Below are 230,736 nucleotides of genomic sequence, written 5' to 3'. Positions count from 1 at the left end.
GCCAGTACATGACTTCACAAGCTCTTTTTTTTACACTTCTCAATTCCCTAATGGCCTTCATGGATTTTGATCAACATCTCACGTCTCATATTATTCAGAATCACTATTTTATTTCCTTAACATAGAATTCCATTACAAACAGACAATTCAGATTCTACAACACAATTTTGCTTCACATCTGGCAAACCATTCACAGTATTTCACCCGAGTGAGCGTTTGGTCTTGTTCGGTCTCTTAATAGATCAGTTTCATTTTGGAATCAGCAACAGGTAAAGCTTCTACGATCATGTTCACATAAGCTTGAATGTCCTCAATCAACTTTCCACTCGGCTCTGGACAAGGTGTCTGCCACAAACATCAATTTACCTGGTGTATAGGATACAGTTAATGCATAACGTTGCAATCTGATCATCATTCTTTGGATTCTCAATGGACAATCATTAAGAGGTTTTTTGAACAATGCAATCAATGGTTTATGGTCAGTTTCAACATCAACAATCTGTCCTGCCACAAATTGATGAAATCTCTCACAAGCAAAAGTAATACTAAGCAACTATTTTTCAATTTGATCATACCTACACTCCGCATCAGTCATCGAACGTGAGGCATATGCAACTGGTTGCCACGTTCCATCATAATCCTGGAGAAGTACTGCTCCCAATCCTGCCTGTGAAGCATCAGCTGAAATTTTAATAGAACAATTGGGGTCATAGAATTTCAAGATTGGCTCTTTAGTTAAAATTGCTTTCAAATGTTGCCATGCAGACTCCTGTTCATGGTTCCAACTCCATTCATTCCTTTTCTCAGTTAGCCATCTTAATGGACCTATTTTCTCAGACAGATTAGGTATGAATCTACTCATATAATTCAACATACCCATGAATCTCTGGACATCTTTTACACATTGCGGTCTTTGCATAATGTTCGATAGCAGAGATCTTCAGGGGATCTGGTCACCCAAGAAGATTAACTCAGTCACCCCCTGTTCAACTTCAAATTTGCTCGCATGGTTGCTTCAAAAACCCTTCTTAACCTCACATCATGTTCTTCTTTCGAAGCTCCTCAGACAATTATATAACCAGCCGAGCAAATTTACCAGACTTCTAGTCCATCGATATGTAACGTTTAGATTTATTTAATATCTTTCATAGTGGCGTGCTGCCGCCACGCACCCTATGCCAATCAGTCCCCTCTACATGCACATGCGCAAACATATACTAGACAGGGTTGCCACTACCCCATAAAACCAGCCACTATCATTACAGTTTTGAACTCGGAATATTCATTGAACACACTGAACGTTATATAAAAGTCTTATTTTCAAAGCCCCGAGATCGGGGTGATTGTAGATGTTGTATGCAAACAATAAATTGATTTTGAGAAGAAACGTTTGTGAAATAACAAAAATAAACATTTGAATATATATATATATATATATATATATATATATATATATATATATATATATATATATATATATATATATATATAGTTTTGTAGTATAGAGCATGCCAAAAGTCAGAAAATGTTTTTTAGGATTCTTATAAATTAGATAAAGTAGTTCCTGATAACGTGGACGCGCGCTTGAGAAGACTGGGAAGAGGCATTGCGCCACTCCGGAAGACCGAGAACAGCGTGTGTATCTCTTTAAATTCGTGCAGTGTGTGTTGTGTTGCTATTTGACAGCTCGTCTGTTCTGTTCCTGCGCATTACCATTACGGACTGTCTGACACCGACGGAGGGAGGGAGACGCATTTTCTCTTGCGTTGACAGCACTGGATATTATAAATGTGTGATTTTTACTATGCTAAATGTTCACGAAAGGGGGCATGTACCAGTCAACTCCGGTCTGATCGATGAAGATGCTAGGAATAGCGACTGGATCTGAAGATTGGTATTGAGATTAGGAAGACATGATGTAGCCATGGAGCTGTGCATTTGTAGTTAGCTTTAACAGGGCTCACCGTAAAGACCGCGCTTCTCATCCTATCGGTAATAATTCTCCTCTATGGCTTTTTCTTACAAACACTGTATATGCTCGGCGTTATTGTGACACGGATGCGGTGACTCAACATCTTGGGAGCTGCCTACCTACCCAGGATTTTGGACATTATAGTGTTTTCTGAATCACTGTAATAACTGTTATGTGTGAGCTGACTCGTAATTCGCATATGAAGCCCAAACATGCTGTCTGGTTACTCGTTGTGTTTTGAGACACAGGCCGTTATTCTCAAATGGTGATCAGTGAGGGCGACGTAAACATGCATTATTTCGCAAGAACGTTATTATACGCAACACCATAATAAGTATATTTGCCTCTGTGAAAAATGAAGGACATTTAAATTCATAAGATGGGTCATAATAAACCCATTAACAAATTCGACGTTGCAATTCAGCACTGACCAAAAACACAGCGGTGCTGTGCTGTCAGTTTGTGACATAATTGGACCAGGTGTAGCTTACAGATTTCGCAAAGGACTAGTATTAGGGGCCGTGTCTTGCTCTTAAAAAAGAGAAGAAGAAAAGAAGCTAGATCTAACGCGATTGAACAGAACCGCCGATAATATTCCTGCGCCAAGACGCTGAAAAACAGCTGGACGCGCTTGCGCAAGTTTACATAGAAATGCAATTCACGGGCGGACGCACGCAAAAACGCGTCCGGCGTGAATGGCCTTAAAGCAAGCTGATCTGAGTTTTCTGGAAGGAGTTCAGGACTTCTCCGGTTTCAGGGCACGCATTGCATGTCACACTTTCACCGAAATGCTAGTCAGTTTGCTTAACTACTTAAACTTTTAAGCACACGTGGTAATACATACACGACACATGCACTTGTAAGTATCTTAGATAAGAACACTTATTGGAACCCTTACAAAAAGTTACTATGTGACCCTTATTTTCTGTTGCCACAGTAAACTTAACTTGAAATATAAACTATATGATCAAATAAATTACATTTCATATGAATTCATACTGGTTTTACAGTAGTAACAATAATGGTTATAATTGTACTATAGTATTGTGATGGTGGAACTATGGTTACCATGGTAAAGGAAAGTTTCTTTGATAACAAAACATTAGCCAATTATTTTAATATTCAGTACATGTAAATAGAGGAAGACACCTTACTTTCCCAATCTGTGAGGAAGCATGAAGTTCACCTCTATGTTCTTTTCTGTAATACAGTATGTTCTGTCAATGTTCGAATGAGATGTTGTTAACATGTCTTGTCATTGCTGCAAAGCAAAATTTCCTGCATCCAATCTTTTTCCAGTCTACTTACTCTGTGTGTCTCTCTCACCTTCCCCAGTGTTCCAACCTTCGTGAGGCAAGATTTTCAACCCTTCTTAAAAATGAGACTAAAGTGATCAGTGATTAGGAAGATGATGACTTTCCAGGACGTGAGCTGGCTGGTTCAGGTGGCACTCTTCTGCGCCTCTGTTCTGGTCGTACTAGCATGGCTCATTCAGTTCTCTCTGGCCTTGCTGTGCCCTAGGTGGTGCGCCAATGCCCAGGGCAAGAGGGAGGCCCCCTGGCAGCTGCCTCTGTGTCTCACTCACCAGACCCTTACAGGCGGCGTGTGGGGTTCCCTCCTGAGGCTGAGGCTGGGGCAAGATGGGGCAGGGAGTGACACAGAGGCAGGTGTCAAAGGTCTTTTGTCTTCACTCTTTGCGTTCAAGTCGTTCAGGGAGCACTGGCAGAGAGCCTGGGTGCGAGCACTCAACGAACAGGCCTGCAGGCAAGGGGTGAGTTTGATCTGAGTAGCAGAATTACTTTTATTATGAGATGTACAGTGTGGGAGGTTTTTGTGTATACATAAAGTTGAAGTCAGAAGTTTACATACACTTAGGTTGAAGTCATTAAAACTATTTTTTTAACCACTCCACAGATTTCATATTAGCAAACTATAGTTTGGCAAGTCATTTAGGACATCTACTTTGTGGATGACACAAGTACATTTTCCAACAATTGTTTCAGACTGATTGTTTCACTTTTAATTGACTATATCACGATTCCAGTGGGTCACACGTTTACATGCACTAAGTTAACTGTGCCTTTAAGCAGCTTGGAAAATTCCAGAAAATGATGTCAAGCCTTTAGGCAATTAGTCAATTAGCTTCTGAAAGGCTAATTGGAGTCCATTGGAGGTGTACCTGTGGATATTATTATTTTAAGGCCTATCTTCAAACTTAGTGCCTCTTTGCTTGACATCATGAGAAAATCAAAAGAAATCAGCCAAGACCTAAAAACAAAAATAAAAAAAAATATTTGTGGACCTCCACAAGTCTGGTTCATCCATGGGAGCAATTTCCAAATGCCTTAAGGTACCACGTTCATCTGTACAAACAATAGTATGCAAGAATAAATACAATGGGACCACGCCATCATACCGCCCAGGAAGGAGACACATTCTGTCTCCTAGAGATGAACGTAGTTTGGTTCGAAAAGTGCAACTCAATCCTTGAACAACAGCAAAGGACCTTGTGAAGATGCTGGAGGAAACAGGTAGACAAATATCTATATCCACAGTAAAACCAGTCCTATATTGAGATAACCTGAAAGGCTGCTCAGCAAGGAAGTAGCCAATGCTCCAAAACAACATAAAAAGCCAGACTACAGTTTGCAAGTGCACATGGGGACAAAGATCTTACTTTTTGGAGAAATTTCCTCTGGTCTGATGAAACAAAAATTTTACTTTTTAGCCATAATGTCCATTGTTATGTTTGGAGGAAAAAGGGTGAGGCTTGCAAACCGAAGAACACCATCACAACCCTGAAGCATGGGGGTGGCAGCATAATGTTGTGGGGGTGCTTTGCTGCAGGAGGGACTGGTGTACTTCACAAAATTGATGACATCATGAGGAAGGAAAATTATGTGGATTTATTGAAGCAACATCTCAAGACATCAGCCATGCTTGCTTGCAAATGGGTCTTCCAAATGGACAATGACCCCAAGCATACCTCCAAAGTTGTGGCAAAATTGCTTAAGGACTACGAAGTTAAGATATTGGAGTGGAATGGCCCTGACCTCAATCTGATAGAAAATTTGTGGGCTGAACTGAAAAAGCGTGTGCAAGCAAGGAGGCCTACAAACCTGACACAGTTACACCATTTCTGTCTGGAGGAATAGGCCAAAATTCCAGCAACTTATTGTGAGAAGCTTGTGGAATGCTACCCAAAATGTTTGACCCAAGTTAAACAATTTGAAGGCAATTGCAAATTACAAATACTAACAAAGTGTATGTAACTTCTGACCCACTGGAAATGTTATGAAAGAAATAAAAGCAGAAATAAATAATTCTCTCTACTATTATTCTGACATTTCACATTCTTAAAATAAAGTAGTTATCCTACTTAAGGAATGTTTTCTACAATAAAATGTCAGGAATTGTGAAAAACTGAGTTGTATTTGCCAAAGGTGTAAGCAGTACTTCTGTATATGGAGGCCCAAACCTGCAAAAATAATAAAGAAATAAATGTAATAATAAAAAATGAATAAAGGAATAAATGTCTTGATAAAACAAATATAATTAGTTTTTAATTAAATGTATTCCTAAATGTATTATTGTATGACTTTATTCCTTTATTATTTTCTATATTTATTTGTAACTTTTTTTGTTTATTTATTCATTTATTTTGCATTGTTTATTTTTTTTATTTTTTTTTATATCTATTTATTCCCACATATATTTATTTCCATATTTATAGATTCCCATATATATTTATTTATTTATACATTTATTTATTTTTACTTTTCTGTGTGCAACATGGAAATGAGGGAGGCGGTCCTTGCGTAGCTCCAGTGCATCATTGGTTAAGAGCTCAATAGTTCTTATCGGAAGCAAATAAGATGGACGTCCCACCTTAGCACGCTCTGACTCGCACAGATTTAGAATATGCAGGAAAACGTTTAGCAGAGAGTCTAACAATCTAGGATGTGCTTCGACATTCATACCAGCATAGAGCTCTCCTAAACCATCAATAAGCACCTCTACTCTAAATGAAACATAGTCATTTGATGTGTGGTTATCGACTTCATTCGCTAAGTTGCGCAACTCTATAGATGTGAAGCGTCAGCTATAGATTTTGTTTTATTGCAGAACTTATATATACATACATACATACATAAACGATCAGGGAAATGAAGTATGGTTGTATCATTTACAATGAACAATCATAACAACAGAAACCAATATTATGGATTTGCGGACATCAAAATATGAAGTTATATAAACAGAAAAAAAAGAAAAGGACAAGGTTAAATCATTTATGAAACTTGCTCATTTCGTGGTTTGTTGAAGAAACAGCTCCCCATTTATTTTGTGATTGTAGTATAACCAATAAATCTTGGCTTGACTTAAGCTCTTACGTTTTTAGCCCCACAAATAGCTATAGTTTACACAATATGGCTATGACCTAACGTCACATCAAAACAAGTCAAGAGTAATCGAGCACACGCTTCAATGTACAATAAACCAATGGTAAGCAGGACCAGCCCACATAATTATCATACAAGAGACAGAAATGTAAGAATAAATATAAAAATAAATACATGTGGGAATATTTAAATATGGAAATAAATACAGGTGGGAATAAATAAATATAAAAATAAATGAATGCATAAATAAATAATAATACAAAAATGAAAGAATAAAAAAAGTTTTAAAGAATACAAATAAAAAGAGAAAATAATAAAGGAAAAAAGGTCTACAAAAATAAATTCATTTTCATTAAAAACAAAATATATTTGTTTTATCGAGACATTTATTACTTTATTTATTTTCTTATTATTACATTTATTTATTATTTTTGCAGGTTTTGTCCTCCATATCTGTAGGCATGTGTTTTCATTGCTCTATGCAGGTTTATACATGTGTAAGTGTATTTATAGGCTGTGTGAGTGCGTGTAGGCATAATGTCATGGCCTGGCTACTTGTTAGTGAAGGTGTGTGTGTGTGTGTGTGTGTGTGTGTGTGTGTGTGTGTGTGTGTGTGTGTGTGTGTGTGTGTGTGTGTGTGTGTGTGAAAGAGTCAGGGGAAGCAGGAGTGAGAGACAGGTTCTTGTAAAACAACCACCCACCTACACACTCACACACAAATACACACACACAAATACACACTCCTCCATCTCATCCTCCCTCAATTCTGGTCTGTAGTTACACATGGCATGCCTCCATCTTCCTTCTCCTGAATGGCATTATTTCATGTAGCCAAATTTGCACTTTAATTTCTTGGCTAATCAGTTTATTTGAGCATTTGTGAATGAGGATTTGCTAATGAGTGTTTTAAAAGCCACGCAGAATATGTTATGTGTATATTCCTAGGTTCATAATATTTTGTTGTTTTATATTTAAGAGTCATATGCTCTGCTGGACACACATTTCATAATTGTAATTGTTAGTTATTTCTCATAATTATTACACTGTTAAGACTTTTGATTATTATTGGTGCTCAATATCTCAATATTTGCTGCCCATTCCTCTGCATCTGAACACTTATCTTTTCCCTGTCCTAACCACTAAACTAGTGATTCTCAACCGGTTTTGCTTCAGGACCACAGATTTTTTACCGGTGTCCCAACACAGTACTAATTCTTTATTGTACAAAAGTAGAGAAAACATCCTTTTTATATGTACATTATTTTATATATTTATTAATATTAACATGAATTATGAAGTTTAAATAGTATAAATTTCTGTAGGCAATAATGAAAAATAAAAAAACTTGGTTGGCTCCTTGTTGCAAGTGAACCCATGTTTAATGAAGTCTGGGTCATATTTTATTTTACATTTTGTTCATGATTTTCGAGGATAAGGACCTGTCAATGTTGGCATCTACTTAATTTGGTTACTTAAAGTGACAGATTAATAATCAAAGTAATTGATTTGAAGCACAGCCTTTGATGTATTTTCTCATCCCTTTAAAAATTTGATAAGCCTATATATTTTACTATGCTAATAATGCACGGCTAATTTAAATTTATTAGCATTGTTTTTTGTTGTTGTTGTTTTTTTTTTTTACCTGCTGTCTACAACCCTATCAAAACAGATCTGTGACCTTAACCCTCCAGTTGAGAACCACTCCAATAATCAATCGCACATCTGGTTTTTAAAGGTCTCTTCAATAATTCAGTTTCCTCTTTTAGGCTTTGTCATGTTAAGAGTATGTTTGAGAGCTGGTGTGTTGTTTAAAGCTCACCAACCTATATTTATCTCTAACTATTTGAGTGGATATCAAAGCCATAGTCTTCCCTGTGGGTGCATATTGAAAGATTGAGCAATGTGCACCTGTCCCCTTACCGGTCGCCTTCCTCTGTGAGGTCAGGCTGAAGCACAGCTGCCAAATTCTGCAAAAATGTCCAGAGCAGCCTTCACATGATGGTGCCTTTTGAAGATCAGTTCATCAGTAGACCCGTCAGCTTTGTAGGAGATGGCTATCTGCATTTCTAGATGGATGAGATGAACAGAATGTAGACATGGTTTTATTTGGCATATCCTACTGGTATTACAGCATATGTGAGCCCGTTCCATGCATAGCTGAATGGATTTTGACTGCGATTGTAAACTTTGCTCTAGCACCTGAGCTATAAATTCAAAAAATTATTAAATATCTCATTCCATCTCATTTCCTTCCCAAGGTCTCCAGCCAATAGTTGTGCCAGCAGCCTAGTTATTTTCTTAGGTTTGTCAAAGTGGGGAATGCTCCAGAACACAGTTATGCAATGGTCCTTTTTGTAAAAGTGTCCTTCAGGTTAAATGTCTTCATGGCTGTGTGTTTTTCTGTGAAAGGATAAGATATAGAGGCTAATAAAAAGCCATTGACTGGTTTGATGTTTAATGTTAGTGCTGGTTTTTGGCCTAGTGCCAAAACCGCTGCTCCAATTGTAATGCTGTCAGCTTGTGTGAAGCAACATAGTGCAAATAGTCTGCAGATTCTGTATGTTGAATATCAGGAAGTCCTAAAGTCAGAAAATTTCTAATGAAAAGTCCATTGCTTTAAAAATCCCTAAGTGGGCATTGACGTAATCTGAAAATCACTTCAAGGGATTCAAATTGCAGTCAAAATGACGAGGGACAAGTCCCTAAAATTTGAAGTGTTTTTTATAAAAAAAATTTAATTAAAAACCCCAAAATCAAAGTTCAACCAACTACAACATATAGCCTTGATACTAAGCCATATCCCCATTATTGGAACAGAAAGATTTGCCAGTGTTTTTGTCACAGTGCATATCATGGAGTGGTGGTGGCGTAGTGGTCTAAGCACATAACTGGTAATCTGGTAATCAGAAGGATGCTGGTTCGAGCCCCACAGCCACCATCATTGTGTCCTTGAGCAAGGCACTTAACTCCAGGTTGCTCCGGGGGGATTGTCCCTGTAATAAGTGCACTGTAAGTCGCTTTGGATAAAAGCGTCTGCCAAATGCATAAATGTAAATGTAAATGCATATCACAGTTTATGTTTCAATAATGCAATGCTGTGGAGGCTTAGTTTCAAAATTTAGTTTGACTTTTTCATTTAAAGCTATTTTTTGTGTTCAATACAAGTTAAGCTCAATTAACAGCATTTGTGGTGTAATTTTGATAATCACAAAAATACTTTCGACTCATCCCTCCTTTTCTTAAAAAAAATTAATAAATCAAAAGCGAAAATCGAGGTTCCAGTGAGACACTTAAAATGAAAGTGAATGAGACACATTTTTTGAGGTGGGAAGCTTATACTTTTATAAAAGCATTGAAATAAATTCTTCTGTTAAAACTTATGTGTTATTTGAGCTGTACAATTGTTTAAATCATAATTTATTTTACTGTCTTTTTAGTCATCATGTCATTTAAGTTGTAAAATTGGCTATAACGTTACACTTAAAAGGTTTAAAAGTGATTTTATCACAGTAAAATCATGTTAACACACATATTTTATACATCTTCTTACTATACTATTAAACAAGGGCATAGCCAGGAAGTTACTTTTGGGTGGGCCTCAATAAAAATGGGTGGGCCAAGTTTTCACCCAGTTTTATTAGATTTTTTAACAATGAAGCGGCACATTCAAGATGTTCTTTCACACTTTCAGAAATCAGAATTAATGCATGTTTAAACTAATTTATAAATACATATTTGAAGCCAAAGAATAATCTCTATTTTTCTGTGTAGGCCTGGGTCTAATTTGGGTTGGCACAGACTCACCCTAACCCACCCTTGTCTATGCCACTGCTTTTGAAACAGTGAATATTTTAACATCTGTGGATTGGCCCCATTCACTTCCATTGTAAGTGCCTTACCCAGATTTATTGGAGGAAAAAGAGGGACAAGTTGAAATAAATGTTTGTAGTAATCAACATACCACAAATGCTTTCAATTCAGCTTAAACTGTATTAGAAAACTCCTTTAAGCTTAATTGTTCTGCTCCATTTTAGTTTTTTACCTTGATGTAAGAAACCATCTTTTTCTGTTAATCTCAAAGATTTATAAAGTTTTATAGTCAGTGATATTGAATTAGGAGCTAGCAGAGAGAAGACGATTAACTAGCTCCAATAAAAAGTGGCCAGGGAATGGAAAAGCTCAGAAATGTGAAACCCTGTGGATGATCAGACCTTGAGAATTAAGAGAAAAGGGATTTAAATGTCAGTGTTCAAGTAGACTTATCAATGTGCAATAACTGGAACTCCTGCATGAATTATAAATCCCTTCATATCACATTGACATGTTGGTCACATGACTCTTCCTTAGAGGTGACCTCCATGTGCTGGTTGTGTATTCCTGTGTTAGACTGGGCTTTGGGGAGAAGTTCCCATTATGGAAGCTTTGATATAGAATCAGTCTCCAAGCAGACTAGTTATTTGCTTTTTTTTTCAAGCATAGATCATTTTACTCTTGTTTATCTCAAGTTATTCCTACCTGAAAAACCTGCCAGAGGGGTTGCTCCAGTGTGTGAGAATGTTTTGTGTTTGTGTGAGCTCAGATCGAGAGCAAAAGAGATCGAGCAGCTTTTGCTCGGCCCCTCTGAAACACAGAAGCTGCCTGTTGCCATGACAACATGAAAACAAACACCATGGTTCCAGCCCAAGCCATGGCGACCACCTCTTAGGTTAGACAGTGAGAGAGAGTCTTGAACCTTCCCAGCCTTTTTGTTTACTTATCTAAGAGTTCCACTCCAGGTACAATTGGTACTATTCCAGGTGTTTTAACAAAAATAATTTATGATTTCTTGATTTCCAACATGAGGTTTAAATTGACCCTATTTAATTTCTTAATACATTTTCCTGGTGTAAGGCAGAAACATATACTCACAAGTGCATTAACACAGGTGCTTCAAGCTTGATTCCATACGTAATTGTGTTCCAAAATGTGTCAAACCACAATTCATAATACAACGCAAGTAGGTGTTGCATTCTCAACTTTGCCACAAGGAGCACTATATTGGACATTAATGTGAACTGTCCTCTCCTATGGTGAGTTTTCTTTTTCAAGTCAATTATTGTCATGGTAAGGCCAACAGTTTGAAGAGAATATTGATGAGCTAGTAATGTAGTCAAAATATTTATAGCAACTTACCCGAATAATATCATATTCAATTGAATAGCAAAGACATTTGAAGGTATCTTTATTGCCCCCTTGAGCACTGATGGTTGTTAACACCTCAGTAATGCATTAGCCAAGCGCTTGCGTCTGTGCATGCATGCTTGCGTAAAGTTTGCTCCTGTCCGTATTGTGCACAATACAACAGTCCACATTTGTATGAAGAAAAATTTTGTCTTTTTAATCTTTTAGCAAAATGTTTTAACTTAATAATTTCTCATAATTTACTCACCCTCATGCCATCCCAGATGTGTATGACTCTCTTTCTTCTGCAAAACACAAATATTTTTTGAAAAATATTTCAGCTCTGTAGATCCATACAATGCAAGTGAATGGTGACCAGAACTTTTAATCTCCAAAAAGCACATAAAGGCATCAATAAAGTAATCCATAAGACTCCAGTGGTTTAATCTATGTCTTCAGAAATGATATGATAGGTGTGGGTGAGAAACAAATCAATATTAAAGTCCTTTTACTATAAATTGCACAAAGAATGTGAATCACCAAAAACAAAGGAAAAGAATGTGAAAGTGAAAATGCCGTTTTATAGTAAAAACTGGGACTTCAAAATGTATGTGTTTCTTACTCACACTTATCGTTGCTTCTAAAGACATGAATTTAGTCACTGGAGTCACCATTCACTTTCATTGTATGGACCCACAGAGAGACAGATCAATATTTAAGTCATTTTTAATATTTATCTTCACTTTCACCAGCCCTTCTATGGAGAGGACAGAGCTCCATCTGTTTTTTTACCGATTTGCATCCTTTGTTCATATCGACACCTACTACACAGTGAAGAATAAAGCAATGGAAAAAGTAAACATAAATCATATTTGCACAACAGACCAGTAAGTGGATTAAACTGCTGGAGTAATATGGATTACTTTTAGGCTGCATTTATATGTTTTTTGGAGATTCATAGTTATGGTCAATATTTACTTGCATTGTATGGACCTACAGAGCTGAAATATTCTTCATAAATCTTCATTTGTGTTCTGCTGAAGACTAAAGTCATACACATCTTGGATGGCATGAAGGTGAGTAAATTATGAAAGAATTTTCATTATTGGGTGAACTATCCCTATCTAACACTAAAAACAACTTTCTTTTTCGGATGATGCCATTAATCCTTCTTACTTTTCAGCCCTTTTCCTCCAACCTCCTGGCTCCATTCTCATGTGGAACACTTACAAGTTGCAATGGAGAAAACCATCCAAAGTCCCACCCTACATTTTATTTTCTTTGGAGATTATCCTGTTTCACTCAAAAATGCATCATATTACAGGAAGAAAATGGGTGTGAAAATAATTTCATGTTGACTGTAATTTTGAAACTTGTTTTCTGTGTATAGACAAAGGAGACAGAGATAGAGATAGAGAGAGAGCAAGAAGAAGCCAAACAAGTCTTGTGTGTCCACCCACATATAGCGACAGTAAGAAATGAAAGGAAGAGGTCAGATTAAGGGCGATGTTCATATGTATGTACATTTAGCCAGTGACTCACGAGTTGTCTAGGGCATTGAGAGAGAAATGCATGGATAACACTGCACCAGCACTCCCAGAGTTTCTCTAATCATTCCATATAGAACTTGTCAACTTAAAAAAAAAAAAAATGAATTAGTAAAAAGGTCTCCAGATAACTTTAAGATTAACTAGCAATTGACCATTTATTAATATCTTCTGCACAATTCCATACACGGTGGGATTATAATAAGATTACCGGTTCACTGATGGAGGGAGGGATAAAAAGAAGAGAAGTTGAATGAATGATGAAATGAAAAAATGCAATGTTCATCTTTAACACTTTGCTGTTAATCTACACTCACCTAAAGGATTATTAGGAACACCTGTTCAATTTCTCATTAATGCAATTATCTAATCAACCAATCACATGGCATTGCTTCAATGCATTTAGGGGTGTGGTCCTGGTCAAGACAATCTCCTGAACTCCAAACTGAATGTCAGAATGGGAAAGAAAGGTGATTTAAGCAATTTTGAGTGTGGCATGGTTGTTGGTGCCAGACGGGCCGGTCTGAGTATTTCACAATCTGCTCAGTTACTGGGATTTTCACGCACAACCATTTCTAGGGTTTACAAAGAATGGTGTGAAAAGGGAAAAACATCCAGTATGCGGCAGTCCTGTGGGCAAAAATGCCTTGTTGATGCTAGAGGTCAGAGGAGAATGGGCCGACTGATTCAAGCTGATAGAAGAGCAACTTTGCCTGGAATAACCACTCGTTACAACCGAGGTATGCAGCAAAGTATTTGTGAAGCCACAACATGCACAACCTTGAGGCGGATGGGCTACAACAGCAGAAGACCCCACCGGGTACCACTCATCTCCACTACAAATAGGAAAAAGAGGCTACAATTTGCAAGAGCTCACCAAAATTGGACAGTTGAAGACTGGAAAAATGTTGCCTGGTCTGATGAGTCTCGATTTCTGTTGAGACATTCAGATGGTAGAGTCAGAATTTGGCGTAAACAGAATGAGAACATGGATCCATCATGCCTTGTTACCACAGTGCAGGCTGGTGGTGGTGGTGTAATGCTGTGGGGGATGTTTTCTTGGCACACTTTAGGCCCCTTAGTGCCAATTGGGCATCGTTTAAATGCCACGGCCTACCTGAGCATTGTTTCTGACCATGTCCATCCCTTTATGGCCACCATGTACCCATCCTCTGATGGCTACTTCCAGCAGGATAATGCACCATGTCACAAAGCTCGAATCATTTCAAATTGGTTTCTTGAACATGACAATGAGTTCACTGTACTAAAATGGCCCCCACAGTCACCAGATCTCAACCCAATAGAGCATCTTTGGGATGTGGTGGAACGGGAGCTTCGTGCCCTGGATGTGCATCCCACAAATCTCCATCAACTGCAAGATGCTATCCTATCAATATGGGCCAACATTTCTAAAGAATGCTTTCAGCACCTTGTTGAATCAATGCCACGTAGAATTAAGGCAGTTCTGAAGGCGAAAGGGGGTCAAACACAGTATTAGTATGGTGTTCCTGATAATCCTTTAGGTGAGTGTATGTTGGACTTGTATAAAGGAACATGCTCAATGGGTGTCTGTTCCTATATAAACTTAATTAGAAGGTGGAGGCCGAGCTACATGTTTGTGCAAAAACAAGTAAACAAATGAATGGATTCTACTCTTTTTGTACCTTCAGAGAAACAAGGATATCATTATGATGCTGCTTACTCAGCTGGAGTGGGAATAAATAGTTTTGGGCCATTTTCTGTAGCTGTGGTCCTCATAATTGCTTTGAAAGGGTTAGTATTGGACTTCATGTCCCCCCCCCCCCCGGACTCTAAACACAAACATATACTCGGAAACACTTACACCAGTAATCCTGGGATTTGACCTGGGGGGGATATGCACAGCTGGCTATATGTGATGATGACAATAGAAGGACATCCTCTGAGAATGCTAACACAATCACTCTGCTAATAAACAGTTTAAATGAATATAAAAATGCACAGTTCTTTGATATAAACCATAACTTAAGCTTATCAGTTTATCCCTCTGACAGAATTTGTAGATATACACGCAGTCTCATGCGCACAGTAAGGTAACGACATATTCAGCATGAGATTGTTTATTTAAGGGAATGTGCAGTCACTATTGACTGTCAAACCTAACTGATAGGCTACCTCAGAGCATTTCTTCAGTCATGTATCTTCAGTCACACACTCATTTTTATGAAATTGCATATGTTTGATCATTTGTTCTCTGTGACATTTTAATTAAAATCAATTAAAGTTTAAAAAAAAATATTTTCAATATGCAAATAACAAGACCAGAATTACTTGGACCTGCTGCAATACAGGAACTAAATACTTTTACAGATGGAACATTTCAGTTTTTTGTTTACACAATGGTATTACACAATTTTTTAACTAATAAAAAAGAAATTAACAAAACTATACAAGTTTTTGAGTTCAAGTAGGGATAGGCATTTTGAGTCATTTTTGTAGTCAAGTACTCTTATACATAAAAAACTATTTCAAATCTCCCCAATTTGTTATGCCCAATTCCCAATACGCTCTAAGTACTCGTGGTGGCGTATTGATTTGCCTCAATCTGAGTGCCGTTGCCTCTGCGTCTGAGACCATCAATCTACGCATCTTATCACGTGGCTTGTTGATTGCATTACCATGGAAACATAGCTCGTGTGCAGGCTTCACCCTATTCTCCACGGCATCCACACACAACTCACCACGCACCCCACAGAGAGCGAACCATATTATAGCGACCATGAGGAGTTTACCCCATGTGACTCAAACCTCCCTAGCAACCATGCCAATTTGGTTGCTTATGAGACCTGGCTGGAGTCACTCAGCTCAACATTGAATTCGAACTCACAACTCCAGGGGTGGTAATCAGCGTCAATACTCGTAGAGCTACCCAGGCCCACAAACCTTTTTTTTTTTTTATGAAAAAATGAGCACTATGACACCTATATTAAAAAATTACAACAAAAATTACACAAAAAAAAAAAATTGCACTCGAAAGTAGAAACATAAATTCCCTGTTTTCTAAAGTGATAAAATCACTGTAAACAATTTCAGTGTTCTTTTAGAGTTAACAACATCATGCAGTCACAACACCAACCAATGCAATAAGTTGTAACAGCAAGAGTTAGGTGAGAGAAGCAGTTTCATTGTTGCCCACAGCAGGCAAAGGCAAAAAGGAAAATCAAATTGCCATATTCAACATAGTGTTTTTAGTAGTCTAAAATTTAATGTGGAACAAGTACTCGATTAATCGATTACTCGTACACATCCCTAATGTTGTTTAAATAAGACACATTAAAGGCCAGGAGTCAATAGCTGCTTTTTCACCATCAGGCCGATTGGTTCTGACCATGGTACAGAGCGGTTACAGTAGCATTTTCAATTGAGCACGGTTTGGCACGGTACAATTATAAACCGTTTGCAGCCCGGAATTCTCGGCATGGTTAGCTTACTGTACTCAGTAATTATCAACCTTGGTGGTAGAATTTGGTTTAGTGTATCTTCATGATTTTATTATTATGGTTTAACTAGTATTGTAGACTACATTTATTTCGGAATAATTTTGGAATATATTTATTCAGAAATAAATAGCGTGCCGCATTGTGTAAATTGTCAGCTTTACGCTTAGTTAACATGCTATTTCTAGCCATTTTACATGCATGTTACCAGGCACAAGCATATTTATTTATCAAGAAAATTCACGTTGGATCATAATATATTTTTTCTAGTAAGACCTTTGATATTAGGGCAACAATCATACTTTTTCCTCCCCTTTTTCCCCCTATTTGAAATGCCCAATTCCCAATGCACTCTAAGTCTGTTGGCATAGTGACTCACCTTAATCCGGGTGGCGGAGGACGAATCTCAGTTGCCTCCGCGTCTGAGACGTCAATCTTCGCATCTTATCACGTGGCTTGTTGAGCGCATTGCCACAGAGACATAGCACATGTTGAGGCTACGCACTATTCTCCGCAGCATCCACACACAACTCACCACATGCCCCACAGAGAGCGAGGAGGTTACCACACATAACATATGTGACTACCCACCCTAGCAACCTTATATTACACACTACATTTCCACATCACATTGCAATTGTCCAGTTCATTGGGCCGCATTCATGAAACACGAGCAGACCTAATTTTTGTGTAAATAGTTCGTAAATCTGGTCTGATGTAAATTTACAGATTCATGAACATTTTCGTATTTCAAAACGTTAGTTGGTACGAACAAAATTTACACCTGTTCCCGACCATGTAAATCATCCATAAGACATCCGAATGTGTTGAGTTCTTTCAGCCAAACTATATTTGATATAAGTAATTAAAAAAAGAACTAATAATTAAATGAGTGAAATCAACCTTAAAAATAACATATTAATAATAAAAATTATAATAAAAAAATATTTTTCTTTTTAAACCAGAGCCTGTAATTATTTAGAAATGTTTCTTAGCTGCTTGAATTTATCCAAACTCTGCTTATCGTTTTTCCAGCAGAAGTTCTTGTCATGGGGTGAAAAGTTCATGGAAAGATGCAGTTTTACTTTTGAGTTTCTCAAAATAAAAAAACATTAAGCCCTCTAACGTGACTGGTAGGACTTTTTTTATTTGATAATTTATATTTTCATATAATTTATAAATTATACATTTATAATTGAAGTTTCATAATTTAGAATGACATCGGTAAATTGCATTCAGTTTGCAAAGTATGGTCAATTTTAATGCTGTTAAACCCATAAATAAACACATCCCGGGCAGGTGCGTACAGCAGGGTTTCTGTGGGTCTTAAAAAGTCTTAATTCACCCTTCCACGAGATAAGGCCTTAAAAAGGTCTTAAATCGAAGCAACAAAAAAGTCTTAAATTCATTAGTTCATGGCATTAAATGTTGTAAGAGGGATTGTTTTCTCGTTGCGGGATTGTTTTCTCATTGTGTTTAAGTTGGGTGACCAGACGTCCCATTTGAAGAGGTGTGTTTTGACAATTCTCTAAACATTGTAATCATGTCCTGGTTTCAGCTGGTTGGCTCACTTATTTTTTTCTACTTACATTTCATGTATTAATTTACCTTCTCGCTGTCGTCTTTGGTATTGTTTGCAGAGAAGAGAAGCAATTTCGAAGCATTGCACATTGATTTGATGATACTTTCATGCTAGTCTTTCTGCAAATCTGCTGAAATGTATCTGGAAAACATGGCAATGACGTCATACGCTTGCCACACACTCTTTGTCATCCTGACATTCAGCACAAGTAGAAATGCACCAATAAAAAATGTGTTTTCAACGAGCTGAAAGAAGCCGATCTATTTCTTCGTATTTAGACATCTACACTGCACTTTTTACGTAGTACAAGCACTTATATGTTCAGATGTGGGGGTTGTATTTTTAATTTTTGGATACAGTGTTGTGAATTTTTGTGAAGTCATTTCATAATTACACATGCAATATGACATCATATGGATAGGACAGGCTACATGGAATTTATACATAAAAAAAAAAAAAAAGCTAAAATGTGGTTAAATCGTGAAAAAACGAAATCTAAAATAAAATATAAATTTTCACAAATTATATAGCCTTAACAGTTAAGTGCAGAAGCCTTTTGTTTTTAAAAGTTTCCACACCCCTTTCAGAATGTACACAAATATCCTATAAGATATTATATTTTTGATGTAGTACTGTCCAAAAGCTGCATAACACAAAATGTACTGTTATTTACAGAAATCATACTATTCAAAAGTTTGGACCCTTTTGTTCTTCTTATGTTGCCTTCTTGAGCATCAATAATTGTTTGCCACCTTTTGTAATAGTTTTGTATTAGTCCCTCAGTTGTCAAAATCTGAACCTCATTTATAGCCACTGTTGGGAAGAACTCAAATGTGCAGAAAATGCTGAGAAACCAAATAATTTTATTGTAGTTGGGTTTTTTCTTAAGCAAATCTTTACTGCTCAGGACAAAGCAGGGATTCATAACAATTATTACACAAACCAAGGGAATGTAAACTTCTTAACAGGATCATGTGTGCACATTCAGTTACTGTTTTGTCATGTGGAATATATATGGGATGTGTTGTGTCAAATAGCTTCGGGGCAGTACTTGATAACATTTTTGCAATTTTTATGATCCCTCAAATAAAAAAATAGTGCGTGACTCTATATACATTTTTGCAAAACTTGTTATACGTGTCTCCATGTTCAATTCTCTGCAGTTTCCAGGTGAAATTAACCCTAGAGGTGCTATACAACAACTGTGTATTTTAATCACTGACTCAAATCATGACTTTAATGGCTGATTATGACTTTGTAAATACTTATATTTCTCTCTATTACTCCTGCTATTTTATGATATCGACAGACTTTTACTCGAACACATCTTTTGAAAAACGATACATTTTAATGCGTTTATTACAGACCTACCTACATATATACACTTATTCCAATAAGATAAGCTTGTGCAGTTGCTCACCTTATAGGGCATTGGACATAGAGTTGGAGGACCGCAGTTCAAGTCGACCCATGAACTCAAGTTGACACATGACAGGGCAGAGTCATAGAAGCGAAATTATGTGGTTGGTTCAGAAAATGTGATTTTTAATTTTGCTTCTGCATTTTAAAACACAGATGGTTAGGATTTGGGCAATGATAAGGTATGTATTTTTTAACATCTCATTTATATTTTAAAACACTAAAGGTTAGGTTTAGGTGTTGATTTGGTATGGATGTCTTTTTTAAACACCTCATTTATGTTTTAAAACACTATTTGTTAGGTTCAGGCAAAAGGTTTTCGTTAGGGAGTTATGATTTACAAACATCCATCTAAAATTCACCTTAAAACCTCATCTAAATACTCACTTTTGGTGCCCCCAGCTGGACATTTCCAAACAGCCAAACGTGTTATACAGCACATACACTCACCTAAAGGATTATTAGGAACACCATACTAATACTGTGTTTGACCCCCTTTCGCCTTCAGAACTGCCTTAATTCTACGTGGCATTGATTCAACAAGGTGCTGAAAGCATTCTTTAGAAATGTTGGCCCATATTGATAGGATAGCATCTTGCAGTTGATGGAGATTTGTGGGATGCACATCCAGGGCACGAAGCTCCAGTTCCACCACATCCCAAAGATGCTCTATTGGGTTGAGATCTGGTGACTGTGCGGGCCATTTTAGTACAGTGAACTCATTGTCATGTTCAAGAAACCAATTTGAAATGATTCGAGCTTTGTGACATGCTGCAATATCCTGCTGGAAGTAGCCATCAGAGGATGGGTACATGGTGGCCATAAAGGGATGGACATGGTCAGAAACAATGCTCAGGTAGGCCGTGGCATTTAAACGATGCCCAATTGGCACTAAGGGGCCTAAAGTGTGCCAAGAAAACATCCCCCACACCATTACACCACCACCACCAGCCTGCACAGTGGTAACAAGGCATGATGGATCCATGTTCTCATTCTGTTTACGCCAAATTCTGACTCTACCATCTGAATGTCTCAACAGAAATCGAGACTCATCAGACCAGGCAACATTTTTCCAGTCTTCAACTGTCCAATTTTGGTGAGCTCTTGCAAATTGTAGCCTCTTTTTCCTATTTGTAGTGGAGATGAGTGGTACCCGGTGGGGTCTTCTGCTGTTGTAGCCCATCCGCCTCAAGGTTGTGTGTGTTGTGGCTTCGCAAATGCTTTGCTGCATACCTCGGTTGTAACGAGTGGTTATTTCAGGCAAAGTTGCTCTTCTATCAGCTTGAATCAGTCGGCCCATTCTCCTCTGACCTCTAGCATCAACAAGGCATTTTCGGCCACAGGACTGCCGCGATACTGGATGTTTTTCCTTTTCACACCATTCTTTGTAAACCCTAGAAATGGTTGTGCGTGAAAATCCCAGTAACTGAGCAGATTGTGAAATACTCAGACCGGCCCGTCTGGCACCAACAACCATGCCACGCTCAAAATTGCTTAAATCACCTTTCTTTCCCATTCTGACATTCAGTTTGGAGTTCAGGAGATTGTCTTGACCAGAACCACACCCCTAAATGCATTGAAGCAACTGCCATGTGATTGGTTGATTAGATAATTGCATTAATGAGAAATTGAACAGGTGTTCCTAATAATCCTTTAGGTGAGTGTACATTTTTAATTGCAACAATGTTGTCATGTTTACGTAAATTTCATGACATCAGGCTGGAAATTTTCATGAATGTGGCCCATTGTGTGTATGTGTGTATACCCGAGTGCCAGAATGAGCCATGTAGTTCAAAAGAAAACATGTTGAACACGATCTTCAATTCATCATCACATGGTTACTAATAAAGGGTAATTGCCACTAGCCCTAGAGATATGGCCAAAGTAGAGCATCCCTGTGAATATAGGACTGTCCAACAATTTGACTCCTCTTCCTCATTTTCTTCAAAAGCAACTATTTGTTTTTATTTATTTGTTGTGCATTACCTTAATCATATTTTTGTATATTTGAACTAAAAACTGATAACTGTCTGATTAGTTTAATGGCTGAGACAGTTTTTAGATATCTCTTCCTCTCCAAGCTGGCCTGTCGGATACTGTCAATGTTCTGAGAGTTAGCCATTGCCAATATGGCACAGCCCTCCAGGTATGGTGTGTCTGTGTGGAATAGTAAAGTATGTGTGGCATCTGTGCATATCTTTGTTTTGGATTCAAATTAAGTGATTCAAATTAGTAACAATATGAACAGCAGTTTGTGCTTTATGCTCCATATAAAGCACGGTGCTCTCTTTGATTTAGCTGGTTTCTCTCTTTATTTTGATGAATGGAAGGGTCAAGTTATTCTCATCTTTCTTTCACATTGGCTTATGACTATACTGTAGGGCAATAAACCCTACAGATATCACAGATATCAATTAAATGTCACAGCTCAACACTACAAGGCCCACAGCTAAGATGGTACATGACAATTCTCAACATTGTCTTTTATTGTGAGATGGTGTCATGCCTTCTTCCTGTGAGTGCTGGCACCCAGTGAGTGAAATTTGCTCTAAGGAATACGTAAATGCTTGGTTTTTGTGGACTTGGAAGTTGCGTCATGCTGTCTGAACAAGGATATTTTTGGTTGGATCAAATGGTTGGGGTGGTGTGTTTGAAGAGGCCAGAGGGGGACTCAATGCTGGGTGGCTCAAACGTAGAGTGACATTACACTAGTATGGCTAGGAATACACACTGTCCTACACACACACACACACACACACACACAAACAATCTCCTTGATTGAGATACATTTTCAATCACAATACACTTAATATAAAGGGAAAATACACTTACTCATGCTGTGTATCCAAAGATAACTGCATTAAAAAAAAAATAAATAAACTTCAGAGGCATTCAAAGCAATGTATTCATTAGAAAGCATCTCAGTAATTCAGGTGTGAAATGTCTCGAACACAACTGCAAATTCACCATTATTCCTCATCATTCGAAATGTAAATTCAATCCAGCTGACCTGTAACCAAGGAAGTTTGGGTTACGGAATGATAATTTTGAAGGAAAACAGACAAAAATACACTCTGCCATCTTCACTAACATGTGATTTACGCTTCGTTCAACTCTACACAAGGTTGTGGTATTTATAAGAAAAGGGCAGGGTTTAAGTGGACTAAATGATTAGAGAAGTCCTGCATATACCATCAGAGAGAAGTCTGTCATTTCACCGGAAGATCGAGTTATTTAATTTTGATTAATGATTATGTATAAATAAACGATTATGTATAAATAAATTCATTTGATTTCACTGTTGGAACCTGAACAAACTGTGATACAAACGACTGAATAACCTTTCCTCAGTCCTGTATTTGAAAGTGGAGTTTTTACAAATGTATTAAAATGACTTTTTATTAATTTATTTAAATTACTGAACTGATTTATGGAGGTCAGAAATGGTCACAAATGCCTAGTAGCATGCTAACATCCTTCTTCTTTCCCCGGTGTTATTGATACTTTCCCTGGTGTCAGTGCAGGTGTCTGTATAGTGGGTTATAGCTAGTGTTGGATGTGTGAATCATGGGATGATGCCGTGATTTGTTGCTTAGGAGAGAATCTGAAAATTGTGATGTACAACCTCAAATTTTGCATTGATGGTCAGCACACATTTGAACAGGATTTCTTGCATCACACTGCTTTTGTTGTTCTTCTCATTATGTCGCACTACATTCAAAACAGTTCATGAGTTATTGACATTTAAATGTAATAATTTAGCAGACATTTAATATGAAATGTAAATACTGTTAATCATTCATTCTTTTTCACACACACACACACACACACACACACACACACACACACACACACACACACACACATAAAAATAATAATTAATAAATATATTTATATATATATATATATACACTCACCTAAAGGATTATTAGGAACACCATTCTAATACTGTGTTTGACCCCCTTTCGCCTTCAGAACTGCCTTAATTCTACGTGGCATTGATTCAACAAGGTGCTGAAAGCATTCTTTAGAAATGTTGGCCCATATTGATAGGATAGCATCTTGCAGTTGATGGAGATTTGTGGGATGCACATCCAGGGCACTAAGCTCCGTTCCACCACATCCCAAAGATGCTCTATTGGGTTGAGATCTGGTGACTGTGGGGGCCATTTTAGTACAGTGAACTCATTGTCATGTTCAAGAAACCAATTTGAAATGATTCGAGCTTTGTGACATGGTGCATTATCCTGCTGGAAGTAGCCATCAGAGGATGGGTACATGGTGGCCATAAAGGGATGGACATGGTCAGAAACAATGCTCAGGTAGGCCGTGGCATTTAAACGATGCCCAATTGGCACTAAGGGGCCTAAAGTGTGCCAAGAAAACATCCCCCACAGCATTACACCACCACCACCAGCCTGCACAGTGGTAACAAGGCATGATGGATCCATGTTCTCATTCTGTTTACGCCAGTTTCTGACTCTACCATCTGAATGTCTCAACAGAAATCGAGACTCATCAGACCAGGCAACATTTTTCCAGTCTTCAACTGTCCAATTTTGGTGAGCTCTTGCTAATTGCAGCCTCTTTTTCCTATTTGTAGTGGAGATGAGTGGTACCCGGTGGGGTCTTCTGCTGTTGTAGCCCATCCGCCTCAAGGTTGTGCGTGTTGTGGCTTCACAAATGCTTTGCTGAATACCTCGGTTGTAACAAGTGGTTATTTCAGGCAAAGTTGCTCTTCTATCAGCTTGAATCAGTCGGCCCATTCTCCTCTGACCTCTAGCATCAACAAGGCATTTTCGCCCACAGGACTGCCGCATACTGGATGTTTTTCCCTTTTCACACCATTCTTTGTAAACCCTAGAAATGGTTGTGCGTGAAAATCCCAGTAACTGAGAAGATTGTGAAATAGTCAGACCGGCCCGTCTGGCACCAACAACCATGCCACGCTCAAAATTGCTTAAATCACCTTTCTTTCCCATTCTGACATTCAGTTTGGAGTTCAGGAGATTGTCTTGACCAGGACCACACCCCTAAATGCATTGAAGCAACTGCCATGTGATTGGTTGATTAGATAATTGCATTAATGAGAAATTGAACAGGTGTTCCTAATAATCCTTTAGGTGAGTGTATATATACACACACACACACACACACACACACACATAACTTGTAATATTGTAGTTTTATCAAAACAAAAATCAATATAACATTGATTAAAAAAAATGTAATCAAGCCTTTGATTTTTCATTTGTGTATATGTAATTTTGTTATAACAAACAACATAATTGTTGACTGATGATGACATTATGTCCAGCCTTTCCCAGTAAGATTTATTAATTTCTTTTGATCATTATTTTGAATACTACATCAAATTATAAATGTGTCACACCATAATTAAGAAAACAGAATAAGACAATTTATTATGAAAATAGTATTCAAAAGTTTGCATAAGCTCAGATTAACAACAATACAGAAATGAAACATAAATTTAATATTTTTAGATAGTTAACTACTTTTGTTTTTATGTATTCTCTGGAGAAATAAAAAGCATGTCATATCAACCAACTCTATGCAAATGAAGTGGTCCTGTCTCATATGAGCATAGATAATAACCCATGTGGTGTTATGCTAAATTGGATGTGTTTTGACAATGAAATGATCCAGCAAATGATAAAATAGTGTCTTAATTTAACTGTTTACTTACTTTTAATTCAATAGACCTTATTAATGCTAGCACCAACTTTGATTTTTAATGGGAATGAAAACAAGGCAGTGAGGGATAAACTTACAGTCTCTGTGGACAAAACATTGATAAAATATCTGAACAAGAACATTTAGTATACAAAAACTCCAGACAACATGAGTGATCTAGGAGCTTTAAACAGCTTTGTGCCATTGAAGAGATGTTAAGTCTATCCCTCACAGTCTCGTTGTCATTCTCATAAAAAATTATAGAATAAGGTCTAGAGTGTTGACATAAACTTAAATGTGCATTTAGTAATTTGGAGCCAATTTAAAAAGTTTTATACGTTAACAAATTAATTTTGTTTTTGTGAAATTTGATCCAAATGGTGTCACATGAGATGAAGACTGTACTCATAAGAGTTTTCTATAAAAAGTGTTTTATTCTACATGGTGCGGGTCACCCCCTTCAGTATGTTTTGCCATGTTGAAATCACATGACCAATGGTGCTTCACTAAACGATGAAGAAGAGATTCCTCATGCTCATTGGCTGCCACCTGTGTAGATAGATACGTTTGGCTATGCTTAGAACATTGTTGTTTGGTAATGCGAAGAGTGAAAAGATACAGAATGAGCTTTATTTTCCAGTATGCTTACACGTACAAGGAATTTGTTATGGTGACAGGACACAATGGAACATATTATTTATGGTGCTTTAGCTGCAAAGACAACGAGAGATCCAGTAGTTGTACTCACCTCAAATGCCAACATTTTCCAGATGCAAATGATATTCCAAAGCTGACAGGGGCAGCAGAGATCATGCTGATCCACGTCGAAAGATGGCAGTACAGTGTCCTAACACCACTGTAACATTGGTATTTAAAGTACACGAAGAAGAGCAATGCTAACGCTAGTTAGAGAACTTCTGAATGCCCCTTTAAGAAAGCAGTTGAATCCAGGGGTTTAGTTGTAGTTTTCCTCACGCCAGTTAAGGGATTAAGAGAAATCGGCTTAACAAACCCAGATATTTTCACAGAGAATTTATGTGGCCATGTAAAAACATAAGCTGCATTCTTAGAGGTTTTTGAAGAGAGTACAAATGCTTCTGGCTAACTAAGCTAACGCCACCGGATGTACTGCCATATGTATCTATGCCTCAAAAATCTTTTTTTACATCTCTTTAAGTGCATTATGTGCATATTAATCATGTATAGAAATGCATCTGTGGGTGTAAGATGGAGATAGGTGTTAGAAATAATAAACATATGCCACTACGGTAAGGGATTTGTGTTCTCTCTTCCTCCTCTCCAAGAGCTCAGGGGCTGAGCCAGTAAATGCTATCCAGTCACAACTGTCCTCTAATCCCATTGGCTGAGGTACAATGAGACAGAAAGGAACCTATAAATCAATTATAGGTTCTCATATCAAAGCTTTGACATACTTAAAGTCTTACTCTGTATGATTTCCACCTTGTCTTTACTTTACCTGAATATTTACAGTATTTACAAACTGAGATGCGATCGCCGCTCGTAAGGCATGCACTCATACGTTACTCATTCTTGCCGGGGTGGTAGACAGATGTGTTTCTGCTTTGTGTTCTCACAAGCAACAGAAATGTGATCACTGCTCACCATAGTCCTTTGCTCTGCTCACTTTGTCAGATTTTGTATAATCCTGTCAGTAAATGTTGAACCACTTTTTATCTAGCCCACTATGAATACCTCAACATGCAAGGACAATCGGAAAAAGAGAGATTGAGCATTCGCCAGTAAACAAAAAATTTAAAGATTCCACCATCTCCAGAGTGGATCTCGACGATATTATTGCTAAAGGTATTAAGCTAGCACTTGTACTCTGGATTCGGTTGTGGCTTTGACACTAAGAGAAACGATAGACTCTGTACTGACCCCAGCATTGTGTGACCTGCATTTGGATATACAAGCAACCAACGATTCTGTTAAAGAACTAAGAGCAGAAGTTGAAAAGCTAGCCAGCACGGCAAAACAGACACAGGACCGGGTAGATTCTGTTCAAGCAGCTTCATGTGAGGATTGGAGGACAGTCAAAAACTTAAGAAAGTAGCTGGAACAACTTACTGATAAAATTACAGACATTGAAGACAGGAGCAGGAGAAATAACGTACGACTGGTGTGGTTGCCGGAGGGGGCGAAGGGCTCCGATGCAGTTGGCTTCCTCAGAGCTAATCTTTCCAAGTGGATCCCTTTACTGAAAGGCTGCGACATCGAGATTTATTGAGAGCCCATTGCGTGTACAATGGAAGAAAAAGTAACTCTGATCGGCCGTGTACTCTCATCTACTGTGTACTAAGATGTATGACAGGTCAGCAATCCTGAAGAGTGCTCTGCAGGCGTATCCGGTGAAATGTACGCAGGACAATGTCACGCTACTATTTTTTCCTGACTTTAGCCCAGCCACAACTGCAAAGAGAAAGAGCTTCAATCCAGTCTTGAAGAAGATGACAACACTCGGTCAGCAGCCCTTCCTCATCTATCCGGCGGCAATTAAATTGAAAAGTGAGCAGATGATGTTTGACTCTCCTCAAAAAGCGGAGGATTTTGTCAGCTCACTGTCACAGAAGACGTATTCTGAAGCTTTACAAAGCAATGGGAAGAGGTCGGCTACCATCTCCATCTCTTCAGCTCAGCGAGGGGAACTTAGTGATGAGGGTTGTGGTGATTCCATCTGCCCTGGAAAGGACAATAACAAGGTGGCCATGGACACTTGTTAACTGTTTGTTGGAATCCTGTCCTCCTTGTTCTATACGCAGGTTTCCTGAGATTAAAGGAAATGAGAAATTGTGAAAGCTGGCCGCACAACTACTTCAGAGATTTGAGGAAAGAGTAATGCCCTCTGTCCCTCAATCAGAAAATCTGAAGTAATGATACTTGAGCACCCTCTTATATACGCATTTGAATATGTTCTTGATGTGACAAGTTCAAAGTGGCTGTAGTCAGAATATCAGTCATGTCAATTTGAGGATAACAAACATAATTATTTGCACACCCTTATCTTGTCTCATAACACATTAAATCATTTTATGCAGAAGGCCATGAGTAAAATGTATCATATTATGTCTATCAATGACAGCAACTGCTGCAGCAGCATAAGTCAGTGGTTATACTTATGTCTTTTCCATTACCACACTCCTCTCTTGCCAATCATGCTTGGCCAAGGTTTCCCCCTTGCTGCAAATCCTATTGTTGGCAATGGTTTCCTTTTAGTGTGATCATTGCTCCCATCACAATTTTGATGATTGTTTTTTTACGAGCTCATATTAGATTAGTATAAATTTCTACCTGGAGTTTTGTAGTGCTTGGCTAACCATTTTTGAACTGTGGAAGTCTGGCTTGAAGAGGTATGTTGGCAGCTTGTTGTCATGGCAGTCTTCCATGTTCGCCTGAAGAGAATGATGTCATATCCTGACTATGGGATTCGCTGAACAATGTTTTTGGCTAGAGCTAGTGGCGAGTGTGATCGTTATGTGTGTTTGTGAACTAAGAGAGACAGATTGAATGCAGTTTGCATTAATCTCTTTAACCAAGCACAAAATGGCTCTTCCAAAAATGAGTACACTCGCAGAGAAGTTAAATGAGAGAGGAACATATTTCCTACTCAAGAACTCAATTGGTTTTACATTTCAATACCCACTCTTACAGTTCATTGATTTATGCAGTTTCTTAACTAAAAGGGTCGTTTTGTTTTCTGGAATGGTACTTTTTTTAAATAACTGAGAGAGGTGCAGCGCAGGGAAAGTAAAGCAGATGATTTTGCAGTTCTTCCTTTGCCTAATTATTATCTTCCTTTATCCTTATGTGGCTGAGATTTCTGTTTTGAAGCTGAGGTGAAGATTTATGGGTGCACTACCATCAAGATGCTTAGTAAAAACATGCAAATAGACATTTGGCTCAGGAGATATACTCTATCTGAAGCATGCAGTGTGATGACACTCAAGTGTTCAACTCCCTTTCAGCTATTTAATAGCAGATGAACTGACAATTCTCATTTTTTCTCAGAGCTCCATTCAAATCACCTTTGATGACAGTCTTCAACTCCCAAACTCTGCATCCATTGACCATGTGACTCGCACAGACCAATCAGCATGCAGCATGGTAAGCGGTTCAAGGCAGATATTTACTAAGATATGCACTGTAGTACCCATATAAAAGATACTACTTTGCTTGTGCAATCAAATACATTTTGTGTGTGCTTCATTGGTGTATTGTGGGTGATTTACAATGAATAAAAGTGCAAATAGCCTCCTGTAGAAATAGATTGTACACAAGCACATTTAAAGGATCCTTTTGTGGTTATTGTACCTAAAGTTATTCATACAGCTCACTTTCTGGGTTCTGGGTTCCAGTGTTTCTAGTATAATGACTTTATATGATTTCTATAATGTACTTAGTCCTATATGTAAAAATGAAATTCATGTATGTAAATAAAGTAATATACATATGTATTCTGTACATTCTGTACATGTATATATTAATGTCATTTATAATATGTTTATTTATGGGTATATGATATCATCACTCTGAAACCACTGGTATTTAGTGAGAGCTATTTGTGCTGTGCATTTAATCAAAATGCATGGATATGTGAAACTCTTGAATCGTTTTCAGTATGATTTCACCTGAATACATAAATCTAAATAAAAGAAAATATGGTATTATTTGCAACACATATTTACCTCAGATTTTACTAAAATTAAATATGAACCAGGATGCAGAACCTGCCGGAAAAGGTTCAAATATAGACTCTAAAGCGGAATGAGGAGATTGGCAGTATATCCTGTGTACTTTAACTTTGAATATGACAATGTTTTAGGTTCTCTATAATTTTGTGTTCTTAAAATAATTTCAAATATAACTGTGCCAGCAATCCTGCTACAGGTATTCTCTTTTCTCATAGTCAATTACAGAAGCCATAGTTCACATGTTAATCAAATTCCAGTGATATCTATTTGCAGTAATTATTTCTGAAATGTTTTCCAGTCACACTTAATAATTTTCCTTTGAGGGTGATTGGAGAAATGCCCCAAATTCCATATTCATTAGGTGAAACCCACAAAAACTATTTTGTCTTGTGAAAGATGTAATCTTGAGTAGATTTCATTAGTAGATCAGCTCAGAAATGTTTGGAGCGTGCGTTCAAGTTGCCTTAATATAGATTTATAAACATAGTATTTTGACATTATGTACTGTAATATGTGATAGAAGCTTTTGTTTGTGTGTGGTCTATTACTACAAATGCCCTTAATTTTAAGATACCATGTTTTGTCTCTCACTAAGTAAATGACTAACCCTTCCAGGTCCTTCAGTGCAATTGTTCGGTTGACACTATAACGTTCCCGGTGACCGTCACTCAGCAGTCACCTGCAGCCGTTTCCATGAATACCTACCAGATCACAATGCAGCCAATGCTAGTTCAGGTAAAATACAAATTACATGGATTTGCATTGGTGAGTTTGCATCAGTCTGCATAGCTGCACACTCAACTTTCATTAGTCTTATGTCTTCTGCCACTACTCCCATGAATGAGGTTCTCAGTTTGCCAAATTGTTCCATCTCAGTAGCTTAATGTAGATTGTGTGGTTTAGCGGTTATGAATATTGCATTAGATACTCATCTCAAACAAATGACGGCACTTGATGTGCAGTGCCACAGTTTAGTGTTTCATCTCTTGATAGTAAAAAGTGGAGCAGCCATCAATAAATATTTTTCTTTTCCAAATAGAGTATCTTAAAGGGATAGTTTGCTCAAAAATTAAATCCTGATGACATTTTTCTTCTTCGGTGGAACACAAAAGGAAATATTATGCAGAATGACAGTCACCATTCACTTTCATTATATGGAAAAAAGTTACAATGGAAGTGAATGGTGACTGAGGCTTGAATTCCATGTAAGAAAAAAGTTAAATGGGTTTGAAAGAACATGAGGATGAAATTATTTTTGTGTGAACTGTCCCTTTAAGTGCACTGTGCAATAGGAGTACACTATTTAAATAAAATATATTGTTTGGGCTTTTGTAGTTACAGGTCTGCCTTGAGGAAGTGGAGGAAGAGGGTCTCTTTGTGTCCTGGACATTTTCCAAGCAGCCTCAGCTGTCTCTAACTGTAACTCCACGGCAAAGAGTCCAGAAAGAGGTAGGAGAGTAATTTCCATAATATATGTAATGTTACCTTCAACTTAATTGCAACATATTACAATTTGTTCAAAGTTTAAAAAGAAGCTATTTTCACAACACAATAGGCATCTGATGTTTAGAAAACAAATAAATTGAAATAAATTATTCTTCGAAATTACTATGCTTATTTGTGTGTTCAGCGCACTCATTTGTTGTGGTTTGTTTGTTTTTTGCCTTAGGGCTCTGATGTAGAGGTGGACAGTGATATGATTGCTGCACTGGTAGAGGATACACTGTACACAACACACCCTGCGATGATCCTCAACCTGAGAGCCTGTGTATCAAGTCCTGCGGTAAAATACCTAATACAATTCACTAGTATCGACTGCTTTATCACACAGCAGGTGTTATGACCATAGAGTTTGAAACTGTACTCTGTGACAGAGCCATGAGGATACTGTATGTTTTGGTTTGGTTTGAAAAAATGCTTGTGCTTAATGTATGACGCCCTCATCAGTCGAACCTTCTGTACAAAATATACAATACATACATTTAAAGTCAACAAAAATGAGGAAGGATAACTTAATAAAATATATGTGACTTCCATGTTATAAAATATTCACATTCCTATTTATAGTTTCCACGGGAGAAGCAGATTGGTGGTCTGAACTCTCCATCTCAGAGCATGCCTGTCAGACGGATTCTGGTACAGCAACTCAAAGCAACAAATGTCAAAAAAGGTATAAATTTTATTAATTAATGTGATACTTTACCTCACAAAATTATTTAAATATTCTTACTCCAAAAATTTGTATTTGATGTACATTTTATCACATTCATATATGTGACCACCACCCAGAGCAAGTCTGTGAAAAGGCTTAACATACTCAGTTATTCAGCGTATTGACCCTGACTACCACCCCTGGAGTCACGAGTTCGAATACAGGGTGTGCTGAGTGACTCCTGCCAGGTCTCCTAAGCAATCAAATTGGCCCGGTTGCTAGGTAGGGTAGAATCACATGGGATAACCTCCTCTTGGTCGCGATTAGTGGTTCTCCCTCTCAATGGGGTGCATGGTGAGTTGTACGTGGATCGCGGAGGGTAGCATGAGCCTCCACATGCGGAGTCTCCGCGGTGTCATGCATGATGAGCCACGTGATAAGATGCGTGGATTGACGGTTTCAGAAGCAGAGGCAACTGAGACTTGTCCTCCGCCACCCGGATTGAAGTGAGTAACCATGCCACCACAAGTACCTACTTAGTAGTGGGAAATGGGCATTCCAATTTGGGAGAAAAGAGGATAAAAAAAAATAAAAAAATCATACTCCATTATTTCTGTTTAAGCAAAATCCAAACACAGAAAGAGGTGATAAAAGTAATAAAGATCGCAATATATCACAATTTTTACACTAAACATAAAGAACCATTAGATCTTGACCCAGATATTGATATAATATTGTATCTCCAGGTCCATACTACAGTGGACCAGGGTTATACAACACAACAAAAGTAGTAAAGATGCTTACACATACAAGGAATTTGTCTTGGTGACAGAAGCTTCCAGTGCACACACAATACAACAACACGACAGAGATAATAATTTAAAAAAAAAAAAAAAAAAAAGAAAAATATATATATATATATATATATATATATTAGGGCTGTCAATCAATACAAATTTTTAATCGAATTAAATACATGGTGTCCCGATTAATTAATCGCAATTAAATGCATATACAAATATTTGCTGAGAAAGCCCCTCATATAACAATAATTCAATATATAATGATGAAATAATTATAAAGTTATCTTTAAATATTTAAAAATTATATATATACAGGTGAAACTCGAAAAATTCGAATATCGTGCAAAAGTTCATTAATTTCAGTAATTCAACTTAAAAGGTGAAACTAATATATTATATAGACTCATTACAAGCAAAGTAAGATATTTCAAGCCTTTATTTGATATAATTTTGATGATTATGGCTTACAGCTTATGAAAACCCCAAATTCAGAATCTCAGAAAATTAGAATATTGTGAAAAGGTTCAGTATTGTAGGCTCAAAGTGTCACACTCTAATCAGCTAAACACCTGCAAAGGGTTCCTGAGCCTTTAAATGGTCTCTCAGTCTGGTTCAGTTGAATTCACAATCATGGGGAAGACTGCTGACCTGACAGTTGTGCAGAAAACCATCATTGACACCCTCCACAAGGAGGGAAAGCCTCAAAAGGTAATTGCAAAAGAAGTTGGATGTTCTCAAAGTGCTGTATCAAAGCACATTAATAGAAAGTTAAATGGAAGGGAAAAGTGTGGAAGAAAAAGGTGCACAAGCAGCAGGGATGACCGTAGCCTGGAGAGGATTGTCAGGAAAAGGCCATTCAAATGTGTGGGGAGCTTCACAAGGAGTGGACTGAGGCTGGAGTTACTGCATCAAGAGCCACCACACACAGACGGGTCCTGGACATGGGCTTCAAATGTCAAACGTCTTACCTGGGCTAAAGAAAAAAAGAACTGGTCTGTTGCTCAGTGGTCCAAAGTCCTCTTTTCTGATGAGAGCAAATTTTGCATCTCATTTGGAAACCAAGGTCCCAGAGTCTGGAGGAAGAATGGAGAGGCACACAATCCAAGATGCTTGAAGTCCAGTGTGAAGTTTCCACAGTCTGTGTTGGTTTGGGGAGCCATGTCATCGGCTGGTGTTGGTCCACTGTGCTTTATTAAGTCCAGAGTCAACGCAGCCGTCTACCGGGACATTTTAGAGCACTTCATGCTTCCTTCAGCAGACAAGCTTTATGGAGATGCTGACTTCATTTTCCAGCAGGACTTGGCACCTGCCCACACTGCCAAAAGTACCAAAACCTGGTTCAATGACCATGGTATTACTGTGCTTGATTGGCCAGCAAACTCGCTTGACCTGAACCCCATAGAGAATCTATGGGGCATTGCCAAGAGAAAGATGAGAGACATGAGACCAAACAATGCAGAAGAGCTGAAGGCCGCTATTGAAGCATCTTGGTCTTCCATAACACCTCAGCAGTGCCACAGGCTGATAGCATCCATGCCACGCCGCATTGAGGCAGTAATTAATGCAAAAGGGGCCCAAACCAAGTACTGAGTACATATGCATGATTATACTTTTCAGAGGGCCGACATTTCTGTATTTAAAATCCTTTTTTTATTGATTTCATGTAATATTCTAATTTTCTGAGATTCTGAATTTGGGGTTTTCATAAGCTGTAGGCCATAATCATAAAAATTATATCAAATAAAGGCTTGAAATATCTTACTTTGCTTGTAATGAGTCTATATAATATATTAGTTTCACCTTTTAAGTTGAATTACTGAAATTAATGAACTTTTGCACGATATTCTAATTTTTAGAGTTTCACCTGTATATATATATACATATATATATATATATATATATATATATAATAAAATAAAACGTGAATAGAAATATAAGTATATATATAAATACATATGTACAAATACAAATCTGTTAATGGCAGAAGAGGTAGTGTATGTTAGATAAACATAAATAGACTAAGCTGTATATTGCACATAAATATTGCTCAGTGGGGCAGTTTTAACTGTTCATGAGATGGATATATGTTTTTTTGTGCCGGAAGATTCTGGTGCTCTGTAGCGCCGGCCAGAAGGCAACAGTTCAAAAAGGTAGTGGGCTGGGTGAGTGGGGCATTTATTTTTCATGCAAATAAAAGCTAAAAACAAATGGGAAGTAAACCACTACACAATGAAATGAAGCCACAACAAAACATGAATATGCCACAACTCAACAGAAATGCCACAGCACATTAGAAGTAAATCACAGCACAGCAAAATTAAGCCACAACACAATAGAAATAAGCTACAATACAGGAAATAAACCACAACACAACTGAAGAGTCACAACACAACTGTAATAACTGCAACACAATGGAATTAAACGGTTAGTTCACCCAAAAATGAAAATTCTCTGATAATGTACTCATCCTCATGCCATCCCAGATGTGTATTACTTACTTTCATCTGCTGAACACTAACAAAGATTTTTAGAAGAATATCTCAGCTCTGTAGGTTCATACAATGCAAGTGAATGGGTGCCATAAATTTGAAGCTCCAAAATCCACATAAGGACAAAATAAAAGTAATGCAGACAACTCTGTTGGTTAAATCCACATCTTCTAAAGTGATATGATAGGTTTGGGTGAGAAACAGATCAATATGTATGTCTTTTTTCCTTCATTTTCACTTTCTCCTGTTTTTGGTGATTCACATTCTTCATGCATACATTTTGAGAGAATGTTCATTTTTGGGTGAACTATCCCTTTAAGCCACAATGTAGTTAAGGTCAAATTAAATCTTGATCTCACCTGGATTGAGTCAGAACTGCCAAACAAATTAAAAGTTTAAAAGTGTTTAAAAATTATTTATTTTCTGTTAATTATGTTGTGTTGTAGCTTATTTCCAATGCATTGTGGTTTATTTCTGTTGTGTTGTGGCTTAAAATCGTTGTGCTGTGATGTATTTCCATTTGTGTTTTCAACTTTTTTTTGCTTTGCTAATTTTGTTGTGTTGTGCACCCCTGCGCCACCGTACCCCTTGATTGTCACCCCTAAAAAACAGCTGCTTTGATAACAGATAGATCTGATCAAACATTCAAATCTGCCTGTAAATATTACTTTACAGTGTAAATATTGGAGCAGTTTTTGTGAGGTCTCTGCACTTATATGATGCAGGTTGTCATTTCGTTTTCTTTTTTTTTTTCAAAATTATTTTCTTAACCCTGTCCCAGGATTACAGACTCATGCAGGAGAGCTTTGTTGTGTTCTGAGTCTGGACACTCCCTCTATTGAGCGAAGAACAGGCTTCCTTACTCCATTCCCTAGTCCTGGAGCAGCCGTGCACTGGACTGAAGAATTTACACTGTAAGCACCTAATTATTCTACCATTCTGTTACTGATTGTGAAGAAAGGCTGATATACTAGATCAAAGTAATGACTGTGAAATGGAACCTTCTGAGTGAAGTTTTGACATACATAACTTAAGAAAGGTCTCTTATAATGTTTTTTGTTTTGTTTACACAAATAGTTAAAACTGCTTTTTTTGAGTTAATACCATCAATTTAAGGTCAACTTTAACACTTTAACATCAACAACTATAGTGTGTTTTCATCAAATTCCTTCTAGTATTGGCTGTCTTTTTGACATGAATGAAGGTGTGAAGCCCTAAGCAGCACCACCAATGGCTCTGTAAATATGTTCAGCCAACTTTCAAGGAAACTAAGAGCTATTATTTGCCATATCAACACATCACCATTTCCTGTGTTGCCAATTACCAGATTGGTCAATTTATTTCTAATGGCCAGCATACAGATGCTGTGGAGCCGAAAGGGATTAGTAGTCTGCTGGCATTATGCAGTCATTTAATTACCTAAAATCCAATTCCAGCTGACATACTTCAATCTACGTCATCTCCAATTCAGTATCATAAATAAGAACCATGTTTAGTTGTGTTCATGCTGTTTTATTTTGTCTTATCTTTTAGGGACTTAGGACCAGAAACCAAAGAACTCAAAGTAAGGCTTGTAGAGAGAAACGGCACAGGAGAGCGTGAGTCACTTATTAATGCCTTGCATTCAATAGCCCATCTAAGATTACAGAAGCACATTTCTTGATATTAAATTAATTTGTCCTGATTTATTTAGCTGTCTTGTATTTCACTGCATGATATTCATGTTTTCTGTCAGTAAAGTCATTTTTGGTTGCATGATAAAAATGTTCTTTTTTTTTTCTTATTTGACAGAGTTTTTACCTGGTTGTGCTTCCTTACCACTGGATCTCTCTAAAAACGGACAACACAAGCTGTCCATCGCTCCAGGTTACGGTCTTGCGCCAACTGCTATTGTAACACTAGAGGTGCGCAGCATCTTTTTCAGTGGGACAGAAATTAGGATGCAGTACACAGGGCATGTGCTCACATTTTGGAACACTCTTATAAGTGCCACTTCTAAATGTCAATGTGAATTATTTACTAGAAAACATATCTTCTTTCAATGGCCTACTCAGGGAACTGAGCACTCAATTTGTCTCTGATTAACTCGATAACCAGATTATTTCTTTATTTAACCTAGTACTTCAGTTCACACGTTACACACATTATCTTAAAAGTTCCAATGAATGGTACAAAAAAACATGGAGTAATAATCATTGTGTTTGTGAACACATGGGCAAAGCCGCTCAGAACTTTTAGGGAGATGGTGATGTTTGTGGCTGTACTAACCCTAATAGTTTAGTAGCAGTTCTGTAAATGCAAATAAAGGAATATTTTTTTTAATCTATTTTAAGAAAGCATGTTTTCTGACTGTATAATGCAATGATCATATGTTTTTGCTCTACAGCTGTTGTATTTGGAGTCCAGTGAAAAAACAGCTCCTCTGCGGTCTTCAGTCACCCCCTCAAAGAAAGTGGATGTGGACCGTACTATCATGCCCGATGGCACTGTTGTCACCACAGTGACCACCATCCAGTCTAGACTAAAACTGGACCGTAAACCAGGTAAAGGCCACATTACTCTGCTGTTCTAAGTCTGAAATGTTCCAATACCACAGAAGTGACTAGGCAGTTTTAGCCTATCCTGTTTCTTCATCTATAATTCCAGGAGACTCTCCGTCTAGGTCTCCCTCAAAGGTGGAGGTGACTGAAAAGACTCCCGCTGTGCTCACTTCCAGCTTGCAGAGCACAAATCCCAGCCCAACACCCAGCAGTGAGTTCTATTCAGATTCACATTTGGCCTTAAGATGATTAAATGCACCTTTTATAACCCCTTTGTGTAATTAACTTGTCAGGGTTCCAACAGTCATGGAAAATCTGGAAATATCAGAAAAAAATAAAAGAGTGCTATTTGCAGGCTGAAAAAATCATGGAACCTTATAGTCTTAAAAGTGGGGGAAACAGTAATGGGCATTTCTATAGTCAATATAATGTTTTATTTTTATCTGGCTAGACTTATTTCTAATGTATTTATTTGGCTAGAAATTACTCTTTGAGTGAGTTCTAAAAATCCTGTATGAATGCTTGGAAATTCATAGAAAACCATGGAAATTTATTAGTTAAAAGGTATGCAAAGTTCATAATTTTCACACATTTTTACTCTATTTTTAACATATAATACATATGAAGGAATCTGGGAAAGTTTGTGACCCTGTTGTGTTTGTGTGTATTTGTGCTATTCCCAAGCAGAAGGCACCCTCCCTAATGGGCTGGACCCCATAGCTGAAACCGCCATCCGGCAACTGACCGAGTCGGCCAGCAAGCCACCCAAGAAGACACCTACGAAACGCAGCACTCTCATCATATCTGGGGTGTCAAAGGTCAGTCTGAACATTATCTAAACAGAGATTTCTAATCAGTATCATAAAAACATCCAGGTTACATTGAGCCAAACATCCAGGGAACGGATCACCAGAACAGTCTCTTTGGAGCTTCCCCATGGGTAATTTATTTGTTTAGTCATCTCTTTCCCTTACATTATCTTGAAGTAATACTCCGTAGGTAATTCTCACAAACATAAGCTGTGTCCCAAATGACGCACTATAAACTAAGCATTAACAATATACACAATGCACTCAGCTTTGTAGTGTATGCATTTTAAAAGTGTAGTATCATCCCATATGGAACACATTACATATTTTTTTACTAGACGGAAACGTTCGCCGTTTAACAGATGAAGGAAGTGATGTTTCGAATGCACACAATGTGTTGCCGCTAGCTTTATCTTTAGCGTGTAGCCAACCTCAGTTCAACACTTGTATCTCAATCAATGTATGAATTCACACAGCGTGTAGTGATGTTAAAGCATTCATTTTTAAGGTTCTGTCTTCACTGAAGTTTTGCTAGTTGCTACATTCTCCATTATTTACAATTGTTTTGTCAGACCAGTAACGCAGCCGCGAGCGCTGAGTGCATGAAGTTTCTCACATTCCACACTCCATTTTGATGGCTGAAGAAGTGCATTGTCCGGGTACTTAAAGTACACTTCTTTTTGTTGCACTTTCAGTTTTAACATACCACTCACACCAGGCGCGTCACTATACCCCTTTTACTGGGGCATGTGCCCCAGTATAAATCTGCTGTGCCCCAGTAAAAGCTCACGTTTGAGTTTTAATAATTTACTTTATTTGTCAGTGCATTCATTTAGATTGATAATCCCGGAAAAAACAAACTGATCTATCTAAATGCAACACAGTAACCCACCCAATCAACGCTTGTAAAAGCAACGCGGTTTAACCGAAAACACAAATCTGATGCATGCTCGCAGAAATCCATGTCCGTGCGGCGCACGCCTGTGCGCTTGCTGTAACTAAAGTCACTGCAGCGCGCACAGCCACACACACAAGTCCAGGGGCCGGTTGCACCAGCTATACGTACATTGCAACTTAGCCTAGTTGTGGCGTAAATGGGCACTAATAGTCACAAATGTACGCGCTACTAAACATTTGAGTGTTGCACCATTAAACTTAGGTAGAAGGTAACCCTACATATAAACAACATATTTATGGAAGCCACGACCATGGTTGGAATAAAAAAGCAGACTCATTTAATGACATCAATGCTCATGTTTTGCGTGATAGTCAATAATCATTGCAACATATATTATGATGTTGGCATTTACACTCGTTTACATTTACAATGAACCTGTTCTAACGGTGCAGTTTTCACTGTGCGTCGTCTGGTGTCAAGTGCCAACATATACGAATATATAAGATATTAGCCTGTTGTATTAGCATTTATTTATCACCCCTTATTTATTTTAGATACAGTTCCTATATATTGTTATTTGCACAGGGCAAATATACAATTAATTAAATAAAATTTTATTACGTATCATGTTTTAATGGGGATATAATTTATTACAGCTGACAGTTACACGAGCAAACAAGGTTTGAACATTAACCATAGCGAGATAAAACATAAATTCACAGCTTTTTAACACTTCTGTGTATAAATTTGAAGGCTTTTTATTGGATCAATACAGGTAAACGTCATATTATGTGACTACGCATTACTTTACGGAGAGCTTGCAACCTACTAGTTAAGTCTTGCCTTAAGAACAGGTGGTGCAACCAAATTAAGCACTGACTTAGTTACAAACTAACTAGTAAGCCCTTAATGTGAACTTTACCTCCTAACTTATGTGAGAATTTGCGCACAGCTGGTGCAACCCTACCCAGGTGTCGGCACACAAGTCAGAATTGAGTTAGGCTTTGAAAACATGATGAAACTAAAGTAAATTTCTAAATAATACCGATGGTCTTATTTTGACATACATTATTGGCTCCTGTATACAGATGGACATCAGAAAATTATTTGGACAAAGCAGGGATAGGAAACAGAAAGGAGTGATGAGTTTGTTGTAGGTAAACAAACTACATGATAAACAAACTACATCCTCAGCTGTCAGAGTCAGGTTTCAGACATCAGATGAAAAAGCATCAAGTCTCAGGAAAACCTCTGTCAAGTCTGTGGAATTGCAGGGAAAATAAAAACAAAAATTGTGTTCTGGGTTACTGTCTTTGATTATGAAAACAATGAATCAAACTTTCGGATATAAAATAAATTTAATTCACTAGCGCTAGTTTAGGACACTACATAAACAGTTGTCAGTGACTATGGCTGCTGTGTGCTAATTACCTAGCGACTAAAAAGGACTATAGTTTGGCTTGTTTTTAGTTGTTGTTGCAAGTAAACTTAATGAGTTAAAACGTCAGTTTAACAGCCAATTGTGTTAGCTAGCTAGTTATTAATTTATAGAAACGACAGTTCTGCGTTTATAAAGTTAGAGATAGCTCAGCTAGTTTCACAAGCTAGCAACCAAACTCAGCCTGTTTAGCTACCAACTCTGCCTAGCGACCAACTCTCTGTTCATTCTTTTTGTCTAAATCCATTTCGTCTGAGGCCATTTTGTCTGACGTTGGATAATGCAATTCCATAGACTTACTTGAATGCAAATGTGCAATAAAGTAAAAAAAAAATAATTTTTAATCCTTTTAAAAATAATCTTTTTACATAAGTTTTCTCTGGTTTTGTTATTGCATATACAGTGTGTACATTTTATGCCATAAAACATGTTGAGAATGTTCATGTACAGTATGTTGAAGATATTTAAATATTTTCATAAGGATTCATATCTCTACATGTTTACCTTTCCCAGTACTTGGTACAGTGTAGGAATAGTGGGTTAAGCAAGGTTTTGTATAGTGCATTGTGTTGCACACTTCTTGCACACAGCAGGCTTTGAAAAAGAAAAAAAAAGCAATATGAGTAATGGGGGTCCTGTGCCCCAGTAGACCTTTATGTCTAGCAATGCCCCAGACTCACACTACTTACAGAACAATATGACAGAATCAGGGCAGTTTCTGAGCATGTGGTAGCCCTAAGCGAAATCCTACTTGGGGGCCCCCTTTAAGTGAGCCATACAGCTGCCTGAGTCTTGCAGCTTTTATTGAACAATAAAAAAACTTTGACCGTGGTATGCGGGGCCCCCTGGTGGCTTGGGGGCCCTAAGCAGCTGCTTAAAACTATAAATGGCTCTGCATGGAATAGTCTAGATGTGTGTGGTTTGGGAATGCACATATATACTTTAGGCGATGCTATGAGGTCTATAACATTAATATACTATATATATAATATAACTAATATTAACTTAATTTTAAATGTTATATGCTAATCTATATGATAAGCTAGGTTTATAGTTTGAGTTAGAAAATAACAAGGTTATCTAAATGTCATCATAATTTAGTCATCTTCTATAATCTGATAATCATATTTTGCACATCTTACATATCATGAATTATCAGAACATACTGATCCTCACGTAGGTGACAAATTGTTTGTAGTTTCAAATTCAGAACCTAAACAAACAGGGTTCACCGAAAGGCTGATGGGAAGCTGCTTTTGCAAGTTAGAAAGCACCCAGTGTTTTTCAGTCAGTGTCATCTGTACACGATGTTCACTGTGTAAAAACTAATTTTCTGTCCGTCCCACAGGTCCCCATTACTGAGGATGACTCCTTATCAGTGGGCTATGCCGCAGCTATGGACGCAGCTCTACAGGGGGCGCATTCTTCCAGCGGAGCCTTGAACCAGCACGGAGCTTCTGCGCATCAGGAAACAGACGAGACCACTCCATCTGATGTGTCAGAGCGGCCCTCTGTGGATGACGTTGAATCAGAGACAGGATCGACCGAAGGGCTAGAGACACGCAGCCTCAAAGACCACAAAGGTACAGAAGCCACTCATATTTGAATGGGAGGTTCTATGGAGAGGTTTTTTTCCCCAAGTATATAAATATTTTTAAATAAAATGCATGTATTCTTTCTATTTCTTTTATGTGCTTATATTTCATAACATTGAAAATGTAGCTTTTTTATGTTCTATTTCAGTGGGATTCCTTCGCAGTGGTACCAAGCTACTGTTCCGCAGAAAACACAGAGAGAAAGACCCCAGTTTTAGTCAGTCCCATGAAGATGTCTCCAACCTGGGCAATGACTCCTCCACAGCATCCTGCTCCTCAACCAGCCGTAAGAAGTCTGGAAGCTTCTCTCGTCGCCTCATCAAACGCTTCTCGTTCCGTTCATCCAAGACAAAGGGCAAATCTAGCACTGCCAATGGAGGAGCCAGCGCTGCAGACAACTAAAGAGAGAAACTGAGAGAGACGAGGTGCGGGCACCAGTCAAATGAGTGTAAAATTGGCTCCAGAATGAGTTATTTATCTGACTGTCCACCAGCCTGGGGTAACTTCATACTTCAGACCAAAATGTTCCCAGCCAGCCAGCCTTTGGTGTCCTCTGCCTGGAACATCATCCCTCAAATATGGCCACATCTTTACAGGATGAAAAAAATCAACTATCTATGGAAAATATAAATATTTGCTGGTCTAAATAAATGTAGATAAGGCTGCTATTGTGGATGAACAAGCGTGTGAACAAACTTGAGAAACTCAAATGGAGAGGGTGTCATGCGGTGACGGTTATCGAGCACAAGGGGGCGACACAGACCAATGACTATTAATGCCTCCAACGCTGTTGATATGTGTCGTTTTTCTTTTTCTTTTATTTCATCAGTTGCACTTTGGATCTTAATCTGATTGTTTACAATGCTGGGGAGCTCTTAATTTTTCGTTTTTATCATGTTTGTGTATCGTTTACTTTTTTCGGCACTGGTTTATGTCTCATGAGCACATTATGAGCATTTCAAGGGTGTGATATGATACTATATGACATGGTGAGCTTTGTTCTCGTTTTGCTGTTGCTATAGCATTTTAGATCAAGAGATATTGTTCCCTGTTTTCAAATAGTGGTACGTTTGACTTACATGTGGGTTAATAATCTTTTTTATTATTATTAATGTTTCTATTGGTTTAAGAAGAAAAAAAAAACGGTCATAACTGTAGGCATCTCGCACAAAATTATGTTTGCGTGTTTTGGTTGTACAAGTACAAGCCCTTCATATGACAAAAGGGAATCACCACAGGAAAACTACGTTTGTGTATGTTTATAAAATATTCCACAAATCATTGTAAATGAACAATTTCTCGGACCACATCAGGCTGACTTTGCAGGGGAAAGTGTTATTTTCTAGGTGCACGTGAAAACAATTAAAGCTCAGGGGATATTATAAAGGTGATCAATAACGTTTAATCACTTTATTTTTACAAATATCGCTTATTGAGCTAAACCTTTTCCCAGTATACTTCCCTTTTTCCTCCGGTTTTCATTTAGTTGCAAATAACTTATCCAGAGGGAACGGGAATCCTCGCGCGTTTTATTCAAGCATGAGTATAATTTTAGTCGTAAAAACATCACATAATTGTTTTATTACAATATGGAGCTGGATTGTTTACTGTTTTCTGTTTATGTAAACTACTAAGGAAACGCTTCCGGGTCTCTGCCCCCATTGCACAAGACTCCTTGCAATATTTCAGCATATCGTTTAATCAAAACATTTGGACGTTTCAGAGCTCTGAAGTTAATTATGACAGGGAAACGCATTTGGAATTGCTTTATGCTTTTTCTCGCAGTTTACACATCAATGGCAAAGCCCCTGTTTGCTAGAACTCCTTGAACACATTGAGCCTGAGAGAACTAATAAAGCTTGAATTATGTTATAATATGACCTGAAAGCGATAAAAGCGAACAATCTGAAACGGAGGAAGTGGACTTCCCAAGGTATAGGGAGCTTTTGCATTATTGTGGTCAATTTGATGTTTAATTTATTCAGAATAAATTATTTTTAAAAATGCATTACCCTTTCTTTTCTATCCATTTATTTATTTATTATTTATTTACAATGGGGATCTGGCATGTATAACGAAAATATAGTTTGCAAGTTTTATAATTGCTGTTAAATAATTTAAAAATGTATTCATTGATAAGTTGCCGTAATGTATCTTTTTAATCGAGAAAAAAAAATATACAGAGAGACAACATAAGAGAGTAAACGAAAAGGATCTGAGTTTTCTTCTATAAATGGTTAATCAATCATTCCTTAAAATATTCCGGCAAAATTGTCTTAAAATTCAGAGGGAATTCTTTCAATTGGTTTGAATTTGCCGCCCAAATTTGATTGACAGCAACATACACCACTGGTGGCGCAGAGAAAACCTACAAACCAATGAGCTCGCGCACATGTAGTGGCTCTCCGATTGGTACTTTAGTTTACGCTGTTTATGCATGGAAAGGATCGAGCCAATAGGGGATCACATCCGCTCTAGGGTTGGCTCTGCAAGCCAATCAGGTCCGGGTTTCACAGTGTTTAGCCAATCAAACGTGTAGGCGGAGCTACAGAGCCCGCCTTCGGCCAATCTATAAATACTGCAGCAACTCATCAGAATACCCCACTGATTTCGTCTCTGTAGTAAAGAGGAAAATCAACGTGAACAACATGTCTGGAAGAGGTAAAACCGGAGGAAAAGCCCGCGCTAAGGCAAAGACTCGCAGTTCCCGTGCTGGTCTACAGTTTCCCGTTGGCCGTGTTCACCGTCTTCTGCGGAAAGGCAACTATGCTGAAAGGGTGGGCGCTGGTGCTCCCGTCTACTTGGCGGCTGTTCTCGAGTACCTCACCGCTGAAATTCTCGAGTTGGCGGGAAACGCTGCAAGAGACAATAAGAAGACTCGTATCATTCCTCGTCATCTTCAGCTGGCTGTTCGTAACGACGAGGAGCTGAACAAATTGCTCGGTGGAGTGACAATCGCCCAGGGTGGTGTTCTCCCCAACATCCAGGCCGTGCTCTTGCCCAAGAAGGCTGGCCAGTCTGTCCCCAGCTCTGGGAAATCGGGAAAGAAAGCATCTTCCCAGTCGCAGGAGTATTAATAAATACACTGACCAGTCTTGAACTAGTTTCATTCACTCAACGGCCCTTTTAAGGGCCACCCAATTCGTCCAAAAAGAGCTTGTTCCTTATTGACTGTGATCGCATGTGTTTGTGACTTGCTTATACCAATTTTTAAACTTTTTTTTTTTTAAACCTGTCTGTAGTTGTTGTAATCGAAAAATACTGTATAGGAATTAACAGTCAAACTAAAAGCCTACTACGTAGTGTACATAATGTATGTAGAGGCACAAAAGTTTGTTTTTATTTTTTTAATCCAGAACAATTTTATAAATATGCTGATTCAAAACGTAAAAATTGGTGTATTGCTTACACAAAAAGCTCAATACTAAATTAGCAGTCTAAATAGTATGTATAAGAATTTTGAATATTTTAAGTTGTGAAACCCACATATTCATAGCAACCCAGTATTGTTCCACAGTGATATGAGCAGGTGCACTAGATATTGTCTAACACAGAGTATGTCACATATCCAGTACAATCAGTTTGTGAGAAGTACTTATTAAAGGAGCAAGCCTCACATGCTACATTAATATCACTGATGGCTGTAATAAAAAAAATTATAGTGCCATTTAAAACCATCAGTATGCTTTTTTTTTTTTTTCTAAAAGTCTGCCTGAGAGAAGATAATGGCAGTCAAGACAGTACAAAATGTCAGTGTCTTGTGTGATTCAGCAGCTGAGAAAATCATTTTGATTTATGGTTTTAAACAGGCTCTGAGGTATACTGGCAGTTTCTAGTTATACTGATATATTCATTCAAACACTAGTATTTAAACTGGAGACGTGGTAAATAAAAGCACATGGTTGAGTGTACTGTTCATCCATGTTAACAGCATGTAAAAAGTTCATGAACTTGGTCTTGACACTCCAGTGCAAGAAGTGAATAGAAAAAGTAAACTGGTTATCGCGCATCATTGAGGTTTCTGGCTGTCGTGAGGATGTCTTTGGCTCCCTTGTTTAGGAGTAGATTCGCCAGATCACTCCCAAGCTTCTCAGCAGCATCGAGGGCTGATGATGATATACTGTTGGCAGTGACTCCAACGTGTACACACTCCTGTGCACTCTCATTCACCTGATAGATAAGTAGAGTAAATGTTGGTGATTACTGTAAAATGCAAGTCATTGTATGTATCCACTTTAAATCTCGTAAATGTGCCATCTTAAGATGAATGATAATTACTCTCCAGACAAATAAGCAAACCACATCCTGTGTCATCCTTACTTTGTTGTCTATTTCCACAGACATCTGCATAGTATCCTTTAAGCAGTCAGCTCCATCCAAACTATAAACTGCTCCGGTTAAATACATCTGCAACCAGGAAAGAGTTCATTTTAACTCAGCACTACAAACACCAACAACACTCATTTAAATATACTCTGTGATCAATCTACATTTAGTAAAGTAGCACAGTAACATGTCACTGAATGTCTTTATATTCAACAGAGTTATATTCTGTATTTAGTAGTATTACCATGGACCCCTTCACTTCTGTATGAACAGCAACAGGCACACTGCAACCCCCTTCCTAAAAGTAGAGGAGGACAGTAGTGTGAAACCATAAAGCCGCATGCTCAGCTAAGTGTTAGCCTCAATCACCATTCACTCTCATTGAATCTTATTTCCATATAATGAAAGTGGATGGTGATTGCGGCTGCGTTCCACAGAAGATAGTCAGTCAATCACACGGGTTTGGATCAATATAAGGTTAGGTAAACGAGGACAAAAGTTTCACTTGTGGGTGAGCTTTCCCATGTTTTTAAGATAGCACCTCAAACAGCCCTTAGTTCATTGGAGTGTGTGTATTCCAGGAAGGATGCTAAGGGAACCCACCAACTGCCTAAGGAAAGCTCTCTCCGAGATGCATCTTAGCACTGTGTCTGTATGGTGTAGGACAGACACCATTTCCAGAATGTCCTTGTCTTGTGCTCTGACTTCCACTGCCAGTGCTCCCTGATGATTAAAGGAAAAACATATGCAATATTTTGATATAATCACTTGACATTTGATACATGCATAACATAAAGTATCCATTAAGTATGCAGTAGTTTCACAGCAGTTCCATTACAAACAAAGCACTGTTGTATCTGAATACATGCAACATACTCCAAATAACTGCATCTGTTGGCTGTAACCGTTGACATAAATAGTTAGACAGGTGTTTCCTAGTGTTTATTAAGTGCAGTAGCAAAACTGTTGATGTTGCAGCTGCAGGTGCTTCTTTTCTTGCATGAACAACAATATGAACACCACAACAATAACTGCTAAGCATGAAGGGTATAAAAGCTGAAAACAGCCTTGCATAAACTTGCGGACATTTTAAATCCAGTACATGTACACCTAGTGATATGTGATTGTGCATGTTTATGCACTTACCTGACCAACTGCATACATGCAATCTTCAGGGCCCAGAATCTGCAAGGTTATAGAACAGTTAATAGTTCAATTGAACACATTACAAATAATTCTATAAACCGGAGCAATAACAAACATAGACCCCAATACTCAGATTAGTAGTTGGTCAATTTGGGAATCTCAAATTCATTTCCATGCAATCGAGCTTCTCTCGTGAACGTATCAAGGACACCGCTAATTTCAAGATTTATAGTGAAAAAGGAGTTACATTTTGGTCTAATTACTCATTCAAAACCATGGATAAAACAACTCGAGTCATATGGATTACTTTTATGCTGTCTTTGCTTTTTTTGGAGCTTGAAAGCTTTGGACACCATTGACTTGCTTTGTATAGATATAAAATCTTTGAAAATATATTTTTGTTTGTGTTCCGCAGAAGAAAGTTGTACAAGTCTGAGACAGGATAAGGGTGAGAATATAATGAGAGAATTATAATTTTTGGGTGAACTATTCCTATAAATTATTGATATACATACCCCATTTTTGGAGGGTTTAAAAGGTAGAAAAGTGAAGCTTATAATTTTATAAAAGCACTTACATTAATTCTGCTGTTAAAACTCATGTATTATTTGAGCTGTAAAGTTGTTTAAATCATACTTTTTACAGTTGTTTAGGTTTTGCTAACATTACATTGTAATGCAAACAAAGATGTAAAACTGGCTATAACTTATTATTTAATCACACTAAAATCATGTTAATATGCATATTGTTTGTGTCTTGTGGCTATACTTTTGAAACAGAGTATTTATCATAAAGAATGGCCCCCACTCACTTGAAAGTGCCTCACTGTAACTCAGATATTTGCTTTTTTTTTAAAGAAAAGGAGGAACAAGTCAAAATAAATTTTTGTGGTCATCAATATTATGGTAAAAATGCTGTCAATTTAGCTTAACTTGTATTGAACCAGGAATATTCCTTTAATTACCCTAGCCAGATGAAAAAACAGTTTGAACACTAATCATACCTGACTGATTCGGCTTTCCCAGCCCATACGCTTGAGGCCTGCTGCTGCCAGAATAATGGCATCATAGTCATCTTTTTCATCCAGCTTCTTTAGGCGAGTATTTAGATTCCCTCTCTAAAGCAGTAAAGTCAAGAAAAAACACTCTAATACCACCTATAGTGCTATACTCAATATATAGAAACTTCCTGGTATAACAAACACTCAGTAAATATGTACTTGCTTGTTTTGACAGTCTACTGAAATAGAAGATAAAGCTGCTTCCATTAATCATATATACAAGCATCCACAAACATAAAGCAAAGGAAAATGCAGGATACAATATTTTCAAACTCCAGTTGAGGGAATCTTTTCTTCAGCTGAGCTGCTCTGCGAAGTGAACTTGTGCCAATCACACTGCAAGTGAACACAGACAGGTGTCGAAATGTTTGGAAATTGATGTTTCTGACAACTTTGGTTATATAACTGCAAAAACTGACAGAATGTAGAGTTTAGAATTCAAATCCTGTCACTAGGAAATCTCTGCTGATCTCCATTGGTTATTGGATTAGCAATCAAATTCTTGAGGATGCAATGCTCCACTTTGACATAGCACAGCATGAGTAGACTGTTAAAAAAATGAATACTGAAGGATGCCCTTAAATAGACCTTACCTCTTCTCAGGAAGGCTGTCCAGGGTAAGTCCAGCATTCTTTGGATGAAGTACCACTGCATCATGGGGATTTTCACGTCTTCACAAAGCAATACATAGGATATCACACACAGCCCTAATAGGTATCCTACAGTATCATTGGTCATTACAATTCATAAGTTTATAGTTGTTAAGCACTGGAAAAAATAACGAAGAAATATTTTTGAGAGTTCAAGATTCTTACTCAAGAATGGCTCCAATAGTAAATCCAGGGGGCAATGAGGTAGGTAAATCCTTAAGTGAGTGCACCACGATATCCACTCTAGCCATGAATAAACACAAATAATTAAAAAAATAATAATAATATAATAAAAACAATTATACATATATATATATATATATATATCCCCAACTTGTGAACAACAAGAAAAATATTGTTTTTCTATTGCATTGTGCCATTTATAGCATTTACTTTATTACATGCGCTTGAATTGGTTAATCAGTACAAAACACAAATTTAGAAATCAAGTTATATCAACAAGTCGACACTACTTCTAATGTACAACTATTGCCATTGGAGAGCATTGAAAATCAGTCAGAGATGAACAGCAAAACAGACAGAAGGTAATTGATCTGATTCAGTAAATGTGTACGAAACTGTTTTGCTGAAGCAAAATGTCAAAGAGCACATGAGGTTGATTGAGGAATCTGAAATGCTGTATCAGTGAAACTAACTAAATGTGTAATAATTACAGGTCAAATTAAACTGAACATTTTTGTTTCCTAAAGTGCATTTAATTATTTGAAACCTTAGTATAAGCTGACATGAGAAATTACATTATGGATCCTAGTGGAAGCTCAGTACTGATTGATCAAACTTACTCATTTCTCTCAAGGGCATTCTCCAGTTCTTTGGTGAAGAGGCTCTTTTCACCAATCTAAGAAAACCCAACAGTGATTTACAACATGCTTTTAAAAAACGAAGAATAGAATGTAATCCTTCTATAAAGTTTGAGTTTTATAATTAATTATATAGGTGTATGATTAATTGTTTTATATAATAAAATCTCCCCAACATTTAATTAGGAAAAAAAAATAAAGCTTTTAGGCTGTACATAGCAGTCCAAAGGTATTTCTTTTCACTGACAGCACAAAGCCTGATATAATGCATGACTGAAATTGTGGATGGATTTTTACCTTTGATAACGCAGTGTCCAGGATTTTGTCCCCAATTGTCGACATTGCAACTGTAATGCACATAGAGGTTAAAAAGACACAAAGGTTAACAACTGAATAGTTGTGCACAATGGCTCCATTTCTGACATCATCATTCATCTCTTTTGACACAGACAGTAGGATTCAGCAGTGGAGCAGTGGTATGGATTACACATTCTCAGCAGCTACAAACCCTCTCTGTTCTTAGACTAGCAGTGAGAGCATGAGGAAAAGAAAAGGAAAAGTAGTGGGGAGGCAACAAATCAGACAAGATCTACACATGAAAATCTATGCAAAGACCACAGTATTCTCCACTTTTCACAGCACAAATGCAATGCCATACAATTTGAAATACACTCAACAAGCACTTTATTAGGATCACCTGTACACCTACATATTCATGCAATTATCTAATAAGCCAATCATTTGGCAATAATGTAATGCATAAAATCATGCAAATACGGGTCAGGAGCTTCAGTAAATGTTCACATCAACCATCAGAATGGGGAAAAAAATGTGATCTCAGTTATTTGGACCATGACATGATTGTTGGTGCCAGCCGGGCTGGTTTGAGTATTTCTGTAACTGCTGATCTCCTGGGATTTTCACACACAACAGTATCTAGCGTTTACTCAGAAAAGTGCCAAAAACAAAAAAACATCCAGTGAGCGGCAGTTTTGCAGACGGAAACACCTTGTTTATGAAAGAGGTCAAGAGAAAATGGCCAGACTGGTTTGAGCTGACAGAAAGGTTATGGTAACTCTGATAACCCCTCCGTACAATTTAAGTGAGCAGAATAGCATCTCAGAATGCACAATATATCAAACCATGAGGGGAATGTGCTACAATGTTAGAAGACCACGTTAGGCACGTTATTAGGACCAGAGTTTTCCTCATAAAGTGCTTGGTGAGTGTATATGGTCCACACACGATTTTCTCACTTACCTATCTCTAGATGAACATCTGGATAAAGCTCTTTCAGTCTGCTGGCCACACTGTCTGTTTGGATGCGTGCCAGCTGAGAAAACACAGCACCATTATTGAATATATTGAAATTTTATTAAATATAATGAAATTTCATTAATGTCATAAAGCCTTGATGCAATACAGTATTTGAGGCAAATACATGCCTAACTTTGTTCTAAGAGCAGCCTTCTCAATATTTAAAGTAAGAGACAAAAAGATGAATCAATTATTTAACCTCAACAGTGCTGGAAACCAATCTTATGAAACAATTTTCAGAAATAATATTAGCAGCCACTCCCAGCAATAGCTATGGTGACACTGAGGATCAGTTTCTATCTGATCACTGCACATTAGTTAACACACCCATTTCCATTTTGTTATCTGCCCTCACTTTACAACGGTTTCTTAAAGTAACAAATCGAACTAACATTTCCAATTCAATGTATTCAGCATGTTTCTCTATTATCGACTTTACTGACTCCATTCCTAATTTCATTTGGGGCTGGGAAGAGGAAAATCCTTAATGTAATGTTCTATGTGGTTTAGAAGAGCCACATTTTCTCTGATAAACCTCTCTATGACAATGCGAAAAGAATCAACTCTACTACTCTCTTAGGGAAATGTACACCTTGTAATATAATGATTAAATATGTAATTTAATATAATTTCAAAATAGAAAACTTGGTTAAAGTTTGTTAGTCTATATATGCAATATATGTAAAAGTTTATAATTATGTGTAGCAACAAATAAGGTCACAAAAATTGAAATAATAAATGAATAACAAAAAATTATGCTGATTTACATTCAGCATAACTGAATGACTCATGAATATTACCTGGCTCTTCCTTGTCCCCATGCGAATGACTCGACAGACTTTGCCATCTCCTTCCTGAAAGAAAATATTAAAACATTTCAAATTAATGCTCACTTCAACTCCAGTGAATGGCAATATAAAAAAATATGCTTAAACAGTCTCACTCTAATGTACTTGAATGGTCCTTCCATGTTAGTGGTTGACTGTTTTACTGTTTACTAGGCTGCAGGGAGAGATGTGCCTGCTCCAAGGCCTAATGAATGAATGAATGAGCTGGTAGTGGTACAGGGTAATTTATTCTGTACAGCATTCTTGTAATCACTCCACTCTGTCTTTTCTGGATACTGGGCAGTGCTGATAAACTAAAGGCGCCAATTAAATGTGTGATATGCTTTGGCTGCTCAACCTCTGTCCAGTTGTTTCTACAGGACTGTTATTGTTCACTCTGATCTTCAAGCTAAGAAAACACTATGACAGTATAGGCTAAAAGAGACAGGTTGTATATAAATGGCCCAATACTTGCATCTAATCATTAAAAAAAATACAAATAAATGTGTATGCTTTTCACATTTGTCTAAACTTTAAAAATGCATGGCCATTCGACATTTGCTCTCAATAGATATTTTGTGCTTATATTGTGACACAAGTAACTAGACAAGACTATAGAAAACATGAGATATTTTAGTCAATGGCACCGACTAGAATAACGTTCACCAATCACGGTTGTTTAACAGCTGATTGTACTTGTTACAACCCAGCAAACACAGAAAGTTGCCCTAACGTTAACATATGGTTCCAGTTTGGTGGGAGGGGGGGCCAATTCCTAACAACATTCTCCCTAGGTTATATATATATATATTTCTAACAAATTTCCCATCAGGATTTTGTGTGACAACTTTTAAACAACTGATACAGAATGTTCTCTAATGGTTATTTTTAGGTTCTATATTTTGACAATAATAAACAAACCTTCCCAGAATGTTGCACGGAGGTTTTTGTGGGACAACCTTAAAATAACTTTTCTAATGGATATTTTTAGGTTTTATTTTTCATTATTATATAGGATTACTTTTTATGAAGCCGAGAGGTTGACAGACAACAATGCATGAAGTATAGCATTTAATTAAATGTAAAAAAAAAAAAAAAAGATTACAGTAGGCTAAATGGGATTTTAATGAATGTATATGCATATACAAAAATATGTATATGGAATATAAATGAAAGACAGGATCTGTGTGTAATTGTGTGGGTTACCTTACAGGTGTAATTTATTATATGTATCTGCTGTATATGTGATGTTTTTCTCTTTTCTGTATTTAAAAGTGTTTTCTAGATGTTCTCTATTTTATTGATTGTCATTGATTGTGATGTCATGGTCATCAGATTTGTTGACTGGTCATTACATATTTTAAATTTGGTGCTGTTATATTGTAAATGCCTGACGAAGGTATGGAAAGGAATGACCGAAACGTTGATTATTAAATTTCGATTCTCTTTGCAAGCCAGGATAGTGTGCGGGATTTTTTCCTTTAAATTGACTTTGATACAGATTGTGTCCGACGCACCTATCAATTACTTCTCAGTTGTGCGATGTTAGTTGTTCAATGAACATATGAGAAAAGCACTCAAGAATGTATCGCTTGTCAAGCATGAGACTGGACATTACCTCGTTCCTTAAAATTTGACTCTCTAAAATAGTGTAGCTCGCTTTGTTTAAAATCAACGACAATTCTATTCACGAAATATATCTGGCGTTCTCAACGTTTTATTACACATTAACTGTTCACAAAAACTCACGTGCTCTTTGGATTAATAGTATCCACATCACATGTATCTAGATCCGCCTTCATCTATTACCAAACTCCTCTTATCCACCAATAGTAAGACGGAATGAATGAAATGGCAGTTCACCGAGCCAATGAAAGATCACCATACCAAACTCCCGTTAAATAATGTAGTTGCACTTACTTGCGATATACTAACATTCCCAGACATTTCCACTGAAGAGGTGGAGCGGTCTGCAGTGTAGAAAGTTTCCCGATTTGTATCTTACAGAAATTTCACTCATATACGCAAAAGTTTTGGTTGAGTGACTGACTCCGAAAATGCTTAACTGATACCACAACTCCGAGTCCGCGTGTGACCCGATTTCTATGGTATGACCTAGACAGGAACGATTCTTCCGTATGCCATAAACTCGTTTGGGTAGGTTGAAGCTCATTATGCTGCGCTACTCTGCGCATACATGTGCTGACGTCATTGATGTCCCGAAAATTTAGGGGAATTCACGAAATAATCTTAACTTGTATTTTATTGTTATTTTTCAACTTGAGAAAAATATTTTAATTCTTAAACCATCAACATTTATAACATATTAAAATAATGGAAAAAACTATTTGAATACAAAAATAACCATTACAATTTTTGGAAGATCAATGTAATCAAAAGATGAAATTCCTAGGAATAAACAATAGGGGAACGTTCTTAGTTTGCTGTGTATACAAACTTTTTAAGGCCCAAAGCATACTTTGGTTGTCTGCGAAATTTGAAAGCAGCGTGAACAGGATCCCCTCATGGACGTGCATTGGAGAGCGACCGGAAGTAAACAATTATTGTGAAAAGGACTTAAAGTTGTGCGCTTGTGCATTTAGGCCTATATTATTTTTTTTATTTTTTTGTCCGTTCGTACTTTCTTAGTTAATTCTATTCATTTAAATCTTTTGATTATTCATATCTTAATTTTTATTTATTTATATATTTTTATAAATAGATTTGGCTCTTCTGTTATGCGAGCCGAATCCGAACGTTCAACTACAAGCGAACGCTCGTTCGTGAACGACACATCACTGACTCCTATGAAGGATTTTCAACGCTATTCAACATATTAAACCCTCGATCGCGCGCATGATTGACACTTGCGCATCAGTAGTTCATTGCCGCACGAGGAAACGGAAAGATCCTGCGCGCGCAAGACATCTCCTTCGATCTCGCACGCGAGGATTCATGAGACAATTCCCCAGAAGTCTCCCGCTCTATCTAATCTCATCTGCTGCTTTTGCTCGCTCAAACACTTTTATTTTTGGCAGTCGTGGGGTGGGCTTTGCTCTTTTGATTATAAACTAAAATGTCATTGGTTACTTACCCTTTTCCGGAAGTGTGTTTTTTAATTTTAATTATTGTATGAACATCAACAGAAAGGCAGTGATACTTGAAAGATTTACAAACTAAGCAAGATTACAATTCAATTTACACATCACATTCTAAACAACATAACAAACAATAATTTACAGTAAGTAAAATAAAAAAGTAGGGGAGTAGGAGATTTACAAAACTAATCCTTCAACAAAGAATACACATATTTTGCTTTTGGACTTTTCATCCACTCAGTGTCTGCAAATCAGCTGTCATCCCAAAGCTCTTTACAAGTGGAAATTAAACTATCCTTTTCTTTCTACTATTATTATATGGACTGGTATTAACAAGTTTCTGTTTCCTAACAAGTTGAAAGAAAGGCATACAATTCTTCATAATTACTACCTGTAACTCTCTTCTTTCTAAGTTTCTAAGACATCTCTTCACAATGTACATTCTGCAACTTTAATCTTGAAACAATACCACAATTATTTTTTTTAATGTGATTATGTAATGGAGTTCAAGAAGTAGCCTGGCTTATTTTCTCTGCTTACAACAAACTTTTATTTTTGAAATAATGAATGTATTGTTTTTGATTTGGACTCAGGGTCAAAGGAGATGGATGTATGACAGGTTAAAATGGCGAACACACTGTGGCCAGTTTCATCTCCATAAATGCAGTCACTGATTCTAAGCCCAATTTTAGGCTTTTCTGTGACGATCTAAAGTGATTCTATGACTCTCTTTGTTTATCATTTAACAAGAAATTTGCTAAAACTGCTTTGTTGATTACTGTAAACAAATTGTGTTTTCATTGTAAGAGTTACCTCCTGATTTCCTGATGGTGACTTTCTTTTTTTTATTATTTCTATTTATTTTTATTAATTTATTGTATGTTTAATTGCTATTGCTTTAGATGTTTTGTTAATTCGTTTTTCTTTTTAGTAGAATATATCTGTTTACTGCATCTTGTTTGAAAATTAATTTATTCCCTATGATACCTCGAGTTTCCTGTTTTTTTTAAGTGTTTTTTCTTCTTCTGTGATATATGTATCCCCTGTAATATTTGTAAAAAAAAAAAAAAAAGACAACTGAACAATACTTAGGCCTTATAAGGCTATCCAAAAAGCAGGCGTAGTGCGCATGCGTTCAACGCACTCGTTTTAGCTTGCAGTCAGAAGAGTATACTTTGAAAATGTCTAACGTGCACAATCCAATCCAGAATGCACAAAAACGAAGTACACCCGGGCCTTTATAATTTCTCACCCCATGTTAATATGTTCAATTTATAGACTTTATTAACAGCAGTGCCATCATCTATTTTTAACGGGAACGACAACGAGGCCGAGAGGGACAGACGCACACTGTACTGTGTAAGTCGGCTGGCTGTACTGCAGTTAAAGAGTTTTTGGATTGTTCCACAGTCAAAATATTGAAAATATATATTTCCAAGAAATTTCAGTTCAGTTCAAAAGAAACTCCAGACAACATGAGCTGTGAAAAATCAGATGGGATCTAGAAGCTTTATACGGTGTTACCATGCATGTCTTTGAAGAGGTCTATCCATACAGCCTCGTTTTCATTCCCAAGATGGCATCACAACGTTATTTTAATTTGAAAATCGTATTGATAAACCATTTTATTGCAAGACAGTTGATCATAATCACAGTGGTATTTCTATCTAGTGTCTCTGTTTATTTACAATAAATTACACTTGATCAAAATATTGGAATGTTATGGTTAGGGTAAATCCTAACAAATCCGCTGATTTAACATTTTTAAGGGACTCTAAATGTGATTTGAAGTGTCAACTTACAAAATGAATACGAATTTCTGAATTAAAGGTACCAGTATACAATGCAAATAAGTTCAATTAATAATGAGTTGTTTTCAGAAGTCTGAAGGTTGGGCATTGCTGTGCTGCTGATGTTGGATCCTTCACATGCATCGCGCGGCCCGTTTACTCCTCTGACGAGCGCTTCCGGTTGGAGACGTGGCTTATACTTCTGCCATATTGAGCCGTGGAGCAGTGCCCTTTCACAGAAATATCTGTTTTATTTATCACCACATAGCATTTATACAACCACACACCCGCCATCGAGAACATTAAACGCTGGAAAGATAACAGACACTGAAAATGGTGAGTTCAGGTTCATTCGCTTATGGAAACGAGTGATTTTCACCATTGGTTCCGGGTTTTACTGCTGCTAGCTGTCGATATGTACCACGGGCTCATCAATTAATTATATTAAAACGGTGAAATGTACCTTTTTGTTAAGTTGTAAGACAACGCAGTGAAAATGTCCGAGTGTGTGTAATGTGACATTTTGAACTGTTAAACTCGTCTGTGAGGTGTGTTGTTAGTATGAAGGGTTGTTAGCGAGTGTGTCAAACACTCGCTGTACTGCAGGCCTTAGACACACCAAGGCGGCTTCTCTTTATATGTATATGATAATACACCATTTATGTAAATATGTGATTAATACCTGTACGACTGTAATGTAATGTAATGTAATGTAATGTAATGTGTTAACCAAAATAGCAAGTACTTGTATGATTTGTAACGTCTTTTGCTGGTGTTAGCCTGAAATTCATTGGAACAGTTAATTTTAAGAGTAATTTAATCATAGGAAAAAACAGAATCTGGGATCCGATTAAACTTTTTTTTCTTTTCTTAATTTGTTACATTTGTATGTGTTTGTTTTGATCATGACATCATTTTGCTTTGGTGGTCTTTACTTGGATCACACGAAATCATTTGGGACACTTTGGAACCGATTGTTCCGGGACTTTCATATAAAGCTTTGGTGAATTGAAATTGTTGTTATACATTTTCATGAAGACCGAGAATCTGAAAGAGAAACTCATTTACAAACCACATAGCTGGTTAATTTTCAGTCCAGGGAGCCTGCAGGGAATAAGGGTAGATTTGGCGTCAGCCAAATGCATAAATGTAGATAGAAGCTGCAATCTATGTCATACTGTGTAATTTGTTTTGCCTGATATTTAGTACATTCTTAAAAATAAATGTTATTAATAAAGTTCAATATCTCATACAAACTTTCGCTGAGTGTTGTGTAATTTTGACTAGCTTATGTTGTAGAGGGTTACATTGTATTATTTTTAATTGTGTAGTTTCCTGTACAGACATTAATTTATTTACTGCAGTCTGTGTATATTATATTACCATTATATATTTTTTGGGAGATGGACTCCATCAATGCTGTTTTTATTTATTTTTTGGTGAGATTCATAGCAATTTGTTATTTCTGTGTCACTACTGTCATAAAACCGTATCGCAAAAATGTTTGTTTTCAAACAGGTTTCGTGTATGCCATTGGTCAGGAGAGCAGATCATCCCACCTCAACCTCATGCCATACACCTTATTCACGCTAGCAGCATCTTTTATTTGTTATTTTTAATAGGAATGACAACAACACTGTGAGGGATAGACTTACAGTCTCTTCAGTTGGCTGTACTGCATTTTAAAGTGTTTTTGGATCATTCCGCAGATAAAACATTGATGAAATATCTGTCCAAGAACATTCAGGATACAAAAAACTCCAGACAACATGAGTTGTGGAAAATCAGATGTGATCTAAGTGTTTTAACCGCTTTATACCATTCATACCAGTGAAGAGATAAGTCTATCCCTCACAACCTCATTGTCATTCTCATTAAAAATCAAAGATGGTGCTAGCGTGAATAAGGTGTATTGTTGAAATAAAGTTACTTTGTCAGAATTCTCAAACAAACAGGGCAATGTTTTGCTCCAGTGTTTACATTTTTCAAGAAAATCAACCTACAAATGGCTTACTCATAGTTGTCTCAGCATATGAAGTTGTGAAAGAAGAACATATTTTAACATTGGAAAAATAGCCTACACATTTTACCTTTAATGGAACATTCTGATTTCAGTACAAGTTAAGATCAATCGACAGTATTTGTGGCATTGTGTTGATTACCACAAAAATGTATTTAATGTTTTCCCTTCTTAAAAATAAATCAAGATTACAGTGAGGCACTTACAAATAGAAGTGAATGGGGCCAAAACGTAAATGTTAACACATTGTTTCAAAAGTAAACATTGTAATCCCGATAAACAACAACTTACGCAACTTTACAGCTCCATTAATACATGTGTAAAGAATTAATGCCTGTGCTTTTATACAATTATAGGCTTCATATTTCTGCCTTTTAAACCTTTCAAAAATATGCCCCATTCACTTCCATTGCAAGTGCCTCACTGTAACCTTGATTTTTGCTTTTTGTAAAGAAAGTGAGGGAGTAGTCGAAATAATGTTTGTGATAATTAACATTATGCCACAAATGCTGTTGATTTGAGCTTATTTTATATTGAACCCAAATATTCCTTCAAGTAAAACATTGATTAGAACCAAAGTCTTTCTAGCAAGTCAGTCCGCTGGTGGCCATTTTTGGAATGCTCTGTGAAGCTTTTATCTACTTGAATGGGCGAACGCCAAAATCTCAAACACTGTTTTCCAAGCTTACACTTAAACAACATATTTCAAATCAGTAGTAAAATCAAAAAACACTGGTATCATAAATTGTGCTTCTTTACCTCAGATCACGGCAGGAAAATGTTTTTTTTTTACTGGCTTGTCTTTGCTAATGCGCATTCACATTCTCAAGTGTCCTGTCTCTGCTAAATAGTCTTTGATAGAACTCAGGTGGAGCAGACACTATAGCTCAAGAATGCAAATATAGAAGCTTGACATGTTTCCTTGCACATATACGAATCAAACTTTGCATTCTGCATGCTCTGCTCTTTAGGTTACTTACTATGAAAATGTTTAATTGTCTCGCCAATCTTCTTGTTGAATAACCTTACTACAGGTGCTGTTGGCTGCAGCGGTGTGCACCAAGGCAGGAAAGGCCCTGGTATCGCGGCAGTTTGTGGAGATGACACGGACACGAGTGGAGGGTCTGCTGGCTGCTTTCCCCAAGCTGATGAACACAGGCAAGCAGCATACATTTGTGGAGACCGACAGTGTGCGCTATGTCTACCAGCCACTGGAGAAGCTCTACATGGTCTTGGTCACCACCAAGAACAGTAACATACTGGAGGACCTGGAAACACTGCGTCTCTTCTCACGTGTGGTATGAAAAGAACAACTTAAATAAAATCCTGTACTGTATTTCATGGACACCGTTGTTAATCCACAAGACCATAATTACTTTCTTCTTTTTCATCATATGCATATTTATGGTTAACCTCTGTGTTCACTTACTAGCCTTTAGAAAAGTAAATGTAATTAACTGTTTTATACCTTGTAATAGCAATGGAAATTAATAAGATTCATCCCCCCTGCAAATTTAGTCTTACATTTGTTTTATTTTAGTACATTTGTTGTGACTACTGAATGGAAGCAGATTTAATTGTGGTCACTTTTCTACTCTTTGGTAGATTCCTGAATACTGTCGTGTCCTGGAGGAGAGTGAGATTTCTGAGCACTGTTTTGACATCATCTTCGCCTTTGATGAGATTGTCGCCCTCGGTTACAGAGAAAATGTCAACTTGGCCCAGATCCGGACATTCACAGAGATGGATTCTCATGAGGAAAAGGTGTTCCGTGCTGTGAGAGAGGTAAGAGAGAGACAGTTCTTGGGAAATATGTGTGTGTGGCAGGCTCCAATCTGCTAGATTTGCTTAGCTCAGGTGCAAGCGCTGATGCTGAGGAGGAGGAACAATAAGTCAGCATGCAGGGTTCATAATTAAACATGTATTTTATAGGCTGATTACCCGTCATTTGTTTGCCTGTCTCTTCCATGCTTGGAAGAGTTCTCAGAGGAGACTTGATAGATGAAATGCTGTAATTGGGATGTCATTTACTGTACACCATCTTTCTTCTCTCTAAACTGCTCATTTGATCATTTTTCACTCAGACTCAGGAGCGTGAGGCTAAGGCAGAGATGAGACGGAAGGCTAAAGAGCTTCAGCAGATACGGCGTGATGTCGAGCGCGGGAAAAAGGGGCCGGGCTTCGGTAATTTCGTCAGCTCAGGCATGAGCAGCAGCATGGACATAATCACAGACACTCTGATTGAGCTTGAGAAACCCAAACCCATCCCTGCACCTGTTAGGTACAACCACACACTGTTAATAGAGCAAAGTGTTACACAGTTTTCGGCCAGTTAGTGATTGTTTAACCCTTTCTATTCGAAAAGGAATTAGCTACACAAAGTCTGTCCTATATCATTATTTTGTAGGTTGTTCAAAATGTTATATTTCTAATTTGACTATTTTTAACTAAGGAATAGTCTTATGTGGACTGATGAAAGATGTACTTTAAATTTTGTAAGAAAAGCTAAAGATTTGAACATTTATGCCATTTTGTTTTAGGTCCAGCGGACCAAGTAAAGCACTTAAATTGGTTGGTAAGGGAAAGGAGGTGGATGACTTTGTGGACAAACTCAAGTCAGAGGGAGAGAATATCATCTTGCCCAGCACAGGCAAAAGACCCTCTGATGCATCCAAATCTCTTCCTGCTCCAACACACACAGAAAGGTATTGAGATTTCACTCTCCAGGAAAACTATATTATGTTACTAAGCCCATTTGTATGCTTGTAATATTAGAGCTTTTCATGAGACTTTCTAAATTCAAGTCATACAAGGAAGTGGCTTACAATAGTTGTCTTAAACAGTTTTGTTTGCTACAGTTTGTTTCAGATTAAGGTTTAAATTGGGTTTGATTAGTTTCACAGTAGACAAATTGTCAGAGTTTTCCTGCACAATTTCACAGCGCGATCAACATTTCTGTCTAATTTTCAGTGTGCACCTACGAGTGGAAGACAAGATGACCTTAATATGTGGGCGTGATGGTGGCCTGCAGAACATGGAAGTGCTTGGCATGATTACTCTCAGAGTGTCTGATGAAAAGAATGGACGAATTAGGCTGCATGTCAACAATAAGGACAAGAGGGGTGTTCAATTGCAGGTGAGTTTTCTGACTTTATGCCCTTGTAATGCTTAGACCAGGAAATGTTTTATCATAGGCAGTGATGGAACAATTTATGGTGCAATACAAAAAGGGAAGAAAATTTTAACTATTATTGAAACTGATGAAACTAAACCAAAATAAAAACTAGTAAAATTGTAAAAACTATAATAACCCTGGTTTGTACAGGCGAGTTTCTAACTCTCTTCCATCCTCTCCTTCTGTAGACTCATCCCAATGTAGACAAAAAGCTTTTCACAGCTGATTCTGTGATTGGCCTGAAGAACCCAGACAAATCCTTCCCTCTGAAAAGTGATGTGGGTGTGCTCAAATGGAGACTACAGACCACAGATGAATCTCTCATACCTCTAACAAGTCAGTCCTGAACATCTGGTTTTCATATTATTAATAAAGGTTACTACTCAACTATAGTGTCACTTGACCCATGCCTACTAAGATATGTCTCTTTTGTTTCTGTGTAGTAAACTGCTGGCCCTCTGAGAGTGGTAATGGCTGTGATGTAAACATTGAGTATGAGCTACAGGACGAATCTCTGGAACTCAACGATGTAGTCATCTCTATCCCTGTTCCGTTAGTACAAATTTACTGGATTTTGTTTAGGACTCCTAATGTGTGCATATGTCTTAGGATAGACATCATACTCGTATAAACCATTAAGATTTGACACTTTATTGTATTAAGGTTGACATTTGCTAATCCTATCATCAAGTCTTAAATTAATTTAATTTATGTATGCTCTGATTGTTTGGATTGTGTTACTTATATTATTTTGTTGAAATTATCTCCTTACAGGTCAGGGGTGGGAGCTCCTGTGATTGGAGATTTAGATGGAGAATATCATCATGACAGCAGACGGAATGTTCTGGAGTGGTGTCTGCCTGTGATTGATGTGAAGAATAAGACCGGTAGCCTTGAGTTCAGCATACCTGGCCAGCCCAATGACTTTTTCCCTGTTAATGTCTCCTTTGTCTCCAAGAGCAACTACTGTGACATTCAGGTAAGACGAGGGCTTATGAAGCATATTTTTTAAACCAATCTTAAATGCAAAGCACGGAACAGAAGTACTAGTAGAGACTTGATCTCAGTTCTGATACTCCTCTACAGACATCTCAACTCATATCTGAAATTAAAACTCACTCACTTTCTCCTCTCTGCCTTTTCTTTTTCGGCTCTGTTCACTTTTCTCCTGCCAGGTCACGAAGGTATCCCAGGTGGATGGGGACAGTCCGGTTCGGTTCTCCACAGAGACGTCATATGTGGTCGACAAGTACGAAATACTGTAGAAGGAAATATCACTAATGCAATTCCACCCAACTTGACAAAAAGTGCAGATAAATGGACTGAAAACATTCATATAAATATAAGGGAGAGACTTGCAAATGGAGGGGCAATGCAGTCTTTATCATCTTCAGCAGTACTTTAACAGGATTTTTTTTCCCCCAAAAAAGAAATCGATGTCCTTTTGGCCCTTGCTGGTATTATTGGCTGTAATTGTACCAAATTTGTTACAAAAAGCAACCTTCATTATAAAGGCCAAACCAATCATGATGTAATTGTGGGTTGAGGCTTAAATGGGGACTGTATTAGAAGGAGAGAGTGGGCTGGTGGGGCTGTATTCATTTGAAGCCATCATGGCAGTAATTAGTTACGTCTCGCTGATGTACTATTGGTGCAAAATGTTAATTGCCGGCTGATATAACTCCACCGTAAGGGAAAAGTCAGGTTCCTTGTGTCTTTTCTGTTTGTGGCTCTCCAAAGTTAAATTTTCCTTTTGTCGTAAACTTAACTTTTTGAAACACTAGAACAGAGGTAAGGACTTCTTTTCTCTTTAGTCACAGCTTGTGTGTCACATCTCTGTTATGTCATTCATGCCTCTTGTTTTTTCTATAAATATATATGTTATCTAATTTTTCAATGTTGACAAATGTATGAATTTGATCTTTGCCTGACTCTTGACTGGCTGTGTGCTCTTCTGCTTTTAAATCATGTTGTGGTGTAATAATGTCAAGCCTTTAATGAAATGAAGCCTTCAGAACTATGTTCCCTGATATCAAAATACAAATTGCCAATAAATGTAAATTTGATAAATAAATTAATAATATATTACAGTGAATAGATTTGATTCTTCCATTAGTAATGTGGTGGTTATTACTAAGCTTACAACATTGTGTGCAAAGAAAAACATTGCTTAATGTTGCTTAAAAAAGTGTATTGTATTGAAAGCATAAACTACAGGCTTTGACTTCGCTAAAACAACAACTAAAAAGGCAGCCTGCTCAGTCTCTGAAAAATCTGAAATGTGTTTTAGTGGAGGTTCAGGACCTGTCAATGATTGTGAATGTGTTTTCAGAGAGGGACCTCTGGTCTCTAATCAGCATTAAAAGTGATTCCCAGCCTGTCAAGCCATTAGCCCAATCTTCAATCTAATTCAATCCCTCAAAACCTTGCTGAAGAAAAGTGAAGAGGTCTCCCTTTATCTATTTGTTCCCAATAATGCCATGAATGCATCTGCATAGTTTGATGAGGGGTAGGACTTATTTTATATTTTTGTTGAGTCTTGATGGAATCATAATGTGGACTGGGGAAGGTAGAAAGATTATTTTTATTTTTTTGTAATCTTGTAAAATAATAAATTAGGCATTGATGATGAATAACATTCCAATGTAATCTTACAACAAATAAAAAGTTAAAAAACTTAAAAAAACTGTTTCCCCTCTTTTCTTCCTTTTTTGACAAGGAATACTTACTCTTTGAATGTTTGTAACTTTAAGTTGTCTAAAAGAATAAAATATGTGCTGTCCACCAGCATTTGCATTATGCTTATGTTTGTATATACTGTCACATGTACCAGTCCATATTGGAGTGAATCTGCCAAATGAATAATGTTCTTCCATTTTTATTCCACTTGTTTTTCTACCCCACCTTCATACCAGGGTTGGCAGAATTTTATAAGCAGGGTTGTTGTGTTTGAAAGTATGTTACAAGGAGCAAAAGCCTGTTTATGATCAAGTGAGAGATTAGTATGGTTTGTAATTTCTATGTTTATTCGGGAGATGATGAACAAAACCATTTAGGACATTTGGCTAAAGTTACAGTATCACTTCTGTCCTCTAAATTTAATCCATAATGAGATTTTAAGTGGAGAAAAGGGTTAAATATTTTTAAAACGAATTAAATATATATTTTAGATTTTTAAAGAGTCAAATGGAGAGTGCAGAACTTGGGGAAATCATGTTGTGGCCAATTCCTCCAGACAGAACTGGAGTCAGGTTTGTAGGCCTCCTTGCTCGCACATGCTTTTTCAGTTCTGCCAACAGATTTTCTATCAGATTGAGGTCAGGGCTTTGTGATGGCCACTCCAATACCTTGACTTTGTTGTCCTGAAACCATTTTGACACAATTTTGTAGGAATGCTTGGGGTCATTGTCCATTTGGAAGCCCCATTTGCGACCAAGCTTTAACTTCCTAGCTGATGTCTTGAGATGTTGCTTTAATATATCCATATAATTTTCCTTCCTCATGCTGCCATCTATTTTGTGAAGTGCACCAGTCCCTCCTGCAGCAAAACAAGATAATGCTGCCACCCCCATGCTTCACGGTAGTGATGGTGTTCTTCGGCTTGCAAGTCTCACCCTTTTCCCTCCAAACATAACAAGCCATGGCCAAATCGTTATGGCCAAATAGTAAAAAAAAAAAATTCTCCAAAAAGTAAGATCTTTGTCCCCATGTGCACTTACAAACTGTAGTCTGGATTTTTTTATGGCGGTTTTGGAGCATTGGCTTCTTCCTTGCTGAGCAGCCTTTTAGGTTATGTCAATATAGGACTTGTTTTTACTGTGGATATAGATACTTACCTCCAGCATCTTCACAAGGTAATTTGCTGTTGTTCTGGGATTGATTTGCACTTTTCACACCAAACTACATTCATCTTTGAGATAGAATGCATCTGAGCGGTATGATGTACATATTGTATGATGTGTTATATTGTTTTGGAGATGCTCTGACCCAATCATCTTGTCATCAAAATTTGTCCCTTGTCAAAGTCGCTCGGATCCTTACACTTGCCCATTTTTCCTGTTTCTAACACATGAAATTCAAGAACTGGCTGTTCACTTGCTGCCTAATATATCACATCGTTGTAACGACATAATAAATGTTACATATATTCAGTTTCATTCCATATATTCACACCCTCACTCTATATAATCAAGTTTCATCCATATATTCAGAGTTTCATTCCATATATTCACACTCTCATTCCAATATTCAGAGTTTCATTCCATATACTCAAACTTCATATAATATATATACAATAATTTCCTGAACGGCATGCCATAATATATATATATATATATATATATATATATATATATATATATATATATATATATATATATATACTGGGGTAATGATACTAGCTGGAGTATGTGGCTAGACCCCATCCCCTCAATGGGTAGAATGGCATGGTGTCCCAACAGATCAAATGAATTACATTTCCACAACCGCTAGAGGTCGTAATTTCTATATCTATTGTGATTGGAAACAGCCACCCTTTGGTTCAGTTGGCCAAGACCAGTAGCCTACATAGTGATTATTTATGTGAATTAATTTGGTGGGTGGATTATTCAGCCTAAACAATAGGGGAAGAACCTCTTAAGAAAGGAGGATAAATAAAATAAAATTGAGGGTGCCTGACCACAAAATTACATGCCATTCCATAGTTTGTATTCCCAGAAAAGTGTGGTTGCTTGAATTCACAGAGAACAGGACAGCAATTTTATGGATTTACTCCCACCATTAATTCGATGTTTAGTGGGACCCCGTTGTCACTGGTCCAGAACAACATTCCTGGTTGTACCCCTCTGATGAAGACCCTAAGCGTAAACACACAACCACATTTAAAGAGGCCAAAAGTGTACATAGTGCTATATGTGACAACATAATTTTTCTCACAGTTTGCTTGATGAATACTAACTGTTATTTTTGCTCAATTGTAGCTTTAATTGAGTGATGACTGCCCTTACAAAAAATCTAAACTAGCTGCAAATTTATTTTCACATGCACACGAGCTTGTGATATGCAGCAAATGTTTGCCAGAAACTTCCAGCTCTTCACTGGTAGTGGTGAACCGCCGGCAAACCTTTGGCAATAATGTAAAATTTGCCATAAGTTTAAGCAAATCTCATTTGCATGTGAAAATGATCTGTGGGTAATTTTCTGCAGGCTTGCAGTGAACTCTCAATTTTTGATAAGTACGGGAAGTTACTGTATTTGAGCAGGTATGTGTTGTCCTGCTCCTCTGCTTAGTTTATTCCAACCTTACTTTACCACACATGTATTTTCAGGTTAACTCGAAGACCTTGAGTCTCAAGTTCAAGTGCATTTGAGTGAAGATCTCCAGGATTAAACACACCTCTGTTTTTAAGGTTACTTCATCACTTGTCTGATCAATAGCCCAAACAGCTCATGGGACTCACCATTTTCTACTTGGACAGATTTGTTGTGGGCATTTTAAGCTCCTTTGAGTCAACATGAATAGCTTGGAAACTTTACAGTCCTGGTTAACTTCCTTAGGGTTTCCCACCCTCTGACAACCCACACAATGCCCACTCTAGACATGAGATGGTGGAATGTCTCTTGGGCTGGGTTGGGTTAACAAAAATATTATTTATAGAAAATATTTTATATTTTCTGCTTTACTGTGTCAACAGGAAATATAATTCTTAGATTTTCAAAATGTCTTTTGTAAACAGAATAAAAGTAGAACAAGTAGTCCCGCAACAGATGGTGTGGCTCCCACAGATGCTTCTCCAAGATGCTTGGAGCAACCTACTGCCAACCACCATAAAAACGGTGAAAAAGTGTACCTGAGAATTGTTGCTGTTTTAATGGTATTGGGTGATCACACCAAATATTGATTTATGTTTTTATATATATATATATATATATATATATATATATATATATATATATATATATATATATATAAAACATTATCTCTATATATATATATATATATATATACACACATAATGACTGTTTACTGCACTTTGTATAAAGTTTATTCATAAAAATAAATATTCATGGCATTCTTGACTTGACATCCTCACTATACAACATTTTTCTAAAAAAAAGAAATACAAAATGCACAGTGTTGTAATTGGGGAAATCCACAGTTGTAAAAGTGATGTACTGTACAGTATATATATTTGTACAGAATATATACTGTATATGTTTATATACAGTACTGTGCACTTGTGTAAAAGTTTTAGGCACTCGTGTTACATTGTGAGGATTTCTTAAAAAATAATGCCATAAGTAGTTTTCATTTATCACGTAACGTCATACAAAGTCCAGTAAACGTAAAAAAGCTAAATCAATATTCGATGTCACCACCACCTTTGGCATTGCCCCCCTCTGTGGGGGGCAATGCCATCTGTTTCAGGGCTCCCTGTTCTTCTATTCTAATCTTTTCTATTTGCAAAAGTAATGTTTGGGTCTAACATTTATATTTCCTATTGACACACTAAAGCTGAAGATATAAATAACCATCTTAAGACAAATGTTTTTGTGAAACATCTTCAGTGCTTAAAACATTTGCACAGTAGGCTACTGTATATATATATATATATATATATATATATATATATATATATATATATATATATATATATATATATATTAAATCAAAATATGCAAAACGTTGTCTTTCAGGGGTAGAGTTAGGGTGTGGATTATAATAGTATGTGTATAGTAGTTTTAATTAGGTTTGTAGAAAAATAATAGTAGCCTATGGTGTGTGTGTGAGTGAGAGATAGAGAGAGAGAGAGAAAAAGAGAAATCTGAAAACAGAATACTAAAATAAGACTTTAATCATCAGCATATTGCAACAGCCAAGCATGTGTGAAGGAGCTGCAGGACTTCTCCATTATAGGAAAAAAAAGTTTTGTGTTTTCTCCTTCATGTGCTCTCATAAGACATTTGACTGAGGGCAATTATATGTATTTAGAAATAAGTTTTATTGCTGTCCTGGCTTCTTGTAATTGAATTTAATTTCACGTTTTGCTTGGCTAGGGTTCAAATATGCTGTGGGAATTAGATTTCTTTATGAGAAAAGAGAGACAAAAAGAGGCACCTTACTTGCTTCCTTATACCAGTATGCTGATATAACAATTCTAATTTTACAAGGCACCATTTCTTAAATCTCTGCATCAGGATGTTGAGATATGTGGCCCCTATTGTACTTACTGTGCCTCTGTGTTCTGTCTGACTGCCTCCTACATCTGTCTGCCTGCCTGTCTGTCTGTCTCCTGATCTGGCTCTGAGTGGGTGTCTCGTTCCAGAGGCTGAACAAGTGAGGAGCTCTTCAGCTGTGAGAATAAAAGACTGCCTTGTGGCAGCAGAATTAAAAAGGAGGGAGCCTGTGAGTTCTGAACTGGAGAAAGGGAAAGAGAGGCAAATGGGTGGAGAGAAAGAGAGCATGTAGGTGGGGGAATTGAGTAGGACAGAGAGAGCAAGGGGAGATATTTTTCTCATTCTCTCTCATCTCTTGTTCTGGATGATCTGTCTATCCTGCTCTAGTGCCTTACAGAGGTATAGATGAATGAAGATGTCCTAAAGTGAGCATGAGATAGAACTACACCTGTTTCCAGCACGTGGGATAGACTGAGCTACAGTTCAGAGCTGTTCCTACTTGAACTCATAGGTAAGGCTTGTGTCATAAAGTATTTCTGAATGCCTCGATAAAGAAAAGGAGATAAAGAGATGGATTTTTGGGCCTTGTACAATCAGACCAATTTTACTTTTTACAATTTTATTTTTGTTTGTGTCTGTGGCAGTACCCATAAATAGCAAACGTTTTGCCATCTTTATCAGTATCAGCTTATGAATTATCAAAAGAGAAACAGAAAGCAAGAGAGGATTTCTAAATAAAACTGATTTTTTTATATATATATAGTAAAAGACTCCACACAGTGTATGACATACTTTATAACTGCAATGCATATATGGAAGCTGTCTGTCAAAAATAATATTGCAGACTGAACAAACATAGATTCTTGTTTGTTTCTTGCTGGACACTGTTACCGGAGAGGGTTAAGAATGACCTCATGATGACATTTTTTCATTTTAGTTATGTCTATGTGAACTCTAGTCTTGGCATGTTGAATATCAATGAGAGAGAAAGTTAGCCACATTGGACCAGCCTGGGAATCATGGCCCTGACCTCAAGCATGGACAATGAAACTATTGTTCCAATGGAGACAGCACTGTGCAGTCCAGTGTATGTGTCAAGAAGGTCTGGTCTGGCTCCTTTGGTCTACTGGCACATATTTGCTCCAGCAATGTAGCTAGAGACTTTCACTGAAAGAGGCAACAGGTGGTTTAATAAATTCCTCACCTGTCAGTCAAAAAATACCACCTGTCTAATTAATCTGGGACACAGATGTGCCCACACATTCAATACCTCTTTGTGAAACCACTCACAGGTGAGAGACCGGGGGTATTTTGTTCTACAGTGTCTCATGTGAATGGGATTTATTCATATGGATGAGAGAAAGTGTGTGTAGGGAGATTACAGTCCAAGCATAGAAGAGCTGTTTTGCTTTCATTTAAGAGTGAGAAATTAGGACACATAAACACTGTGCTAATGTGTAGCAGCTTTCCCCTTTTTTAATGAATTGCTTTTTGGAGTGAAATGGCATGACTAGCCCTGCGGAAAAGACCAGTATTGCTGGTCTCCAGCATATGTTGTGTTTTGGATTGTAGTTTCCAGCATGGGATGCATTTTTGCAGGTGAACATGGCTGGTCCATTAGCTAGATCAGCAAATGAGCACTTACCAGCAAAACTAAAAATATTATTTTCAGAAGGGAGGACAAGGACAGAAAGACAATTAGTAACTTGTTTGATACTGTATGTGCTTGTCTCCAAAGCCGCTTTCCCACAATCGAGCCGAATGGTGTCGTTGTGGAACTGTGCCGTACCATACTTTTCCAGCCTCGTTGGTAGAATTACAGTTTCTTTTGCCACTGTGGTGCTGTGAAATCAGGATTACCATAGATTGACTGAAGAAGTGACCAGTCGTGAGTCGCCAAATTCTAAAGGTGTTTCATCAGCACTGTTAAGTATGGTTAAGCCGGCACTATGCTAGCCAATTTTTCAATGATTTGCAGGTGTGAGCTTCATTAACATAATCACCGGCCAGGCGAAGGGAGAAAAAGTGTACATTTGCATCTGTCAGCGGGAGGCCATTATTCACTTGTCCAACAACGGAAAAGCACATCAATACTGTTAGAAAAAAATCGTTCTGTCACTGAGGTGGGATCTTGTGTTCTCGACAAGTGGCCAATGAACTTCTTTCACTGAAGAACTGACAATACGTCAAGTTGATCTGAATGTTTTCATCTGCGATCGCACTCAGCTTCATTTCATCACAAACGCTGATTGTAATCCATAGTGATTCTGTCACGTCTTTATTTTCGTGCACTGAAATGGCATCAGAAAGCGGAGCCACAACAGTCTGTTTTTATTGAAATGATTTACTCACTGAAAGCTTCTTATGGACATACACATTCTTTGACAAGTCTCGGACTGTCATATACACAATCATGCACTTTCACAAGGTATGTTACTCATGAATCGCATACCCGGCTTGTTTGGAGCATTTGTTTCGGAACTTGGTTAATTTTCTCCCTTGGTTCAGTCACAGTCAGTTCGTAAAGGCAGGCGAAGAAGAAATCTCTAGGTCAGATCAAAACGCAGATATAGCCTTTTGGTGACAAAATTAGAAAAGAAAAATGTTTTATTCACAATTGCTTTTCTCTTTTGATAGTGGCAGAACAGACACATGTAGGACAGCTTTTCTTTCTGGAGAGAGAAAGAGATCCGTGACTGTGAGAACAGATTTGTACTTGTTTTGGTACATTTAAAAATGTAACCTTGTGAAAGAGAACCAGAACCATGAAGAAAATGCTAATTTGGAACATTTTAGCCCCGGTTTTGGAAAAGAATCAAGCAAACTACTGGTCTGAAAATACAATTGTTTATGCTCACATGGTACTCATGTTGATATTTTGGCGAGTTCCACGTGACAGGGAATCAGAGAGAGAGAGTTGTCGTGAGTTGGTGTGTCTCTAACCCCTCCACCATTTTGTATCGGAAAGTGTGTCATACCTCTCACCAAAACAGTCTGCATGTGTGAAACCCTTGGCCAAAATCGAGATGTTTGGAGTCTTCAAGTGTGGTGCTGGCTTTAGTTAACCATACTTGAGAAATGTGGACCAGAAACATTTGTAATCGTACCATACCACACCATGCTCAAGTGAAAATGCTACTGACTCAGAACCGTTTGGTCCAATGGTGGAAAAAGTGCTTCGGGATTGCAGAAAGTGGACAATTGTATGCATTATCACAGCACACACAAACAGCATTCCTTAATAGCTCACTTGAATATCCAGCATGCTGGAAGGAGGGAAGGAAATGAGAGGAAGTAGAAGAAAAGAAGAACAAAAGAAATAACAATAGAAGCATTCGAACACCAGTGACAGTGGCATGATTGCTCAAGCTCATCGCCTAGTACCACACAGTCTGGGTCTCATCAGTTTTAGTCTCAGTCTCAGATGGCACACCCACAAACCATTCAGTTACTGACCAATTTATGCCAACAGTCAGAATTCTAGATCTATACCAGCTCCAATACCAGGTGCTGCTTACCTTTTCCATAGTTTGACACATAGAGGGAAATGAACATTTCCATTCTGGACTATCCAAAATGTGAACTCCTAATTCTTGTGAAGTGGTTCTACTGAGTCATTACCCCTGTTGAATTACAATTTTGAATTTCCATTCTGTTCTAGACTGCTTTATGCTGGTTTAGCTGGTGGACCAAATTAGCAAAACTTAGCTGGTCTTACTGATGAAGCTGGTTAAACTAGGTAAGAATCTGGATGGGGACACCAGCACACCAGCATAGCTTGATGGGGACCAGCATCCAAAACATAACGTTAGTATGCAATTAGCTTTGCTGGTCTTTCCACTAGGGACCACACCAGGACATTAGTGCAGGGCACTGACTTTTCTGCTACGCACTTTTCGATAACTGCTTCTAAAGTTTCAGTCTTTCACAGACTTTCTATCTGTTTGAACCATAAATCCATATTCTTTTTTTCCTGTAGTGACCTTTCTGAAGTGACCTTCCTGGAGTGTCTGTCTGTCACACACAGCTTTGCATCTCACTTTGAGGAATTCTAAACAATATTTAATGGAATGCTGAAATAGGATTTCAAACATAATAACACTCATATTTGTTTACTCTTACTTGGAATTCAATCTGAAACATTTGTGTTTGCTTCTTAAATCATTAATAGCCTTAAATCCTTAATAAGGCTCCCTCTCCATCACCATAAGGACTTCATTACAGTTTTTTAAACAACAGAAATTACTCTGAAAAGATCACTCAGTTTCAACATGTTGGTCAGTGTGTTTGAGAAAGAGTGAAAAACGTGACAGAAAGAGACTGTCTTAGATGGGAAATTCTTACATTACTACATTTGTTAATGGAACAAACAAATACATAACCCAAGAACACTGTGCTCCCTTCAGAGTAGACAGCTCTTAAGAACATTGTTTCATTCCACTGTGCCAGTGAGACAAATCCTGATTTTCTTCTCTCAGTCTCTCTCTCACACGCAACAAACAATCGTTGATATAACAGTGTGCTTGTCTTGGGCATTTATGCCATGCAATCACTGTGACTGTTCTCTGTTGTGAGTTTTGGGGTCAATCTTTCTGATGCCTTGCTACTTTGCTCTGATACTATAATGAGTGACTAGACTGTTGCCAAATGCTGAAAGAGATTAAAGCCTCATGTTTCTGCTGTCAAGGAAACTGAAAAAAAATAAAATAATAATTCTTAGCTTTGATATCACACGTGGTTTTTCAAGATAGCAATCCATAATGGAATAGTGGAATGTTATCCAACATGCATGCCATCTGTTGACCATGGCAGTCTCACATGTGACGCTAACTTTTTGGGGGGATATAGCAGACTGGTTAAGAGTGTCCACTAAATGCTTTGAATGTACATGTCTCCACCAAAAAGACCGGACATTTTGGTCACCATCATATGTTGTGTTTTGTATGGATCTGATGGTGTCCCTTATCAGAAAGACTACATGGCTATGCTGTTCCAAAAGGTAGACCAAACTAGCACTAACCAGAATACATGAGCTTAGACCAACATGTTCGGCATTCGCCATTTTTCAGCTGATGGAAGCAACGTTTTAATAAGCACATAATGTGTTGCTGCTAGCATTAGCAAGTTAGCCAACCTCAGTCCAACACATATCTCAAATAACATTCATCTTCACACATTGTGGGGTGATGGTAAAGCAGTCAACTCACATTAGAAAGTTGCTGTCTTCACAGAAGTTTTGATAGTTGCCACATTCACAATTAATTATAATCGTTTTGTCAGGCTAGTATCACAGCCAGGTAAAGCCTAGAAGCTACATAGGGCAAGCCACGACCATTCAGTGCATGAACTTCATGCCATAAAGGGAACATTCAACATTCAGTTTTATTTCAGTTGAAGAATTACATAATTCGGATACTCGTAGTACTCTTCCTTTTATAACATTTTTAGTGCGAACCCACTACATACACTACAAAATAGCGTAGAATAGTGCAGAAGTATGCAATGTGGGACACAGCCATTGAACAAAATAATTCAAAATGTTTTCCACAAAACAAAGAAAGAAATCACTTAACCCAGCCTGAACTTTAACAGCTCATCTTTGAAGTAGCATAATTTGTGTCATTTTTTACCCTATTTTTTTGGGTGAGAAGGGAGCAGCTGTAGAATGTTTATTCCCAGAGAGTAGCTAGATGTTAGGGTCAACCGACAGGAAGCACCCCTGCTTAGGAACCCACACCGGAAAAGTGCTCTCCTCTTCCAGATGTGGTTGCTTAGTTGCTGCTCAGATTTGTTGATGTTATGTTTTGTACGTTTGGACTTTTCTGACATCTGTCTTACTCTCCAGTCACTGTTAATGGGCATGGACAAAAAGCAGGAAAAAACTTTGTTTTGCTCTCTTTCATCCTTTCTCCCTCAGACAGACTTTTTCCTCACTCTAGCCCTCTGAGATTCACAACTTTCCCATGTGTTCTAGGATATGACAGTCTGGCTTGGTGTGTAATGCATTAATCATAAGAGAAGTCTAAAAGTATTTTATAGAAGTTTCATGACGTTCCATTACAACCACAAAGATGTTTTTATCAACATCTTGTTTCCAAGAACAAATTAATTATATAACAAACACTCTTTATGTGACTCACTTATTTTTCAACATCAGAAGTTCACTGATGGAAAACACCATTTTGTTTTGCCTCTATAAAGGAGGGAAGGACAGGAAGTGAGTAGGGGGACTCCCCCTGGAATATAAAGGTCTTTTCCATCCTCCACCTACACAAGAACAGCATGTATGCATTTTTATGACTGTAGAGTGAACCAATTGCACAAATATATTTAGCATGTTTTTCTCCAGCAAGGTAAGGACATTTGTAGTAAACAGTCAGGTGTGTAAATTAGTTTAACATGTTTTATAATTTTACTTGAGTATATTTTAAGTAACTCTACTTTTACTGGTCTATTTTCCCACCATCTGTGTTCCCTACTTCCCTGTCCTGATTTTATATTTATCAATCAAAAAGTTTGACTAGGGAGAGTCTCGTGATTCCCATCCAATCATATCACACGTAAAAAACTTGAACGGCAGCTGTAGATCTGGCGCCAACAGTGGAGGATGCCTCAAGCATAGTTTACAGCTGAACATAACCGGCCACTCCTGGAAGTGCTTTTTGCAGTGAAAAACTTGATTGCTTGATCGTGTCATGTGAGTTTAACTTGCTCAAGCCAGATATCAGCATCAATCCTGCCTCTGATTTGAAGAAACATATCAAGGTAAATTTCATATTTCTTCTTACTAGATTCTGTGTGTCTATAACGTAGCTTGTAATTTAACTATTTATCACTGAGATTATTGGGCTGCTGTGAGAGATTAATGCAATGTTATCAATAGGGCTGGGCAAAAAAAAATTATCTTGATGTTTATCGGAAAAAAGATAGATGTCCTTGATCACATTTTTTAGTAGTTTTCTATATTTAGCCTATTTTTTACTTCTAGAACAGGGGTGTTCATTACATGAATCGTAAAAGCAAGAGTGGTTGGTTGATCTAGATTAAATATTACATTTTGACTTTTTGTTTCCTGATGTCTGTAGCTGCGTGCAGTTTGATTGACAGGCAGATAATGTTTGAGCACTAATGCGGTTATGCACCTAAATGGTCAAATACACTTTATAATTCCGCCAATGCCCGTTTTAATGAGGATTTAATGTAAACGCAGTCGTTTATGTCTAAAGTGAATTTAAACAGTGGGACAAAAAGCGTATTTGCATAAAAATGTCAGACTTGACCGAATTGAGAACTGTCTAGTAGGCTATGTCATATAAAGGCTATTAATCGAACAACAATACGCAAAGCAACCAGCATTGTGGATGACCCCACACACCCCTCACACAAACTCTTCACCCTCCTGCCGTCTGGCAAGAGGTACCGAAGCATTCGGCCCTCACGGCCAGACTGTGTAACAGCTTCTTCCCTCATGCCATCAGACTCCTCAATACTCAGAGACTGGACTGACACACACACACACGTGTCCTGAGTTGCACTTTAATTATTGTCACTTTATAACTGGCTGCTACCTCAATAACAGCTTTGAGCATAGAACACTATCTCATAGTATGTTATGTTTACATTTGGCATTTTTAGAAACTGTCATCTTTTTGCACTACTGTGTACTGGTCGGCGCTGTACTGTCTCTCACTGTGCTAATTGTCCTTTTTATTTTTTGTCATTTTTAATAATACTGACCCCTGATGTAGAAAGTGTGTTAATTGGTGTAATAATTTAACAGGAAAGTAGAGATGATAAAAGTTTTTATAATTATTCTTAGCCTTTATAAAGATAGAAAAGTATCAACATTAGTAGAGCAATACTTCAGCAGAACATTCCATCAGTCACAAACTTCAGAAAATTGTGCATCATGCATTAGAATGAGTTACAACTATTTCTGGGCTTAAAAGATTCAAGAACTAAATAAATTTTGAACATTGTATCACAAAAGGAGGACAATGTGGCCCCCCATGTGCTGCTTAAAGAAATAATTCACACAAAAATGAAAATTCTCTTAACATTTACTCACCCTTATGCCATCTGTCTATGACTTTCTTTCTTCAGAACACAAATTAAGATTTTTAGAAGAATATTTCAGCTCTGTAGGTCCATTCAATGTAAGTGAAGGGGTGCCAAAATGTTGACGCTCCAAAAAGCACATAAAAGCAACATACAAGTAATACATACAACTCCAATGGTTTAATCCATGACTTCAGAATTTATATGACAGGTATGGGTGAGAAACAGATTAATATTTAATCAATTTTGTGCCATAAATTCTGGTGGGGATATGCATGAAGAATGTGAATGACCAAAAACACAAGAAGGTGAATGTTAAAGTGGAGATTAACAGAGCAGGGAGGAGAATTAATAGTAAAAATGGATTAAATATTGATCTGTTTCTCACCACATCTATCATATAGCTTCTGAAGACATGGATTAAACCACTGGAGGCACATGGATTAGATTACTTTTATGCTGATTTATATGATTTGTGGGGCTTCAATATTTTAGCACAGATTCACTTTCATTGTATGGACCAAAAGAGCTGACATATTCTTCTATAAATCTTAATTTGTGTTCTGCAGAAGAAAGTCATACACATTCAGGATGGCATGAGGAGAGAATTTTAATTTTTGGGTGAATTATTCCTTTTTAAGCTTGATGTAGCCCCTGTATCAAACAACATTTCCCATGTCCGCTCTACCTCCTCTATTGTGCAGGACATGATGTGCCAAGTGATTCTGCTTATTTAGCATTTTTTTGCATTCCTTGTATTGCTTGAACATGTTTTATGCACAACAAAAATGCTCTGTTGGCATTAAGGGAGATTTAGACCCTACAAATAAACTGAATTTGATGTGATTGTTTCATAGATTACAATGTAAAATGGTGATAAGTGTATTGAAAATATTTTTTTTATATTTTATTATTTAATATGTTATCATGTCTCCCTATAATCTTTTGGAATAAGATTCATGTAGTGTTTATCATAGATAAGTGATGTATTTTAAAAGTTGGCATACAGTGTTCATTATAATGGGGAATAGGTTTTGCAACTCAGTATTCAATATTCACTACTCATGAGTACTTTTAAATGAGCTACTCTTTTACCCTTACTTGAGTAGTTTTTAGGACAGCTACTTTTACTCTACTCACACTAAATATTTTGGGAAGTAACAGTACTTCTACTTGAGTATGATTTTTCAGTACTCTTTCCACCCCTGTAAACAGGTGAATCAAGTTCACAGATGTCCTCTGCATGATGCCACAGATATGTGTCCCTGCTGTTAGCTTTCTAAATTTAAACACAAAACGTGACAATTATTTGTGGGTCCTGGAGTACAAAAACTACAGACAGACCACTAAATTCTGACAGAGACCAATTTCTGTGCAGTCCTATACTACCGCTTTATTCTCTCTCTCTCTCTCTCTCTCTCTCTCTCTCTCTCTCTCTCGCTCTCTTGCTCTCCCTCTTTCTCTTTCTCTATCCCAGCTGTGGTGGTAGTATGCAATTCTGTCCTTCAGAACTTCAGAGCATTCAGGAAGAGTCATGAGTGAGAAGCAGAGACAAACAAAGACAGAGAGCTGGACTATAGATGGTCAGCTAAAAGCTCAAAGCCATAAACACCGGACATTGCACAGAGGCTGTCAGTAAACAAGGCCATGAGGCTACAGAGTGGGTATTTCTTGGGTTAAGAAGATGGTGAGGGGATGTGAGTCTTTTAATTACTTCATATGAGCTTGTGATTAATTCTTAAGTATCTCTAACTGGTTTTCTCTGATATGTGTGTTTGTTTGGATGATTTTAATAATGGATTGACTTTAAAGTAACTGAAGCCATTTTGCAGTGAATGTTGCAGTATATCAATATAAATTGCGTGGAAATAGTATGTTTATTCGTTTTTATGTCACAGAAAACAGGTGCAGGCTTATGGACAAAACATTTCTTTACACCATTAAAGTTCTTTCAATCCATTAAATTCAACTGAATCAAAATCCTTAGAAGGTTAATTCCATGTTGAACATGTATTTTTGTTTGATTAAGTGTAATTAATGTGTCTGTTTATCCAGCTACCTGTCTTGGTCTGGTCTAAAAGATTTTAAATCTCAATGGGACCAGCCAGGTTAAATACAAGTAACAAAAGTGTCTTAATATTGGTCAGACCTTTAAGTATTAAATATTTGGCTTCTGTTTTCCATATTCACAGACTGTGATTCCTCTTTCTACATTCATCCTGTGACTCTAACATACTGCTACATGTGTCTATGCATATGCATGTGTGCTTTTGTGTGTATGTATGTTTGTTGTAGCCTGTATGATTATAACTCCTGTAAGAGGAGCTTTGTGGTGTGGTTGAGTCTATTTTCTGCTGCAGAGGGCAGGACACAGTAGCATAACTGCAGACATAATGACATGTTTAGAGGCAAGCCCCACCACTTACCAGCATGACATACTCATGCCTGCGAAGGGTATATTTGTGCGCATGAGCTGTGTTTGTGTGTATCATTTTATAAAGAGATACTATTGGGCTCCAGGATTATAATAAAATCATAATTGTCAAATATTTACATAATATAGATATTGTAATTGTGATTAATTACATTTTAATTAAAATAATTATTTTGGGTGGATCAATTGTATGCCATGTTCTTTATGTTGGCTGCACATCCAAATAAGCTGAGAACTGTGTTCCTGAATGACATTATTGCTGTTGTATACATAATAAACCAAGTTGCCTAAACAGTCAACTTCTCATTGGCCGTCTTGGAAGTAGAAAAAAAAATGGAATGTTATTCCAATTTGGAAATAAATAAATAAATAAAAAATATCTGTGATTTGTCTTTGAATCAATGTCTGTGATTTGTTACAACACTAATTCATTTAAGAAAATATTAGAAGATTTTGCCCCAACACGAGTAGAACAACATGGACATGACACTTTTCATGATGAGTTAATTGTAGCATGCTATAATTGTAATGTTAATTATTTATTTGATTAATTGTGCAGCCATTCAACATATTTGAACATTGAAACATTTATCATATTATTTGTGAATTATTGTCTGATTATTTGTGATAATATTTGTTATTCACCCTGTTTGTATTGAGGTGCAATGTCAGGCTGTCTCTGATTTGTCTCTTTATTAGAGGGTAGTATTTGCACAGTGGTATTGATTTTAGGGGCGTTTAGACCTTTTGAGGGCGTGTTTTGTTTTTCTAAATGTATAAAATGCATGTGTTATTCTTTAATGTCAATACTTTGTTTTCAGTTCATTAAAGTACTTTCACCATCAAACAATAATTAGAATACATATGCCTAGAATAGTATACATCAGATGAAATACATACAAAAAAGAAAACCGGAATTCATCATGAGGAAATTTTTTGGCCCCTATATATTAATAATTTTTTTTTTTTTTTTTACTTTTTGCCCCAAACCTTGGTTAATTTCTGACAGTGATGTTTGTGTAGGTGTGTGCCTGCATTATACTGTATGTGTGTCTTTGCCTCAAGATTATATGATTTTGTTGTGTTGTGGTGAGTGTATGTTAGAGAGAATCAGAATCAGAATGAGCTTTGTTGCAAGTATGCTTAAACATACAAGGAATTTTGTCTTGGTGACAGAAGCTTCCAGTGCACAAACAATACAACAACGAGAGAGAGAGAGAGAGAGAGAAAGATGGTATGGTATGACCAGCGACCATAGAAGGTAAATTGACAGAGGCCTTCTGTTCTCTCTTCTCTCTGTGTTAAACACTGGACCTGATTGTGAGCTATACAGCACTAGCCAGCTGCACTTGCAAATATGACATCAGGAATGAAGGGGACAGAAATGGGATTGCAAGGGAATGGAGGAAAAGACTAAGTCTGTCGATGTACCAGCTATTGTGATAAAGCTATACATTACTAAAGGATCAATACATTTCCATAATCTCTGGTTAATCAATATGTTTGCAGAGCAACCAACCTATCTTTGCTTGTTTGGAGAAGTAAAGTGTCTCATTTCAGTAGTTTCCATGAATGGATATGCCGGTAGAGGGAACGGTTCTTTATTATTAGTCTCACACATCTTTGCCTCTCAAATCCCTCTTCAACTCAGGATGTCCTCTCAGACACTCCACATAGAGGTTTGTGGCATCTAGAAATTGTGATGTGATACAGAGATAGAATTCTTGGACAAATGGACAATTTTTTGGAAGAACAAGGTATTCTGTATTGGCTCAGTCTACTCTTTGTAAATTTCAGTGCAAGTTCAGTGTATTTGGTATGTTTACCAAGCTGTTTTCCTTGTGAGGACCATTGGCTGGTCCCCACAATCTGAATGTTTCAAGGTTTTAGTACCCATGTAGGGATGTTTGGTCTCCACAATGTAAACAGACCTGATCCACATAGACCCTGATGCTCAGTTTGTCTAGTGTGTCTGTTTCTATGTGATTTCCAGTGTGTTTTGTCAGAGACACTGGTATGAGTCAGAGATAGAGAGGGGGGTTTTATAGGGATGTTTCAAAATGACTCATTTGTTGTGATGTGTGTACTGACCTAAGGTCCATTGTAGTTTGTTCATGGTAATATACATGTGTCTGCACCATAGGTAATCACTTACATCTGTTCCCTCTGTGTGTGCGTGTGTGTGTGTGTGTGTGTGTGTGTGTGTGTGTGTGTGTGTGTGTGTGTGTGTGTGTTTGTGATGAGTCACAGTGACTCATGTGGTGTATTTCTACGAAGATGCAGACTCCAGTCTGTTCACGACAGTTGGTAAATTGCAGTATGCATGCGTTAGATCACTGCATCACCGTTTTTTGTCTAAAATTTGGATAGCACCTGTGTTTGTACCCATTCAGCTGCATTGAATGGACCTTCTTCTAAAAATCTTCATTTGTGTTCTACAGAAGGATTTTTTTTTTAAAATCTTTATTGATTTTTTTTATTTGGGTTACAACCACCTGGCTCAATGCAGAGTAACTTGAAGGGTAGGCCACACAAGGATACAATTTAAAGAAGAATAATATTTATTTTAAAGTCAAAGTAACAAAATCTAAATATGTAAAAAAAGGAAATAAAAAACAAAGAACAAAAAAAGCTGAAAAAAAAAAAAAGGTGCTGGTGAGGGGAGGGGAGGCCAACACACTGGGGAGAAGGGCTTTTTATTGGCTGCTCATTCCAGCACCTAAATCTCAACACCTGCTCTTAAACTCCACCCTGGTAGGGACAACGCCATCTGGTGGACAAAAAAAATAGCATCACGCACAGGGTTGTAACAGTGAAAACTATTCCTTTTAGACAAGCAATGGCAAAAGCTTTAAGAGTTGTAAATGCCAGATCCACTTATTCATTCTAATGATCTGTTTGTTTTATATATACAGAACAAACGTGTATTGTAATTATGGCTCATTACTTGAAATTCACACACTTTTTATGAGCTGAATATTAAAGAAAAATGGATATTTAAAATAATCTTTCTCTATCTCTCTATTTCCAGCAGGATCTTAATTAGTGTCATGAAGTGATTGATAACTTCATAGTCATGGACAGGCTGAATCACAATGTTCCAGCACATGGCCGCCAGACTCATCAGGTGCTACAGGTGAGTGTCTGAGATTTAAGCGTGAATCTAAATAATAATAATTCTGCAAATTTATTTTGCATTAAGGATATGAATACCAGATTTATTTGCACCCCCGCACAATTCTCATTAACAATGTGCATCTAAATGTAAACTTTTTACTTGAAGTGGTATAATATAAAAAAAGATTTTCTCCCAGAGCAATCTGGAGTTAAGTGCTTTGCTCAAGGACACAATGGTGGTGGCTGTGATGATCGAACCGGCAACCTTCTGCTTACCAGTTCTACGCTTTAGCCCACTATGCCACCACCACTCTTTGTGATTCAACAAAACATTTGTAAACATAACTAAACACACTAAAGGAACATGAACAACGCACAACAGGAGTAAGTTCACATAACAGTTTGGGAAAGAAAATGTCAGAGAACAATGGAAAGTGTGGAGCGGTCTCATAGCAGTCACAATATATTTGAGGGAGGACCCCAGATGCAGGATGGTAATGAAAAGTGCTTTATTGAAGAAAACAAACAAACAAAAAAACAAACAAACTGGCACAATCTTGCAACATCACGGATTCAAAATAGACCAAAATGGCAGGATCATGACAATAGCCCTACTATCAGGAGATGTCAGCATATGATATGAGTTAAAACAAACTACTGTGACATTTAATCACTTCATACATTCAATTTCTTAGTTTTTTCTTTTTGGAATGCCCAATTCTCAATACGCTCTAAATCCTCGTGGTGGTGTAGTGACTTGCCTCAATCCAGGTGGCAGAGGACAAATCTCAGTTGCCTCCAGATCTGAGACTGTCAATCCACGATTTTATCACATGGCTTGTTGTGTGCGTTACTGCGGAGACCTAACGCGTGTGGAGGTTCAGCTATCCTCCGACGCTATTCCCTATCCACTGAGAGTGAGAACCAGGTTATAGCAACCATGAGGGGGTTAACCCAACGTGACTCTAACCACCCTTGCAACAGGGCTAATTGGTTGCTTAGGAAGCCTGACTGGAGTAACTCAGCACAACCTAGATTTCAACTTTTGACTCCAGGTGTGGTAGTCAGCATCTTTACTTGCTGAGCTACCAAGGCCCCAACTTCAAACATTGTTAATGGAAGCTGTGTTTTTAGACTGCAGTTTTGCTGTTAATTTTTAATTATTTTTAGTTCCATTCAACTTCCATGAATATGAGAAAGCATGTGTGTATCGGTAGCCAGCTGGTAGGTAGCTGTGCAGTGTTTAAACCTCACTCCCCTGGCCTCAAGAGGTGCACTATCGACTGATGCTAGGGGCTGTAGCCTTTAGCTTCCTCGTTAGCGCGCACATTTCCCACGCCAGATATGCCGGTTCTGATCCCGTTCGGAGCAGGTCGAGCAGGACCGGTTATATGCGTATCAAATCTTCCTGCAGGGTTGCATTTGCATGTCCTTTACTCTGCCACTGCAACTTAAATTGGCTGGCCTGATGATGTTGGAAGTTTTTCTCGCTTTAAATCTTTGAATATTTATTTTGTATATAAATTTGCTTTCGACAGACGACCCTCAAGTCGACTTCCCCATTGGGAAAAGTCCCTGTGCAAGCAGCAATGTTTTGTATCCTAGATGGTGAAAGCAGTTGTGTGAAATTTCCAATCCCTAATACTCAACTGACAATCACCCACTGGTTGCTCCCCCTTGACTTTAGTTTCCCAAAATCTTTTCTAGTGCATCATAGCCTGCGTGATTTGTAACATAATTTTAAGAATAAATAAATAAAACTAAAATAAGTAAAATATATTATTTTCCTTTTAAAAACATCAATGCCTCACAACTCTCAAAGAGAGACGAAAGTGTGTGTAAAGATCTCAGTTTGTGGGCAATGGAGGAGTCAGGTGAAAATGAAACAGGTTCAAGGTCAGTCCTTTTATTCTTCTCCTTAAACACACAATCGACGGTAACCGAAAATAAATAGTTTTGAAATAAATGAAAGCACTCCAAATAGTAAACACTCTCGGTTCAGGGCTTTCGTGCTCTCTGATCACACTCTCCCCTCTCTACTTGACACTGGGCGATGCATCCTGAAAACTGCACCGTTTGAATTGTTTCATGCTGAATGAAACAATTTCCAAAAGCACATAACCGGTCACAAAAAAAAAAAAAAAAATAATAATTTACATTTCCTGTTGCATTTAAATCTGTTTTGTATACTATTCTGATGATAGTGATACTTTGTAATATGGCACTTTTTGTACCACTGTCTCCCTAAGATGATTCGCTGATGTTTCTTCCTCTTTTGTAAGTCGCTTTGGATAAAAGCGTCTGCCAAATGAATAAATGTAAATGTAAATGTAAAAGCTGTTTAAAAGTACGATTTTTTTCTCTCTCATAAATGTAAATGAGTGTAAATGTCAACACCATCATATAGAATATGTCAAAGGATTGATGCCTGTCAGCCAAAACATGAGCTCATTGATGTCATTAAATGAGTCTGCTTTTTATTCCATGTGTTACTGCTGGTCGGAATCTGCTATAAATATTTTGTTTATATGTAGGGTTACGTCCTACCTAAGTTTAATGGTGCAACGCTCTAATATTTAGTGTTGCGTAACTAGTATTGTGACTTAGTGCCCATTTATGCCACAACTAAGCATACGCCTAGTATACGCACAGCTGGTGCAACCGGCCCCAGGTGATGAGCCTTACCACTCTCCCTCTCCCGCAGACTGACACATGACCACGCCCCTCATGCCACAGTGTGATTTACCAAGGAAATAATCCTTGTGCTGTCCTTGAGAACCTCCAACTGTGACATGCTGAGAAAGAATATGTTCCTCTTTTGGTCATTTATTGGGGCTTGGTTGCTTGTCTTTCATCTAACAACTAAATCTTGTTAGCCTCTTAGACTGCATGGTGGAACCTGATGGAGCTAAACCCATTTATCCCAGTTAGCCTTTTAGCCTGTCCCTGCAGTACTCAATGGCCCTAAATAAATTAGACTAATCCAGTTGTGGGAACCTTGGGTAGTGATCCAAAAGAGTATAAGTGATTTAAATGGTGGTAAAGGGATTGCTGTTGTGAAATAGGAGTCACTATTAAAACTGTGGCAATTAAATTGTTTGTTTTACGATGAAAGTGTTTTGGTCTGTGTTTATAATCTTGCTCCTGTGCTACAGTATCTGGAGCAGCAAGATCCAATAGGGAAAATTGACTGTTTTTCTAAAGCTTTTAACAGCTTCCTTCAACTCTTTGGACCCCACTTGCTGTTCATAGTAGTTTTACCATTGTATTCTCTTAATATGTATACAGAGCACACCACTGGACCTCATTGAAACAGGCAAGACACTCAAAGTCCAGGCAGAAGGACCCCATCTTGTCAGCTTGGGAAGTGGCCGTTTGAGTACAGCTATAACTCTACTGCCCTTGCCAGAGGGTGAGTTCTATCAGCGTACTATAAAGTAATTAAATATAATACATACCCTTATATCCCCATCAGATTCTATCTACTTTGTACCTGAGAATAGATCCAGACACAATTATTTGACTAAGGATGTGGTTTGTTGTGTAATTTGTGTTTAGAGGCAATGCTCTATACAAAAGATGTTTTCTGAAAGGGAGGGAGAGTACAATTTAAGAGGAAGGGGAAATTTTAAGAATAATAGATTTAGAACAACAAGGAAAAGATTATGTTTATCAATTTGCGGGGTTAAATTGTGGAATAAACTAAATGATAAACTAAAGCAATGCTCAAACATATTCCTATTTAAAAAAAATGTATAGAGAAATTATTTTCAAGAGGTATCAGGAAGCACTGTAGTGAAAGTAGGAGTGCTCCATTGTTTATGTTGTTTTTCTTTGTTTGTTTGCTTTGTTATTTTTGGTTGTTTTTTTTGTTTTTGTTTTTATTTATTTATTTATTTTTTGCTGCTTGAATAAGTACAAAATTGAGGTTAGAGAAATAAATACTTGTCAGTGGTAACAATGATGTGTATGTGGGTATGCATGTGTATGGATGTGTGTATGTGTATGTATTTATATGTATATATGTGTATGTGTGTATATATATATATATATATATATATATATATATATATATATATATATATATATATATGTGTATGGATGTATAGAACAATATGATAATAATAATATAAAAATTGTAAATTGAATGACTGTAAGAATTAAGGGGGTAGGAGTATAAAAGTTTTACTTCTTCCTACTCCTTTTCGCACATGTAATAGAAGTATGTCAACAGGAAAGAAGTATATATATATTTTTTTTGCTGCTCATTTGTTTTGTTTTGTTCTCTTATGTTTTTAAACATTGTTTTATATTTTTATATACTTTCTTTTCCATGTTCGAAATAAAGATTTCAAATCAAATAAAAAAAATCAATGCTTATTTCAAATTCTCTGGCCCTAATTCTATGATCTCCTGGCAGAGGAAATGCCAATTGAGAAATTGGGAACTCCAAATTAAGATCAGTTACTCTGTGTGTATGTGTTTGTGCTGTGATGGGTATAGGAAGTTCATGAGAGAGGACAAACCTCACTGTACTGTCCTCATAGCTTGGCTGTGCTTTATCTCATAAAGAATGACAAATAGAGGACTTCTCCTCCCCTGACACTGATGAAGAATGAGAGCAAGTATGAATCCAAGAGGAAGTGGATGTAGTGGACTATTCATTAGCGAAACATTTTATATGCCATGAGGGACTGAATACACAAGATGTCCAACACTTATGTATAAAATTACTTGACATTGGGTACTTGACGCATAACATGGATTCTTCTTTTTATCATTATCAAGGTTTTAGGTTACATTTTTATGAATGTACAGTATAAGGCTATGTTTATATTTTAGATCCTGTAACTGGTAAATATTTTCACCATTTTCAATCCCGTTTTGTCTTCACTTGTTAATTCGAAAAGATCCAGTGGTTTGACAAATACATTTTTAAAAGTGAGAATATTCCATAATTTTCTCGATTAATGATGCCATACAAGTTGCATGCATAATAATTATAAAAAATAAGCAAAATGTTGTTTAAAATAGTTTTAGGTGGAGTATAGCATGTCGCACCGCAGGACATATTTCATGTCAACTACCCAAATACATAAAGACAGTGGTAGTATATCAATTGATTGATCTATTTTAATAAAAAATAAATTGATCAATTGTCACACATTTCTGCATATAAATGGTGAAATTATTTATTTTTCACATATCCCAGCTAAGCTGGGGTCAGAGTGCAGGGTCAGCCATGATACGGCACCCCTGGAGCAGATAGGTTCAAGGGCCTTGCTCAAGGGCCCAACAGTGGTGTCTTGGTGGTGTTGGGGCTTGAACCCCCAACCTTCTGGTCAGTAACCCAGAGCCTTGACCGCTGAGCCACCACTGCCCATTTTGCATTGATTGCTGTTGTAAAATAGACTCACCATTAACAAGTATTACTTCAACGCAGTTAAAAGACACAGCAAATAAATAGATTTCCAAGATATGCCCATATCTCACAGATTGGTTCAGCTGTTTCTTGTAAATTGCATTCACACTGGGAGTGGCTTTAGAACTGGAGACAGAATTATGGGGTTACGACCTGACTTTGACACAACCCCCTGTTGCTTTACTGTGTGTGCTTGAGTGAGAGCATGCACATTTGTCTAAGGGCATGTGGATGACTGACTGAAAAGCTTTTTTAATACAATGAATTGTGGTAATCTTCTATCTAAAGTGCAGCACAGACCCGCCCCTGTCACTATCTTCTCACCACTGTCTCTATCATGTCTATGGTCACAAAAGACTTGGGTTATGGCTTTTTTACTCACATCTGCTTCTTAGATACTTTGAATGAAATAGCTCAGACAGGGCCGGCCACTGGAGGAGGGGAGTGTCTGTCATGTCTTTGAAATGAGCTTTGACAGAGAAAAGGGCTCAAAACTGCAGTAGTACTGTAAGCATTTGGTATGATTGCTCCAACTTTGTTTTCTAATGCTAATTATTTAAAGTAGCTAATCACACTATGTTTTATGCTTGTTTGTTTGCCCAAGTTTGACCAAGAGCCTCATCTTATCAAAACAAAATTAGTGGTAAAAAGTAAGTTCTTCAAAATTGTTTCAGTACCATTTTTCCAAAACCCTTGTCCAATCAATTAAGTTTTACATGCATTTGCAGAATCTTTTGTAGAAATGATAGGAAATGTAGTTTTCAATGTACTGATTATTTAAATAATCAATGTCAATAAACTGAATCTACATGACATGTTACAGGGAAGACGACACTTGGCCATGGGAACACAGATATTAACATTCAGGGTCCGGGCGTCACTGCTCAACACTGCTACATTGAAAATGTGGGGGGAGCCATCACTCTGTACCCTAGTGGAAATCAGTGCTCAATGGATGGCCTAAAAGTTACCAAGCCTGCTAGACTCACACAAGGTAAGCAATTGGTTATTTTTGGGGAAAATTTTGCAGTTGATCTAGGTTTTTAAGGTAACTCTCAAACTAATTTCCTTGTTGATCCAAATCTGTTAAATAAAGGTTTCAAAATGTAAGAATGTGAAATGTAGAATATCAAATTCTGACTCTTTTAAGGAGAACTGCATTGATAAAAAAAATACTTAATTTGTTAAACAAAGGCACATATTTTTTACACATTTGTTTGACTTCTATTTGTTATTGAAGTTCATTTCTTTGGGATTTTTACTTTCTTTTTCAACTCGTTGCCTTGAACTCTGGTGACAGTTAATAGATAAATTCAGCCTTCCACCAAGTCTTCCATCAAGAGACTTAGCAACATGGTCTCATGAAAAATCGATCAACATTTACGAGTTGGCTATTTCATATGGTTTTGCACGATGTTGTTCACATAAACTCATATGACTTCATCACGTGCAAATTCCCGAATGTCTAATGCAGAAGAAAGTGTGAGTTCCAAGCACTAGGCTTTAAGAACATACTTATTAATATTATGCCCTTACCCAAACCCCTTATCTAAACCAATCAGTAGAGTGTTTAAATATGATACGAAGCTGTTGTGTGTGACAGAAGCAAGTAATTGTCACGAATTAGATGGAAACGATGTCCAGTGACGTCATTGGCTGTAGTGAAAGTCGTAGGAATTCAAACGAGTGCAGTTGCACGATATCATACGAATTAGGCAAATTTAGAAAAGTCGTACGAATCCTGACTATTTCGCCACGAGAGTGTGTTGGACTTAATCATAAAGTGGATAATGGCAAATGTTCCAGCTATTATCAGACTGGAGTTTGTGTGGTTCTAAACATATAATCATATAGGTAAAAAAGAGATAAGTCTCTGCTCGAATACCGGACTCTATATCAAATATTTGCCATTTCTAGGGCAGGTAAGATGCCAAGATTTGTGCACTTTAATGAAAAAGTAACCTCTTGTGTAATCACTTTATGTTTGCTTGATAAGGCTTTCTGTTTGAACTTGACCTCGCACTACACTTTTGAGCTATTCCAGGCTGTCTACTTTGGAATCACATCAGTCCGTATTTGTGGTATACATGGGACCAGGAAATTGTGCAAAGATAATGAAGAGGGTTTGTTTGAACGATCTCGTTGAAGAACTTGACCTTGCCCTGCTCTAGTTTGGAATCACATTGAACCATATACGTTCTATACACTGGACTGGGGAATTGTAATACAGAAATTGCAAATTTGGTTATTTAGATTCTAAAATAGCATTGTATCTTATTATTAGCTGTTATGTATAAACAAATGTGTTTTAAGTTTACATATTACAAGGCTTAAATGGGAGATCCTATGTGTCTGGTGAAAAAGTCATCCATTTATAAGCATATATTTCTGACGTTACGCAAAGAGTAATTTATTTCCTACCAGCTCAAGTAATAAGCAGCAATAGTGATAATATTGTCCCAGTTGGGCTGATTTGCAGCCCGCCCCCTGCTCACAATCTGTGCATGACAATAACATGAGACAGCCCGCGTGAGGACAGCTGTACAGCGTGCTGGTGCCACCCATGCGACTTCAAAATACGCTTGTGTTTATGAGGCTGGAGGTTTCTACAGCCCTGAATAGACGTCATCCTTGTAACGTGTGTATTTCTTTAAGCATCCCCGAAGTAGGCTACACTACTGGCTAGAGTTTTGACACAGGAGGTTACTTTTCTACCGTTTAATCCTTGGATGCTGGACTCTTAACTGCTTCTTTTCGTCTTCCTTTGTCTTTTGGATGTTGATGTGACGACAGTCGGGCTGGTGACAGCTGCGCTGTTTTGTGTTTAACAGAAGTCACCGAGTGGACGCTCGCGCGCGCTTTACATGACAAAAGCTGCGGACAGCGACACGCGCAGCGCTACTACTCCACACAACACGTGTGTTACTACAAGAACATACTTGTCGCCGTTTCTCAGTGTATCTTCTAATCGATTGGATATAACCATGAGTTTTGTTTTCTAAATCTGGTAGGTGAAATTGCTTTTTCTTCTATATTTTACTCTTTATCCAATCGCTTTATAGGCAGGAAAAAGTCGTTACCTTGTAGTTATTGATTAACCATTGGATTCTATATAAAGTTTACTCATCATTTTAATGTGTTAGTTTATGGGCCTTATCAGAGATATTAAATATATAGAACTAGGTGATTTGATTTATTGGCTCAAGCTGCTGAACTATAGTTATTTGAAATAGCCTACTATATATAGCTTATCTTATAAACTGTAACACTCTAATGCAAATGTTTGTACATTGTGATCGTAGTATCTGTTGTTAGTTGGTTAATAATTCTTTACTTGACCTATTGCACATTTATCAAAAGTCTACTAAATTCATATTTTGTCTAATTGGTCTGAGAGAATTGACACCAGTTGCCTATGATGGCATTTATGTGAAAAGCCTACCCAGATAGCACACATAAGTCTCTGAGATGTCTGTTTTTAGATCTTTTCATCTAGAAAGCATCACATTCCATTTAACATCTACTAAACATCTTGAAAGATCTGATTTACAAACATTTTAAATCATAAACGTCTCAAAGACATCTGCTGAATCTCTTATTGGCATCCGAGAGGAAATGTATGACATATTACAGATGAGCAAACAAAAAGGGAAATAGGGAAGCTATTTCATTTAGATATTAATTACAGAAACATTAACAAAGTGACATAGGCACGGAGATGACCCAGGCATCAGAGTGTTTATAAGTGGGAATACATTTTATTTGTGGACTATTGTATAACTGTATGCATTAAATAGAGGTCAATGTAAGTGTTTCCAGTCATATCCTGTCCCCCACTTTACTGTACCATAAGTCCGCAATGAGTCATACTGATCTTATATTCTCTCGGTGCTTTCTGTGCCAATGTTCATTACGAAATGGAAGTCTGAATCATAATTCACTGGCATGTTGACGGACTCTGCATCGATCCCTTTGTCCCATTTATCAATGCACTTTCATAAGGGACAAAATGTTGTGAATGTATAGGAGATATCTGTGTATATGTGTATTTTTTGTTTCTATATCTAATAGACTAAATAAGTTCAATCTCTTTCTTTGAATTAAATGTTATGGCAAGATAAGCCATGATATCAGGTGCAATAAAACGAAGACAGACTCAGGCAAGACAATATACCCCCAGAATACTGTGCGTGTAACTTACACTGATTGCTCTTTGTTTGGCTTTGTTTTGTTTCACCCACACCCCTGTTTTATTTCATTTAGATGCTCTATATAGATTACCTTGATAGAATAATGTTAAGATATTTTTACGAAGCTACAATTACCCCTTTATTCAGCACTTAGAAGCATAAATTCTCTTTAAGTAAGGACAATGTTTATTTCAGTTAATTCTGTCATATTACTCTTTTTTTTTCATTGTTGATTTAAATGTTAACACATGAAGCAAGATTTTGTAGGCTAAGTAACCTGACAAAACATTTCTTACAGTGAACCTTAATTTTTCCTGGCTTTTTTACCCGCATCTCCACTATAGAAGGCTATGTGTGTTCAATCTCAATCTTTGTTTTTAGTTTGTTTGTGCTTACACATGCCTCTTTTTCACAGGGTGTATGCTGTGTTTTGGTCAGTCATCCTTTTTCCGATTTAACCACCCAGAGGAGGCCCTCAGGATGAAAAGTTTGATGCCAGGTGGAAACCCTGGACTTACCAGTGCTTACAGGAATCACACAGGTATACATGCCTTAAAAAAATCATGCTGTACAGTTCATTTAAAGAATCAGCCAATTGCTCTGTACTCTATATATAGGAAATTTGAAGGCACTCAGGAAAAAAAGAGCGAGCTACATTTCTAAGTACTGACACATTTTGCCAATTTAATTACGACATGACTATAGGATGTTATAGGAAAAGGGGCACAGAGAAGCATTGTACACTAGATAATTATAATAAGTTCCAGACACTGCTCAGGTGACACAAATCTGCCCAAAATAACTCTGCCTATCCCACCTCTTTGTCTGTTAATACCCATTTTATTGGAGAAAACTCCTTCTGTATCTTTGCCCATTTAAACACTGCACTCACTCATTCAGCATAGTTTTCCTATCAGATGATAGACTCAAAACCAAGAAGTGAGATCCTAGGAGGAGAAATAGCTTCTTTGAAAAGAATGGGAATTTGAATGGCCGCAGGCACTTTATAAACTGCTGGAAAGTCCCTGCTTTGTGACCTTGGCTTTGACCCTGTTTGGTTTCAATACTTTTTGTACCACATTGGACATTTGAAGGAGTGTGACACCATGACGACACTGAAAATCTCATTGTTGTGGGGCCAGTGAGGGTGTAAACTGCCAGGTGCAGAGGACAGGTCAGAGTTCTGTTGCATCATTGTTTAAGTGACTGACCCTATTCGTGGTGGTCTTTAATTATGAGTTCAAAAACAGCTTTAAACATTATATACTTTGGTTTAATGTAAGGTGCTGGTCTGCACTTTTAAATTTCCTGTAATTGTACATAATTTAGACTTTTCGTTTCAGAAAAGCTACTGTGTCTTTTGGTAAATAGTAAGCTACTGGATATTCAATAATGGCTGAATGGATCTTTTTCAGGTTTCACATCAAACTTTATTTATGTAGAATTTTATACTTTTTCAACAAGAGGGAGGAATGGGATTTGCATGCAAAAGATACAAAAATGTGGGTCTCCCACATGAGCACCTTGGCTATAGGTATTTTGAGCATGTGTGTCTAACTGGTAGGCCATACCTCCAACGTTTATAATTCTAGCTTCCAAAGTTATACTAATAAGAAATTATTGTAATTTCACTTTTCAGAAATCGATTGTGGATGATAAAATAATATTGGGAGAGATAGGGAGGTAATGGGATAGGGATGTGACGCAGACTTTATTAAAGCCTGCATCCCTGTGAGCTAACATGCACATGCTCTACCCACTGCACCATGGCACTGACTAAATTAACATGTTTATTGTGGTGTTAGTGCATTGGTGGCTCTGGCTGCAGAGATTGCACTGTATTCAATCCTTTCAGATGGTCTAGAATGTGCAGAATGAGTCATGTCGTAATTCAGGCTCTATTCTTCTCTGTCCGCCCTGACCTTTGTACTGAGGGTGGGATGCCTGCCATCCAGTCTGTGGGCTGAGCGCCACACCCAGTCCCAGTTTGAGTGTAGAAATTGTGGGGGGAGGTGTTTGTTTGCATGCATTATGCCCAGCCCTGTCCTGCATGTGTGTACAGCACATGTGGTATGAGTGAAATATGGTCTAGTCAGTTTTAAATATAGAATTTTCAAATCCTCATCTGATTACATTGCAGTGAGAGACCAAATGAAATGACATGTCTCAATTTATTATTTAACAATGGAAGAAAGGTACATGGATGTAAAACCCTTCCTTAAATACACTTTTCAGAGTGTAGGGATTGTTTTGTTCTTGTTGTAAAAATGTTTTGAGTATGAGTGTTTAGGTATGTGTGTGCTTATTTGTGTTCATATTTGTATGTGTATACTGTATCTGTTTTTGTGATGTGGAGTCATATAATTTTGACATTGAAGATAATTAAAATGTATGCTTTGTATCTTCCACAGAAGCCCATGGCCAGCTCAATGGAAACCATGTTCCTTTGCACGAGCAAACTCGTCCTGGACATGGCACTCTTGTCCGCTCTATTGAGAAAGACCTCCATGATATTATGAACTCTTTGTCTATGGAAGAAGCCCAGGCTTCTTCTTCTGAGCACCATAAACAAACACGCCTCCCCATTTCACAATCTTCCATGCTCAACGGGGGTGGCCACAGGCTTGTCTCTCCTCCAAACAGTCCTGGTGCTATGTCTTTAAGCTCCAGCTATGAAAATAGCAGTCCTCCTTTCTCTTCCCTTTCCATCCCATCTGTGGTTAGCAGTCCAGGGACTTGTTTGGACTCTGCTAATACTCGTTCCACCAACTACAACCATGCTGTCCAGTCCCCAGTGCCACAACCACGCACTTTTACATCCAAGGCCAGCAGCTCTAATGGGGGGCTAAAGGAACAAGAAAGTCCCAGGATTCAGAGGAAAGCCTTGTCTGAACCCCCCCCAAGCCCCACTACAAACCATAAATACCCAAACCAGGCTGCTCTAATCAGAGGTGGAACTGAGAGTCCAAACCTTGCCCATGGTTCCTCTTGTGGCTCTGTCTCAATTGCATCTGGAGATTTGGGCAGACAGGCCAGTGCCAGGCTAAGCCTAAAGTCTGTCACAACCTCTTCATCACCAGCCTCTTCAAGCCCAAGATCCAGTGTTGGCTCCTCTGTCCAAGAAAGTTCTTCCAGTCTTCAGTCCAACCAGTCCCACTCACGCCCACTCTTCCATCCCGAGAGCCCCCAATCCACCCGCCGTTGCATCGAGCCATCCAGCATGCATGATCTCCCTCCTCTCAGCCCCTCGGCAGCACGCAGAGGTGTCCTAGGAGTGCCTGTTCTCCCTGGAGTTCTACCTAGCATTCCCCTGACCCCTCGCAGCCAAACAGGTCGGAGCGTGCAAGAGAGTCCTCGACTCCAACAACGAATCACAACAGAGGAAGAAGTAGGAAATAGCAGGCTGCGAGCCAGAAGTCCATCTCCTGTATCAGGATTATTGAAGGACCAGCCAGGTGGACCTGGAGGTAGGCAGAGGGCTGGTCTCACCCCAGCTCTTAGCTCTGAGACTTTGATGTCTCCTCTCACCAGTCCCCGGAACCAAAGAAAGAACCAGAGAGAGCCACGACAGGTCCAGCCACGTACACAGGAACGCAAGAACAGCATATCAGAGGTCAGCGAAAAAGAGGAAGACTTACTGGAGTACCATCGCTGGCAAAGAGAGGAAAGGATGCGTGAGCAGGAGATGGAGAGGCTGGTATGTCAGTGTCTGTCATGAGTGTCTGTATATCAGTCACAAGTTTGGACACACCTATTCATTCTCTATTATTACTATATTCCACAAGTCATCATACCTATGAAATTATGCAGTGACCTAGAAAACAAACTTTATATTTTTTAATCCTCAAAATAGCCACCCTTTGCCTAGTTTACAGCTTAACAAACTTCATGAGGTGCCGTCTGTGACAGTGTTTCCTGCACCAGTAGGATATATTTGAGCCAAATTATGAGTTTGTAGTCTGGATTGAATGTTGAGATAAAAAAAAAAAAATTGTACCCCAAAATAATGCCATCCTGTTGCGTTCGTAATAATATATAATAAATTTTAATCGGAGGTGTCAGACCATTCTGCTCCAATTTCACTTCCGCTTAAATGTTTTTGAAACTGAAATCAGTCATTACATTTGTTGTTCTTATGAGGTGTAGTGGAAGAAACATTTGCAATCATTTTATTTGGAATAAGTGATATATGATATTTTCATTTAAATAAAAATATTATTATAAAAGCAGAAATCTGTAGGAAACACTGCCCTGGGGTGCATTATAAACAGTATTCAAGGAATTTCCAAATGCTTGGCAATTGTTGGCTTTTTTTCTTCAATGTCTGGTCCATCACATCCATTTCAGTTGTATTTGTTTAAAGGTTAAGTTTCGTCAAATAAAAAAAAATAATAATATATATATTTATATATATACACTCGCAGCCAAAAGTTTGGAAAAATGTACAGATTTTGCTCTTATGGAAAGAAATTGGTACTTTTATTCAACAAAGCGGCATTCAACTGATCACAATGTATAGTCAGGACATTAATAACGTGAAAAATTACTATTACAATTTGAATACAATGTTCAGAACTTCTTAAACCTCTTCAAAGAGTTCTCATCAAAAAATCCTCCATGTGCAGCAATGACAGCTTTGCAGATCCTTGGCATTCTAGCTGTCAATTTGTCCAGATACTCAGCTGACATTTCACTCCACACTTATTGTAGCACTTGCCATGATGTGGCTGTTGGGCAATTCTCGTGCAGCTTACAGTCTAGCTGATCCCACAAAAGCTCAATGAGGTTAAGATCCATAACACTCTTTTCCAATTATCTGTTGCCCAATGTCTGTTTCTTTTCCCACTCTATCCTTTTCTTTTTGTTTTTCAAAAGTGGCTTTTTCTTTGCAATTCTTCCCATAAGGCCTGCACCTCCGAGTCTTCTCTTCACTGATGTACATGAATCTGGTGTTGAGCGGGTAGAATTCAATGAAGCTATAAACTGAGGGTATGTGAGGCATCTATTTCTCAAACTAGAGACTCTGATGTACTTATCCTCTTGTATAGTTGTACATCCCACATCTCTTTCTGCCTTTGTTAGAGCCAGTTGTCCTCTGTCTTTGAAGACTGTAGTGTACACCTTTGCATGAAATCTTCAGTTTGTTTGGCAATTTCAAGCATTGTGTAGCCTTCATTCTTCATAACAGTGATTGGCTGACAAGTTTCTAGAGAAAGCTGTTTCTTTTTTGCCATTTCTGACCTAATATTGACCTTAAGCCATGCCAGTCTATTGCATACTGTGGCAACTCAAAAACAAACACAAAGACAATGTTAAGATTCATTTAATGAACCAAATAGCTTTCAGCACCGTTTGATATAATGGCAAGTTATTTTCTAGTACCAAATTAGCAATTTAGCATGATTACTCAAGGATAAGTTGTTGGGAGTGATGGCTGCCTGAAATGGGGCCTGTCTAGATTTGATCAAAAATGACTTTTTTGAAATAGTAATGGTGCTGTTTTTTGCAACAGTAATGTCCTGACTATACTTTGTGATCAGTTGAATGTCACTAAGGTGAATTAAAGTACCAATTTCCTTCCAAAACAGCAACATTTTTACATTATTCCAAACTTCTGGCAACAAATGTATATATATATATATATATATTAGGGCTGTCAGTTGATTACAATTTTTAATCAAATTAATTACATGATGTCCCGATTAATTACAAATATTTGCTGAGAAAGCCCTCATATATCAATAATTCAATATATAATGATGAAATAATTATACATACTGTACATTCTATCATTCAAGTGCTTCCAAACTTTTTACTGGCTCTGTATGTTTGTGTGTATGTACACATCACAATTGTGTGAGTGTTTTTAATGGGCAGAATTTTGTCAGAAAGTGCCCAAGATGTCATGGGTGAAGTTTTCCTTCACTTTTAATTTTTTTATTTAAAACGGTTGGTTCTTCTAAAAGGTTAAAGTTATAGAGAATCTAATGGCTGTAGAGGATTGAGGAGACAGGCTTTGCATTTGAGCTGTCATTGGCTTTTTTAGTGGAGTTAGATTTCAGTCCTGGAGGATGAGTTTTTGGGGTTTACATGGTCAGAGCTTTCTGGTAAAAGCATAGAGCAGTCAGGAATAACACATGGATGTAAATTCCTGAGACCTTCTTAAAAGCTTGTGTAGAACTTGTGGCTGCCCAAAGACTATATTTACCCAACACAATCTCAGTGCTTTGAGCTGCCCTCCTCCTCATAAACACACACACACACACACACACACACACACACACACACACACACACACACACACACACACACACGTGCATGTTGGTGTGGCTATCCTTATGAGGACTCTCCATAGATATAACGATTTTTTTATACTGTACGAATTTATACTGTACGAATTATAGATACTATCCCCTATACCCTAAACCTCACAAAAAAAAATCTGCATTTTTACATAAAAAAAACAAACATAGTTTTTCTTTATTAAGCAATTTGAATTATGGGAACACCATAAATTTTCTTATAAACTACGTTTATAGCATAATACTCTTGTAATTACCAGTTTGTAACCTAAAAAAAATTCCTTGTTAACCCTAATTATACCCTAATTATATACTGTACAGTGGGGCAGCTGTCACAGAGGAGACACATTCCTGTTATTCCCTTGAGAAAAGCTATTTTAGGATACTAGTATGAGACAGAACTGAAAATTAATACAGGACAGGAAGTCATTTTCCATTAAGTCTCAGCTTTTCGAGATAATGGCAGGGGCATTATTGTGTTTTGAATATGCTTTCACTCTGTTTGGGTTAAACTTTTTCCCCTTGCTCTCTGGTCTTTCTGGCACTGTTGTCATGGTTACAGCACAGCTCTGTCCAATAGTGTGCCAACTGGCAAGGTGGTGCTTGTTTAGGCAGTTTCAGCTTTGTCCAAAAGCCGCCGAACATTCTCTAATGTAGCTCTCAGGTTTGTATCACCTTTTGGAAAAAAAACGTTGCCACATAAAAGACACCCGACAGCACTGCTGACCTGTATTTAGCAGTTATCTAATCTTCTTAATGCCATAAAATACACAGACACTGATTGCTTCAGAAATTACATTTCAGAGATGAGACCTCACAGTGGGTGAATATAAGTAATGCGTACACAGATTCTGTGATTAAAGAGGGGGCAGGAGTGATATTCATAGAGGATGGAGGAAGCAATTTAGCATCATGTTTTTGACAGCAAAAACTTTTGGGAGATTTTTGGGAGTTGCTTTTGTAAAAGTAACAAAAGCAACTAGGGATGAGGAATTACAAACGAGAAAAAAAATGCAAGAAACATTTTTAAATGTAATCTTTTCTCATAGTACAGTCAAGAGATGAAATGGCTTACCCACGTGTTGGCAATCCCCTCACGTGTTGCCTATGTATTCACTCAGTTCTAGGCCATGGCCCAATTGGCTTGAAACAGTGACTTTTTTCCACCCCCTCCACAGTAGCATTACTAGGATTCACCCACCTTTTATCATTTGCTTATTACAAACAAATGCACACTCACACATATTCAATCTCTCAATCAATCACAGCAGTATCCTTTAAAACAGTGTTTCTCAACTAGTTTTGCTTCAGGAACCAGATTTTACATCAGGCAACAAGTGGCGGCCCAACTCAGAATCAAAATTGTTTACTCTTAAGTAATCCAAAATGTCTTTAATCAAACATCAGAATCTAATTCCATGAACTTTGCAATATGCAAAATTCTAAACATGTCATAGACTGAATAGGACATTTTTACAATTTTGTAAATGCATAAACACCAGCAGAAGTGTGGTTTACCAGCCTAAAACTTTAGACTTCTTTGTTTTATTACCAAATTACAGATACATTTGCTCCAAAACACCATGAAGTTTGATTGGACCCACAGCCTTTAATGTAATCAACAAAAGACATTGGAAGCATTCTCTCTGCCGTTTTACAAGTTGACATTTTATCAACCAATGTATTTTGCTGTTATAGTCTTGTTTCGTTGCATTTAGCATTGTTTTTTTCAGCACAGACCAGCGACCCATTTTTGCATCACAACCCTCTAGTTAAGAACTACTGGTTTACACATGCAAACACATTCCCTTTGTCTTCAAAGTTCAGTACCTCAATTTGTGTCTCTCTCTTTCATGAGGTCGCGAAGCAGATACGTTTTAGAGGTCGTTTTACCTTTTGTTCCTGTCTGTGTTGCTGCGAAAACTCAGACATAAGATTTTCATACTAAGAGCCACACGAGGGCGACATGGCACCAAATTCTGAATGAAGGAACTTAAAATGTGTCTTTGTTTACTCAAACAGATTTAATCAGAGTAAATGAATGCATTTATTTTTCTTTCCCCCCTATGTTCAAAATATAGTAAAGATAATTCTAAATTAAGTTTTTTTTTAACACAGATAAAGCTGAGAAACTGATAAAATTCTCCTTCCTCTCTGTGGAACACTGTTTACATCTCACACACACAACAGGCAGACTTTTGCATGTTTATGAAAAGCTGAGAGACAGAGAGAGTAATAAATAGAGATTTGTTTTTTTAATCTGCTATTCATTTGTGCTGTGTCTCACAAGCCTACAGAATGTCTAATATAATTATCTGAATTTACCCACAAAATTCATGAACAAAGACAGAAACTTTATATTTAATAAACTGGTTTAAACCATTTTCTCAGGGCTTGCACCCAAACAAAGGACAGTGATTCCAAAAAGTGAGTTTTACACAAAAAGGTTTAGTAGCATGTGTTTTGTGATGGTCTGTGTCTGTCGAGGCATCTTCAGTATGCATACCAGCTATGCTGACACTCTTTGTTGGAAAAGAATGCTGTTGCTATGTTACCGTTGTGTTGATTTGTTCCAGTGCTCTGTCTGGATGCTTTTGACAGGTCAGACCTCGTTAAAAAAGAAAGAGCAAATGTTTTGAGAGGTTCCATTGACTGTTTTTTGTGATATAATGGCTCAGCGATAAAGACTTTACAGCAATGTACTGTACACAAAATGCACTAAATTTGTTCTTTTACATTTAACAAGTTCTGTAATCATGGCTGGATTTCCTGCTGGAAAATCCAGCTTAAGCTGGTAGCTGTGTTTTGGAACATGTTAGCTGGTACAAGGTCTAAGGTCTCCCAGCTTGGACCAGCTAATGACAAGCTTGGACCAGCTCATGACCAGCTTGAAATCAGCTAAAAGCTGGATTTTCCAAAGCATTCCATATTATGTTTATTATATTTGAGTAAATAATTTCTTAATTCATCTCTTGAATTTGATTAGCTGAAATGGAAGGCTGTACATTCTCTGTGCGGTTGTGAGAGTACTGTCCCCTGCCATGCTATTTTAGTATTGCCACTGGTGTCATCTAGCCAAGCTGAGCTGGATATTGTCTATGTAAAATATAATGAGCCCCAGTTCCTAGAGCACTAGTTAGTTGGACTACTAGAGCTATGAGAGGAGACCGGGATTCTGGCAGCCTGTAAGAACACACACACACACACACACACACACACACACACACACACACACACACACACACACACACTAAATGTTGGTGGAGTGATGGCAGCAGCTGAGTATCAAGGCGAGTGAGAGGTCGCTTGAGTGTAGTCAGAGGTTTGGGGGTGATTGACAGTAACTGGGTTGCATTCAGAGTAGAAAGTTGTCATAAAGAGTATGTGTATGAGATGTTTGAGATTTTGTAATTCATACTAAGTTGTTTAATGTGCTAAACGCTGATTGAATCCATTCGGTGACCTTATAGGAGGACGCAGTGTACATGATGTCTTCGATATGTCCCTTTGGAGTCAAGTTGCAGTTAGCTTAGATCTGGTTCTCCTCAAAGAGTGAAAGAGTTTGTGTAGGTCTGTGTGTGTTAACTACATGTTTATACATCTTTAGGCCTTTGTGTGAGCTTAGGCTTGTGCAAAGTTTAAAGCAGCATGCATGGCAAAACTATTCACTTGTTTATGTGTTTGTTTCTAGGAGAGGCAGAGGCTTGAGACCATCCTGAATTTGTGTGCGGAGTATAATAAGAGTGACCCACCGGTTGGGGTGGACACAGGGAAGGCGGGGCAGTTTCCAGGTATGGAGGAGGTCTCTAATCAGCGACCCGGCCCTGACCCTGTAAGTCTGGCAGTCCAGAACTCTCATAGACAGAGAGAGATTGAGGAGCAAAACCTGAAAGAGGAGTGTAGCAGCACTGAGAGCCAGCACCAGGAGGTACAGCACATACATACCTACATATGCACACAAACTATCAGAGATAATCCCAATTTTAAGACTAACAGACTGAATGCGCACAATACAGAGAGAGAGAAACAGTGACAGATATAGAACAAACAAAAAAATGCTTTTAAGAAATATTCTGGTTTCAATACAAGTTAAGCTCAATCGACAGCATTTGTGGAATAATGTTGATTACCACAAAAAACAATCTAAACTTGTACCTCCTTTTCTTAAAAAAAATATATAAAAAATCTGGTTTACAGTGAGGCAGTTACAATGGAAGCAAATGGGGCCAATCTGAAAACACCACTGTTTCAAAAGTATACAAGATGTAAACAATATGTGTAAACATGATTTTAGTGTGTAAATCGCCTACTAACGTTTTCTGTGTAAAGTTGTCCAATTTTACAAATTCGTTGCAATGACGACAATGCCGTAACTCTAAAACGACAATTGAAACAAGCTTACAGCTCAAATAATACACACGTTTTATCAGAAGAATTCACTTCCATTGTAAGGGTAATTGTAAGCTCCTGCTCTCCCCCTCTCTTAAATTAAAAATAAAATACAAATAGTTTTCATTTATTTAGTTCATTGTAGAATGTCAGGAAGACTTAATTTGTTCCAACCAAAATGTATTTTCCATTTTCTTAGTGGCTCCATCAGACACAGATTATTATTATCATTATTTTTATTTTTTGGTAATGTTGATGTTGTTTTTAAAGTGAGCTAATGATTTTATTTTATTTAAAAAAAAATTATCCCTAAACCTACTCAGAAAGCATTGGCTGTTTCTCAATGTGTGCTTACATTCTTGTAGACTTGGTCGACAACATTGATTTAAATGATTGAAACAACCTGACTATATTTGGTTTCACCGTCTAAAACAATAAGCATCAAATTAAGTATAGATTGAACCTTAAGGTAACAGTTGCAGGTTAACTTTTTCAGAGTGATTAATTGCACTAGGTGTAAATAGCACCTGTCACACAGCACGGCTATTTGCCCTTAAATAGTCTGGTGGAAACACTGAAATTAAAGACAAACTGCGCCCCCATTTGTCATTTCAATGGTGTAGTCTGTAAAGATGAGATAGATATGTTTTTCTCGTATGAATGACCCCGATTCGATTCCCCCTTTTGTCCCACTTTTCCCCATCCTGTTTCCTATATCCACTCTTTATATTTCCTATAATACTAATTATAATAATAAATAAAAATGTTAAGCTCAGGAGTTGAGAGAAATGCTTAATCTATAGTAATACAGTAGTAACCATGTTTCTGGTGGAAGCCATTGTTTTAATACAAATAACCATGGTATTACTACAGTAATATGGTGTTACTATAGTAACAATGTTTTAATTTTGTGGTTATGATTTTACTACAAAATACCATGGTATACTATTTAGGTGATACTAAAAACATGGTTATTTTTGTAATGGAGAGATTGGTTTAGGGGTAGGGGTTGGTGTAGGGTGTCTGCGGGACTCTAAATAAACACAATAATAATGCTACAATGATGCCCCTATACTGTATGTTAGTATTTAATTAACAGTGCAAATAGTATTTGATATTTGATATAGTATTTGATATTTGATAGCGTCTAACAAGATGCATTTGGTTTCCATTTATACTTAGTGCAACTGCATCTGCCTTCCTTTTTTATTTACAGTGAAACCTTTTAGTTTTTTTTTTGCATTTTTACATTTTCATAAAGACATAATTTTTTATATTTATTAGGATGTTTTGCTCTTGAGGATTGTTGGCTGATCTCCTCTGTGTAGGTGATTTCAGCTTTACTGTGGAGACCAAACTCTCCACAATGAAGACAAAACCTAAGCTCCCAACACATGTTTACACAGCTCTCTGAATGGGGGTATACCATATACTTCTGTTGTTTTATATAAAGCTAATTATAAATGCTACTCTCTAACCCAAACCCAGCCACTAATAGATAACTTTTAGCATTTTTTGAGTGATTTAAAAAATAATATTTTCTTTATAATTCTGTTTACCAATTGAGGATATCTTCGGTAGGCCCCAAAGGGAGGGATATTTCCCTCACTTTTCATGGCAATTTTGTCCCCAAACTATAGCCAGGGTTGGGAGGGTTACTTTTGAAATGTAGTCAGCAATGTAATGTCAGCAACATATTCTAAATACTTTGGATTACTTCTTCAGCACTGGTAGATTTTTTTAACTTGTTTTGACTATAAAAATTCTGCCAGTACAGTGAGACAATATACACATTTTAAAAATACATTATCTGAAAAACATAAATATCTTATGCAGTGTTGTTTCTAAACCAAGATTTATAAATTGTATCTTGTTTTAAGGATTTGTAGATATTTTTACAGGTAAACAATAAAAAATGATTATCAAGAATATGATTTTTGCCCTAATTTCAAAGGTCTTACTAGAAAAAAGAAATTATAATCTAATGTGAATTTTCTTGATAAAAAAAAGATGATCGTGCCTAGTAACATGTGCATGTAAAATGGCTAGAAATAGCATTTTAGCTTAGCATAAAGCTGACAATTTACACAAGGTTTATTTTTATTTCTTCTGATCCAAACTTATATAAAACTTAATTATCTGTCTGCTTGTATAAATGTAACACATCAGAAGAAAGTGTTTCACCGCTGTTCAAATGCACTTTGGATCGAATCATTTATGTGTATAAATGTTTTCCATCTGAAAGGACTAAATATTAAATGAAACAAATGACAATAAAATCCAAAGTAATCTCTTCAGTAATCAAAATAATTTTTGAATGTAACTGTATTCTTATTACCAATTATTTAAATTGTAACTGTAGTTGAATACAGCTACTTATATTTTGTATTTTAAGTGTGTAATCCCATTACATGTATTCCATTACTCCCCAACCCTGACTATAGCTTAGTACATACACACACATACACTATTTGTAGTAATAACAAAGTAATTGACAAATTACATCTTTGTGAAGGTGGTATTTCCTCTGTCTCTCTGGATTTTTTTACTCCATCTTTCTTCTTTTGCTCTTTGTCAGCATGAAGATTCATCAGTACTGGGGCAGCAGGAGAGAGTGTATCTGGAGGAAGAGCGGCTCAGGGTTCTGGCTCGAGTGGATGAGCTGAAGGCACGTGTCACTGAGCTGGAACAACAGATACAGGGGTCCAGGCAAGAGGTTAGACTGAGTCTTAAACCTAGGCCATATCTACAGACCATAACAATAAAATGTGGTTGTGATATCTGCAAAGTACACATTCTATCATGTATTGGCTTAAATAAAGCACCACACTAGTGAGAGCAAGAGATGAGTATATTAACATCTTATTTGAAGTCTGTCTCTACAGTACAGTCACTAACCTTATTCTTCTGTACCCATGAATCACCATCTGTCATGCATAGATACATCTTTTTTGTTGCATATTAAATCGATGTGAATGAATGATTTTTCCTGATCAGCAGAACTGTGCTATTTATGTTAACAGAAGCATATGGAGGTCAATAGAATGTTGAATGTGTTGGCTTATTGGCAGGCAGAGATGGAGAGGGCATTATTGCAGGGAGAAAGGAGGGCAGAGCTCGATCAAGTGGAGGCGGAGTTGGAGATCATCAGTCAACTTCAGCTCAAACTTAATGAAATGGAAAACACAACTCACATGGATAAAGAGAAGGTACCAACTCATACACATCCAATGAAGAAAACATTTACTTTGCTCAAACTTCACTGAAAATCTCAGTGGTGCAGCTACGCGATAAGTTTCCAGTAATAAGTCATTTGTCCTCACTGAACATGAAAGTGCTGCTTGACATAATGCAATCACATCCAATCAGAACATGTTATAAGGTTAATAGATATTGATAGTAAGCAGGATTTTGGACCAATGATATTTCAATGTGGGCTTGACTACCAGGCACAATGCCTAAAAACAGAAACCAAGCAATCAACAAAAAGTCTTGTTGCTTGTCACGGCTGTGAGTGGTTGGGACAAAAACCCAGATTTACATGGAAAGCTTTTATTGACTGTTGCTTTATCGCACCATGCCAACACGGTGATATAGTTTCTAACAGACTGACTTCTAACTCTTATTATTAATCCAAATAACCATACTGCGTTTTTGAATGGACAATCATTAATTAATTACAATTATTTGATACAGCCCAAAAAATTATTTTGAATGAGATGTACAATAAAATTCTTAGGGAAATTTTTTTAGGGGTATTTTAATACCGAATGACCGTACAGTATGTGAAAGGCATGTCTGAACCTTTGCATCCCATTTTGAGTATTGCGAGTCAGTCCTCACTCAAAAGAGATTGACTTAAAACAGTCCACAGATGGACTTTGAATAGACTGCAACATAAATATTCATGATTTAGCCTGGCGCAATATGAGCTCTGATTGCCATGGCAACTCCATATCTAACCCCCCTGTCTTAACACAGCATGGTATCTTTATTTAAGCAATGTGCCCTTTTGTCTTCACCCCTCTTCGAAGTCACTGGCTTGCTGCTTGTGTTTTTTTTTTTTTTACCTGTGAGTATGTTATGTGTGTGTGTGTGTAATGTTTTTATAGGAAAGAGCAAAAGTCTCAGCTGAACGGGATGTCCTGGCCAGGCTGAGGGACTCGTACAGTGAGCTGAAGGGCCAGCTTCATAAATGCCCTGAATCACTGAGGGAGCACTTACAGGAACAATTGACCAGGGTCAGTTTGTGCATTGATACTGCCTACAGAGAAAGTTACAGAGAATATTGAACAAAACAACTACTTCACTACAAAGATAAGCAAGAGGAAAAGAGAAAGAAAGAAAGAAAGAAAGAAAGAAAGAAAGAAAGAAAGAAAGAAAGAAAGAAAGAAAGAAAGAAAGAAAGAAAGCATAGTAGGGCTGTCAGTGGTTTAAATTAATTCTGACTTTGAAAATTTTCAATTAGCCTCTAAATCAGACATGGGCAACATACGGCCCATGGGTCAGATCAGGCCCTCCACATGGTTTAATGTGGCCCGCGGCTCATTTTCGTAAAAACGTTTATTTATTTTTTTTCATTGGATATTTCAGTTAACTTGCACGCGAGTGCACTTTTTCCTTTTTTTCCTTTTTCACTTTTTCCATCTCTCTTTCCCCTTTGAACAAACTTAGCGATCTGTAGTGCAATATTCTGCTCAAGGAAAAGTGTTATACGGCTACTTTGTGTCCATTCTTGAGGCTGCTTGTGATGTTTGGTGCTACTTTGCAGGTAAACCTTCTCAGTGATTAAATTAAATATAAAAGTAGATCTCTGCATAATTGAAATGCGAGCAAAAGAAAGCCCTAGACGAATATGCACCTGTATGTTAATCTAACTTGTGCAGTAATCATTTATCATATTCAATCAGCCGGTGTTATTCAGTTGTGTGCTGAAAGTAAAACCATCGAGGAGACCCGCATCATGCCCCTTTTAGCATGTAAACGGGTAATGTTGTTGTAAATTAAACTCGCCTGCTTTGTGACCCTGATGTAGAGAGTGTTAAATTGAATAATAAATTAACAGGGAAGTAGAGATGGTCAAATAAATTTATAAGCTCAGCCTTTATTCAGTTTTTTAATGCATGATAGAAAAGTATCTACCTTTGTAGAGCAATTCAATACTTTAGGCAATTGCAGAATAGTCCCATTAATCACAGATACACTTCAGAAAATTTAGTACACAGCTATTTCTGGGCTTAAAAGATACAAAAACCAAATCAATGCAGAACATTGTATCTCAAAAGGAATACAATGTGGCCCCATATGCACAACTTAAAGCCCGATGTGGCCCCTTTACCAAAATAGTTGCCCACCCCTGCTCTAAATAAAAAGAGCCTTTCCTTTCAAAATGTAGCTTCCAGTATAGTATACAGTTTTTTGTTTTCAGATCCCCTTTTATTGAACAAAAAATACAATTTGATGTTACAAATAACAAATAATGTGCCCCAGTTGTTTCACTTGCTGTTAATATTTAAAGGGGTCATAAAATGCTTTTTTTATTGTTTCATTATCTTCTGAGGTCCACTAAGAATGTTAGTAAAGTTGTTTTTTTTTTTTCCAAATTTATTTTTTTAATAAATGATAATTTTCCACCCTGTCTCTGACCATCTTTCTGAAAAGCTAGATTTTTGCCTCAGCTCCTCCTTTAAATTTAAATATAAATGCCCTCTGTTATGACTGGCTAACATGCAGCCCCTCAATTTCAGCCATTTTTGAATCTCAATCGGAAGAAAATAAACAAGCACCAAAACATTAGAAATGTTCATTTCACGGTTTACACATAATGCACATCCAACACATTGCATCCGAATACATTACACTATTAATCTCAAGCACAACTGTTAATAATCACACCCTGTCTACACTGGATGCTATGATCAAAGATGCTGTCTACCATGGAAATGCTTTTGGGGATTGCATTGGGGATTAAGTTTTGAGTTCTGGAATTTACAGTATGTTTTTATAGTAGAATGACCACTTATATTTCAAAATATCAAGGAAAATGTAATTCCTCATTACATGACCCCTTTAATACTTGTTAAGCTTCAATGGTAATTAAAGGAATATTTCTGGTTTAATACAATTTAATCTCAGATGACAGCATTTGTAGCATAATATTTATTACCACAAAAATGTATTTTGACTTGTCCCTCCTTTTAAAAAAACAACAACAAAAAAGCAAAGATCTGGGTTACAGTGAGGCATTTACAGTAGAAGTGAATGGGGCCAATTTCTTAACATTAAAACACTCACAGTTTCAAAAGTATAGCCACAAGACATTAAGGATATGCATGTAAACATTATTTTAGTATGACAAAATCACTTACTAACCTTTTCTGGGTAAAGTTATAGCCAATTATCCAACTTTGTTGGCTACGTAATTGTTATATGCATCGACCAGATTTTGAATAATAATAAGCAAATAATCAGATTCACGGAAAGACGTTTGGTGTCCTTATTCCTATTGGAAACCAATTTACAACCAGACAAATCTCATTGTCATTAAACACAAGACACACTATGAGAAAAACAAAGAGTATATCACCTTCAAGTAACACCAGCAATAAATGGGCAAACACATGACAAGATATAACAGCCATAACTAGACAGCTTGTTAGAAACTGGGACTGTAAAAACTGCACAAATATCTCATGGCTGTGTGTGTTTGCTGTCTATGTGCTCCCTCTCTAGCCAAAATATGCTCATGGCTATAAAGGGTTTACAAAATGTCCGGACAACCATGATCATTTTTATGCTCCTCTACACTCTTGGAAGTTATTTTTCTGTGTCTGAGCATGAAATTAATGTTTATGCTTGACCTTGCTTTTTACTGTTTCTTGCTTAAGTGCTTTTTTGTACTAAATCTCACTAATCCACTGATATCATAATTGTAGAATTGAGAAAATCATCTCATTCTCCTCTATTTATGAACAGTTTGTACTCTACAAACAAATAAGCATCAAAAGAGGATGTTATGAAATGGATTTTCTGGAGATGCAAACATTGAAAAAACAAAGCATTGTTTGTTAAAGTGATTTTCTTCGGCTTTGTCATTGAGGCAAATTTGTCTGTCTGCTTGTTTGTTTTTTCCCATCTGTTTGTCTGCCTCTCTCTTTCTCTCTCCCTCTCTCTCTTTCTGTCCATCTGTGCACGTGTGTCTGTAGAAGGTGGAGGCGCTAGAGTCGGCCACTAAGCGCTTTGAGGATTTGGAGTTCCGCCAGTTGGAGAGAGAGAGTGGCATAGAGGAGGAGAAGGAGACGGTCAGCCGACAGCTGTTACAAGAGAAGGCAGAGTATCATCGCAATGTGACCAAAAGGAAGGTAATGATACTGATGGCAGATCAGTTCTGTTAAGGAACTCATAATTCAGTATTGGTAGCTTATCCTGTATCGCACAGTGTTTCGTGACCAGAGGTATGTGTACCCCAGGGGGTACATGGAAAGTTTTAGACTTTATTTTGTTAAACTTATAAAACAGAAAACTTAATAGATTCAAATAACTAATTGTAAAACATAGATTTCCCCCATTCCTGATTAAGAAAAGAAAATGTCTCTAACGTGTGCAAATGTTATATATTTGTGTGGATGACACTTGAAGTAGACTATACAGTATGTGATACTTGGTGAGTCTGTTTGTCACCCACAGTCTTGATGGGTTTGTTTTGTTTTTACTTTAAAGGGACTTGATCATGCTAAATGATATCCAGTATAATATAAGTTTAAAGGAATACTTTTCTGTTTTGATGTCATTTAAGTGGTACTTATGGATAAGACTGGAGGTTATTAACCCAAAACAGGTTGGGAAACACTGCTGTATCGGACAACAATAACATTAACACAATCTCCTTTTAAATATTTATTGTGTTTTGTGTAGGAGAAAATGGTGGCTCTTGAGATCCAAGCTAATCAACTAGGTCTTCAGGCAGCTCAGGATTGTGAAATGATGGCCAAAGATAGAAATCTGGCCCTACAGATGCTCCACAAGGTTGAGAACAACACTTACAGTAGTGTCTTCATCACGGTTATATTAAAGTGATAGTTCACCCAAAAATGAAAATGCTCTCATCATTTACTCACCCTTATGCCATCCCATATGTGTATGACTTTTGTTCTTCTGCAGAACTCAAACAAAGATTTTTAGAAGAATATCTCAGCTCTGTTGGACCATTAAATTCAAGTCAATGGTGGCCTGAACTTTGATGGTCCAAAACGCATGTAAAGGCAGCATAAAAGTAATCCATATGGCTCCAGTGGTTAAATCTATATAATTTTAAGCAATATGATTGTAAATCCTTTTTTACTGTAAATCTACACTTAAATAAATCTAAATTTCCACTCAACATTCTGGTGTTAAAATTACTTTCACTATCACATTCAGCCACATTCTGGTCAAAGGTTGTTTAGGTTGTTTAGGACCACTCCTGTTTTCTATATATACAAATGACTTGCCATTAGTCTTAAAGAAAGTAAAAATAGCTATGTACGCTGATGACTCGACTATCTATTCATCTCACAAAACTATTGAAGACCTTGAAATTGTGTTATTGGAAGAACTAAAGGCTGTAGTAGAGTGGGTTACAAATAATAAGCTAGTCTTAAATGTAGGCAAGACAAAAAGTATTGTTTTTGGTACCAGACACATGTTGTTGAGTGAACCAAAATTGAATCTAGTTATTAAAGATATGTATGTTGAGCAGGTACTACAGACGAGGCTTCTGGGTATCGGAAGTCGACAACCACTTATCATGGTCCAAGCATATCAGTATAGTTGTGCGCAGGATGTGCAATGGTCTTTTTATGGTGAGAAGGTGTTCTCACATGCTGCCTTTTAACATGAGGGCAGATGTTATGAAATCACTTGTTTTGTCACAGTTGGATTATTGCTCAGAGGTTTGGTCATGTGCTGCTGTGACATATATAACAGATTTACAAATGGTCCAAAATAGAGCAGCGCGATGTGTACTTCAGTGTCCATTTGAAACTAATGTGAACTGGATGCATAACACACTGTCCTGGTTAAAGGTAAAAGAAAGATTTACAGTTTCCTTGCTAAATTTAACAAGGAACATTATTTTAACTAAATTACCAAAAGTACTTTATTGTAGGCTATATTTTAGTTCTGATGAGCACCATTATGCCACTAGACATGCTACAGAGGGTAGGTTTATACTACCCAAAGTAAAAACAAATTATGGAAAGAGAACTATGTTGTATAAAGCCATGTCCGGTTGGAACACTTTGCCCAGAGACATTGTTAATGCACACAGTAAACATCAGTTTAAAGTCCTTTTAAAAAGAAATTTGATCATAAATTAAAATGTATTGCGAATGGTAAATTGTTATTCCACTATAAATTCTTGCTTACAGTATCATGGCCAAATTGTATTTTTGTAACAAAAGATTATTTCATATCTTAGAATTATGACTAAACTAGGTGTTGTGTATATGGGTGTGTGTTTGGATTTGTATGTAGGTATGTGTGAGTAGGGGTTTTGTGTTTTTAATCTTTGTTGCATTAGTGTTTTGTTTTGCAAAATGTAATGCATTGAATATTGGTGTAAAAGTCTTGTAAGCGGCATGTTGGATTGTATCGACTCCAGGAAGGGTAGCTGCTCGTGTGCAGCTAATGGGGATCGAAATAAATAAACAAATAAACAAAGAAAGGTGGAGATTTATACTAAAAAAAGAATTGCATATTGATTGGTTTCTCACCTACACCTACATATCACTTAAGAATATATGGATTTAACCACTGGAGTCTTATGGACTACTTTTATGCTGACTTTATGTCCTTTTTGGACCTTTTGAGTTCTGGTCAGCTGAGATATTCTTCTAAAAATCTTCATTTGTGTACAGCAGAAGAAAGAAAGTCATACACTTCTGGGATGGCATGAGGGTGAGTAAATGATGAGAGAATTTACATTTTTGGCTGAACTATCTCTTAAAGCCACAAAAATGAAACTGACCAGTATGTATTCCTGTTCAAGGAAAAAGAGATACTGGCTTCCCTGGAGAAGAGATACCAGAGCCTGACAGGTGGAAAGACTTTCCCCAAGCCTACCAACACTCTGAAGGAGGTAAGACAATTCTACAGTCATGACCGCATCCATGGGCAGCACTAGAGGTGGACTTCTGTGGCTTAAAGGCCAATGTATACTTGGGTTACTGCATTGCGGATCAGATCGTGCACTAGTAGTGGTGTGATGCTAATTTCGTCATAAGCACAGTCTGCTCCTCATCTGTGCACATCGTCAGCGAATGCATTCATATTTGCAGTATTTTGCTGTCAAAAGTGTTTACCTTGAAAGTCTGAACACTTCACTGTGTGCGAGACCATCTGGCATGTATAAAAAAGCCTTTAGTCGCAAATGTTTTAATAAAGTCCTAAATGTTTTTGCTTTTTTGTCAACTTGACCCATAAATAATAAAATATTTGACAATTTGCATTAATTTTGGTGCATTTTGACATTCATTTAGTGTGGAAGTGCTGACAGCACCAAAGAAATAAAAGGAAACTGTGTAGACTTTAGTCCAGATGTAGTGAGTACTTGATATTTCTGAGGTATAACGTTTGAGTTCAGAATGGAATATACAGTTGTGTTTTAGGCGGAGACTAAGGTTAAAGGGATTTTTTAAGCCTTAAATTCCAGTAAAATTAAACATTTGTAACATTTCAACATTAATTATAAATTGTATTGTATTCCAATATGATATCAAAGGATGTCCCATACACATCCAGAGGTCTGGGCTAAGCCCCACTGACCTCTGGATGTCCCATACACATCCAGAGGTCTGGGCTAAGCCCCACTGACCCTAGAACATCCATCAGCAGCTCAGTGGTAATCAACATGTTTTTGGTTGGCAAGTGAAATCTTTTTAACTTTGCTGTCAGTCTATGCTGTTGAACAGACTGTAAACAGAGGCCTTGTGATTTGAACTTGTTTTCTTTTTGTAGGATCATTATAATTCATGTGATATCTGTGCTGTATCTCAGTATTTCACATGTTGGTTTGACATAAATGTATCATTGTGTACATCTTGATAGTAGAGGGGTCTGTAGGGATCCACTTGACTCTCTCTCTTTTTGTTTTATGAGCTTGTTTTTTTTTTCTGGGTTATCGCCTTTGGCGAAAAGCTTCATGCTGATGTCTCTTTGATCAGTCATAAAATATGTATCAGGAATCTGATTAAGTTTGATAAGACAAATGCAATTATTTAAATGTTCTTTGGCATCTTTGCGCATCACTGCCTATGCACTGTTTTCTGACTTTGATGTTCACATTCAAAACAGGAAGTGCTGTACATCAGCGAATCTGACCTTTTAGATGCTCTCCCAACCCAGCAGTCTCTACTCCCCTCGTCTTGTTGTCAAAGCTCCACCCCTCAGATATATTGTAACAGGCCACAGGAGGTAAACACATAGCATGAGCCCAGAACAAAACCATTTAAAGAACTAACAAAACCATTTAGTGCATGGTAACCACCATTATTACATGGATATTTGAATCTGATTGGTCAACTGCAGCATTCTGCAGTGAAATATTTTTTGTAGGCATATAACTGATAATATTTTACTTAATTTCCTATAAAGCCGAGCTAGTCTCATGTCTCTCATATCACTCCGTGGTCTCTTTCTTTTCACATAATAAAAAAATATATTTAATTCAAATCAATATTGCATGATCATTTGGTAAGTAGACATGTAATATGAAAGATAACGTACAGTCAGTTCCCCTTCTGTCGCTCTCTCCACGTTGTGTCAGAGAAGCGACACTAGGGGTCTCTCTTGAGCGGTGATATTCACCTCTGGACTATGAAAAAAGGCCAATGAGAGTTGGCAACCAGTATTTGCATGTACCGCCCCCGGACATACGGGTATTTAAGCGGCGCAAATACGGGTGTTCATTCAGAAAATTTCTTCGGAGCCGATGGTCGTGCATGAACTCTGCTGCGAGTTACACACCAAGTTCCTGGTTAATCCTCTGACGCTCTGCATGCTGTTTGATCTGACGGCGCATAACAGCGGCTTTCTCCTTCGTGCACGGCTGTGCATTCTTGCCCTAGGCGCTCGACAGCACAGACAACTTCGAAAGAGTTATTCTAAAAGAGTAATTTCGCTCTAAAGAGCAAAACACAGCGGCGTTGAACGTCCTTCTCAGGACGCGTCTTTTAAAGACGATATTTCCGCCCCTGTGTAGTTTCTGGATGTGGTTGATGTCTCCCCACCTCTGACAGTTATAAAAACTGCCTTGCATTCCTGGGTTGCGATCACACGCAGGCAGCGTTTTTATGAATGGTCTATGTTTTCAGTGCGAGAACATAGCCATGACAGCATTGCGGTCGTAGGCTTTCTCTTGTAGTGAGAAAGCCGCTTCAGCCGCCCAGCGCCTCGCCTCCTTCCCACGGGATTGAGGCAGGCGCCGCGGGCGATGAAAACGATCTGGGGACAATGACGGGCTCCGTTTTGCCGGGTGAACCCCCTCGAAACCCCCCCGCCTCCCCGGCAAGCTTGCTTGTTTCTGTCCGAGCTTGGGATGAGCATTCTCTCCAATGGGTTATGTTTTCAGTGTGAGAACATAGCCGCAGCAGCGTTGCGAACTCTGCTTTCTCTTGTAGTGAGAGAGAGCCATCTCAGCCGCCCCCAGCGCCTCGCCTCCTTCCTACGGGATTGAGGCAGGCGCCGCGGGCGATGGAGAACGATCTGGGGAGAATAACGGGACACTTTCGCCGGGTAAATCCCCCCGAAAACCTCCCGCCTCCCTGGCACGCTTGCCTGCTTCCCTCGAGCTCGGGATTAGTGCGGTCCGCTTAACGGCCTACCGCCCGGTCCCTCGAGCTCCCCAGCATTGGATGATGACATCACCGCTGCATCGGAGAGCGTAACAGCGGCGTCGGATGCGGATATCTCGCCTGGGCCGTCACCTTCGGGTCTCCGCCCAGTCTGAGCCTGACGCAAGAAGGTCCGCTATGCTTCCCCGGGCTTAATTGGTTCCGCGGGCATGTGCGCCGCTCACATCAGAGCCCCTGGATTCCTTCCCGGACGTGCATGACGAGCTGAGCAAGCCCAGCTTCCTCGCTCCTCCGCTCTCGCTACCCTCGGTGGTAGAACGGTCCCAGACCGCTCCCCCCTGCACGCCATGGCCCCCTCCTGCAAGTCCACCGGGCCAGGGCACTTCAAAATCTGCACTTGGGTAGTCCTGTTCTTGACGTGCTGCAGGAACTGCACTCGAACAGGCGATGGCCACTCCGTGGTCCAGAAACGCAACGATGGACAGGCAGTACGGGAGGCAGACAAAGCACGCTTTCTCAAACGCCCCGTCTCCCAGCTCCGTCCATTCGGCGACACCACTTGACGACTTAGCCCAGCAGTCCTCAGTGGTGAAGAAACAGAGCGAAGGCTATTTTCAAGCAAAAAAGCATCCTGCCCTGCCGCAAACCTGCCGCCAGGGGCCATGCCCTGTCTGCTTGCCGAGGGCGTCCTCCTGCGGCTTTCAAGAAAGAAAGAAAGTGGTGCTCGCCTCAACTAACAAGTGGGTGGGCCCAGCTCTCAGCCCCAGCGTTGAGCCCCCCGCAGAAGTTGGACGCCCATCGTCTCACGGACCCCCTTGAGGACCCAGAAGGCTCCCAGAGCTCCTGAGATGACAGACCCAGAGACCGAGGCGTTAGCTCGGAGCTGGTAAGACCACTCCGTTCCCGGTGGAGGGCCGGGAGGAGAATTTTTGTTAAATTCGTTACACTCTATAGAGCTATTTCCTTGTTGTCTCTGGGGTCACCTGGCCCGCAAATGCCGTTCTCACGGGCTCTGCTTTCAGGCCTCAACAGTCCCGGCTCCATGGGCGCTGGTGTCCCGCCTTCAGCCTCACGACTGTTCCCGGCCGGCCGGTTCAGAGCGAGTCCAGAGGACGCCAGCATCAGACCTCCTCCTCAGTCACGAACCCGCCCCTGCCGGTGCGCGAAGCAAGGTAAGTGCTTTGAGTTTATTCTCAGCACCGGAGCCTCGGGGCGCCACGTTGCCTCCCGGCGCCGCATTACCTGTTCCGCACCGCTCGCGAAGCCCGCCGGATACGTCCAAAAACTTCGTCCCCTTGGTGCCCCTAGCACAGAGCTTAGAGGCGTGGCTTTCACTGCCCAACCCGTCACGCTGGCTGCACCGGACCATTCGACTCGGTTACGCAATTCAGTTTGCCAGGTCTCCGCCCCCCTTCGTGGGCATACATTTTTCCACAGTACACGGCCAACATGCCCATTCCCTACGCGAAGAAATCTCCTCCCTTCTATTAAAGGACGCGATAGAGCCTGTCCCTCCAACCGAAACGAAGAAGGGTGTCTACAGCCCTTACTTTGTTGTACCCAAGAAAGGCGCCGGCTTACGACCGATCTTGGACCTGCGAGTTTTCAATCGGACCTTGTCCAAACTCCCGTTCAAAATGCTCACCCAGAAACAAATTCTATCTGGCATCCGGCATCTAGATTGGTTCGCAGCGGTAGACCTGAAGGACGCGTACTTCCACGTCTCAATTTGCCCTCGACATCTACCCTTCCTACGGTTCGCGTTCGACGGCCAGGCGTATCAGTACAAAGTCCTCCCCTTCGGCCTGTCTCTGTCACCTCGCGTCTTCACGAAAGTCGCAGAGGCAGCTCTTGCCCCGCTCCGAGTAGCCGGCATACGCATACTCAATTACCTCGACGACTGGCTCATACTGGCTCACTCTCGAGAGTTACTATGCGCACACAGAGACCAGGTGCTCAGGCACCTCAGCCGCTTGGGGCTTCAGGTCAACCGGAAAAGAGCAAGCTCTCCCGGTCCAGAGCATCTCTTTTCTCGGTCTGGAGTTAGACTCAGTCTCAATGACAGCACGTCTCTCCAACGAGCGTGCTCAGTCAGTGCTGAAATGCCTCGCTTCCTTCAAGCCAGGCACCGTGGTCCCGCTAAAACATTTCCAACAGCTCCTGGGGCATATGGCATCCTCCGCGGCGGCCGCGCCGCTGGGGTTGATGCATATGAGACCACTTCAGCACTGGCTCTGGACTCGAGTCCCGAGACGAGCATGGCACCGCGGCACGCACAACATAAAAGTTACTTCTGCCTGCCGCTAAACCTTCAAACCCTGGACAGACCTCTGCTTTCTAAGGGCAGGTGTACCCTTGCAGCAGGTGTCCCGACACGTTCTGGTCACAACCGATGCTTCCAAATTGGGTTCGGGTGCCGTGTGCAACGGGCGCGCAGCCGCAGGCCGGTGGAACCGAGGCACGCTGCGCTGGCACATACACTGCCTAGAGCTGCTGGCTGTTTGTCTAGCCCTGCAGAAGTTTCTCCCGTTAACTCGGAACAAACACGTCCTAGTCAGGACAGACAGCACCACGGTCGTAGCCTACATAAACCGCCATGGCGGAGTATGCTCCCCCCACATGTCACAGCTCGCCCGTCGTCTCCTCCTTTGGAGTCAGCAGCGACAGGAGTCACTGCGTGCCACTCACATCCCTGGCAACCTCAATGTGATAGCGGATGCGCTGTCAAGACAAAGCTTGCCTGGCGGGGAGTGGAGGCTCCACCCCCAGTCGGTCCAGCTGATTTGGGACCGGTTCGGCAAGGCTCAGGTAGACCGGTTTGCCTCCCAAGAAACCTCCCACTGCCCGCTCTGGTATGCCTGGACAGAGGCTCCCCTCGGGGCAGATGCGCTGGCACACAGCTGGCCTCGAGGGCTGCTAAGCACGCATTTCCCCCAGTGAGCCTTCTTGCACAGGTGCTATGCAAGTTCAGGGAGGACGAGGAGCAAGTCATTCTGGTAGCCCCCTATTGGCCTACCCTGACTTGGTTTTCGGACCTCACGCTCCTCATGACAGCCCCTCCCTGGCGAATTCCCCTGAGGAAGGATCTTCTTTCTCAGGGATGGGGCACGCTCTGGCACCCACACCCAGACCTCTGGAACCTCCACGTCTGGCCCCTGGGCCGGGATCGCGGAAGATCTAGCCCCTGTGTGTAACGCCACGGTTCTGTCCCCTCTGGCGAGTGGACTCCGTGCTTCCCTTAGGCAGTCACGGCTGCCTCGGTTGCCGTGCTGTATGTTCCCCCCTCTATAGGCTGGATCCACCACCGCACCAACTTTTCCACATAGGCCCTAAGTCAGGCCTCTGATGGTTTTGCCACTTAAACTTGCCTCCCCTCTGGGGTAGGCGTGGCCTCCGCAGGGTCTTCTCCGCCCTGAATAAGGGCTAAGACCCCCTTCCCTCAATGCGTGTAAGGGCCCCGGCCTAAGTTGCTCTATGCGAGAAACATAGAGAGAAAAGCGGCCCGGCCAGGCTTGGCCCGTTCCCAGGTTGGCAGCCAGCACCTTGTTCCCCCTTCCGGGGTAACGATAAGGAATCCTGATGGCGCTGTTATAAGTGGACCCCTAGTGTCGCTTCTCTGACACAACGTGGAGAGAGCGACAGAAGGGGAACGTCTAGGTTACGTATGTAACCTCCGTTCCCCGATGGAGGGAACGAGACGTTGTGTCTCCCCTGCCACGTCGCTGAGCCGAGTCACTGTTGTGGCCGGACCATTTCCGGCTCCTCAGAAAAATCCTGAATGAACTCCCGTATTTGCGCCGCTTAAATACCCGTATGTCCGGGGGCGGGACATGCAAATACTGGTTGCCATCTCTCATTGGCCTTTTTTCATAGTCCAGAGGTGAATATCGGTGCTCAAGAGAGACCCCTAGTGTCGCTTATCTGACACAACGTCTCGTTCCCTCCATCGGGGAACGGAGGTTACATACGTAACCTAGACTTTTGTCATTATTGAGAAAAAAAAAACCCTACAGGTTGTTGTAAGACCTCGATACAAGATACTGATCATCCTGTTTGGGTTTATTTTATTATGACCAGCTGACCATGCTCCCTTATATCATTTAGTTATTTTACACTTTATAAGTAAAATGTTTGTTTTTGGCTAATGTGGCCTGCAGGAAACATCATGAGGACAAACATACTATACTAAATAGATAAATAGATGTTCATTTGTCATGCCTTGAATGTTTGTAGGACTTTTTTAAGTTGTGGGCTACTTGTGATGTTTGTTTCATGAGCATTTGTCAGCTGTTCTAACAACAGCTACAGTTAAAATACAAACAGGACACAGGTCCTAGTGTTTACACTTTGTGTTTACTGTGTTGTTTACTGGTGCTTGCCTCAATCCAGCATGACCTCTGTTGTGGCCAGGCCCCTGGTCTGTAGTAGTAATCAATCACTGTAAAATATTTAATTGCATTTTATCCAGCTTGTGGGTTTTTTGAGTCACAGAAACTCAAAATTTAAATTTCTTTGCATCTATATAAAAACACAGGTTAGACCAACAATAGTACCCCAATAGTTCTCAGTTGTCTGAACAAACAATTTCATGTTGAACAGTGTTGGTGATGTGAGTTCCAGCATGCATTGCAACATGAATAAATTATGTGGTTAGTGTTTTAGGCTTGTTTCTTGCCATTTGCTGATTTTATTTATGTTTTTTGTTGTCGTTGTTTTTGTTTTTTGGCACTGTTAGTTAATAGTTGTGTGGTTATATTAGGAGCTCATCTTTTAACTTTAAGAGGTTTGTTGACTGTCACCATTATTTAGGTTTGTGTGTTAAGGATTGAGGTCTATTGTGTGTATACATAAAACTATTGTTCATACCACCTTGCCTCACAAGACATACCTCTCTTTTCAGAAACAATGATTGCTGGTAACTTCATGTAAAAGTACTTTAAATGGTGATAAAATGAAAGTTCTCACATTGTGAATTGTCAGTTCACTGAATTAGAAATTAGTAGTTCTCTCAACAATAATTTTTGCATTTAGTGAACAAACAAATTCACATTGACTAAACAAAGCAATGTTACTTAGCACAATTATTGAAACGTTGTTGAGAGAACCCAAAAATCATACTGCATCATGTTGAATTTAATTTGTAAGTTTGCTCATCGATTCTTTTTTACAGTGCTGTGGTCAGTCATAGTGCAGGGATAGTGGAGATTGACACATTCTGCATACATGCTGCTTGTGTTTTTGAAAAATGTATTGGAAAAAATCATGGTCTTAAAGGATTGTTCCGTGTTTAACATAAATTAAGTTCAATTGGCTGCATTTGTGAAATAATGTTGATTATCACAATAATTTGTCCATCCTTTGTGGTTACAAATGAGGTTACAGTGAGTCACTTACAATGAAAGTGAATGAGGCCAATTTTTGGAGGGTTTAAACTAGGGCTGAAATGATTAGTCGACGTTGTTCGACAAACTCCGAAACTGGCATTTGTCTGTGCGATCAACGCCTCTTCTGTGAGTTGCACAAATGTCCCGATCTAAGGGGGGGGAGATTGAAACTGCTCCCGGCTGAGACACACTCTGTTGTGGGGATGCTCATGCCTTGAGCGCGCACACTTAATGCAGCTAGATTATAATGCGATGGCTCGTGACTTATTGAATCATAATATATGTCACTGTGCATTTGTTATTGTGAAGAAAATTGGCAATAAGCAGCTTTATTAATAAGAGGTTTTTTTTGTGAGTTAAAGATGGATTGAAGTGAACAAACAGGTGAGAGAGGGTAGTCTTCGCCTTATTATACACAGCAACAAAATACGTTTATGATTTGTTTTGTCTTGTTTTCCAATAAAAATATCTAAAACTAATTTAAACAATGTACATTTACTTTAGGAACTATACTGAAGAAGAAAAAATTGTTATCTGAGAACGTTGAATATAATATTAAAAATAAAAATATTTAAAAATCCTTAAAAAAAAGATGGATTCACCTGAGAAGCAGCATATAATATATTTAGACATGCTTTTAGAGAATAGATCTTGAATATAAGTATATTTTGTCTTTTACTGCACTCGCAGAAGTATAACCAATTGCAAAAATACACTTATATACAAAATACATTATATTTATATTAAAGCAAGTCTAAATATCTTATATGTTGCTTCTCAAGTAAATGTATATTTTTTTTACAATTTTGAATGGAAAACAAGACAAAAACAGTTGATAACATCAGTTTTTTTTGCAGTGAATTTTTTTCTTATAATTCAGTGAATGTCATTTAGAGGTATTTTGAAAAGATGATTTGGTCCTTTTTATTGTTAATAACTGGTTAAGAGCTAATGATTAATCTTTGCAATAAACGCTGAATAGTCGAATAATCGTTCTAATAATCGTTAGATTAATCGATTATCAAAACAATAGTTAGTTGCAGCCCTAGTTTAATCACAGAAATGTGAAACTTGACATTTTTTAAAAGCACTTACATTCATTCGTCTGTTAATACTCATGTATTATTTTAGCTGTGAAGTTGTTTAAATTGATATTTTTACAGTCATTGTAGGGTTTTAGGGGTTGTTGACATTACACCATCATGGCAATGTTGGCAATAACTTTAGACAGATTAGAAAGAAGGTTAGAAAGTGATTTTATGAATCTAAAAATATGTCAACACAGATATTGTTTGTCTTGTGGTTATACTTTTGAAAAAGTGAGAATTTTAATGTTCAGAAATTGGCCCAAATTCACTTCCATTGTAAATGCCTCTCTGTAACACAGATTTTTACTTTTTATTTTTTTAAGAAAAGAAGGGACAAGTTTATTTTTGTGGTAATCAACATTATGCTACAAATGTTGTTGATTGAGCTTACCTTGTATTGAACCAAGAATATTCCTTTAATCAGTATTTTTGTTTTGTTTTCCAGTAAAAAAAAAAACAACAACTTATCTTTAAAAAAATAATAATTTTCTATAAGCAAAATTACATATTAAAGATATTAAGACTTGTTTTCAGAGACCTTTTATTAAGAAGTAAATTAATGTTTTGAGATATATGCTTAAATCAATAATAAAAAAACTAATTACCTTATTTTATAAGATGTTATTTAGCTGGAAAATAAATCAAAATACTGTTTTAAGAAAATGTTTTTACATTGTGGGTGTAAGCATACTTTTTTATCGTTGTGTGTGCATGAAGACTTATTGTGTAGCTCTTCGTATGTCATTTGAGATATTAACTTGTGTCCTTTATGTATGTATGTGTGTATGGATGAATGTGTGCTCAGGAATACCTCAAACTCTCTGATGTATATAAGATGTATGGGAATGGATGTTTCCCAGCCCAAACTGCCTCCCCTAACACTTTCTGTCTCCCGCTGGCTGTAATATCAGACACACCTCGTGAGGTATGACTCCTCCAGTCACTCTTTAATCCATGACAGAATGCTTTTCCTTGATTTTCCATCTCTTGTATCCTTTTCCAGTGCCACTTAGTTACTTTCAGAATTACCCACTGGATCTTTTCTCTTAACTGATATACTTCTCACCTTTCTTTCCAGTTGCCTTTGTTATTGTTGTAGCTTCTGCTTTTGCTATTCCAGCTGTCTGACTTTTTATGCTTTTGTATACCTAAAATGCCATCAATTAATTTTGTGTGTGCGTGTGCAATGTTCTGATCGTATTAAAGGAGTATGTGACAGTCAATCAATTAAACCAGTTGTTCGGGATGCCAAGGGTTGACCCCTCCCCTTCATCTTCTGTCCAATCACTCCAAGCTATTGTCACTGACCCTTTCCACTTCAGCCACACATCCCAGTGTGGCTCCTCCCAGTCACTTCCTGTTGAGGTGTGTGCACCATCCACTATTTCCTGTTGTCTGTATAATAATTTTTTTTCACTGTAGCAGTTGTCATTTTTCACTTGTTCAGTTAGAGCGGTGTGTGAACAGAACAGAATAAAGTGGGGTCGACTGTTTGGTTTTAAACCTAATTAATATCTCTTTTAAAGACATACTTTAATTTTCTGATCCTAAATACCACTGGATTGCAGACTTGCTGTGTTCAGTTCAGTTCTTTGAATGCATGCGTCACCTCTTTCCAATTACTTTTTCCTTGTTCCTTCATCCTCCCTGTATCAATTCTTTCCCCCCTTTTCTCCATCCATACTCCCTTTCCCTGGATACACTTCAGACACAGCATGCATGGAGTAGGCCTTCAATCCCCAGGCTAGATTCAGAGCGCTGGTACCAGGAAATCATGGCAGCAGGGGAGCCCAGTCATGGCTGCCCTCCCCCTCTGCCAGCCAAATGTCTTTCCTCACGTAAACCTATGCAGGTAAACTCTTCTCATTTGCCTGTCTTCTCTTCTGCTTTGCCTACCTTGTCTGTCCCTAAGTTCCCTATCTTTGTACCAGTACTTTGAAATGCATTGATAAATCTATAAGAGATCACCTGGAAAGCATCACATTCAATTATTGTGAACAAATATCTGATAAATATCTTTAAAGGAGCATTTTAGAGACATACTGCAGATGAGCAAACACTTTAGATTAAATAACACTCATCAAATAGATGTATCTGTGCTATGGCGAATGTCCTTTTGTTACAAAACTGCCCAGAAATAATTACACGTTGTTTTTTTTTATTTTATATTACACGAAAGACAGTACATAAGGCAATGTGTAAGAAGTTACCTCTTCATTGCCAGGTGTTTTGACTATGGTGTTGTGTTCTTCGTTTGACCTTACTGTATGTTAGTGTGTTCTTAGACATTATTTGCAGTAGTGCCATATATCATTTTTGATGTGAATGAGGCTTTGAGGGATAGAATTACAGTCTCTTCAGTGGCATGTGCTGTATAAAGCTCCTAGATCATGTTTTCTGGAGTTTTTTTCTCAACTGAACTTTCTTGGAAAGATGCTTTTTTCAGTGTTTCATCAGCGGAATGATCCAAAACACTTTACAGTTAATCCCATTGAAGTGATTGTAAGTCAATCCCTCTTAGCCTTGTTGTCATTATAGTCAAAACTTTAAGATAGCGCTTCTGTAAATAATACTGCAAGCCTTTATACTCGCCACAGGAATTTTCCTTGTTTATTCTGGTGAGTGTTTATATCCCACCACAAGCATGCATAAATGCATCATTGCAACAGCTGGCTGATCACATCACAGACAACCAGCAACAACACTCTTATTATTATTCTGGGAGATTTTATAAAGCTAACCTCACCTGTGGACTGCCAAAATACAAACAACACATCACATGCCCCACCAGAGATATAAATATATTGGACCACTGCTACACCACTGTAAAGGATGCATATTGCTCCGTCCTACGTGCAGCTTTAAGCATCACCAACTACAAGAAATCTCCCCCTCGTTCTGTAGAGAGTCTACTAATGGCTGATGAACTGAATGTGTTTTACTGCAGGTTTGAAAAGCCCAGTCTCTCACCCCTCCCCGCTCTGATCTTCACTTCACACACACACAAACACCTCCTGGAGCAGTGATCTATTGAAGCAGTGTGATTTTCCTCATGAACAATAACACTGCCTCAGGACTCCCTCATAGTGCAATAATGTAAATACATATCTCGTGTACTTTCATATATACTGCAATTCATATATTTGATTCAATAACTGTACATACCCTTACCTTGCACATACATTACCACTTGCACATGTACATACGGCATTATGTTACCGGTATATGTCCTGTTATATGTATATCTATTTATATTCTTACCTCGTTTTATATTCTATTAATGTTCTGTGTGCACTTTGTTCTCCTATCACCAAAACAAATTCCTTGTGTACGTGAGAACGCTTGGCAATAAAGCTCATTCTGATTCTGAATAAGATCTTTTTTAGATCTTTTGTTTTGTTTTCAGATCTCCAAGTTTATGCAAGATGGAGAGTTGGGACAGACTAATGGCACCTTCACTCCCCCGCCACCCAGCATGATCACATCAGGGAGAAACACACCCACTAAAGTGAGATGATTTTCATGTAACCTCTGAAGGTCATACATTTTTTTTTTTTAGATCAGAGTGTTGCTAGAAATGCCACAATATACAGATTACAATATGAAGACAGTTTGTTTGTGTGTTCTTTAATACAAGTGTTTAGCCTGCACTGTTAAATGGATAGTTCACCCAGAAATGAATATTCGGTCTAATTTACTCATCCTCGTATCGTTCAAAACCCTTATGACTTACTTTTTACCATGGAACTGAAAAAATGATCTCAGTCAACGTTCACTTTCATTGTATGGAAAAAAGATGCAATGGTGATGCACTAATATACTGTATATCTAATATTCTGTGAATGAAAGAAAGAAGGTTAGATGAGTTTTGAATAACATAAGGGGTAGTAAATCATGACAGACTTTACATTTATGGGTGAATTAAAGCTTTAACCAATTTATCGTCTCAATTTATCTCTTTATAATTATCTAAAGAGTCTTCCAGATCTATCTCCTGCTTATTTGGACTTAGACTCCAGGAGACAGTTGGATCTGCAGGGCAGAGGTAGGCTACCATTCACTAAAATGAGTTTGGAAACATTTGAATACTGGTGAATTATTGATTGTTGTTCTGATAATGAAACTGATGGTGGGTTAGGTTGATGTAATCCTAAAGGTAATTGTAGAAAAACTGTACAATTCAGTTTTTATTTTTTTTATTTGTGTGTTTGTCTCCAGGGATCTATGCATGTGATGATTCCAGAATCCACCCTACAGATTCTAAACAGAGGCCTGAGATAGAGTCTCAAAGACATTGGGGGGCACCACAGGGCTCTCACTCCCAGCTCAACATTTCTTTTCCATCTTCAGGAGCTCCCATGATACACTATTCTATTCTGCACCACCAGGCACCCCCAACTGGAGAATCAACTTATGACACTCTGAGTCTGGAGAGCTCTGACAGCGTGGAGACCAGCGTATCTACTGGCAACAACTCCGCCTGCTCACCTGATAGGTGAGATGCAGTTGTCGGGGAACCCTTCGTTCTGCCTCCATTCCCCTGACAATGGGTCACGCTGACCAAGTTCCCCATAAATGTTTTTTTCATCCTCTTCCCAGAATAGTTCCTGGGTTGTTTCCATGACAACACATACGTCCATACAAAGAGACATGCTATTCTTCTCATCTTCAAAGTTTGCACTAGTCCTGAGGCAGAACAAGCACAGAATGTAATTTTACAGCTTATGCTCCTTGGAGCCATGGAGACCTCAGGTGTTTCGTCATGTGTCATGAAAAGATATTCTCTGTTATTTGCCTACCTTTCAATATCGATAGTCTGAGCAAGTAGCTTTCACCACTCATTCTCGCATGTAACTTAAATGTTTCAGCAGTTTTTAACTCCTACAACAAAGTTCACACCCTACTCAGCCTTTATTTTTGGAAATTGTAAAAGAGCTCCATCAAAAAAAACTTGCTGGTCCTTGCTAAATGTAAAACCAGAAAAACATCACATAATAATCGACACAAAAGATGCCTCTATAAATGAAGCAAGCTATGATCTGTCCAAAATTTGAGCACTCGGTCCAAATGTCTTCCTCTGCTGCAAGAATCTTCCACAGCTACAGTAACGCATTGTGTGTTTCACTCTCAGTGGCAATGGGCTGGCAGGACTGAGGCTGGAGGAGATGGAGAAGATGTTGAAGGAGGCCCAGCAGGAGAAAGCCAGACTGGTGGAGAGTCGAGTGAGTACCATTAAACTTTAATTGTCTGTGAAATATAATCCATACCTCTCCCTGTCTCTCATATAAATGAGATCTTTTTCATTAATTTAAAAAGGAAGCCCTTTTGGTCCCTTTGGCATAACTGCATTAAAGATTGTTGCTTACCTACAAAGAGTGATGGACATGAAAGGCTGGATCTTAACAAGCTCTCCGACAGTAATACTCACTCCGATAATCTCTAAGCAAATAATTTTTTCATGCATCCCCAGTCACCACGCTTTGTGTATATTATGTATTGGTGTGTGTTTTTCCCCCCCTACAATTGCCTATTAAATCTTCTCAGTGTAGATTTGAACCACCTCGGTGTCTTAATTTGTCTGTTTCTTTATCAGGAGAGGGAAGTTCAGGCACGAAAGCAACTGCTGGATGTTGAGAGAAGGAGGCGGGAGGAGGTGGAAAGGAGGTTGCAGGATGAGACTGCACACAGACAGAGACTTGTGGAGGAAGAGGTCAAAATGAGGGAGAAACAGTGTTCTCAGGTAGAGTGAAGATGTTTAACATGTATAGATTTGGAAAATGAAAAAATTTTGGATCAGTTGTCGAAAAAAAAAAGGCGAACGCTAGTTAATTTGAATGACATTCTCAAATTTCCCTCTCAGGTAAAAAGGCAACAATTTATAATATGTTTCATCGAGAGTCAAATGATATTGTAGTGGCTTATTTTTTGGTCCAATAATTAGTACCTCTGTTTTGTCAGAATTGAGTAGAAGGAAATTTCTGGCCATCCAATCTTTTATTTCATTGATACACTCTGCTAATTTCGAGAATTGTGAAATCTCATCAGGTTTTGAAGAAATATAAAGTTGTGTATCGTCTACATAGCAAGTCAAGTCAAGTCAAGTGGTTTTTATTGTCGTTTCAACCATATACAGTTAGTACAGTACACAGCAAAACGAGACAACATTCCTCCAGGACCATGGTGCTACATAAAAACAACAAAGGACCAACACAGGACCACATGAGACTACACAACAAATTAAAATACCTATATAAAATACCTATATATATATACCTATATAAAGTGCACGTGCAAACATGTGCAAAAAGTACGGGACAGTACAACAAATTTCTGACAATGAACAGGACAATAGACACAGTGCAGCGCCGACCAGTACACAGTAGTGCAAAAAGATGACAGTTTCTAAAAACATAAACATAACATACTATAAAATAGTGTTCTAAGCACATAGCAGTTATTTAGGTAGCAGACAGTTATAAAGTGACAGTAATTAAAGTGCAGCTCAGGAAACGTGTGTGTGTGTGTGTCAAACCAGTCTCTGAGTATTGAGGAGTCTGATGGCTTGGGGGAAGAGGCTGTTACACAGTCTGGCCGTGAGGGCCCGAATGCTTCGTTACCTCTTGCCAGACGGCAGGAGGATAAAGAGTTTGTGTGAGGGGTGTGTGGGGTCGTCCACAATGCTGGTTGCTTTGCGGATACAGTGTTTTTTGTAAATGTCTTTGATGGAGGGAAGAGAGACCCCAATGATCTTCTCAGCTGTCTTCACTATCCTCGGCAGGGCTTTGCGGTCCGAAACGGTGCAAGTCCCAAACCAGGCAGTGATGCAGCTGCTCAGGATGCTCTCAATAGTCCCTCTATAGAATGTAGTGAGGATGGGGGGTGGGAGATGTGCTTTCCTCAGCCTTCGAAGAAAGTAGAGACGCTGCTAGGCTTTCTTGGTGATAGAGCTGGTGTTGAGGGACCAGGTGAGGTTCTCCACCAGGTGAACACCAAGGAATTTGGTGCTCTTGACGATCTCCACAGAGGAGACGTCGATGTTCAGCGGAGTGTGTTCACCTTGTGCTCTCCTAAAGTCAACAACCATCTCTTTTGTTTTGTCGACATTCAGGGACAGGTTGTTGGCTCTACACCAGTCCGTCAGCCGCTGCACCTCCTCTCTGTATGCTGACTCGTCGTTCTTGCTGATGAGACCCACCACGGTCGTGTCATCGGCGAACTTGATGATGTGGTTCGAGCTGTGCATTGCTGCACATTCGTGAGTCAGCAGAGTGAACAGCAGTGGACTGAGCACACAGCCCTGGGGGGCCCCAGTGCTCAGTGTGGTGGTGGTGGAGATGCTGTTCCCGATCCGGACTGACTGAGGTCTCCCAGTCAGGAAGTCCAGGATCCAGTTGCAGAGGGAGGTGTCCGGGCCCAGTAGGTTCAGCTTTCCAATCAGGTGCTGGGGAATGATTGTGTTGAATGCTAAGCTGAAATCTATGAACAGCATTCGAACGTATGAGTCCTTATTGTCTAGGTGGGTGAGGGCCAGATGGAGGGTTGTGGTGATGGCATCGTCCGTTGAACGGTTTGGACGATACGCAAACTGCAGTGGGTCTAGTGAGGGGGCAGCTGGGTCTTAATGTGCCTCATGATGAGCCTTTCGAAGCACTTCATGATGATGGGTGTAAGTGCGACGGGACGGTAGTCGTTGAGGCAGGACACTGAAGACTTCTTTGGCATGGGGATGATGGTGGTGGCCTTGAAGCACGTTGGAACGATGGCGCTGCTCAGAGAGATGTTGAAGATGTCGGTAAGCAGTAGCTTATTCCACAATTCCTGATAATATCTCCCAGGGGAAGCGTATAGGCCTACATGGAGAAAACCTATTTATTTAGCTGTGGATTAAGTAGCAGCTCTGCAGATTCAGTAGAGGCAGAGAAAATGTCCAGAGAAAACACTGGTGTCAGTGGAGTAGCGACTGCACTCACCAGACAGTTTAAATGTCTGTGAACAACTCTTAGCACAGCAGTCTACTTAACCAGTGAAGCTCTGAGCCTGAGGTCAGCGAGTGTTTTGAGTTGCTCTTTAAAAGTCTTTATGAGGTCATTGGCTCAGCTTTACTGGGCCAGACAGGAGGCATGAATGCACAGAGAGCAGCTCTGCACAGCAGGTGGATGAGTGGAGATTTGCAGACAGATGGTGAAAGGGAGACAGCAGAAAGAAGATAAGTTTGGAGGAAAAAGCAGGGGGAATGAGGCAGAGGCAAGGAAGGGCAGGGCAGTAGGACACCAATGTTTTAATGTTGAAGTGCATCATTTCTGCCACTAGCATCACCAAATGGAATTGAAAAAATAATTGTTTTCAGACAGCTTTCCCATATACTCTCTATCCTGCCATTGGCTGAACAGATAGACCTGCCCCAAACTAGTACCATTAGGTGAGCCAATATCACTGTGCCGGGCTGGTTGGGACAATCAAATAGAATAATGTTTGATAGCATCAAAGAGCCACAGCGTTTACACTTTTCTTGGAAATCGGCATATGAACAACTTATAAATTACTGCATATTAAGCTGAGATTGAAGAAAGTATTTTAACTTTAAGAACATCACATCAGTTTTAAACACAGATAGCTGTGATTTTCACTATAACAATAAATATGAATTGTGTATAAAAGCAAAGAGGAGATAATACAAACTTCACATAACTTTCAAAATAATTTTGATCAAATCAAAATTTGATATGTAAACACATTATCATGTTATGCATATAAGAATATGTAAATTTTGTGACTGTTATTTTAATATTAGAGGTAACACTTTTTATATGATGGACAATAAATAAATCTGAGCTTTGTCCTCCTCAGGCTCGGCCAATGACGCGCTACCTGCCTATTCGGAAAGAGGAGTTTGACCTGCGTTCTCACGTGGAATCGTCAGGCCACTGTGTGGACACATGTCCGTATGTCATTGTTACAGAGAAAATGTGCAAGGGCCATCTTGTGAAGATGGGTGGCAAGATCAAATCCTGGAAAAAACGCTGGTTTGTCTTCGATCGTCTTAAAAGGACCTTCTCTTATTACATAGGTAAGAGAATCATTGTATTTATGTCTGATTACAATGGCTACAAATGCTCCCCCTTCACATTTCAGGGTTTGGAATAAGGGAAGTAAAATATAGCAAGGTAAACTTCTATAGTAGTGAAGGGGACACCACAGCAAATATTATTTTTATGTTCTAATTGCTCCAACAGCAGAAGAAAAAAATACACCATTATATTTCCATGACTTTAGTGGGGGGCAAAGAAAAAGCCAAATTTACAGTCACTTCCACAGCAGCTGTAAACAAAACCCTATCACAGCAGTGTTGACTATTTTCTTTTAATTAATACCACAATATAACACAAAGAATATTGTTATAAATTTACAATAAATAAAATATAAATTTAAGTTTGCGAGATTTATGCTGCTAGTTAAGGTAGATAAATGCCTCATCATGGTCTCTGTAAAGGGTCCATAGAGCGATTTTCTGTAATTTTTTCAGTACAGCTTTGGAATTTTGGAAAAAGTTTAGATAGACATTAAACTACCAATTTAATTAGTAACTGATGCAGAAGTGTGTTGGATGTGAATTTGAGGGCGGGCAAATGTGTTTTGTCTTTGATATGGCTTGCTTTACAGTAAATTGTAATATCTGAGGAGAAAAAAGCTAAACAAGAAAAAAAAAATTGAATTTTATGGCATTGACGAAGTGGCAAATTCTTGTGAAACATTTTATCTCAGTTCTCTCAATTTTCGATCATCCTGTCTTTCCTTTAGATGCACTCTCTTTCTCACACAGACACTTTGCTTGTGTGTGTGGCCTTTTCACCCCCTCACTCCCCATGTTAGTAGTGATGATGATGATAGTGATGATGATGATGATGAAATAAACTGCAATACTTTCTCTAGCCTGCTGTTTGTGAGGGATGGGGGTGTAGATTTACCCCTGGCTCAGTTCTGAGCAACATTACCACACTTAAAACACTTTAAAAACATGAAACACAAAAACAATTTATCCCATTACTAAGCAGATTTGCGTAACGAATAGAGGCAAGCTAGAAAGATAAAATATAAAATTAGGAAACTAATAAAGCTTAACATTTAACATACGTGTGAGTGGGCTCACTAGAGGCTGTCATACTTCAGTAGCTGTGCAGTTTATGAGATAAAATCAGTCCAAAGATATATGTTAATTGCAAAAAAAAAAAGTAAAAAGGAAAGTTTGTGAAGTAGCTGTGTGCAGTGGGTGGTATATAGCATTAAATTGAGACAACAATGCTTTTTTTGGTGAATTCACTCTTTGTGCACTTTTAGAATGAATGCCTACTTTACATGCTCTTTCATTCCCTGCAGCAAAGCTTTGACTGTTTTTAAAAAGCTTTGACAGACTTTGAGTGATTTATCATAGAAATGTACTATGTAACACAAATCCCAATAAACCCATCTTGTAATATCTGTAATAATACTGTTCAAACTGTAAATTTGAACAAGCAATTGTAATCTCTTCTTGATCCCTCTAAATAAATAATAAAGCTGATCTGTACAATAATCTTCTAAAAAGTAGGCAGGCTCTTCTATTCATAGCATTTACATTTTTCTTTATTGTAATTCCTCATGGTATTTACTTCTCAGATAAGCATGAGACCAAACTGAAGGGTGTCATTTACTTCCAAGCCATCGAGGAGGTCTATTATGATCACCTGCGCAGCGCAACTAAGGTAAGCATAGTAATATGTGAACTGTATGCCTTACTGTTTCAACACCTCCTGTTTACTGTCAACATAAATAAATCAACATTCTACATAAAGCAAGAGAATACAACTCGCTCTACAGCAGCAAAGTTTGAAAGTTTTATCAGATAGGCGTCTTTTCATAAAGAGAATTTCTTACAGCAGACGGCAGAAGAGATCAAAGTCAGCTTCATGTTCATGTACATTTCGTCATGCTTTCTTTTTTCACTTGTGTGCGACATTGCCTTTTTTCTGCTCTACTGTTATTCTCCATCTTCTACACACTTGTACACACTCAATATCTTTTTCTGTCCCTGCAGAGTCCAAATCCTTCCCTGACCTTTTGTGTAAAGACTCACGATCGACTTTATTTCATGGTGGCACCATCTCCTGAAGCCATGCGAATTTGGATGGATGTCATAGTAACAGGTGCTGAGGGCTACACACAGTTTATGACCTGAGGGCGAGATAGCGGGACTATGCCTATAATTATCTGAGAGCAGCATGACTAATTTAACAGGACATGTAGCCTGTGTGAAATTGTGTCAAGTTTTGTCAAAACCTTAAGCCAGCACTGACTGATCTCTGTTTCATTGGGACAAGAAAGGAACTGGAAGTTGATGATGAATTATTATGCAACTGATGCTAAGATTTTATGTGGCTTAAAAGAGAATCTGAAAAACATATATTATACAATATAGAGAAATACTTTGTAGTTTTATTTGTATTACAATACAAAGACAGAGTTCAGAGCTTACAGTATTTGCATTTCATATTAATTATATGCTTACTTTTTTCTTTTTCTTATTACTTATACAGTATCTCTTTCATTTTACAATGCAAAGCCGTCAGGTGTAAATTACAACACCAAACACTTATATTTACTCTTAGGTATTTAGTTGCAGTGATATAATTACAAGGAAGAGATTAGATTAAATATGTATTAGACAGATTTCACAATCTCTGTTTTAGGTGAGAAGGCAGCATCCACATGTTTGATTACCATGAAAGATATTTTACTCCATTTTACATATTGTCTTTGTCTTTTTTGTTGGTCTGAATTTATATATTTTTTCTGCAGATTCTTAAATGAATGGCTCAGGTGCTAAGACAAGTAACAGCTAAAGCAAAACAAAAAATAACTCTATGCCTGCTACCTTAATTGTAACTTCGCAAATATTATTTGGTGGGGGACCATTAAAATAAATGTTTTATGTGTTTTAAAATGAATCTTATTACACTAGTTCTAACAGAGTTTGTCTTGCCAAAGCTTTGTGATGACACTGTATGTATATATGTAATCTGATTTGCACATCTTTTATTTCAGGGGTTTTAAAAATGTATGGATGTGCCACTTTGAGATTATATTCACATATTTCTTTGTTCATTGTGCTATTCATAATATTGATATCCTCTTGGGTATTCTCAAAGTTAATTATATGAACAGTGTAAACTTTTGATAAATCAGTGTTACATCACTAACCATGTCTGTCTAAATAGTTGTTTTTTTCTCAGTTTGACAGAAACAATTAGTATATACTATGAGGCAAATAAAAAGTATTAAGAAACACTTTTGTTTATTTTAGTAAACCTATTCTAAAAATAACAAGATCCTCTCACAGTATTCTACACTTCATTTGTTGAAATTATGCAAGAAAACAACTGTCAACCACCCAGGTCAGATAGACAAATTTAAGCTACAAGGGGTTGGTTCTGTTAATATGCCATTTTGTTCAAATGTCTCTTCCCTGAAACCACAGAGCACATCGTTTTCTTAAGCCAGACAACAGTTACATCTGTCTACCTGTTAAATTCCCCAAGAAACCCTTTTTTACTGTATAAAAAAGGCTATAATTGAGAAATTTTATATTGTTTCTTTATGGTAATGGTTTTTACGTTAAAACCCCTCATAGCATTTCGCTGTTTACTGATTGAGGGATTAAGGCTGTATGGATACAATTCTGTTGCAGGGCTCTTGTTCATTAGGAGTATGCCCAGTAGAGGGCATCAGCCTTCGTGTCTTTCTGCTTCAGCTCTGTTTTCATGCTCCAGATGTGAGGGCTGGATCTATGTTCCGCTGAGGCCCCGGGCCCTGAGCTTGTTTTCTTCTCTGCCTCTCACCCAGTCATTACCATAACAGTTAAATATACAACTACAAATGTCATCAGCGCTGTAATAATGCCATCTGTCTACACTAGCAGCACCACCCATTAATTTATCACATCATGCAAATTCATCTCCCTTCAAAATTGTTAAACAACATAAAAGCACAATGAATTAACCCCCAGAATATAATAAATACAAAGACTGGAATTATATTTTTTTAGTAGGTCTACTTACAACAAAATGAATAAAGGTTTAAAACTTTAAGAAATGTAATTAGGAGCAAAAGCATAACATGTAAACAACTAACAAAGACACTCATTAAACCTATAAGACCTATTTAACCTATGAGATTCAAAGAAGAGTTTCAAAGACAGTGTATCCAGCAACTGAATTCTCACATATCAAAGTAAACGGGGAAGGTTCACACCTCACAAATCTCTGGGGACTAAACTGACATGATCAACTGTTGAGCCAGTGGTGAAGATCAGTGCAGACAATTGAGGGCCCACATGGGAATCAAGAGCCCTGCACTTTGAAGTTGTGATCAACCCACTTAATCCATCTATGTGAACCAGCGAGCATCTGCACACAAGCGTAGATATTTCTATTTACACAGAGTGTACCTCACAACGCCAATCCTTTTGTTCTGGGTAGATTAATTCTGAAATGTTATCCGGTACGGATTAAAAATACACAATTTAAATTGTAAAAAGTAAATTATCAGGAATTGTAATCAGTAATTTTTTAGATGACACTTTTAGGTAATCTAATCTGATTACTTTTGGATTAGAACTACTCAGTGCATATTTTAGCGAAACTCTAATCATTCATTTTAAATGTATTAAGTACCAACTAACTCCTTTCATTAAATATTTGCAAACATCAAATCAAACAGGAACTTGCTGTTAGTCTATTGCCGAGTAAAACAAAGGTGCTTAAAAGAGGTAATAAAAAAGTAAAAAAATAAATGTAACCCAAGATAGAAGACAGTGTTTATATTTGTACAGTGGCATATAAAGACTTAAAGCTCCAGGGCAAAAACATATTTTTAGTGCCCCCCATCCAATCTTACTTAATGTTACCTGACGTTGACACATTGATTAATGCAGGGTGCGCATAAGACCACACGACATCAAGCACTTTTATAAACAATTTTCAGAAGAACACACTGCTAGCCCTTAACGCTACTTTAGTTACTAATAAAGTACTAATAGTTACAAAAAATATCCTATAACAGTGTAACCATCTTTTCCACTGTGAGACCTAAACAAAGTACACAATAAAATGTATATAGTCAGGGATTGCTCACAGAAAACTATACCATAATTTACTCACCTTCATTCCAAACTCCAACTCTGATATACTGATATATATACCATGTTTTCGAAATTCATACAATACTTTTGTGTGAGGAGCAGACCGAAATGGCAAACGTTGTCATCCACTGACTGTGTCCTAACTTGACAAAAGTTTTGAACCTACATGGGGTGCATGTTGCTCAGAAAATCTAATCCTTCATTCATCCACATTTAAATCTCAGAACATTATAAATATCATTGGAGGCGTTTTACACTGGATTGCACTTTTAATAAAAACTGATAATTGCAAGGATTTATAACTGTGAATGGACATCCACCTCAGCAGTATGTATAAAAGCTTTTATTTAATCCTCATCCATTGTTTGTAGAGTATAACAGGCTTATTCCGGAAGTAAAAATCCCATTCATTTCTTTCCACAGACGAATAGATTTTCAACGAAAACGTATAAACTTTTAAAGACAGACCTACCAAGAGCTCTGGTATAATGGTTTAAGCGTCCGTTGAAGCCATCAACCTGCATTATTTTGACTTCGTTATTTAAAGATCTTATTTTATAGCTGAATTAATAGTGAACAGCTACATTGCCTGGCAAAAAAGTTGCCATTTGTATTTAAATAAGCAGATGCTGACGAGCCTATGATTGCAGTGATTAATATGTTTCAGCTGGAAACAATTCTTATAACTCTGATGGAGTGTGTTGTTTCTCATTACTTTTTTTCACACTTTTTGTCCCCAATGCGCTCTAAGTCCTCGTTTTGGTGTAATGACTCGCCTCAATCTGGGTGGCGGAGGATGAATCTCTGTTGCCTCCGCATCTGAGACCGGTTTCTTCGCTTTGCAGAAGAAATGTAGTCTGAAAAAATCTTGAATGATCGTGATTGGAGATCACTAAAACGCTTGAAGTCACATCGTAAAAAATCGACAGTATCTCACAGCTATGTTTAATAATCAAAGTAAGAGCATTTTCATACACAATGTGAAGAGAACTTACAGGATTGGGACTAAACAGCTGTGTGGCCACAAGAAAGCCACTTGTTAGTGAGGCTAATCGGAAAAAAAATTCAATTTGCTATGGAGCATAAACATTGGACTGAGCAATGGAAAAGGGCCATGTGGTCTGATGAGTCCAGATTTACCCAATTCAAAAGCAATGTTCACGTCAGAGTGAGAAGGAAAGTGTATGAAGCGATGCACCAGTCATGCATAGTCAAGCCTCTGGAGGATGATCTGTTGCTTCAATTGGTCAGGTCTAGGCTCAGCAACATTAAGTGGCAAAAAAATTAAGTCAGCTGACTACCTGAATGTACTAAATTACTAGGTTATCCCATCAATGCATTTTTTTCTTCCCTGATGGCACGGGTGTATTCCAGGACCATAGTGCCAACATTCATCAGGCTCAAATTGTGAGTCGTTTAGGGAGCATGAGGAATCATTTTCACACATGAATTTGCCACCTCAGAGTCCTGACCTTAACCCCATTGAAAGCCTTTGGGTGCTGGAGAAGACTTAACGTCCTGGTTACTGTCGAAACCTCTGGTCCCTGATAGAGGGAATGAGACGTTGTGTCATTGTAGTTACACAAGGGATCACTCTTGGGAGCCCCAAACACCTCTGATCTTTGAGAAAAGGCCAATGGGATTGGGGAGTGGAATTTGAATGCCACTCCCCGGATATACGGGTATGAAAGGAGCTGGCTCGCAAGCACTCATTCAGGTTTTGCGCTGAGGAGCCAAGACAGGGTCCCAGAAATTTCAGTGGGTAGCTCATCGTTGTGGCAAGAGGGACACAATGTCTCGTTCCCTCCATCAGACCCCGGAGACAAGACAAATTCTTAGAGGGAGCCAGCCGCACTAGCCGTGGCCTCTTATCTTCTTTTTTCTCCCACAAAACTTTTATTTCAGCCGGGGCCAAATGTATCCGCGTCAGGGAAGGTGTTCTTTCCCATAGGGGAAAGACACCGCAGAGACCACACCATGCCCGAAGGGGAGGTAACGTGTGGAGAATACGTCACATGGACTTACCAACAGGCAGTCTCACATTTGGAAGAAGTCCTCGCGGTAGGTCCTACCCGGAGGGGAGGAGGTCTACAAGCATGGTGACTGGTGGCAGAGGGGGCTCTGCCCAAGAAAGTTCACGGTTTTACCAACAGGGAAACCGTCCCATGGAAAACACATCACACTGGGTTACCCACGGGCAACCAGCACATGTGGAGCACCTACCCCAGTCACAGGGCATACTAGCACACATACTGGGCCGGCATCGAATCTCTCCAACGAATTCGCCTGCCACAGGGCTGAGGAGGAAAGACATTCATGGTTCACCGGTCTCGGGAACTCACATGGGGAAGAAAACGGCACATCTACCCCTCAGGGAGGGGAAAGGCGCTGTACACAAGATGTACCCCCTGGCCAGCTGTCCCACATACTTACTGTTTGTACCTGACAACACACTGGACAAATCCGGCTCAACCCGAAGATTATAAAATCTCACAAAGGTATTGGGTGTCGCCCATCTGCTATACAGATGTCTGCTAGAGAGGTGCCGTTGGTCAAGGCCCAGGAGGCCACCTCACTCATAGTGAAGTGTGCTCGTTGTCCCAATGCGGGCACGCCCTGTGAATGATATGCCAAAGCGATGGCATCCACGATCCAATGGGCAATCCTCTGTTTGGAGAAAGCCCTCCCTTTCCGCTGTCCCCCAAAGCAGACAAAGAGCTTCTCAGAGTGTCTAAAGCTTTGCTTGTGGTGCAAGTAGATGCGCAAAGCACACACCGGAGACAGCAATGACAAGGCTGTGTCTGCCTCCTCCCGGGGCAGGGCTTGCAGGCTCACCACCTGATCATGGGAACCTTGGACACATAGCCTGGTCGGCGTCTCAAGACCACATGAGAGCACGCCGGACCGAAATCCAGGCAGGTGTCGCTGACAGAGAACGCCTGCAGGTCCCCAACCCTCTTGATGGACACGAGCACAGTCAGGAGGGCAGTCTTCAACAAGAGAGCCTTTAGCTCAACTGACTATAAGGGCTCAAACGGGGCTCTCTGCAGGCCCAGCAGGACCACGGAGAGATCCCATGAGGGAACGAGGCACAGCCTAGGAGGATTCAACCTTCTAGCACCTCTAAGGAACCTGATGATTAGGTCGTGCTTCCCTAGGGACTTATCGTCCACCGCGTTGTGGCACACCGCTATAGCGACCACATACACCTTCAAGGTGGAGGGGGACAGCTATCCCTCCAGCCTCTCCTGCAGGAAGGAAAGCACTGAACCGATTGCACATCTCTGGGGGTCTTCACCTCTGTAAGAACACCAATTTGTGAACAATCACCACATAAAGGCATACAGCTGCCTCGTAGAGGGAGCCCTGGCCTGAGTGATTGTGTCTACCACTGCCGGTGGTAGGCCACTTTGGTCTTTAGGATTTTGTATTTTGTCTTTTTGTCTGATTTTCAAATACTTTTTTTTGCCTCAAAACAAAGTTTATATGCTGTAATTCACCTCGGAGCTGGCTGCTTTTGGTCAGGGCTTAGAATGCTATTATGAAGGATTTTATGAAATCCCTAAGCAAAAAAAGGTATAGGAAAAAACTTAGGAACCCAGACAGCTGAAAAAGTGGGCAGTACACTTTTGAGCTTTATAAATGACTCTGTTTGGCCCATTCTGGCCAGTGTTGAGAAAGCAACAGGTTCCACATGCAGCACAGTGACAGCACCATCTACACAGTGGTCTTGTCCTTTGGACAATAATTTACACCCGATTAATGATATTGTAAAACTTTAATAATAATTGAAATAAGAAATAAGCCAAACGTCCTTGGTCCTCAATGCATCTGTGACTCTAGTGCTCAAAATGTCTGATGCATGATTGTGCTGCCTAAATTAAGCAATTTTTGAATATATATATTTTTAATAATTCTAAATCGTTCCAAAATAATCAAATTGAATTGTGAACAAATTTCAGATTTCACGATGCATAATCATCATTAGGTGAAGAATCATAATCAAATTAAATCAAATCATTGTCAGAGCAAATATTAAATAATAGGGTTACTTTTGAAATGTATTCCACTACAGATTACAGAATACATGCTGTAAAATATAATTTGTAATGTATTCCGTTTGATTACTCAAAGCCAGTAACATATTCTAAATACTTTGGATTACTTCTTCAGCACTGGTAGATGGTAGGTTGTTTCTAAAACCTGATAAATCAAATTGATCTTGTTTGAAGGATTTTTAGAAATTTTTCAGGAAAACAATAACACACTTGTTATCAAGAATATGATTTTTGCCCTAATATCAAAGGTCTTACTAGAAAAAAGAAATTATGAACTAACGTGAAATTTCTTGATAAGAAAATATGATCGTGTCTGGTAACATGTGCATGTAAAATGGCTAGAAGTAGTATTTTTGCTAAAGCTGACAATTTACACAAGGTTTATTTCTATTTCTTCTGCTTCAAACTTACTTCAAATGTAATTATCTGTCTGCTCGTATGAATGTAACACATCAGAAGAAAGTGTTTCACCGCTGTTCAAATGCACTTTGGATCACGTCATTTATATTTATAAGTGTTTTCCATCTGAAAGGACTAAATATTAAATGAAACAAATGACAATAAAAGCAAAGTAATCTCTTCAGTAATCAAAATACTTTTTGAATGTCACTGTATTCTAATGACCAATTATTTAAATTGCAACTGTGGTTGAATACAGTTACTTCTTTATGTATTTTAAATACATAATCCCATTACATGTATTCCATTACTCCCCAACCCTGCTTATGCACTAGTTCTATTGCTTTTGTTTACTGAGGCAGAACGTTGTTATGGACCATGCACTACACGGACACGTTAAGCCGTTGCGCACCGTCTCCGAGTTGGGGAATCAAGTGACCTCCCGTGCCACCCTTCTGGTCGCACCCCTGGAGTAGTTACTTAATTTTTGTATTATGAATATGTAATTCTGTTACATGTATTCCATTGCAGCCCAAGCCTGATTATATACATTATAAAATAAAGTAGCCTACTCGATTTTTGTAATCTTAATTGTGCCTATGTAAGTTATACTGTCCAGCACTGCGTACGCACTAGTTGAGCTAAATGTTAACAATTGTAAATTCACTCAAATGTCAATTATACCCATACAGGGTAATTAAATACACAAATGGTGCAAAAGATGCCAGCAAAACACTTTCAGATTGTCGTTGAGTGCCCCCTCCCTTTACAGGATCCGTTGTGTTGTGTGAGACGAATCCCAAATACAGCGGCCTCCCGCGAGAGACCGAGACATATACTTGTCTCAAAATAAAACAACTGTTTCTTACTCTCCGAGGACCAGCCGGTGCTTGCATGCTAAGCAGATACGCGTTCATGCCAAGTGTGGCAACATGTGTTAAGAGTCATATTATCTTTATCATGCAAGTTTATGTGTTTGATTTGTCGTGTTTTGGGAAACGTCAAACCTCTTGAAACCTGTTGAAAGGTTCCGATTCCCTCGGAAAGGTGACTTGTGGGAAATGAAATAGATTGAGATTTCTGCTGTGGTTCTTGTTGATCTTCATAAACGTAGTAATGTACCAAGTCATCGAAACGATTTCATCGCTCCTGTGCAAGCATGAAAAAAGAGACAATAATGAATTTAGAAGTGATGAAATTGTGATGTAACTCTTACTAATGTGTGGTATACATGAACTTGGCATGGTGCGCTTGTTCTCTCACCCACTTACCAGTCCAAAACTAAATAAATAAACGTACATAAAATGAGCTTATAAATATTTTAATAGTGTTTGGATTGTATTTGGATGTATTAATTTGCCTTGTAAATAACATCTGAATGAACATTTCTGAATGAGGATGCTTAAATTGATTCGTATGTGGACAGCTAGATTTATGAAGCAAGTTACCGCTCCAACCAGCGTTTTTAATCCGGAAAAGATGCAATTAATTAATTGCACTTCGTGGACCTACGTCTCTTTTTGCAACATCAGCTATTTCTTAGCGTAGATGGAAAAAAAATCTCAATACAAATAGCAACTTCAAGTATGAAATGCCCCGACAGCATTGGAGCTGTCGGTGGCTGTGGTGCCCGCGTATGTGTACTGCTGACTTTCTCTCACGCTTTGCGCAAACAGAGCGCCCCCACGGACCAATTAAGACACGCGGCGAGTTGGGAGAGTCAGCGCTTTCCTGGGAGAGATCCCACACTTCAACAACCATTATTATCTCAGTCTCTTCAACGTTACGACTGCAGTCACGAAGATTGCATCAGGCCTTACTTCTACAACTGCGAGGCTGAGCCGACTCACTAGAGGAATTACAGTATCACAGTGCTTTCAGAAGCCCCCCTTTGATCCAGTCGCTTTCTGACTGCTCCTTGAGAAAGCAGGTGTCATCTCATTTCATGCAGAGCTATTAAGTGAAATAAAATCAGTTTCTCCTCAGTCCGGGAAGACTTTACCTGCTAAAGCTTTTGTATATTCCACATGAAAGTTTGAGTTTTTTTTTAAAGGGACAGTTCACCCAGAAATGAAAATTCTCATAATTTATTGACCCTCATGTAATCCCAGATGTATATGACTTTCTTTCTTCTGCAGAACACGAACATATTTTAGAAGAAAATCTCAGCTCTGTAAATCCATACAATTCAAGTGAATGGTGGCCAGAACTTAGAAGCAAAAAAGCTGATAAAGTAATTGTTTTTCACACAACTCAAGTGTTCATACAACTCCAGTGTTTAAATATATGTCTTCAGAAGCAAGATGATTTCACATCAATTTCTGTATCCATTATGGACCCTATCAGCCCTAAACAGCATTTGAGATTAGAATTAGGGTGTCCCAAATCATCGTATGTGGAAATGAGTGTCCAAAGTTGCCCGAATGGTCTACTATTTCCGGTAGATTTTCAAAGCGTGGATCCATGAACACTTTTTCGGCTAATATTGCCCACAATCCCTTGCTTGAGGGAAGAGGCATTTGACTGTTCGTTTCAGAACTACAATTTTTAAATGTGAAATACTACAAACATGGCGACGAGACTTATGGAACATCTTCACTTTTAAAACATAAAACAACATTAAACTGTATTTTTGTAAATGTTGTTGAACGCTGTAAAGAGAAACTCCTTTGTTCTCGCTGTTGGACAAAGGCACTGATCGGCTCTTTAAATTGCAAACGATCAAGCGGCTCCCTCTTACATGTACTGTATTTATACTGCTTAATGTGCGCTCTGTTCTTAAGAGCTTCTTTCTAAAAAATAATCTTTAAGGAAAAGTATCTGCTCCATATTGATTAAAAAAGGGACAATCACAAACAGAAAAGGAACTAATGAACCAAAATTAACCAAATTAATACAATTGTCTGTTCTCATTTATTGTATCACTCACAGCGGAGGTCAGATTCTCTTTCAATAAATGTTGTACTGATGTAAACAGTTGGATTTATGAGGGCAAGTTATCACTCCATCAGCATTTTTTTTTAAAGTCATTAATTAAAATTATAATTTTTTTAAACAGCAAAGTGATCCAGCACAATGACATTGAAATGTTGTGTCTTTTTGACTTGGTATAACATTCAGGTTAACACGATTGTCCTTTATTTTTACTTTAGTTGATGATAAGATCAATAAATATCTGTGTTATACTTCATCTGCAATACATTGTGAATGTCACACACTGGATATAGATAACGATAGGAAAAGAGATAAGGTTTGTTTGCATTAATTATACAGGAATCATTATATGAAATCATCAGCGGCTCTCCACACAAATCAATACATGATAGATCTTCAGCAATGTGCTGTTTCCTTTCCAATACAGTATAGAAAACATTATATTGTGTCGTAAATGAAATTAAGAATAATGAATTAATAATAGCAAAAATGAAATGAGAATCATGAATGTCATAATAACTTCAACAGGATGACAGGTTGGTGCATGGTGACTGAATGCATGTGACAACGTGACGAGTGGTCTTTGGTTTCAAGATGCAATTTTATGATGTGAGTCCCAATACTTGCACCTTTTTTGCTACACGCTAAAGAGTAGACACTTTTCCATCACAAAAAGAGTGCACAATTTAAGGGCATATAATTAGCGAATTGGGAAACAGCCATTATAAAAGTCCTTTTGTACAATAAATCTCCACTTTCACATTCTTCATCTTTTAGTTTTGGCGATTCACATTCTTTGTGCATATCACCATCTACTGGCCGGGGCTGGTAAAAAAAAAAAACTTAAATTCTGATCTGTTTCTAACCCACACCTATCACATTGATTCTGAAGATTTGGATTTGCCTTGATGTGCTTTTTTAAGCTTCAACGTTTTAGCCACCATTCACTTGCATTGAATGGACTTACACAGCTGAGATATTCTTCTAAAACCCTTATAAAAGAATGTCATACACATCTAGGATGTCATGAGGGTGAGTAAATTATGAGAATTTTCATTTTTGGGAGAACTATTCCTCTAATAGTTTTCTGTGCACAACATTGCTTTGCGAGTTTGGTAGATTTTTGTCACATTTTAATTGATTACATTTGATTGGTTAGGTTATCCTAATAAAATGTTCCACAATCAAAGCCCTCTTTCACAATTCTGATAATTTGAGAGATAATACCATTTATTATCTCTCGACCACCGTTGAATGTACAATAGGATTGGGGGGTGTATAACATCAATAAGTGTTTAATCATAGTTGCATTAAGGACACTGAATAAACTTTTCAAGGAATGTCATTTTACATACTACAGAGAGACAAAACTAAAAATGCGTCCAGAAAGAGGGAGCAAGAGCACTCGTTGCAAATCCCATGGCAACAGCAACCAGAAAACATTTCTAAAATAGGGGGCAGTGTTCGCTATTACTATAGCAACAGGAAGACACAGCTCCTTCAATCAGCTTTAGGATTTGCTGAGAGGGGGAAAAATAAAGCTCGATTCTTTTAAAACCCGTTATTGACAGGAATGAAATGGCATGTATATTTGAGTTTGAGGTAATTTGTCTCGTCTCACTGTGACCGCGCATGACTTTAATAGCCCAGCATTTGTAACGTGGGACTCGTCTGAACTGAAACCAAAATATGGCATAACAATAGATTTATCGATTCTTTTTCTCTCTTGTTACAGTGTTTATGTTTTACTTGAACGCAGAATTGTAGAATATTAGCTTTTCCTAAACTGGCATTTATGGAAATGCTGATGCTGAAATTATGGAAACAATTAGACTCCACCTGTTGTTACACAGAGAGTACAGTAGAATATACATATATTATTGAGTTTATGATATAAGCCACATATATTGATGATATGTGTTTATGGAACCACATATTTTAGATATTGTATAGAGCAGAGGTGCCCAAACTTTTTCCTATGAAGGGCCAAAAATCAAACTTGATTGAGGGCAGTGGGCCAAAAGGAAATTTTGCATATCAAACTGTATTATTTTAAAATTAAATATTAATATTGCAAAACACACAGAAATCTAAAATTAATTGGGTGTCCTATACTTGCACAATGCACATAATTGATTTCAATATAATGTTTTATGTATGTTGTGTCTCTTTCTCATTTGTGAGTCACTTTGAATAAAATGTCTGCTTAACGACTAAATGTAAGCGTCTCTTAAAATATGGTTACTGTCTCTTTAACAACAGCGCATCTCCTCACATTGAATGCACAGTAGTTCTGTGCAGTTTTGCGGAGTTTTGGAGAGAATAAGATACAATGGCATGACGCAATACTATCAAGTAGGATATTGTTTTGTGACAAAGAAGATATTACATATATTTCTTATCATAGACCTAGGTTACACACTGTACTGGATTTCACCCAGTATTACCATTTATTGGGACTGCCAAAAGTAATATGATTATATAATAATTTTAAAAACAATCTGATTTTTTTTTTTTTTTTGCGTATCTAATGCATTTAGCCTACTTACTTTTATTTGACATTAAAACAGTTTTCCTGTTGTGATACCAAAAACCCGAATTGTACTTTTGCTTCTTTTCTTAAGAATGCATTTTACATTATGAAAGGAATTAAAGGCTACGAAGCACATTTCTGCAAATTAAAAAAAGAGAGTCCTTTTCATTTCGTTGACTATGATTATGAAGAACCTGCCGATGGCATTGCATCTTATGGTTATTTAAAAAAAAAACATGTTTCTGACATGTGACATCAACCTGCTTTTTTTAAAGTTAGTAACAGCAATAGCAGTATCATTTGTTCGCGCGACTGTCGAATTGTGAAAACAGAAATGGCTGTGCGCAAAACCACGGCGTGGTCTAAACGAGGTGCAGACGGTCGTTAGCAGAGCGAAGCAATAAGTCTCTGGAGGTGTCTCCGCTGTAAGCCACACATGGCTTCCACCGGACCTAGATAGGGAAAAGTAAAAAAAAAAACAAAAACAAAAAAACAAAAAAAAAAAAAACTTAAAAGTCAAGAACCATCAAGGAAAATTGGAAGTGGTTCGACCAAATGGACGCTATCTAAACCGTCAAGCAATGTGAGGGAGAGTGCCCTGGACGCAGCCATGATGGAGGATATGTTGTGTTATGTTAACTCTATACTCTGCTTGAAAGCTTCACTTTATTTAGTTGACCAGCTACTGGAAGCTTGCTTCTAAAACAACCAGGCCAATTTAACTGTTACACTTGTGTACAAAAATCACAATGCAACAACTGCTTTATGCAGCACAATGAGCTAGTAGCTAACAGCTAGCGGTTGTAATATTGTTTTGGTCAGTTTGTGTAATGTTTAAGATCAGGGCAGTAGAGGCTGTGCAACTATGATGATCAGCCTATAATCCCACCCACATTGATACAGCACTAAACTGCAGTGAAATGCAGTGAGTATATTAAATGCAAGCTCAGAAAAGTAAAGCGAGTACAGTTGAAGCAAGTCAAACCCTAACGAGCAATGGAAAAGGGCAGGGCCGTATCAAGACAGTGTGGTGCCCCTGGGCACTATACCTCAAAAGGCCCCCCCAAGTTCGATCACGCGCGCGCAAACACAAACACACTCCAGCATTGCAATCTTGATCAGACTGTTCATTATGCGAAATAGAGCGATATGTATCGCTATTTAGTTTTATTTATTTTTATACCGTGTATTCTCCGTGTAAATTTGTGCACCGAGACGTGACGCCCGTACCGTTTCGGTTCAATACGAATAACTTACGTGTACCGTCCCACTATTTATCTTCATTAATGTCCTCTTCCTCACCCGAGTCTTCCTCGCTCCTGTCTCCCCCAAGGACAAGGAGAATATCCTCATTTACCTGGCGGTCATCGCCGACACCCTGACTAACATTAGCAGCTGCTGCATCTCCCCCGCTAGCAGTGCCAGCGGTGTCAGACTTAGTGCTGCTGGTGTCTGCAATTCCCGTGTTCTCCCAAAAAACTAGTGATTTAACAAAAAATTTGTCGATCCCTGGAACATTTTTTATTGTAGCTAAACGTCTAGCATCCTTCTCTTTCTTTAATCTTCTTTTTGCGAAACCACTCAATTGCCGTCTGTCCATTTTGGATTTTGATTCATTTTCTGTAGTAGCCGTTAAAAAAATGACACATTTGCGCGTAATTGTTGTGGACCAACTCAACTGTGACAGATTGGGGAGGGGGGGAGTGATAGTGGTCATGTAATCTTCATTTATTTATAATTTATTATTATTATTATTATTATTATTATTATTGTTAAATTAGTGTTCATAAACAAGTTATGTATGGTCTTTCAAGAATTTCAAGTTAATAATATAACAATTTACGTAAAATATTTTTAAAGCTTGTGTCATGTGGTGCCCCCTAGTGGTTGTGAATGGTTGGTGCCCCTGGGCACTGGCCCAAGTGCCCTTATGGATAATCCGGCTCTGGAAAAGGGCCATTAGTGCTTGTCGTAATGTTGTGCAGTGTTTGGAGTGAATGAAACCGTTGTTTATATTGAAATGCTCCCTCACCTGATTATATCAAGCCCGCTTCACGGTGTGCTTCAGTGGTCCCGTTCATGGGTATATGAAATGCTGCACAACGTACAGTACATGTTCAAGCAATATTCATTTCAGATGACTGTACGCACTGTTCCTCGAGTCTACCTAATTACCTGTAATTTCTTGACACTGCTTCAGATTCCGCTCAATTTTAAACCAACTAGGTTCTGTCTGGCAGTATTGAATGCCCACCTCTGACTTTGGAGATGGCCAATCATAGTGAAGATTTTGGGGTGGCACCTGGGATGGCCAATGGAGTGAACTTTCAGACAGCACGTACTGTATGTAAAGGTCATTGAAGTCTGTACACATTTTTAAAAATGAAATCACTTATAAGCTGTACTTTTCAAATAAGCTATAGTTTTTGTTATGCAAAAAAAAAAAAATTTTTTTAAATAAATAAATAAATGTTAAAACAAAAAGATTAAAAACAAAAAGCTGCATCAATGGCATTTTTGTCTTTTCTATTTTTTCCCTCTTGTCATCTATGGCAAGGCGGGCCAAATCAAAGGTCATCACGGGCCTAATTTGGGCACCTCTGGAATAGAGGGTTATAGTTATAGTTCCCTTACAAATCAGAACACTTGACATCCCGTTTGCTATAAAAGCAGGAGTGAAAAAACACCATTACTCAGTAGGCCTATATTCTTCCTTCAAGACTTCATCTCTCCTCTAAAAGCCCTCCACTGTTTCGCCGTTGACTACGCGAGTCAGCAGGCAGGATCTTCATGACAATGAGAAGACTCTCCGCTCCCCTGCGCCGCTTGACGCTTCGCTGGTTAACGGGGTGCAGGAGTTGTGTATCCTTATAAGCAATTGTATATAGATATATTGCTATATTGTAACAATGGCTGCTCATAACGAACTGTCAAAATCCTGGCACGTGCCTAATTCAGCTCGCCTGTGCAGCAATTACATCCTCTCTATTGTGGATCACAGGGAAGAAAACGGTTATGCCCCTCTTATTCGCATCACGATAACTCGCCACTGTCTGGCTGCTCTAGCACCATGGACAGTGCCATCCCTTTACAAAACAGGGTGTTATGCTGGGTTAAGTTTTCAGAAAGAAAGTGCTGACCACAAATGCATCCAACACAGGTTGGGGCATGGTGTGTAATGGACATCCAACTTTTGACACCTGGAAACAGGGGATTCTGTTCCCCATATGTGTTAGCAAACTCAATGCCAAGTGTAAAGAGTCATAAGAGAAAGTCTCGATTACGTACGTAAACTTGGTTCCCTGAGATGAAGGGAACGAGACATTGCAAACTCTGCCCGCACTGCAAGACCCTTTTCTTTTGAGGTGCGAGCAATGAGCTCCTTGTCCTTCAGTCAGAAAATGAGGAATGGTGTTTGCACACCTGCTTTTATAGCGGACAGCTTCGTGCCTAAAAGGGAACACCATAGCCAATATTAGAATATTGCCGTTATTTTAGAGAAGTTTCAACTAGGTTGTGTGGAAGGAAACTCCCCATATGCATTATCATACGCCATGTCTCGTTCCCTTCATTTCAGGAAACCGAGGTTTCGTACATTACCGAGACGTTATAGTTGATAGTTTGCCTTAAGTTTTAATAACTCCTCAACAGGTAATTAATTGAACATAATAAGCTTCAAGAAAGTTATAAGCTATTAAAACGTTACTTTTAACATGGGGATAAGCTTATTTGAGATAACTGGCAGTAATTAAACTTTAAACGTGTAATCAGATGGATGGATGGATAGAGGTATGGATGGATAGGGTTATAAATATAGTTGACAGTGTGCTGTACGTGGCAATAACTCCTCAACAGGAAATTAATGTAACATAATATGCTAGAAAGTTATAAGCTATTAAAACGTTACTTTTAACAAGGGGATAAACTTATTTTAGATAACTGGCAGTACTTAAACTTTAAACTTATTATCAGACGGACGGACATACAGACAGACAGATAGATAGATAGATATGTTGCCATTTTTATCAGTAAAGATTCGTTAACTGTCCTTATGCGTTTATAACATTTTTATCTACTTTCAGCATTTGCTCTTGGGATGTTTACGTGCAACATGTGCACGGAGTGTGGAATACTGACGACCACTGGGATGCATCGTCTCTCTCCCGCCAGCCAATGAGAAAAGACAACAGTTCCTCTCCAGCCAATCCCTGCACGGCTGATTCGGTCCATCCAGCGAATCGGCTAACAGCTTGAAGCGCTGATGCAACTAACCTGCAACAACAGCCATGTGTCTCCTGGGTTGCAAAAAAGTGTTCTTCCTCGCAAGAATAAATGAAGTAGTCCCTGTGAAACAATACACATCTGAACGGTAGCGTGTACGTGTTATGGTATAAATATTTTATGTTTAGCTAGATATTGCGATTGTAGTAACCGTCCCAACTGTCGTGAATAAAAACTTTCATAACGCATTCTTCTCCCAAATCTCAAACCAACGTTTCCTAGTTAGGTTTTATGCCAACGCACTGCTATCACGGTTGTCGAGAAGAAAAAGTGAGACTTAGAGCTTGTATGCGTTTTCGCCGGTCCAACACGAGTGTGAAATTTATTCTAGACCAAATGCATCCATAGGGCGGAGTAATCTATAGCACAGGGGGCTGACCGCGTGACGTAGCTGGTTGCTAGGTGTGGGTGACCTGATGCGTTGACTCAATTAGTAGATTCTCAGTCATCAACTCCATCACAACAAAGCAAGACCAACATCACTTCAGTCCTAGACACACCGAAGGAGCCATGGCTTTTTAATTCAGTACAGTCCTCGATCACAAAGAAACGCCGTGCTTTGCTCTTGCAACGCACCCCAAGCCCAAAACATTTCAGCAAGAATGGAGTAAGTGCAACTTTTAAATTTGTGTGCTTTATGAGGCATTTGTTACTGGCTATTAGCTCTGTATTTTGTGGGTGTATTGGTATTGTTTAGATGTTGGTATATGTGTTGTCACTTGTAACAATGTTGTAGGCAATGTTGTATGCAGTGTGTCTTCCTTACTGTTAAAGTTTCAGAAATTAACTTTAGCTCTTTAGTTATTTTTAGTCGTTCAGGCTCATTTGATGAGCGTTATTGGATTGATCCTATAGTAATATATTTGAATTATTGTATTCGTATTTTAACATTAAAGAGGACAGATTACATTTAGTTTAGACAACCTACATTTAGACGTTGTTGTTCTTAATTTGACGTTAACAAAGACAGTTTAATGAACCCATGGTTTTTGTAATCTAATAACCTTTGGTCATTAGATGCAATGGCTGTATATTTCAACAATAGTGCAAAGGCTTCACAGCTGTCACTATGTCATTCTTTATTGAAAAAAGTTTTTGGTTGCCTATTTTTGACAGTCCACGTCTATTAATGAATAGTTTTAGCTCATGTGGCATACAGCGTACACCAATCCACCCCGAGGAAAAATGCATGAATCGTTTTAAAGGATTGGTGTTTTTGGTTTTGCATTACGTCATAGGCATAAGCCCACGTGCTTGCCGATAAATTCAACACCTTGTTCAGAGGCTTCTGCACCGAATGCACCTGCTAGATGCCTTGTATGATTGAACTATAATGGGGGGGGACACACGTTTGTTTGTTTGTTCGGTTTGTTCCTGCTGTTTGAAGGAAATAAATAAAAGTTTTGTGTCTGACCTCATTGTAAACAAACTGGACTTCTGTATAGACAAAGACTATATGAGCATTAGAAGATACCTTAGGCTGCATCAAATGCAAACAAACATTTGAATTTGTTTTTGCTTAGTTATAGAAATAAGCATTTAATGTATTAAAGCTCAAACGTCAAACAAACATTCCAAAAGTTCTTGTTATTTGTATGGTCAAAAACCATGATCTGATGAAGATTTACATTTGTGTGTGTCTTGAATATTCAGGCTGCTACTAAATTTTCCACAAGTAGAGCATTCTCCTGGTTCTGTTGGATCCCTGTAGAGCTCCCCTAAGTGGGCACATGGGACATTGATGGATGGAAGAGTGGTAGTTTTCTAAATTGGTCCCTCGCTAATCATCAATGTGTCTTCACTGATGCTGCTGTAGCAAAATGGAGGGTTACAGTCATGTTGCCCAGTTTGCACTGTATCTCTCATTGTTTAAACTCATAAAATATCAATTTATGGACAGATTGAGTTATGTTTTTTATATTTTAAGTGAGCCTGGACAAGAATGGATAAGTCCCTCCAACTTGGAGACTTTGATTTAACAGTCTTTTTGCTCCAAACTGCTTTAACAACTGAAATATCATGGTTGGTGTGATAGTATCTTCCAGGTCTTAGATATAACGATATCTCCATAGACAGTTTGAATAACACACTTTCCGTTATGACTTTCCCTCTTTTTTAGGTTTCATAATGTATACCAAGCCCTGTTTTCTGTGGCTCAACTCTCAAACTTCACTATTGTGCACAGTAAGCTTGGACATTTGAATCGTAGGACTAACAGACAGGATGATGACTATGTCAGCACCCATTTGGAAGACTCTACTCGTCTGCCAGGCAGACCCTCTCACTCTCTCTCACCCACAGGCTAACCACAGCCAATCAGAGGGGTGCAGAGGGGAGGGGCCAGAGGAGAGCCAGCACTTAATTGGTGAGTTGCAGTGAATACAGTTTTTTATTTTTCCCAGTTTCAGGTGGGCACCGCACTGCAGCACATTTCGTTCTCCTTGAACAGTGAGTAAAACTACCAACGTTGATCTGTTTTATATTTTTGTTGATAGCATGCTACTTTAATGCTACCTTTCGAATTTGGATTTTGCGAGTGCACTGAACTATGATTGGTATCTTTTAACAGGTTATAAAAATGTGTGCGACATTTAATACTGCCATTATAGTTATTTATTTTATTTAAATGATTGTGATACATTGGATCTCTAGGCCAGTGATTAACATGTTGTCCTCTGTTTTCCCTATAGGTGATGGTCTTAGTGACTGGATGACGGAAGAAGTAGATTTCTCCTCTTACCTCCCAACCCCTCACTCCTCTCCATCCCCCAATGCATCCCTTCCCCCTCGCCCCTCCAGCATGACATCCAGGTGCCCTCAGATTTGGAGGTCATGACCTCTCTACTGCAAGAGGAGCTTGCTCAACTGGAGGATTACTTCCTGTCTGAACCACTCCCAGAAAAAGCCTGCAAACTGGGCAAATGCGACAAGGGTCCAACGGCAGTTGGTCCCCCATCGTATTACCAGTTGCCTTACGCATCATATTCTACTTCAAACCAATCAGAATCCAGCCCTCTACTTGTTACCCTGGCAACTGGGGAACTAGACTTGCTGAGCTTTTGTGGGGGTCCCATTGGCCGTACCAAGATTCCTAGGCACACCCCTTACAGTTGTAGCCGCCCCAACAGCAATGTCTGCAGTCGCAAGAGAGTTTCCGATGAGGCTAGGGTAGCTGAAAGCTACGAGAGTAGCATCTGGAGTTCCAAAGGAAGTTCCTCTGGTAACTCAGCTGTTGCTCCTGATGGTAGCTACAGCTGTGTAGAAGATGAACGGGTGGTGGGCAAAGGCTACTGCCTGGGCAGTGCAGTGGAGATCAGAAGGTGCGCCATTTTGCCCAAAGAGGAGAAGAACTGCCGCTATACAGAAGAAGCCATTGGCGCAAGTAAGGTGGTTGGTGCTGGATATGGTTTTAGTGGACCCATTCAAATTCCCCACAAGAAAGATGAAATGATGATGTATGGTGTTAGAGAAGTCAATTTAAGTGGTATAGAAGGAAGCGCAGACATAGAGATGATGAGCGATGCAAAGAGTTGTGCTAGTGACATGGTGAAGGCCAGCGTCACCTGGAAGACTGAGCCCAACAAAAGCTGTTTCCTCCAAGGTACATCACAAGAAGAGGCCTACCACAGCTTTCTAGGGTCAATCAATGGCCCAGTAAAAGCAGAAAGTGCAGACATTCATCGGCAACATAACAACTTCCACTGCAGCTTTCTCGAAGGTCAAGGCCCTGAATGCTTGAGTAGTGACCGCCACGGACCTGAAGTGGGCTCTCCGTGTGCCAGAGGAGTCTGTGTGTTAAAAGATGATCCCTGCATTGCAAAACCAGAGCTAGAGGTGCCTTTTATCGAAGGGAACCAAGGTGAACGTAAACAGAAGAAAAGAGATCAGAACAAGACTGCAGCTCACAGGTAGATTATTTGTAGTTACAGTCATAATGGTTGTGAGCTCAGAAAAGTTGGTGGGGTTTTGAAACTGCTTTTAGGAAAGTTCATAATCCATAAAAAAGCTTCTGTAAATTACAATTGTCAAATTGTAAAAAGCTTACAATTGTTTTATTTCTGGCATTATGAGCCTATACTAGCAAGACTGTCCCATCCTCTCTGGGTATTGTAATCCAAATAGAACTGGCTGCTTATTTAATTTGAAAGACCATGCCTTCTATCTAGAACTGAAAATAGATAAATGCCAGTTTAACTGTCAATGATGGTTTTCACTTTCGATAATTTCACCATTATTAACAGATATCGTCAAAGAAAGCGAGCAGAGTTGGATTCATTGGAGGAACAGCTTCATGGCCTGGAGGGTAGAAACCGTGAGCTGCGGGACAAAGCAGAATCAGTGGAACGGGAGATCCAGTATGTGAAAGACCTCCTTATTGAGGTGTACAAGGCCCGCAGCCAACGGCTAAAACAGGAAACCAGCGCCTGACCAAAAGCTTGACCTCCTGCAAGTAGAATTGTTAACAGTTTGAAAGGCAATGGAATTTGAGTTGGAATGTTTTCTGACTGAATGTGTTATTTTTTTAAGATGTGGTGGAAGTTGTACTATTGCACGTAATTCAATCATTTCATTTTAGTTACAAACTGACAAAGTCCATCAACAGCTGCAGCACAGACATCCACTTTCTCAGAAACAACTCCAAATCAGTTAATGCACTGTGATTTTGTCTTGTCTTAAATGACAGCCGTGTTTATTTTACTTGGGTCTGCTTTCTTCAGGAGTGGCTAAATGAGTCATCCTCTTGTTTCAATGATCTTTAACAACAGAGCATTTACTGTTCAGGAATGACAGAAATCAACACTGAATAAATCAAGACCTTAAATGCATTATCATTTATTTAGAAAATGATGTAAGGTAATATCAAAGTGTAGCACGTGACATGCATTTATCTTAATTTATTCAATGGCTTTTTTTTTTTTAATTATTATTTATTAACAGTTTCTACATTTATAATACCAAAATAAATAATGCACAACTAATACATTTGTAGTTCCTACTATCTTTACTCTTCCATATATTAATTAAGGAATAAGCACTGATTTTAAAAGCAATCGAGTTTCAGGGGAAGCACTCCTCAAAATGAATTTCCTCAGGAATAATGAACCTGATGATATGTTTTTAAATCCCCAATTTAGAATAGTCCTGCAGCTCAGGTATACAATTTCTTTCCAAAGTCATGGAGGTATGTCAGTTTGTAACTCAATGCTGAAGACATGGCACTGCCTAATGTTATATGTGTGTTGATTTTCTGTACTTTCGTTCTTGCATGCTGAAGATTTCATGGCTCTTTAAAAAAGAATGTCTGAATGACATGTTGAACATTACTGCAAAGTCTTTCTTGCTTAAGAAGTCCTATTTTATATTCTCTTTGTTAACATGTTTCATTAGAGATGAATGAGTGGAATTTCATTCACAAACTACTGCTTGGCCCAATGTCTGTGCTGTTATTGCGATAACAATCAGGGTTTGTGATTTTATAACGCTTGTCTGATCTAATGCACAAATGTGTGTTTGGAGACAGAAAATAAATCTTTATAGTGATACAGCTTTTTTTATAATTATCATTGAAATGATTGTGGTGGCTTTAGATACCAATATCAGACTCCCAGCTTCATAGCAATATTTCATCAACAATGTAAATGTACGTTATGATTATTGCAATTGTAATCTGCACAATCCTTAACAAATGTTATGATTTTCATGTTTACAATTTAATCTGTTCCAGGTTTTTTTCCTGGCAACCTGTCTAGTGACTGATTTGCTACTTGTTCACATAGGGAGCATGCAAATAGCACAATTACAACAACAACAACAACAACAACAAAGAAATCAGCAGCAAATCAGGCTTTGATAAGTTTCTCTGTATAATTTCTTTTGAGGCATTTTTGACGAAGTGTGGTGTGTAGTAGCAATATTACATATATAATTGAATTCTTAATAAACAACCAAGATGCTGAGAGAGCTTACCATAACGACTTCAAATATGATTTTCCTTATGGCGGTAAACAATCATGTTAATGAAATATAGCTAGTCTTTTTATGTTGGGGAATGAATGTTTATTTTTTATTTTTTTCAACAATCCAAAATTGAGCCACACGATTTTAAAGGAGTTTACACCAGCTATAATACTAAGACTAGTCATTTTGTAAAAGGCATTTCGATGTATAGTCTCCGATTAATTGCTTTGTGTTTTCCTGTTACTTTTGATTCAAATAAAGTGATTTGTTTCAGCAGCAGTGCATGTCGGCGATGATGGCTTTATGTGAGGATTTTTTTAATAGTTTAATCGGTCCTTGGGTTTAACGGATAGAATTTCCCACTTGTGTGGCCTGTATGTAGTTTACAGATTTACAAGCCAATTATGTGGAGCAGAATGCTCATTTCACGATGTGTAAGGGGAAAAGTCTTAGAGAAGAATCTGGTAGCCTATTCGTTTTTATAGTGTCCGTTTTAGTTTACACAGAATAGAGCGATAATTTCATTACAACAATCAACGCAGGATAAATCAAAATTGATTTTAAATGGTTCATTGTATTCTTAAAAAATAAAAAATTCGCAAAAGCTAATAACAAAATAGGTTTTAAAAATCGCAGTGTAAAAGGTTTTATTTAACTTCAGTGATGGATTATTTCGTATTTATGTCATGTCCGGGCAGGCTATTTATATTGAACACAGAAATAGATTTGTATTGAGTTTACTGTTCAATATTTCCCTTACTTGCTCATTAATTTAACTGTTGTAAATAAAAGTAATTCAATGTAGTTGTTATGCTTGTCAATTTCTCACACATCAGACAGAACAGATAGCAATTATCGACATAAATATAACGGTCCTTATTTACTGTGGGGGGAAAAATGGGTGTATAACAAGTTTCCGCTGATTACAAATTACTTTCCATTATAGTTCCATACGGTATAGGGTCTTTTTAAATGTAAATATTTCTTATAAGTTCTAATAATTATAAGTTTTCTATAAAAATACAAATCTAATCTAATCTTCGTCGCAAACACAATTTATAATATACAAAGTTTTACTCCATAGTTAACAGTATTCGTTGTTGAGACTGTTTCGGGTCTCGTCTGTCATATCACGCACCCTAATGTTCCACTGGTAAGCTGCTCTGTAGGCTATAACTGTAATAATGAACAGATACAGATACAATCGCATTCCTCCTGAAAGCCATGCTAAATTGTTGCGGCTTTGAAATAAACGTCAGAATGCTTATCTTGTTACAAACACGTCGATAAACAAAGAGTGAAAAGTTTTAACGCTTGACTCCATTGAATCTGAATTTAACTAATATATTATTGAATATTTCTTATTTAAGTGCTAATGTAAAAGCTTGAAAGACATCAAATGACAGGGTGAGACAATTTGTGAAGAGGAGAAGGAAAAAATCAGCACGTATCCAAACCAAGGAAAGCCAGACAAATGCATATAAAATATTCATAACTTTATTTATTTAGGGATTTGTACACAGGAAATAACAAAACAGCAAAAAAAAAAAAAAAAAAAAAAAAATCTATTAAAATAATTATAACCATTTATTGAAAACCATTCCGTGATCTTCACAAGACATATTGCCGCAGGATATACGAATTGAAATTGTGGGTGAACCACAGGAAAATTAACAAATCATCGCCCAAATAATAATATATCCTAATAATATATCAGTTTGGAAACTTTTCAAATTTTTTAGATTATTTTTATTTTTATAATTATTGTAAAATAAAATAGTAACATAATAAAACAAATGCAATTTGTATTAAAATCAAACAAACAAACAAACAAACAAACAGACAGACGAGAGAAAACACTTTTTACCAAATCTAGAGAAATTTGAATATAACAGTTTGTGAATAAAAAACGCAAGCATTTGCTGAATCTCAACTAATGCTATACAATGCTATTCTACACAATAGTGGGAATGTTTTGAGTTACTGTCATTTTCTCAAAATACAGATGAGTTTCAATTTCAGATAAATTCTTTTGATCATAAATAAATATAGACAAATGAAGCTTTCCTAGCCACAGAAGCAGCCAGCAACCCTCCAGCTGGAATTGTATAAAGCTATCTATTCAGATGTACTGATATTTAATGTGAAATTACATACACACAAAACAACTCATGTTTTCTAGCTGTTTATCAGATGCTGACGTTTATGTTTTTCCTTGGACTGACCCATCCAGCTTAATGACAAGCTGTTGATAATCCCTCTGAAATAAAGAGCTTTGGGATGTGTGACAAAGTTCTGTTCCTGCATCTAGAGACCTCAGTGCCTTGAGAATGGAAATAATGTGAAAATGACAGTAAGGCATTTTTACCAACTCTGTCTTTCACATTTTTTATTTTTTTTTTTGCTCAATTGTCAAAATGATGCAATACAGCACACAATCAGATCTATGTTCATTTTGTTAAAGTGTTTGAACACAGAAAAGAACTGCATTCTCGGCACTCACAAACGGTGTATTGTTTTGTGTGAGTATAATATTTACTTGAATAATTCTTTAATAGTAAACCTTTACACACACCCTGACAAAGGCTTAAGCCGCAACGCGTAGGTTTAGATTTAATAAAGGCTTTTTAACTTTTTTCTACACAAATCGAGTGCCTTGGTATATTTTGTTTTTGTTTTTGAGCTTAATTATCCCAAGCAACCAAAGAGCACCGAGATTTTACACCCTGTGCAGCACTTCTTTTGCATTCTTTGCAGTGATGAATTCTTTAATAGTAGTTTGGTCAGTTTTGTCTGGCCCACAATGGTCTCGCATAAAAATCCCACAACTTTTTTAATTCTCTCTAAGGTTAAGAAAATATCTAAATTTGTTTCACTCTTCTATTACCGCCTGTTGTGAGTTATTTTGGCTAAACACATGTAGAGTGGCCAAAGATGATTCCCTGCATGATGGGAATCATCACAGGCAGTTTGGATGGCGCATCTGCAATGAGGAGTGCTCCATCCCCACTGATAGCAGACATGTTACCCAAGGCCCCACAACAGTGCTGTCCAATGACATTGTCTGCATCAGACAGCAGAGATACAAGGGGAGGGGCTGCTTCTATGGCAACCTCCATCCATATGTCTCCCTCACTGTAACCAAACTTTCCATTTCAAGCAGAGCAGGAATCTCCTTGCAGCCCTCCTGTGGTACCTTCCATTCCTGGTATCCTCCTCAGTTTGCCTTGAACCAATAAGGCATTTAAGTCTCCCCTTTCGCTTTCTGTTTTCTTATGCAGGTATTTACAGGAAAAATTAAGATAATTTTTTCTAATTAGATTTAGCCAGTTTCCCACAGCCCTGCAGGCGATCCTACAAACAGATGGAGCTGGATCGCACAGGTAGCTCAACAGGTCTTGGAATAGTTGTGGATCAAGGCTACAGCTTGGGTCAGAGTTTGATTCAGTGAAGACCTGCCTAACACCTGAACCCAGTTAGCCCAGCAGGCTACAGCAGGCAGCTTGGATTCCAACATCTTGGTGATGCAAGGCAAGTTGCAGTTAGGTGGTTTCCATGAGAGAAAAGAAGCAAGAGTGATGGGTGAGATAGGGATAGAAGGACAAGAAGTTCCACTGCACATCCACAGAGAATCTCACTTTGTAGCAGTACAGCCAACAGTGAACTTGCTGTCTGACCCTCTGCCTGTGGAGATGGGAGTTGTGCAGTGGAGACCTTGGGTTGATCTCCGTTTCTTCAGTTATATTCATTGCTTCTCCTTAACTCATCCAGACTGTCCAAAAGCCAGCTGATGCTGCAGCCTTGCTGAGCTGAGAGCACTTTGGCATGGCCTGCAGAGCAGCCAGAGCTCCAAACTGTCCATGAGCTACATTGTTGCTGATGTTGCTTGCTTTTGGGTTGCTCTCTCATCTGCCAGAATTTGTCAGTCTTGTTTTTGGAGAGTTGGTTTTGATCTGTTTTGTGTTTTTTAGTGATTCCATTGCACCTGATTTGCTCCACACAATGCCTAAAGTGGTTAAGATGATTCTTGTCTCTTTTATTGTCTGAGTTGTCTGTGCCATAAGGGAGAAAGTCAGTTGCCTGGGCTGCAGTGATAAGGCATGAAGCAGTGTGCTGGGGGTCAGATAGTAGCAGATGATTCAAAATACACAGTGAAAGCTCCACTAGGGTAATGGGAAGAGTTTGAATCATTTGACCAAGAAGAAGAACCAGCAGAAAAAAAATAATATATATATTTGCAATATTCCAATGGAAACATCAGCCAAAATCTTTGATTAAACAAAAAGCTTGAAAACTATAGTAGCTTTGCATATAAATCCATACCTTTACAAGGCCAGCTACAATATTTTAACTATGATATGAATGGGAAATAGACATTGTTTTTTCTAAGGGCAAATCCAGAGAAAAGGGTATGCAGAGAAGTTGACAGCTCATCATTGATAGGCTGTTTATTTCTTTGTCACTCGAGAAAAGGCCACTCTCAAGCAATGTAGTGCTGCTGCAAGTATACAATGATAAATGTACTGAAAAACCTCAGATGAGAGATTACACCTCAAATAAACACTAATATAAACATAGTGTAATTAACATCATGGTAAGTCTTTAAAGGACCTTTCACACCAAATGAGATATGAAAAAGTGAAACAAACTGCAGACAGAACATTAACACAACACATATTTTAAGATAATTAATCTGAGAGGAATTACCTCAGATATTCTGTAGAAAATCAGTGATAGAAGATATTATACATGCCCCAACCTGCAGGCATGGGGTTGTGTGCCTATGTGAAAGAGAAGTAGAGAACAGTTGGATGGGCACAGACAGACAGATGGGGGGAGGGAGAGAGGAAGAAAGAGATAGAGAGAGAATGGGGAATGACTACACTAGATTTCATCACAGTGTTTTTAAAGCCCTTCATCACAACAATGACATTAATTACTCCAGATTTAGCTCTTATTCACAGTATAAATAATGGAATTGTACCTCCTCTGTGTCTGTCAAAATATTCCCCAAAATGCTTGTAAGCCTTTCCATACTGATATTCAGATTTACCATGGAGTGTGAACAAGGTTAAGACTGCTGTTGCCAAAAGCTGTAGGAGACCACAAAATCACAACTGTAATACAAATTAAACCAGACATGCTACCATCATTGAACTTGAATTTTCCACTTTAAAAGAGAAAATCTTCATGTTAGAATACCTTACCGCTGAACGATTTAGGTCTTGACAGAGGAATACTGAGATAAAAAGCTGACAAAGATCCTCAGCTCTGGTGAGAGAAAATGTTTTTAATACAATAACAGATTAATATTTAACTTAATGCCCAGCAGCTGTTGGAATAACAACAGCCTAACCAAGAGCCTTTGTTCTGCAATTACCACTTAAATATTCTTTCACTATAAAAAAAGTAACAACAGATTTACTGAATTAATGAAAGTGAAAATAATTTCAGTGGGGAAAAAAACAATCCATACCTCTTCCCATTCATCTCCCAGTTTGGGCTCTTTTCCAGGAACATTATGAGCACGTTCATCAGATCTCCCAATACTATCTCACCCTGCGGCTCCTTTAGCAAATAACAGCCAGTCAGATATAAGAACTCTTTTCTTCTTCTTCAGATTTGTCACTTTTGAGAGAAATTATCAACAGAACATGTTATATTATATTTTATATATATATATATATATATATATATATATATATATATATATATATATATATATATAATTTTACTGTGCTTTGCATTGCTTCAAAGATCTTCCTGTTCAAATTACACAAAATCTAAAATATGCAGTTTATTTCTTTGAAACATCTTAGTCTCACTATGTCATGTGTAGATAAGAACAGACGTGAAGATGTGATCATGTTTCTAATTTTTTCTTATTGCATTAGATCTGGAATATTTAAGATTTTCTCTGTCAGGTTGAACAGCAGATGAGGCAGCTCCAACTCTTTTCCCACTCTTTCAACATCTCCAGGCTGACAGCTCTGAACAATATTCCTTAGGACTTTTAGTGGCGGTAGAACTGAAGGCATTGCTGCCCTTCCCAACCAATAGCTGGACAGATCAGTGTGTCACTGTCTTTTATACACTTATCTCATTACTTAACCATTTCAAATACTGTAGCTACTCAACATTTAACGGACCGGGTTCCCACTCCTTGTGACCAAAGTGTTGCCGTGACTTTTCCAGTTGTTTGTGATTACTTGATAAGGATTTTTTTTTAAATAATTTATGTCATTAAAGAGACTGACAGCTCTCACAAAGAGCAATTCCTAGTCAATGAAATATATTAGATCTGAGCATAACTAGAAAGTATACATTCACTATAAAATTACCATGAATTTATAATATTTAAAGGAATAGTTCAACCAAAAATTTAAATTCTCTTATCATTTACCATCCCAGATGTGTATGAAATTCTTTCTTTAGCTGAATGCAAACAAAGATTTTTAGAAGAATATCTCAGCTCTGTAGGTCCTCATCATGCAAGTAAATGGTGATCAGACATTTGCAGCTCTAAAAATCACATTAAGGATACATAGAAGTAAACCATAAAACTCCAGTGGTTAAATATATATCCTCTGAAGCAATAAAATAGATATGGGTGAGAAACATATCAAATTTAAGTCCTTTTTAACTCTAAATCTCCACTTTCACTTTTACATTTTGGTGCTTGTTTAATTAAACTTTCATCAGAAAGTTAAAGTGGATTATTGGAAAAAGGTCTTAAATATTGTTCTGTTTCTCATCCACATTTATATTGCTTCAGAAGATATGAGTTAACCACTGGAGTCACATGGATTTCTTTTATGTTTCCATTGTGTGATTTTTGGAGCTTCAAAACTCTGATCACCATTCACATGTATGGTAAGGACCTATATAGCTAGTCTAGTCTAATTTAGAGATAGTCTAAATTATTATAATCAGAGCATAGATTGATCAAGTGGAAAAACCTCACTGTCCATCCTAACAGAGGCCAGACTGTTCCATGCTTGTCCAGAGTGCGTCAGAACTTCCCACCTCGACCGAAGGGAACTCCCTCTCATAGTCTCTACTGATCTGTGGAGCTGAGAACACAGCTTTACGTGGAGCTGAGAACACCCTAAAAAACAAAAGGGAAAATGGGGGAGAGAGTCATCAGTTATTTTATACTTAGACAAGTTAATTGAGACACATATCCACATAAATGGTATATGTTAGTAGTAGCATGTGCACTCTGTACATGTTGCAAGTATGCGTTTAAACTTGACATAAAAGTGTGTTGTGTGCAATTGAATATGAATGTCTTGGATGATTCCACAAACATTTTTTAAAAGGTTTTTTGGACAAATTAGTCATTGATTTCATGATCTGATCACTCAAGATACATATGTGTAATGTATCAAGACTTTTAACTATTGTAATTATCTAAAGTCTTATAATTGATTCATTGTTTTATGCTGGTCAAAAAATAAATACACTTATTTTTCACTGTCTGAGTGACTGTTAATAAGTTGAGGTTCTCAGTTTTCCAAATTCAAATTCTAGATGGAAATACTACCTGGTAACACCGTTGTCATTTGCTTGATGCTGATTGGTTGCTGGCTGAGATGAATTTTGATACATTGAAAAGGTGCTGCCCAATGAGTGGCTAGTGGTGGGGGCCCCTACAGCAGAAGCTGTCTGACAGGGAGGCTGACTGCTGCCAGCAGTATTTCCACTCCCAAACTCCTAGTAAAACCAGACACAACAAAATGTAATTATTTCACATCCACTTACAGAAATGGATTCTGGTGCTCATTTTAGGCGATTACAACAGCTTTACATATTTAATAATATGTAAATAAATAGCAAAATTTGCACAAATCCCATCAACAACATCAGCATCACTGTAATTTATATAGATAGCTAATCTTCCTAAAAGGGGGGCCTGGGTAGCTCAGCGAGTATTGACGCTGACTACCACCCCTGGAGTCAAGAGTTTGAATCAGGGCGTGCTGAGTGACTCCAGTCAGGTCTTCTAAGCAACCAAATTGGCCCGGTTGCCAGGTAGGGTAGAGTCACATGGGGTAACCTCCTCATGGTCACTATAATGTGTGGTTCTCGTTCTCAGTAGGGCACTTGTTGAATTGTGCGTGGATGCTGTTGTGAATAGCGTGGGCCTCCACACGCGCTATATCTCCACAGTAACGCACTCAACAAGCCACGTGATAAGATGCGTGGACTGAGGGTCTCAGATGTGGTGGTGTAGTGACTCCACTCAATCCTCCGCCACCTGTATTGAGTGGAGTCACTACACCACCACGAGGACTCAGAACGCATTGGGTATTGAGCATTCCAAATTGGGGAGAAAATACAATTCTTCCTAAAAGAACAATAAATCAGACAGCAAGACATCTAAAAAACACATGTAGTGTATAACCTCTTAACACAGGAAACTAATAAAAACTAAATTCTTTGTTCAAGCCTGCTGTCACAGATAAAGTGTGAGTTTACCAGTCTGTTATTCTTCTCTGTCTCTCGAAGCTCTCTAGCTTTGCACAGTAGTTTGCCCTCTCCACTGCATGCTGTTCTCTTTTCTGCAACCTGCTGTTGTTTCAAGGCCTGCACATCCGGCCTGGGTGTTACAGTGAGGGGGTTGCTTGAACCCTCATCTGAAACCATTGTCCAAACAAACAGCATAACAGGGCAATTAGACAAATCCCAAATATGGCATTCTGAGTTGTAGGACTGTTGCAATAGTAAAAACATAACAAGGAAATTAACTTTTTTCATACATTCAACATCAAGATTTTAGGTTAAAATTTATCTTAATGTCAAAAGGAACAGTGTATTAAGTTAATTTAATTGATCAATTGTCACACATTATACATACATTTCTGCATATACATGGTGAAATTATTTATTTTTCATATATCCCAGCTAAGCTGGGGTCAGAATGCAGGGTCAGCCATGATACGGCACCCCTGGAGCAGATAGGTTCAAGGGCCTTGCTCAAGGGCCCAACAGTGGTGTCGGGGCTTGAATCCCTGACCTTCTGATCAGTAACCCAGAGCCTTAACCGCTGAGCCACCACTGCCCTAATTTGCAGTTCTTTCAAAGTAAATAGTCCTGCAGTGTAAGAAATTCATAATAAAAAAAAATCCAAAAGTCACCATTTAATTAAAAAACGCATGTATAATACATAAACAGACTATCAAGACCGCTGAGAAAATTATTGGCTGTTATCTGACACCACTTGAAGACCTGTACACTGCCAGCATAAAGAGGAGTGCAGATAAAATCATCAGTGACACATCCCACCCTGCTAATTATCTCTTTAAAAAACTCCTATCATGGGAAGCGATTACGCTCGCTGATAACAAAATGCCATCGAAACCACTAGCTATTTCTGTTATTTACCAGGCTGGCTAGGCGGCAGTCAGTTGTCACTGCCACGCTGTCCTGTCAGTAACACGCATCACTATATATATCACAATTGCTCAACTACCTTTAACACACTCTGAATTGCAGCCAGCTCAACAGGAATGAGTTAAAATTAATTGTTGTTGTAATATTATGCCACAAATGCTGTCGAATGAGCTTAACTTGTATTGAACCCAGAACATTCCTTTAAGCTTAAGTAAGTCTACCGAGATGTATAGTAAGAACAGATATTTTCATATGATGATAAAACAAAAATTAATCCTCACTCAAAACTCCAACTGCAACAAAAGGGTGATGAAGCAGGTCAGGCCATGAGAGCCTCTTCCAGCGGTCTTTCATTAACATTCCCTTCAGAAAACTCTACATTAGGAGAAGATGCAGAAAGAGCAATAAAATTAAAGTCTGGCACTTCTCCAAAAGCATCCATCAATTAATTCAGGATTATATACAAGTTCTCTAAATCAGCAGCAGAAGCAAAAACGGTTAATCTTCCCTCAGTTACATTCAATCAGACAGCAGAACAATACAAAAAACCTTCTTTGAACATTATATTTAAATCTCGAATAAAATGAAGCCTAATGAAAATGAATGTTACAAAAATCCTTTTATATTGACAATATGTTATACTTCTACATTTATGGATCAGTGTTTCAAATACTAAATACAAATCAGGCAAATCCTGTTCAAAACAGAATAAGGGATTTTCATGTGGGAAGTAAACTCAGTACCGTGCAGTATTGGCTCATGTTCTCTGGCCAATTTACTGAGTTTCTCACTATAAGATGGACCAGGTTAAAGATAGAGGTGGTGTAGAACGTAGGCGCCCCCGTGTGGAGCTCATAGAGGATGCAGCCCAGAGACCAAAGGTCAGCTGAAGGTTTCTCTTCCACCAGTTCTGGAGACATGTAAAGAGGTATTCCCTCAATGGAAGTCAACACCAATGTGGACACACTCATGGCATGAGCAAATCTGTGAAGAATCAAGAAAACATGACACCACTATGCTATTAGAGTATATTTTAACATAGAAATTGAATACCCGCACTGGCTAACACCTGCTTTAGTTGCTGTTTAAATTCAAAAAAATGACCAGGATCAATCTAATGCAAGCTGCTTTTTAGCCACCCAAAAATAAATTATTAACTAGATTTACTAAAGCACTTTGCACTTGCACATATTGGTAACACTAACCAAAAGTCACAGATCTTTACCACTCCTCCTTTTCCCAACAAGATATTTTGTGGTTTCATGTCATGTCATGGCAGAATGCGATGGGAGTGTAGATAATACAGAGCAGAGACAAGCTGGCAGGCAATTTCACACACCTACACAAACCAAACACAATGCATAAAGTGGCATGTTAGGATGTGTGTCCAAGTTAAAAGGTCTGTTTACAATAGTGCAGCTCTGAGTGACAGAAAATCCAGAATATCACCAAAGCAGAGACATTCAAGAACTTCCATCTATATATTTGAGAAAAATACATTTATTTTAAGCTACAATGCAATACAATATCGTTTTTAAATTGATACTCTGTTTCTAATAGCATTTCGACAGAGTAGAAAGATATAAGATGCGTAACAGGTCCTAGATACTGTAGTTCTAGTTCCAAATCCCATCAATAATAAATTCATCATAAAGGCTTGAATACAAATCTAATATAAAACTGAATGGTCAGTTACTGAACAAAAATGAGACATTGCTAAAACCACTGGCAAGTTTCACTGTGTATCATTTGTACCGACTCTCAGGTAAAATCCCATCATCCTGCAGGATCTGAAACAGGCCGCCCTCTGCACATTCTGTCACCACCACTACCTGCCAGAGGAATACATGCTCTAATTATCCCACCGACACCAATTCAGTTTTTCCGTTACACATTTTATGGGATGATCAATGTAACAACCACAGTTTTTTTTTGTACCAATGCCTAACATCTGAACATATACTATGTTTTGCCAAAACGAATAATTCCCTAGAGATTTGAAAGTCAAAATTGTTACCCCTGGCAGCTATATTTCATTTCAAACAGCCGTTATACTGGAAGCACCAGGTATTAGAACATCAAAGCAGCAGTTGAAAATGTAAAAAGACTTGAGAGTTGGTCGTGACAGTCATACCTCCCTCTCTGTCTCAAAGCTGGCTAAAAGCAGAACTATGTTGGGATGTTTGAGCCCCCTCATGATGTCAGTCTCTCTTTTCAAACTGTGCAGGTTCTTCTCTGAGCGCCCAACATTGGGAATGAACTTCAGAGCCACAACCTAGAAAAAAAGTTATGTCTATGTTACTCAGACAGAGAGGGCTTCTGTCTCTAGCAAGATGAATTGTTGAATAACATCCCAGCCTGAGGGGGCTGCACAAACACAGGCAGCACTCACCTGGCCGCTAAACTTCCTCCTTACTTTATAAACTCATCCGAAAGACCCTTCCCCGATAACCTCTAAAATATGATATTGATCCATTATCATCTACAAAGCCTTGCCTTGACCCAAAGGAATGGTACAGTGACTTTTCAGGTGAACTTGTCAAATGAAGTCAGTCTTTTTAAAAATGGATGTGTACGGAAGGATATAGTTTACCCTGTTTTATCCTCATGACTTTTTTGTTTCTAATTCATGTCACTGGGACAACTGAACGTTGAGGGAAAACATGACAACCCATCCATCAAAAATGGACAAACTAGACAAGCAAGTGGCTGAGCTAGTGCAACAGTTTATTTAGAGATGGACTTTTTCACCCCTTAGACAAATTCATAATAACCACAATGCCCCTATCAGCACTGCAGCTAAGAAATAAAAGCAGATATAGAATTGATTACGAAATGAAAACCTATTTTGAATTTTATGTTTTTTTTTTATATATACATTCACGTAGTCTTTATTATTTAGGTAATTTTATTACTTGGTAAACATATGACTTATAAGAGAAAATGGACAGGATATGTGTAAGTGACCTCATTCAGCTCCGCTGCTAAGTGGTCCTTAACCTAACAATGCAGAGGTGTCTTAGCAACCAAACTTGTCGCCTCACAAAGATAAGTCAGTGTGTTAAATATTAAAGATTCAAAATAAATATTTTATTTCTATTCTATTCTGTAAAGATGACAAACTTTCTTCAAGCAAAAACATGTTTATTTTTTATATTGGCATTCCTGACAAAGACTACACTAATAAACATACTTATTAGTTAGGAAAAAAATGCAATTTTCAAGGCATCATTTCAATCCATTAATGGAATAGTTCTCCCAAAAATGAAAATTCTGTCATTTTGTACTCACCCGCATGCCATCCCAGATGTGTATTACTTTCTTTCTTCTGCTGATCACAAACAAAACATTTAGGATAATATTTCAGCTCTTTAGGTTCATTCAATGCAACTTTGAAGGTCCAAAATGGACATCCTGGTGTGGAAGTGACTTTCACTTTCACATTCAGCCTCCTACTGGTTGGGGCTGGTCAAAGGTGGAGACTGATTGAAAAAAGGACTTTAATATTAATATTTATTTGATCTGTTTCTCACCCTAACCCATCATATTGCTTAAGAAGATATGGATTTAACCACTGTCATATGGATTAATTGTATGCTCCCTTTATGTGCCTATTGGACCTTCTGAGTTCTGGTCACCTTTCACTTTCATTGTGAAGACCAACAGAGCAAACCTTAATTTGTGTTCTGCAGAAGAAAGAAAGTCATACACATTTGCGATTGTCTAAGGGCATTGATGAGAGAATTATTATTTATGGGTGAACTATCCCTTTCAATCCATGTCTTCAGAAGATATATTATAGGTGTGGGTGAGAAACACATCAATATTTAAGTCCCTTTTTTTTTCTATAAATTCTCCTCCCTGCCCAGTAGGTGGCGATATGCACGATGAATGCAATTTGCCAAAAACAAAAAGAAGAACATGAAAGTAGATTTTTTTTCTGTTTCTTACCCACACCAATCATATCACTTTTAAAGACATGTATTAAATCACTAAGGTAGTACAGATTACTTTTATGCTGGTGGTCTTTTTGAACCATGAAAGTTCTGGCCACCATTCATTTGCATTGAATGGACCATCAGAGCTGAGCTCTTGTTCTAAACATTTTTGTTAGTGTTCTGCAGAAGAAAGACATTCACATACATTTGGGATGGCATGAGGGAAAGTAAATGATGTGAGAATTAAAATTTTTGGGTGAACTATCACTTTAACAATCCTTACCTTCCGCAAGTGTTTTGTGGGGCTATTAGCAAGTTTTATTTTTGACCAGTCAAAATATAAGACGGTTTCATACAAGTTATCAGAAATGAAAGAAAGACAGAAAGAAGAGAGAATTGGTTTCAATTCATTCTAAATTGTCAGGACATGCAATATGCATTATAAAGCCAGAATGAATTGAAATATCTGCATGTATCTTTGTTGAATCCTGATGGAATATGATGAGTATAAAATAAAAAGAACTTGTTTTTTGACAGTTTTTCTTAGGGTGGTCATCTGTATCATGATAAACAAATGTATTCACACACACACACACTGAGACACACACCCACACACACCACTATATTATTCATGGCCATAGTCTCCTTGTAAGGACAGAGAGGCTGTGTAATCACAACTGTCCGAACAGTCCACAGTCCATGTATCTTAAAAGCTTCTATTTTGACATTTAAGCCTCTTAAAAAGCCCTCCTGGTCTCATAAGACAACCAGGAACCAGTTCCATCATCTTTAGCCCAGGATGTAGTGTCACTGAGAGACGCCACTCCACCACTAACTTCCTCTGAGTTGACAGGTGTCATCTTCACCACAGCCAGATCTGCAGGTGTTGTCATGTACAGTGGGCAGGTATAGCTGGAGGCTGAGGTGTAGGAGGTGACTGGGTAGGGAACATCTTCCAGAGGATGTAGAGTGTAAGGCTGTGTGCTGGATGATATGGAGCTCCCATTGCGCCCCGAAGATAGACGAAATGGAGAGGAACCCCCAGAGTCAGGCCCTCCGAGGGATGGTGAGTCTGCCACCGGGGCTGGACCCTCAGGACATATGACTTCTGGCTGACTGACTGGATCCTCAGATGGCTGATCCCAGGGGTCTCTCTGCAGCAAAGAGGGGGAAACAAACAGAGACAAATACAGAGACACGTTAGTTCTTAGGATCTCTTAATAAAGAAATAGTTTGCCTAAAACAAAACAAAAACTGTCAATTTTTTACTCACCTTCCTGTCTTTCCAAACCTGCATGACTTTCTATTTCCTTGGAAAACAAAAGGTGAATTACTGAAGAATATCCTGGCCACTCTTTTCCATTTAATGAAAGTGAAATAGGGGACTGGGACAGTAAAGCTCCAAAATGACAAGCATCATAAAATTATCAAAAAAGTCTAATTTGTGCGCTTTATTTCCAAAGTCTTCTGAAGGCATAAAATACCTTTATGTAAGGAAATCTATTTGTCTATTTGAAGTGAATGGGGCCAATCCATAAATTTAAAAATAATTCAAAAGTATAGCCACAAGATGTAAACTTTATACATATTAACCTGATTTTAGTGTGATGAAATCACTTACTAACCTTTTCTGTGTAAAGTTATATGCAATTTTATATTCACTTCCATTGTAAGTGTCTCACATTAACCTCATTTTTGTATTCTCTTTTTTAAAGAGAAGGAGTGAAAAGTCTAAATAATTTGTTGTGCTGTCAACATTATTAAACAATTGCTGCCGATAAGCTCAACTTGAATTGAACCCTGAAAATTCTTATAAGAACATTTCTTAAACTTCATGTCAATGCAAACACTATTTTCCTTATGCTTGGGAAGTAAGAGCAATAGGTTTAACACACCTAGGTTTCTGTACAGAGTACAGAGAGAAAAGGAAAAATCACAAACACACACATGCATACAATCAAGAAGAACACATCAATGTAAAATATTGGCTATGGAGACAGGGAATTCCATAATCCCAGAGTATGACGTAGGAGAGAAACCACACTATTGCAGAACAAAGCAGAGGAAGCATGAGGAATATGGAAACAAGGAGTTAAGGAGTTCAAGAAACAAACACAGCAGCAACTGTGGAACATTTGGAAATAACCTAAAGCAATGAGCAACGAAAAATAGAGTCTTCCCCAGATGCCGTGTTCATTATTTACAACAGCATCACAGGGAAATTATGCCTCCCTTTGCTTTGGAGAAATCTGCCTACTAACCGAGCCCTATGTATATGAGTATAAAGAGTTAATCGCTAACATAGTGCGCGTAAATATGAAACCTGCTTTCCTTTCTTAAGCAGATTTCTCACAATAAAGAGTTTGGCTGTTTTTTCTGGTGTTCATGTGAACGATTACAGTTATGTGATTTCAGCAGTTAAAATGCCATTGGAGAGGAAGATAATCAGTAAATGCTAAGGATGCACAAATGTACCTGCCTTTAAAGTTTGGAGAGTATCGATCTGTTTAATCTTTTCATGACTGTTTCGTTGAGGTTAAATCTTGGTTGGCTAATAACTTTCTCCAGCTGAATGAGGATAAAACAGAGTTAATCCTTTTTGGCCAAAATGGGTGTGGTAAGGATATTACCAAAGTTTTGGACCACTCCCATTTCAAAAATCTAGGTGTCATTTTTTATTCAGACCTAAAATTTGATTGACAAATAAATGCTGTTGTGAAAAACAGTTTTTTCCACCTAAGAACTATTTCAAATCTGAAATAGAATCTCTCCTAGTGATCTGGTGAAAGTTATGCATGCGTTCATTTATACTCATTAGGACTACTGCAATGCTTTATATTGGGGCATTAGCCAATCCTCCTTATCTCGTTTACAGCTTGTGCAAGATGCTGCTGAGAGGCTTTTAACGAATACAAAGAAAGGTGACCATATTTCACCTATTCTAGCCTCACTATATTGTTACCTATTAAATACAGAATGCAATACAAAGTGCTCTTATTTGTTTTTAAAGCTGTGCATGGATTGACACCAGAGTACATTTCAGACTGAATCAGTCCCTGCCAGTCTCTTCGTTCTTCTGATCAGCTGCGCCTTACTGTCCCCTGGGCCACTCTAGTCTGAAGCGTAAAGGTTACTGCGTCTTTGTGACTGAGGAATGACTTTCCTCAGTATCTTACATCTTCATCCACTATTGACATGTTCAGAAGTGGTCTTTAGACTTACTTATTCACTCTGGTTTTGATAAGGTATTTTAATAATGGCCTAATATGGTGTTATTCTTGCTTGTTTTATTATGTAATGTTTTTTTTTTACATCTGTACAGCACTTTGGTCTACTGCGTAGTTTTGAAATTGCTTTATAAATAAAGTTTGAGTTGAACAACTTAAATCAGTATGATACATTCTGAAGATTTGGAATATAACACCAGCTTATGGCCCACTTTTGTCATACCTTTTTGGTGCTTTTTTTCATTTTGGAGCTTTACAGCCCCAGTTCTCTTTCACTTTCATTATATTGAAATATACAAAGAATGGACAGGATATTCTTAAAAAAAAAAAAAAAAAAACAGCATGTAGGTTTGGATTGACATAAGGGTAAGTAAATGATGACAGAATTAAAACATTTTTTGATTAACTATTCCCGGGAATTAGTGTGGTTAGAAAACAATTTAAGGTTGTGGGAAGTGTGAATACCAAGAGCAAGTGGGACGATGACTCTCCAGACAGAGATGGCAGTAGTGCTGGTAGTGTAGATGGTGGAAACAATGACCCTCCACTTGTGGTATATGAAGCTGGCACTCTGTAATCTCCATAAGAATCAGGAGTGTAGTAGCTGTCAATGAAAGCTGGGTAACTGGAAGGGTGGTCATACGAGAAGGCCTTGCTTCCCTGTACTGAAGAGTAAGTGTCTGGAGAGTACTGCTTCATGGGATGGCAGAGCTCTGAGTCTGGGAGGAAAGTTCTTCTCATGCTGTAGTAACTAGGAAGCATATGAGACCCTGCATGAGGAAGCAGGAAATGTAGTTAGCTCTCTATGTACCAGTGAATTAGATTTAACATATGAACACAGTGAAGATGGGCTCACCTGGCATTGGTACAAAAGCTGGCTGAGAAGAACTGGTGCTTGGCTGAAAACCAAAGATTAAGAGAGTCATTATTATTGACATCTCGCAGTGTTTTTGTGTGTGTGTTACTCACTAATCACTCAAGAAGGCAATGTCTTATGAAACAGACAACAGACAATGATTGAATCCCACATGTGTAACTGCAGTGTAAAGGTGAAGAGAGACAGAATCCCTGAATAGCTGCTTTTTATTTTGTCTTAAAGTCAGAAGGAATAGGGAGAGAAAGACAGGACGGCTCAATATCTTGTGCTTGTTCTGTTGAAAGCCAGGCAAATCATGTGGGAGGATATTTGAATATGATTTGCCAGTGTCACAACAGTGCTACCCCCCTCTCTCCATGTGTACACTTCCCTCCGGTAGAGTGTGTGCTCTTCTCATGAGATTTTTTCACAAGGATCTAAAGAAATCCTTGGATCATTGGGAATATATCCCAGCATACTCTGCAACATGTAAAGCAAGAATGCCAATAAGTCAATTTGTTAAGAAGATATGTTTCTTTGTTGGAGACTTATGGTGAAAAGGGACATGCCATAAATAGATTCACAAACACATTTGAACAAATATTCTGGAAAGGAAATTCTAAGGTAATTCAGTGACAACCATGCACACTTTTTTTAATGTATATATATATATATATTGCTTCTGATAACATAGAATATATAACTGATTTGTTTTTTCAAAACCATTGTTCTGAAAAATAAGTTGAGGCCAACCACCCCTCGGAGGAATTTGCATGGGCTGAATGGGTCATTAGTTTCATCAAGGACACAAAACACAACAAAAGCAGGCAACAACTTATTAACAAATTAACGTATTAACAAATACCTCAGTGATGAACTCGGTTTAGGCTGGGGTTTAATGGTCTACTGGTAACAATGCTTGTCTGTCCCCTTTCAGGAAGGTAAATGTGATTTGGCAGGTGTGTCTGATACTTATCTCTTAAAAGTATCAAGGATCATGTCAAGCACAGATGCTCTAACAACAGTGGCTGTCTGAGAGATAGCTTTGAGCTACATCTAACACCAAATATTTGATTTATAATTATATTCGTATGTATAGTGCGGATAAGTTCGTCATTTGTACTAATACTATCTACCATAGGCTAAATGCAGAAATACACAAGAGAAAAACACGGGGTGACAAAGATAACATGCAAGAAAAGCATAAAGACAAGGGACAGAGAGAATGATGATGACTAACTTACACTGAATCTGGGTGCATTTGTTTGTCTTAATCTCTTTTCTGCAAGAAGGTCTTTTACAGTATGCTTGACTCGCACTCCTTGGTACACTCTCTTGGAATACTCTGTGGGCAGAAAAGATTACAGATACAGAACAGATAATTTTTGTATCTCTCCTTTTAAAGATGTGTTATAAAGAGTGGGATAAAGTAAAAAAAAACATTTTAAAAAAAGGCATCTGGAGGACTGGTTGACACCTAATAAAACTAGTTTGATTCATGACAGCAGTTGCTAATCATAAATAGGCATGCCGCATATTTTATGACAATATTTTTTTTAAGCTATACAAGGGAAGGATCCCAGACACACATAGCAACATAGCAAAACAAATCTGTACATAACATATGAGAAGATTAAAAGTAAAAAAAAAAAAAAACACTGTACAAGACATCAGTAGAAATATCATCAAAATATGCATTCATAAACAATCTGATGTTCCTTGAGTAACCTGCCAAAACACCATAAATTGAATAGTGTAGCTTAGTGTTAGACTTTGAGTGTACACTCCTCAGCCCAAAATGGCAAAACATGAAGCTTTTAAGGGTCTTAACCACAAATCATTGGGCATGAAATTAGCAAGAATTGAACAAATACATAAAGCTACTTAGTATGGGATAGTTTTAGCTTTTGATTTCTTTACATGTTTAAGTCTTGTGGGTAAACTTGCAGATGTTTTTTTCCAGAAAGAAGAGTCAATGTTGTTCCACTCAATGTTGATGGCTTCAAACAGTTGATGAGACCAAATATTCTCTATAGGGTTCAAATCTGGACTCTGACCAGGCCAAATATGAGAATGATGGACTTTCTTTCAAGCCACTTCTTGGTGGGTTTTGCAGTGTGGGCAGGAGTACTGTGTCACAGTCCCGTCACCTGGTCAGAATGGGTTTCTGTCTGATGAGACCATGGCATTATAACGCAAACATGGTGTTGTGTTTTGTGTACATGTCTTGTTTACCTTCTTTGTGTGAGTGCATGGGTCTGGTTGTTAGTGACCGCAGTGCGCAAGTTAATGCCTTGCTCTCTCAGGTAATGTCACGATCCTGTAACTTGGTCAGGTTGGGTTTTTTCTGACGAGGACTGCGACATCATCATCCCCTGTATGTCTTGTGTTTCATCCGCTGGCACGTGAAATCGGCGTTTCCATGGGAACTCTGATTGTTTCCATGGGAACGCTGTTCATGTCAACTTTCAGCTGTGAGTGGCATCTGCCCTTGTTTGTTTCCTGCCTATTTAAATCCTAATTCCGTGTGTCATGTTCGACACTGGATCTTTTCAACGTGGTTTTATGTTTATGTAGTTCAATGTTTAATGTAGTCTAGCTTATGCTAATGCTTGTGCTGCAAGCAGCTAACCTTGCTCTCTTTGTCTAGTTGGTGCTGTGTCCTGTATCTGTTGGTTGCCTGTATCTGCCCACGTGGCGGTAAGTGTGGTTACCTTCCAGTTTGCCGTACGCCTGTCCTCGCCACCCACGAATCGCCAGTGGTTTTTCGTCTCTGCCCGCGTGTCGGGAATACGAATGCCCTCCTTCATCCGGGCTTTACTTTCTGCACTACAGCATGCTTCAATGGACTCTTCCTTCGGATCTGCTCCTGACTTCCACAACGCATACACCTGTCTATGAATACACTCATCCTTTGCCCGCTGCGTGGCCACAACTCGCACACAGACTTGATCCTCGCCTCCTGTTACTGCAGCCGCTGCTGGGATTCCTATTCATCACAGCACAGTATATGTTGGCATTTGTTGATAATAAATCCTTTGAAAAGTTCTTCTACTATTGGGTCTCTGTCTCACTCTCGCTCTGACAGTCTTGTTGAATAATAACATCTGATCGTTCCTCTTTAGAAAGCAACTTTTCAATTGTGGGAAGCAAGCCTTTCTGCAATATTCTATTGTAATCCAAATCATTAATTGACTTTTCACAGTGAAGCAGCACTACCAGCAGCTGAAAAGGCTCCCCAAACCATGATACCTCTTCCTTCATGCGTTACTGTGGTAGAGATGCATTCACTATTGTATTTTTTACCAGATCTTCGAAGACACCTCTCCAGAGCATCATCAAGCAACTCAAATCCTGATTCATCACTCCACACAATCTGCCGAACCACTCTGAATCAAACTTTCAAAAACTTAATTCTGTCTTTGATGTTTTTCTGAGAGAGCAATGGATTTTTAACACAACTTCTAGACAAAAAATCCTGCATTAAATAACATTCTGGTTATTGTTCTTCTCGAAAGAGTCTTGTTTTCTGAGGTCTTGAATTCTGCTGAGGCTTTTGTATTGTAGGCTTTTTTTCCTGTCTTTGAGAATTGTACATTTCAGCAGGTGGTCATCCCTGCATGGAGGCTTTGGTTTTTCCAGATCCTTTCTTTCAGAGAAATAGGGATATTCTCTGCCTTTAAGGTTTTGTAAATGTAAGGATAGCTACATTTGGCCTGATGCAGACCAGCTATGCGGTTTCTGACAGCAACCCCCACATGCTATTTTGCTTTTTTGGAGTAGAGTTTCTTTTTAACCCCATTTAATACCTAAAACCCTCACTGATAAGATTCTGGACTCTTGCCCAGAATTCTTGAATCTTATTGCAGAACCACAGAGCATGGGTTATGACTCTATTCACCAACTGACATCGCCAGCAGATAGGTGTGTCTTTTAAACCAAGTCTAAACAATCTAGAGGGAGTCCAATAGAAACGATGCAAAATCTTAAACTGAATAAGGCGTATCCTTGCATCACTAGACATCATTTACATTTTTTTAAAAAACTTTATCACTCCCCATCCTCCAATATCAAGTTCAAATCTCTTTCCCATAACCTCTTAAGAGTTGTTAAGGACCCATCACTAAGACTTTGAATCAATGAGAAATAAAGCACTGATGCTTCATGCCCCTTTCCAAAATCAGTGAGCACCACAGGGTATCTGCAGCTTTAGCGGGCCGTGGACTACCACCAAGTACATGAGTATAAAGTAAATGGCGCAACTGTAAATACAGGAAAAATGTTGACAAATGATCTCAAAGCTCTGTAGTGTAGCAAAACCCCTCTCCAAACATTCTTTCCAGCAAAAGGGAGACTTAATAATACACAATTTGGGATTCAGCCATATACTTGAGGAAACATTAAGGTAAATATAAACATTGAAAAAACGAGAAACCTTTGAACATCCTGAATGTAAGTGTGAAATAATGGGATGACAAATGATAATAATTGTCAGAGACAAATGATAATATACCTTCTGCATAGAGTAGAAGTTTATGCACCACACCTCCTTCTACAACACCAGGAAAATCATCCTTGCGGCTTCTAACGTTTCCAGGGCAAGACAGAACAATAAGAGCCATGCCAGGTTATAATAGAAAATTAATCCATTAATTTGCACTGCTGCTAACGGTTGTTTATAAAGTAACTAAATCCACCCAATAAAAGTGTTCCCAGACCCATACATTTCCAAAATCTTAAAAAGATATTCCCATGACACCCTATCAAACGCCTTCTAGGTGTCAAGTGTGATGGCAGCAATCAGGGTCTGATTATTCACTACTGACCCACAAAATATTTATAAAGCATCTAATATTATCAGAAGAACTACGACCAGTTTTGTGACAAAAGATCTAAAAAATTCTGTGGCATAACCCTCTGGCCCTGGTGCCTTACCTGTTGGCGAGGCTTTAATTACCTCTTTAATTATCCTCCAAAGTAATATATGAGTAAAGAAAGTCTTTTTGATCACTCATCAATTTAGGAAGTTCTAATTAATCTACAAAGTTGCTAAAATCCTTATCGGTAGACGAAGACGTGGAGCTATAAAGATCGAAAAAGATTTCTTTAAAGGCCTTATTAATATCTGTTGCAGAAGTAAATATATCGCCTCCAGAAGATATCACAGAATGAATGGTGGAAAAATATGTTTTATGTATCTAAAGAAGTTTCACTGCTTTGTCACCAAACTCAAAATATGTCTGTCTTGCCCTGAATGACCAAAACTCAACCTTCTGTGACAGAATATTTGTGTACATATATTTTAGCTGCGTCAACTCTACAAGAACATTGGATGACATCAGGCGCTTAATCTTTTTCAACACTTTTATTATTTTTTTCCAATTCTATCAATTCTTGTGCTTTGCTCTTTTTAATGAATGAGGCATTTTGTATGATCCACCCCCTAAGAACTGCCTTAAGTGCCTCCCATGCTGCACCACACTAAAGACTAGGTGGTTTCTACATAAACACTGACTTCTGTATTTAACATTTGTTGGAATGCTAGGTCCTGTAAAAAGATGTATTAAAGCACCATCTATATGATTTTCTTTTCTCTATATGTGGCAACATCTGTAAACACACCAAAGCATGATATAAAACTAAAAGTTTTCGAATCGAGCAGTCAGTGGTAGATGGAATAAGTAACTTATTCTAGAGTAAATCTTATGAACTGATGAAAAAAAAGTGTAGTCCCTCCCAGATAGATTCAGAAGTCACCAAATGTCTGTAAGACCAAAATTTTTAAACATCCTCTGAAGTATTAATATTACTCTAAAGGGTCTACACACCTTTGCGTCACTATGATCAAGACTGGATCCATTAAAAGATTGAAGTCTCCACCCCAAACCATATCATGCCAGCTGCTTGTAGCTTTCCCTCAAGATCTAAAAAAAGCTCTGATCATCAGCAATGGGTGCATAAATATTAGCCAAAATAAGGTATTGCCCCTGTATTCCAGCCAAAAATGTAAGCGCAGCATAATTCTAGCGGGAAGACTAGCAGCTGTTCATCATCACACCATTAGCTGGGTAATTTATAACCAATCGCTTGTAAGCCATTGCTTTATAAGTCTGCTCACAATCTATCACATTGCTGTTTCAGTGTGCTAACCCGGCAACCTCCACCACCCCACCACCACCAGTTGACCCCTGTCCCGCACTGGAGGCCCCTGCCTCCTATCTCCGGCAGGATATGACAGTTCCGAGTACAACTCCCTCAGACCGCCAGACGGGGCCTACACCAAAGAGAGACATTGCTTTTCTGTTTTATTTATTACATCAAATAAATGGCATCTTAAACCTCACTCAAGCCTGTGTGTCTTCCCGATAGAACAATAATGACTCTTTCTAAATTATCTTTGATCTGTTTGAGACATTTGAATTCTAATTGCTTACTTATCAATGTGATGACTCCCCTGCTCTTACTCGAACCAGCACTGCAAAACACATGCCCAACCTGTAACGATGCTGGCAAGGACGAAGATGATGACGAAGGTGTGAAGAACCCAAGTGCAGTTTATTTAAATAAACGTGAAACCAAAAACCCTAACAATAAATGAGAACTAAACATAAACATGAACTTGACTTGAATTGAATTAGACTAGAGTTTACTTGGCATGGCATGAACAAAACAACAAATTTACACTTACAAACATCAATACTAGACAAACATGAGGGCTTAAATACATGACATGGGGAAACATAAACCAATGATCAAACAGAACACTAAACAAGATAACAAGACTAATAACCTTAAACCAATGACAGTCTAGAACTGATAAGACAATAAACCAATGAAAACAAGACACATGAACATGGAGGGAAACATGAAATCACATGACAAGGGAAACAGGAACTAGAATCCCAAAATAAAAGACATAAAAACAAAACATGAACAAAAACACATCTAGACATGACACAACCCATGGCCTACAAAGTTTTTCAGCTTCCTGTGAAGAAAGGTGCATTTCTTGAAGGAACACTATATCATATTTTTTACGCTTACCTTCCTTCTTTTTATAGGGTGCCCCAGCCCATTAATATTCCACGTGGGGAGAAACATTTTACCTATATTGACATGTAAACATAATTTGTGTATCCAAGACAAAATTACATAGCCCACTTTCCAACATTTATATAATAATCAAATCCTGAAAACCCACAGAACAGAAAGGACCTGAGAACAACAGTCCTAACTGGCAGCCATCCCCCGGAAATTCGATGGTCCATGCGTGCTCACGGGATCCTTTTTCTTTCTTGGCATCAATTCTCATCTTAGCAAAAAAAAAAAAAAGCAGTTGCGAAGCTCACTTTCTGTTGGTGAAGCAATTTTTTACACTCGTTTAAAAAAAAAATTGTGTCGCACTAGCAAAGTCCAGAAAAATCATGATGTTGTGGTCCTCCAAGCACAACTTGCCTTTATTCCTCGCCACTCATGGAACAAAGTCTCTGTCAGCCAACTGCAAGAATCTTGACAGGATAGATCGGTGTCACCCGCCATGGGAAGCTGACTGAAAACTCTGAGGGCGTGCTTAATTTCAAGCTGGCGGTCCACTGTGTCGATCAAATTCGGAATGAGCCTGTCCAAAAACTTCACCATATCTTGACCTTCTTTCCATTCCAAAGAAATGAACATTATTATGCCTGCTCTGATTCTCCATATTATTTAGTTTTTCCCACACGTGTTCCACATCAGCCTTGGGGGCAGGCAGGTTAGCCTGTAGCTCTCCTACGGCCGACTCCACAAACTCAACCCATTTTTTAACATTGTCCATTCAAGTGATCAGGCTGGATCTATGCTTTCACCTCATAGATGTGATTGTTCGACATATTTCTGTGAGGCCCTCCATGTCAGTCGAGATACATTTTCGAGATCTCCCGACCTACTTCACGAAGCTCACTGCCACCATCGTCTGGACCTTTGTCATCCTGATCTTGCAAGGTGGTTTTTTGGGGAGGGGGGGGAGGGGGTTCTGGTATACCCAATTCCCAATGCACTCTAGGTCCTCATAGTGGCATAATGACTCACCTCAATTTGGGTGGCAGAGGATGAATCTCAGTTGCCTCCGCATCTGAGACAGTCAATTCACGCATCTTACCATGTGGCTTGTTGAGTGCGTTACCGCAGAGACCTATCACGTGTGGAGGCTCACGCTATTCTCTATGGCATCCGCGCACAACTCACTTATCACCGAGAGAAACCACATTATAGAGACCATGAGGAGATTAACCCAATGCGACTCTACCCACCCTTGCAACCAGGCTAATTAGTTGCTTAGGAAACCTGACTGAGTCACTCATCATGCCCTGGATTCGAACTTGCAATTCCAGGTGTGGTGGTTTACTTGCTGAGCTACCCAGGCCCCCCAACGTAACTGCTTTTTAATGTCCCAACAGGCTGATGATTTTGAATATTTCAACATCCTGCCCTCCAAGCACAGTTAGCAAACAAAATTATTACAGTTCTCACCGGTAAATTTAGGTTAAAAGGATAACTGCGGAGCAGTTAAGCGAGCAGTTAAGTGATTAAGCGGAGCTCGCCTCTAAGTGACCAACATTCGCATAGCGTCACGTGACTCTCCACTAATGACGAATCTTTTAAAAAAAGGTTTTTAAAAAATTATCATGATTTTACCTTTGCATACAAGAAAATGTCTTTGTTTCCAGCTTTTTCCCAAACACTTCACTGCAGCAAAATGTAATGAGCAAATGGTGGCACAGGAGGGTGGCACTAATTTCCTGACCAATAATTTGTTACGGAGACCATTTAAAGCTTAAAGTTTTGCAATTTATTTTTATTTTTTATTTTTTTGCCCAGGAGTGTACTGAAAGTCACTTTAGATAAAAAGCATTTGCCAAGTGAATAAATGTAAATGTATCGTATGCATGCAAAGAAACGTCTGTTGCAAAAACATTCCACGTTGACAGTGACAGAGGTCTAAAATAATATTTAATATATTTTTTAAAGAATATCATGTAGACATCTCTTTTGATTAAATAAATAAAATAATTCTACATTTATCTGTACAATGAGGTGGTATAACAATATTTTTTTTTGTGTAATTTCCCAGTGTGCACGTGCTGAACATTAACCTTAACAGTAACATTCTGATTTCACAATGTAAGCCCGTTTATCGGTCCAATGGCGGTCTCCAATAATACGGGTTTCCTTAAACTTTCCTTAAACGCAACACAACAAGATTAAATTAAATACATTTTCTCTTATGTATTACCTCGTTATTTCATCTGACTCCATAAATGAAAAAGGTTTTAATGATATCTGAGCATCATTAAAAGTGAGCGAATGTTTGATTATTCTTTTTAACTCTTTAATGATATTTTACCCGTTCAGATTAGGAAACTATGTCGCTTTGAGGTCCTCGCGTGTTTTTCTCTTTTACGCGGGTCTCACAATCACAAGCTCATCAGTCTTTGATCATCAAACAGAGGTAATTGCTATATATCTAAGATCGGTCACATTCACATTTACACAATCAAAGATACATCAGTATATCCCCATGGAATTGCATACACTTGAATTTAACTTAACGTTTTCTTCAGTAGAGGTCACGGCCACTATTACAGGTATAAGTTGACCAACATATCTTCTCTTATAATAGCTTTGGATTGGCCATGCCATAGTTTCCCGCATACACTTATCTGGAGAAACATTAAATTAATACAGAGGTAAGACACACCCAAATTTAGATTGGTCAAGCAGCATTTGCTGTTCTAAACGAAAATTCCCTTTTTGTCTTTGCAAACCAAGTACACTCGAATTGATGCCAAATATTAGTCGTCACTAATCTGACGCAAACATACGAAACGTTTAATCTACTTGGGAAAACAATTTCAGAGTCAGTCAGAATAAAATCCAATGTTTACAATTTATTGACCAGGTAATAGAACAATAATTCAAAATCTAATTCATAGAGTAAAATCATCGATCAATCAAATATAATAACAACAATTTGGAAATCTAGGAATTTATAGAAATATTTACCTGGCAATGAAAACTACACACAGCGAAGTCTACCTACAGACTCCCCGAACCTTTTGCCCATTTTCCTTATAAACCCAGATAATTAAATATGCTTACCAAATGGTGGTGTCTGTCATTATAATTAGATTTTGGTCCCCTATTGAGGGGTTCACAACTGTGTGATCAGAATTTGTAATTGAATGGGTTCTTGATTCCTGTAGATTTACATACAGGAGGTAGTTTGTATGGAGGATCTGGGGGAAGGCACACCTTTAAGGTGCACACCATATTTCTCATATTTTATAACTTCTTTTAGCTTTTCATTATGGCTGGGAGAATGAGACCAGTTTACCAGGCACACTGAGACACCTTAAATTATACCAAACACTTATTGTTACATTTTTGTACACACTTAACATTGCATAGTGAGCTTTAAGTGAGGAGGAGAAGGGGGGAGTAGGGAGAGACAATGAGACTGTAGAAGTGAGGTGTGAGCTGCACTGTGTGCTTCATTTTGGATGTTGCTGTAACAAATTCAAGAGAGAGTTCAAATGTTAATTCTCATGAGAGCCTTTTGTTTTCTCAAGGGGTAGTCCAGATTTGCTGGCACCCGCCTTACAACAATAATCATCACAAAGCATTCAGTAGACCTTCTGCAGAATCAAAAGTTATATATGATCATCATACACAGCTATTGACAAAACTTAGATAATATCATACATAACTTCTGACAGTTACAGTATGGTGTCATAGTACTATGAACCCTGTTATCTCAAAAGATTAAAATTGTTTTGATTCCTCATAAAATGACCCCTATGAGGAGTATGTAAAAAAAAAAAAAAAAGAAAGAAAGAAAAAGAAAAAGCCATTACCAGTCATGAAATTGTTAATTTATGGCCATTTCCTTTGTTGAACAGAATGGTGTGGGTAAAATACACTGCCAAAATTGCACTCTAGTTCTAGTCTGGAACATTAGCCTCAAATTGCATGCGCATCCAACATTTCTTTAACAGGTGCCGGATCAAAGAATAAAGCATAAAAAAAAGTGTAAGTGAAGAGATACATCTTCACACCGTTATATTATTCTCCTTTATTGATTAAAAAAATGTTTGATTTAATCTTTAAAAGGGAATAGTATTACACTGTGCAGATATATCTCTTCACTTGTTTGGAACATTAACATTAAGTTGGAGTTCATTTCCTGTAGACCACCTTCCTGTGGAGCATTATAGCTCTACCAAACATCACCTAATCAGGTCTTCAGTAGGATACAATGGTTTTATTTATTTTTATTGAATATTGATGGAGCAACATCATTTGTGTGAAAATAAATAATAATGGAAAGGTTGTTTCGATTAAAGTTAGGTGGTGAGGGAGCCTTTTTAACCACACACTTGGGGTGAAAGGCTCCCTCACTTGGGGTAAAAGGCCCCTATGGGGTTTAAGTGATATCATGTAAATACTGGGCCAATAGTTATAGAGCACAATTTGTCAACTATTGCAAATAGAGACAGTAGGATGCTTTTTTGAGTAACAAATTAAGATGATGTTTACTCAAAATAACTACTTCAGAAAAAGTCTACCATTTCCTGTTAATTTCAAACATATTTGGCATTTTATTACATCTCAAGTATTCTATAAACAAACTGATCTTTATTATGATTGGATGAGTCAATGTGAGCCCACTTTGTGTTTAATAGGGGCCTCTAGCCCCTGCAACGGGGGGCTTTTAACACAAATACAATTCTTTCACTTATTGGACAGTTATTGAAAAATATTTGATAACATTTTTTCCACAAAATAAATGTGTTAATTTGAAGGAATTTCATTAGCTACTGTACATACATTTGTAACATTTCAAAAAGTACTAGAAAATTTGATCAAATGACCATCAAATCAACCTTTAGACACACAAACATCTCATGGAACAGGACATTTTTCCCAGTGTATAGTGACAAACAGGTGTTTAGGAATGTACTATGTTAGTTTTGTTGTTATTTAGTGTTTTGGGATAAATTAAAGTCAATGGAGCCTTTTACCCCAAGAGGCCTTTAGCCCTGTTGTAATCTATCAAATGAAAACTACAAAAAGGTGTGGAACAGCAATTAAAAAAAAAAATAATAATAATATTCTCTAAGAGCAGGACTGAACACTCCTACTGTAAATCTTCATGGCATATATCACCATGCTGGTACACTCAAGCCTGAGGAAAAATCATTGCAAATACTCTCCATGTTAAACATACAATATAATGTGCAGTCTGTCGAACAAGGTTACATTTAGATCCTTAGGCTGTTTTGGCATTTAGGAGTTGCAACACTTTATATTGTTCATTTCTATTCTATATATATTTTTTCAAAGGCAGACTTATATACCATGTACATATCTTGTATTTATCTACCCCTACATCCCCCAACACACCTGTTTTATCTGTGGTATAATGTGTGCATGCACAGTAATTTAGTCTGATGTCATAATTCATCCCTGTTAACAGTCATAAATGGCAGTGCCCCAGTTTGCAATGTTTGATATTATGGGTTTGATTGCATTTATAAGAGTGCTCTCTAATAACATTTATGCACATGACCCTCTAACCTTATGTCTGAGACCCTTGTTTAAAACAGCCTCTGTGTGTCCTTCACAGGCACTTATGAATAAAGCTCTTAGAAAGATGGACACAAAAAAATGATAACATTAAAGGGCTGAGGGTACATAAAATAAAGGGAATAGCCTCAAATTTTCATTCTGAGTGCCAAAACAATTATAAGAATGTTATGCATTTGTCAGTACCAATATTGTTATTTACTCCTCATTTCCAGGTTTTTACAATGTATGCAAAATTTGTATTTAAAACCACTTAATTTGTACATATCAGTAGCATCAGAACAGATTCTGAAATATAGTAACAAGGAATTAAACATAATGTTCTTTGATTTTTTCCTGTATGTTTTACAATACGGTCAAGAAACGTTCATAAAAATTAAAATATTACTTTGAAGCAAGTGAGACGTTCTTATTTAGAATTGCTACATTTTGTTATACAAAAATAACATAGACTACATACAGTATGTAACAAAATAACAAAGGGGTTTTATTAATTAACAACTTTTAATAGAATGCTTGTGAAAGTATAACACTTTTATGTGAATGTCCCAGCATTAATGCGTTTGATTTTCTTTTTTTTCCTTTTTCTAAATTGTATAAGAAAAAATTATTCCCCAATGTATAATGTCACTAACTCTTACCTGTCTCCATCATATTTTGAGCCACACGCTGCAAGGGTTCTAGGGTCTTCAGTTTTTTTTTCTATTCCAGCAGAACTCATATGCCACGTACATTATATCAAGGGACGAACGAATTAACAACCTAAGTAGACGTGAACATGGTCAGGCTCACGAACCTAAAATCACCCTTCACATGGTTTCGCTAGTGAAGCCTTCATCATTTGGTTAAATGCAAATAACTGGCTTGGAGACGTTTCTCAGTAATTTGCATTGTAGATCAGAGTACACTATTAAAGCTACACTAGAAAAAGCTGTGTGACAGGCATATTCAGTGGTAAGTATAATTATGAGGAAAATAAAAAGGGGAAGAGGTCATTTTTCTTCGTTTCCTTACACAGCAGCTTGAGACTAAGACAAGTGAAAGATTTCACAACGTTTATAAACCTCTGGTTCCAAAGATTACTATTATTATTTTTTTTACAAAGAGGACTTGACAAGCGCGGTGCTTACCAACGGCGTGTTTTCCTCTTCCTCTTCTTAACTAATCCTGATTGAGAAGTCCCTCTAATAAACGTTCTCTAATAAACAGCTTACGCCCTTCACGTTCGTTCAGGCAGTTTGGTGGAGGTCACACGCAACTTGTAAAACACAGTTTTAGTTGACATTATAAAATAAATGACTGTGTAATATAGACTATGTCACCTAGCATAGTCCGATGTTAAACAAAAATTCTAATTAATTTACAATTTCAGCTAGAACGGAAAAATAACAAACTTTAAAGAATACGCTTACAGTTAAAAAGCAAAACGTAAAAAAAAAAAAAAAACTTTGTTAAGTGTAAATTTAGAGGTGGCCTATTAACATACAATGTCATAGCCTATGTGTCATTGGATTAGCCTAACGAGTCTACGACTCGAAGACTGTTTAAAGTGTTCTTGGAATCTCGCTTTTTGGTGTAAATAAAACGAAAATACACGTTTGGGTAGAGTAGGACTCGAGGAGGTGAGCACATTTTTCCCTTTAACAATTATATGGTTGAATTTGAAACATTACAGCTCTTTCTTTGGTGAGAATACTGATTCAATTTACTAATAATATATGTTAAAACTTAATTTAAGAATATGGCGGGACTATTTGGCTGGACAGCGGTTAAAGACCGCAGTAAGTCTGTCCGTGAACCAGAAGCCGAAGTCAGGTCGTGAATAGGCTACACAATGTATCACACCACATATCTGAAAAACACCAATGCCATCATCAACAATGGATTTGTGCCCTCTAAAGATGGACTGCCGGGGAACCCGGAGTTTATATCAGTCCTAACACTGAGAAAGCCAAGTTTTACCCGCCCAAGACTGACAAGAACGGCAAAGGCTGGGTTTCCCGATAACGTTGCAACTTACGCTTTTACGATCATCTTAACTATCGTCGCTGTTTATTTTCGATGGAGTAACGCCTGTTTCCCAAACCAGCCCTTTCTGTGCGTCCTTACTGGAGCTGTCCGGTCCAAAGGTGCTGATCCCTTTGAAAAATATGTCCAGGTGTTTGTCTTCTCAACATGAAAATAATTTGGAAATACTTACAAACATGGAAGTTGTAATAGAAATGTATTAACTATTACTTCATATATTTAATAATATAATTATAGAAATAATGATGGCTTTAGTAAGACAGAGTTTCAGATGTATTGATGCTAAATCTTAGTGATGCGAGTAAATGCAGTAGGCTAAATGCATGTAACATGAATGTGAATTCATAAGAGACTCTCATGTAGCCTAAAATTTTGTTCCTGGAATCTGAACAAATGCACACAGAACAGGATTAAAATGATGGGCATCTGTTTTGAACTAAATTATCGTTTGCTGTGTGTATCCTGGATTCTTTAAACTTCAGAAACCCCAAAGAAAATGCATGGCGGGAAAAATATTATCTTTTCATCGATAGCTTATACATGCTCGTGAGTGATTGAAACTCTGGCTTATCGTGCTGAACCTGGATATCAGTACACCCCTACATTCTCTCAAATATTGGAGGGTGTGCAGTGAACATTTTACCCCTGAGGATTTCAGACCATCGAAAGAAACAAAGGGTTGATATCTGAATTCATTGGCCCATGCTGTTTTTCCAGTGAACTCATATATATGTGTGAAAAGTTTGTCATTGTCCCGCCTCCCTCATTATTCTGCTCCTAATCACCCGATTTCTAATTCACCGCACCTGCACTTAATTCACTTGCTCATCACTGCTTGCATAAGTAATTTTGTGAAGCTTCTCTTCTGTGTGATATCACCTATACCTTTGATCTCACTGTGTAAACCCTGTAAATCCTGTGAATCTCAGTAAATGCTCTCACTTTGGTTTCACTAACTACAACTTGTGTGGCTTGAATTCCTGACATTCATATAGCCTATATATTTCTGCTAAAGAAAAAGCACAAGTAGATAACGCAATGGCATTGCTCCGAAATAAAGGATGGTTATTGACTGCAGTAATGTTTTTATTATTATTATTTGGAAATGTTTTTTTATTTAATTTTATATTGTTTTGGACTGATTTGTCCAAACAGTTGGTCTGTGGTCTGTGGAAGGTTCTCTTGTAAACAATGACACGCTTCCTGCCTCCTACACATGAGGCATGTCCTTACCAACAAGCTTACGTCATCTCTCTCATGAGCGCACATGAGGACGCAAACATTTATAGTTAAAAAAATATATAAGTATTGTTTTGTTTCTAAAAATAATCAACCGTTTGGGTTCAGAAGAACTTTATTTGTCGACCGGAGTCATGTGGATTATTTTGATGCACCCTAAATATGCATTTTGGACCGTAAACAAATGGAGTACATTCGCTAGCATTGTTTAAAGGAGGAGGCCTGAAATGAAATCCTAAAATTCTTAAATTCTGTTATGATGAAGAAAAAACTCAGATATATCTTGGATGAGTAAATTATCAGCAAATTAAAATTTTTCGGTGAACTATTCATTTAAGTGCTACTAATGTCCTACTTAGTGCTTTGGTCAAAGTCAAAGTCATTTTCAATTTGAAGGAGCTTGTTGGAAAAGTGAACAAATAGACTGTGACAATAACCCTTTACAGATATTGTGGCACCAGAACGGGTATGACTGCGTGGCGTGGGTCTCGCCTAGCAGCATTATCTCCAGTATCAAGTCTGGTCGCGAGGAGGACTGTGTGTGGGACCCTAAGCGCATCACGCTGGTTGATGTGGAGTGTATTGTGCATGACAATACACACAAAGAGCTTAGGCGGCTGATCCGCAGCAGGGGCGTAGCACCAAATTTTGGGCCCTGGGTACAAACCATCTTGCTGGGCCCCCGTACCAAATATGTATGTATAGAAAACTGACTTCTAAGGGGCCCCCCCTGCCTCGGGCCCTGGGTACTCGGTAACCTTTACCCCCCCAGTCCGACGCCCCTGATCCGCAGTCAGTTGAAAACTTCAGGCTGCCACCTTTGTCATCAAGACACCTCTGATTGGCCTCATGATATTCAGTTGTGTTGGAAGTGCTGTGATAAAATCTATCCTTTATAGTGTAAACATGTGTGCCCATAATAAGATTCATGAATGCATTGTGCTCCACACATGTTAATACACTACAATATTTGCACTGCATTCACTACACTGCCATTTAATAATTAAGTTTTGCAATGTAAACATTTAACTTTTGTTTTCAAATTTTGTACAGTTGGTTTGGGTGGATACATTCATATTTAGATCTGTTTTTCTTAACAGCCTAAATGAAATAATTAACTCTGCTGGCTGTAGAATATAAATTCATTTTGGTCTTTTAATTCACTGTTGTCTGTAATGGAAATAATAGCTTCTATATTGTTATTGTGAGTGAATTAATATAATATTGGCAGTGTTGAGCAAGGTACTAAAACATTTAGCAAACTAAGTTACTAACTACTCAAATAAAAAAATAAAAATAATAATTAAGCTAAGCTAAAAGCTACACCTCAGAGAAAGTAGCAAGTTCCACTACACACTACATGCCAAAAGTAGCGAGCTACATTTAAGCAAATTATTTTTTCTGACCAGATGCACAGAGCATACTGTCACTCACAGACAAAGCATCTAAAATTAGATTCAAATGTATTGTCATTGTGTAGAGTACTACGAAATGCAGTAAAAATAATAATCACATGATGTTTTTCTAAGCCACGGTACAGTATAGTACATTTTAGTGCAATACAGTATACAAGTACACAATGTGGTGCAATATGAAATGTATGTGCATGTAAAAACAAACAAACATGTAAATTCTTATTTATAGGCCTACATGCTACCTATACATAAGCATGTGTTCAAAATGAAAATCACCTTTTCACATGTTATTTTTCATATCTACTACCTCTACAAACCCATACCCTATTGAACATACTTTTTGTTCCTTTTTTCCTGTATAAAAACTTGTACGCAAACTATTAGTCTCCTCCTGTAATTCTGTGCCTAGCTGTTGTATTTTTGTACTAGAAGCTTATGATGATTCTTGTATGTGTGAGCACATCTGGGCAATAACAATGTGATATCTGATGGTATCCGATGGTAATACCATGGTAGTTTGAGATACATTTCCCATATTTATGTTTCCCATATTATATTTCAATGGTGAAAATAGGCAGCGCTACAGTTTTAATAATGTCTTTTAATGTTAATAAAAGTTATTATAAATGGTTTATATATGGTTTACAGTGAATAAATTATGTGGGTTCTTTTCTGAAATATCAGCAAAACAAGTTTAAACTCTGTTCAATGAGCCTCTATGATTATGCCGGACATGTAACAGGTTGAGGAATACACATCGTCACACATTTAACATGCTTCTAAAGCCTAAGAAATGTGATATATATATATATATATAAAAATAAAAACTACCACTAGACATGCAATATGTGTCTTTACCGATTAAATTATTAACCCACATACAATAGCTTAAATAATAATATTCTTACTTCAGTATGATCATATTCCATATAAAAATGAATAACAGCTGTTTTCGATTGAACAATATGATTTTTACTGCATTTAAAATAAATACAAAGACATAATTTTCACTGTAGGAAGTTATTTTTATTCACTTATCATTTCACAAACAGTAGGCCTAGACCATGTGCTGCAGTGGTGGAGATGGGTCTCGTTCCTCCCGTTACATCGTATATGGTGGTCTTGTTCAGATAATCGTTAGATCATATTTCACCTCATATATTTCACAGTGACAGCACTTTGGAAATGAAAGAAGCAGTTTACAATCAGAGTTTACATAATTTCTTCGTAAAAAAAGTATATTGCACAACAGCTGCTGCAGGTCAATTTTGTATAATAGAGCAGATGCGATAACAATGACAGTGACCTGTGAATTATCATGATTTATATAAAATCCTGAGTTTTTCCTGATGCAACTATCTGGTGGAAATTTAAAGTAAATATTCTGTGGGAAATGGGGTGTTCCAACCCCACAAACAGCACTTTTTGGGCAATTTCAGCACAATTTCTGCGAAGCGCCCATAGACAGCAGTTCTTAGTGGGCAACCAAAAGAACCCGGAAGGGGCGGAGCGGAGCATTTGTTTGCAAACAGTAACTTAATCTATTAATTGGATATTAGCCTATGGCAAGTTAGGGACCTTCTGAAAACTCCACACACTAAAATTCACCTAAATGTTCATTTCACATTCTAAATGCTGTAAAAACTTCCCAGAGGATACTCAGACTTACTGCAGGTAAGATTATTACAGTATTTTCAATTATATGAGTACAGTAATCACTTGTTGTAAAAAAAACAATTCTATACATTTCTGTTAATACTGTATCAATTTCCTGTAATATAATATTGGCTTAACAGGAGAGATGGCATAATGAAGTCTGGTCGCTGACAGCAAGAGAGATCTCCACTATCACTTCCTAGAGCACGTTGCTCATAAAATCGCTGTTGTGGAGAGGATGCTTTAACATCTGACTTCAGTAAATGTATATCAAGTCTAGTATAGCTGTCCTTTCTGATAATTTCCTTTACATATATTTAGTCATCTGCTCTGATGTAGTGTTGCGCCCTGTGACTCAATGATAGTCAGGATCAGGTGTTTCTGCATGAAGCAGGGAGAACTGAACTGAATTTGTAGTGAAAGTCCAATCAGAGGGTAAAATCATTAAATCAGGGTAAGGAAAACAAAGTAGCATTGGTCACAACAGGCAGGGAGGCAGAAAACCAGATGAAAAAAAGCCTTAATTTAGAGACACAAAAGGAACACACAAAACTCCCTGAACAAGTAACAGGAACAGACAGAAATCATATTATCTAACATGATGATCTAGCAAAAAGCTAAATAACAGGCAGAGTATAAATTCAATAGGGAAAAGAAGACACTAACACAATAATTAAGTGGGCGGATATGAAAAAGCTAAACGAACAACTAATAGCAAATCAAAATAGATTTTCTTAAAATGATTGATTACTGTACTCATAGAATTGAAAATACTGTAATAACCTCACCAGTAGTAAATCTGTATATCCTCTGGGAAGTTACTACAACCTTTAGATTGTGAAAATATCATATTGGTGATGGACTTGTTCTCCAGCTCACAAAAAACATCTGTCCGTCTCTCAGAAATGACGGTCTTGTTCATTTAACACTCTTTGATGCGACGAGTGACAATGTTATTCATGCAAGTCCACTCATCAAAGAGCGTGGTTTGTTCAATCAAACTGAAAGCGGGGATTCTGGAGCAGAAGTGTTCGAGGCTGCTCTGAATGTCTTTTCACTCTGGGATGTCTCTCAGTAGGGCCCACTCAAGTTTTTCTGTAGGTAATCCACTGATACTTAATAAAAGTTTCTCACTGCACAAAAGAAATCATCCGCTCGAATATCACCAGCTTCAACCAGGGCCACCAGCTTCAACCAGGGCATCCAACTGCTTTTTAATGTCACAGGATATGAATGATTCCTACAGCATGACCAGAAAAACTTTCCTCAGGTCATGAATGTGCAAAGACATTTCTGTAGCTGATATGTCTTGCTCTGCTATCTCCAGTGTATGGTTAAAAGTAGCTGTTTGCTTGAGTGCGATGCCAATACAATATTTTGTGCAACGATCGCTGAAAATGTCTTAGAAACTTTGGACATTTTTCTTGACAAAAAAGTATGCATGCAGATCATTGAAAATGTAAAAAAGTATTCTTTCAAGAGCTGGACCATGAGAGAGGAAACGTGTTGCCATGCCGCAGTAATGTCTGATAGTCCAGCTGCACAAAATCACAAAAATCTTTGAGATTCTTCATGCTCACTGTGTAGATATGGAAGTATTTGTACACCTTCACAGCAAAACTCTCTAAATCTATCGGAAGACAATCCACTGCTGTTTGCAATGTGTTATGGATGATATATGCATTACAGCCAATCCCCAAAATTTCCCCTCCTAGCTTTGAAGGTAGCTTTCTGCAGATATTGCCTTTATCAGCTTTCTTAACACCACCAAATTTTGTGATATTTTGTCAGCACAGAGGACAATTCATTTTTAATCAACGGCATGTTTTTCAATGACGTTGGAAATGTTGTCAGTTTGCGAATCCAAATTTTTGCCTGGCAGAGACAAAAACTCAATTATCTTGATTTATATACCATCTAGTGTATTAAAGTAACGCACAAGCACAGGGAACAATTTTGTCTTGGTACAATGTGGTTCTCGCTCTTGGTTGGGCATGTGGTGAGTTGTGCGTGGATGCCGCGGAGAATAGCATGAAGCCTCCACACTCACTATGTCTCTGCGGTAACGCGTTCAACAAGCCACATGAGAAGATGCACGGATTGACTGTCTCAGACACGGAGGCAACTGAGATTCGTCCTCCACCACCCATATCGAGGCGAGTCACTATGCCACCACATGGACTTAGAGCGCATTGGGAATTGGGCATTCCAAATGGGGAGAAAACAAAAAACAAAACTAAAAACTAAACAAAACCTACACTGCTACATAATAAAAAATTTAGCTTCACTACTGATAAGCTATTTGATTAAAACACTAGCAAAGCTACCACCTCGCTACTCAGAAATGTAGTTAAGCTAATAGCTTCGCTATTTCTAGTGAAACTACAGCCCATCACTGAATATAGGCCTATAATGTATACTAAAATAATATAAACAGTCAGTGCTGGGTTGATTACTTTTGAGATGTAATCTGGTACTGACAAATTACATGACTAAAATTGTAGTCAGTAATGTAATTTTTTGGATTACATGTTTAAAGTAATCTAATCTTGTTTTTGGGTTAGCCTACTTCTGATGCAATTATTTTTTATTTGATGTCAAATGCATTTAATTTGGATAAGCTTATACCATTTTAAAATAATGTTGTTTAAATGTAAAGTAAAATAAAAAAAAACGTAATAGATAACAGTGAATAGTGAAATAAAAAATGCACTTAAAATGAGAACATTTGAAGACTTATCCTAAAGTATATTAGGCTGCTTAGAATTAAATGTTTAAAATATTTAAAAAGAATTAGAGAGATCAAAAAATTATAAACAATTTACTGCCTTTGCCTGATTAAATGTAATCCATAAAAAGTAACAACAGTCTGATTATGAATATTTTTAAATGTAATTTAATATAATTAAAATTAGTTGATTTTTGTAAGCAATCCACATAACATGTACCCTTAAACGTCACTACCCAGCACTGAATACAAGTATGAAATCGAAAAATGATAATTTATTGTTCACAGTAGAACTTCACGCTAGCTGTGGTAGAGGGCGACATTGAGTCAGATTTAGACGGTTCAAGTGTAGTCTGTGGGAGACAGGTTGTTAGATGATAATCTTATTACTGTGAAAGGGATTAGGCCGACTACATCAGCAACAACATATAATGCATCTCAGAACAAATACCGTTCTTAGTGAACATATTATAATACTGAGCATCTCATCATAGACAGTGTTTTCGACATATCTAAACTGAATTATGTGTCAGTCAAGGACAGTTTAAAGATCATCAGGGACTGTGACCTCTTTCATACTCAAAACTGTAAACTACCTCTCATACCTGTCTGAAACGGTAAGTGTTTCTTGATTAGTAAACTGAGCCTTAAATGTATACTGATATGTAATTTGCTTGATTATACCAATAATGTAATTCATGGCAAAACAAAGCATTTTTAAAGAAGATATAAAGAGAGATTGTTTATTTGCAACATAAACCTTAACTGTCCTTCATGTTGAGATGTAAAAACTTGATTAAAATATAGTTAAGTAATTTATTTATCATTTACTTCACTCTTTAATCTTTTTTGTCATCATTCCATCCCTTTCCAATTTAAGAGCTCAGAATTGTGGAAAATCATGCCTGGTGTTAATAATGCTGGTCCAAATCCATGGACTCTCTCTGAGGTACTGGGACAGAGGAGCATTCTGGGAGCTGTAGTTCTGTTTACATGGTTGGTTCTGTTCCACCTTCTGGTTAATGTGTGGCTGCTGTGCATCTTCACCAGCCTGTTGGTAGTGCTGGGAGGATGGCTCGGATCTCGTGTTGCCTTGGATGCCAACAGCCTCCTTCATTTAGAGCATTTTCTCCCCCTGGGTGAGTCCCCTCAAGCTCACACTTCCTCAGAAAGCGAGCAAAGACTGGACTGTGAGATTCAGAGTACTGTTGATAAGGCTGTGCGGGACTTTGTGTCATCCTGGTACAGCAGTTTTGTTTCTAAGGGAGGGGATGAGTTTGAACAGGAGATGAGGACTGCCATGCTGGAGGCAGCTGCCGAACTAAAGCGAAGGGCAAGGCAAGTGGACAGGAGGGCTCTGGCCCAGAGGGTTCTTGAGGTTTTCGGATGCCATCTGCAGAGCTTCAGCCAAGCCAGGGAACACCAACACACAATGCAAGAAGAGTCTGACCAGCCACTCCCAAAGTTACAACCGGTCTGCGGCTCCACACTGTGGAGGTTTTACAGCAAGGCTGACTTGCCTCACCCTGCCCTGGTTACTCCAACTAAACAGCTCAGCTACTCTAGAGCACTGGTAGATCTCCTTATGCATGTCCTTATTCCCCACTCTCACCTAGAAACACGGACAGGTCGATACATGGTGGTAGAGCTCATTACATGTAATGTTCTTCTGCCCCTAGTGGCAAGAATATCCAATCCAGATTGGTTAAACCAGACCATTGTAGATGTGTTCACCAAGTCCAATCTCAAAGAGAAAACACTATATGCAAGTCCACAACAAATACCTCCAACAGACCTGGAAGAATCCCATAGCAGCTTTTGGGATTGTGATGACCCAGTTACTTTTGACTGCCCAGAAACCTCCAGCATGCAGACAGCATGGTCTGTATCCACAGCTCCCATCCTTGATTCTTCTGGATCAAGTTTCCAGAGTCAGTGGTCCTTTGATGAAAATAATCAAGGAAGAAATAATTTAGGAATACTTTTCCCAGAGAGAATTTCCCAAAATACAGCTGAAATACTCAGATCTCCATACCGTACCAGCCGCCTCTACAGACACACAGAATGTGATGTTGAATCACCCTCGTCTGAAGGGAGGAAGACATCTACTGAGTCTCTGAAACAAACAAACTCCGAAGAGGATCAAGTCGAGAACTTCTGTGACTGCATTTCTCCGTCAGACTTTTGTGGCCTAGCTTGTCTGGAGGAAGACACTTTGGGTCTTTTAGGAAAGTGTTTCAGGCAAAACATTTTAGTTTCAGAGCCTCCTTCATGGCCTGAGAGTACTGCGGAGGTGTCTACAGTTGAACCCTTGTCTCACACAACCAACCCCGAAAGCTTTGGTTTGGACCCATTTGTTTTTGAAAACCTGGGAAGTGTAGAGGGACCAGTAACTATTCATAACCTGCAAATTACTGGGACTATCACAGCCAAAGAGCAAAAAAGCAACAGTAACAATCCTTATACTTTTTACACTGTAAAGGTAGGATTACCATACATACAAACACACTATTCAGAATTTTTTTTTACATTTTTGTGCTTAACTCAGCTTGATATTTGTCAGATAAGGAAATATAAATAATGATTTCATGAAAGGTTAAAAGCTGATTTTGTTTGAAGATTTTTACCTGCTTTACTAAATCATTACTGATTTTGGTATGTTTTTGTAGTATGAAACTGCTGCCGATTCAGAGAGCTCGTCCTCTGATCAGCCTGTTGCAAAGCACATGGTGAACCGGCGCTACAGTGAGTTCCTCAATCTGCAGACCCGTTTGGAGGAGAGGTCTGATCTAAAGAAGGTGATCAAAAGTAAGATCATTTAAAACTTCTTCAATTGATTTTAAAAGTTGCCTGCATGATGTAATGAAAAAGTAGCTTTATACAAAGCAAACCATATAAAATGTAAACCTTTTAATACCTATAAATATGCTGCGTTGATATGACATTTATATAGATTTTCATATAGATTTTATCCGCATTAAAAAGTGTGCTCATATTTAAGATGTCAAAGGTCCAAAGAAACTGTTCCCAGACCTTCCCTTCAGCAACCTAGACTTAGACAAAGTGGAAGCCAGGAGAACCCAACTGGAATCATTCCTCAGGGTAAGAGATTTTCAGTCACTGATAAAAATTACAATTTTGACTTTTAAGCAAAAAGCTGGACGTGGTCTGTCTGCCTCACATCTTTTTCCACACCTGCAGAAACTGTGCACAATCCAAGAGGTAGCTAATAGTGAGGAAGTACAGGAGTTCCTTGCCCTCAACACAGATGCTAGAGCTGCTTTCCAGAAGAAGCCATCAAGTTCACGCATAGACAAGGTCATTCTGTGCTAAGAATAGAAATGCTTTGGTTGGAATAATTATAAATGGTATTATTACAGAATTTTTAAAGAAAGATTGCTTCAGTTTTTAACTGCACTCAGAAGATTATCTCTGTGACATTTCTGTCTGTGTTTCTGCCAGTCTCTTTGTATAATATTTTTAATGTAATCAGATGGTAGAGAACATAGTGGACACTCTGAAGACAGCGTTCCCACGATCAGAACTCCAGAGCCCCACAGAGGAAGGAGACCCACAGAGGAAGTGAGAATGCATGACTCTTAGCTAACAAAAAAAGTAAACATGCTCATTTAAAGTTGAAGTGCATAACCTTTTCGATGTTAAATACTTTCCCAGCTTATTATGCAAAGACAACTATAAGTAAGCCATCTGTTGGACAATTTGATCATAAACAGTAAAAACTGTGTTTTTGCGTCGCTAAAAAAAAAAAAAAAAAAAGAGCAACTTCTACAATAATCGCTTCCACACATGAGCATTTTCTAGAAAAGTAACTGCTATTTTCAGTTTAGAGGTCACGTTTGAACATGACCCAACTGAAAATACTGGTAAATTTTTCACTGGCTATTTCCATGAATGACAAGTTGTAACAGATTCTGAAAAGTTCAGATTTGATGCTACCATATGTGTGAACACCGACGTAATATTAACAGTTTGAGCTTGTTTGAGGACAGGACACGCTGATGTAAGATGAAGATACAAATATTTTGTATTTTAGAACTGACTATAGAGGAAATCTCATAGCACCTACCAGGATTAATTTAAAATTTAGATTAAATAAAGGTTTATCTGATAATTCTGTTGCACTAAACTTTAAGCCTTGTCTAAAAATAACCAGTGTTAAATTTTCACCATCAATCTGATCCCGATTTAAATTTCACAGTTAATCTGAATTAAATTTAATCCTGTTGCTCCAATACTTTAAACTCTTATTTAAATCTCAGTTAGGGATTAACTTTAAACTTGCAGCTGAGGTGGTTTAAATAAAAAAATGGACCAACAATTAAACATGATTTACTTGGTAAATAAACAGTCGATGTTCTGTCAGCCCTCTGAGAGATACCTATCGTATTATTTATGTTTAATTTGGTACGAAATATTGGGCCTTTGGCCGCGATGTGTGTTTTCAAATTCGGGGTGCGAGTGTGGCGGCTCGTCTCGGTGGCGGCGCGATTACCTGCTTACCCATCCTTTACATGCAGAGACACGGACAGAGATGGGAAGAAACTCGAAGAGAAGCGAGAGGAGAGCGTTATTCTGCATTTAATGAGAGCAGTAACAAGCAACAGGTGATTGTTATTGCACCCCTCCTACTCGTTTCAGTAGGCATCCTGGGCTGTTAATTTCTGGCCAGAATAGTGTGGCAGACTAGGGGAGGTTGTCGATCAGAGAGACCTGTGTTGTCCTTTTTTCTAAAAATTATGATGCCATATTTTAAAGCTTGTGTCATTGTGCACGCTGCTGCGACATTTTCTTAACATGCTTGATCGGCTTTGTGTACTAACAATCTGCAGCCAGGGTTGGGAGGGTTACTTTTGAAATATATTCCAATGCAGATTACAGAATACGTGCTGTAAAATGTCATTTGTAACGTAATTCGTTAGCTTACTCAAGGTCAGCAACGTATTCTAAACACATTGGATTACTTCTTCAGCAATGGAAGATTTTATTATTTTTTTTTAACTTATTTTGACTTTAAAAACTCTGCCAGTACAGTGAGACAAAATACACGTTAAAAATACATTCTCTTAAATACCTAAATATCTTATGCAGTGTTGTTTCTTTGAAGGATTCAAAATAAATATCTTTACTGGAAAACAATAAAAAAATTATTATCAATAATATGATAGAAAAGTCTTACTAGAAAAAAGAAATTATGATCCAGTGTGAATTTTCTTGATAGAAAAATATGATCGTGCCTAGTAACATGTGCATGTAAAATGGCTAGAAATAGCATTTTAGCTTAAAGCTGACAATTTACACAAGGTTTATTTCTATTTCTTCTGCTCTAAATTTACTTCAAACTTTTCCGTCTGCTCTTATGAATGTAGCACATCAGAAGAAAGAGTTTCACCACTGTTCAAAATGCACTTTTGATCGAATCGTTTGTGTGTATAAATGTTTTCCATCTGAAAAGACTAAATTTTTAAGTAATCAAAATACTTTTTGAATGTAACTGTATTCTAATTACCAATTATTTAAATTGTAACTGTAGTGTAATACAGTTAATAATATTTTGTATTTTAAATACGTAATCCCCTTACATGTATTCAGTTACTCCCCAACCCTGTTTACAGCTAGGCTCAGAATCCATCATGGTGGACAAAATCAATCGCAGATGAAGGTTTCAAATCACAGGTTAAAAGATAATAACATTTTTAATATGTTTAATACATTTTTATTTTTGCAATTCCATGTACTGGCATTAGGGGCACAGACATTACATAGCTTTAAATTCCTGTTGCTTTATTTGTTTTATTATTATTATTATTTTGACAAATTTCTTTCAAATTTCAGGCCCCGTCTGAGATTCTCTAGTAAAATAGCTCCTACTCTCAATGTCCCAGACCTGCAACCTAAAGTGACATACTCTTTCAGGGAACACTGCTCTGTAAGTCTTCCATATCAAACAAAGCCACAAAAATAACCATGTACAATCTTCAAATTATTCATCAATGCAAAATCCACACATAAATGAATCCACACATTGCCTAATTAAATGTTGGTGTACTGTCCTGAATGCAGTGCTTAATAAATATTCCATTCATCAATGCCAAAACATTTCTTTCCATCTCTTTCTGTAGGTTCTCAGAGGTTTCTCGCTGTCAGGTCTGGAGGGATTTGTAGTGGAACAGGAGAGGCAGGTGGACTGGGGCTTCAAGAGTCACTCTGCAGAGGGAAGACTTCTGAAAGAAGAGTGGAGACCTAGAGAAAAGAGAGCAAAAGGAACAGGTATTTCAGCCAAAAACTTTAGAAGCCAGAGCTCAAGACATTTTAAGGATTGAAAATGGTCTTTATTTAACTTAGAAAGACATGGGTTAATTCATGAGCTCAAATAATGCAGAACAGGAGAGGGCAGTATGACTCAAATACAAAGTACATTAAGTAAATTCAAGAGAGACAAAAAATACATGTGAATCAGTTTCTCTGACAGAACTTATTTTAGTTTTAATTTTCTTTTGTGAGATCAAAATATTTATGTGATGCAGCAGAATTGTGACCTATTTCAAATAGTTGCGTGTGAATCTCTGTGTTGTGATGGTGCAGACACAGCCCTGGCAGACATCGCTCTAAATATCTTGTGTTTGCTGATGAAGAACCAGTGGAGCTGGCTGTGTACAGAAAACATCCAAAAGACCATAAGACTGCTCTTTGGCACTTTTATTGAAAGGTAGTACACACCTGTACACTCGGCTGAAAAACACTGTGGCTGCAATAGTTTAGAGTGAGTTGTTGCTGATGCAGTAGTTTCAGTATGTACAGGGTTTGAATGAATAAATTAGTTCCGTCTCCATTTATTAATTTGTTCAAACGATTGATTGTTTATTTGTCTAGTCAGTCATTCGATTAAACTTTTAAAGGGAATTAGACAATTTTACCTGCCCTGTGTGTTCTTGGAATTAAAGGGATAGTTCATCCAAAAATGAAAATTCAGTCATTGTTTTCTCACCCCTGTGTTGTTATAACCCAATATGGCTTTCTTTCTTTTTCTTAAAACAAAGGGAGAAATTGTGAAGATATGTTGTGCTCAGTGATGTCATAAAATAGCAGTTTGTGGTGACCACCTCTTCAAGCTTCAAAAGTATGCAAAAATATCATTCAGAAGTCTAAGAAATTATTCCATGAGACTCATGATTGTAATGAGTCTCAAGTTTTGGTGAGAAACAAACCGAAGTCTAATGCATTATTTAGTGAACCTGTTGACCGACCATTGCTCTCTTCTACACGTTCATGAGACTACACAAAACCAGTAGCTCACGCAGTCTTCTGGAGAAATGAGGCATTCAAGCAAAAACATGTTTTTATTATCTAAAAACAGGTCCGCCACAGTGATCCTAAAGAACAGAACGCAACTGCACACAAACCAGAGAACCTAACTTACAAAACATGTCTGAAGAGTAGATGGATTTATATGCAAAGCCTTATTTATTTTTTTAGCAGGAGTACTCATTCAAACTGAGAGAGATAGGCTGCATCCGGAAACGTAATCAGTTAACGACTTAAGAGTGAATGAATGGAACTCTTAAGGTAACTAGTCTCAGGACAGTTTGAAGAGCACCTTATTTTAAACCTACCTCTGTATACAGCCTCCGAATGCAGCATTTTCCAATTTTTGGATGCAGAGGAGGCTGAAGGCAGCCAGATTCACACCGTTTCCTAACCTGATGGCAAACGGCACACAATTCAGACAGAGGTTCAGAATGGAGAACAGGTGACAGACATTCCCTCCTACTCTGTCTCTCTGTTTGAGTACTCTGGTTAAACAAAATATGGCTGGGCATATAAATGCATCTATTCTTGGACTACAAACTCTTCAAAAATGTTTTGTTAGTTCGGTTCTCTGGTTTGTGTGCAGCTGTATTCTGTCCTTTAGTATCACTGTGGCAGACCTGTTTTTAGATAAATGCTTTTCACTTTAGATGCGTTTTTTCGCTTGAATGCCCAATTTCGCCAGCGGGCTGTGTGAGCTACTGGTCTCATGCAGTCTCATGAATGTGTAGAGGAGAGCAACGTTTCACTAAACAATACATAAGATTTAGGTTTTTTTCCGCACCAAACCTTATCATATGTTTTCATAAAAACCACGAGTCTCATGGAATTTATTAGATTTATGAATTATACTTTTGCATCCTTTTGAAGCTTGAAGAGGTAGTTACCATACACTGCAATTGTATGACATTATTGAGCACAGCATTATTGAATTTTTTTTCCCTTTGTGTTTAGAAAAAGAAAGAAAGTCAAATTGGGTTATAGCAATGCAGGGGTGAGTTAACAATGACTGAATTGTCCTTTTTGGGTAAACTATCCCTTTAATAGTAAAACATTTACAGTAATTAACCAGTCATCACTTGACTTTGCTGGCCAAGAAACTTATACAGAAGAAACTTTAAATTTGAGTGATAAGTATACTTGTTCATTAAAACACTTTTAAGTTTATAAATGGCCCAAAGGAAAATCAAGCCATTAAATGTTGTAATGTAATTAACCTGGCATCATTACTTTATTCTATCATGTTTGGTTTTGAAACAAAAGTCAGATTTTGGGACAATGTTGTTCTCAGATATGCAATTTTTTCAAGGTCATCATTACTTTTCATTATTTCACAAAAACCTTTTAATGAACTGATCTATGAGGGAAAAACATTTAACAGCAGGGTCATGTTCAAAGTATTTGAACACAAAAATTACAGGAAATTACAAAACAGCCTTTAATTGAATTCATAACTGAACACAGTTTTGACTTTTGTCTGAAGCTGGTCAGCGCTATCTTTCATTAAACATTATTTATTCATTCTTCTGCTTAAGTCTCCATCAGGCATGAACTCATTAACATCCCTCGAAGCATGAAAAGCAAGGCTTCTCATGTCTGAATTTTCATGCTGTGCTCGACCCAATTAGAAGTAATAGAGTGGCAAAGCAGGGGAAGGTGATTGGACCGCAGCAGGGCTGAGTGATAACTGGCCAGTGAGCTATTCAGCAGGATTGCATCTGGTTTGAGAGACTTGCGTCATTTGTGTGGGCCAGACATATGTAAGCTGTCATAAGAAGTTAGAGAAGTGGTGGTGAAAGAATAGCAGGATGTTGTGAGAAGACCTCACAGGACACTGTGCCTGGTTTGCTGTATGCTTCCAATATTAATGAGTCTTTTAGTTTACTGATCTGTATTTATCAGAAATAAGGCAGCAGTCTCAGCATCCTGCAAGCTCAATGACAGATTATTATAACAAGGCATCTGGTGTACGCTCACACACAAAATGGGAAAGTACAGACTATTGTTTCAGGTGTCTGCAGCGTTGCTTACAAAAGCCTCTCAAACTACTACGCAAACTTTCTTAAACATTATCAGCTAAAATCATATCTGTCTTAGCAATCAAATTTTCAGTAGGCAAAATAACAGATTATGAAAGCTGGAATAAATGTTATGTCAGATTACAAATAACTGTGCATTTATCTCTGAGCTGCCGAACACTCTGAACTCAACTGCGGTGCTTGTACATTTCATTAGCTGTCAAACACGTATATCACTGCCTCTATCATTGGCCATTTGTTGCAAAGTCCTGCATGTTTGAAAGCATGACCAATCATCATATAGAGAAGCTGAGCTTCCAAGCAGGACAAAAATTAATAGATTGAAAGCTTAATGTGCAATAGCCAATCAGATGTAGATCTGATGAAAATAGCACAACTTTATCTCCCGTAGACACCCAAAGTCCAAACTCCCAAAGGGTCCAAAGTGAAGTATTTCGAGACTCTTGTCTAATGAGCATAGATGAGGGACATGTTATATCCATGCATGTGGGTGTGTTCACACATCCTGTGAGCTTGTGTCCTCTCATGAGTATAACAGGAGTTTTACAGCATGTGCTGTTGCTTACCCAGAATTCCTCACTCCATGTGACTGATAATGTTTGTTTGCACGCACAGTGAACAATTCTTCATTAGTGCTTTGAGCAGGCTTCTCATATCCACAAATACATTGGCTGCAATGGATCATGCTATTTCTGTGCCACTAGCGCCACTAAACAAAAATTGCAACAAAAACAAAAACCACATTGTTTTCCAACAGTCTTCCATATACGCCTCCCATCAGCTGATGATGACAGATAGTCTCGCCCATATCTCACACAATTGGTTGAGTCAATGTTGTTGTGTCAGACTGGATGGGTCACTCAAACAAACATATGCATTTTTATAGAGCCTCAGATACACAGGCTCAATGTGCATTCTGATGTGTTTTAATGTTCTCATGGACTCTTTCGATGTCATCATACTCTTCCAAAGTTCAATTACAATCCGCAGGAATGCAAGTACCAAGATTACCCAGTAATTTACCCGAATGTGTTCTGGATCAGGCCAAATATTGAGAATGCATCAGAAGTCCCAGAAGGCAGATGAAGGACATTTATCCTGTTTCCCCTCAAGAGTTTCTTGCTGTCAGCTTGCAAAAGTCTTATGGTTTGTGAGTGCAGCATACTCCTTCAACATTTGTTGTTTTGTTGGCCATCAAGTAATGAACACATGGAGGAAACTAGTGTTAAAAGATTTATTCTTTTAATGCGTCACTAGTCTTGAAAAACATGACTGGTGTGATGATAATAATGTTGTCACTGGTGTGTGATAATGCCAGACGTTTTTATACTTGCTAACGATTTGCTGGGACTGGCATTTGCACAACAGGAAGATTGGACACATCTCAAAGCTCGCAAAAGATGCATTCTGTATCCTCCTGTCCTTCCGACTTCATTCTTCCAAGGTAGTGTGTCAAGACTGGTCATCATAAAAATGCTTCTCTGCGTTCTTAGGATTGAGAAACACCCACAGTGTTTACAGTTTTTGAGAAAATTAACCTACAAGTAGCTTACTTATAGATGTCTCTGCATATTAAGCTAGGATAAGAGAAAGCATTTAAAATGAAAAAGTTACACACTTCAGCTAAAGAATGATCTTATTTCTCTTTGAGTGCTCAGAGAGCATTTAACAGTGACCAGAAGCTAGTTCACTGTAGACATAATCATAAAAAATTTGTTATTTAACATTTTGGATTAATGGCACCTAGGATGCAGATTTGTTGTCATAAAATATACAAATGGTAAACATTCCCTTTGTAAGCTATATGATTTGCTATTTTGGGCTTTATTAAATAATGTGGCCATGTGTCTGCGATTTTCCTTCATGATGTAAAGGTCTTGTCTAGTCACTTTGATCATGTGTTCCTCATATTGCTGTATTTAGGTTTGGGATAAAGTTAGGATTTTGGACCTAACCCTAATTCAGATGTGATACATGTAAGACGTTTTTTCCTGGAAGGATAAATCTGGATGGTCCTTATTTCAGTCAAACATTGTGACAGTTGATGCTCCCCTTGTCTGTATGACATCACCAGAACAGAACAGGTGATAATTAGTGGGGCTAAAATCAGCATCAAAGCTATTTTCAACACATGATATCGTCTTCCAGTTACTCTGGGATCTTTTTGTGTTCATGTGGTTTGAGCTTAGTAAAATAAATGATGCTAAGCATGATTAGGATCAATGCCATTTTAAAAGATTTTTTTTCACACATAATGTTCTGGTGTTAAATTTGGGGTGAGGTGTAGTATAGTCTACTGGATTTTAAATGTGTGAAATGTTGATGCCGAGGTCATAAAATGTTATTCACTCAGTTTGCTTCACTAGTTACTGTTTTGAAGGATAAATTAATGGAGCACATGAATAGCTGATATAGATCAGCCAGATTTCCATTATGCTTCTGAGGCAACCTGTGCATCTTGACATTGTGCTTTATTTCATGCCCACATTCATATAGCAACAGCACCGCTGATAAAACTATATGCAAACATTGCATTTGTTTCTGAATTTACACCTCAGAGCTGCAGCATCAGCCCTTTCAGGGTAGGCTGTGAGGTTTATTCCCCCATAAAATGATTGTCAGGAAGGGGTAGTCGCTTTCATTTATGTCAAGTTATTTCCATAAAGTCTAAACTTGTTTCTATTTATTAGTCCAATTGTCAAATTTTTGAGATTTTCTACAGGACACGTGAGGCCTTTGTATCTTCAATCACTTATGACCCCATCTGGTAAACATTTGACTGTCAAGTACAAACTTCAGCACAGCATGCAGAGGGACCTGGAGTTCTGGAAATTTGTAATAATATGGAAACTGGCAACAAATATTCAAGCTTCACTGACCTTCCCTCTCCATCCTGTCTCCTTAAAGCCAAGACAGGGTTGGCCAGGCATATGACAAGGCTGCAACAACGTGCTAAAAGATTGCAAAGGCACGCAGGGCAGTGTTTCTCCAACAGCCATTTTAAGAGCTTTGGCATGAGGGATTTTAACTTAAAAGGTATGACTGTGGTTAGATAAGATGTAGTGTGTATGAGTGACAGAGAGTGAGAGAGGGTCTCTTTGGTCTAGTCTTTATGTTATTGTGTTGGCCTTGTTAAATTGTCAAAACTGTTTTATATATACATATTTCAAGCCATCTCACATGCACTTTAGGACAGTCTGTTCATATGACTGCTCCTTCACATATATCATGTGATGAAACTGATTTCATAATTTGTCAGTAATGTGTTAGTTAAGTTTGGCAAGGCATTTTCAAGCTGCTAGCGAGTGTGTGTACGTCTGGTTTCGTGCTGAATCTTTGGCCCCTCAACAGCAATTTTTTTCAAGTGGATCAACTTTGTGAACATTGCCACAGGATTATCATGAATACACTCACCCTAACAAACTGAAGGTCGTTCCAAAACGGTGGGGTTTCTGTAGTGCATAGCAGGAGAGGAATCTAGAAACTTATGGCTCTCTGTAGTTTAATGGATGTATTGGCATAACTGGGGATGGAACAATTTCAAACAGGTTTATTATGTAACAGTCCTTCGTACCTTCACTGGATGCCCAATGTGTGTGGTGAGCCTTTGATCAGCGTTTTTTTTGTGTGTCAACGCATAGTCTCCACTTTCTTTAGCAATGTCTTGCTGAACTTGGATGTACAAAACAGTAACATTAATTATTATAATGCTTATTGCTTTCACAGTACAGCAGAAACAGCATGTAACATACAGTATATATAATTAACAGTTAAAATTCTTTGGAATAATTTTCAGAATAAAAAAAGTTTCTGCCTCGTAATGAAGTAAAATTCTCATTATAATATCCTAAAGGGCCATTCTGACTGAACATGTTGCACTAAAATGTAAGACACTGTGAACTGGTTATAAAAGAACATGGGTGCCTCGAGATGTGTTTTGAAAGTTGAGATTTCTTTTAACTTGATAAGGCATAGAAACGCTAATATCCATGTGTTTACATAGAAAGCAATTGACAGATGGAGGCAAACAATTAATTATTGTATCAATAATGTAGGGCTCTACATTTAGGAGTTTAGGAGAATTGATAATTATCATAAATAATTATCAATTATTAAAATCAATAGAACACTGATTACAATCAATGTTAGCTTTTTATTTAATCCTTTAAATCAACAATCATCAGACAACCATCAATTATCAAATTCAATAGAATATTAATTATTATCAAATTAATGGAACATTAATCCTTCAAATTCAACAATAATCAAAGATAACTGTCAATTATCAAAATCAATATAATATTAGTAAGGATTAATATTGCCGGGGCACCACCCTGGAATCAGGGATTAATAACCAGGCAGTATAACAGTCTCAATATTAGATTGTTCTCTTAGGAATATCGATGTCTGGAGAACATCAATATTCAAAATGAAACAACGAAGGCTTGAATCCGAGCACTGTCATCCCCTGCCAGCCTTTGACACAGGTGTATGCAAATAAACCAAAACACTTCTCTTTGAAATATAACTAAGTTTATTGATGCAGTAACATCAATTAATAATCAACACAATGCAGTCAATAAACTTCCAACTTCTAACTACAAACTAAAGAGTGATTAGATATGGCAACTAATATTTACCTATAACACATGAGAGGAAGGTATATGTGTGTGTGTGGGTTTGTGTGTGTGTGTGTGTGTGAGGAGTGACGAGCACAAAATGGCGGATGTGACTCTTGTGGAGTGTACGTCACACAAGATTTCCAGCCAGAGAATATGGCCACGAATGTGGGTGGAGAGAAGCCGGTTAATGCTGTCTGCCCATTTATCACGTGTCTCTGCTTGTAAGATAACTTGGGGACAAAGCAGAGCTTTATCACAAAGTTATCTACTAGCCAAATGTTAGTGAGGGGTCGTGTGTGTGTGTGGTTCCATATCTGTCACTCACTCAACGTTGTGACGATGAAGTGACACTAGGGGTCACTCTTGGGAGCCTGAGACACCTCTGATCTTTGATAAAAGGCCAATGGGAATTGGCGAGTGGTATTTTCATGCCACTCCCCTGAACATACGGGTATAAAGGAGCTGGCGTGCGAACCTCCTTCAGATTTTCTCTTCGGAGCAGAGTGGTTGATGTTCGTTGATCTGAATTCCCACATCTTCCTATGCACCTCTGCTGGATTCCTGACAGCGAATTACAGCGGCTTTCTCCCCCCTCTGCACTGGTGCACTGCAGAGATCGCCCCTGGGTGCTTCTGCAGAACAAACTGTAAGAGTATATTCTAAAAGAGTATATTCCTAAAAGAATATATTCTAAAAGAGCGGCACATGTGGAAACGTCTTTTTAAAGACGCCTTTCCGTTTGTGTGTTATTCCTGGTTGCAGTCATAATCTCTCGCCTTCCGATGGCCACTATCGCTGTCATTCGTGTCTGGCTGTTGCTGACGTGGAGACATTGTCATCAATGGGTCATGTCCTCACTGCGAGAACATGACCATGGCAATGTTGCGGTTGCGGCTTACCTTTGTAAGAAAGCAAGCCACCCCAGTAGCTCCCTGCCTCAGTCCTTCTACCTAAGGGTATTGGTCGATGATTGGTTCCTGGGCCTGCGGCAACGCTCACAGCCACGCCCCGCCCCGCCCCAGTTTTCAATTGGAAAAGGAGCTGAAAAGGTCGTGGGAAGCACCATTACTGCCCGGACTCGATCTTTCAGATCCCCCGCCCTCACTAACCTCGATGGTGGGGCGGCCAAGGGCTACTCGGCAATGCCCCCAGTGGATAAGGCGCTTGCGGTGCACCTATGGCCGCAAAGCACTGCCACCTGGCGTGGGCGCCCGAAGCTCCCATCCAGGCCAAGGCCTACAGTGCCGCTAGACAAGCTGCCTCTCCCCCTGTACACCATGGCTCTCCTGCAAGTCCACCAAGCCAAGGTGTTAAAAGAGCTGCATGAGGGTAGTTCCGCCCCAGGATTGATGCAGGAACTGAGATCTGCGACCGACCTCACCCTCCGGATGACGAAAGTCACGGCACAGACTCTTGGGCGGGCGATGTCCACCTTGTTGGTCCAGGAGCACCACCTTTGGCTCAATCTGGTCGAGATGAGAGAGGCCGACAAGGCACGGTTCCTTAACGCCCCCATTTCCCAGGCTGGCCTATTTGGCGACACAATTGAGGAATTTTCCCAGCAGTTCTCGGCAGTGAAGCAGCAGACGGAGGCCATCCAACACATCCTGCCCTGGCATAGCTCAAGATCCCGCACCCCGTCTGCTCCTTGCCAAGGGCGTCCTCCTGTGCGACTGCACCAGCTCCACCACGGCCCACCCCCACGGCCCCGCCACATCTTCGAGCCCCCCGCAGGAAGCAGACGCCACCCATCTCACAGCCGGCCAATAAGAAGAAGACTTCGAAGCGCCCCTGAGATGGGCGACCCAGGGACGAGGAGACCTGCTGTTCCTGGAGCTGGTGAACAGATGTTACGTACTCGTACGTATTCAAAGTGTTGCAATATGGAAATGTGGGGTTGTTGTTGTTGTTGTTGTTGTTGTGGTGCGTGTGTTTCGGGTGTTCGTTGGTTCAATCTACCACCTGTCAATCTTCATGAAGGACGATGACGTTCCGGTTCACCTTATCCAATCACATCTCACCACTTCATTCAAATACCCGTGATCACTTCCATATCGACAGCTTTTTTCTCACTTTGGCATACTTGTTTGACTCGCTGTCACTGACAGTCTGTGTGTCTATTGTTTGTTCAATCTATTCTTAAATGGTGTTAAGTGTTCTGTCATTTTACTGTTCATCCTGCTCAGTTAACACGGAGCGTGTAAGGCTGGGAAGGAGGGAGCAGGTTAGTAGGTCGCGCGATATACACTTTGCACTATTTAGGCTGTTTTGAATGTTAGAAACACTAGTTTAGGAGAGTGCCCATCTTGTAAGTTTTGTTATAATAGTTAGCATAGTTTTGGTTAGAGCGTCTTGACGCCGAAGACTTTTCTTTTCTACATTTTATGTTTGGTAGTTAGTTTAGTTGAATTAACCTTTAGCTAGTTTGTTCTGTTTTATTGATTTGTTTGATTTGGCATCTCTCGTGCTCGCCTTCCCACCTTGGGTTTTTGTTTGTGTTTAGTATGTTTATTTTTTTATTGATCTCATTTATTGTTTGTATATATTGTAAATATTATTTTCTTTACTCATCTATCATGGCATTGTGGATTAATAAATCCTTTCGAGATGAGTTTTGAGATCGGTTTCTTTTTCTTGCTCTGTCCTGCCCATTGAGATACACACACACAATTTTTAAAAGTGTTATTCCCTTATTCCCTAGACAACATAAAAAGGGACTTAATAACAGACCACTCCATCCCCCAGTGGAGGGCCGGGAGGAGAATCTTTTGTTTCATTTCAATGTAATTTTGCCACACGCTCAAGTTTCTGCGGTACCCAAAAATGTATTCCCTGGGTCACATATCCGGTGTGCATGGCCGTCATTACGACCACCGTCCACCATTCCATTTTGGCAGGTCTGGCACTCCAGTGGCGCCTTCCCCCTGCCCCTGCATGCCCAGTTGTGGCACAAACAAGCCCACACCTGGAAGGTTTTGATGGAGTGCGAGGATGATGTACCTCCTCCCCCATCCCTGGCCAATCCTCTGGTGGGTATCAGGTGCAGGTAAGTGCTTTGATGTCCCTCTACTCAGCACAGCCACAGGGCTCAAGCCCCTTCAATATGGCGCCTCAGCCTCTTCCCCCACCTGCCGGTACATCCAACGAGATTGTCCCCTTGTTCCCCTCGCCCGGAGCTTGGACGCGTGGCTTGCACTCTCCAACCAATCGCGATGGCCGGCCTGGACCGTCCGACTCGGCTACGTGATTCAGTTTGCTAGGCGCCCGCATCCACTTCATTTCGGTGAAGGGCGAGAACGCCGCTACCTTGTGTGCAGAAATTGCTACCCTCCTAAAGAAGGGTGTGATAGAGCCTGTTCCTCCGGCTGAGATGAAGGGGTTTTACAGCCCCTACTTCATTGTACCGAAGAGAGGCGGTGGGTTGCGGCCAATCTTTGACCTGCGAGTACTGATCCAGGCTTTACACAGACTCCCATTCTTCAAGCAAAAACGCATTTTAGCAAGCGTCCGGCATCAAGATTGGTTGACGGCAGTAGAACTGAAGGATGCGTACTTCCACATCTCTATTCTACCTCAGCACAGACCCTTCCTACAGTTTGCGTTCCATTGTCGGAAGTACCAGTACAAGATCCTCCCTTTCGTCCGTTCCCTGTCCCCTCGCGTCTTCACGAAGGTTGCGGAGGCAGCCCATACCCCGTTATGGGAAGTGGGCATTCCCATCCTCAACTATTTCGATCGAGCATACACAGTAGGTGCTGACCCGTTTGAAGGCATTCAGGCAGAAAACAGCGGCTCCACTGAAACTGTTTCAGAGGCTCATGGGGCATATGGCATCCTCAGCAGTGGCCACACTGCTCGGGTTGATGCATATCACATGATGCATGTGACATATGTCGAGTCCCGAGATGGGCATGGTGCCATGTGACACATCGTGTGGCCATTACGCCAGTCTGTTGTGCCTCTTCAGACAGACAACATGGCAACGGAGGCATACATCAACCTTCAAGGTGGTTTATGCTCCCGTTGTATGTCACAACTCGCCCGCCGTGTCCTCAAGTCACAGCGACTCACATCCCGGGTGACCTCAACACTACTGCGGACGTGCTGTCACGACAGGTTACCCGCAAAGGAGAGTGGAGACTCCACCCTCAGGTAGTCCATTTGATTTGGAGTCGATTTGGGCAGGCACAGGTAGACCTTTTCGCTTCCTGAGAATCCACCCACTGCCCGCTTTGGTAGACCCTGACCGAGGCACCCCTCAGTATAGACACGCTGTCACACAGCTGGCCCCCTGGACTACACAAATATGCGTTTCCCCCAGTGAGCCTGCTTGCACAAACCCTGTGCAAGGTGAGGGTGTATGAGGAGTAGGTCATCCTAGTAGCACCCTACTGGCTCACCCAGACTTGGTTCTCGGACCTCACGCTCCTCACGTCAGCTCCCTCCCAGGCGAGATCCCCTGAGGAAAGACCTTTTTTCTCAGGGACGGGGCACCATCTGCCACCCATGAGCAAACTGCTGGAATCTCCATTTCTGGCCCCTGGATGGGAGGTTGAAGACCTAAGTGGCCTACCACCCGCTGTGGTAGACACGATCACTCAGGCTAGGGCTCCCTTTATGAGGCGCCTGTATGCCTTGAAGTGGCGTCTGTTCGCTAAGTGGTGTTCTTCCCGACGCGAAGACCCCCAGGGATGCGCAGTCGTATTGGTGCTTTCCTTCCTGCAGGAGAGGTTGGAGGAATGGCTCTCCCCCAACACCTTGAAGGTGTATGTAGCCTCTATAGCAGCACACCATGACACAGTGGACGGTAAGTCCTTAGGGAAGCACAAACTGATCATCGGGTTCCTGAGAGGCGCCAGGATGTTGAATCCCTCCAGACCGCACCTCGGTCCCTCATTGGACCTCTCTGTAGTCCTTCAGAGTCTACAGGGAGTCCCCTTTGAGCCTTTGGAGATTTAAGGCACTGTCTTTAAAGTCTGCCCTCCTGACTGTGCTCACTTCCATCAAGAGGGTAGGTGACCTGCAAGCATTCTATGTCAGCGAAACATGTCTGGAGTTCAGTCCGTTCGGACCGAATAAATTCGGAGTTAGGACTAATAATAGAGGACACTAGAGATACACTATATAACCAACAGTATATGGGCATTAATAGGGAGGTGTTCCTTCTATCACTGCTATAACACATTTTCAAATACAAATGAGCTTTATTAGCATGACTGTATACAATGTACAATGTTGCCAAATCATTCATAACACAAAAAACAAACAAACAAAACATGTATTTCATAGTAAAATTTTAAAACATACAGGTAAGAACACAAAATGTCAACAAAAGTAACTGCAGAGAACAATGAGTAACAATAAATGAAACTAACACTTTCAGTAGTCTCTCTCACTCAGACAGTTACAGGAGAACACATCCAGTACCCTGCTGCTAAATCTATACAATCAGCCTCTCCGTAACCTAGTCTTCTTTTCTAGAACATATGACAGATTCTCTATATTACTCACTCTGCTAAATTCAGGCAAAACCTGTCCTATGAGTGTGAAGTATGTTTTTCTAATGGTCTTATATTTACTACACTCAATGATGGAATTAGCTCATCTTCTATAACTCCTTGAGTGCAGTGTGAAGACTGTGCTGACTTCCATACCATGCCTTCTGGGAAGTCTTTCCACTAGATGTTGAAACAAGGCAGTGGGGATTTGCTCCCATCCAGGCAAAACAGCATCAGTGAGGTCAGGCAGTAATGTTGGGTGATGAGGCCTAGCTAACAGTAGGCATGACAATTCATCCCAAAGGTATTCATTGGGGTTCAGGTTTGGGCTTTGTGCAGGAGAGTTAAGTTCTTCCACACCAGACTCAGTAAGCCATTTCTTTATAGACCTTGTTTTGTGCACAGCACAAGTGTGCCCCATTCTGTAAAACATTTTTGTCTAAGGAGATTGGATGGCTGTATAATTGATTTTATGTATCTTTTAGTAAAGAGTGCAGCTAGGGCTGGGCAATATGGCCAAAATTGTTATCACGATAATCTTTTTCATATTGTTCGATATTGATATTTATCACGATATACATTTACACATTGCACTTTCTTTTTTTTATTTCAAAGTTGATGGAAGAAAAGAAGAAAAAATAAATTCTAAAACGTCAAAATAGTCTCTACAAAACTGCACAGGGGGTCCAGAGATGGCAAAGCAGTGGGGTTTGCGGGATCATTTACCAATTTTACCGTATTTTACCTTTTATCAATTGAAAATGAATGTTAAAAGATCATCTGTTTGTTCTCAAGCATAGTGACAGCAGTCCAGTATTTGTTGGAATATTTTTACATTAAAATGAAATATTTTTTATATTTCTTTAGATTCAGATACACAAGCATGGGGCATAGAAGCCCTTGTGACTGTGGAATGATGCTGAATGTAGGTTCAGGGGTGTCCAGAGAGAAAATTATTATTATTTTTTTTTAAATAATAATTTATTTTTTGAAAATTTTCATTAAAGTGAGAGACTAGTCTACCAACTAGTAATTTTTGTCTTTCCTTATCTATTCCAGTTAAAGATACATTTAGAATGGAAAAATGTTATGGTCTAAAAGGTCCTTTGAAACCACGTTAACTCATGCGGCGCTTCATGTCAACACACATGCAGGGAAAAGAGGCAACGCGTGCGGTGCAGGACAGGGCAGATATGATGCATGTTTTGTGCTAGAGAACAATATTCAAGATGGAGAATGCTGTTGAATCAATGTTGTTCTGTCGCGCTCTTCACTAGATACGATGAGAGGGCACAACCGTTGTCATGAAATCGGTGTCCGAAGTAACCTAATTGTTAGCAAGGCAGCTAGCATTAGCAAGTTTATCCAGTCTGACCCTACATTACCACTGGCGCATTGTGAGCGAAGCTGAGAGCGTTTCAAGTCATTCCTGTGAAAGCCGAGCATCATGCTTGCAAGGTAGATCGTAGGATTGGAAGCGGTGTGGAGCAAGCTCACTCCTAGCGCCTTTGAGCGGACTTCGTCCGCCCCAGTGGAAACGCAGCCTGAGAAAGCCGAACTGCTTGTGTTTTAGCGACACACAGTAAATATTGAAAATTCCTCAAAAGCTTATCGTGGATTTTTTTATCGTGATATATATCGATATTGTTTTATCGCCCAGCCCTAAGTGCAGCTGGAATAGCCAAACCTGTTTGTCCACATACTTTTGGCCATGCAGTATATGACAACTTATTTGGATAATTTAATTTTACAAAATTTGGGAGCAATTGATTTCACCACTTAAATACAAAACTCCCTGTTAATTGAATCTATGAGGATTACTTACATGTTTGGCCTTTGTTCAGTATATTGTGCCTGTGGTCTGTGCACTTCCCAATCTCTCTCTCCATCCTAATGAATCCCTTCAGCTGTTGTGATCAGATCTGCTGAAGGGTGACCTATTCATACATTTCTTATTTTCACTATTTAGCACTTCTGTGTGTTTTTACAAAAGTGTCTGTTTGTTTAATTGAGGCATTTGTAGGGCCTTGCCCCACTAAAAATGGCAGCAGAGACAGCATGGCCCTTTGTTCTATGATCGAAGGGGAGACATTTAACTCGGTTTCCCAGAATGCTTCACATCCAAACGGGAAGTCCCACCCATGGACTCAATCTCAAACGTCATTGGTCAAAAGCGGCCTATGACCGATGACGTCATCTTCTTGACAAAATTAGCGGTCCGATTTGATTTCTCTCTCTCTCCGCTTCAAGGCTCGCTGCTACATCTACAGCCTCGCTGCACTCTAAAGAGACATATCTACACAAAAGAATTTCCCTCCTTCTGGACAAAGAAAGACATTTTATAAACCTCACCATTTGGCCACGGTAGAGTAAGATTAACTTAGCTTTGTTCCAGTCGTGTAGTGTACTTAGTACAACCGGTTCATTTCATCTTCACTGCGAGACAACAGTGAATTTATTTTGAAAATGGAAAAGGCGACCAGCTTCCCTTCTCAATCGTTTTCTATCAACGTTGACTACCTCCCGCATTTCTCTCGATCACCGGACCCGAGAAACAATGCAGAGACACGTCTTTTTCGCTGACGAGCGTAAGACAAAGGACCGAACCCAGATCGTTTTCTCCTGACCACTCAATGCAACAGGTATTCAACAGAAAACTCTGCAGAAATCACACAGGATTTAACAAGTAAGGCTTGATATCCGGGCAGATTCGTTTAGAAACTGTGACCTTTCTTAAAAAGCCAAATCATATATTTTGATCGCTGAATGTTTGATGTTTTGTTTACCATTGTGTGTTTAACTACGATCGCTGAATGTTTGATGTTTTGTTTACAACTGTACATTTAACTACGATCGCTGATTGCTGTTTAGATTGATGAGATCGTCATTTGTGGGGAAATTTAATTTTATTGAGTGATCTGAATTAACGATTCAATCGCGCAGTTACCAGTGTGTATCCTCTGTTAAATTGCATGAACCCCTGTTTGTTCGCTCTCTCTCTCTCTCGCTCTCTCTCTCTCTCTCTCTCACACACACAAAAATTCACGGAGAGAGCAGCACCGCAGTTTATGTACGAATCAGGCTGGTGTTTTTCAAATTCTCCCGCCTGTTTCGTTCAGTTCCTTTGTGTGTCTGCTCACAATCACCCACACGTGGTATTAGCTCCGTTGTGCTGGATCTGATCCAGCCATCTTGCTTTCCCTACACATTCAAATAACCGGTGGCTCTGCCCCTTCCGACCTACTCCTCCATTTTGGAACTAGTTTCCATTTTGAATTCGGTTTTTCATTTTGAACTGGTTCCACACGTGGAGTTTAGTCCGCCATTTTGTGTCTTGGTTACCGAATCGAGACACACACACACATACACACACATACACTAGCAAATAGCTCTACCATTTAGTTAGGATTTCCACTTTATGTTTTTGTGTTATATTCATCTAGTATTGGCAGTGTTCATTGCTGTTTGATTATAATACATTTTATGAGACTTGATCAGTCACTTACTATAATTTTTCTCTTGTCAAAGAGTGGTGCCCCGAGGATAGAATTCAACGAATTAAATTATATTATTTAATTCAATTATTAATTAATAATTAATAAACATTAATTATTAATTATATCTGATAGTAAAACTGATCTAACCAACCTGTGCACCCTACACATTTCTTGGTCCCGTATTAGCCTAATACGGGACCGGGTGCGTAGGATCACGACCTGGCCCCGCCCTCCACCCTGCCACAGTGTCCATTACAGAAATTGTATGAATAGTATGGTAGTATGCAATTCGAATTCAACCGATGTCTTTCGAGAAGTGTGTATCAGTCAAATTAATGTGAAATGGCATTTAAATGTGTTTGTATGTGTATAGTTCTGTCTCAGTTTTTCTATCTGCACATTTGTGTGTGCCCATAACACTAAAGTAAACCCACCCCAATGCTGGCAGCTATTTCTGGAGACCAGGCACGCGACCCTGGAGACCATTTTGGCTATATCTCCCCCCCACACTGTCAATCACACAGGAGTCATACTAAAAGCACAGACAACACGTACACCCAGAGAAATGGAAAAATACAAAGACATGTTCAGCCAACTGTTATCAGAACACTGGCCCCTCCTGACCAACCCTGTTTCTGAGGGCCTCCCATGCACTTGTGGAGTTTACTGTGTTTCCATTACATAAATTTAGAGGTTGTAAATCTGTGTTTGTGGTGAGGCTTGGTATGCATAATATTAGCCTTGAGATTTAAATGAAAGCAATAGAAAGTGAAAGATAGAGGGAGTGATGATGGCCCCACTAGAGTGACAACAATAGGTTTATTGCCAAATGTGGTTGGTATTATAGACACAGTGTATCACAGCTTTAGACAGGAAGACATACATGTAGATTCTGAAGTCTTTGTAGAGCTTTGCAGACTGTTGCAACTGGATTTGTCATTTAGTTCATAAGATCTCTAAATGAACATTGTTAAAAGTTGCTGTAAATTTTGTGATTAATTGAAAAATATCACGTTAAATTATAACACAGTTAATCATGTCCCTAACCTGTACGTAAATTCCGTAATGAGGAATGTTTCTACCATCAGAGCAAATCAAGCTTGATGTAGCACCTTGAGGCAGTAGGGGCAGTCAGATCAAGATGTACTGGCAAAACACTACACACTGAGCACAACAAAATGTAGTGATCTCAAGAAACATTTTTTAAAGTTCCAAACTATTTTTTACACAAGTCGTAAAAAACACAGTGCTTATGACTAAACACACTTAGTCTCTAGTGAGACACAACCAAAGATACTCAAAAAGTGTCCATCTGTAACACAAGTATAGACCAACATTTAAAAATAGTGCAGATGGAAGCAAGCAAATAATAGTTATGTTCAATAGTATGGAAATAATATAAAAAATATTTTTACTTTTTAAGCCACTTTTTGTATTTGTAACGATGACATGAATATGAAGAACCCAATATTGAAATATGTGAAATCCAAAACCCTAACAATAGACATAAACTAAACTAATCATAAACATGAACAATTAACATGAACATGGCCTTGAGCTGACTCTGGCGTGAATGTGATATGGCCTGGAGCTGACTCTGTTGTGGCTATGACATGGCCTGGAGCTGACTCTGGCGTGGCTGTAACATGGCCTTGAGCAGGTTGAGGCATGGCTGTGACATGACAAGGAGCAGGCTGAGGCATGGCTGTGACATGGCATGGATCAGGCTGAGGCGTGGCTGTGACATGCATGGAGCAGGGTAAGGCATGGCGGTGACATGGCCTGGAACTGACCCAGGCGTGACATGGAACTGACTCAGGCGTGATATGGCCTGGAGCTGACTCAGGCGTGACATGGCCTGGGGCTGACTCTGGCGTGGCTGTGACATGACCTGCAGCTGACTCTGGCATGGCTGTGACATGGCCTGGAGCTGACTCTGGCGTGGCTGTGACATGGCCTGGAGCTGACTCTGACGTTGCTGTGACTTGGCCTGGAGCTGAATCTGGCATGGCGTAGCGCTTACTATAGCATATAGTAATTTATATAGATTTGGGAACGACCTCTGTGGTCGTGGGTATAGACTGAGTCTTGGAAATGACCTCCATGACCGTATACATGGGCAGAGACTTAGAAACAAACTCTGTGGTCGTGTACATGTGCAGAGACTTAGAAACAACCTCCGTGGTTGTGTACATGGGCAGAGACTTATAAACGAAAGCCTTTCTCCTCCTCCTCTTCCTCCGGGAGGCCAAAGTTGGCAGCGCTGGCTCTGAGACGGATGAGGCTGGCAACGCTAGCTCTGGGATAGACGAGATGAATAACGCTGGCCCTGGGACAGACAAAGCTTTCAGCTCATTGGCCGTGGCAGGCTTGGGCGTTGACTCGTTGGACGTGGCAGGAGTGGGTGTTGACTCGTTGGCCGTGGCAGAAGTGGGCCTTGACTCGTTGGCTGTGACAGGTGTGGGTGCTGGCAGGCGTGGGCGTTGACTCGATGGCCGTGGCAGGTGTGGGTGTTGGCAGGCATGGACATTGACTCGTTGGCCGTGGCAGGTGTGGCCGTTGACTCGTTGGCCGTGGCAGGCATGGGCGTTGGCTCATCGACCATGACGTGGGACGCTGGCTCGTAGGCCATGACGTGCGACGCTGGTTCGTTATCCACCTCCCACACAGTGAAAGTTGAACCACTTATCCGCAGGGAAAAGTCGATATATTGAGCCAGATTGAAGGTACTCCCACTGCCAGTCAACCAGGTGTGCACCGGCTCATTCAAGTCTGCATGAAAAAGGTTTTTGAGGGAGATCTTATCGAAGCCCACTTAATCTGCCAGGATGCAGAAGTACTCCACGTAGTCCTTTGTAGAACGTTTTCTCTGACATAGACATATTAGTAGATCTGCTGGGTCCATTTTGGTGGGTCAAGTATTCTATAACGATGTGCTGGCAATGATGAAGATAATGATGAGAAGATGAAGAACCCAAGTGCAGTTTATTGAAATATGTGAAATCCAAAACCTTAACTATAGACATAAACTAAACTAAACATAAACATGAACAATTAGCATGAACATAAACTTGACTAAACTAAACGTCAAGTGTCATAACTAGACTGGATTACTGTAACTCTCTCATTACAGGCCTTCCTGCATGTGCAATTAGACCTTTGCAATTGATCCAGAATGCAGCAGCACGTCTGATCTTTAATGAACCAAAGAGAGTGCATGTTACACCACTCTTTGTCTCTCTCCACTGGCTGCCAGTTGATGCACGTATTAAATTCAAGGCTCTAATACTGGCATACAAAACAGTCACTGGGTCTGCTCCAGCATACCTAAAATCATTTATGCAGACCTACACTCACGCCAGAAGCCTGCGGTCAGCTAAGGAACGTCGCCTTGTTGTACCAACATAAAGATGCACCAAAACACTTCAGTTTCATCATACCACGTTGGTGGAATGACCTTCCCAACTCCATCCATGAAGCTGACTCACTCTCTAGCTTCAAAAAACGGCTAAAAACACATCTTTTCCAAGAGCACTTAACAAGTCACTAAAATAAAAAATAAAAACGTAGAATTCTTGTTTCACTTAAATCTGTTTTGAATTATATTCTGATGCTAGTGAAACTTTGTAGTATGGCACTTGTCGTACTAATGTCTCCTTTAGATGATTCGCTTATGTTTTTCTCTTTTGTATGTCACTTTGGATAAAAGCGTCTGCCAAATGAATAAATCTAAATGTAAACTAGACTTGGCAAACAAGGTTGCATCAACAATACTTGACAAGAGACAATGGCAAACATGAGGGGTTAAATACAAAGACATTGTGTAAAACAATAACACCAATAAACAGACAGAACTAGAAACAAGATAAAAAGACTAATAACCAATGACAAACTAGAACTGGTAAGACAATAAACCAATGAAAACAAGACACATGAACATGGAGGGAAACATGAAATCACATGACAAGGGAACCACATGACATGAAACAGGAACTAGTATTTCAAAATAAAAGACATGAAAACAAACAATGAACAAAAACACATCTCGACATGACAGTATTGTCTATATGCTTTACTTGCCTATTAATAAATTGATTGATAAACAGTTAATTGCAGTCTGTTTGATTAATTGATCTGCACGTAATTTGAAATGATTAACATCACTCGTTAAAATTAATAGCAGCAAAGTGAATTGAACTCAGTTCATCTAGCTTGACCAAAAGGCAAAAAGAAGCCCCTGCTCCAAAGTTAACAAAGAAAAGGAGAACATTGAAGTGCAGTATCCATTGCTTGCTTTGGACCTCTGGGTGGCAACGTTAGTCAAGTACATTTAGTTCAGGACTAAAACAAATTCAAAAGAATTCAGAATAAATTCAAATGTTTTAAACAGGCTTATTTGATTAGTCACACTCAAGTGCATAGATCATTTTCTGTGCAGTGAAATGCTAAAAGGAAAAGTATTGAAGTGGACAGACCCTCATTGTAATTTAAAATGTTTTTGTTGAATTCTCAGGATTGCATAACTGCATCTGTGAGACGTCATTTCAACACTCATATTGTAAAATGTTTTTTCAGTACGTTTTTGACACTTGAAACTTTCAAGTGTGCCTTTATAGAGGAGACTTCAATTTTCATAAAGTTAAAGCACGTGGTGAGTTGTGCATGGATGCCGCTGAGAATAGCGCAAAGCCTCCACACACGTTATGTCTCCACGGTAACACGCTCAACAAGCAACATGAAAAGAGCCACGGATTAACGGTCTAAGACGTCGAGGTAACTGAGATTCGTCCTCCACAACCCGGATTGAGTCACTATGCCACTATGTGACTTCAATCACCATTCAATTTCAGTTTTTTTTTTTGCATCTTTTCCCCCTATCCATTTTTTGTGAACTATTCTTAATTATTTTATAGGTTATATGAAGAAAATATAGGTATATTATGTATATGTTATTTATTTTTTGATCTAGCAATTTTATTTGAAACCACTTAGAAAGAGGGCTCATTCTTCATTTCTGTCCTCCTCAGGTGGTTAGAGGTAAGGATAGCCCACCTGACCAGCACCCCGTACTGGGTGATTTATCTACAGGTTCTACAGGAGGCAGTATGGCCTGGGTGTGAGCTGCCTGTTGGACTACAGCCAGAAAAGAGCCCAGAGCAAAGAAACAAGACAAGACTCCAATGCCTGCATTGCCTTATGCAACTGTTCCCAGGTCAGTTTATACCATAGATTTAGAATGACTTGAAGGGATGGGCCTGGAAATAAAGGGCATGGGGGAGCAATTTGCCTTTATTCCCATTAGAAACATTTGAGACAACAACCATGTTATATATATATCATTGGATTGTATTTAGTTGTGTAATATAGCTGTTCAGTTATGATGTCAATTTGTATGCCAACCCGGAGGGCTATTTCGCAATGTGCTCCCTCTTGAATTTCTTTTTAGAATTGCAGTTTTCTATTTATGTTTTTAGACTTTTAAAAGAGTTTCTCGTTTTGTTCTAAAACATAAATTACAAATATTATCATTCTACTATAAACCCGCATCAGAATTCTCAAGGGGACACAATGCTTGGAAATGCAGGACTACAGACTACAGACTGAACAGCTTTATAGATGAGCACCAGTAAAGTACAATAATTCCATAAAAACAGATTGTTAAATAATAGTTCTAGTCATCTTTGACAGATCAGTCTTAGTTGTAACTGTTACTTCAAGAACTTTAATTATTGTGGTTATCATATCCAAATAATAGGGGTTCTAGGTTTTTTAAATAAAATATTTTCCTGTGAAAAAAAACCCCATACCTGCCATACGCAATCACAATGAAAGTGTTTTGTGGGAATTATAGAGTTTCTTACGGACATGCTTGGCTCTGAGAAATGTAGGCTGGTTTGGGAGCATGTTCTGGAATCTTTACAGGACCCCAGTATCAACAGGTATTTAAATCTAAACTCTGAGTTTCACTTGATCAAAACAACAATAAAAATTGACAATTAACTCTCTTGAGTTTTTGTTGCATATATGAAGTTTATATCCTAGTATAACAGGCATTGCCTTATTAAAAGTGAGTTCATGTGCTTTCTGGAACTTTGCAGGCACTTGGTATACTGTATCTTTGACCTGCTGCTGGAGTTCCTAGTCCCAGAATTTTCGGAGGAGATGTTCCAGAGGTCCTTACTTCAGTGTCTACCAGGGGATGTAGAGAGAACAACATCAACTGTCTAAGGATCACAGTGCTTCTTTCCTTCACTCTGTTTTATCAGTCTTATCAGTTTGGCTTGCTTTGTGAATAGCTGATTTGTGTTACAATTTTGTAACAGGACATTTTTACATTCTTATCTGATACAATTTATTTCAGATGGGTTTAGTGTAATTATAGTTCTTTGAATTTTAATATGCATACAGTACCATCTTATCTCTTTATCAAACATAAACACACGATGGTCAGCTGCCCGTAAACAATCTCTCTCTCTCGCACAACCGTCTGCAGTTTAGACAGAAGACAGAACTGAAACTATTTCCGAGGCTCCTGGGGCATATGGCATCCTCTGCGGTGGCCACACCGCTCGAGTTGATGCATATGAGACCGCTTCAGCACTGGCTCTGGACTCGAGTCCCTAGATGGGCATGGCGCCACGGGACACATCGCGTGGCAATCATGTTGATCTGTCGCGCCTTTTCAGCCCTTGGAACGACCTCATATTTCTACGGGCAGGTGTTCCCCTTAGAAGAGGTCTCCAGGTGCATCGTGGTTTCAACCGACGCCTCCAAGATGGGCTGGGGCTCAGTATGCAATGGGCACGTGGCCGCCGGCCCCTGGAAGGGCCTACGGCTACATTGGCACATAAACTGCATCGAGTTGTTGGCAATACTGCTCACCCTGCGGAGGTTCCGGCCGCTGATCCAGGGCAAGCACGTGTTGGTTTGAACAGACAACACGGCGATGGTAGCATATATCAACCGCCAAGGCTCCATCCAGTCGTATCGACTCCAGATTCAGCTAATCTGGAGTCGATACGGGCATGTAAAGAGACCTGTTTGCTTCCCCAGAATCCTCCCATTGCCGGTCTGGTTTGCTGACACAGCTGACCAACTAGAGTACGCAAGTATGCATTCCCCCTCAGTGAGCCTGCTTGCACAGACCCTGTGCAAGGTCTGGGAGGATGAGAAGCAGGTCCCTCTGAGGTCAGGTCAGGTTCCTGAGAGGTGCTAGGAGGTTGAATCCCTCCAGGCCACACCTCGTTCCCTCATGGTACCTCTCCATAGTCCTGCAAGGCCTGCGAGGGGCTCCCTTCGAGCCCTTAGAGTCAGTAGAGCTTAAAGCACTCTCCTTGATGACTGCCCTCCTGACGGCGCTCACCTCCATCAAGGGGGTTGGGGACCTGTAAGAGTTTGGTCCGGGCTACTCTCACGTGATCCTGAAACCCCGACCGGGCTGCGTGCCCAAGGTTCCCACGATCCCGTTCAGGGACCAAGTGGTGAACCTGCAAGCGCTGCCCCAGGAGGAGTGCTGTGTCCGGTGCGCACTTTACGCATCTATTTGGATTGCACGCAGAGCTATAGGATCTCCGAGTAGCTCTTTGTCTACTTTGGTGGACAGAGGAAAGGAAGCGTTGTCTCCAAACAGAGGATCTCCCACTGAATCATCGACGCCATAGCTGTTGCCTACCAGGCTCAGCACGTGCCGCCCCCTGCAGGGCGCCTCTTAGCTGACATTTGCAGAGCAGCGGGCTGGGCTACACCCAACTATATCGCTTGCGCCTAGCACCTTTCGCCTCCCTTGAGCTGAAGATGTAAGTAGTTGATTCCCTGTAGTGTTCACAAGTGTGTTCCCTGGTTGATTTCCTCCTAGCCCTGTGTCAGATGAGTTCGCGGAGAAACTCACTGTCAGCCCAGTACTTGTGCTAGCTAAGCCAATAATACTGGGACAGGTGCTCCGCATGCATTGGTTCCCCATAGGCAACCCTTTGCAACATATATTCTGCTGAAAAACGTTTCTGTAAAGGAGTTAAATGGAAAGGAGGAAGCAAGATCTGGCTTGACAATATAAAAAATATTTTAATGAAGAAATAAACCAAAAGACACAAACACACACATATGACGGACAGCTACCCGTAAACATTCTCTCTCTGTCGCACCACCGTCCGCAGTCAGCCTTTATCCCTGATCAGGCTAATCAAGCCTTCGAGACCCGACCCCGCCCTCCACCCTGTCGCATTCCTCCCTCATTCTCTCAGGCTGTGGAACCCCCAGTATGACGTACATCTTCCCCTCTTTCCCTGGGGAAGAGCGTGCCTTATGCCCGTCTGCCGGCAGGTCATCCTGAATCTGGGAGGGGACAGGGGGAGGGAAACAATAATGAAAAATAGGGGAGGTACTCCCTGTAACAGTGAATTACCCCCCCCCCCCAACAAAAAAACGGTAATCTTTAAAAGAGAGGGAAAAGGCCAACACGGAGCAGCAGTGGGAGAGAGAGAGGAGAGAGAGAAATAAAAAAAACACAAAGCCAGTTCTCCGAGATGCCGTAGCTTGGTCCTCGGCCACTCCTCCACCCTCTAGTGGATGATCGGAGGCAATCCTCCAGCCCCTGGTGGACGGAACACGCCTCTGCATTCTCGGGGAACAGAAGGGGTCTCCCCCACCCCTGGCACTTCAGGCGGTCGGCATTGAGCCCCTCCCCGCTTGCGGTTGCGTTTTGGTGGCTGGTAGGGGTCTACTGGCAGCGGTCGGCTAGGAGCTCCATCTCCCCTTGCGGTCGGCGACCAATTCCTCCACATACAGGTGGCTGGGCTCCTCTGTCCCCCTGAAGACAGCCATGTCTGCTCCATTGGGGTGGATGGTAGCGGCGAGAACTCCACTACGGCGTATCCCTCCTCCTTCCCGGGTCTTCAACACCAGTGTAAAGGGATTAATGGAAAGGAGGAGGCGAGAATCGGCTTGACAATATAAATAATATTTGAATATAAAACTGAAACTAAAATACACAAACATAAACACAAGACGGTCAGCTGCCCGTAAACAATCTCTCTCTCTCGCACCACCGTCCGCAGTCAGCCTTTATCCCTCTTGGAGGCTTGATTAGCCAGATAAAAATAACGACCCGCCCGTGTAAAATCGTGTAAAATCACGACCCGGCCCTGCCCTCCGCCCTGTCACAGTTTCCCTGCTGGCAAACTGCAACATCCTAGGGCAGGGTGATCCCCTAGGATGATGCTCGTAGAGCCTCCTCGGTGGGCAGGACCTACCGTGTGAATTCTCCACATGACATACTTTCGACTAGACTCGGCAAGACCATGTGACATATTTGCACCTAATTAGGTTACGGAAGTAACAGGATGTTTTTTTTTTCCTAATCAAGGTACCTTAATGCATACAGATTAAAGATACTCGAATTGCATCTTATTAGAGCATGATTATCCTGGTAATATTATAGCTGATACCCAGCACAAATTTTAAGAGAGTTATCTTATATGAGAAAACACAGAAGGCTCAAATTCTTCATGGACATAAATATCTGTCAAATATAATATTTGAATGGCTTTGAATTGACCTATTTTTTAATTGTTTAAATTGTACAGTTTGGAGACAAAACATAAAGACATACGTATGTGTCAGTTGTCAAATTCCCTTACTTGCAATCTGATAAGATCAGCTTAAATTCAAACAAATTCAACAGGCCTTCCTGAAGTCGTCTTCTGGCCTTATTTGTAGTAATAATTGCTAAATAGATATATCTTTTAAGGATATTATTATCTCATCTGTGTCTTTTTTTAAATTAACTAACAGCAGATGTTCTGTATTGAAGATCAAAAGGTCATTATGGAATTTAGAATGATACAAAAACTGTGCAATTTGTGGGAGAAACATTATTATAATTATTTTTATTTTTTTATTTTATTGAACTGAACAAAGATTGACAGAATTTTACAGTATGGTGCGTCAATAACATGTCATAATGAAATACACATTCTGTACACCATGTTACTTTACTACAGTACTAGTGTCTAATTTTGTCACTGCAGTAAATATATGTCACAAATGTATCTTACTCATGTAATATGTTTAGGTACCCCACTGAGGTACCACACTATGTAAACAATATAACAGGCATATTTTAAACCTATTCTAAGCATCCAGGATTGTTAATGGAGGATCACAATTGAGTCCAGGATTAGGTTTAATCTGTGTCTGGTTGCTGCTGATGTGTCGCTCTCTGCTGATCTACATGTGACCTGGCCTTGCAAGTCTGGGTACAGAGTTGGATCTTTTTTTAAATGTCTGTCAGAGCCTGCAACTAAGGCCAAGTTTATGAAAGAAGCCAGTGGAGCAGAATTAGAATATGTTATTATTCTTGCATGGATAGACATCAGATGTTTGGTGCTATTATAAAATCTAATATAAAAAATGGTTGGTGTATTAATGCATGTGTAGATACACACACATGCACACATTCCGAAAGCAATTTGTGTACTTGACTCAGATACAGGTTTTGAAGCCTAGCTGTATTTGCATGCTAGATTTGCTGGAGTAATGACTGCATGATAATAACAGGTGTACAGAGACTTGTGGAAAAATTCAAATTCAAACAACCAGATGTAGAGCTGTCAACACCATATGAAACTAATAGCCAGAACAAAACATGTGGACAAAAAATAATTCAAACAAAAGTCTGGAAGATAAACTGTTATTTATATGTATTCCATTTATATTTACAAATGTTTTTGTGGACAAATGTATCCCATTGAGAAATGGGTGCTGGGCTTTACAAAAAGAATATATTAAATATATAATTTTATATTAAAGGAAAATTCTGATTTCAAAACAAGTTAAGCTCAATGAAATTACCACAAAACTTAATATCAACTTCTGTAACAGTCTGGGTTATAGTGAAGCACTTACAATGGAAGTGAATGGGTACAAAATGTAAATGTTAAAATATAGACAAAAAATGTAACCAAAAACGATTTGAACAATTTTACAGTTCAAATATTTCCCAAGTTTT

The 230,736-nt window shown here is 38.6% G+C and overlaps 7 protein-coding genes and 3 pseudogenes across 19 annotated transcripts; 7 read left to right on the top strand and 3 right to left on the bottom strand.

Annotated features, from left to right (window-relative positions):
• Positions 1-1,672: 1,672 nt before the first annotated feature.
• c2cd2l (c2cd2 like) lies at positions 1,673-44,750 on the top strand. Of its 2 annotated transcripts, none has more exons than XM_052114306.1 (15): positions 1,673-1,992; positions 3,308-3,743; positions 29,280-29,375; positions 30,578-30,697; positions 31,298-31,411; positions 31,632-31,745; positions 32,030-32,132; positions 36,188-36,320; positions 36,940-37,004; positions 37,198-37,310; positions 37,793-37,949; positions 38,053-38,157; positions 38,634-38,764; positions 42,440-42,674; positions 42,835-44,750. In XM_052114306.1, exons 2-15 carry the CDS (start codon positions 3,381-3,383, stop codon positions 43,086-43,088), a joined length of 2,103 nt encoding a protein of 700 aa, XP_051970266.1. In that variant the 5' UTR covers positions 1,673-1,992; positions 3,308-3,380; the 3' UTR covers positions 43,089-44,750. The 2 variants fall into 2 exon arrangements, with proteins under 2 accessions (XP_051970266.1, XP_051970256.1); XM_052114296.1 differs by having other exon boundaries at positions 38,631-38,764.
• A 523-nt stretch (positions 44,751-45,273) lies between these two features.
• Positions 45,274-45,771, top strand: LOC127634713 (histone H2AX). Its single transcript, XM_052114369.1, has one exon. The coding sequence runs from the start codon at positions 45,335-45,337 to the stop codon at positions 45,761-45,763; it is 429 nt and encodes a 142-aa protein (XP_051970329.1). The 5' UTR covers positions 45,274-45,334; the 3' UTR covers positions 45,764-45,771.
• An 899-nt stretch (positions 45,772-46,670) lies between these two features.
• hmbsa (hydroxymethylbilane synthase a) lies at positions 46,671-54,979 on the bottom strand. 2 transcript variants are annotated; one of them, XM_052114348.1, is made up of 14 exons: positions 54,754-54,979; positions 52,807-52,860; positions 51,950-52,022; positions 50,987-51,036; positions 50,672-50,727; positions 50,034-50,111; positions 49,812-49,889; positions 49,479-49,554; positions 49,162-49,275; positions 48,159-48,197; positions 47,616-47,735; positions 47,257-47,310; positions 47,007-47,093; positions 46,671-46,856 (listed from the first exon to the last, which is right to left on the bottom strand). In XM_052114348.1, exons 1-14 carry the CDS (start codon positions 54,778-54,780, stop codon positions 46,686-46,688), a joined length of 1,077 nt encoding a protein of 358 aa, XP_051970308.1. In that variant the 5' UTR covers positions 54,781-54,979; the 3' UTR covers positions 46,671-46,685. The 2 variants fall into 2 exon arrangements, with proteins under 2 accessions (XP_051970308.1, XP_051970301.1); XM_052114341.1 differs by lacking the exon at positions 54,754-54,979 and adding an exon at positions 52,950-53,873.
• A 2,912-nt stretch (positions 54,980-57,891) lies between these two features.
• LOC127634682 (coatomer subunit delta-like) lies at positions 57,892-65,569 on the top strand. Its single transcript, XM_052114330.1, has 10 exons — positions 57,892-58,057; positions 60,776-61,039; positions 61,347-61,526; positions 61,826-62,022; positions 62,282-62,446; positions 62,712-62,877; positions 63,105-63,252; positions 63,360-63,468; positions 63,691-63,895; positions 64,092-65,569. The coding sequence occupies exons 1-10, from the start codon at positions 58,055-58,057 to the stop codon at positions 64,179-64,181; spliced, it is 1,527 nt and encodes a 508-aa protein (XP_051970290.1). The 5' UTR covers positions 57,892-58,054; the 3' UTR covers positions 64,182-65,569.
• Positions 65,570-70,422: 4,853 nt separating this feature from the next.
• On the top strand, positions 70,423-135,620 carry phldb1a (pleckstrin homology-like domain, family B, member 1a). Of its 11 annotated transcripts, none has more exons than XM_052114228.1 (26): positions 70,423-70,603; positions 79,628-79,847; positions 83,619-83,720; positions 86,990-87,113; positions 89,947-90,117; positions 93,729-93,854; positions 95,725-97,010; positions 103,307-103,543; positions 106,583-106,720; positions 107,076-107,213; positions 108,117-108,245; positions 111,210-111,365; positions 111,919-112,029; positions 114,032-114,121; positions 115,336-115,455; positions 124,112-124,231; positions 124,513-124,671; positions 125,015-125,158; positions 126,713-126,814; positions 127,282-127,351; positions 127,525-127,801; positions 128,438-128,528; positions 128,900-129,046; positions 132,154-132,373; positions 133,960-134,045; positions 134,378-135,620. In XM_052114228.1, the coding sequence occupies exons 3-26, from the start codon at positions 83,661-83,663 to the stop codon at positions 134,516-134,518; spliced, it is 4,443 nt and encodes a 1,480-aa protein (XP_051970188.1). In that variant the 5' UTR covers positions 70,423-70,603; positions 79,628-79,847; positions 83,619-83,660; the 3' UTR covers positions 134,519-135,620. The 11 variants fall into 11 exon arrangements, with proteins under 11 accessions (XP_051970188.1, XP_051970176.1, XP_051970185.1 ...); XM_052114216.1 differs by having other exon boundaries at positions 83,616-83,720; XM_052114225.1 differs by lacking the exon at positions 79,628-79,847.
• Positions 135,621-152,139: 16,519 nt separating this feature from the next.
• LOC127634675 (uncharacterized) lies at positions 152,140-158,240 on the top strand (annotated as a pseudogene).
• A 1,119-nt stretch (positions 158,241-159,359) lies between these two features.
• On the bottom strand, positions 159,360-169,514 carry LOC127641039 (uncharacterized; annotated as a pseudogene).
• A 674-nt stretch (positions 169,515-170,188) lies between these two features.
• LOC127634706 (POU class 2 homeobox associating-factor 2-like) lies at positions 170,189-188,471 on the bottom strand. Its single transcript, XM_052114357.1, has 5 exons — positions 188,325-188,471; positions 176,304-176,404; positions 175,060-175,102; positions 174,669-174,973; positions 170,189-172,130 (listed from the first exon to the last, which is right to left on the bottom strand). The coding sequence occupies exons 1-5, from the start codon at positions 188,335-188,337 to the stop codon at positions 171,714-171,716; spliced, it is 879 nt and encodes a 292-aa protein (XP_051970317.1). The 5' UTR covers positions 188,338-188,471; the 3' UTR covers positions 170,189-171,713.
• A 953-nt stretch (positions 188,472-189,424) lies between these two features.
• Positions 189,425-191,849, top strand: LOC127641030 (uncharacterized; annotated as a pseudogene).
• Positions 191,850-197,226: 5,377 nt separating this feature from the next.
• Positions 197,227-230,400, top strand: LOC127634652 (sorting nexin-19-like). The gene is made up of 12 exons (XM_052114288.1): positions 197,227-197,366; positions 197,630-199,231; positions 199,419-199,557; positions 199,751-199,851; positions 199,951-200,067; positions 200,243-200,331; positions 202,603-202,696; positions 202,890-203,037; positions 203,353-203,476; positions 224,759-224,943; positions 225,583-225,670; positions 225,830-230,400. The coding sequence occupies exons 2-12, from the start codon at positions 197,651-197,653 to the stop codon at positions 225,957-225,959; spliced, it is 2,796 nt and encodes a 931-aa protein (XP_051970248.1). The 5' UTR covers positions 197,227-197,366; positions 197,630-197,650; the 3' UTR covers positions 225,960-230,400.
• The last annotated feature ends 336 nt before the right edge of the window (positions 230,401-230,736 follow it).

Source organism: Xyrauchen texanus, chromosome 4 (assembly GCF_025860055.1).
Source record: "Xyrauchen texanus isolate HMW12.3.18 chromosome 4, RBS_HiC_50CHRs, whole genome shotgun sequence".
Classification (NCBI taxonomy): Eukaryota; Metazoa; Chordata; class Actinopteri; order Cypriniformes; family Catostomidae; genus Xyrauchen; species Xyrauchen texanus.
This window is presented reverse-complemented; position numbering and strand designations above follow the sequence as displayed.

Bases quoted from the DNA above. Each gene is read 5' to 3' on its own strand.
- hmbsa (XM_052114348.1), bottom strand. From the start codon at position 54,780: ATGTCTGGGAATGTTAGTATATCGCAA. The intron at 49,555-49,811 runs GTAAGGTCTATT...GTTCACTTGCAG, and splicing joins GACAGCCTTCCTGAGAAGAG to TGTGATTGGCACAAGTTCAC. The intron at 47,094-47,256 runs GTAATACTACTA...TCCTGGTTGCAG, and splicing joins CAGAAGTGAAGGGGTCCATG to ATGTATTTAACCGGAGCAGT.
- LOC127634713 (XM_052114369.1), top strand. From the start codon at position 45,335: ATGTCTGGAAGAGGTAAAACCGGAGGAAAAGCCCGCGCTAAGGCAAAG.
- LOC127634652 (XM_052114288.1), top strand. From the start codon at position 197,651: ATGCCTGGTGTTAATAATGCTGGTCCAAATCCATGGACTCTCTCTGAG. The intron at 199,558-199,750 runs GTAAGATCATTT...CTCATATTTAAG, and splicing joins TCTAAAGAAGGTGATCAAAA to ATGTCAAAGGTCCAAAGAAA. The intron at 202,697-202,889 runs GTAAGTCTTCCA...CTCTTTCTGTAG, and splicing joins CTTTCAGGGAACACTGCTCT to GTTCTCAGAGGTTTCTCGCT.
- c2cd2l (XM_052114296.1), top strand. From the start codon at position 3,381: ATGATGACTTTCCAGGACGTGAGCTGGCTGGTTCAGGTGGCACTCTTC. The intron at 32,133-36,187 runs GTATAAATTTTA...ACCCTGTCCCAG, and splicing joins AGCAACAAATGTCAAAAAAG to GATTACAGACTCATGCAGGA. The intron at 42,675-42,834 runs GTACAGAAGCCA...GTTCTATTTCAG, and splicing joins CAGCCTCAAAGACCACAAAG to TGGGATTCCTTCGCAGTGGT.
- LOC127634706 (XM_052114357.1), bottom strand. The intron at 175,103-176,303 runs GTAAGTTAGTCA...TTTGGTTTTCAG, and splicing joins CAAATGCACCCAGATTCAGT to CCAAGCACCAGTTCTTCTCA. The intron at 172,131-174,668 runs GTATTCACACTT...TCTTTGCTGCAG, and splicing joins CATCGTCCCACTTGCTCTTG to AGAGACCCCTGGGATCAGCC.
- phldb1a (XM_052114225.1), top strand. From the start codon at position 83,661: ATGGACAGGCTGAATCACAATGTTCCAGCACATGGCCGCCAGACTCAT. The intron at 87,114-89,946 runs GTGAGTTCTATC...GACATGTTACAG, and splicing joins TCTACTGCCCTTGCCAGAGG to GGAAGACGACACTTGGCCAT. The intron at 111,366-111,918 runs GTAATGATACTG...TGTTTTGTGTAG, and splicing joins GCAATGTGACCAAAAGGAAG to GAGAAAATGGTGGCTCTTGA.
- LOC127634682 (XM_052114330.1), top strand. The intron at 61,527-61,825 runs GTAAGAGAGAGA...TTTTTCACTCAG, and splicing joins TGTTCCGTGCTGTGAGAGAG to ACTCAGGAGCGTGAGGCTAA. The intron at 62,878-63,104 runs GTGAGTTTTCTG...CTCCTTCTGTAG, and splicing joins AGAGGGGTGTTCAATTGCAG to ACTCATCCCAATGTAGACAA.